At 49.5% G+C, this 261,658-nt stretch overlaps 3 protein-coding genes across 4 annotated transcripts; 1 reads left to right on the top strand and 2 right to left on the bottom strand.

The window, feature by feature from the left end:
- Positions 1-79,291: 79,291 nt before the first annotated feature.
- Clrn3 (clarin 3) lies at positions 79,292-95,575 on the bottom strand. The gene is made up of 3 exons (XM_090346852.1): positions 95,055-95,575; positions 87,924-88,103; positions 79,292-82,394 (listed from the first exon to the last, which is right to left on the bottom strand). The coding sequence occupies exons 1-3, from the start codon at positions 95,281-95,283 to the stop codon at positions 82,123-82,125; spliced, it is 681 nt and encodes a 226-aa protein (XP_090202978.1). The 5' UTR covers positions 95,284-95,575; the 3' UTR covers positions 79,292-82,122.
- A 6,347-nt stretch (positions 95,576-101,922) lies between these two features.
- Positions 101,923-214,659, top strand: Ptpre (protein tyrosine phosphatase receptor type E). Of its 2 annotated transcripts, XM_090345606.1 has the most exons (22): positions 101,923-102,122; positions 129,105-129,179; positions 151,464-151,486; positions 186,179-186,297; positions 191,184-191,283; positions 191,527-191,600; positions 193,152-193,288; positions 195,898-195,988; positions 198,898-198,974; positions 200,282-200,318; positions 201,778-201,875; positions 204,163-204,282; positions 205,336-205,499; positions 205,695-205,830; positions 206,230-206,379; positions 206,602-206,695; positions 207,933-208,009; positions 209,003-209,137; positions 209,358-209,483; positions 210,160-210,326; positions 211,380-211,515; positions 213,436-214,659. In XM_090345606.1, exons 4-22 carry the CDS (start codon positions 186,186-186,188, stop codon positions 213,508-213,510), a joined length of 2,106 nt encoding a protein of 701 aa, XP_090201732.1. In that variant the 5' UTR covers positions 101,923-102,122; positions 129,105-129,179; positions 151,464-151,486; positions 186,179-186,185; the 3' UTR covers positions 213,511-214,659. The 2 variants fall into 2 exon arrangements, with proteins under 2 accessions (XP_090201732.1, XP_090201733.1); XM_090345607.1 differs by lacking the exons at positions 101,923-102,122; positions 129,105-129,179; positions 151,464-151,486; positions 186,179-186,297; positions 191,184-191,283 and adding an exon at positions 191,320-191,449.
- A 4,881-nt stretch (positions 214,660-219,540) lies between these two features.
- Mki67 (marker of proliferation Ki-67) lies at positions 219,541-243,666 on the bottom strand. Its single transcript, XM_090346827.1, has 15 exons — positions 243,440-243,666; positions 240,846-240,924; positions 240,643-240,758; positions 239,109-239,175; positions 237,662-237,707; positions 236,222-237,229; positions 235,072-235,247; positions 233,996-234,320; positions 233,782-233,900; positions 233,493-233,664; positions 231,042-231,176; positions 230,692-230,702; positions 221,979-230,216; positions 221,070-221,492; positions 219,541-219,694 (listed from the first exon to the last, which is right to left on the bottom strand). Exons 1-15 carry the CDS (start codon positions 243,529-243,531, stop codon positions 219,617-219,619), a joined length of 11,085 nt encoding a protein of 3,694 aa, XP_090202953.1. The 5' UTR covers positions 243,532-243,666; the 3' UTR covers positions 219,541-219,616.
- Positions 243,667-261,658: the final 17,992 nt, after the last annotated feature.

Genomic DNA, 261,658 nt, shown 5'->3' with positions numbered 1-261,658 from the left:
CCACAAATCTTTACTAGAGGGTCCATCAGAGGCCTAGAAAGGTTGCTTAGGAATGCAATAAGGGACTGAGATGAATTATACATGGAAATAGAAAGCTCCTGACACAAGTGAAAATACCAACCAAGCATCCTCGCATACAAGAGCATCGACTAGAGAGGAGACGCTTCTAAAAAGGGGGAGATTGTGAGATATAACTGGAAAGGGAGGGAGACAAAATGAAAATAAAACACAGAGGAAGTCTTCCTGGAAAGTAAACTACACTCCACAAAGGAGAATGTGCTCATCCAAGCCCTGATCATAGACCCCCGGGCAGGAACCCAGGAAACTTCATTCACAAAGCTTCTCAAGTGAAAACCCCAGCTCAAGAGGAAAGCATCCTCCTGAGAGGAGCGGGAACAGATGGGTAGATGGGTAGGGTACTCACCTGGCAAGTACAAGGCACTGGGTTTGCTCCCCAGCACTAAACCTAAACAAAACCCCAACCATTTTCTCTTGACTGCCACAAATAACACAGAGTGGAACATATGCAATAAAATAAATAGAAACTAAATTAAATATAATTTAGCAAGCACTGAGGACATAGAAATACCTCAGGAAACAGGTTATTTTTAAGCTGATTGATCTTAAATTTTTTTTTACAAAGGTATTGTATCAGAAATAATCAAGACTCTGAGTGCCAACAAAGATATTTGAATGAAAATTTAGCAAAGGTACATAGAAAAGTAACTTATGAAGAAACTAAATAAGGAAGAATATTTAAAGAGGGAAAAGAGAGATGGAGAAGAAATGCTTACAAGCGGTTGAAGTAGAAGACAAGCAATCTACATATGATATAAAATGTATATCACATATATATATGTAATAAGATACCTTGTAAATCAAATAATGAAAGCATATAATATCCCAAACTACTGTCCAATTAAAAATTCTGAAATTAGGGCCGGGAGTTTGGCCTAGTGGTTAAAGTGCTTGCCTAGCATGCACGAAAACCCGGATTTGATTCCTCGGTACCGAATACATAGAAAAAAGCCGGAAGTGGTGCTGAGGCTCAAGTGGTAGAGCTCTAGCCTTGATAAAGTCCAAGGACAGTGCTCAGGCCCTGAGCTCAAGCCCAGGACTGGCAAAAAAAAAATTCTGAAATGTCCCTTGGTTATCTCATATTATTACACTATCTCACTTTGTTACCTGATATATCGGATATATTTGTATTTGGTTATCTGAAATTGGATAGGGAATGGGGGAAAACAAGATGAGGGGTGGGGGAGGGGAAAGGGAAATGGGGACCATGACATGTGAAAGGGAATCAATGTATGGGAATTAAGGCACCATTTATCTGGCAAATATCATGTAACCCTTCTATTAATTACAATAAAAATATATTAAAAAAAATCTGACTTTGCACAGTTGGAAAAACCCTGAGTACCTGGAGGAAGTGACCAGAATAAGAAATTCCAAGACATATTTAAGTAAGACAACTAGATTATAAAGGTGAAGGAAAACATTCAGACTGCCCAAATTAAAAGGTCAAATTATCTATGAAGACAAAAGAATTCAAGAAATCCTAGGTTCCCAGAGAGCAATATGCAAAGCAAAGCAGGGCAAAACTGAACTGTACTGTGAGAAACCAAAGGGAGGTCACAAATCCTTGTCATGTTTTACTCCGAGTTCTAAGCCTCAGAAAGCCAGTCATACACATGCAAAAATGCGGGGCATTCTGCCCCTGTTAGTCTGTCCTTAATAATTTTGTAGACAATGAGTTTTGTCAAGAGTTGGGTATGAGTGTTTATTTAGCTGTAAGGGTAAAACAATGTTGGGAAAATAATAACCAATTTTTATATCTTATGAAGTAGAAGAGAGAAACAGAAAATCAAACTAGCTCATTTTAAATTGCACAGGTACTAAATTAGACACAAAGACACCAAACAGAATAATCAAAGAGCCAACAAATCAGAGAGCAAGGATCTTAACTGTAGCAACAAGTACACAAGTAAAAGGATAGATTCTCTTAAATACTACAGGAAAAGAACAACCAAAAAAACTTCTGGAAATCCAAATCAAAACTTTGAGATTTCATTTCTGCCCAGTTAGAATGGCTGTCTTCAAGAAAGCAAACACCAACAAATGTCTGTGGCGATATGGGGATAAAGGAATCCCAGTACACTGTTAGCAGGAATGTAAAGTAGTGCAACCACTGTGGAAGGCAGTATGGAGTTCACAAAAAACTACTCCATCATCCAACAATACCATCTGGGGGACATTTATTCAAAGGATCACAGGGCAGAGTAAAACAAACACACTTGCAAACACGTTCATCACTTCACTGTTACCTTTGTCAGGTTCTGGAAACAGCTCAGAGAAGTTACAGCGGATGAAAGGATCAAAAAATGTCCTACATCTATACATAGATCTTTATACTCATATAACGGAGCTTTACTCATCCATCAGGAAGAGTAATATGATGCTATTTGCAAGGAAATGGATGGACTTGGAAACAATTTGAGTGATGTAAGCGAGCTTTTCTCCCATATGTGGAAGCGAGGTTTAAAATAGAAAAACACATGTGAAAACATCTCCACGGTCATCTGCATATACAGATGGTCAGGCTGACCAAGTGTGCTATCTGGAGAGGGCTGGGATTCCATAGTGCAACTCGGTTGGATAGTGAAGTCTTTCGACAGAATGAATGTCAGGATGCTGAGGCAGATGGTGTTGGACGGCAGTGAGGACTGAGGGTTGGGATCAGGTTTCTGGACGAGGAGGTATAACGCTCAATGCACATGCATGATGCTTGTAGAAAGTGTCTTGAACAAAACCCACATTCTTTTTCAGTCTATGATCACATCACAAAGAAACCAGAAACTGATGAGTGAAACAGAACTATAAAAATCCAGAGCGGGCCAGGAGCGTGGCCTAGCGGGAGTGTGCCTGCCAAGCACGCATGAAGCCCTGAGTTCAATTCCTCAGTACCACACACACAGAAAAAGCCAGAAGTGGTGCTATGGTTCAAGTGGTAGAGTGCTAGCCTAGAGAAAAGGAAGCTCGGGGACAAGTGCCCAGGCCCTAAGTTCAAGCACCCTACATCCATATCACTCATTGATAAGGAGAAAGTTGAGGTGGATGTTGGAAAGCATTTTGAATGAAATTATAATACAGTTCAATAAACAAAATTTGCAAAATCTAGCTAAAACTGCCGAATAAAGATGTTGTAGCTACATACTCACTTGACAGAATGGAAAATAGATTAAAAATCAACTGCATAGTCTTCTTAAGAAGCAAGAGGAAACTTAGCAAATTAAGCCTAAAAGAAAGTAAAGGGAAAGAAATAATAAAGACTAGAGGAAGAATCAATAAAATAGAAATCAAATACACAACAGCAAAGCTGAACGTTGGTTCTTTAAAATAATTCATCCAATGCATGAGCCTCTAACAAGCTTGATAGAGGTTAAAAGAACACAAAACCTAATTTTTCAATATCAGGATGATAAAGACACCACCATGGATGGCGTGTGTCTAAAAGACAGTAAGAGGCTATTAGAAACAAATTTATTCCAACAAGCCTGGCAACTTCTACGGTATACAGTATCATAGATGGGCAATGCCCAATGCCATGTAAAAACCGGGACTTCTTTTTCTTGGAAAATAAGACTCACCAAAATTGACCAAAGAAGAAAAGCAGAGTTCACATGATGCTACATCAATGAAAAAGTTGAATTCATTGTTCAAGGTCTTTCCAACAAAAGAAAGGAAAATGGGGCTTTTTCAGCTGGCTTCGCTTCTGAACCGATCCAAACAGACACTGAGGAAAACACTTAATTTCACCTAATTTCTCTTTCAACACAGCCCAGGTTCCAGACTGCACGAAGCAACGGAGGAGAGACTGGGCCAAGGCCAGGCGAGCGGGCCAAGGCGGTAGCCCTGAGCCTTCCTCAGGGGCTCTCGAAGGACAGCATGCGGGGCCTGCAGTGCCTCCTCCCAGGGCCAAGCAGGAGGCAAGAAGGGGCAATTCTGGGGTCCTGCCACCCGAGCAGTCCCATCCTGAAGGCCCCGCCCTGAGTACCCCTTCCATGGCCATTAGGTTCCCACGTAAGAGTTCAAGGGAGCATAAACCCTGCGAGCGCAGCGTCCATGTGGAGAGGGAGCCATACCTCACAAGGTAAGTGAATCCTGGGGGCATCGCAGATCTGGGGGTGGGACTCAAAAGTAGAATAATTTTAGCACACCTGAAGCCCTAGGTTAGATCTGTAGCACAGACCCCAAAGTGAAGGGCGCCACACCCCTTACTTACGTGCTTAAGAACATCACATTAGATATTACATACTACATCTCCACAGATCATAAATTAGATATCTTATTTCATAGTTGCATATATTCAGTAGGTATCAGTGGTGGTGGTGGTGTTATTTGGTTGGTCATGGGGCTTGAACTCAGGGCTGGGTGCTGTCCTTGAGTTTTTTCACCCAAGGCTAACATTTTATCCCTCTGAGCCATATTGCCACTTCTGGTTTATCTGGTCGATAATTGGAGGTAAGAATCTCATGGGCTTTCCCACCTGAACTGGCTCAGTTGGTAACATGGCTATACGTCACAGGTAAATACAGAGGTAAAGAATACAGAGGAAAAGAATAAGTGATACAGGATTCCTTTCCTATGAGGCTTAAAAGCAAAGCAAATCTATCTGTGGTGGCCGCGGATAATTTCTCTTGGGGAAGGAGCGGGAGGGATCGGGGCTGAGGGAGCTTGGGAGCCTTGTGTGGTTTTGTTTCATTCTAGATCCTAGTTATACATAAAAGATGCATGAAGCTATACACTTAGTTTCTGCATAATTGTGCCTAAATAAGACTGATTCGTTAAAGGCACAACTTTTGTTGATTAAAGAAAAAAAAAAACGAGAGCAAAATAAAGGCATTTCCAGACAAATGAAGCAAGAGATTTAGTCATCAATAGAACATCTCTGAAAACCAAGAGGGAGGGGGTTTCTTCGGGCTAAAGGACATGTTCAGTGAATGCGGGGAGCGGGCACCAGCAGAATCAACCCAAGTTCAGTCGCTACCTTCACCATCCATGAGCCCCCACCCCCACCAGTTCTTCCTTGTTCCAGTGGAAGACATTACACAAGCTGGAGTTCTGAGCCACCCCTCTGAAATGGACTTCTTTTCCTGGGTGTCCCCGGGCGTGCCGAGGAGGTATACATGTTCATAATGTGAATTTCTAATCTCTGTTAATCCGACCATTGCTTTACAAGGCCCTAGATAAGAAAAAAGGAAGGCTGGAAGGAGAGTTGCTTTTGAATCCCACACAGACGCAAATACTGTCAGAGGCACAAGCGAGCTTGGGGCCAACTCACTCACTTGCTTCCATCCAGGTGGGGACCAGATGGGTGCTGGAGTGACATGGAAGAGACCAGCGTGGGTGGGGGACATCCTGTCCCAGTGGACAGTAATGCTCCTACATGGTAGACAAGCTGGCCTGGGCCTCGTTCCTGGTCAGGGATACACAGCAAAGGATTATGGCCTCTGCAGCGTCCAGTTGAAGATGCCCTTGGCATCCCCTGAATGAAACAGAAGCCAAGTCTATTTACCTATCAGAGGCAGAGGCAGAGGACTATGTCAGTGTGGCGTTTTAAGAACATTTCCAAGTGAAAAAGAATCCTTTTTCCAGGTCTGAGGGAATCTGGAACAGACAGTAAGATGCCCTGGTCTTTTCAAAGTTCCTTTCCTTGGAAGGCTGGGAAAGAAGCACACGGCAGAAAAATAACCAGCTGGTCAACACCAGACCACCTTTGTGTAGAAGGTTAAAGCCTCACGCTGAGGCCAGCTGAACCTGGCTTGTGTGGAAGACACGGCTCTTAGCCCTTCCAGTTTCTAGAAGGCCAGATAACGGTTGAGGGTTTGGCTTAGTGGCATGCGGGTTTACTGAGAGTTACTCCATCTTGTTGATTTTGGCTTAGCCCCAGGGAGCTCAGTGCAAGCACTTAGATGGATTGGCTTCCTGTAATGTTTGGTTAATACTGCTTAACGGATGCTCCTGCTTGATCTTTCACATTTGCCTCTGTTGGAAGACTCCTACAGGCATGTAAGAATCCCGCAAGCTCGCTGGCTGAGTCGATACATGGCAAGCCTGAAGATCAGAAAGGAAAATACTTAATGGGTGTGCATGAAACTTAAAGTAAACTTCCTGGAGCCCTCTGCCAAGAGGAAAGTTTTGAAAGGCCCTGAAGTTAAATACAAGGTTTAGAGGGCATAGTTAGGAGATGTGTGAGAGGTTAATCTAGTCACAAGCTACTGGTACAGAGCAAAGGACAATTTAAAACCCTCATTCGGATCCCATTAGGACCTGGTTCTGCTCTAACCCTAAGAGATCCAGAGGCAGCAGCTCCTTCTCCATAAATCAGCCTTCCCAAAGCATCAGCCTTAGCTCCGTCCTACTCTTCCTCATGCCTATAGCCGAGGTAGGTCAGGGCCTTCTTTCTCCAGCTTGTCATTATTAAAGAAGTGGTCTCAGTTAGGTCCAGTAGCCTGACCTCTGCTCCTGCACAGATCTGCTGCTGCTGCTGCTGGTGGTGGTGGTGGTGATGGTGGTGGGAGTGGAGGAGGAGGAAGGGGAGGAAGAGGCGGAGGAGGGGGGAGCATGGTCCTCTTTCTGATTGCACCTCCAGTGGTTCAATAAGTCCTTAATTTCAGACTTGTGTGCTGGTACTAGGACATGAACTTTTGAGCCAGGATGCTGTTCCTTGACTTTTTTGTTTGACAATGGAAATCTATCATTTCAGCCAAAGCTCTACTTCCAGCTTTTTAAAGGATTAATTAGAAATAAGAATCTCACGGACTTTCCTGGCAGGCTGTCTTTGAACTGAAATCCTCAGATCTCAGTCTCTTGAGTAGCTAGGATTGTAGGCATGAGCCACCAGTGCCCAGTAATCTCAAGATGTGGGGTTCTCACTGAAGGTAACTGACAAGGTTGACTTTTAAGGACATTGTGAAATGGGGAAGGTAGAGAAGAAATAAAAAAGGAGGAGAAAGAGGAAGAGAAGGAAGGACTAGTTCATTTACCCAAATGTGTGAATTTGTTAGAAAATGGGGTTGCTGTAACACTGCTTTGAAGATAGGTATACAGAGAGCATGAGAAACAGGATCATAAAAAAAAAACCAAAGAGAATCCAATATTGCCCCAGCCCCTGAGGCAGGCACCGCCTGCAGGGGTCATTCCTTTGAAACATTCAGTATAGCTTGTTCAAGGTCCTGACTTATTTTCTTTTATCTCCTCTTATTCTATTTTATTATCAAAATAGAATCTCTCTGTGTCACCCAGGCTAGTCTTGAACTTGAGACCCTCCTGTGGCAGCCTCTCAAGTGTAGGCATATACCGTCATACCCACGCTGATTCTTGCTATTTTTTGGATCTTGCTGACCACAGAATTTATATGTTTCCATTCTCTTGTCATCTGGTGGTCAGAATACGAATCATATTCTGGGAAAAGCTATGAGGAACCTTGATGATAAAGACCTTTATTTGTACTTCTTCAAACAAAGAAAACCCTGCCGTCTCTCCTTTTCTCAAGGGACCATTGGGCAGTACTGCGCACATGCATCAGAGCAGAGACAGTTCCTCCCTGCGTGACTGGCACCTCCCCAGTTCTATTACACCATCCATCACCCAAGCACGTTGTTGCTCTAATGATATATTAGTGTAATAATCTGCCCAGGACATGCCGATGATATATGACCCAAAAGATGGCCCCACTTAGGGAAGCGTGGCTCCAGAAAGCGCCTGGATGCCTTTAGAGGCAGCTGGACGGCATCCACAAAATCTGAAGTCAGCCAACAAACACCTCACTCTGGGAGCCACTTTCTTAGCCACAGAGAGGAATTCTGGCTTTGCCTTAAATCTCTTGTCATCTTTGTAATAAATCTGCCACCCTGATTGACCTTGGTGTCTTGGCTCATTCTCATTCGCAGTCACCATCTTGGTTGGTGGAGTAGAGCTCTGCTCTGGGCGTGACTGGACCTGGCGAAGGTCAAGCTCTCATTTGCATGTCTGTTTCTTAGAGGGTTGCCATGCAGAATATCTCAGGGATTTTTCAATTAGCTGAGGATAATTGCAATCACCTACAGTGATTATCTCATGGAACACATATTTGGTCTTCTTGGATGGCTTTTCATTGCTTCTCATGCTCGGTAAAAATAGATTTATTTCCCTCCTTGTTTCTCTTCCCCCACAATGTTTCATGTTATTAAAAACAGAAGATTCCTTGTCAAATGCTTTATTTGCCACCTGTGTGGGCTCATCGATCGCCCTCCTCCCTCTGCATGTGCACGTACGCATTGCTAGCTGAGTTCCACTCATTGCGCTCATGTAAAAATGCTTCTAACTGGGTGAACGTGTGCATAAAAACTCATTAAAACATAGCATTTGTATCACCATAGCTGCCCTCGGTAAGGAATAATAGATGCATCGTGGGGGGTCCACAAGTCCAGTTGTTCAATAGAATGGCTCTGGTGGTGGAGGTGGCTTTCTAGGCAGCATTCACCATGGGCCAGGCATTGCTCTCTGCTTCACAATGGACTGTGCACATGCGTGCTGTAAAGGAAGCCAGCACAAAGGTCAGGTAGTGAAGGAGGAAGGAGGGGATCAGGCCAGTCCAGCTGTTCTCAGAATGCGTCTGTGGGTGAGCCGATCTGCATGCTCCCTCCCTGCCAGAGCACCCAGAACAGGCCCACTGGAGTATGTCTGGGGTCAGAACATCTCTATGTTGTGTGCTGTGTCCTCAGGGAATCAGTCCAGGACTTCTGACCTGATGGAGAGGGCTTCGGGCCAGTGCTAGGGTTTGAACGTATGTGCCTTGCTATGTTGGGACCTAGGACCCAGGGTGACAGAATAAGGAGGTGGAGTATTTGGGAGATGGGCCTATCATTCAGATTTCACCATCACAAGGAGACCAGTGGCCTTCTAAAGGGCTCAGAGGAACTTGGCAAGCCCCTTCCCACTTTCTGTCCTATGAGGACCCAGCAAGGTGTCATCTTGGAAACAGTCAAGGGCCCTCCGTGGTCACCTACTCACCAACACCTTGGTCTTGGACCTCCAGCCTCCAGAGTCTTAGGCATAACTTTACCATCTTTGTAAGTTACCCGGTCTCGTATGTTGTTATAACCACGTAAGCAGACACCAGTGCCCTACATGAGTGGGGATTCATGGAACCATGATCACCGTCCAGCCTCTCGCTAAGCAGACTTTTGGGGGATTCCTGCCTGCCCTCATTTTCTTTGGTCACCTCAGTGTCCACCCCATCTCCTCACAGTTCCAGAATGCCCTCACTCAAGTTACTTGCCTGGCCTGCTCGTCCACCCCACAGTCTTCCTCACATTGGGTCACTGAATGACCCAGAGCCTGAGAAGAGGGAGTTTCACACTGCCTGCAGCCTGTCCAAGATCATTGAGTGTGCCCTGCTCTAAGGGTGCCCAGACATGTGACGAAGGGACTGTGACCACTATTTCAATAAGAACAAGAGAGTGTCACCCTGATAAAAGAAGTTCAGGCATGCGTTCCCAGACCAATTCATCTTGATGAAGCAAGATTTAGTCAGGAAACTGAGGATGGCTCAACACAGAAATCACAAATAGATTGTAAAACCTAATAAAGATCTACTTATATTATCCTAGTTTGTGCAGAAATAAATTGACACGGTCCTTGGGGAAAGTAAATTGGCAATACATATTAAGAAGCATAAAAATATACATCAACTTCCCCCATTTATCTCACTTCCAAGAATTTCCCCTTAGGGACACCATGCAAGCAGGCATTGTGTACTCTATCCTTGCTGTGAGCTCCTCTGTGGGGCTTTCATCCACAGAGCTGAGCTTACCTTCAGCCCAGAGTTGCTGACTCTGGAATAAACACCTCCAACATTGCTTTCAGAGCTGTCTCAAACTTATGACCAACTGAGAAATGTCAACTGCAAAGAGTTCTTTCTAAGTAATAACCTCTGCAACATCTGCAAATGCAGTTATATTCTTGGGTCCTAGGGATTAAGATATTGGAGGAGGAGATATCAATTCAATTTATAACACCATTTTATTCGAAAGCTCTACGGAAAATTAGCACCATCTATGAGTCCACCAAACCATTTCCCCTTAAAACATTTTCACATCTTGATCCAGCTACTAGAAATCCCACCTGCTGTGTTATATAATATCCAAGTATTACCTGCTACACTGGAGATTGACTGAGTTAACATATAGGACTATTTCACTGAAACAACATCAGACTGTATTGATCATGTGATAGCTCATGCCATACTTCCCCACCCCAGGACCTTATTAGACAAGTGTTCACCAAGATTCCATAAACTAGTATGCTAAAACATTCCCACGGGCTTATCCCAAACCAACACTGTCCTCTCTTGCTCCTTGGTGGCCCCACAGAGCAAAAGAACAGCAGAGGGTGTTCCAACGTGAGGTCATATGAACTCAGTATTTTGTGTCATAGCAGGACTCTATTCTACAGAATACTTTCATGCTCCCGAGTCTTCTACATTGTACCCAGGATTGGCACTGGGCCTTTCCACAGGAAATGTGGGCACAGGGTACCTTCTAAGAATCACTTGTTGGGACAACAAAATGAACATGAATTCTTCAACACATAGTTCTACCTTGAAGGGAAGAAAAATCAGCCATAAAAATAAACCCAAATATGATCAGTCTGTGCCTCTATCTTTTAGTGGTGTGTGTGTGTGTGTGTGTGTGTGTGTGTGTGTGTGTGTGTGTGTGTGTGTGTGAATGTGCACACATGAGCATATATGCATGTGCGTGTCTTTGATTAAGAGCAGTTGTCAGTAAAAACCTCTGCTGCAAGATCAGAGAATCAACCCTCCTATTGTTGTCCTGGAGACATTATTTCTTGGTTTAAATGCTTCACATAATCACGCCTGGTGTATGAAGCACTGTTTGGTGTATGAAGGCTTTGGGGATAGGATGGCTGATGGGTGTCATAAATGAGGGTCTCTGGCAGCCAGGAATCAGGATGACGATTATGTTCCAGCAGTGACAGATATCCATGAGAAATTGGACAGCAGAAGATAGGAAGAATATATTCTTGGTTGTGCACTCTGCCCATGCTCCATGTCAGGCCAGGTTGCAGAGAAGCAGGTCTTAAAAGACAGAGGCATCTGGGGCAGCAGAATCTTCCTGCTCCCTCCCTCAGCCTCCTGGACATTCTCTTCTTGTAGGCAGTAATTCCTGTATGGTGTCTCATTCTTCCTTTTCAGCCTTTGCAGCAATTTTGAAAGCGTTCAATTCCCACATAAAAATCCTTTCTGCTTAAACCACCTCGTATGATTTTAGTTTACTTTGACTCTTGATGTTACAGGTGGCAAATAAGACACTATTTTTGCCCTCTTGGAATTGGTAATTGTCAAACAAATGTAGATATGGGAAATACCTACATATTTCCAAATGGGGGGTGTTCAAATATGTGGTGAATTAACCCCTAGGAGATACTTAAGAGACATTTTGCTGTCACTAGAATTTGTAAAAATAAAGGGAGAACAAACAAGTTATGTTATTTGCTAAAATAATGATCTAATGAACATAAAAACTAATGTGCAATAGTATCTCACTTTGTTATCTGATATATTGAATTTATTTGTATTTGGATATTTGAAATTTGATAGGGAAGGGGGGAAAACCAAGACGGGTGGGGGGTGTGGGGGGGGAGGGAAACGGGTACCAAGACATGTGAAAGGGTGTCAATGTATGTGAATTAATGCACCTTCTATCTGGCAAATATCATGTAACCCTTTTACTAATTACAATAAAAAATACTAATGTGCATCAAGTGTAGCTGCAAAGTTTTGTATATCGATAAATATTAATAAACAATGAAAAATTATTCTTTTTCAAGAGTAGAAATACAAGTTCTTGGCCCTTTGAAGCCTCACTTAAAGATGATATGAAATTGAGTACAAACTAATTAGAAGAAATAGAATTTGTAGAACGTTTCATAAGAAAACCATTACTGGTTTGGGAGCAGAACCAGGCTTAAATGATATTAAAAGTGATATTAATAAACATTTAGTGTGGTTTGTTACCTTCCATAGATGCCACTGTGCTTCTGGATAGCCTGTCTATGCAATGGAGTGCACTAATTTATTCCTGCAATCAGCAAAGGTATGTTCCAGATACTCTTTCTGCCAAGGCTGCAGCCATGACCAAAGAGATTCCTTGCCTGCACGCTGGACTCCTCTGCTGACCTCCTTCTGTCAGCTCTTGAGCAGTTCAGCCCTCTCTGGATTGCACTGAGAAAGTGGAGTCCGGGAAACTAAGGGGTTTCCTGTCATCTCGTTAGCTGGGTGCTGGCACGCTGGGAGTTAAGGCCTGCAGGTCCCAGCACATTCTGTCTCTCTGAAAAAGTAAACAAAGACTTAACCTGTTTCTGTGGATTTGAGGTGAAAGCTGGGATCCTTTCCCACAGGCAAGAGCTGGCCAGGCAACATCCGCTCAACTTATGAGATGTGGGATCTGCAATATTGGAAGTGGCTGAAGAAACAGAACACAAGAAAAAGGAGAGGAGAAAACAAGAGAGGAGTCGAGAATGAAAAAATAAGTTCATGCATCCAGAAAAACTAGACGCAGCTAATTTCCTATTTGCTGATTTGCTCATTTTTGTTGGGAGGGCAGAAAACTACCTGCTACTCTGTACAATGTGTAAATGTATTTTATGAGTTTCAACACCCTGCGGCACGTTCCCCTTTGAGTTGCGGGGAAAGGACAGGACGTTCTCCCCCTTGGAAGCAGGGACCATATTTTGGTCCCAAAGGAGAATAAAGAAGCATTTTGGAACCGAGGGATCCAGAGGTCATCTGGCCAAATTCCGATAGTTTTGTTCCCTACTCCGGTGCCCATGGCTGAGATTCTGAGGCAGTTCCTGGCTATGAGTGCTAATGAGTGTGGTGTCCTCTGGGCTAAGCAAAGGCAATGCCCTATGTGTGTTCCTGCACCTATGGCCCAGCTTGGACGATCTTGGCTTGAGATAATAGTAGCACAGGACCCCCTCTTGGTGCCAGGAGGTGATGCGCTTACTGCCCCCCTCCCTCTTAGCCAGCTCTCAGAACAGGAAGACAGACCTCCATGCATGAGGAGGCATTGGACTGGAGTGTGAACGAGCCCTACAGAAATGACACCAAGTAATACATAAATTAGGAGGGCCATAGGGTAGCAGTCCTAAACCATAAATCTAGTTAACCCTCCCAGACAGAAGTCTGGAAACACAGGTTGTCAGCTAGCTTAGCCTGTGGGATTGTTTTGCTTGATCCAATACTATGACTCTAAGTTTAAATTCATGTTATTCCTTTAAGAAAAAATTAGGGCCGAGAGTGTAGCCTAGTGGTAGAGTGCTTGCCTAGCATGCATGAAGTCGTAGGTTTGATTCCTTGGTACCACATGCACAGAAAAAGCCAGAAGTGGTGCTGTGGCTCAAGTGGTAGAGCTCTATCTAGTCTTGAGCAAAACGTGTTCAAGGACAGTGCCCAGGCCCTAGCTGGGTTCAAGCCCCAGGACTGGCCAAAAAAAAAAAATTAAGACATTTCATGCAAATGTGGTTTTTCTGGCTTCTTTGGACCAGACTCCCTTGAGGCAGAGATATCGTAGGGCTGGTGTATGACTGTCTGCCCTGATTTGCCAAATTATAGACCTTTCCAGCATGGACATCAAGAGTTGGCATTTATCTGGCCTCATTCTCTCCCCTCTGTGACATGCCAGGTTTTGTTTGTCCCTGGAGTCTGAGACCTCTTTCTGTGGGCCTCCAGAATTCCCTGCTGCACGCAGTCTCTGTTGGACGCTGTCAATGCAGGACTTGAAAGATTGACTCGCAGTCCCCTCAGGTTGCTTTCCCACACCTGGGCTCACCTCAGAAGCCCTCTACTTCCAACATTTCATGCATCAGTCACCCCAACATTTCTTTTGTTCCCGTAAACCATACCTGCTAAACTTTAAATCCCTTAAAATTAGATTTCCTTCCTTTCTCTTATGCTTGGCATTTCTTGAAATCTTTTAATTATTGAAAGCTAGTCCAAGCTGTCAGTGACAACCTGATAATGTCCCTCTGTATCACTGCCAGCACTCTAAGGCAGGTTCCATAAGTCAAGGAAATTCCCTTGGCCTACCAAAGGGCTCTTTCTCAGACTTACAGGTCTTATACAAAGGCCAGAGAGTCAGAGAGCCCCAAAATTAGGCATCTCTACCTCCCTCCCTTGGAAAGTATTTCTGTGCTCAGTATCAAGGCAGCCTGTCATGGAGATGAGATGTTCCTGCTTATGAAACTCTGCATCCAGAATTTCAGCCCTTCGTCACAGTGGCCGGTCTCCTGAGAGCTATAAATGCCAGCCTGGCATTCACTCAGGGAACTGGAGTAAGGGGATGGAAGGGAGAAGTCACCACTCCTGCAAACATGATTCTGGGTTGCTGCTGGAGAGAGCAGAATGGTTCCATGGTGCATCGCAAATATATTCTGCATTGTGTAAAAACATTGTTCTGGCAAGTAACGTCCTTGACTTTTTTTCTCCTTCCCACATGCCCAGGCGTACAATACATCTTTGTGGCTTGTTTCTAGTTATGCAGCATGTGGTAAAAAAAAAAATACGAGCTAAAAGGTGTAATTCCAAAATGCACAGCAGACGAAGCCTTTCTTCTTCACAATGAATTGATCTGGTGGCTGTCCAGCTCGAGTCTTGCTTCGGAAGAGTCTGTCATCCACAGTTCTGACAAGGAACTCAAAACAAAAGGGGAATGGAATCACATTAAATGAGTATGAAATGAGGAACATGTTTACTTACCACACCAAAAAAAAAAAAAAGATCCAATGAGAAGGGTAGATATACCGTTCGGGAATTTTTCTATAATACCATCTTTTAGATTCACAGTACTGACCACCACTACAAATATATAGTAGAAACCAGCTGACTTTTAAAGTGATAATGGTAGGTAAGACTGTTGTTTTGAAGGCCAGAGAGTTGCAAGATTAAAAATACTGACTTCAACTCCGGCATTATATTAGATCACCCTGTTTCTGAAGACTTTTTCCTTAGGGGGAAAAAAAAAGTATAAACCATGGTGTGGTTTGTTTGCAAATAAAAATGCTCATCGTATAAATTTTAGCTGCTGAAGTAATCGGTAACATTTAGGCTGAAAATGATTTATTTCCATTTTGCCTCTTCAGAGCTCCTTGTTCCAGCTTCTCGGTTATATATTTGCCTTCAGCAACTCACTGGATTTTGAGGATAAGAAGTGCATGGTTCCTTCTGGGGGGGAAATAAAAAAACAAAACTTCCAAAAACAGTACAAAATTCTGGCCTGACACCTTAATCACATTCTCAAGAAACAACTGGCCAGCACTTCTCCCTCCAAAGAATAGGAATGGAATACAGACAATGAGCCGAGTGAAACTGAAATCCAAGATGGCTGGACCTCTGAGGTCTGCCAACTTTTATCCACTGTTACTTGAAAACTGGAGTGATGGGGGGAATGCCCAGCTCCCCGGCTGCTTTCCTCACATCCTCACCCACCTTCCCTAGCTCTGGATGCATTTCTTGAGCTTTTCTCTAGATGTATATTATCAATAGGCCTGCTTCCCCAAAGAAAGAAACCATGGGGACCAGGGGTTTGGCCTAGGGGTTGAGTGCTTGCCTAGCAGGCATGAAGCCCTGGGTTCAATTCCTTGGTACCACGGACATAGAAAAAGCCAGCCATGGCTCAAGTGGTAGAGTGTAAGCCTTGAGGAAAGCCCAAAGACAGTACTCAGGCTCCAAGTTCAAGTCCCAGGACTGGAAAAAAAGGGGGGAGGGAACTTTGTCCTTTAGGAGAAATCAGTGATATTCTTCTTTTCACCTTTCTCCCCCTTTACAGAATGACTCTGGGTGAGGTTTCCTGGTCTCTTACCGGGGTAGACAGAAAATGCAATACTTACGATCATTTTCATGATTATGAAATTCAACTGCCTTGCAGGGGTTACACAAAGTGGGAGTAACAGCCTTCCCTTTTGTTTGTGGGATCCCACAGCAAAGCCTGGAGCACTCACCTTAGGGCACCCAGGGCTGGCCTGACCTGTGGGCCATCCACCTGGGGAATCTTCATGGTAATCCTTTCTTTTTTTCTTTGTAAAATGAACATTTATTAACTATTAAAGGTTCAAAATGTTACAAAAGGTTCTATAGACCTAGGGGCTGTTTCTACATGGAAGAAATGGATGCCACACACTTCGCATGCCAGGAAACTTGTTAGCACCTTGCTAAGTGTGGGGCACTCACTGAGTTTAGGGATCAGAGTTCACCACCACAGACGGGGAAACGGTCTGAGAAGCCCTACACAGAGCTTCGCCAGCATACAGAGACCTTCCAGCCTCCATACCTAATGTCAACACCATCCCTAGGAGTGAGGTAGAGGACGGAGGCCTTCTGAAAGGGACGTTTGCTTGTCCTTCTGAGGTCTAATAATAGCATCCACAATTATTCACCGTGGATAAAGGTAATCAGAATGCCAACTGATTGCGGGCGCTATCAGGAAGACTCATCAAGGCCATGACATGAATGGGGTCGTCTCGCTCAGGGACGTGAACACCAGAAGCCGCTGGACTGAGAGGAGTTCTCGCAGGGGACTGAGTATTCAGCGTCAGGAAGGAAAATGAGGCCTGAGAAGCGGCCTCTGTCCACCCTCAACTCCCTCTGTGGTGCCAGTCTTGGTCAGATCTCAAAACCTGGGAATCCTGAGCAGATTGGGTGTCTATGCCAGCTTCTCTCCTCCATTCATTCTGCTAGTACTTATCAGGCCTCTAAGCTCATTCAAGGTCCCCATTCCAACGTGCTGGGAAGGAGTGAACCACACATGGAACTGGTCCAGTCCCAGAGCATGAGGCTGACATATCACACACATGTGAACCACACAAGCAAGCGCACAGAGGCGGGTTACAGGAAAGGACGGGACAGGCATGAGGAGAAGAGCATGGGGTCTGTGCTTTTCAGGCACATGTCCTGGGTCCCGAACTGCGGGGGCGGGGGGATGCCTTCTGGGACACTGACTTTTAAATTGAGTCCTGAAAGCTGAGTGGAAGCAAGAGGAGGACTAGAGAGGGCACTGGGGCAGCTGAGTTTCGAGGGGAGGTTGTGAGTTTTCTACAGGGCCGGCACATTGGCAGTACATTTAGGCTTGGGAAGAGAACACAAGGAGCTACCAGGGACATCGCCCTGGTGGCCAGAGCCAGCGGCCTGGCCCCTGTGGGTATGGTGGCTGTGTAAAGAGAAGCAACTTGAAAGTCTCAAGTGGGAGCGTGAGACGATCAGAACTGCAATTGAGAAAAACTGACCAATGACCTCATGAAACTCAAAGGAGTGGCACAGCCAGAGAGGGAGAGCGAGGAAGCTGCCAGCTGACAGAGACGTCACAAACCATCAGCTGGCCTCTCTGATATGTGGCCCGCCAGTGGAGGTCACGAGAAGCAGCAGAAATGTATCATGGCGACTTGCTGACCCATCCGGGATGGGTCAGCCATGTTCAGGCCAGCCCTTCCCCCACGACACTCGCCTCTCAGCCTGAAGACACTGGTGGCATCAGACCAGCCCTACACCCCCAGGCCGTGGACTTTCTCTTCTTGACTCCCAGCAAAAATCACCAGATTCTTTCACCATCTGTTAGTTACGTCAAGGGAAAAAAGAAGACGCCTGGTCCCCTGGGTGAACGCAAAGCCCACCTTTCTCCAGCCTGTCCATCAAATCAGAAAGTTATTCCGATTGTTTTAACAGAAAATATTAATATGAAGAGTGATGGACCAGGTGTTATAGACCCGAAAGAGCAAAGAGTAAACACTAAGGAATAGAGATTGGGATTGGCATTGTCAAGACTTGGTGTGTGGAGGAAAATGAACTCCCTGGAGCAGGGGCTAGCTTCACCGATGAGGCAGGTGACCCCTCGTAGGACTCCATGCTGATTCTGACTGAAAACAAGGACGGAATGTTTTGCTGGAACAAACTGGCACTGATGGGAGCCCATTGGTTCTCAAACCCAAGATGCCACACATGCTGGGCAAGTGGAGTAACCACCGAGCAGAATCTCCCTCCATTCCATTCCATTCCATTCCATGTGCTCGTTACTTCCAACCCTCCTTAGTTTTCCTCTCCTATTTTTTAGGTTTTCTAATAAGGAAAAAATTCTCCAGTTTTTATGTATTTGAAAATGTCTCTCCTGTTTTTCCTTTTGGATATTATGTTCATGGGGTGTAGAGATCTGGACTGATTACTCAATCTCAATAAAGAAATCTTTGGGGAAAAGATAGTACTGTGTTATCTATTGTTCACCCCTGTAAATATCGGTAAAAGTCATCTGTCATTTGTTCTTCTGTGGATAAGTTAACTTTTTATTTTCATTTGGCTTCTTTCATGATTTTCTTCTTACTTTGGGCCTTCTAAAACTCAGCTGTGACCATGTAGGTAGCTTTGTGTGTGTACCTAGAATATATCTGACAACCTTCTTGGGCTTGCTTTAGGTTTTAACCATGGGGCATGTCTAAAATCCCATCACACGGAAGTAGTAGAATTGAAAGTTCGAAGCCACTTATACCACATAGTGAGAATTGGTCTCAAAAAGAAAAAGATTTTTACCAACATTAGAGACTATTTCTTCATATATTTCCCATCTATTCTCTCTTCTTTGGAATAATAATTACATATCTGTTAGATAATTGATATCATTCTAAGTATTACACAGAATCATCTAGCTTGTTCTTTTCCGATCATCTTTTGTTGTTATTCCACTGGTTGGATGTTTTTCCTTTGTTTATCTTCAAGTTCATTGACACTCTATCTCATGAAGTCTGCCTTTCACATATGGCACTGGGTTCTAGAGTTGTTTTTGTCTGTTAGTTTCCATATCACTCCCAAGATTCCCGCCAGCTCATTCACAACACTTCATATCTCTTCAAGTCTGGGAACAGGTCTGTGTTGGCTGCCTGAGAACCCTTACACACTGCCTCTGCTCTCCAGTTCACGTTCCTCCTGACCCTGGAACATGATTTCCACTCCCCTGTATTGTCTAGCACTTCCTCATTATGTGCTGTGGATGCTCCATTGCAGAGGAATTAGATTCTATGCCGCTTCTTTGCAAGCTGAAGACTGAATTTATGTAACTGGCTTCGTTCATCTCCAGACTCTGTAACTTCCCTGTTCAAAAGCTAACAGACCCCCACATGTGGCACAGCCTTCCATCTGTTGCTTTCTTCCAGACTCCTGTGATCTTTAATTTACCTGTGAATTACAGGTGTAAATGGGAATCCTGTTCAGGTCTTGGTTCTCTACAAGATCTGATCTTGGTTCTCTTCTATAGCTCCTCTTTTCTAGGACATCCTTCTTTCCTGACGTTCTAGCTACACTAACAAGTCTGAATATTTTCTAGTCTTTGAATATTTGAGGAAGTAAGTCTGTGAATTTTTAGGACATTTTCACATATCCCACATCACAAATTTCTATGGGAGTTTTCAAATAAAAGACCACACTAAATGTAATTCTCTCTCACCGCATTACCTTTGTCTCAAGGACCAACCCTTAGATTCAAGTCACTCAACTAGTTGTTTAAGATGTATTTTATAGGGTGGGGTAGGTAGGTGGTATAACACATGTGTGCAAAAGCTTGAGTTGATCCACAAAAATATAAAAGGAAGCTGGATGTTGGCGGCTTACATCTGTAATTCTAGTTACTCAGGAGGCTAAGATCTGAGGATCACAGGTCAAAGCCAGACAGGGAGGAAAGTCTGTGAAATCATTATTGTAAATTGACCATCAGAAAACTAGAAGTGGATCTGTGGCTCAAAGTGGTGCCTTAAGCAAAAGAGCTCAAGGACAGTACCAAAGCCCTGAGTTCAAGCCCCACCATGGAAAACAAATAAATAAGTGTAAAAACTATGAAAAAGGAAAACGCAGAAAAGAAGAAGGGGAAGGAGTAGGAGTGGAGAAGGCAAGAGAAGGGAAGAAGGAAAAGAAGAGAGAAAAATGAGTATTTTGTGTCTAGTATGGATAGATGGATGGATGGATGAATGAATGGATGAGTAGATTAGTCTGAAACAATTTATAGCATCATTATTTAAAGCAGTGATTTGGTTCATATTTGTTCTGTTTAACATATTTTAATTTTTAAATAGTTGTACAAAGAAGTTGCCATTAAAAAGGCAGGTTATGAACACAATGCTTCTTGACCAGTGTCACACCTTTCAACCTTCTCCTTGGCTCATCTTTTTTGAAAAAAATTTTAAAACATTACAACATAACCTCCTGAAATCATTGTGGTGATTTATAGTCTGACCAGTTTTGATTAGAGTTTTAGTTTTCACATGTAGGCTAGCATTAGGTACATTTTAATTTTTAATAATCAGGTAGATAGGAATTGTGGCATGTCATTATATTTATTTGCATTTCTTTAATTATGTATAAGATTTTCTTAGATTAATTAGTCAGTAGGCCTTCTGTACCCCGAGAGTCGTGGCTTTTTACTCTGTTGGATTTCCTGCTCAGTGGTTTGTCTTTCTTCCATTTATTTTATGAGCTCTTTATAGATTAAGAAAGTTTAAGCACTTTATCTTTCCAGTCACAAACTTTATGTATATTTTTTCTTGCTGAAATCTTGATTTTTATGTATAATATACCTTCCCAGTTTTCTTTTATGAGTTTAGCTCTGTGCTTAAGATCTTTCCACATTATACGATTACAAATAAGTTCTCACATGTGAATTTGTTTTGTTCTTTTAGAGGCATATTCATTTATTTCTATTTTATTATGCTTTCTTCCTCAACATGCCTAGAATTACGATGCAAGAAGTAAATAAATCTCCCTGTTTCTCTCTAAAGGCCGATCTATAATTTTGTTTTACATTTTAATAAACAATCTTTCCCCCATGTATCTGGAGCACTTATCTATACTATATTATGAATAACCTTTTGAATTTGCTCCATTTAGTAATGTGTTGCTATGCTTCCCTGAGCACTTTGTAGCACCAACCAAACCATTTCCGCTATGCGGACTTTATTTCATACCTATTGGAAATGGATTCTCTGAGCAATACTTTAAATGAACGACATTCACAATCGCATCCTGTGAATTTTTCTCCACCTTTCTCTTGGATTCTGGACTCAGTGGTAGTGAGTGGGCAGCAAGCACCAACTCGCTCATGTACAGCCACTCGGTCTCCATCCCCTATCATGCCCTGGGCTGCCGAGGGTCCTCAGAGCGACGCACCATGTAAGAGATTGCGGCATTTTTAGTGAGGAAGAGCATCCTTCATTGTACCCACGCCTCTCTACTAAGCATCAATGACATTGTCCCAAGTGTAGATTTTAAGTATAACAAAAATAAGTCTAAGCCAAGTGTGGTGTCTCACACCTCTAATCCTAGCTACTCAGGAGGATCAAGGTTCAAAGCCAGCCCGGGCACAAAAGGACCTGGGACGCTTATCTCCAATTAACCACTAGAAAATGGGAAGTGGGGCTTGGCTCAAGGGTAGGGTGATAGCCTTGAGCTGAAGAGCTCAGGGACAGTGCCCAGGCTGAGTTCAAGCCCCATGACCCACAAAAAAATAAACTAATAATAATAAGTCTAATACAGTACCAAAGTTCTCTGGACTGTATTTTGATTATAAGTGATCGGGATGAAAGCCCAACAGAAAATCACTTTATGTTATAATCCTAAGATTGCTCATTAAGAAAGCAAATGCAACAATGTTCTACCAAGCTATGCATCAATTTTTAAGTAATTTTTAGTATTTCAATGTATAGAGGGGTTACAGTTATATTTGCCAGATAGAGGGTGCATTACTTCTCACATGTTGATATCCCTTCTTATATTATTGTCCCCATTTCCCTCCCCCAGCCCCTCTCCTCATTTTCCCTCTCCTATTTTGAATAAACAAGTAAGCATCTATATAATATGCCAGGTAACAAAGTGTAATACTGTAACAATATGAGATTAACCAAAGGACAACACAAAAGAAGAGAGAAAAACATAATACACAAAGAATAACAGTCACTTATAATTAAGCTCTTTTTCCATGTTCTGAAGGTCTGTTAATTTGGCCTCATCCTATATGGTCTTATTTATCTAGGGTTTGAGCTATTGTAATCCTCTGCTAGGAAAGTTTTAGATGTATACTAATTATTACAGATGAGAGAAATCATTGAGCCTATGTTCCTTTGGGTCTGGCTTAATATGATTTTTTCCAAGTCTTTCCATCTCCTTACAAATGGTGCAAATTCATTTTTTCTGATGGCAGCATAAAATTCCATTGTGTATAAATACCACATCTTGTTGATCCACTCATCAACTGAGGGGCATCTGGGTTGGTTTTGTATCTTCCCCATGGTACATAGTGCTGCAATGAACATCGTTGTGCTAGTGGATTTAGTGTGTCCTTGTTTCTGGACCAATGGCTAAATGCCCAGTAGTGGAATTTCTGGGTCATAGGGGAGCTCTATGTTTAGTCTTTTGAGGAAATGCCATACCTATGCATCAAATTTAAATGTGCTAGAGATCGAATCACAGAGGGAAAACCTTTAGAAAAGAATGCAGACATATAGACAATACTGCATTCTGTGTGCATGTAGGCGTCTTGGTTGCATTCAACACAAGATGTTTGTTTGCTGGCTGACATTTGCTACGATGTAAAAGTACTCACATGAGAGACTAAGACTTAGAGATGCAGACACCTGGCTCAATAGTTATAAACAGTCACAGAAATCACATTTTCAATGCAACTACTTGTTGTCAGGATATGTTAAGCTGTGAAAGTTAAAGAAATTACAGATCAAACAAAAATCAATAAAAGCATGATTCAAGTCTGTAGGGGATAAGAACCATTGTTCCCTTTGATATTTAATATTTTTAATTTACCTTCCAACTTAGCCTCAAGAGAGAACAAGACAGGGTTTCAACTCTGGAAATGGCAGCAAGCAAACCAATCCACTTCGGCAAAATGACAGATGATTGAGTTATCATTTTTCAAAATGAAATGCCAAGGCAAAAAATATATTATTTTGAAAAGCTTTATCCTCACACATACATTTTGTACATATGTAAGTGTCAACATATGGGAATGTATGCATGTAGTTACACAACTAGACATTGATAAACAGATAAGGGCAAGTTTCTCTTAAGATTTACCAAACAGTGCATTTTGAAATGGCTCTTTGTATTTCATTCCCTTTTCTTCACTGAAGGACAGCTACACTGCCATTTTAAAATACCACCTGCTGTTATTTTATCAATGTGGTCATATTGTTGGAATAAAACAGCACAGAGATAGAGTTTGGTAGTGGTAGAGAGTGCTTCCACATGCATGGCTCTCTCTTCTTCCAAACATAGTTCAACCACAGAATGAATAGAATCATCTCAACAACTTCTAAGTGCTAATATGTGGAGGGACCGCCTGTGTTGCTGTGGCCATTGAGTAAGTTCGGTGAGTTTTCCTGCCTGCTAGAGACAAGGCTGATTGCCAGAGAGTTCCAGCAGAGAGAAGCAGGTGCCAGTGACAAGGTTTCAGGGGATGCGGCCAGGTGCCTGGGAAGAGGAGGGCGGGGAGGCCTAAGGTCACTTCCTAGAAGCCCTGCAGTGACCTTGAGAAATTCTGTCTGCTGGGCGCCAGGGCTATGGAAGGGGCCTTACTCGCCACGACCTGCCCGGACAGGGTATTCTTATACACACGAATCATCATACATCATCACACGATGCTTTACAAAATGAGAATTCTGCAGTTACCGCTGAAGAATTTTACGACCATCCTTTGCAGAGGAATTGATCAAGGAGCGGGGCGTAGTAGCTGAGAAGATGGACGACTGTGGTACCTGAGCCTCTGTATCTGCAGCCACGCAGCGAGCGTGCTCAGAGAGACTGCAGCTGGATACCCAGTGTGTAGAAAGAAGACCTCTGGCTCACCCGCCTGGAGGTGGGGCCATTTTCACTTCCTTGTTACATCTGAATGTGGTGCCCTGAATTCCGGGGCTCCTGTCACGGGCAGGCTGGCCTCCAGCTGCACATGGCCAATCTCCGTTCTTACTCAGCTGTGCATTTCATGACTGACCTTGACGGGAGCAGAAGAGCGATGGGAAGGAGTCACAAACTCCTTCAGTCCATCCTGCCGAGAAAGAACTGGAGGAAGATGCTAATGGCTCCATTTACTTAGCTGTCTTCATTTTCCCAGCGTCAAAGGTGGATGGATGCTCTGCTCACCGGCCTCCCTCCCAGGATGCCTGTGACCTCCGTGAATCCTCAGGCAGTGCTCACACAGAAGTATACTGTTTCTTCAGATCTGCACAGTACGCATGGTTTCTTAGTTTCCATTTGAAATGAAACCACAGATTTCTGGATCCGAGCATAATGAATGAATTACAAATCTATGCACCTCTCAAAGCAATTTTAGCACTGCTGTGACTTCCAAATTGTGAGTGCTTTACTTCTAATTCGTCTATTTGCATATCTGTTCAAATCCCAGTGATTAAAAAGGAGCTGTCAAGGTTGATGGACCCAAAATTAGACCTGACTGTTCATTTCGAATGTACACATTAATGTGGATGTCTCAACTTTCTGCTTGTTTTTCTTTTGAACCTTCCAAGAAGGAGAAGGGAGTGCATGGGAACAGAAAGGTGTTTTCTTAGTTAGAGAGAATTTGGGGTCTGAAGGAGACATTGGTAGCCCGTAATTCAAAGTGTACTGAAAGCTACTTCACTCCCAAGCACAGACAGGACATTAGCAAAACCACTCATCTTAAAAAAAGGCTAAATTTCTACCAACTCAAATTGTGACAAGGATTTCAGTCCCAATGGAATCAATGTATCTTACACTAAGAAATATTATAGATGGGTTTCTTCCATATGACTTATCTACTAAAAGAAATTAACCATGTCATCAAAACTATAAAACGTCTCTGCTTACAACATCTTTAACAACAATTTAACATATATTTACCCACCATAAAATAATACTATAAAACATGCTTTTTAGGATTGTTTTCTTTGTCCTGTTTGAAAATGCTGTTATGATGGTTCATTGCTTGAAATCCTTGTGAATTTGAGAGGATTAAGGATCAAGGCTAACTTGGTCAAAAACTTTATGAGACCTCTGCTCCCCACCTCAACTAAAAAAAAAAAAAACTGCATGTGATAACAGAGCTATCATCCAAATTAGGTTGGAAATGTAAATAGGAGGATCACAGCCCAGGCCAAACAAAGGGACAAAAATGAAAGACCTTATCTAAAATTAATTACAATCAAAAGAGTTGGAGGCATGGCTTAAGCGCTACAGCACTGCCCAGCAAGTACAAGGCCTTGAGTTCAAACTCTAGTACTGCTGAAAAATAAAATAACTCATCCTGTATTTAGAAAAATTGTACAGAATTTATGTGCCCCTCTTCAAAATGCAAGCTGAAGAAATAGCACTCCATAGATAAAAGAGTTTTTATTTTTTTTATTTTCATTATTAAGTTATTTTGGGTCATGGGACTTGAACTGCCTGGGTGCTGTCCCTGAGCTCTTCAGCTCAAGGCTACTGCCCTATTCTTGAGCCAAGCCCCACTTCCCATTTTCTAGAGGTTAATTGGAGATAGGAGTCTCAGTTCCTTTTGTGCCTGGGTTGGCTCTGAACCTTGATGCTCAGATCTCATCCTCCTAAATAGTGTGAGCCATTGCACCTGGCAATAAAGAACTTTTAAAGGAAAAGCTTTGTTGTGTTAGAGTTTCTCCAATGTCGAGCAGCAGCAGAAGTTTGGCAGAGGTGGGATTCGCTGGGCGCAGAGCTGTGCGGCTTTATCCATATGTGGGTGCAACAGCCCAGCTGCTGCTGTGTGTGCTTTTCAATTCCTCCCAGATAAAATCAAAACCTGGAGGGCCTGGACAGCTCTTTAATCAATCAGTTACTGTACAGCACACTTGAGACACCTGTTGGCTTTTTCCAGAAAGCAGTGGTTGTATGAAGAGTTGAATCAGTCACCTTGCCACAGGCAAAGGTGAAGCCTGTGACCTTCTCTTTGAGAAATGAGCCTGTTACTGATTCAAGCATCCTTCCTGCTCCGGGCTGAGGCTGAGATTAAGCTGCTCTGGCACAGCACAGGATGGAAAAGTAACCCAGCCAGCGTCCAAAGAGATTTGGGCTGTTCATTCTTAGCAGCTCCGATGTCGTCGTTGGTGATTGGTGATTTGATCATCTCTAGTCCTAAAAGAATGTGCTTAGGAAACGAAGCCAGGACGTCAAGGCAGACTCTGGTCCCAGGCAAGGTCTAGAAGAATGCTCTAAGTATCTTGCTTTGACTTGACGGGTAGGGACTCCTGCCATGGGGACACCAGCCCAATGGGACCTTCGATTCCTCACCCTCCTAAGCGGCAGCACTTGGCTGCCATCAGTTCACAAGTCCTGGCAGTTGGGCAGTTGGGCAGTTGGGCCGTCTGTGGATGTCCAGAGGAGGCAGAAGCTGCAGCGGCTCGCCAAAGCCTCCCGGACATCAGGTGAGCATCCGTTCACAGCCCATGGACAAGAAGTCTTTCCCAAAGCATTTAGAGATCCCCTTGGCTCACTTCCTCCTCTGTGATATCCTGTGTCTTCTCATCAAAGGCCACAGGCACTCACTCACTCACGCCCTTACTCAACCCAGCATATCTTTTGGTTCCCACACAGAATCATTTTGTTGTTGTAGGAGAGTAAAATAATCTTCATGTCTGGACTCGGAGGTTCTGCTACAAAGCTGCAACCTGTGACTTGGCTGGATGTGGGTGATCAGGCTTCTGTGCTTCCTTGATCACAGCTGCGACTTCTTGCTGGGTTAGAGCAGTATGCCTTGCCCAGGAGCAAACTGGGTGATGACTAAGGCGAGGAGCGTTCCTCAAAATACCACATAACATTATGGAAGTAAGTAGGATGTGTTGATTCTTAGATTCTTAGATGGCATACATTCTGAGAATGGAAAGGACCAGTTACAGAAGAAAGTGGTGATGAGGAAGGGGTCAAAACCATGGATGGCCTACAAAAAAAAGGAGTAGTAGGACTCTTCTATCCTTATCAGTAATTAGTGTTTTTAAATAAGTACTCTATAGCCATAAAATAAACAACACTTTATAGAACAACTAGACAGATGGCCTCAGGATGGAGAGTGAGAAGCACAGAAGGAAGCAGGGGCGGAACCCCAGCACACCAGGAGCTGTGGCTAAATGACACACAGGACCCCTGAGTCACAATCCAAGATCTGCACACCTCACAGGGGCCAGAGGCTCTGTCCCCTTGGAAAGATGAGACAGGGTTCTGCAGCTGGCTCGCACATTTCTTCCCTAGACTGAGAGCAACTCACAAGCTGTGCCCACACACATGCACACACTCACACATGCACACACTCACACTCACACATACACATTCACCCTGCTTCCCCCCAAGCATAACCAATAATCAAGTCACCTTTAATGACAGACTCCACTGTGGAAGTTAAAGACCAAAATGGTTAAAACATTAAAAAGTAAAATACAAAATGAATATGAGGGAAATAGGCAGCATAGAAAACAAAAGATAATTTCAAAACAGTTATGATGCTTAAAAGGTAAGAGGATTTTGAAACAATCATAAAATAATATCAATGCTGTTTTGGAAAATGTTGAAAATGTCCATGACTATTAGAAAGAAAAAAATCAGTGGAAAAATTGGAACACAAAATCAGAAGACAATAAGAGGAAGAAGAAAAGCAGGACAGAAAGTAGAGGACTGGAGTGGAGTGACTGGATGTGTGTGTGGAGTATCTGACAGTTAGGAGCTGTGCAAAGAGCAAGAGGAGGAAATGACATAAAAAATGTTTACAAGCAATGGCAAGGTGACTGTTTCCATGCTGAAAGGCCCAGCGCATGTTCAAAGGAACAAATGGTAGAGAGACCCAAGTCATAAACCTTTACAACTGCCAGAACAAAGGGAAGACCTCTCTGTTCTGCCTTGCTATGTGCTAGGGGTAAAGTGCAGGCTGGCTTCTGGCATTCCGCTTCTGAGGGAAATAACAAAATTTCATCACAACACAAGATTCTAGACTTTAAAATAGGACCAGATTCCTTGGAAACTTTGAAATTCTAGAGCAATTTCTTTAAGAAAATCTTTAAAATTCTGAATAGAAATAATAATTTCCAGGTTTTACATCTATATTCAGCTAAGCTACTAAGTAGAACTTTCAATTTGTAAAATCATGTACTTCTTCACTGTAGCTTAGGAAATATAAAAGAAATGCTATCATGGAAAAGAAGGGAATCACCCAAGGAAAAGACAGAGAGGAGATCCAGTGAGCAAGGAAAGAGGAGAGAAAAACTATTGCCTGTTGCTCACATCCCAAACTCCCCTAATCCTGCAGAGCAGCGCCCCAGGGAGCCGAGGCTAGAGTCACAGAAACTCACCTAACACCATCTCGACCTCTTTATCCCACAAGTTAGAGCTCATGAAGAGCGGTTCTGAGCAATCTCTTAGCAAACACTAGGGGCAGGAAAAGACTTAGCCAGTTGTCAGGAGAAGCTATGTAAAACTCGGGTACTTAGTAACCAACCCTTGGGTGAAAAAAAAATAAAAGATTACATTAAAAAAATAAAAGGCAATCCTACCATTCTAGCCAGCAGTCCAGTAGTGAATGCTTAACCGGAATTTAAATGAAAATTGAGACTCTATTGAATAAAAAGACAGGGTGGTTAGGATAAAGAAGACAATCTCATCTCTTCTACAGTCAGGTAAAGGAGCCTCTATGAAACAGATTGGGGCCAGTGTAGGGGGAGGGGAAGAAAGCATCTTATCATTTCAAGCCCCTTGTACTAACTATATCAGTATATTGCATGATCCAGGAAACAAAGCCCACACAAATTAATCCAAAATAAAAGGAATACAAACACCTCCCTTAGACCCCTGAGGAAACTCAGAATTTCTGTCACAGAACGCAGTGCAAGTGGTCATCTCTGAAGTATAAGTTGGTTCTGTAACGCACTTTGTTGAGTTTCCTGTGCCAGGTAAAACTCCCCAGCACCATGTACAGATTATTTTAACAACAAGTAAAATGATATTAGAATTGAAAGCTAACATATTTAAGTTTATTGTTATAAGTTAAGAATTAATATCAAAATATCTCATGGCCACAAAAAGCATTTGTGTTTACAAATCGCTGAGCTTAAGATGCTGTGTGGTAATGTCTGACAATGCTCCCATAGTGTGACCATAAGAAAGGTAAAGCCCACAGGGTTCCCTGACTAGAGGACAAGAAGCCCAGGTAATCCCCCCACACAGTGGGGGGCAGACGGCATTCTAATTTGCTGAGGCTCTTCCACATATCTTTCATTTATGTGGGGAAAAAATATCCCCCAGAATGTGAACAGAGTCTGTATTAGATAAGTCTGTGTTGAGGTAAAAAGAGGCAGTGCCAGTTTCAGAAAAATGAGCTCTTAATAATGAAAATACTAGAAATTTTTAAGAATTAGTCAATGATCCGGCAAACAAAGTATATTACTAATGTAACTGGTCTGTCCAAGGCCAGATACTCATTTATAGACATCGTGAGAGGTAAAATCCTTCACTGGTCATCTTATTGGCCAAAAAGCCAAGAAGATGGAAACTGGACAATATCAAGAGATGGAGAGAACCAGAGGGTCAGAGCTCTCATCTACCGGTTTCTACACAAGTGCTAAAACCACTTTGGCAAACTGTCAATATCTAATAACTCTAAACATAAACATATTCAACTACCAGGTAACTTCAATTCTAGAAAGTCATACATATTTTCACCAAAAGTATACAAAATGTTGCAACAGTCCGAGATATTCATAATATTCCTAGAACACTATCAACTACAAATACGCATCAACAAGAGAAGAAAAAGGCACCACAGTGGTCACACGATGGAACATGTGACAGCAAGAACAAAGAAAGAAGGGACAACTATAGGTACTTGCAACAAGATCGAAGAATTCAACAAACAAACAAAACGCTGATGTAACCGGGCGCAGTGGCTCACACCTGTAATCCTAGCTACTCAGGAGGCTGAGATCTGAGGATCAAGGTTCAAAGCCAGCCGAGCACTAAAGAACAAGAATGTAAGACTCTGTTCTTCAATTAATCTCTAGAAAATGGGAAGTGGTGTTGTGGCCCCAGGGGTAGGGCAGTAGCCTTGAGCTGAAGAGGTCAGGGACAAAGCCCAGACCTAGTGTTCAAGCCAGTAGCCTTGAGCTGAAGAGGTCAGGGACAAAGCCCAGACCTAGTGTTCAAGCCTCATGAGCCTCCCCTCAAAAATGCTGATGCAGGGCGGGGAGTTTGGCCTAGTGGTAGAGTGCTTGCCTTGCATGCATGAAGACCCGGGTTCAATTCCTCAGTACCACATATATAGAAAAAAGCTGGAAGTGGTGCTGAGGCTCAAATGGTAGAGCTCTAGCCTTGAGAAAATCCAAGTACAGTGCTCAGGCCTGGAGCTCAAAATCAGGACTGGCAAAAAAAAATGCTGATGCAAATTCCATGCATAGCTGGGACATATCAATGGCTGTGAGTCCATGATGCTGAGTCACGCAAGTGCACTGCGCACTAGAAGCACCACACACTGGTTCACCTTGAAAAGGGCCCAGGGTTCAAATTCAGCACCAGAAAATGTGATCAATTCCATCCCAGCCATTCTCTGGGTATGGCGGTCTGGACTGTCATCCCAGCTGCCGAGGGGACAGAGACTGGGAGGGTCCCTGCTCCGGCCACCAAGACACCAGCAAAGCAAAGCAACAGCTAGCACCTACTGAACTCTCAGATGCCACGAGCCAGATGCTACTGTTGTCTCATGTCTGTCATCCCAGCTACTCAGGAGGCTGAGGTCTTGAACCCAGAGCTCCACTGGCTCCCCACAGTGGAGCCAGTGGTCATTCGGTATGGCTCAGATTCTTAGTGCAATTCTCTCCAGATGTGCAACCCAACCAGACAGGTGGCAGGCCTTTGCCTTCTGTATGAGGCACTGCCCAGCTGCTCATAGCTACCTAAAAGATGATGGGTGTGGCATTATGAGATGCTAAGGAAGAGCCAAGGCTGAGCAACTGGCAGAGCAGGACTCCTCAGCTGGAGCGGGGCTGGTGTTTCTGCAGACAATCTGGTGATGGTTCCTTCATCAGAGATGATGCCTGAGCTGACGTGACATGGCCACTTCACACGAAGCCCGGCACGGCCACAGGGCTTGAGCCAGGGCACCATCCGTTCCAGAACCATCTCCACAGGAATCCACAGGGCTCTAAAAAGGTTCTGTGGAAGTGCATTCTTGGGGGTGATCTCTGAAAAATTCTGGGAAGTCTGACTTTGTCACTCTTATACCATGCCAAATATTTAATTTAATGTTATAATTTAATGCAGTGTACTAAGTAATATAATATGGAACAAAGCATGCATAATATATGACATTGGGTCATATGCAATATCTAAATCATCTGGTAAGTGACATAATATGATAATAATGTATCATTGATTTAATTCATGCATCAGTTGCCCTTGATAACAATGTATCACACTATAAACAGATGCCCAGCAAGATCCTGGCATAACAGAAAAATGCCCTTCCTCAACCCACCCGGGACTGGAGAGGTGCTTTTATAACCAACAAGGGACCATGAGACTGCGACTTGTGATGTGGGCCAAGGGGCAGAGCGAGGAAACGACTGCAAAGCCAGGCCACCTGGACTCCACAGAGTCAGAGCACAGCGTCTGTACCCTTTGCTCCAGGTTCACTCGGGATGCCTCTAGGTGCTGTGTCTTCACTCCGTGTGTCTCTGCTAAGGTCAAGGGGGTGAGGACAATCAGGGTGTCCACAGACTCCGGGGATCATACAGGCCTTCCTCCGATCTGCAGCAGCAACCTTCAGAATAAGAACCACCGCATGGCACCTGGACAGGCTAAACTCAGGCCACACTGGCATGAGTCTTTCAGGAATTGGTTTTGTAAAAACCTAACATAGGTATCATAAAAATTGCCTTTAAGTTGTTTAATACCGGCCAGGTGCTGGCTACTCAGGAGGATGACATCTGAGGATTTAGGTTCAAAGCCAGCCCAGGCGTGAAAGTCCCTGAGCCTCATATCTCCAGTTAACCACCGAAAACCAGAAGTGGACCTGTGGCTCAAGTGGTAGAGCACTAGCCTTGAGCTGAAGCGCTCAGGGTCAATGCTAGGCCCAGAGTTCAAGCCCCATGACCGACAAAAAATATTAACACTGCGTGGGCACTGGTTGGTTCACATCTGTAATTTTAGTTACTCAGGAGGCTGAGATCTAAAGGATCACTGTTTGAGGCCAGCCTGGGCAGAAAAGAAAAGTCTATGCAACAAGGCCTCTAACAGAACCAGCCAGAACCAGCAAGGCTGGAAGGGTTGCCTAAAAGTGGTATAACAGGGGCCAGGAGTTTGGCCTAGTGGTAGAGTGCTTGCCTAGCATGCATGCAGACCGTGGTACCACGTATATATAAAAAAACTGGAAGTGGTACTGTGGCTCATGTGGTAGAGTGCTAACCTTGAGGAAAGCCCAAGGACAGTGCTCAGGCCCTCAGCTCAAGCCCCAGGCTAGCAAAAAAAGAAAAAAAGAAAAGAAAAGTGATAAAACAGCAACTGAAGATGAACAAGGCCCTGAATTCAAACTCTGGTGCTGGAAAACAGTCGTGTACATATGTGTGAATGTACACACACACACACATGCACGCACGCACGCACGCACGCACACACACAGACTAAATAATGAAACAAATCTACTCTTCTTACAGAAAATCTTTCACTTATAAGTAAGTGGCAGAGAAGAAAGAAATGCCCTTGAAATAAATTTCACTCAAAATTATCTCTATCGATGGCTCTGACTTTAAATATTTCCTTAGTAGAAACGAATGGAATGCATTGGTCACACCAATGTAAATAGTGGCTTTTCTTTCTCACGGGAGGCAAGTTGGGGCGCTGGGCTCTGCCTTTGCCCACTAGATGGCAGTAAAGCCCCACACTCACAGAGAGGCTCACACAGGAGCTGTGAATCAACAAGAGGCCCACGACTGAGGTGAGGGGGTCAGGTCCTCTCCACATCACAAGCTTGCTGGAACTTGCAGGGTTTTCGCCGCTATGAACAAGGCAGCATGTTGCAGATCTCTTCTTTAAAGACTAGTCATGAAAAAGCTGCATGGTTATTTGACACTTTGATATGTCTGGTGTCAGAAACTTCAAGGCAATTCACACGCATTTTTTTTTAACAAAGGCACACTGGCAGGGGGGGGGAGGGGAGGGAGGGAGGGGGGAGGGAGAAGGGGGGCGCGGATCACACATGACCAAGGCTCAAACCTCAGTCATCTGTCCCTGTAGGTCAACCTCTCAAATGCCCTTCTTTTCAGAGCAACCTCAGCACTGCCCTCCCTACCCCAGCCCCCACTCCCCAGGTGTCTGGAAGAGCTTCCTGTTCACAGAGATGTGGGAAAAGTGTGACCTCCATCCTTCAAATGTCCTTGGATGACCCTCGTGGTCACCACGTCTCTTAGCATTCAAATGATTTGCACACCCAATTATTGATAGAGAGAGAAAAGAAAATACAAGTAAATTACCAACCATGTTTTCCAGATAATTTTGTTTGAATTTTGTTTTGCTAGACAGGTGCTCTACTGCTTGGACCATGCCTCCAAACCCTTTTGCCTTATGTTATTTTTCTGATAACTTTTACCTTTTCCCACTGCCATTCTCGGTCATGACCCAATCCCTTCCTCCACGCTTGCTTATGAGGCTGAACTACAGAAGCTGCAGCTCATGAAGACAATAGGTTTTACCAATACAGTGCTCTTTAAATCAGTCCGTGTAGGCAAAGTTGGGTGAGTATTTTGTCTTTCTTAACAGAAATTGTTCAGAAAAATAAACTCAGTCTAGTGGGTAACAGAAAGTGCCCTTGTTTCCTTTTACGGAATATATCAGTTTATGAGTGTGGTGGGAAGGAAGAATTACTATTTTTGTATCCATCTGTAACTCCTACTAGAATAATTGACTTGGGCAGAGGTCATCACTAGAAAATAAAATCAAGAGAGAGCGCTCTGGACCACCTGCTCAGCATCTGCTTTTACAGCACCACGTGAACCCATTGCCCGGTGGCTTTCACGACTGTCTCTGTGTTACCACATGGCCAACACCCCTGTCAGAAGTACGCGGTCCAGCCTCCTGACATGATAAAGCATTTCACCTAAATCCAAGCACATCATTCCATCCATTCAAATGCTGGCCACAGGCTGAGATGCACCCCAAGGCCACCTAAGCACAGATTCTAAACGTAAGTCGTCCTGTTCTCTAAACCGCTAGCCTTAATCATAAATGCAGTATGAAGTGGAAGCTTTCTGTCCTTGTCAGAATGAGTCAGGAATTTAAACGGCACACAAATCTCCATCCACACATCCACACTGCTCATCTCAAACAGCTCTTAGTCCTGAGGGGGGTGGATGAGAGAAGCTGGAGTGTGAAACAGCTAATTCCAAACAAGCTGGGTATTTCCAAATGCCAAACTGCTGCAGCTGATAGCAAGCCACTAATCTCGGGGGCTTGAGGCCCCTGACCAGAGTGAGGCTTTCTGAAAGACCACAAACCTTAAACTCTTGCTTTCCTACTAGCTGTCCTTTTCTTTGGGATGGACCCAGCTTCTGGTGGCTGGGACAGGCAGAGGCAGAGCAGCAAGCCAAAGTTCACCAGGAGGATGCAGCCCCTCAAATTCATGTTCTTCAAGCCCAGGGTAGAGTTCATGCATTTAGAGAACCCCTGGGGCAAACGTCAGGAGTTGGTTTAGAATGAAAGAAATCTAAGGGGCCTCCTGGGGTTCTCGGGCTTCCTGGATTCTGATCTGGAACCTTAGATGGCTCTAGAAACCTGGAGATATTTTGATATTTGGTGTGTGTTAGATATGAAGGAATTGTCGACTGTGGTTTCAAGGTTGAGGTTAGGTAGGAGAATGTGGGGGTTTTAGCTGCATACCGAAGTGTTTTAGCGTAAAGATTCAAAAATATTAGAATGTTGTTTAAATGCTTCAACCACAAAACCCTTTATTTACAAATACTAACGTAATATGTGCAGCATTTTAGTATAAAGGTTATATATATAAACCGTTTGCAAATAAATGAGATGAGATTGTTTGAAGTACAGCCAGATTTTCTCTTTAAAAAATGAGGACTAGAAAATGTCTGGTGAAGAGAAAAAGATATTGTAATATCTTTCCTGTTGCATGCCAAGAATGTAGAGATGATTGGAAAGGGGGAAACCACATTTTTTAAGTGAGGATCATTTTCCTTTTTTGTGTGAGGATCATTTTCTAGTCAATAAATAACTGACTGGGAGGGAAGAGGGGGGGAGAGAACCAACAGACACCTCAGGAGACCCTTGTGCTTAAGTGTTTTCTCTGTATTATCTCATTAATCTACTTAATCTCCATAGTAACCTTTGAGCCAGGCACTATCAGAACCCCCGTTGTCCCTGACAGTGGATGAAGGAAGGAAGAAAGCTAGCTAGGGTTGCCAGCCAGGGGTTACAGCCAATGTTAGAGCACATCGTGGTCAGCACAATCCTAATTTTGTCTTCATTCAGTTTTTCTTCCTGAAAAGCATTTGGAGCAGATTTGATTTATAGATCACCATAGAGACTCAGGGATACAGGATCAATCATAATAGAGAAACTGGACAAGCCAAAGCCCCTCACAGGAGGGGAAGGAGTGAGACTCTGCCATCTGGGTTGCTGGAGGATTTTGTTACAGAGCCAGAGTCACACCCAGGCTCCGATGGAGCCCAGTGGGAGCTTTTGCCCATCTTTCAATATAAGACACAGACCCATACAAAGAATTCTAGAATCAAACCCACAGCGCTCTCTGATGTAACAGAGAGGTGCCCCTGAGCTCCGGCCAGAGTTTGAAAGTTGAACGAAGTTAGATGCCTGCAGCCCACTTCATTTTGACTAGTGAGATGTAGCCGCCACACGTGACACCCAGGGGAGGGAGGCAAGCCTGTGGACAGGGTGTGATATCCTGGGCAGGCTCAGGCACGCTGAATCTAATGTCCCACACACTCATAAGCTGATATAGTTCTGTGGCTCAAAAGCCCAGCAAGATGTGGCAGTGGTTCTCCCATCAGACCAAAATCCATGTGCTGGCAAGAGACCTTTACATCTCCTAAACACCTCCTGCGAACTCTCAGGATAGGAAATCAATATACAAACATAGTAGTTGTTCTATACACGATCAGTGATCAGACTGACTGGAGAAGATGTCAAGAAACCAATTCCACTTGTAATAGTCTCTGAAAAAAAATCAAGTGCTCAAGAATAAAGTCAATGGAAGAAGTGAAAGAGCTGTACAATGAATGCTCCAAGCCTCTGAAGAACGAAATCAAAGAAGACATGAGAAGAAGGGCAGGCCTCCATGTTCCCAGATCTGCAGAATCAATATGTGAAAATGACCATACTGCCAACAGCAGTCTACAATGTGGTGACATTCCCATCTAAGTTCCAGTAAAAAGGAAACCTAAAATTCACATGGATGCCCAAAAGACCCTGAACAGACAAAGCAATCCAGAGGAAGGCTAGCATCATAATGCTAGGCTTTAAATTATACTACAGAGCCATAATAATAATAATAAATAGCATGGTACTGGCCCCCAAACAGACACAAAGACCCATGGAACAGAATAGAAGGCTCCGAAGTAAATCCATATAGCTGCAGCTGTCAGTTCCTGAGGTCTTGGGGAAAAAGTTCAGACCCCTCACCAGGTTTCAGCACCAAGAGAGTCTCTCCTGTCCTCAGATGATGCCTGCACCTTCAAGGCACCAATGATGCAAGCATTCCTATGATGCCAGCTACACGGACTGGGTTAGGCCAGGGGAGGCAATTGCTTTATCTTGAGGTTAGCTCACTAGAGCTTTTGTTTCATTTGCAAGATTGCTTCACAGCAGTACCTAGATCAGTGTTTGGCTGAATAATCAAAAACCTCTGGAGGACGGACTTTAGGGTTCTCTCCACCATCTGTAATTTGTAGGCACAAGCAAGAGATGAAATGAAGTAGAGGCTGGTGGCTGGAGGAACGGCCTTGGGTTAGAAAAATGCTTAGCCAGCTGTCTAGTTGAGAAGTCTTGCTAATGAGTTGCGGGAGTGAGGTGAGGGAGAGTTAGCAAAGATTTCCAGATGTTGCCTTGAACAACTGGCTACCCATGCTGCTAACCCCGAGACACTGGGCAGCCATGGGAATGGAAGTAAGGGTGGATTGGTAATGGCTGGCTCAGGCTGGGGGGAGGGGTAGACAGGTGACATCACTGGAGAGTCATCACTTAAGACCTGAAGTGTGTCAGTGGGCCAAACTTGGCTTCGAGGGGACAACTGACAAAAGGCAAGGTTGCCTGTCACCTGGGGGGCGGGTCCTGCAGAGACCAGGAGTGCAGTTAAAGTGCAGTGCACCCAGCAGCAGCATGAGTCACTGCAGGTAGTAAGTTGGATGCATAGCTTGCGAATCTGTTCTCCCATTCTGTAGGGTGCCTCTTCACTCTGTAGACCATTTGCTGTAAAAGCTTTTAGTTTACTATCATCCTATCGTCTGCTTGTTTTTGTTTCCTGTGCTTCTGGGGGTATTATCCAAAAGAATCCCTGCCTTTGCCATGTCCTGAAGCATTTCCTGTTTTCTTCTAGAAGATTCATTACTCTTGCATTTTAGTCTTTAATTTCTTTTGAGTTGATTTCTGTTTCTGATGAGTAATGGGAGTCCAGTTTCATTCTGGTACAAATTTTCCAGTATCTTGTGTTAAAGTCACTGTCCTTTCCCACTGAGCGCTCTTCTCATTGTAGCTGGCCCAGAGAGGCAGGTCTCTATTCACGTGGTGTGTGTGTGTATACAATACCATGTGGTCCTATGACAACGGCTTTTCAGCAATACTGCAGTTAATTGTAGAGAAGATCAACTCCTGCCCTCAAGTCACTGCATACAAATGTCTTCTATGTCAAAGCTGTGGGGACTTTGGCCTAGTGGTAGAGTGCTTGCATGGGCAGCATGCATGAAGACCCAGGCTTGATTTCTCAGTACCATATACATAGAAAAGCTGGAAGTGGTGCTATGGCTCTAGTGGTAGAGCTTTAGCCTTGAGAAAGCCCAAGAACAGTGCTCAGGACCTGAGTTCAAGCCCCAGGTTGGCACGACGCAGGTGGCTGTTTCCGTAGAAGCAAAGGTGGCTTCTCTCTTGAGGAGGGTGTGGAGGGAGGCCAAGCACTGCGTGTCCCCTGCAGTGTGGGAGGGGCCTGGGGCCTTCCTGGCTCACCGCCCTTCACCGCCCTTCACCGCCCTTCACCGTACTTGACGGAGGGGAGCGCAGGGAGGGCGCACTGCCCACCTGGACCCACCACAGGCTCTCCTGCCCCTCACGGCTTGCGCTCTGCTCCCCGTGAGCCCGGGCTCCCTCAGGGGCTGCCACGAGGGGAGGCCAGCAGGGCCCCCTGCTCTGCCACCGTCCAGGCCCTCGCCAACCAGTGCTTCACCGCGTCTTCCCCAAGGACCTTCTGATTCTTAAACACCGACATTGATTTGCTGCGGGGTCCTGGCACATATCCCCACCCCCAGCCACCGGGCCTCCCCACTGCCTGCGCCCTGGAGACCCCAGAGGAAAAGTCCAGAACCCCCAAACCCATCGTGAGGGGAGGGGCGCGCACCCGGGGCCGGCAAGGCCGGCAGGGCAGGGCCTGGCTGTGGATCCCGGCCCCCGGGCCTCGGCCCCACGGCTGCGCAGCTTCACTGGCGATTTAATCATTTTTGCTGCTGCCCTGGCTCCACCCCTGGCCCAGACAGGCCGATGTCCCCCTGTCCACAGGGCGCCCTCGGGCAGGTGGGGCCCCGCGCCTGCGCTCCGCCCCGCGCCCTCGGCGGGGCGCAGGCCAGCGGAGCCTGGCAGCGGCCGAGTCACCCTGGCGCCCCGTCAAAGGCGGCCACGCTTCAAAGTGGCGAGACAGACGAGATGACCTTGAGAGAGCGCCTGAGGTCAGAGGAGGGCGGCCGGCCGTGAACCTCGAGGGTCGCCCTGGCCCTCGGGGGTCTCCGCCGGCCTCGCCTAGCCCGGGTGTCCACGTCCCTCCTGTCGGGGCGGGGAAGAGGGGGGCCGTGGTCACGCAGAGAGGGGGTGTGGGGGGCCGTGGTCACGCAGGGAGGGGGTGTGGGGGGCCGTGGTCACGCAGGGAGGGGGTGTGGGGGGCCCTGGTCACGCAGGGAGGGGGTGTGGGGGGGCCGTGGTCACGCAGGGAGGGGGTGTGGGTGGCCGTGGTCGCGCAGGGAGGAGGTGTGGGGGGGCCGTGGTCACGCAGGGAGGGGGTGTGGGGGGCCGTGGTCGCGCAGGGAGGGGTGTGGGGGGCCGTGGTCGCGCAGGGAGGGGGTGTGGGGGGCCGTGGTCACTCAGGGAGGGGTGTGGGGGGCCCTGGTCACGCAGGGAGGGGGTGTGGGGGGCCGTGGTCACGCAGGGAGGAGGTGTGGGGGGGCCGTGGTCACGCAGGGAGGGGGTGTGGGGGGCCATGGTCGCGCAGGGAGGGGGTGTGGGGGCCGTGGTCGCGCAGGGAGGGGGTGTGGGGGGCCGTGGTCGCGCAGGGAGGGGGTGTGGGGGGCCGTGGTCGCGCAGGGAGGAGGTGTGGGGGGGCCGTGGTCACGCAGGGAGGGGGTGTGGGGGGCCGTGGTCGCGCAGGGAGGGGTGTGGGGGGCCGTGGTCGCGCAGGGAGGGGGTGTGGGGGGCCGTGGTCGCGCAGGGAGGGGTGTGGGGGGCCGTGGTCGCGCAGGGAGGGGCTGTGGGACCGGAGGGGACTGCCAGGTCATCTCTGCATCCACAGGTCGCAGTTGATGGGGCTCTTTTCCTCTAATTCATATCTGCTACACTGCATCTGTGACTGCCTGCCATTTGCTATGGTTGAGTGGAAAGTTCTTTATTTCCACGGGATTTTCAGAGGGTAAATAAACATGCTATTATCACATCTTCTTACAACATTCACAGAATTATAATCCAGAAAGTAAACCTCTAAAGCATCCAGGCAAGAATCAGCCCCCTCCCTCTCCCCTCCCGCACCCACTCTGCATCCCTCAGACAAGTCCTCACACCCTCTGGAGCAATCCCTGCACTCTTCCTTTACCCATGCGCTGTTGAGCTCACGCCAGCAAAGTGCGTGTCTCCGGAGGCCATAGCCACATCAGCTACTCAGGATCCTCCTGCCCCTCTTCCTCTGTCCACATCCTCTGCCTCACCCCACTCTCCCCTTAGTCTCTCCTGAGGGTCCAGACCCAACTTCTGTGCTACCCTGGTGTCCCTGCAGTTTCCAGACCTGCGCTAACACTCCAGAAGGCCAAACACTGTCCTGAGACTTCTCCTGCAATAACCTGCGCCTTCTCACCCCCTGTGCCAGGAGGTGTGGCAGGCCGTAGCCGTCAAATGCAGACAGGTGAGTGGGCATGGCTGTACCTGGGGTGCACATGCCCTTCCTTCTCACCCCCACACCTGATGGCTGACTCCTCCTCACAGGGACCAGGCCTAGGCTGGGCCTTGGAGAGGCAGCTATGCATGCGAAAGACACAACCTAGACGTACTCGTGGCCCAGTGTCCTCTCTGGGGATGGGGATGGGGGTGGCTGTGCGCCATGCAGAGGGAAGGCAGAGGGGTCATGGAACAGCCAGAGCCGTGTGGTCGGCCTTTGTGCCCTCAAGTCACACAGTAGAGGCTCCAGCTGTCACCTCCGGTAGACACACTGGCTGTCACCCTGTTCACAAGGCACCATTGGGTGTGTGTGTGGCTTTCCACATAGACATGTGCTGTGTACACCATTCCGTGGACTCAAGTGTAGTATCCACAGGAGCGACTCTGCATGAACAAAGTGAACACTAGAAACAGACAAGATGGTAAGGGCACGCTTAGGGAAGGAGATGGACGAATGTAAGAGGGAATGGGCAGAATTCACAGATACTCAGCGTGTGTGTGTGTGTGTGTGTGTGTGTGTGTGTGTATGTGAGAGAGAGAGAGATGGGGGAAGGAAGTAGGAAGTGGGAAACGAGTCTGAGGAAGGAGCAGAGGGGTGGGGGAGTGGGAGGGGTGACTCAACAGGAAGTATCAGACTCTTAGATGGACACATGAAGTTGTAACTAGCTGGACAGCCATTTGAAGTTCATAAGAAAATCAGTCAAACGTTAAAGCCATGTATGACTTTCCACTCCCCCATCTGAGTCCCCCAAGGAAGGCAGACCAGGGTTCAGCTCCATCAGGCAGGGTGGAGGCGGGAACCACACTAAGTTCTCTGCCGCTTCCATGGGGTCTGGGGTCAATCCACACAACAGGGAAGGAATGTGTTGGATATGGAGTGGGGGGGAGGAAGAGAAGTGTGGGTGCAGTGAGTGTCATTCACTGTCCTCTGGAAGCGTGGTGGGGACCCTGGCCCTTTCCTCCATCCACAGCCTGTGCCCAGCCCCCTCCACCCCTCCTGCACGCACCAGTAGCCGGGGTCTGCCTGGGGCATGCATTAACTTCAGCACTCGAGCCTCGTGCCTTCCACTGACACTGGCTTTGCTGGACTAACACCACTTGAGTGCTGGAGCCAGCAGAAGGGCAGGGCAGGCTGGGTGAGCTAACCTCCGGAGTGAGGAGAACTAATACTTCAACGACAGGCTCGAGTTTCAGGGTCTTAAAAACTCTGCAGCTTAGTTCTTTCTGCTCTTTCGGTAAACCGAAGAGGACTAGGGCTGCCTTTGTATACACTGGTTGTGCTCTTTGCCTTCCTATTTTATAGTTTTCCTTAGAATCGATAGATCACATCATACATTTCAACTGGAGGAAATTTAAAGTGGTTTGGCATGTTGTGAAACATAGAAGACAGAAATCTCAAGAGAAAGACAAAAATAGTTCCTCAGGCGTCATGCAATAGTTGAGGCAGATTGATTGCTCCTCTCTCTCTCTCTCTCTCTCTCTCTCTCTCTCTCTCTCTCTCTCTCTCTCTCTCTCTCTCTCTCTCTCTCCCCTTCTCCCCCTCTTTTCTTCATTTGCTGTTGCCCTTATTTTTTTTTTTGCTCTGCAATGCTCAGGTTATTGTGCAATCAACAAAAGTCAAGAAGCACGGAAAATAGGAGAATCTATGCAATGATATTTTTTACTTCACAAAGAATTTTGTTCAGTGTTGTAGGCCTGTTTCCATTTGGGAGATTTGAATAAATGAGTGTGTAAGTACAGGGAACCCCATCTGGGCAGCTGATGAAGGAATAAACCAGAGCTTTCTAGTGAGACCCATCTGTTTTCTCATAACTAGGAAGATGGATGATTCCACCTGTTAGCCTGTCTGGAGGGACCCACTCTAGAGCTCGAATCTCACAGGGATCCTGCACATGGCAACCTTGAAGTCCCTTTGTCATCCAGTGGGGTACCCAAATAACTGAGAGTGGAGAGTAGAGGATGCCAAGTGGCCAGTGAACAATCACGTCCTACCCCTACCCACCAGACCAGCTTGCATGGTACCACAGAGGGCCATGAGAGATGCTCAGGTTAGAAGTGGACATGTCCCCTGCTTTGTAAATGCTCTTTTGGAACAGAGTGCATGAATTCTCCTCAGATCCTGCCTGCCTTCTCAGGAGCAAAGTTGAAAGCTAGAGCCAGGCACTGGTATCCTGTGTCTATAATCCTAACAACTCAAGAACTTGAAATCTGAGGATCATAGTTCAAAGCCAGTCCAGGCAGGAAAGTCTGTGAGGCTCTCATCTCCACTTAACCACCAAAAAACTGAAAGTGGAGGTGCGGCTCAAGTGTACAGCACCACCAGCCTCGAGTGAAAAAGGTTAGGTACAGTGGTTATGTTTATTACCTTTATGACTGGGGTGTCAGTGTGGTTAGCTTAGCTTCACAAATGGCAGAATCACAGCTCAAAGTCTGGGTCTATGGTCTTTCTATGTAGGAAATGGTACACACGAGCCTGTATGTATGTTTCCCTATATGTGTATTCATTAGATCTAACTTCTACACAGGATAGAAAACCATGTGCCATTTGTCTCTCTCTGAGCCTGCTTACTTTATTAAAGTACTTTTTCTAGGTCCATCCATCTCACTGCAAATAACATATTCTTTTTGGTAGATGGGTAAAATAACATTGGACATAAGTAGGTAGGTAGGTAGACAGATAGGCAGACAGGCTGTTTCCATAAATTGGCTACATGAGTAGTACAGCAATGGACATGGCTGTGCAAGTGTCATTACTATTTTCTGACTTGCAATGTTCTACTGAGGGTGGTGGGACTGGATCCTAGGGAAGTTCCATGCTTAGTCTTTTGAGGGATCGACAAACCACCTCCACAGTGGTTGCACCAGTTTACATCACAACAGTCCCGTCCCCCATCAGTGCCAACACTCCACGTTTGTACTCTTGAAGACCACCATTCTTCTTGGACTGAAATGGAATCCCAATCTTTTTTGATTTGCATTTCCTTTATGATCAGAGATGTTGAGCATTTCTTTATATGCCCATTGGCCATTCTTACTTCTGAGAAGTCTCTGTTTAGCTCCTTCGCCTATCTATTGTGTTATTAATTCTTTGGGCATTTCATTTCTTGAGTTTATATATTGTGAAGATTAGCCCCTGGTCAGATGTATAGCTGGCCAAAATCTCCTCTCCTTCTTCTGGGCAGCCTTTTTAGCTTTGTGATTATATCCCTAACTGTGTAGAAACTTTTATGCTGCTGCTATTTCCTTTAAGAAGCAAACACCAAGTGTCACCTTTCAAAGCCGTGAGTGTGTAGGTATTTCAGTGATACTGACCTCCAGGAACTATTGGCTGTTTGATAGAGTCAGCGGAACTGCACATTTCATTGTTCCCTAGAAAGTCCCTGATGGTGGGAGATGCGGGTCACTGGGGCTGACAGGCTGCACGCTATAATGGCACCACCTGCTGGCCTTCAGATGGGACGCGTGGCTGTGGGCAGGTAAAGGGGAAGCCTCCCTCTCTCCTCCATTCCATTCCCTCAGAGGCTATGAGAGAAAACCAACCCCTTGTTAACTGTGATGGCTCGTGTTCCACCCTGTTAGCTGCCATCTGCCAACTTCTCTCTTCCTTCTATGCTTAACCTGAGGTGAAACACTGGCCAAGTGGAAATTCATAGCAGGACCCACGTGATCCATCGCTGCACTCTTCAGCTCCGCTCCAACCTGGCTGAGGCAGTCCCCGAACCCAGCTTAGTACTGAGCTTCTAAATGCTCAGAGGGGAACGCAGACCTGCTGCTCAGAGAAGAGGCACTGCACATCACCACAAGCAAGGTGACACACGCATGCTGCAGCTGGCCCAGTTGCCTCTCTGGCCCAAAGGGGAGCCTCGTTCCACCAGCTCAAACCAGTGTCATGGTCTATGCGCCTAGTAGAGGAGGCACGGTCTCTGAGAACAGTGAGTGGCCAATGATAATACAGGGCTTCTGGAGTGCTGACATGTTTGTTTGTTTTTTTTAATATTGCGGAATGATATTCCACTGTATTGATGTGTTCCATTAAGGGAACCTCTTGGTTACTTCCAAAATTCAGCAATAATGAATAACACTGCTATAAACTTATGGGATTAGAAAAAAAGCTATATGTTTTTGTACAGATGCATAGAAGGAAAAACGTCGGCCTTCCCTCGCTGTGATTGGCAGCCCTCACTCTCCGAAACACTAGATGACCCCATGCCCCAGACATCTTTCAGTATTTCCTGAGGGCCTTTCTGTCTAGCTCCACAGCCACAGCACCCCACTTCTGCTCTCTAGCCCTGGGCCAACTGTGCTTGTGTTTTAGAACCCTGGTCTTGAGGCGCCATGGAGTTTTACGAGAAGGTTCCAATTCCTTACCAACATGTAAGGTTCCTTGCCATCTGATTCCATACTTCTTGTCCATCCTTCCGCTCTCACTCTTCCCTTCCCAGACAAATGTGCCAGCACACCAGTTCCTTGGTGCAGAGAGTCAGTTCCCTCCCCCATCTTCTGCATTTCCAACAGAGTGCAGCTTATCTATGGCTCCTGGAGAGAATGAATTCTTTATCTATGTTTACCCAGACACCACACACACCTTCTGTGACTCTTAACTACCTAAAATGTGAAGAATTGGGTTTTTTTTGTTTCCCTCACTTAACTGGCATTTGGTTTTTGATGGCACATATACTCATTACTGACAAACTGACACTGCATAGCAAGTAGTAAATATTAGTTCCTGTTCCAAGGACCCATATGAAAGCTAAAACCCTTGATTGAAAAAGGAAACAAGGAAACAGCACTGGCTAAAATGAAACTGGTGAAACCAAACCATCTACTGATTTTTGTCTTTATGCATGTGTAGCATCCACATATATACATACATACATACACACACACACACATACACACACATATATATATATATATATCCCTATTGTGTACCCACTGGAAATACAAGTAATATACCAGCATCTTATTAGTTAGCCATATAGCTAGGGAACAATAAGCACCAAACATTAAACATTTGTGTCTGTTTGTAGGTCTTTATTTCTTTAGTACACTACATGTGTAAGATGTCAAAGACCAAAGGTGAAGAAATCTGAGCATCCACTGAAGAAGAGAAGGATCAACAAACATTTCATTATTGTGTTTCAAAATGGAATCAGACACCCTTTCTACCATCATAGACAGCAGCTTATGGCTAATTAAGCTGGAGTAACACCATTTTTAAAAGAGCTGACAGGAGAAGAAAACAGTAAGATTAATTACTTTTTGACTATGTCCCATTTAAGGAGCTTGAATGAATTCTCACCACATTACAAATGGGTCTATGGATGCATTCCTCAGCAATTGTGGATGAGTCCCTGCTTTATTCCTGGGCCTCAGGTGAGTTGGGAAATGTCAGTAATTACCTTGATGTGAGCCAGAAGATCAGAGGAGAGCTAGAACCATTTCCATGGCAGGCAGATGTGCTCCAGGAAGACTGGAGGTCTTGTGAGGTCACTCCTGCCCCTGCATTGGGGAGGTCCCGGGAGGCATTTCCCATGGCCAGAACTAGGTGAGCCAAGACTGAGTGGCTCGACACAGGACATGGCCAGTGTGAGAGAAATGTGCATTCGCTGTGTCCCCATGGCCCAGCAGCGCAGCGTATGTATGGCCCTGGATGCAAGGAGACCTTAGTCACAGCCTTGAGAACAACAAGGACAGAACAGGACAGCAGGTCCACATTGTATGCATCCTGGGACTGAGACTTCCGGTTAGCCTCTCGTGAACCCTCCCAGGGAAACACGTGTGACAATGGCTGGTTTCTTTCACTTGTCAACTTGGCTAGGCCTCTGGTTGCCCAGATAGTCCTCTAAGGCCATTCAGAATGTTTCTGAATGGAACTGATTTGGTAGGCTGAATAAAGAAGGTTCTCAGTCAGGCTAGGGTACTAAACTTTAAATAAACATTTCAACTGTTAAAGAAAAGAAGGTTCTCTCTCCTGTGGAGGTGAGCCACATGGAGTAAGAGGGAGATTCTCTTGTGTGATGTCTTCAGCCTGCAACACCAGCTTGTTCCAGACTCTGGGCTTAGCTGACACGGCATGTGCAGCATCTCCAAGCCATCAGGATTCAGAAGACAATGCCGCCATCACCTGTCCTGGTTTGCAGGCCTTTGCACTCAGATTGGAACTGACCTGTTGGCTGTCCAGTCTCGGGCTTGCCAGCTTGCCCTCAGACCTCCCTGGATCTAATGAGGAGCCCTATGCTCTCAGCTGGGTGCCAGCCACTCTGACCAGGCCCTTTTGAGGCTGATTAGTGTCAAGACAGAGTCATGCTTTATCCTGAGGCTGGCCTGGGAAGTGAGCCTTCTATTTGTGGTCAGCAGTTGATCGAGATGGAGTCTTACACAACTTTTTGTCTTGCTTGAGCTGAATTTGAACCTGACAGTCCCCAAATCTCTACTTCCCAAGCAGCTAGGAACACAAGCTTAAGTCCCCACGCTCAGGCCAATCCTGTTTTTAAAAACAAGGTATGCCTGGCTTGTAGCTTCATCTTCTCTACCTGCACCAATGCTTTGCCCACTCTCCGTATGGAGCGCCAGTTTCATGCCAGGTCAGTGCCGGATCCCACCAAAGGATCCTGCAGAAGCCAACTGCAGAAGAGAGACTTCAACTACTATTTAGTGATGTCCTGAGGGCCATGGACGCTCCCCTTGCATTGAGTAGTGATCAAGCTGGCAGTCAGATGCCAGCAAGAGCAGCGGGCAGGTCCAGCCGCTCCCTGCTGGTGGTGGGGTGTCACTCAGCCCCAGCCCGGGCCAACCACAAGCACCCAATGTCAGCACTAGTGCTCAGAGCTGCCTTGCCCTCTTGGCTTTCCTCCTCCTCTTCCTCTTCCTCATCTTCCTCCTCCTCCTCCTCCTCCTCCTCCTCCTCCTCCTCCTCTTCCTCCTAGCAAATCTCTTCCAGAAAGCCCTCTCTGAGTGCCGACATATTTCATGTTGCCAACTCTACTTCCCTTCTCTTTCAGAGTGAGGACCACATTCCCATTGCAGTAAATTCAGCCCATGCCTACACTGGCATGGGTCTAGAATAGGAATGGCCTTTATTTTCTACACACACACACACACACACACACACACACACACTCACACACACACACGCACACACACACATGCACACACACACACACGTGCGCGCACACACACACACATACACATGAGAGGGCGAGAAGGAGAGAGAGAGGGAGACAGAGAGAGAGAGAGAGAGGGAGACAGAGAGAGAGGGGGGGGGAGGGGAGAGAGAGAGAGAATATTCTAGATGAGAAACGTTTGACTGGATAGTATTTATACTCTGGCCCTTTACAGAAAGTTGGCAGACCCCTGACCTAGCAAACAGTCAGTGCGCAGCCACCTTCATTGCTGAGGCTCAGGAAGCAGGCTGTGGACTCCTCTGGTCTGAAGAGCTCTGGGCTTGTCAATTCTGGGAGTGTCCAGTGGAATTTTAGAAAGTGGCCCTGAGGCAGGAAAGGTGGAGAAGGTACCTTTCAGGTATGGTTGATGTTTGCATAAGAAATTGCCAGCGACTTTTAAAAGGGAAGGAGTAGGTTTTTCTCTTCATGAGGAAATTTTCAGAGTAGCACCATGTGTTTACAGGTGCAAAGACCAGGAGTGTTGGGGGAAGAAGGAGCTAATCAATTCACATGTAATTTAATCTCATAACAGACAGCTTTTATAAACCGAGCTATATATACCATTATCCTGTAATTAACTTTTACACTCTAATATTGTTTTCCAAAAGACATGCATTACCAACTTCTGAGTTAACATAGTTCTTTTGTGGAAAGGTTTATGCCTGGGCAATTAAAAGGGCCTCCCTAACAAAATAATTTTGCATTTCAGTGGCCATTTCTAGCACATATTCAATGTTAAGGAAAAGGAAGAGGATCTCTATAATTAATGATCAAGTACAGAGAAAACAGCAAGCTCTTTCTCCAGAAAGTCCACTGCATCTAGCTGATTAGTCAGATAAACAGGTCCACTGAGTAATAAATAATCCATCTCCTTGTCCATTTTCTCTTTCAAAGAAAAGCAACACAGCCACTAACAAAATGAATCTAGGAGCTTCAGATTCTTTTCCAAGCCTTTGGCCTGAGTTTGTGATTGAGAATTTAGCTTAAACAAAAAGCAAATCAAGAATCTGAGTATTCCACGTGGTACAAAGGCTTAGAGGTAGAAAACAGTGGGGGGGGGGGTCTGCAGCTTGGAGGGAAGGGAGGGGAGGTTTGCAGATAGGAGGGACAAGGGAGGGGGCTGCAGTTGGGAGGGACATGGAAGGGAAGGGACGCAGCTTGGGGGGACTGTTTCTGGGGAAGGACAGAAGTTGGCAGGGGGCTGTAGGAGGTCTAGAAGGCTCAGCAGAGTCCTTGACCTTTGGGTAATCAGAAACTGACCATTCACATCACCAAAAGACTGGTCCACCTGGCCAGAAATGTGGCCAGTGGTGTTGGCACACAATCCTGGGAGGATCACTGAGAAAGTCACTGTTGGTGGCACACAAGGCCATGTGTTTTATCATCATCATCATCATCATCATCATCATCAATAACAAAGCCCTGATTGCAAGATCCTGGAATGTGCCAATACTTTAAGACCTCAGGAGCATGTTGTTTATGTAGATATCATTTCTACAAGTGTATTTGTAATGAGCATTTAGACATACTAATTAATTCTATTGATAGCCAAATTAATTTTCTTTCAAAGCAAACAACACAGTGGTAAACCTTAAGCCCCAGCAAAGACAGAGGGTGGAGAAAATCCAGGAACGTGCATGCACATGTGCTCTGATTCTGGTTAAGTGAGCTGTCAGACAAGAAAAAAGATGAGCTACTCAAGCTTCTAGAAAATGAGAAACCTAACCAGGATCTCACTCACACCGTTAATAAACTGTCAGTATGAAACATCAGACACCTACATTCCTTGGAGTCAAGCATGAGGAGACTCTGGTGCCTGGGGTCTCAGGTCTCTGGATAACCTCAGCTCGGCTGTCTCAGAGCCACACCTGGCTCTGGCTGGACACTGGGGACAGGCACTGGGAGACAGCTGAGAAGAGTAGGATGTCCTGAGTCACACTGAAGTCAGTCATCCCGCTGCACCTTGCTGCCCTGCTGACTTCTAAGAGACCCAGGAGCCAGCTGTGAGGGGCAGAGCCTCAGCACATAGGAAACTTCCCAGCCCACTCATTCTTTGACCCTGAAACCATCATGTATTGGCCTTTTGCTTTCATATCTAAAAATTTCCTCCTGATTATTTGCCAATTAAGTGCACAAGAAAATACAAGCATTGCTAATTGCCCATTGCCAGTTCCAACCAGTTAGACTGAATTAAAGCCTTCCACGTATTTTGAGGCAAAAACTTCCAATGGACAATTTAACTTAAAAAAAAAATGGGCCAACGATGTCGATACAAAAAAAGTTAAAGCTTCAGATTACAAGGCAATGAGAGTGAATTTGTCTATAGTGGGGAAAGAAGAAAACTCAAAACACACGGGTGGTAAGGAAAAAGATGGATAAACCTTATTTCATACACAAAAATTGTTTTCTCATGGCAAATGACAAGTAATATGACATTCTTGTGATAAGTCCTTTTCCCTGGTAAAATTCTTGGCTTTCTGTCTGCTTTGTGTGATAATCAATCCTGCTCTGCATTCACTGTTTTCACAGTCTAACTTTAATCTAAGACTCTCAGCCCACATGGTTTTGTAATCCAAGTATATACCTTCTAAACTTACGGATCTGGCTAATCTGAGAGTGCCTTTTGACAAAATACCCTGTTCTAATGCCTTAATTATAAGACTGTTGGACTTAAAGTTGGTATTTAAAATTTTTGTCTCACCTGTGTATGTTTCATCTTTCTCTGGGCGTATGTGTATGTTTGCATTCAAGTGTATCTGTGAACACATGTACATTGTGTGTATGTGTTATGGATGAATGTGCATATGTATGGATGTGTGTATGTATACAGTTGTACATGTGTACCAATGTGCTTGTATATAGTTTGTGCATGTGTGTACACATGGGTACTTGTACATGTGTGCACTGTACACTCATGTGTACAGGCATGTATATATGCATAATGTGAATGTGCATGAATGCATGTATGCATTGTGTATGCATATACATAGTATACATGCATGTATATGCATGTGCATTTTGTATGTGTATGTGCACACATGTGTGTATATCTGCACTTGTATATACATGCATGTGTATATGTATTCATATGTGCATGTGCATTGGGTATATGTGTGCCTGTCAATCTGTGTGTAGATGTGTACATATGTGCTATTTGCATTTTGTATGTGCACATGTGTATTGTGTATGCCTATGTGTGTGTGCCTTCATGTAGATGTATTTCTGTGTGTGTGCCTACTCAGCTGACTCTCCACCATCTGAGTCATGCCTCTAGCTCAGCTTTTTGCTTATTGTTTCAGAGATAGAGTCTCAGGAACTATTTTTACCTGGGCTGGGTTCACTCCGTGATACCTGACTCTCAGCCTCCTGAGTGGCTAGATGTTTTTTAAACCTTAACCTGATTTGATCTTGCCTTCATTTTTAAGAGCTCCACTGTGTATCAAATGCTAAATTCACAGTCATTTGGTTGGTTGTTATCATGCACTTGTTTTGTTTTATTCAACCCTGGGGTTGTGTTGTCTTAGGTCTTGCAGTTACCATGGCTTGTAAAGAGAAGTCAGATGTTACTCTGTCCTTGTCCCTCTGCATAGGATGAGAGTTTTGGCCTGTGATTTCCTTATCTGCTGGCTTCCAGCAGTCTCTCCTATATTTAGCAGGACTTTTTTCTGTTTATACCACTTGGAGTTTACTGGAATCTTTGAATCTGTAATGGTTTTCCCCAAAATGAGGTTATTGTTTTTTTTTTAATTTTGAATAGTATTTTTTCTCCCTTCTCTGTCCTGGGATTCCAATTCTCTTATGATGAGTCATTTTGAATTGTCTGTAGGATTCTGAAATTCTTCTCATTTTCTCTTTGATGTTTTTCCCTTTATTTCAGGGTAGGTCATTTCTATTGATCCAATATGAAGTCTACTGATTTTTCTGCTGCTTTCAAAATGCCATTGTTCCCAGCTAGGAAAGATTTATTTTGGTATTGAACTGTTTGCTCTAAGATTTTTGTATCTACTTTCCACCTCTCTACTGAGTTCATCTCTCCATCCATTACAAACGAAGTTATCCCCAATCATTTAAAATTTTCTTACAGTCATTTGAATCATGTGAAGTATTTATCAGCTAAACCTACCAGTTTTACTCAAAGTCAGTTTCTATGAGCTTCTTTTCTTCCTCAGTACAGGCCACAGTCTCTGGTTTCTTTGTGCGTCTAGCGGTTGATGGTTAAACTCTGAGACAGGTAAATTGTGTGTGGTAGTAGTCTGGGACCCTGTCATAGCTTTCTGAGGAGTGTCAGGAGCTTGTCTGGATCCTTGCCAGGGACCTGCTCCCCTGCGCCCTCTGCTGTTTGAAGGCTGACAGCATAGGCCTCCTCTCTGCTGGAACTCCAGACAACAGCATGAGCAGTGGGAAGGCTCCAGCTCCATGCTTCCCTGCCCTCAGAGCCCCAGGCATGGGGCCCTGTGCCTTGACCTTGGGGCCTCTCCTCTCCCTTGGCCATGTCATCCACCTCGATGTGGGGAATGATGATAGATGAAGACGTCCCTGCCTGCCTCATCTCTTACCACACCCAGCCTTTTCTTCCAGAGTGTCTTCCTCGCTGGCCTCTCATGGCCTTTCCCAGATCCCCCCAGGGTCTCTCCTCTCTCTCTGCATTTAGTGGTTGGCTGGTTTGGGAAGGTTTTCCTCCAAACTTGTGTCTTGCCCTCCTGAGGTTCTCATCCTGCTGTTATCTCCACTTCCAACATCAGCTGCACGCTGACCTCACGCTGACCTCGTGCTCCAAGGCTGTGCCTGGTTTTTCCCACCGCTGCTACTCATGGGCCGGCCATCCCCTGACCCGAATCCTGTGAGGACAGCCAACGTGCCCACAGCTTTCTCGGTTCACCCGCACTCTCCCGGAGGAAACTCCTCCAGCTTCTATTTGCATTGAGATGCCTGGTATTGAAGAGTTGATTCTTTGGGTTTACCCAGTTTGTAGAGTTGTTATGTGCCTAGATTCCTGTGACTGCTTTCTTTCTCTGTCCACTATGCGTGGAATGTTTCAAGTATTCTCTACTTGTCTGCAGGCCATCATAATGGCAGGGGAGAGAAGAGTAGTTCACGTCATGGCAGACAGGAAGCAGGATGCAGATGAGAAGGGAGGGGAGACATGATAGTCAGACAGAGATCATGCCAGTGCCAGTGGGTTTCTGCTTTTCTCTTCTAGTCTACTCAAGCCCCACCCTAGGGGATGGAGCTGCCCTCCCGAGAGTGAGCCTTCGCGCCTTAGCTTAATCCTCTCCAGATGTAATCTTTCAGATACAGCCAAGGGTGGACTTTACTAATTCCCTGGGTGTTTCTCAAGCCAATCAAGTTGACAATCAAAATAAACCATTACGATGTCCTTATTTTTAAAAAAGGGAGGGGTGGGGTTTGGCCTAGTGGTAGATTGCTTGCCTAGCATGCATGAAGACCCAGGTTCCATTCCTCGCTACCACATACATTTAAAAAAATGCCGGAAGTGCTAAGGCTCAAGTGGTAGAGCTCTAGCCTTGAGAAAAATCCAAGGACAGTGCTCAGGCCCTGAGCTCAAGCCCAGGACTGGCGGAGGGGAAAAAAAAGCAGATAAGAGCTGAGCATAGAGGTATATGCCCATAATCCCAGCTATGACAGAGACAAGAGGATTATTTTCCATGGCTCAGATTGCCAGGGGCAAAATTGTAAGAGCTTACCCAGATAGTAACTACAGCAGATAAAGGACTGAGGTGGTTCAAGTGGTAGAGCACTCATCTTGCAAATGTGAGGCCCTAAGTTCAAACTCCAGTACTGTCAAAAACAAATAAAAAGTCACCAAAACTAAGAAGAGCCCCTGAACAAGGGGTCATATCCTCACCAGAAAAAGAGCACTGGACCAGTGATCTCAGAATCCCAGCCCCCAGAGGGTAAGGATCCATCTCTGTTGTTAAAGCCCTCAGTCCCTGGCTTTGAAGTCTTAATGAAGACATGACCAGAACTGAACATGGACAAGTTCTTCTAAATGTTTAATTACTTATTACTATGTTTTAGAATCATTTCAGCTTTGTATCTGTTCGAACTTGTGAGAATATTACATTCTGTCAGAGGTCCTGCTATCTGTTCCGCATTTTGGAAGGAGCTGATGAGATGTAATTCACAGCAAGAGAGAACAATGGAGTGGGTTAATTGGACTAAATTAGAATGCATGTGCATGTGAATTGTCATGGTGACACCTTTTGTACAATTAATGTATGCTAAACACCAAATGATAGGCCAGGCCATGGTGGGGGCAGGGAATTGACAGGAGGGAGGAAGAATTCTAGAGGGGAAGAGGAGGGGGAGAGGAGATCAAAGTACTTTATGAGCATTTATGAAACTAGAACAATAACTTGGAAGTTTTTAAGAAGAGGAGGGGATAAGAGAGATGGGGGAGGTGAGTTTGACAGTTGTGTGGTTCCTTATCGACACAGTCTCGTGCCTACATCGTAACCTCAGCTTCCCTCCTTAGACTCGCGTTGTTTCCCTAGGCATGGTTCAAGCTCCTGCAACTTTCTGGCAGAAATCTAAGTGGGGACTTAGATGGCTTCTGCTCGCACGTGGCCCCAGCTCCTCCCACTTCCACCATGAGACCAGAAAGGCTTTAAACAGGAGGTAAGCCATTGAATGGGCCTCAAGAGTCACCAGGCATTGACAAATGCCACTGGGACTGGCCACTGGACTAGAAAAGGGCAGAGCCGGATGTGGGATGTACCTTTCCTTTCCATGTGTCGACGGGCACCTAAGTTCTTCCTTTCAGGCTTGGTGGTATCGCTAGGTCAGAGAGAAAATACAGCTGGACCTCTGCTCACCCCAAGGCTGATGACTGGGTTCCTGTCCAACACTTGTCAAGTGGCTCGCATTGTAGCACTGGGCTTGATGTCTGGAGGTTCTGTGAGGAGCAGGGCACGCTAATCCTGCCGGCTTGTCACTTAGGTGTGGACTCCAGCCATGTGGAAAGAGAAGGTAGAGAGGGCCCTGTCCTGGGGCTAGCGTGGGGAGATAATCCACAGGTGCTGGAGATGGAAGAAGGAAGAAGAAAGGGCACAGGAAAGGGTGGGAGTGGCGGGGTGGGTGTGAGGGAAGACTGTTCTCATATCATCAGCCATAACTGTATGAGTTGATACCCTGACATCAGCCACATGCACAAATGCCTGTGCTCCGAGGTGGCTGCCAGGTGAGGCTCTGGGCTCTGACCACTCAGAGCAAATTACACACCACCAGAATAAAACTCGTTGTTCCTCATTCCCCAGACCTACTGTTTATCTACGAAGCCAAGATTATTTACTGATGCTTCTCACTGACACTTGATGCCGGCAGCCAAGAGCTGGGCTTAGCTTACCTTTGAAGGACTTCAACTTTCCAATTGTGCTAAGCCTTTCACTGACTTCATCTCGTGGCCCAGCCAGGTTTAGAGGAGGACCTGGAAGGGAAAGCAGGGCTGTCCCTGCTGTCTGTCACAGAGGATCTCTTCCAGTGTCTCTGCAAATCACACACCCTTGTTCATGAGAGCATTCAGTGCTGGCATTTGCTTTTCCTCAGGATTTCATACCAAATCAACAGTGTCCAAAGACGTCAGAAGGCACGAGAACTCTCGTCATTTGTATTCCTGCTCAGGAAAATTAGATACAAATAGCTCCTGTGTCTGACCGGAATAAAAATGATTAAGGAAATGACATTGTCTCTATGTTCTCTGATTCACTGCAGTGACTCCAAATTCCTCAGTGCAACTCAGGAAGAAGCTGTAAGCAGTGCTGGTGGCTGTGTGGGGTGACATGCTGAGAGGAGGGGAGGGCCTGGTGAGCAAGGGGCCTGAGGGCCCACATCTCTGAGGAGTCAGCTAAGCCTTCACTGAGCCGATGACAGGGCTCCATTCCCACTCTCTAGGGCCCTGACCTGGAGTTCATTCTTGACACAAGGCTGCTCAGAGAGAAGCCAGTGACTCTGTGAGAGCTTCTCCTTTCTACAGCTTGGGACTTACTCCATGTCACCCAAGCCACATGTGTCTCTACTATCCAACTGCTGCCCCCTGACACACACGAGAGCGCGCGCGCACGCACACACACACACACACACACACACACACACACACACACACACACACACAACACATGTAATATGGAGACTGTGAGGCCTGAGGAGCAAGCTGGGGGCAGGGACAGGATTTGGGGCCCTTTTATCCATCAGCCTTGTGACTGGATTCATGCCTCTGGATTTTTATTTACTAAACTGACATAGGCAAGATTCTGTGTGCATTTCCTTCCTCTAGGATGCATGCCACTTGCTCTGAATGCTCAGGAATGTGTCTGGGCACCTAGGGTAAGTTATGTCGGCAGGAATACTGTAAGTCAGGAGACTCCCGCACAACTCCAAGCAGAGGGCTCAAGTAACACTCTACTCTGAGTGATGGAACCAACTAGATCTGTGCTAAAAGCAGAGATGCCAAGAAGTGGGTGAGTAGTGAAGCCGAGTTTCTTCAAGTGGACAGGAGATGAACTTTTCAGAAGTTGAGCTGGGCCGGAGTCCTCCCCTGCCACCATGCCCAGGGTACCACATCCCTTTCTGCTGCCTGGGGCACATCCTTCCTGACCTAGAAGGTGGCAGGCCGCAGCCTCAGCCACCCTTCTGTCTACAGCCCTGGGACACACTGAGCACGTCGGGGGTTGTCCCATGGAGGCCTTCGAGAAGCAGAAGTCATGGACGGACCTTTACAGTGGCCAAACGAGCCTGGCAGTGGTGTTGCTGCAGCTCTGTATCACCATGAGTCACGGAGATGATTTTCTGGGGACACCCTGTTACTGTGCAGCAGGGAAAGGGTCCTCATATACCTTTTCATGCTGCCTCTCTACCCCCTCAGACCTTAACTGCCACTGTGGAGAGTGGTTCTTTGCGGTCCTGTGCTCAAGAGCGTGGGGGCCACTCCCAAAACAGAGCGATGTGTGTGAACACAGCAGGAAACCAAATCAGAAAGACAGAACTCTGCAGTGGCCTCCAGCTGGGGAAGCTGGGGGCACGGGACAGGAGAGAAAGGAGCACTAAAGCAAAGTGCAGTGGCTATAGACTGTCCTAGCTGGGCTGCCTGAGCCACTGGTGTCCCAAGGGCAGACTGAGTCAGTCAGTGAAGCATCCTTTCACCTCTGGACCGGGTGATAAAGGCAGTAGATGCACCTATCCTAATCCTCTGTGCTTCTGGGAGCCGGGGCTGGATGGCAGTTCATTTTGTTCAGGCAAAGCGCTCCATAGCAGCACCTATCAAAGCTATCAGTATTCCCCGACCACTCAGGACAGAAAGTGATCCAGAACCAGGCAAGGGTGTACACACACTGTCTTCTACCCGGAGTATCTACTTCCTGCGTTCAGATCCCACCTGCCAGCCACACCAGGCGAGAAGATTACGTCACGCAACACTTGCCTCCTCTCAGAAAGAGGCAATGTCCCAGAATCACACAATGTCTCAGCCCCAGCTTTCAACTCTTGCCAGTAGGTGAGGGAAATCGACACTTCATATATCCCCTGTGTGACTCCTAGGTCTGCTGGAGAGGTGAATCAGTAAAGGAAGCGTGTGGAAACATTACTCAAGCCAAAGCTAGAGTTGGAGAATCTGGGAGCCTGAGCAGAACCCTCTCTCAAGGTCTAGTCCCACATTCCTCCCTCCCACAAACAAATTAAAATGGCTCTAAAATTAACAGCAGAGATGGCTGAAGAGTTTAGGCAGAGACAGAGACAATACAAAGACAATACAAGCCACAGCAGTACTCGAAATGGGCAGATTGCATATTATGTGTCAATGAAACTATTATTTAAAAATCCAGTGCTCATACACACATATGATCTATATGTATTTTTTTATTGTAATTAGTAAAAGGGTTACATGGTATTTGCCAGATAGAAGGTGCATTAATTCACATACATTGATACCCTTTCACACGTCTTGGTACCCATTACCCTCCCCCCCCCTATATGTATTTTAAATATAATTTCAGCTCATTGTGTTGTAGCCCTCTCCACTCCACCCACACAGTGACTGGGGAACTGTCCATGCCATGTCAGTGCTGAAGTGTGTTGGGTGACTGACTTGAGGACCAGAGTCCACAGCACAGCCAGTGTGGTACCTGTCCCCAATACGGAAATGCCTCCATGACCCAGGATCCCAGCCCAGGCAGTCCTTCTCTATCAGGAAAACTCTGGTGCTTCTTGTTGGGTGGTCACTGGATCACATCCTCTAGAGCCTTGCCCAGCTCTTTCTGTAGCATCAGACACCTGGTAGTTTCTTCTTCTCTAGGCTAGCCCCATTGCACTGCCACTGAATGAACCCCTGGTTTTCTCCCTCGTAGGATTTAGTGAGTGAGAAAGCCACTGTACACTTGCATGCCATGGTGTCACCTCAAGCTCATACACAATAGTTAATCTTATAGGAGTTAGGGTTATGAATCATACTTTTTCAATATGGAAACAGGCTCAGAGACACCAAACAATCCTCTCAAAGTCATAGAAGTAATACTTTCAGAGCCTATATTTGAGTCTGGGCTGCACTAGGCTCTCAATATTGCAGCCCCTTGTGAATAACTCGATATTGTTTGAAAATGACAATCACTTATATAAATGCATATAAAACCGTTCTCCTTTTTCTTTACTCCTGCTAGAGCTTCTGCATCCTCTCCATAGAGGTCCTGGGAGATGGAATGCAGACCTAGCTTTCCCCAAGGTTGGCCTCATCTAGGATGTATGACAAATGGCTCTAAATTCATGCCTCTTTGACAGACAATGCCAGCAGCCGTTCCGAAGGCTTTGCAATGATCATTGCAACATTTTCATGAGTATGCCAAAAATTGCACTCTAAGATATATGCTCTTCATGAGTTTTGGGTGCTATGTGGTCAGAATATCCACTGGGAAATAACTCCTCAGACCTTAGGGGAAATGGTTCCAGCGAAGAAAAGGTGACGCTGTGGGAGGTACAGGGTGTCTTGTTGCCATGGTAACAACAGTGACCCTCCACCAGCCTGCAGCCCTGGTAAACACCAATATGTCATCTCATCTCCAGTGGAAAACAAAGCAGTGTCCTTGAATCCACCCCAGTCCCTCTGGGGAGAGCTCGGATGTGACAAAGGCACTTCATTTCTCCAGCAGTTTCTCAGCAAATTAAAGTATTAAGCTCCACAAAATCTGAGGTTTTGTTGAGTGACACTGGAATTCGGGTGTCTATAACCCCCCCCCCACCACCACTATGCTAAGAGCTTCGGAGATGGACATGCACTGGGCCTACACAATCATTTATCAGGGAAAAAAAATCTTGTCATCAGATAGAGACCCAGGTTCCTTTTTGTATATTGAAAAGATATGAAGAAACCCAGAAGAAGGATTTACAGTAAAATATTGCCTTTGCACGGGCAAGAATCACACGGCACACCTGCCCCTGCGGACATTCTCAACAGCTAGGACAGCACCTGCCGCTGCTGACTGTCAACAGTGGAAACAAAACAACTGGGCGCTCCCAAGGTCACCCAGGGCAAGGGCGCCAGGCCTCTGACTCCACAGGTCACAGGCGGCCCCCAAGGTAGGCGCAATGAAGTTAGGAAGATTGATGTTTCATTCTAGAAAACTCCTGCAGCATCCTGCTTGGAACCTTGAGACCAAACCCAGCACAGAAAAGGGGAGGTGGGAGAAAGAGGAGTCGGTGGTCTGTTTTGTACTCAAAGAGAATGCCCGAGCCTGGATAAGTTGAGCAGAGGAGAGAGGCAGTCCTCACAGTACAGGGTGGCAGGCCGAAGGGTTCGAGAGCAGGTAGGGGGTGGGAGGGGGGAGGAAGCACTCCTCTATCAGAATCCCACCCCACAGCAGCCAGCACACCCTTCAGAAGGCACTGCTCCCCTCCTGCGGGGAGTCACTGTGGCCCCATCGCCTGTGGAAGATGCCACCTCAAGGCTGCACATAAGCGCTGGGGGCATCTCCAAACCACTGAGGGAAAGGCCAGCCTCTCCCGTGTGGCTTTGGAGATTCACTGCCTTTCCCAGAAGAAAAGGAGCCTGGGAATCTACTCCACAGATAGGAAAATACACAGATGTAACCTCGCCAGGCGCACAGTCAACAGTGCTCACCCCCCACCCCACCCCCCGTTGATCCGCTTTGCACGCCAGCCTCTGTTGAGAGTTTCCTGATGACGCTTGCCTATTTGGGGCAGGGATGCCATCTTTTCTTTCTATTTTAATCTTAGCAATAGTCATATTGGGTCCTGGAGTTGAGTGATGGATTTGGGAGGTTTCTAACCCCATTCTTACTTAGTCTCCATCTGCACCCCCTCATCCACCCACACTTCCTGCTAAGCAGACCTCACCTCAGCCTGAGGGTATGCCTGCTTTCATCCTGACAGTGCTGTTGTTTTTAGTGGGACCCTAGGTTTTTCCTTTTTATATTATTACAGCTCGGAAAATGGCACCTGAGAGACACTGGGGAGTGCATTTTTTTTTACTACACAAAGTTTGTGACTTTCAGTCAGCTGTCCCTACAGGTTTCTAAGCATCTCCTCCTTATGAAAGGAAGAGAAGCGGGAATTTCTGTGGCTGTGGTCTAGTTGGCTTTCTCATCAGACATAAGGAGAGAGTGGGACCTTGGGGGAACGAAGCAGAGAGGGAAGGAGGAAACCAGACCCCATCTCCAACTGTCCCCCAGCCTAGAGCCCGTGAAACACTCCACACCAAGTTCTGTCACGTTTTCTGCAGCTTCTTCTCCCACTCCTGCCTCCAAGACAAGTTCAGGCAGCTCTGTTGGTTTCCAGGCAAAGATAAAAACCACCCAGAGCGGTCGAGTAGCATTCATGTGAAATCGCTGCAGTGACCTGGTGCTGTCTCAGGCCAGCAAAGCTCAGCCAGCTGCTGGCTCCTAACGACCCATCACCGAGGTGTGGTAAGCAAGCCGACTCCTCCGGCTGCATCCCGACTCTCGGGTGCAACCCACCCTGTCATGAAACTATTACTACAACAATAGCCATTGGTGATGAGCCAGGCTGCCTGACTGACACGTGGAGGAGCTGGTGTGCAAAGCACGTGAGGAATGGAGACCTCAGCCTCCAATTCCCAATCCAGAAGAGGAACCGAGCTGCCGTGCTGGGGTGGAGAGCTGGCTGCTCAGGATGGCAGGAGGTGTCTAACTGCCTCTGACCGAGGCCCTGGCCGAGAGGCATACTGCTAGCTGCACTACAGGCTGAGATCGCCTCACCTCTGAGGGTGGAGGTGAGCAGACAATGAGGTGTCTAGCAGGGGATGAGTCTGCCAGGGTCCCAGCAGCACATACCTGCGTCCAGGAAAGGCCCTGGCACTCGCTCTGCCGGGATACGTGCCCTCCTTCTGTATCAGTGAGCTCCAGTCCATTCCTCAAGACCTAGCGTAAATATCTCCTCCTCCAAAAAGCCTTCCCTAACTGCAGGCTCAGCCGGGCTGGGGCTTATGTTGTCTGTACCCTTACAGGAGTCTGTCTGTCATTACAGTCAGCCCCTTACCCAGCAGAGCGAGAGCCAGGTGTCTGCTGGCCTGCCTCCCCCCACTACTCTTCAGGCTGTGTTCCTTCTGCCTTCTTCCTCTTTATACCCAGTGTGCTGGTGTAGGAATGGCAGGTGACTAGATCAGTGTGGTATGCCAAGTCTGCCATTCCAGTTAATGCTGTCACCATATCATCTCAGGATAAGGGAAGAGTCTTTCGCTTGACCCCTGAGTCCTTGGACAGAAAAGACATTGCTCTTGCTTGGCTCCCAGATATTAGGGCAACTCACCCAGGCTCCACATGCTGGCCAGACAATGCTCTGACTGCTCACAGAATGCAGGATAATACTGACTCTGCTGGCAGGTCCCAGTGGTTCACGCTCAGTGTGAAGAGGGTGTGCGTGCTTGGTGCCTATTATAAAATCCCAAAGAGAAAAGTCAGCCACCAGCTTCAGGGTGCTTGTACCCTTCCACCTGTTTGCAGAGGCGATGGAAGGGAACAGAATTGTGAGTTAATGAACCACCTGAACCCTAAGTCCCTTCCCCACGGGAAGGCAGCTGTGTTGGAAAAGCAGTGCAGGTAGTGGCCTGATGTCTCCTGAGAATTCACATGCTTGGCCAGAGGCGCCAGGGCAAAAGCAGCATCTCCCTACAAAGTGACCAGAGCCACAATAGAGAGGGTCTGGCTGTCTTCAGCTGCTCAGAACAAAAAGTAAGAAAATCACTGTGCACCCGGCTTGGACTTAGAGGGGAGATAACCAAGGTTCCAAGGGCTCTGGCCAGCTGCGAGCGCAGGATGCTGGGAATTCAGCTCTGGCCGGCTGCATGGCCCATGCATGCTGGGAATTCAGCTCTGGCCGGCTGCATGGCCCATGCATGCTGGGAATTCAGCTCTGGCCGGCTGCATGGCCCATGCATGCTGGGAATTCAGCTCTGGCCGGCTGCATGGCCCATGCATGCTGGGAATTCAGCTCTGGCCGGCTGCATGGCCCATGCATGCTGGGAATTCAGCTCTGGCCGGCTGCATGGCCCATGCATGCTGGGAATTCAGCTCTGGCCGGCTGCATGGCCCATGCATGCTGGGAATTCAGCTCTGGCCGGCTGCATGGCCCATGCATGCTGGGAATTCAGCTCTGGCCGGCTGCATGGCCCATGGATGCTGGGAATTCAGCTCTGGCCAGCTGCATGGCCCATGCATGCTGGGAATTCAGCTCTGGCCAGCTGCATGGCCCATGCATGCTGGGAATCTCTAGGTTTCTGAAGTAACTCCAAAACGAGGACTTCTAAGAACATGATAAACATGCCATTCCCCCCTTCCCCATACACACCATTTTTGTTCCTGTATTCATTCTGCAAACACCGAATCCCCACCATGGCGAGGGGATTCCTGAAGGCTGGGACATGCGCATAAACTCATCACCTTCTGACCTGATTGTTCAAGTCCTGCTTCTCACACGCTGCCCTCAGCCTTCTCCATCTGGGCGTCTTTTAGGACGCCACATTGAACCGGGTCACAAATGACATGTCAGGCTTGCAAGCGTAGACTAGGACAACAGCTCACTGTGTGACTCTAGTTCACACGGTGATGAGGAAAGCAGCCCACTGTGTGCACAGAGCACACGGATGATAGGAAAGCAGCCCACTGTGTGCACAGAGCATGTTAGTCTGACCTCCGAGCACACTGGCAGACCCCTTCCTTCTTTGCTCACCCTGGGTTCTTGATGTTCTTGGCCATCTTGAGATCCCTTAGGTAAAAACACAAAAAAGATACACTAAAGGGTTCTAGTGCTAGAGAAAAAAGGGACTGTCGCCAGAGAAATGTGCCGTGTGACTCCTCAGGCCCTTCCTGAGCCTCGAAGCCTTTCTGCATCCTCCTGTGTGTCTATGTGTGGCCTGTGGCCTGGCCCAGCGCTCACCTCTCCTCCATGACACTGTCGCTGACCTCCTGCATCAGTCCAGTACACTAGGAGGCCCAGGGCAGCTGGCAGTAACTTCAGATCCTCTTCAGAATCCTGTGGTGATCACACCAACAGCCCCGGCCATGACAAATGGGCCCCTCCACAGAGGCTAATGCCCAGTGTGACCTCCAGTATTCCTCTGGTCACCACATCAGAGAGTGAGAAACGCCACGGCGATGGGAGAGGAGCGGAGCACTGAGCATGGGCTGCTGGGGTGTGCCAGGTGCCTGCACCACGGCGCGGGAGGCCCAGGGGACTGGCGGCTGGGTGTCACAACCTCTCGCCACTGGAACCTCTCCAAATACGATGGAAATTTATGTGTGGGGTCCACCTTAGGTTGTGTTACTCTCTCCAACAAGCGTCATCAGATGGAAAAATAAAGGCAAGGGAGACCTCTGCTGGACACGCTGGACACCGGTCATCGCCAGACCAAAACCTGGGACTGGAGAGGCCACCAGGAAGAAAATCAGAAACACAGTCTGCACATTCCTGCGTCCATCCTCGCAGGCATGAAACCACAGAAACTGCTTGGAATCAGGAGAGCAGGTGAGAGGTTTTGGGGAAGTCACCTTGCCCATAGTGACTTTCAGAGATCCAACAGCCATTCGGGACAATGAGATAATACTTAAAAAGAAATTGTTGGGATACAACAGACAAAGGCCTCATATCTAAAATATATCAACAGCTCAAAAAATTGAATCACTCCAAAACTAATCTCCAAAGAAACAACCATCCCATTAAAAGATGGGCCAAAGACTTAAAGAGAGTCTTCTCTGAAGAATAAACAAAAATGGCCTATAGACACATGAAGAAATGCTCAACATCTCTGGTCATAAAAGAAATGCAAATCAAAACAACTCTAAGATTCCACCTCACTCCAGTTAGAATGGCCAGGATCAAGAAAACTAATAACAACAGATGCTGGAGGGGATGTGGCCAGGAGGGATCACTACTACACTGTTGGTGGGAGTGCAAACTCATTCAACCACTATGGAAAGCAGTATGGCAGTGCCTCAAAAGACTAAACATAGAGCTCCCCTATGATCCAGCAATTCCACTACTTGACATTTACCCAACCATCCAGAAACAAGGACATACTAAACCCACTAGCACAACAATGTTCATTGCAGCACTATTTACCATAGCAAAGGTATGGATCCAACCTAGATGTCCCTCAGTTGAATGAGTGGGATCAACAAGATGTGGTATTTCTACACAATGGAATTCTATGCTGCTGTCAGAAAGAATGACATTGCCCCATTTGTTAGGAAATGGAAAGACTTAGAAAAAATCATATTAAGTGAAGTAAGCCAGACTTAAAGGAACTTAGGCTCAATGGTTTCCCTCATTTGTCATAATCAGTAGAAACCTTGGGCTCTCCTGGCAGAGATTTGCAATAGAGCAAAACCTTGATACATAAGGCCATATAGTATGATGCTAAATGAAAGGATCTCTAGGATATAGAAACATAAGCCATATAATGAATGATTGTTGTTCTTAAGGTACTATGTTATCTGTCATCTCTTTTGCTGTCCCTTGGTTATCTCATATTGTTACAGTATCTCACTTTGTTACCTGATATATTGGATATATTTGGTTTTGGTTATTTGAAATTGGATAGGGAAGGGGGGGGAAACAAGATGAGAGGTGGGGGGGGAGGGAAATGGGGACCAAGATATGTGAAAGAGTAGCAATATATGTGAATTAATGCACCATCTATCTGGCAAATATCTCGTAACCCTTCTATTAATTACAATAAAAAATATATGAAAAAAATTGTTGGGGCCGGGTGTTTGGCCTAGTGGTAGAGTGTTTGCCTAGTATGCATGAAGACCCGGGTTCAATTCCTCGGTACCACATACATAGAAAAAAGCCAGAAGTGATGCTGAAGCTCAAGTGGTGGAGTTCTAGCCCTGAAAAAGCCCACGGACAGTGCTCAGGCCCTGGGTTCAAGCCCGAGGACTGGCAAAAAAGTTGTTATTACTATAAAGGTGATGTAGAGAGGGGCACCACTTCATAAGTCAGAAAATAAGTATGCTTCTTTTTGGATCGTGTCAGCCCTTTCTTCACTCAGTGAGATGATCTTAAGAGTAGAAGTCACATGGTAAAGATGGTGATTTGGAACAACAGAAGGGTCTCAGATGCTTGGGTTTGGATCTGTCTCTACAAATGAGGGTTCCTCCGCTCTAAACTTTTTTTGTGCACTAGTCTTAGGACGTGAATTCAGAGCCTAGGTGCTGTCTCTTTCTGAACTTAAGGCTATCACTGTACCACTTGAGCCACTGCTCCACTTCTGGCTTTTTGCTTGGTGAATTTGAAGACAACAGTCTCATGGACTTCATGCCTGAGCTGGCTTCAAACCCCAGTCCTCAGATCTCGGTGTCCAGGGTAGCTGAGATTACAGTTCTGAGCCACTGGTGACTGACCTGACCCTCTTACAGTTTAGAGAACTATCCCCCAAGGTTTGATGCATCTGTTATTGTGTTATTTACAGCTAAACTAAAAGTTAGGATCTTCCTCATACTATAGATTCCATAATATTAGCAACATGCCGAGAGCAAAGCCTGCCGAGGCAAGTTCACAAGAGGTGACGGCTTGCAGGTTAAAATTCTGCCCAGGGTTGAGCCCGACCCTTCCCTCCTTACTCCTGCCCCCCTCACCTGGGTTGGACGGCCTCTTCCGTGCTCCTCTTCCACACTGCATACATGCATTTGCACAAGGCCCATGTGTCTGCACATGGTATGCGGGGCAGCTTAGGCTGGGCACGGAGCTGTCTGGTGCCTCTCACTCAGGAAAGCGGACAATCATCACGAGCTCACCACACCTCTGATGCTCTGCAGCGAGCCTGGGTTTTCCTGACTCAGTTTAGCATCAGAGGTAAAAGGCCTCTGAACTAGGAGCCAATGGGTATGTGTGTTTGTTGTAAAGATACCCTCTCTATGTGGGGCTATCTGCCCACCACCCATTCCTGCTGTTGCATGGCCACCTCTGTAGATCAAACGAATCATGAAACCCAGCTCCCCGAGCGTGCAAAACTGGTCCCTGAAATAGCTCCATCGCCTCATGCAGGCATGGAAATGTTTGTTTATAGGCAGCTGAAAAGCTGCTGATAGCCCCCCACCCCGCCCTGAGCTGGCCATGTGGTGCCCATCTACCTGTCACCCCAACGTGAGCAGCCGTCTCCCCCTCTCGAGGACTGCCACCCTGCTCCCCCCTGAGCAGCAGGCTGTCCCTCACAGCTGTATAGTGTGACCCGACAACGTCTTTTTTTAATTTAAAACTAAATACAGTGCAAGACCCTGAGTTCAGCCCCAGCTCTAGCAACACCACCACAACGAAGAGTCCCACGAACAGTGACAGTGATGGTCACTGTATTAGTTAGTCTTCTTCCTGTGCCAAGAGACCTCACCCGGCACCCTAGAGGTGGAAGGGTGCCGGTGGCTCCTGGCTCCCGTGGCTTCCATCTGTGGGGCTCCACTGCCCCGGGCCCCGGGTGGAGCAGAGCATCCTGGAGGAGAGGGTGCAGGCGTGGTTGTCCACCCCATGGTGGCCGGGACACAGAGATGGGAAGGGACAGTGAACAAGATAATCTTCACAGGACAATGTCCTGTCTCAGCCGCACTGCCGAACCTTCCAGAAACTCCCCAGAGGGCACCACCAGCCATGGGCCAAGTCTCAGCAGTCCATGTCAACACATGACCACACTAAGAATGAACTGATCGGGAACTGACAGCCAAGGAAGGTGTTAGCTCCCCACGTGGGCTCTGCCCTACTCGCCAGAAGGTCTCAGAAACACCAGGGGTGGGGGTGGGGCACAGTGATGGTGGTCACTGAGTGACAGATGTACGTGACACATCACCAATGCCACTCCTGAACTGGCAAGCGCCAGGAAATTCATCTCCTCATGTCTCCTGCTGCTGACGGAGTAACAGGCTGTGGTAGCCATACTTGTTTTCTTCTTGGTGGTCTTTTTTTTAACCTCTTCTCTTTCTTCCCTCCTGTCCTCTTCTATTTTCTTTTGCAAGTGTGTGTGTTGAGAAAAGTGTCCCTTTGCACCCCGTCTTACGGTGTGCGCCCCCAAGCGCAGCTCACGGGCCTGGCTAGGTGAGATGATCTCGAGAAGGGAACCCGTGCGCCTCTCATTTCCCTGCTCTCTCTTTGCTAAGAAGCTTAACAGGTTCTCGGAGAGCCGCAGGGAGGCGATGAAGCCGTCATGCTGTCATTTCACCGCAGAGACTTCCCCACGCTGCCCCGCTTCTCAGGAGCACATGCTGCATGGCTGGACGGGTTTGTGGAGGCACACTCTGCCCAGTGAGCACGGGCACATTTCTCTTTATGCCCTGTGTGGTGACAGCCCAGCGGGTGGGAGGCCTGGCTTCCCTGATGGAAGACCTTAGTCACTGAAGAAGCCGCTGGCTTCACCGCTGACTTCACTCAAGCAGAAGGAGGCCTAGGGCTGCAGACAGGAGTTCGGAGCTTCCCCAAAGCCTCAGCGCTGGTTGGCCTCTGGGAGCCCCCCACCCCCAGTCGTGTCAAGACGTCACCAGTCCACAGAGCCCTTAGCCCAGAGATGCTCACCTGAACATCCCCACCCCACGTGATCTCATTCTGAAGAAAAGAAGACAGGCCACGGCATGAGCTTGTCCCATCAGCAAAAGGTCACCAGGGAATGAGACGCCCCACACCGGAGAACAGGCCACCTAAAATAATTGCTACAGAAACCTGACTCTCGCCTCAGCTGTGAGAGTCCTAAACGTAAGTTAGAGTGGTGTTTTCGCCCATCTCCCTTCATTTCTGAAGGGAACAGTAGTTGGCTTCCTCAAGAGGCAGAAGGAAGCGTGGGGAGCAGTGAAGGAATTGAAGGAGATTGTTTTGATCCAGGCACTGGCACAGGCCAGTGGCCCCTCTCAGCCAGTGCATCAGAACAGGAGCTGGGACAGGGATTTCTGACATCAGGTTTTGCTTGGGGGCTTCTGAGATGCTCAAAGCCAGCAGAAGACACTGAGCACGGAGGTGGCTGGCCAACACTGCCGGGTCCTGCAGGGAGAGCGATGAAGACGGATGGGGAGAGCTGGCAGGTGCCTGCCGTCTGGCTGAGCGGAGGTCTGACAGGGTGGCCTTTCGCCAGACAGCCAGGTAAATCAAAAGGAACAGGTCGATAAGGATGTGGGAGGGATGGGCTGGCCTTTCTTCCAGAAGCTATTTGTCTCTTAACTGTAGCCATCTGTCAGGGCCCAGGTCGGCGCCATGCGTTAGCATAGCTGTAAGTTGGGTTTATTTTCTAAGCCTTGTTGTGTCAATAAAACTCCACTCAAGGAGGACGGGCCGGGGAAGATGGCTCCGTGTGCTCTTCCAGGGCCGACAGACATGTGTGCGTGTTGTTTTTCGACCTGGTGCTCTGGGGAAAATAATCAAGAGAAAGGAGAAAGGGACTCAAGCTAAAGTTAGAGAATAACGTGTGCTCTGCTGAATATGTGAAGGAAAGAATGAATGCGCACGGGTGCATGAAGGAATGACACACGTGATGGACGGGTGCAGTGGTCACTGCGTGCCCTCCGTGCTCCCCACGGCCCCTCTGTCCTTGCCAGATGACCTAAGGAAAGGGAGGAGAACCAAGGTGCTGTACAGTGTGGCCACAGGGACCCCCGCCCCATCCCATGCTTAGTGCAGGGAAGAGACGGAAGCCTGGCCCCAGCCTGCTCCTGACTCCATCATGCCTGGAGCTGGAGGATTTCTGGCTTTTGGTGATCTGTGGAGGTGAGATGGGGCCGTGGAGGCCACCCTGTGGACATGGTCAGGGAATCAGAGGGCAGGAAGGACCAGCACCATGCCAGCCGACCCCAAGGCCCTGGGTCACAGCAGCGTCTCACCCTGAATGGTGACAGTCAGGAGTCTGACCCAGGCCCCACAGGAGCCCTAACGTCGCTGAACTGGAACCCGGGCCTGTGGAGCCAGCCCATCTTGTCCCTGAACACGTGGGCTGCCAGGAGGCCAGGACACAGGCTGTGCACAGCCATCTGCTGCCCTCTAGTGGTGTTCTTGCAAAACAGCGACGCTGCTTTCCTTCCTCACAGGGAGGCTGCAGGGGAGTGAAGGCCAGAGTGGGTTCCCCACGCTGGTCCTTTCCTTGAGTGACAACAAATGCTCTCCAGCTCCCAAACACAATTCAGCAGTCCCCTAGGGAGGCTCCAGCTGCCGAGACATATGAGCAAAGTATCTGGATGATAACAGGAAACACAACTGGACAATCACCAAGGAGCCTGGTATGAGAGGCCGCCCGCTTTCAACTTGTGGCAGTTTCAGTTACACGACTGGGGGATGTGGAGTGGCTGTCTACATCAGCTTCTCCTCTGGCCCTGGGAAGATCTGGAGAGTCCTCATGAATCGGTAAAGACAGAAAGAAAAATAAAACAAAAACCAAATAAAAGGACCTATCTGGAAGAAGAACGTCCTGAAGTTTACCTGGGTTTCTCTAGGCCTCACCCACCTTGTCCTCAGGAGCATTGAGCAAGGAGTTGGAGCTGCTGGACAGGCCACTGACAGGCATTCCTCTGTTGTCCAGGCTGTCTGAATCTTGCAACTTCTCATTAAAAGGAAGTATGTAGGGAGGGAAACTGAACTGGTTTGGGGTTTTTTTTTCCTTCAATTTACTTCCTGCTATTAACTTCTGGTTTTTATTTCCTGTTTTTTTCCCTCACCTAGATATTTGTTTAAAATAACATAAATTTCCCTGTCTCCACATCTATATCTGTCCTTAGTTTTCCTTCTAAATGACTCTGACCTCCTTTATCTTAACAGTGTGTGTGGGGAGGTTGGGGGGCAGGTTGTCAATAGTTTATAGAGCTGCTGAAAATGCTCTGGAGGCTCTGCTCAGTAAAGGGAAACCAAAAATCCACTTGCCTGGTTTGCCTGTCTGACTTAAGAGGGACCTGGAAATTCATGGAAGTTCTGTGGCCAGGGCTCTAAACAAGGCCAGAGCCCAGTCAGGATCAGAGGGCCCAAATTATCCTTTGAACTTGAACTTGAAAGAGTGAACTCCTGGCTCTGGCTCACTGTTTTCTGTCACTGGAAGGTGAGTATTGAGGGCTCCTGGTTCCCCCATTTCCATGCAAAACCACACACCCTTGTGAAAAGCCCTTTGGGATGTTCACAGGTGAAAGCGTTAGCAAGGATTTCATCTAGGGTAATAGTTGAAGAGGGAGAAATGGAGAAGACAGTGAGAGGTGTGTCCCACTCCACAGTGGAAAGACAGCCGAGTCATCACAGATCAGAACCAACCTGGCCAGAAAAGGCCTCAAGAGTCTATTTCCAATTAATTCACACACAAAATGACTTTCCAGAGATGAGGCTGAAGTGGTTGAATGCTGTCCAGAAGGGAAAGTCTGTGTGAAAGTTCAAGGCCCAGAGTTCAAGCCCCAGTATCAACACACACACACACACACACACACACACGCACACACACACGCACACACGCACACACGCACACACGCACACACACACAGAAGTAGTGATGTGTTGGGGAGGAAGATAGGGGAGGCAGCAACCTCTTTGCTTAGCCTGCCTCTTGTCTCTCCCTGGGAAAGCCTGAACAGTTCTCCGCTCAACTCCCAGGCCTGCCTGGCCCCAGCAAGCTGCCTCCCTAGAACAGGTTCCGTGCTCGGATCCTGCAGCAATGCCCTGTGGTTCCACTGGGGGGCTCTCAAGCATAGCTGTGCTTGGATTTCTGGCTACCTAGAGTGAGCTTGCTGGTGGAAGGATGCCCCATTCCCACGGGCCCAGGCCGACCCAGGCCACCTGCCTTGTTGATCGACACTGGGGGACAGGGCTGCTCTTCAACAAGCACCCTCTGAGTTCACACCCCCACCTGGTCTGCACAGTTTTCAGATGAAGGCTGGTGCTTCATGAATGACTGCACTCCTCTCTACTCGGCCCATAGCACGGCCCTCCCTCTGCTGCCCCTCCAGTCCAGAGGCCCTGCAGGAACCCACAGCTGTCTCCCTGTCTGCCCCAGCACAGAGGCAATGGATAGCACACGTGCTTTTCCAGAGACCCCAGCGGGTATTCTTTCCTCTCTCCAAGGTTGGCTGCAGTGTGCAGGATGGCAACGGACAAGAAAAGCCAGGACTCGGTGAAGCACCCAGTTTTCCCCATCTGTGGACTCGAGGCTCTGAGCTGGGCATTGCCCCCGTTGAACATACAAGGAGGCTGGGAGGGAAAGGGATCAAGGCCCACGGCCAGTTAGTTGGAGTCCTAGGAACGAGTGAAACTCCAGTGTGTGCTTCTCTACACCCGGGCTGCAGCTTCCAGGAGCCAGGCCGAGGCTCAGTTCCCTGGCACCCCACAATCCATAGCTTCCCTTTACCGCCACAGGCTTCCTTCTTCCCAGGCTCCTAAGGCATCTGAGAGAACGACATTCAAATATCCACAGGGCCCTTGGGTCCCGGAGTCCTGACACAAGGGCAAACTGCCCATCTGGCAGCACCTTGAAGAGAGCATAGAGACACCACAGACTACTTCTGGGCTCCAGGAGTCATGTGACCTCGAGACCCTGCAGATGGCAGGAGGCGCTGCTAAACCAAAACCTTCCTGACAACAGAATGGGAGCTGAGGCTACAAAAGAATGAGGAAATAAGGATGGAGCTGTAAATCTTTGGTGTCACAACCTTACAGAGAACAGAAAGGTGGCCCACCCACCAGAAAGCCACCTTCAAGGGCCCCAATTCTCCCCCAAGACCAATCTGTGACCTTTGCCAGCACAAGATGGCCGAGACGGCTGAGATGCTGGCTTTTCAATACCTGTCTACAGCACCCGCTGACTTTCTCTGCCATGTTTCTATTCTAACAAACTTTTGTCTTCATAAGTCTATGTCCTTCCTGTATTCTTCTTTTACCAACTACAAGGACCAAAGGCTGAGGTCAGCTTAGTCCTAGGTTTCTGGCAATGTATCTGGTGCATTGGCCTGGAAGTTGGGGACTGGATGCCTCTTTCTCTGCCGGACTCCATCGGTGGCTCGTGCATGCAGGTGAGGGGCTGTGACACTGGTCTGGAGTGCTGGATAAGCAGATGAGTCTCTTCATCTACTTTTGATTTGTCTGCATGTCCAGAGAGTCCTGATTTAATCTGATGAATTCATAGGTGGCAATTTTTTCTTTGCAGAAATAAATTATCTGTCTGTCTTGTGGCTTGGGCTGGACAGATGGTAGTTGTTTACTTGTACAAACACTATGTAGAGTTGTTCTGTCTCAGCATTTGCATTCAAAATGTAGTAAATTGGAGCTTTGCAAGATGGAATTAGGCAGGCCAGTAGCAGCCTGAAAGCTAGTGTTCCATGTAGTACCAGGTATACAGGCCCCAGACCGGCTCCACAGTCTCTGTCTCTGAAAGCCCATTTCCCAAGAGATGCGGGGAATCTGAGAACTTTCTTTTTGTCCTTGTCCCTAGGTCCTGATTGTCCCAAGATTCTGTGGTGTGAGCTTCTGAGATGCTCAGAATCTCCAGAATGACAAACATCTTTCCTAGGAAATTGGGATCCTGGGCATTCAGGGTGTGGCCTGGGCACCAGGGAGACAAAGATGGGGCTGGAGAGAACTCAGCCCAGTACCTCAGGTCTTCTCCTGCGCCAGCATCACTCGGCGCCTTGTTTGGATTTGCCACCGCAGTAGAGAATAAGCCCGAGGAGCTGAGCCCTGCACCACGTGGCCCCGAGCCACATGGCCTGGCATGGGAGAATACAGTTGCCATAATAGGATGGAGGGGAGAAAGACTTCTCGCAAAGAAGGATGAGGTCTTGAAGGCACCGACACGGATGACTTGGGAAGAGAAGGAGGAAGAAGAGGATGGAGACACAAAGAAGAGTGGATGGCCTCCAACATTCATTAAAACCTTCATTTGACTAAATATGTAAAGTCTTACACTGTAGCCGAGGAACCAGCTGAAAACAAAACGCCAGCAAAAATGAAGTGAAAGCCAGCCACTGTCATCCTAGCTGCTCAAGAGGATCCCAGTTCAAAGCCAAGCCAGAGGAGGAAAAGTGTACTAGGCTCTTATCTGTAATAAACCACCCAGAAGAGGCAGAAGTGGTGCTGTGGCTCCAGTGGTAGAGTGCTAGCCTTCAGCAAAAGACTCAGGAACAGCACCCAGGCCTGAGTTCAAGACTAGAATCAACACACACACACACACACACACACACACACACACACACACACGTGCACAAAAGTTTCTTCAAACCTATAATAGAAGACAAAATCCAGCAGAAAATCGAAGGTTTATGTGCCAGCAGAGAGAATAAGAACTAGAACACCACAAACATCCCTCGGCCAGGAGTGAGCAGAGACAAGGCACCTCTGAGCTTTCAGGGAGGCAGACATCGCTAGTCAAGCCTGGAAGCTGAAGTATAGCACACGAGAATTCTTTAAAACCCATCTAAGAATGGTGTGTCCAAGAGCAAAACCCTGGCTCTAAAGCTGTACAAACATGAAGACAATTTATCCAGAAGAGAAACAAATCACCAAAGATGACTACTCTACTGAGGGGAGACAACTGTGCTCTTGGGAATCCCAGGGGCCAGGACAGAGGTCATATGAAGGGCATTCTTCATTCCCATCACTTGGTCAAAACTCTGGAGAACCTTGTTAAAAATACTTCATGGCTTTGGACACATTCTAAGAGTTACTGCAGGCCTTTGCCAGATAGTGGCAGGTAAGATAATCCTTTCACTAAACTACAGCAGCTGTCTAGTGCCAAGGACTCAAGAGAGAGAAGGTTGAAGAGAATTTCTGCTGAAACAGTAACTGAAGGTAAGGTTAGAAGCTTGCTAGGGACAAAGATAAAAGGTCACTCTCTATCAAGATGGAACCCAAGCTAGTTTTCTTTTTTAAGTACTCTTTTGCATTTAGAAGTTCTTAAAATTATTCCTCTTCTTTTCTCTCTTTTCCTTTTCTGTTTTCCCTACATTTGAAAATGGAAAACAAGAACTTGGTGAAGCAATCTAGAAGAATTCCTTGGAGACTAGATGGGACTAGAGGTTCTGGGGATGATTTTCCTGAAGACAGTCTATAGAGAAAGAGGTCGCTACATAGATACATACATAGACAGATGATCGATGGATGGAAGAAGACAAATGATACATGGATGACAGGGAATAGACAGATGATAGGTCTATGACAGGTAGATGATTTATGACAGATACATAGATACATAATAGATGATAGAAGACAGATAATAGGTGATCGAAAACAGGTAGATAGATAATACATACATAGATGACAGATATATAGATAGTTGATAGATGATTAAAGAAAGATAGAGGGTAGATAGATGGATGATAGAATTGTAAACTTGACAACTGGTAATATAATCTCTAAATACTTCCAAACACACAATGGAACTTTTAGAAAAAGAAAGCAAAACTAATTCCAGGTTCAGGAAAGAGTCCCGACAGCCACATCCAGCTGGCATACACCCGGCGGCCTCACATCTGTGCACATTGACCAGGAGAGAAGAGCCCCGCTCACTCCTTGTCTGGCATGGGAGGGGTTGGCCCCTGAAGGTGGTGGGATCCCCCAGACCAGATGCAGACCAGATCATTTGCAAATGAATGCTGACACTTCCAACCCTGACAAGAGGGGTCCTGAGATGTTGATTGATAGCCTCTAAATCAAGGAACAGGAACCCGAATTCTACCCAGACATTGAGTTGATGGAAAGAAAGAGGGAAACAAGATATGGGACATGGATTCTCAAATACCATTTTGCTGTTCCAGAGAGCCCGAGGTTGGGGCAGATGTCCAATGCAGAGGTTCTCAGAGAGGATCCCAAGCTCCTGGGTGTCTGGAGGGGCTCAGTGGGACCTAACACCCTCAAGATATCTCCGTGGCGTCACTCCTAGGTCCGCTTCTTCCATCTATAGGAGCTGTAGGAAGGATGGCCTTCACCCTAGCTAGCACACAGAATCACACAAACTGCTTCCATGCTTGGACGGGAGACACGCCAGATTCTTCTAGATTCTCATTAAACGGTGAATGCAGTATGCTTATGCAGTAGACACAGAAGTACTTTTCCTATCTCCAAAAAGAGTCCTCAGGAGACTGGTTGAATTGTGTGTGAAACTATTTTTCTCATGGAACTCCATTTCTACTTGAATGACTGACAAACTATCATTGCTTAACTATGAGCATTTGGCAGCATTTTCCCCAAACAGCATAAAGTGAGTCTGACACCTCAAGGAAAACAACTAACAATGTGGGTTGCCAATGAAAAAATAATGTGGGTTTTCAAGCAAAAATCAGAATTTTACAAAACTTTATCTGCCATTGCAATCTTCCCAGCTTCCCAGAACTGCAGACTTTCCTAACAAAACAAGTGGTGGTTTGAACAAGTGTGAATTTGTTAGGTTTATGAAGAATATGTCATGTCTGGAAGATTTGGATACGTTGATTAGCCAGTATTCTCCAAGTGGTCAATACTTAATACAGCAAACACAAGCATAGAGCTGGGTTTTGGTGGCTCACATCCATAATCTTAGCTACTCAGGAAGCTGAGATATGAGTAGCCTGGACAAGAAATGTCTAAGAGCCTCTTGACTCCAGTTAACCAACAAAAGCCAGCAGTAGAGCCATGGTTCAAATAATAGAGTGCTGTCCTTGAACATAAGAGCTCAGGTAGAGTACCCAGGCCCTGAGTTCAAGCCTGTCCCAGCATACACACACACACACACACACACACACGCTCACACACACACACACACACACACATGCACACACACACACACACACACACACAATCTATACCTATCTATCTGTCAGAGTAATCTATAGATTTCCTATAATTAGAAGATAAAACATCACTAACCTCTTTCTACATTCCACAAGAAACTAATACATGTCAAGATTTTGTGTGTTCTGCCAGGTAGGTATAAGCAGCTACTAGCTCCTTGAGAAACTGCTAGGATGGAGGTTCAAGGCTAGCCAGGGTAAATAAAAAGTGGTGTGTACCTGTGATACCCACAGTAACCAGAAGCCCACAGTACCTGGATCCCAGCTCAGAAACATACCCACACAGGAAGATGCACCCTATATTGAAAACAGTCAAAAACAGGGCTGGAGGTGTGACACAGTAGATATCACACAAGCCTAGCAAGTATGAGAACCTGAGTGCAAGCCCCCGTTTCCCCTCACTTGCTTGAGCACTGTAAAAATCCAAAGCATTCATCTACAGTGAGTGGCACCTGCCTGGAGCAGCCAATGGAATTCCAGACTGGCACTTGACTGTGTACTTCAGATCCAGACAGCCTGTTCTGTGGGCTGGTGCCAGCGTGGGGTCACTGGACCCTGTCACTTGACTGGGGAGATCTTGGCTGGTAGACCTCCAGGGCCCCTCCCTTGCTGTGGAATGACACATACAGAATTTAGCTAATCTACGCCTTCATGGCTCATCTATAAAGAGAGTTAATAATAAAACCCTGTGGTCTTTGGCTGGGAGGATTTGATGAAATGCCATGTCAGGTACATGGAGCCTGGCACCCAGAGAACTGGGCTCAGCTGGCATCCACGCCCATAAGGCTGGTGGAGCCCAAGGACTATGACCCATACTCCCTCCCAGAAGCCTTGCCGCACCCCACCCTCCCTGTGGATGACAACAGAAGGCATTTCCTGGGCAGGGACGGCAACACGCAGGAGCCCAGTGAGTGGCTCAAGTGACATCTCTGGAGAACCGGATATGCCGTTCTAGGGGCAAAAGCAGGAAGTTGACCCAGGGGCAGGAAGGGATCGAAAAGTGTGGGGGAGTCTTTTTTTAAGTGGTTTATTTAAAGCAAGTAATTATGCAGTCCAATGTATTTCTACCACATTTTTCCTTTTTACTAAACTCGAAATGTTTTACAAAACGAAACATTCATGATCTGAAGATTTCCATGGATACAAATTCTTTTTCTAAAACCATTTTTACATTGGGGCTTGCCCAAAATTCTGATGCCATAATTATTGTGCGAAATCTTCAGGCATCTGAGAAATGGTAGTAGAAAGGGAGTAAGGGGGCGAAGTGGAGGCTCTAGCAGCTGGACCGGCGACGTGGTATCTACGGCTTCTTCCCTGACGCCCAGCTGGGTCCTTCACGCTCTTCTCCACACAGCTGCCATAACTCACCAGGCTTGCCAGCTGCCACCTGGATTAGCTGCTGCTGCTGCTGCTGCTTCTTCTTCCTCTTCCTCTTCCTCTTCTTCTTCTTCTTCTTCTTCTTCTTCTTCTTCTTCTTCTTCTTCTTCTTCTTCTTCTTCTTCTTCTTCTTCTTCCTCCTCCTCCTCCTCCTCCTCCTCCTCTTCTTCTTCTTCTTCTTCTTCTTCTTCTTCTTCTTCTTCTTCTTCTTCTTCTTCTTCTTCTTCTTCTTCTTCTCCTTCCCCTTCCCCTTCCCTTTCCTCCTCCTCCTCTTCCTCCTTCTTCCTCTTCCTCCTCCTCCTCCTCCTTCTTCTTCTTCCTCCTCCCCTCCTCCTCCTCCTCCTCCTCCTCCTCCTCCTCCTCCTTCTTCTTCTTCCTCCTCCACCTCCTCCTCCTCCTCCTTATTCTTCTTCCTCATCCCCTCCTCCTCCTCCTCTTCTTCCTCCTCCTCCTCCTCTTCCTCCTCCTCCTCCTCTTCCTCCTCCTCCTCCTCCTTCTTCTCCTTCTCCTTCTCCTTCTCCTTCTCCTTCTCCTTCTTCTTGTCCTGCATTCTGAACTCGGGGCCTCACACATTTAGTTAGGTCTTGTCTTTCCTTTTCTTTTTTCCACTCTAGACTGATGCCTGAGCCGTTGAGCCATAGCTCTAGTTCCGACTTTTTGATAATCAGACGTTGATAACAATCTTTAGGAATTGTCTGCCGAGGCTGCTTCAGACCGTGATTCTCAGCCTCCTGAGCAGCTAGGATGACAGGCGTGTGCCACTGGCACCCAGCTCCAGCCTTCTGTTTTAGGGCTCACAAGATACGTTTCCTGAGATGCGCCTTGGATTTGGACAGGTGCCAAGGTCTGCTCCAAGACGCCCCCCTCCAGAAACCTGGGTGCCTTTTCCTGAGCAACGCTGCCTTCCGGTCTGAATAACCACGAAGCATGGCCAGAAGAGGACAGGGACTCGAGTGGGCCAGCACTCGAGTGGGCCTGGTGCATGAGGACTGAGGGCCGGGTTCCTGCCTCAGAGACTCGGGCGCATCACTTTGCTTCCATGCTGGGGGGACAAGGAAGACATTTCCTGGCAGGAAAAACATGAAGTGCTCGTGGACCAGTCCAATCCAGTTGGAAAAGGCTCAGAGACCAGTTGGTGGCTGTGAGGTGTCCTTTGCTTGCCCTGGGCAATGGGCAAGGCTCAAGTTTTCTGTCTGTGCTTGCTTGATAGAGAAGGAATGGAGGGAGTGACACGGCCCGATCCGCTAAGAGCAGGGACATGGCCTGCATCTCACGGTTTCCACCCTGTGCCACCACCTGCCGCTCTGGGAGGGACCTCTCCTGTGGGCTCTCAGGCAAGTGCTCACAGGCTCTGCCTTGCCCAGGCCTTGGGGGCACTACCTGCTGCTCCCATCCCTTCCGTCTCAGAGCACTTGGTGAGACTTCCTGAGCCCCGGGAACCCAGCTGCACCACCTCCTTGTTGAATCCACGCACTGCTGCAGCCTCCGTGGATAGGCAGGGCTAAGAGAGGCTGAGGAAGAGAAGCAACTGCTCTTTCTCATAGCCAGCTGCTCGAGGCCACAGGCGTGCCCTGGTTTAGGGCATGTTAGGGTGCAGGATGAGGGCCTATAGGGCACTGCCTCCTCCACTGTCACCAAGAGTCAGCTATGAAGACCTACGTATGGAGCTCCCGGGGTCTGGATGCTGAGCTGGAGAAGACTAGAGGGCACGGGGGCCAAGGATCCCCAAATTCTACCCACCCTGGAAAGCTCCTGATTCTGAGCCAGCATTCCCCCTCCCCCCCCCCGAGGAGAAAGATCACATTAGACCACACAGAGTTAGGCTTCAAGTCCAAGTTAAACAGCTGCTTCTGTGTAAGAGAAAGAGGGCGTGGAGGGGGGCTTGGCAGGTCGGGGGACTCCACTCTGGAGTCTACCTTTCAGTTCAGCCTTCCAGAGCCTGAGTGGCTTCAGACAGCCGGAGTTGGCTGGAGTATACCGGAGACTCCACTGTGCAGCCCACCCAGGGGTGGCAGAGGCTGGCTGCTCTGCGCCCAGCTGCACCCAGCACTGCTGCACTCGAGGGGACAGGGTGCTGCCCCTCGGGACTCCTGCGTTAGTTGAGATGATGCATTCCGATGATGGCAGCAAGTGACCCGGGGTGTCCTGTTCCCACATGGCCTCCAAACACTGGCCCACTGCGGGAGCGCGCCCCTCACATGGGGTAACACTGATTTCTTTAAAGCCTACACAGTTTTGCAAATTCTGTTACTCATTTTGCATATGTGAATGAACTTTGTCCAGCTCAGGATAATCAGAGAGTAGGCATTGTTTAGCAATCCCGTGATGGCCCCTGAAACAATTCCACCTCAGTACATAACTTCAGATCTCACGAAGACATACTTTTAATGAGCCTTTTTTAAAAAAATGATAAAATGGATTTTGAAAGAATCCCGAATGTCTGCCCTTTGCAAGGTACTGTTAAGAAGATAACCACAGTAGGGGCTTCTTATCTAACTGAGAAATGTCTGGGACAGGTAAAGAACTCCAATCTCCACAAGCAATCCACTTTTTTAAGGAAAACACAGGCAATAAAAGTTGTGACATACCAGCACAGAGGAAACCGAATGACCAACAGCACAGGAACAAGCTCCACGTGGTAGAAAGGGAAGGGCCAAGGAGAAACTCAGGCACTGCCCCTTAGAGTCCACAGTGAGGAGGGCTAGCACTGCAGGGGGCGCTGCCAGCATGTGAGAGGGCACACAGGAGCTGGGCTCTCTGCTACTGGGGTGCATGAGAGGGGGTGAGTGCTGTGTACATATTTCTATTTGCACGTCCTGTTTTACAAGAGGAGTCTCACTGGAAAATGTGCATTCGTTAAGTCGTTTTATTGGAGCAAATTTCTGTTGACAGTGTCAGGCTCACCTTGCTGGGCTGTATAATTACAAAGATCTCAGTCCTCGCTTTCTGCAGAGCGCACCTGCAGCTTTACTGATGTCTCCTGTAAAGCACAGGAAGGAAGACATTCTCTCCATCTCCTGGTTTGCAAACCAGGTTCCTGGGTTTCCAATGGTTCCTTCCCTGAAGGTCACTTATGGCCAGTTTGACCCAAGGAAAGCAGCTCTGCCCAAATACCAGAGTAAGTAAACACTCCATTTCTCCCTCCCTACCTGTCCAAGTTCTCCAAATCTGACCCCAAACTCAGACCTTCAAAGAGTAAAAATGGTTGCGAATGCAACAAATCTAGGAAAGGTTTTCTGTTGATGACCAGATGTTTTAAATATATGTTCTAACTTTTGTAAGTTTTCAAGAGACCCTGAATGGGTGGGGATGACAAAGAAGTGCCCTTTCAGATTTGGTAACCAAATGGCTGGGTAGAATTTTGGTTCATTTGTTTTGCTCTTCTTGTTTTTTTGGCCTCCTACGTGCCAAGCCAGGGCTCTGTTACAGAGGTACACTGCAGCCCCAAATATTCATATTAATTGGGATTGAGTAATTGCTTTTTGGATGTTTGCCTTGTCAGTTGACAGTCAAGTCTGTGAATGCAAACGCTCAGGCAAGCACAGTGCTGGCCATATCACAGACCCCCAGAGAAAAATTCTAGGACAAATTATTGGAAAATAACAAGTGAGAAAGTCATTTGTCCTGAGAACTTCAGGAATGATCCATTCCTGAAGAGTGGCTGTATAGCCACTGGCAGCAAGGGATCTGTTTATCTGGGCCCTGGTCCCACCAGGTCATGAAAGATGATTATTTGCCAATCCTGTCAATGTCCAGACCCAACCCAGCCAAGAGTCAAATCCCAAGGCATCACAGCATGATCTTTTGGCCAATATACATACTACATGGTAGTGTTTTTCCTATGTTCCTGGTTGTTACCCTTCTCTTCGGGAAATATGTGAACCTGTTTCAACCAACTTGTTCCTGGAGAACTTCTCAATGCCTATGTTCACGTGTGCCTGGCCCTCCCTCAAGAGACATATGTCAGCACCCCTTGGTGATCAGACACATTTCTTCCTCAGCCTGTGGCCAGGCTGGAGTCAGCTGACGGGCGCCATGCTGCCATCGGGCCACTGCCCTTTTGCCTACACTGCAGTAACTAAGCAGAGGGCTGATTGGTAGGTGTTTTCTCCACTATGCTGGAATGTTTTATTTCCATTTTGACTGAATTCATCATAATCCACTTAAACCAAAAGTGTGGTTGTATGCTCTTTAATAGAGAGCCCACGGAGCTGCAATTTTGATTGTTCCCCAGGCCTCTCACTTCTAACCTCTTTCTTCCCCCCCAAAAAACCCCAAAACATATACTTGGAACCATAAAATGGATTTGAGGGTCACCTCTCAACTCTTTAATCTGCCACTGGGTTTGATTTATATGACAGCAACTGAGAACCCAGAAAAGCCGGTCCGTTCCTCTTGTATACTTCCTTTTAAGCTCCAACTGCCAGCCTGTGAAGACAAGCCCTAAATCCCTCTGTTCCCAGAGGTCTGCATTCACCAAGTAGAATAAGGATGCCTGGCACTCCCGAGGACAGGAGATCACAGAAAGAAGTGCTTAGAGCCAGTCGAAGGAAGGCGGGGGGACACAGGCCCTTTTCATTTTGGATAGGGAGACCAGTTCAGAATGGCTCACAGGCCCCAATCAGTCCCTCCTGGAGTAGTGCCCAGACTGGAGACCTCCCCACTCACCTTCCCCACGGACACCCCTCCCAAGGGGGCACCTGTGAAGACAGGTACAAACCACATCCAAGAAGAGCACAGAACCAAAGCAAAACAATCACAAATGACAGATGTTTTTCCACACTGATTGTCCAAAGAAGTGAACTGGCTTCTGCTCCGGGAGCTGACGTCAAACAGAACAGACGCTGTGGCAGTGTGGCAGGAGGTGGGATTAGAATAAAATGCCATCCCTGGGAGCATATTCCATGGGCTTTCTCTGTTCTTGCTTCTGCTTGTATCGAGCCTTCTGGTAAAAAATGATGATGACCACGGTGACTATATTTAGAAGTATGACAAGGAGTATGAGCCAAAATGAGTATCCATACGTGTGGGCGGCTCCACTGAGAACCATGTCTGGATAAAGCCTCTGGGACAGTTCCTCAGAGAGGTGATTGGATTCCGCGTTCCCCACAAACAGGACCATGGTCAGGAAAACACAAGTTGCTGAAAGGAACATGGAGTTTTATTAACAACTTAGAGGTGTGTCGATAGTGTTAGTGCCTCTGATTTGCTTAGTGGAACATGTAATCCATGGGTATTGCTCAACATCTACCATGGGTTTTATACTCTATCAAGTCTTGGGGAGAATGTAATGAAAGATGTAAGACAGAAACTGGATTCTAAGCTTGATATACTAGAGATTGTGCAAGGTGTTATCTAACCAAGGACAAAGCTTAGTGCTCAGTCCCTTTAGGAAGGAGCTGCCGGAGAGCTGGTCTACAAGATAGCCCACTTGCTAAGGTGATAAAAAGTGCAAAGTGTGCTGAATGAATAAGCAAGTCGACCCAGCCGAGTGAGCATGTAGAGAAGTCTGAATGAGGAACAGGACTGGGAAAGTCTGAGGAAGAAGGGCAGCACTGCTCTGAAAGCAGAACATCCTGGACCCCCCAGGAGACAGCAAGAGGATATGGGGCCCTCGGCACGAGTCAGCTCTGGAGAGCCCTGAATAGCAGCTCATGGTCTTAAGCTTCCTTCTGCCAGTTATAGCCAGTAACCAAGAAAGATGTACAAGCCAGTGGCTTGTGCCTGTGGTCCTTGCTGCTTGGAGGGTGAGAATGGGAGGTTCAAGTCCAAGCCCAGCCTAGACAGAAAAGTGCATGAGCCATCTTGTCAACTCAATGCTGGGAGTGGTGATGTGAGCCTATCGTTCCAGCTGGGGGTCGGGGGACACTGAGATCAAGAGGATGGAAGTCCAGGAAAGCCTCCAGAAGAAAGCTTGCAAGACTGCATGTCAGTGGACAGAAGCTAGGGGTGATGGCACACAGTTAGAATCCCAGGCAGGACAGCAAGGTCAAAATAGGCACACATACCTGGGCAGAAAGGAAGACCAACCAGTGCACAAAAAGGTTAGTGCTATGGACATAGAAATCTATGATGGGATATATACTCCATAGACATAATGTTACATTATACAGATTGATATGTATCTATGACATACAAACCCTCAGCTTATTTTAATTATGTTCTAAAATCTATGTGCCCGTGATTATATATAAAGAATCCCTTCTTGAATACTTGTTTGTTAAACATGACATTTGAAATATGATGTAAAAATCAATGTTAATAAAATCTCTATTTAAAAAAAGGTTATAGCTATACTTGAATTCAAACCCCTTGATCACCCCCCCTAAACACACCAAAATAAATCATGATAAATAAATAAATAAAGGTTACTTAAGAAGGAAGCTATTCTGAGAAGAGACAATGGACGGGCATAACGCGTCATTTTGAATTGGAGTCATTTTGACTGGAGTTTTCACATGTTCAAGAACATGCTGGAAAACACTGCACTCTGTCAGTGGGTGAACTCTGTGGCTATGATTAGTATCTCAGCAAAGCTGTTATTGAGAGGTTCAGGCTGAAGAGGAGGGTGAGAATGTTGGGCAGATGGGCCTCCTGGATGCCAGTATGGGAATCCCAGGCCAGACGTCCCTCGTCTGCTGACGTGACAGAAAGCCCTGTGCTCCCTGGACGCTCTGGCGTCTAATGCGAATGCAGGGAAGTTCCCCCACGGTTCTCTAAGAGCCCTAATTAGAGGGGCTTTGTGTCAGAGGACATTTTAACAGGCCTGGATGATAGGCCTCCTCTTCAGAATAGTGGTTTTATTTCTTAATTATTTGCATGAACAAAAGCTCTCCAGGCGCCAACCTGCCTTAATTATCCTTCAATTTTTTCCTGTGATGTTTCCTATAAAAGCTTAATCATTGAGGACTAGGATGAAACAGGGTTAATACCCGTGGGCAAAGCAGGCTGCCCTGAGCTTTGACTGACCCTGGGAGGGCCAGCAGGTGGGCATGCTGCTGATGGATGTCTCAGCTGTGGGGCTGAGACTGAAGGATTGTTGGGGCTGAAAGAGGCAGAGGATCTCTGGAAGGGGACACCTGGGGACGCCACTGCTGTCCTGGCATGTCCTCACGGGTCACGTGACCAGCGTCCGTGCTTTCTAGTTTCATGGGCGAGGGCATGCTGTCTATCTGCGGAGTTCTCTCTAGCTCTGGCCTTCTCGCTGTTTCTAAGGAGATGTCCCCATGGCCAGGGCCACATCAGGCTGGTATGGTGCACAGCCAATTTCAGGTCAGGGGGCATGAGGCATGGATGGATGAGGGCACTGTTGCTTTTCTCCATCAGAAGCTAGCCAGGAACCTTCATCCTGGCCTGTTCCGCGGAGTCTGCCCATCAACCATCCACCAGCCCAGGAGACCGAGTGAGAAGCCAGATCCTCAGGGTTTACAGCATCTCCCTGGGCTCAGGGGCCCTCGAGGCCAGCCAGCCTTACCTGACACGGCGTCTGCTCAGCCACAGTGTCTCGTGGCTTAGATATTCAGTGGCAGCCTGGGCTGAGCAACTCCGCCACCCCAGCCTCCTACAAACAGAGTTTTCATTCCACTCCATGCCCTCAAAGGGGGCGAAGAGAACCCGAGGGCTCTGGAAACAAACTGATGGCAAAGTCTGGCTTATAGCCCACTGGATGTCCACAGGCTCTGCAGCACCCCCACTCTGTAAAAAGGCTTTCTCCAGGCCAAGAGGCAACTCCGTTCTTTACACGCCCATCTCAGACAACTTTCCCGCCTACCACTCAGCCTCTCTGGGTGTTAGGACTTGTCCTGAAGGCCAGAAGGAATGCAGAGGAAATGTGTTCCTTAGCTGTACAGGTCTTGGTGGGAAGGGCTGAGAGGAAAGCTGTCCCCACCCACAGCTTCCTCCGAGAGCATGAATGAGGCCGCTGACGTGAGTGAAGTCAGCCCCTACTCCACTGAGGCAGAGAAAGGCTGGAGCTGCAGCTCTGAGGGAGATAGGCTTGCAGACCCTGCTCTGCACTGGCTCCTGCTTTTCCTCTACAACACCCCTCCCCACATGCCTGTGTACCCCTGGGGCTGGGAAGGGCCAACTGTATTGGTCAACTCGGCCATACTGTCTTGGAGAATACTCAAGGGCTCAGGTGGCCCAGTCCACTAAGCACAGGGCCCAGGGCTCTCTTAACCATTGAGAAGTGACAGTTGGTCTTCCTGGAGCTGCCGTTCTCGGAGCCCGGGTGGCTGGCAGCCCTCTGCTGTTTAAGAGGGGGGAGCAGCCACGCAATACAGAAGATGCTGGGGAATGAAGATGAGAGGTAGAGGGAGTGAGGGCAGAGGCCGTAGTGACCAGCCATGGGCGATTCCGAGTTACGGGAGACAGTGATGGCGACAGTCGACATGGGTCCTGGCAGACAGCATCCACAGTGTGTCCTGAATTAAGTGGACAACCACGGCAGCAATGTGGAGCCTGGGAGCTGCCGTGGAGGAACGTGGCTGGATTGGTAAGCAAGGTCCTTGGCTGAGCACTCAGCCTACTGGGAGCTGGGAAACACCTGACCACAGTGCCTGCCCTGAGGTGGATGCCATGAAAATGGGGAATTTGTTTTTACTTCCAGGTTAGGGAGCGAGGGAGGGAAAGAAGTTAGTTATAGTTGCACATGGCTGAACCATCCTGGTCCCCTCATACTGGGAGCAGAGGCTTGAACAGGTAATATGACCACATGCCAAGCTTAGCCCATCCCAGGTTAGAATGGAGGAGTTTTGCCACTCATCCTATTGCCTGGGTTGGGCTGGGACAACTGTGATAGTTCAAGCCCCCAATCATCGACCTTGCACAGGAACTTGCAAATGCCTCCTTGTGCCCCGCCCTTGGCCACCTGTGCTGTGTAACGTGCATGCCCCACCCCCTGACATCTCAATATTCCAAGTACTTTTCTTGCTTGGAAGCATCTGGGCCCTGTTAAAATGCACTGTGGAGGGACAGACATGGTGGCTTGAGCCTATAATCCCAGACACTCAAGAGGTGGAGATTGGGAGGGTGGATTGAAGGCTACTCTGTGTAAGAAGTAAAAGTTGGGGAGGGTGATGGGTACCAAGACATGTGAAAGCGTATCAATGTATGTGAATTAATGCACCTTCTATCTGGCAAATATCATGTAACCCTTTTATTAATTACAATAAAAAAATTATAAAAAAAGAAGTAAAAGTTATCAAGAACTCCATCTCAACAGACAAACCAGGTGCCTTGGAACAATCCTGTAATCACAGCTATTCAAGAGGCTGTAGGAGGAGGAGACCAGTCTTCCCTAGACAAACAGATGGTGTTCTAGCTGAAAAAGCAACTAAACCAGAAAAGTCTGGGAGGAGCGTGGCTCAAGTGGCAGGACATCTGTCCAGAAAGCATGAGGCCCTAAGTTTAACCCCAAACAGCCCCCAGGAATCCCAAATATTCTCCTGTAGGTTTCCATGAAGGCCCTTACTTTAGTAATTCAGGTTTTGTTCCCTACATCAAGTTTTGACAGTGGAAAGAGAGGGAGAATGGACCCCCAGTTTCCCATCAAGGAAAGGTCTCAAAGGCAGGCAGGACAACACAGAGAGACACCCCACTGCCTGCCTCTGCCTCTGCCTCTGCCTCTGCCTCTGGGTAGATCTGCCAGGTATGGCGGTTCACACTTGTATGCCCACCCTCAGGAGGAGGAGGCAGAAAGATTTGGAGCTGGAGGCCAGCCTTGGCTGCATAACAAGACCTTAGCTCAGAAAACAAGAGACAACGCAGCTGTGAGTCACAGTGGGGCCTCACTTCCCATCTGGACTCGCTCCTCCACCCCGACCCACCCATGAAACAAACAGTCCCCTAGCAACAGCACCCTAGTCCACCCGAAGCCAAAAGAGGGTGTTTGCCTAGAGTCCTCGGGAGATGTCATCTGGGCTCAGGGGTGTTGTCACCCGGGTGTGTCACCTCCAGAGCCCAGGCTGATTCAATCTATGAAGGCCAGGAGAGTAAACAAGCGTGTGTATATGTGTGTACACATATACACGGTGTGTGCGTGCGCGAGCATGCGCAGGGGAGTTTGTGTGTCCACACACACGAGTGTGTAGGCAGTGTGCACATGTGTCCATGTGGGTGTCCATTTTCTGCGGTCCTGAGGGTTGAATTCAGGATTGCCCACGTGGTAGGATATCAGGACTCTACCAGGATATCTAGTCCTCTAGCACCGAGGCCAGAACTCAGTCCTTCAGTGTGTGTTTTGTTTTTGAAATAGTTCCATTCCCTGCCTGACTGTCTTCCAGCTCCTGATCCTCCTGACTCTGGCTCCCAAGGCCGGGATTGCCGGCAGGCGCCACTGCACCCCACAGAGCCCGGCTGGCAGGGTCTGTGTCCTGTGATTTTACAGGTGTGTGTCTGCCTCCTGACATTCCACGGCTCTGTCATCCCTCTCCACACCTCCTTCCTACTCCACTCCTTGCACTCGGTGCATCTTAAACACAATCCTGCCTGCAGGGGTCCGTGATAAATAGTGCAGCCCAACCCAACTCCCCGCCTCCCATCCCCGCCCAGGAGCAGCGCATGCCAGCGCTTGTCCTTCCTGTGGCCTGACTGTGTGTGGCTGGTGTGAGTGAGAGGTGGAGAGGCCGGGTAGGTCGTCCCTTCCTGGCTCTGGGTAGGGGGGATGCTCACCGCTGAGGCCGTTCCAGACGTACAACCCCACGGGGCCCAGGATGGTCTGGTAGGGGTTGCTGATGCTGTTGTGGAGGGTGGACATTGAGCTGAGCAGCGACGTGAACAGACTGAGGACGAGGAACACGACGGTCGCAATGTGCAGCGACTTAGGCGAAGAGTTGCTCAATGTTCCTAAAACTAAAACAGCATTTGGTGAGTAGAAAGCACAAGATGCAAATCCTGACTCCCCTTGGGCTCCTCCCCGTCCCCTGTCTTGGGTGCTTGGTTAGCGATGGTCAGATGTCAGCGGGAGACCCATCCTGCACGGAGCACTGCTCACTGCAGGCAAGATATGGACTCTGTGGTTGACCCGGAAGAACCACAGTTCTGCAGAGGACTGGCCACGTGTACCACAGGGAAAGCCCTCTGAACGCCTGAAACTTCTTCCCCTTTGTGAGTTCTGGCCTCAGCCTTGCTGCCAGCCTTCTGGGCATTCCCCTGGCACAGATGTGTTTGGCTCTGAAGGGATCCAGTGAGCCAGAGCAGCCTGAAGGGCAAGGGCAGAGAGTTGGAGGTGAGTGGGGAGATGGGAGCCCAAGGTTTGTGGAAGCCAAGGTGCTGCATGTTTCTTCCCTGGGACAGAGAGGACCCCCCCGCCAAGACACATGGGCTCCGGGATTGGAGCCTCTGGAACTCTGATCCTCAGGTGAGCCCTCAGTTAAGAGCGTTTTATAAAATAACATTTGCATATTTCTTCAATGCAAAGTAGTTCCAACATGGGTATGAGTTCATGGAAAATACAACGAAGCTGTTCCGGCCGTGCATCAGGTTCCTCCTGGCTTCTTCCCACCTGGGCATCTGTCTCCTCCACGCACACCTTTGTTATAACCCAGGTGACCAGACATGGCCGGGTGTGTGTCTGTGAGCCTGGCCACACGTCAGAAAACTCCTGCCTGTGTGTGTCAGACCCTCACGTCTCTGCTTACAGAGATGGTTCATGAAGCCACAAGGCAAAAATAACTTAGTGGACACATTTCAGAGCCAACAGTAACACTAACAGAAGCACTGGGAATCTCAAGGCACAATAGCTGAGTAGGGTGAGTAGGACCAACCAGAAGCTCTTCCTTCCCTGTTTCCCAGGTCCTCAGAGGTGAGGAGACTCATATCCTGAGCCCAGTGCAGCTTTAATGAGCAGGAAGCAGTCAGGCCAGGCCCGCAGGCTGTGTGCTGTCAATGCCACAAGGGGGGCCACGGGGCCTCTTCTGAGCTGTGCCAGCATGGGGTGAGCAAGGGGTCTTCTCTTCCCTTTGCCTGCACCACCTGAATTATCAAAAGCTTCTTCAGGACGCTAACCCTAAGTCCACCCCCACGGCTTCCCCCTGGGGCCTGATGGCTGTTGTGCAGCCACTCAGGCTGAACTTATACTGTCTCCATTCTCTCTCCTTCAGGGAGGGGTACAACCCCTGCCAACCAACAGCCAGAGGCGGGCTTCCCAGAGATGACTCCAACCCCACCCTGCTCGCGGACTTAGACCAAGGCTGGCAAGAGTGCCCTGGTGCTACCATGGGCACAGGATGCCTGAGCCCTGGCACCCTGAGTTCACCGCTTGTGGGATAGCTGAATTCCGTGTGCTCATCTTTCTTTCTTTTTTTAAAAAAAATGTTTTTGCTATTGGTTAGTTAGTGTTACTGGAGTTTGAACTCAGGGCCTTGTGCTTGTTAAGCAGGCTCTCTACCACTTGAACAGTATCCCCAGTACAACTTTGTCATTTTAATCAGCACACATGGAAAGACCCAGGGGCTGGAGAGAGCCAGGACCCTGGCTAGAGGTGAGAAATGTGGGCATGAGGCAGGGCGGCAAAGACAGATGAAATGAGTTTCGCCCATGGTGAACAAAGCAAGACCCCATGTCCCCTGGGAGCCTGGGAAAGACCCAGCCACAGGGAGAGATGACCTCCCCACCCGTGGCAACAAACACTTGACTCCTTGGAAGGCCTGGGAGCAAAGCTCAGCCTCTCTGGACCTTGCCCTTGTGACTAGACTGCACTGGGATTCTGCTGGTGATTCCAGGCGCTGCATCCCAGGCAAGGGCACAGAAGAATAGGCAGGCATTGAACTGAAAGCAGAACCAGGCCAACTACCCCTGGCCTGGTGTCCAAAAGGAACCAGGCGGGGCCTGGACCTGCACCCTGCCTGAGATGTGCCCTTTGCCCCTCTTTCCTTTTCTGTGGACACATTCAGTCGGGAATCAGGGTTCTGATCCAACTCAACTCTGAAACTCAAGGAAGGTGACATCAGAGGAGAGGGCAGATATAGTAAGTCACCCCGTGGTGACCCATAGCCCTGCCCCACACAACCCACTGTTCCAAGAGGAGCCTCCATATCCCTGCAGAAACTGGCTGGGACTCCAGAAGTTCTCTTCTTGGTAAAGTCTAGGAATGAAGGAGATAAACTGGATACGCCTTCAATGAGAGGCATAACCTCTCATTGTCCTAAGCCCTTGAAATATTCAAACCTAGTTTTTTGCTGGACACACTTACTGAAAGCTGTAAAGGAATGTTTATGTGTAAACAGTTAATTCTACTTTTCTGATTTACTCAACCAGAAAGTGATCATGGAGTCTAGCTTTGATTTGACTTTGGGTCGGAGTTCATAGATCTGATTTTCAAAAGGGAGTCCATTCGGAGTCTAGTGACTTAATAATTTTCAAGGTACAAAGGGGACAGTTTTTCACTTTCCCATCTGCCTTGGAAAATGAGGCTTTACCCATCTAGATCCCCTGCACCTCCGCAGAACTGCCCCCTCTTAGATCTCAGACAATGAAAGCTGAAGATACAGAGCAAGTTTTCAAGAAGGGGAGAACAATGGACCACCCATCACATCTGACAGCTGCGCTCTGTCTGCGAAATTAGCAAATCCATGCTGTTCCTTTTCTTTCTCTGAGGGAGCAAGCACCCAAAGCAGGGTAGTCACCTCACAATTGGAACTGATTGCTCAGAATCTGGCAGCCCTAGAAAAGGCCAAGGCTGCTGAGATGAGCTCTGGTCCAGCAGCCTCTCAGCTGGGAGGCAGAACATGTTGCCTGGGGGGACAACCAGCTCCCTGCTGGGGGAGGTGTGACCCCCAAGGTCGCTTCCCCTCCCTCTTCCCTCCTCCCTCCTCCACCCGACTCCCCCCACCAGCCTTCTGCCTGGACTCCTTGGATGTAGAGGAGGAGACCTGGCTTCCAGGCCCTTCTCAAACAGCTCCTGAATTCAGAGACCACATTACCACAGAAGCTCTGGTCTCAAAAGAACCCTAGACATGAGCGAGCCCCCTCCTAAGAAGCCTCAATGGGTGGGCATCCTGCTGCTTGGATAGTTTAGGGGTAATCATGCTGGGAATCTCTTCTCTTCCTCACTCACCTGGCCTCGCCCTCCCCCCTTGTCCTCTCCACCTGCAACAGGAGCGCACCAGGGCTGTGCATGTAAGCAGAGCACAGAACCAGACAAGAACAGGACAGGATCCCCATACACCCTTTGCAGTTAATTCGTTTTTGTCACAGATTGATTTCATTATTAATTTGGAGCCTGAGCTGGATTGGCAAAGACTTTGGCTAGAGCAGAGACCACACAGGGTGGAATCAGTGCTAACCCAGTACAGCACTGGAGACCAGCAGTCCTGACACTGGCTCCCAGCCTGCCTTGGCTCATCCACATGTGTGTGTCCACAGCTATCTCCTGTCTGTCCATTCAGGCTCAAGCAGCTTCCCTCAAGGGGCTCAGAAGCCTTTGGCTAGGGTGAGGCTGGTGGTCCTTAATCCCCTCAGATTCAATGTCCTCGAATCACCTGAGAATGTGTTTGGAACACAAGCAGGATGGAACTGACTCCCTGAGATGGTCATAAACCATCTGGGAAAGCCAAGGACAGAGACACTGCACACACATCTACGGGGCTCTGTCCACCTCCAGCCCATACAATCACTGCTGTAGCCCTGTGGTTGCATAAGACATCCTGTGCTCACCAATGAAACCATGGCGAGACTCAGAACAAAGAGCCCCAGTGCTACCTATATTTCAGAAAACCTTCTCCTGGTCACAAGTAGGCTGAGTAATGCTTGAACAGACATGCACAGGAATGAATGCTGGATCTTAAACTCAAGCGCTTTACAGTATCATTACTGCCCATGGGAAGAAATGGCTTCTTGGACTCCTTACTCTCCTTGGACCTGTCAAGGGACCAGCCTCTCTGACAGAGTCTGTCTGCATGACCTCAAAGATCCAATCAGAACCAAAGGAAGAGGTGAAGTGTTTTCCAGGATTCAGTCCCCAGGGACTCCAGAGACCAGCACTCCCCACTCTCATGTTGTCACCATGGCTCCTGCCTTTGGCTAGTGGAGGGGTTTTGCCTTCCAGCACCAGGCACTTTGCAAATCCTGTCAAAGCCCAAGCTGCTCAATCAGACAGCAGCGACTCAGCGAAGGTGCCTGAGCCAAGGCTCGATGCTGGCACTCAGGAATAGGTGAATACACAGAGGTTGGGCTAGGAATAAAGGACCAGTCACTTCTCCTCTGGGCACCAGACAGGCAGGGCACATTCTGACTCTGAGTTCCTCAAACAGGCCCATGCTAACAATGGGGAATTTCCTTACTGGGGCCAACTGCTTATTCTCCTTGCCAACTAACCTACTGTTGATTGGATTCTGTGGGAACCTTGGAATCAGACCTGGTCACCTCATTCTGCTCTTACCCTGGGAAATCTACAGCCCACGTTGGCAGTGTGGCAGATCCTGTGTAGATATGGAGCAGGACTGGATGGTGGTGACACCTTTAACTGTCTGGTCAAGAGGCCAACATCCCTCTAAGAAGGGCGGATCCATCACCGCTGGACAGGAAAGGCTGTTGGTACACATTTCCATCTAGTTTCCTTTGTAAAGTGAGTCCTACGTGGCATGGCACGCTGTCAGGGGCGCATAGGTATCGCCTGGTAAATGCTGAGATTTGCTGGCACCTGAGGATTATTACCAACCGACCACCTCCATGCAGATGCTCTGGCAATGTGGAGTTTCCCTGCCTAGGGGAATATCCATGGGGGGTCCCGAGCTCACCACTCACCGCAGGTGTATGTGAGAAGACCCTGTGGCTGGGAGTGCTGAGGCTCTTGGACGTCTACTCTGAGCAATGCCCCCCCCCTTCTGTGCCTGGGTGGTCAGTCGCCTTCTAGAATGGCTGCAAACATTTTGCTCCCTTTGTTCCCACACTGAGCTGTTGAAGCTGGCTTCATTCAGAGTTTTCACCACCAGCAGCTGTCACAGCCTCTGGACACTGGCACATTCACCTGTACTCAGGTGACATCCAGGCCTGAACTACCCTGTCCCCTCTGGTCTGCCCATCAAGAAGGCCTGACTGCCACAGAAGCCATGGTATCCAGTGGAGATCAACAAGTTCCAGAGACACTTTGTAAGGAAACTGGCAATTTATAGGTTTTGTCTCATACTTCAAGAAAATGTTAGATGGTTCAGAAACGAGTATGCTTCTTGGTTTTGAAGGTGCTGTTCACGTAAGAGTTGACTCAGTCTTTGGAAGACTTAGCCCCCAGTTGCTACAAAGCAAGTGTTCCTTGTCCTTCTGGGGGCCAATACCAGATAAGCATCGAAGCCCCAGAGGAGACACGACTCTCCAAGCTCTCCACGTTGCTTTGGATTTAAGGAAATCACTTCATTAGCAAAGTCCTAAGCAAACCAGAGCTAGAATCGTGAGTGCTCATTTTGTGAGTGCTAAAAATTCCATTTCTATGAGCTATGTGATGATGCATATGTATAAGCTAACAGGTGATGGTTACTCCGTAACTGACCGTTCATCCAGTGACTGCTGAAAACAAAGTCCACGAGCTTGTTATAGAATCTGCAAAGAGGGAAAAGTAATGGGCGATATCCAACTTGGAAAATCAGAGAGCTAAATCACCCTGCTGTTATGGATCCATTTTGATTTTCCACTTATTGAGGGAAAGTCATTTTGAATACATAATTGAGAGTCTGCCACTGGTGGCTCACTCCTGTTATCCTAGCTACTCTAGAGGATGAGATCTGAGGATTGCAGCTCACAGCCAAACCAGGAAGGAAAGTCTATGAGACTATTATCTCCAAAACCCCCAAAGCCAGAAGTAGAGTTGTGGCTTGAGTGGGAGAGTGCTACCCGTGAGTAAAAATGCTCAGGGACAGCACCCAGGCCCATAGTTCAGGTCCTGAGGACTGACACAGAAAAGAAAGAATGGAAGGAAGGAAGGAGGGAAGGAAGGAAGGAAGGAGGGAAGGAAGGAAACAAAAGCAGGAGATCCTATAAAATATACGACTAATCAAAATTAAATATCATTACCTTAACAACAATGCAATATTTGGGACCTAAGAGTGTAAATTCAAAAATGGTTAAAGAAATGAAACTATAGGTTGACTAGCGCTATTTTATACCCCCTTTCAATATTACTTAAGCAGTTCTGAACAGAGTTGGCTACCCTAACTCAAAATCTGCAACATATATGGTTAAAAAAAAAATGCTATTCCAGGGCCGGGAGTTTGGCCTAGTGGTTAAAGTGCTTGCCTAGCATTCATGAAGACCCGGGTTCAATTCCTCGGTACCACATACATAGAAAAAAGCTGGAAGTGGTGCTGAGGCTCAAGTGGTAGAGCTCTAGCCTTGAGAAAATCCAAGGACAGTGCTCAGGCCCTGAGCTCAAGCCCAGGACTGGCAAAAAAAAAAAAAAATGCTATTCCAGCCATTCTCCTTTTAAAGAGGCAATCTGCTCACAGTCTCCTGAAAGTGTATTCCTTTCCTAAGAAACTTCCCTATCACCTCCATTTAAAAAAAAATTGCTGTTCCTGCTAGCTAATACACACCAGAATACTGCCATATGCTTTAGCATAATACCTACTTGTCAATAAACTAGGTAGGCACCAGTCAAACACAGCCACTGAGAGAATTGTCAGGAGAATTAGGATAATAGATAAGCAAAACCCAGCAAGGTGAATAATGATACAGTGAATTTTCAAAATTATAAGTTAGGCTTCTATCTTCGGCCTAGCAATGCTTACAAGGAAATTGCTTGTGAATGATTATTGGGCCTAAACACAGAATGACGTGAATCTTAACCCCCATCCAAATTAGTTTACCACTTACCATCAAAGTTTTTGTCTAGTTCTTGAAGTCCGTGATCCAGTTCTTGAACACTCCTGCCACGAAAGAGCCCATAGGTGATGGTCACACTGCCGTTGGAGATTGAATCTGTGAAGGTGATTGTGCTGGTGATCCACGCTTGTGTCGCCAGGATTGAGCAAATCACCACGACAGCCCCCAGGCTTGTGAGAAAGCTGCCTAAAAACATCAATGTTTTCTGGGTGGTTGGCATTTTCTCAGGAAAAGCAGTTCCTTTGATCTTCTTGCAAAATGGTTGGACTTTCTCATTTGGGGTTCTGGACTGAGGAATGGAGTTGGATGCGTGGCGGAACACTATAAAACTTCACTGGTCACAGGAAGGCTTCTGCTGCTGAACACTGAACTATGAACTTGGTCATAAAGATTCGCAGCAACTGAACCTTGGTCTCCTGTAAGGCGTTGCTATGGTGACAGCCAACCAGCAAGAGCCAGGGGTAGCAAGGTCCTCCCGGACTTCCTCAATCACATGATGAATTTATCATCTTTGTCACCCCACGGGGCATGCTGAGCTCACAGAGCCAGGACAGAATTCGAATCCCTAAATGACGCACTGTGCAGGATCTGTGTGTGTGTCGTGTTGATTCCAGCAGCCAACAGAACAAAGCTCGGGCGCCTTCAGCACTTTCTTACCTGCTGAATTCAGGATTTGCCCTCTACCACTGCTCTCAAAGGAAAAGCTAAGCCTCTGTCCCGCTCCTGTGGAGTGCAAGGAAGCAATGACCCAGCCCCTGGCTATGGCGCCTCGTTTCCTGCCTTGTTACTCGAGGCTTGTCTTTCAAATCGTCTCTTCCAGAGGAAATATTAGTAATGGCAAATAAAGCAGTTGTAGGAACGGTAGTAGCAGTAATAAAGTAGTTTTGAACATTGCTTAGGTCTCTAAGCCTTGTCTTTCTTTTTTTCCTTCCCTCCCTCCCCCTCTTCCCCCCTCCCCCTCTCTCTCTCTCCCTCTCTCTCTCTCTCTCTTTCTCTCTCCTTTCTACTTCCCTCCTCCTCTACCTTTTCTTGTGGTATTGTGGGTTGAACCCAGGGCCTCATACTTGCTAAAAAAAAAAAAGCCTTACCACTTGAGCTACACCCCTGGACCTTTTCCTTTCATAGAGACATTTTAATAATATGCTTTTTTTTTTTCATTTGTGATACTGGTGATCGTATCCTATGTCTCACATTTTCTAGGCAAGTTTCCATTCTCCCTGTCTCTCTCTCCCCCCTTTCTCTTGCTCTCTCACTCTTTCTTGGTCTCTTTCTACTTTTTCTCTCCCTCCCCTCTCTATTTTTTGAGAAAGGCTTCATTATGTAGTTCGCGTTGGATAAAGTCTTTCGTATGGCTTAGTGACAATGAAGGACTCCAGGAAGTTATTAGAAATAGCTATTTCTATTTTTCCTGATTCTTACTTTCTTTCTATACATTTGGATTCTTATCATTGAATTTTTTTTTCAGAGCCAGGGACCGAACCCAGGGCCTTGCACTTGCCAGGCAAGGGCTCTTCCGCTGAGCCAAACCCCTGACCCCTGAATTTTTATTTCAACTGATTTTTTTAATGTTTTCTTTTCTAATTTTCTGGAATAATTTCCTTAATTAAGTTTGCATTAATAATGGAAGTATTTTAAAACCATTGGTTTTCTTCTCAATGTAGCGTCAGCCAAGTCCTTCAATCCTCCCTAAACTGGCATTTTATATTTTTTGAAGAATATTGGGGTTTTTTTTGGGGGGGGGGTCTACCTTATCAATCTTCTCATTTTTTTGGTCAGTCCTGGGGCTTGAACTCAGAGCCTGAGCACTGTCCTTGGGCTTTCTCAAGGCTACAGCTCTAGCACTTAGGCCACAGCACCACTTCTAGCTTTTTTCTATGTATGTGGTACCAAGGAATCAAACCCTTGTCTTCACGCATGCTAGGCAAGCACTCTATCACTAGGCCAAACTCCCGGCCCTAATCTTTTCATTTTATGTGTTGTTTAAATGTAATATTCAAGAAATCTTTACCTAATATAAGTTTACAAAGTTTTTTTATGCTTTCTTCTATAAGTTTTATAATTTTTTCTTATGTTAAAGTTATGGTCTATTTCCAGTTGGGATTTGTATATGGAATGAGTTAGGGGCTGAGGCTTTAGATATGTGGCTATGAAATTATCTCATTTTGATTTTTTGGGGGGAATATCTTTTTCTTAATGAATTGTTTAGACATTGTCCTCGAAAATCAGATGACTCTATTTGTGTGTGTCTCTTTCCAGGTTCTTGATCATAGGATCTTCTGGCCCTGTCTGAGGCCCAAGAACTGTTTGCCATGATACTCGGTTCCTCTGGTTGTCTCTGCAGTTATTGCATTTGTATCCATCAGATTCCACAGGCCCTCTGTCCACCGGAGCTTCCTTAGCCCTCACAGCCAGCTTCAGCCTCCTTGGCTTCCCCAGACCCCGTCTTTCTCTACCCCAGCAGGTCACAGCATTCTTTCTGGATTCCAGCCTGCACCCTTGATTCCTTCGAATGCTTTTGCTTCTTTCTCTCAGGCATCTTGGCTTGTGCTACCTGCTAGGCAAGGTCCAGAAACCATTCGTTCATGTATTTTCTGCCTTACTGCCAGCCTGGCTCTGGACTCGCTATCACCCACACAACAGGAAATGAACCTTTGTTCTTGAATGCCCACGAGTCCGCTGTGGTCAATGAGCACATTTTGTGGTCATTGCTTTATGGCCTTTGTATGTTGACTACTACAGATGACCGTTCCTGGCTTAGTCTTCCTCTCCAGTAACATGGCTGTCAAGAGTGTTTGTGACATGTAGCTTGCAGTTCCCACCAGCTCAACTGTTGGGGTGGCTGAATCAGGGGTCCACTTGACCGGATTAAGGACCACCTGGAAGGCTGGCAGCACACAGCTGTGGAGTCAGCTTGCAAATCTGAGTGGAGGGGATGGGGAAGCCCCACCCACTGTGTGGGAAGTCCCAGCCCTCGGCTGGGGAGATTCCTCTAGCCTTTTGTATCAGAAAGATATGGGAAAGGAGCTACACTTCTGCACTGATCAATGGTTTTGGTGCATCCCTACATACATATCCACTCGAATGGCCTCCAGGGATGAAACAGCCCATATGAGGAAAATATACAAACACCAGCGTTCAGGTAGCAGAAATTCACATGTAAACATTTGGAAATACCCAATGTTCTTCTGGAAAAACCGGAGGAGCTGGTAACTTGTGTCAGGAGAGCAGACCTGGGGGACTAAGGAAGCAAGATGTTTCAGTTTCACTTCTGAGTCACTCATACGTGTTCTCTACTTTACACTCATATAATGTTAACAACCATGTAACGTCACACATGAATTGCAATTCTACACCTATGTAACAAAATTTGAATGATTATTTACAGGCATACTGTATAATATGACCTTACTGATTCAGAAATGCTTTACTCAAGGCCGAGAGTTTGGCTTAGTGGTAGAGTGCTTGCTTGCCTTGTATGCATGAAGACCCAGGTTCGATTCCTTGGTACCACATACATAGCAAAAAGCCAGAAGTGGTGCTGAAGCTCAAGTGGTAGAGCTCTAGTCTTGAGAAAATCCAAGGACAGTGCTCCAGCCCTGAGCTCAAGCCCAGGACTGGCAAAAAAATTGCTTTACTCAGCACCAGTAAAGGTTTGTGCCATAGATGCAAACTGCCTAAATTCAGCAAACTACCTAAATTCTTCTCCCTGGGGAGACACATGCAGATATTTAATTACAAAACAAGTGAATACATATTTAAAGGAAGGTGGGAGTAAATCAGACTCAGAGAGTCAGATTCAGAGAGACAAAGGAGGTATGTTTTCTTTTGTCTGTGGAAGTTAGATCTAGATTATATATATATATACGTGTGTGTGTGTACAGGGCTACATACACATATACATAAGCATGTTCTTTAAAGTATGGTATACAGGGAAGGATTCCAATGGTGGACATTATTGCAGGAACAAGGAACAAAATTCTGTAGTACACCACTGAAATCTGCCTTCCTAGCATGCATGGTGTCAATGGCTTCTCCTTGGAGCCATGTACCCGGGAAATCAAGGGTCTACTACATGGTAAAGTGGCACTCCAGTGAAGAGCCATATCTGGATAAACTATTTATGGCAGTAGGATCAAAACAATGACTGTCTATGGTAGAACTAGCTGCACAAAAGTATAGTCAATGGATGGGAGTGCCAGGATACAAGCCAGGGAGGAACAGTACTAGTTCATGCCTTTGTCCTTGGTCAACACATGTACCTTAGAATCTGTGCAACACACATCGATAATTCATCAATTAAAAAACCGTCCCTAAAGAAAATTCAAAATATTGTGAGAATCTAGAGTGTCATTCTCCTACTTTTCTGGGCAGGTTGAAGAAGCTTCCAGCAAAAGCTCAGATCTCTCAATTTCAATGAGTAACCACTATTAATGCTTGTGGAAAAGAAGAGGGAAAGGTATTGGAGTAGCCTGAAAATTAAAAAGTCCTAGATCTATTAGTTATTCTTTTGGTACATTCTAGAGAATAACTTGCTGATGGGTATGCCTTTGTAGGACAGATCTTGAGCAGACTTACAAAGGATGGTGGTTCTTTAGCAACCAATCACTCAGGCCTGATTTTTCTCTTACAGCTCAGTAATATGATCATGTTTCTGCTTATTTGTGCTTATTTGCTTCACATACACACACACACACACACACACACACACACACACACACACTCCCCACAGAATTTTGTCTTTTCTTGCTTGTTGTCCTGGAACATACATACCTAGCCTCAGCATGAGAATTCTAGCTGAACTCTTCGTCTTGAGGAACATAATCAGGTCACCCCAAGGAAACAAGGGTATCACCAGTCCTCGAGCACAGTGGAAGACCTACAGGGACAGAAACATCCCGAGAAAACCTGCCTGGGGCCGGGTCCAGATGGAAAGGAGTTGCACAGCTAAGGGTACAGCAGGCAGGAGGTGAGGTGGGGGGTGGTCCTTGTAGCCTAGGCTGAGAGGTGGGGGACACAGAAAATTGGCTGATGCTAATAGGTAGTGAAGGATCTCAGGCTTGTCTGGACCATAAGGGCTGAAGACTTTAGAAGATGCTGGGGCCGCTGCCTAATGCCTAGAAGACTCTTTGGGGTCCCACTGGGAGGATATTACTGGGAGAGCAGAGCCATCTGCTCCTCGTGTTCCCGGGGCTGCATGCTCTGCAACAGCAGATGTCTGACAAGACAACTGATTCCTCTCGCAGCGGATCACACTTGCTGCCTCCCCAGCCCTGCAGTGTTAACAAGCAAAACCATGCCTAGCAGTTTTGAAACTCTCTCCCTCTCTTGTTATACAGAAGTGTGCCTTTACAGCCCCATAGCAGGCGAGTCTCCAGCAGTGTGAAGTCTTGGGCTGCTCAGGCTCCAGGGAACAGGGCTGTCCCTGTCGGGCCGCTCAGGAGGAGCCATCTGCCCCACTGGGCCACTGGCCACAAGGCTACCTGCTGTCGCCTGTCCTCTGCTCGGTCGCCAGGCTCACACACGGAGCACTTCTTGGCATGGAAAGGGACAGAGAACATGGAGACAGGCTCAGGGATGGCTGATGGTGCTCCCAACGCCGACAGCACGGAAAGGAGGCTGGCAGACACCAAAGGAGCAAAGAGGCCCATAAATAACCTTCAGCTATGATGGGCATAATAGAAGAAGAGGCGGGGAGGGGTGAGGAGCCATCTTCCAGAAGCAATTGGAAGGAAGGCGTGAAGAGCCTCAAGTAGGAATCAGCCTGGCTCAGCCACTCAGAGAAAGGAGCCACAGCTGGAGCAGGTGAGCACCCCCCCCCCCCCCCGGAGCAGCTGAGCCAGGCAGCACCTCCTCACAGCTGGAGTTTTATTGGGAATGGAGGCTTCTAAACAGGGGGTCTGAAATTCAGGGGTGCTGCAGTCACAGGAGACACATGGACAGTGAGAGAAAGGATGGGGTGCTACCGAGATGCACAGAGAGGCTGGGCAGCCGGCAGACCTGGAGATGGATGGGAAAGAGGAGGTGCAGGTCAGGAAACAAAGCCAGGGTTAGGACTGAGCTGGCAGAAGTTGGCAGAAGCTGAAATGGGAGGCGATAGCCCGGATCTGCGTATTTTTGAGCTCTGTGCTGCCTTTCACATCTCTGAACACAGGACCCCAGAGGCAGGGGTGTCAGGGCACGGGGCACCCCGCCCCCCAGGTCACTTACGTTCTGGGCAGGTCCACTGAGGAGGGTGTCAGGTCAGTGAGTGGTCTATGGGTCTGCAGTGCTGTCCCAAGAGTTGAGTGTGGCTAGGAAAGCGTCTCCCCCTCTCTTCTCCTCCCTCCCCTCCTCTCCCCTCCTGTTCTCCTTCCTCCCTTCCTCTCTTTCTTCCTCCATCTCTTCCTCTCTCCCTTTTCTGGGGGAGGCGCCCTCCCGGGATTTCCCAGCTCTGCCAACTCCTCTGAGCCCACAGTTACCAAGTTCCCCCGCGGCCCCCAGTGCCAGGGGCAAGACCCGAAGCCCGGCCCGGCCACTTCCTGGCGCAAGGCGGGCGCAGGCCGGGAAGGACAGGGACCTCTGTGCGCTCGGGTCCCAGAGCCGCCAGACACCCTGGCACTGCCTCCAGCGGGGCCGGGCGGAGGGCCGGGCCGGCGCTTCCACGCTCACCCGCAGAGTGAGGGCGCCGGGCAGCCAGGTAAGCGGACGCGGGGGGCCGCGTGTCCCGGGACCTGCGGGGGCCCCCGGCGGGCGAGGCCGCCGCTGCGGGCGGGTGCCGGGGCTGCGGTCCCCGCGCCAGGCGCCAGGCGTCGCCCCCGCTCCTCGCAGCGTCAGGGCCCCGCCCCCGCCAGAGCGGAGCCAGAGCCCAGCCGGAGCCCAGCCCGAGCGCGGCGGCTGCGGGACCCACTCCCGCCCGGCTGACCGCAGGAGGGGGCGGCGGGCGGCGTCCGGCGGCACCGGGACCCCTCTGCTCCCGCGTCTCCACGGCCTCCTGGTGCCAGCGGGACCGCGGGCGCCCCGGGAAATGCGGAGCCGCGGCGGCGGCGGCGCGAGCGGCGCGACAGCCCCGGCCCCCCAGAGGTGAGCAGCGCGGCGCGGCGGGTCCGGGTGTCCGCACGCCCCGGGTGTCCGCGCGCCCCGCCCGGCGTGGCCCCGGCAGGCCGGAGGCGCCGCCCCAGGCGCCGCGGACCGAGGGACGGGCGGCACCGGGCGCCGAGTCCCCGCCACGCGCCGGGGCCGGCACCGGGAGACTGGGCACCCGGATGGCCGCCCGGCCCCATCCGGAGACCCCCGCCCCGACTCGGCGACCACCTCGGTGCGCTCGGTAAACTGGAGCAGTGTGCGTGTGTGCGTGCGTGTAAGTGTGCACGCGCGCGCGTGTGTGTGTGTGTAAGTGTGCGCGCGTGTGTGTGTGTGTGTAAGTGTTCACTCGCGCACACGCGCACACGCCGGTGGCAGCAGCGCCAGGGAACGGGAAAGGACCCCGAGCGCGCGCGGTGCCTAGGGCGCCGCTGCTGCGCGCGCGAGGGTTGAGACTGGAGCCTTTCCAAAAAGTGGTTCCAGGCGCACGGACACTGGGCGCGAGATGCGGCGGTGGGCAGGCGCCTTCCAGGCAGGTAGAGGGGTGCGGGGGTGGGAGGGGACCCGGCAGAGCGTCCGGAGCCAGGGACCAGCACTGCCGGCCCTGGGATACAGGAGGACCCTCTGGGGCAGCCCGGAGGCGGTGCGGGCCTGGCCTCCCTTTCCTCTAGGCATGGCAGATCTCTAGAAAGGTTAGCCCATGACACCTGCAGAAGTGTGGTGTCGCTTTGTCTTGAGTTAGGGCCACTGGCTCAGAGAGCTCCAATCTGCCGAAACTCAAGGCATGAAGCCTCGGCGCTGACCTGAGCCTGTGTAGCAGGGAATTCCTTTCCCAGCCACTTGACAGGCAGGCCAGCAAGGGATGCTGCACTCACTGTTCTAGAAACTGCTGCGCCACTCCACCAGCTCTGCCCTTGACCCCAGGTGCCCCATGACCCACGACACCAGCAGCAGGTCTTCCCAGAGGTGGAGGAAGTGCTACAAAGCACACAAAGGTGGATGTGTATTTCCAAAATGAGGCATGCCTGGGTGCTAGGGGCAGCTAGGCCTTGGCCCCTGGGCGCCCAGCCTTGGTGGTGTGGTCAGAGCCCCTTGTATGATAGGGTGGGCCTGGGCTCTGCCAGCACTAGCTGTAAGCTGTGAGGAGCCAAAAGCCAGGTGGTGAGGAGGGACAGGCCCGAGAGACAGGTGGACCCTGTGAGTGAGAGCCTGCAGCACTGTACCCCAGCCAGGGCCCTGCTCCTCAACATGACCACAAGGCCCAGGTCTTTGTTCCTTGGGGTTAGTGCTGCTCAAAAATCTGCACTCCCTCCCCCTGCCCAACAAGATTTTCCTGTGCAGACATCAGTAAGAGCTAGCTGTGTCTGTGTAGAAGGCCAGGTCTCTGAGAACATCTGGAGGGTTTTGGTTTAATAACATCACCCCCTCAGCACCCCCGCTGAGGAGGTGGGCAGGGAGTCTGGGTCTGTGGGATGCTTCCTGGGTCCTCTGGCAGCAGAGTCGGTAGTGGGCCCTGCACTCCATCTCCCACCATAGTCAAGCCTGCTTCTCCCTTTGCCAGAGGCACATCTGGACCAGCGGGGTTCACAGATCAGCCTACCCCCCCCCCAACACACACAGAGGAAGCCAGGGGAAGGTTCCAAAGCTTTGGGTTCCAGGGGTGGCATGTGGAGAGATGGGACTAGTCCATCGGAAGTTATTCTTACAAAAATGCTAAGCACACAGCTGGCCCAGAGTGACCCCAGATAACCTCCCACGGAGGCAGGTCCAGGGAGAGCAACCCGCCCTTCCCCTCGGCCACTCACTGTTTTCATTTCTGACGTTTGAGATAATAAACATGGGCCCCCAAATTGGAGTGGGCAAGCCCTGCCCTGCTCCCCCACAGAGCCCACCCACTGGGACAGAGGCCTTTCTAGTACTGGTTATCATCAGGAAAGACATCCAGGTGTCCTAGGCCGTCTTTGGGGTTGTTATCCCCTTGAACCATGGCCTGGCCTTCCCTACTTGACTCCCTCTGCCCATATTATCCCTCTTCAGGTGATAGAGCCTTCTGAGCCTCCTGCTGTCAGGTTCCTTCCTCTTTACTCTTTGTCCCAATTCCTATCCATACTTCAAATGCTTCAGTGTCCCCAAGGCTCCCAGGGCCCTCTATCCATGACCTGTTCATTCCATAAAAGGGTATTTTCTGCCCATTGGAGAATACCAATTAGATGCGGTTTTGGCTTTCATTTGATTTGCTTAGATAAGTTCCTCCACCCGGAAGTCAGTGGAGAGTGTGTCTCTGTGAGCTTAGACTTTGGGCATGGATTCAGATCCTGGCCCAGGTGTGACCTTGACCAGCTGTCTCCAGGTTCCGGCCTCTGTGTACTCTCCTCTAATTCAGGCCTTGCTGTCTCTGCTTCAACTGGCTGCTGCGAGGGGGCACAGAGGAGGTAGTACGTAAGCTACCAGGCATGTAACTGGCGCCCAGTAAACTGTGGCTCCTGTTCCTGTAACAGAACAGTCCCCGTGCTGCTTGTCACACACGTTAAAGAACCAGTCAGGTTCCAATGACTGAGCAGTGTTCAAGATAGATTCTGCCGTTGTGTGGCGACCAGATGGGTAGGTCTTATCGATAGATTGGGATGTGGTGTAAGGGACTCAGATTTTGCATGATAATCTGAACAAGGAGGCAACCTTTGCACGCTTAATTATTTCATCTCATCGTGCTGACCATGACCTGTGCCCCATGGGGGAATCTAGTCCCTGCATGCACCGGTGACTCTAGTGCCCGCTGACCAACGACGTGGAAATAGAACATGCTCTGCACATTCACCTGGCTCATGGCCTGAACTAAACCAGGCTGGGTGTGAGATCATGTATTAGTGCACCAACATCTCAGCACCAAGAGGCTCCCTGGCCCAGGAGAGGTATCTGGAAGCAGGGCTGGAGAGTGGCTTCTACAACAGAGCATAACACTCTGATCTATGGAAGACCCTGAACCTAAGAATTTCACCTTGCTCCCTTCCTTCCTCAGGGAGGGTCCTGTGGCTCACCTCCGCCTTCCTGGCTCTGGTGTGTGGCCAGACTTCCCCTCCCACCCCTGAAGCAGGAAGGGTTGTGGACTGGGTGCAGCTGGGTCCCAGGCTGGGGCAGGCTCCAGCTCCCCAGCTTAGCATGCGTGCTGCTTTTCTCAGGGCTCTGGATGTCAGCTCTAGGTAGAGTGCTCACTGATCTCCAGTTCCTGGAACAGGTTGGTGGCTACAGTTTGCAGCCATTCGTTTCTAGAGACCGTGGGCCAGCTTATCTCGGGAGGTTCATGCCTCATTATTTTGCCACTTTGGTTTGTCCTTCTGTGAAACCAGGATGCTGGCTAACACTTTTAGAGGTTGAGAGTTCTGATCAGCACATCAAGTGATGGGCTATGTGGAACGCCACTCCCCCCCCATCCACAGGTGGTGGGGTGGGTGGGGCTGCAGGACTTGGGCTGGGTGGGAGAGCCCTCCCTTGGGGATTCCACCCAGCCTTCCTTTTATCTTTCGGTTCTGGCTTCTGTTCCCCAAATCTCACCCTCCAAGGACTGCCCCGTCCAGGTGTTCTGCTCAGGGAGTTTTGATGTGGTTCAGAGCCTGTGAAATGTGCTGGCTCTCTGCCAGCCCTGTGGGCCCATTGTCTCCTTTTCAGCTACAGAAGTTCTTGAAAGAGCTCGGTGAGGCTGCTGAAATAAAAACGCTTCATGTCATCAGCAAAACAAATAAACACATCCTTCATATTTATTCCCAGTGAAGTGGGGGCCGGATGGAGTATTTTTAAAGGGGGGCACATGTCTTTTAAAAGATCTTTCAAATATAATAAAGAGTTTTAGTCCATTCTATGGCTGAGTGGTAAGAAGGGGGCAAGGGCATATTCTGGTTTCTCAAAGCAAATGTAAACTCTGTGAGGAGGCGGGAAACTGAACTGGAAATTGACCTTTGGTTGTAGAACAACATCTTAAGGGCTTTGTATGCTAGGGCTTGCTGGGTAAAGAAGAATTGGTAGGACACTTTGCTTAGACCCCCAGCCTGGGTCTTGATAAAGCTGAATGGTCCCCAACATTGGCTCCAGTGATGCCTGGCTGGTTTGTCACAATGTCCTGAGACTCAGAGCACTGTCTGAAGTATGCTGTGGAGAAGAGGCTGGACAAAGGTGATGGAGGCATATAGGGGTCTGTCCACAGCATGCAAGAGTCCCTGGGCCATGATTTCAGCCTGGCAGGAGAGCATCCACCTGGAACAGGGAGGGGCTAGAAGCCCGTGTGTGCTGAGTGTGAGGTGAGGCCCGGGCTGTGAGCAGAGACGAGAGGTGAGATCTGGGCTCTTCCAGAAGCTCCAGGAGCCCTGGTCTCTTGTCTTCTCAGTTCAGCGGTGCTTCCTCTTCCTGTCTCCAGCTCACCCACCTGGCCTTTGTGTGAAATTCTTTTTTTATTTTTATTTTTGGTACTGGGGATCGAACCCAGGATGTTGCACTTGCTAGGCAAGCGCTTTGTCACTGAGCTACATCCCAGCCCCTGTGTGTGAAATTCTTGGAGGGCATGCTTTTGGTGTTGCTCAGCACAGGTGGAGATTCTCTGGGAAGTTTGGTATCTCCTCCCCAAACCGACCTCAGAGTACACTGAGGAGGAGACAGGAGGGAGAGGGGACAGGGTGGGGCCAGGCTTGGCAGGCACCAGTGGTCAGTATTTCTTATATCAGTTTTACCAGCAGCAGCCCACTTGACACAAAGCACACTTTGAGTCCTGTCTCAGTGGCCAGAGGGACCTGCAGAGACCTGCCCAGCCGGGCCCAGCTCAGGCACTTCCTGAAGCTGCCCAAGGAGTTTCTGCTCCACTCAATTCTCCACAGTGATCCCCCGTCACCCCTGCTCTAATCCAGCAGGAGAAGGAAGACAGAGGAGACAGAGGCAGAGGGAAATGAACGAGACTGATACAGAAAGATAGGAGAGAGACAAAGAATGAGAGATGGAGAGAGAGGAGAGACAGAGACAGAGACAGAGAGAGGGTGGATAGAAGATAGAAATGGTGAGAGAGCATCAGAGAAAAGACAGACAAAACCAGAGAGCTAGAGAAGAGAGAGAACAGAGACAGAGACAGAGCGTCTTAGAATCTGAGCCTCTGTCTCCCACTCTTGCTGGCCCCCAGGCCCGTGCAGTACTCCCTCTCTTTCAAATGGAAATGTGAACATTGTGTCCCAGGCACACATGGGCCAGAGATAAGGACCAGGGCTTGCCTGGAACAGTTCCAGAGAGTGTGGTGACAGGTGACATACTTGCATCAGACACAGCATTCTGGCCCAAGCACCCTGGCCACCGAGGCAGGCCTGTCTCACAATTGCAAGAGAGGATATCGGCAGGAATTGGTAAAAAGCTAAAATATTTATGGCCTTTTACCACATTTAAGCGTTAACAGTAATTCTGTCTGAGCCAGCAAAATGGTGCTTTAGGGTACTTCAATGAATAAGAAGCATTCGCAAATGCTTTATTCCACAGAGACCAAAGTATCTTAGCTTCTTAGATAAGCAAATGTCCTTTGCAGTCCGGATTGTACTGTGAAGTCATCTAATCAAAGAGAAACTTTTCATTTCCATCATGTCACTACAATTTATCTCAAAAATTGCATTATTTGTCAAATTATTCCTTGAAATGAATTTATCTTTTCAAACTATGGTATTTGCGGTCCTGAAAATGGCCTTCATAAACAGCTAGCTGGACTCGGTGCAGGACTGGATAGGAAGTGCTAGATCGGTCACCAACTTAACTTCTAGCTGGGTGGCTGACTCAGCATTCTTTATGCTATGCTAGTAGCCCTTGATCAAGGGCCTCAGTAATTCAATCAATTACTTTTTTTTGCAAGGCTCAGCTTAAGTTCCTTCAACTATTGGCGATGTCATCTGCCTATCCATTTAAATTCCTTTAAGCAAAGCTCTGATTTGAGCCCGATGCAATAGAAAAGTGCAAGAGCCAGAAATTTAATAATTTTGAACTCTGTTGAGCCATGCTAGGCCTGCTGTGATCTAGCCAGCATTACTCTTTCAAAGGATCTTTCTTGGTTGACATCAAATGAGAACAGTGTTTGGGAGTCTGAAAGGTCATGGAGGAGAGACAATCTTACATCCTTCCTGAGTGCCTGTCGTACACACACGCTGAGCTTAGCACTGGAGTTTCCGAAAGGCATCCACCCTGTGCATGCCCTCACGTGTCTCGTGTGGAGAGTGACTGATGGTACTTAGGACACAAAGGTGGGACAGAGAAGGCAGGGTAGGATGTAGAATGGGGCCTCAGAGGGCATCGCCAAAGGAATAGGCTTTCGTTGGAATGTTTTCTTTCAGCCAAAAAGGCTAGAACATTCTGGACAGAGGAGCTTCTATATGTGTGCCCCGCAATGAGAAGTAGCTGGTCCTATCTGGGCAATAGCAGGTGCTGGAGACTGGGGTGGTGTGGAGGACAGAGGAGGAAGACTTCCTGTTTCCACCTTCCCAGTCTTGAGATCATGGCCCTTTGGGACTGTAAGGACATTCTGACTCTGTGTGTGTGTGTGTGTGTGTGTGTGTGTGTGTGTGTGTGTGTGTGAGAGAGAGAGAGAGAGAGAGAGAGAGAGAGAGAGAGAGAGAGAGAGAGAGAGAGAGCGCGCATACGTATGCAAGGTTCCTGAGAGGATTTACTGACCCCTTCCCTGTCACCCAGCCCATGGATTCCAGAGGCACCCTTGCCTAGACCTGGACCATCCCTGCCAAAACTATGGGCACACTGGGCAGGAGGGTTGAGAAAGGGCCCTGAGGTGGTGTGACCCAGACTAGTGGTGCTTAGGGTTACCGAGGCAGCAGGGTGGGATGGTAGAAAATGCCACCACGCCAGCCAGAGGATTGGGGGGGGGGGGGCTTGGTGGGCGGGGTTTGTTTATCTTGTCCAATGGGTGTGGAGAGTGTTTCAGTAGCCAAGTGTCTTACTCTGAGAACCTGTCCCACGTTTGTAGAGTTGTTATCAAATGCTGGGCTGCAGTGTACTTTCCCAGGATTAGATAGTACTGCTAATACATGGCACAGAAGGATCTTTCCATGACCACAGCCACGTTGGAGAGGTGAGCACATGGCAGATGTCAGGTCACCCTGTTCCAACTCGCAAGGCTGCTAGGAGCGGATTCCTGAAGCTGCACAGGGAGCAGTCTGGGAGGCGCCCTGGGCTCCCTGTGGCACCCCCGGGTGTTGTTGAAGGGCTTCCCACACTTCACATCCCTCTGAGAACGGAAGGTGTCTCTGAGGAATCTGTAAAGGGTGGAAGTAGGCCCTTGCAGAAAGACCACAGAATGAGTGTGCTTAGGAAACCAGGGCCAGGAAGGGGTCTTAGCTCAGCCAGTGCCCTGCAGGGTGAGAGGAGAAATACCACACCACACCCCAGCAGAGCTAGGAGGGAACTCACGAGAAAGAGCTTTGGGCCCTTGTGGAGTGCAGATGCATATTTCTAAAGGAGCAGGCAATATACATTTTTTGAAAGAGCTTTGGGCCCTTGTGGAGTGTGGATGTTTATTTCTTAAGGAACGGGAAAGATATATATTTTTGAAAATGTAAAATATTGGCTGTGCAGGAAATGCCAGAAGGAGTTTCCTAAGAGGAAGAAGGGTTACTGCCGGAGGGCTCCTTGCACTATGAGATGGTTTAAAAGTCAGAAACAACAGTGGCCATGACAGGGCACTAAGAATTCAATTTTAAAAGTCCTTGGTGACCAATCCAGCCTTACCCAGATACCTGCCTTTCTGGGGAGGGAAGTTCAGCATATCTTTGTCTTCACTGATAAACTCAGGAATTCAAACTCATCACACAGTGAGGAACCAACCCCATAAAGCATTGTTACCAAAAACAAATTTTCTGAAAGGTTTTGATTCATTTCTAATTGTTTTTTCTCTGCACTTAAGGAGAAATATTTTCTGGAGAACCTTGTTTATCAATAACCAGAGTCACTTTCTGCCTTTTACTTTGGACAAGGCTGTAGGTAAGACACAGTAGCTCCATCTCCCTGCTTAGAGCCTGACACCAACTATAAATGAAGGAGACAGAAAGGAGGAGGTTCATGGACCCCACAATGAACTTCCCGTGCCTGGGGCTTGGGTGTTGCTTTCCCATTCCACCTCTAGCAAGATCAGTGGCTCACCAGTCCCTCTCTACATCACTTTATGCTGCTGGGTCTCAGGAAATGGAAGTCCCCTCCTCTGCACCCAGCAAGAAAGCCTAGGCCATTTGTCTCCCCGGGTGGAAGTGCCTTCCAACCTTGAGCAGGACCTGAAGGTGAGAAGCACTAGCTGCATCCATCTTCTGCCTGCTTTGCCTGTTCCTAGAGGTGTGGTTTCTACCAGCAAATTGCATCCAGGAAGAATTTCAGAAGGCAGTAGCCGGTGTGTATGTGCCTCACATACTGCATGCTTTTGTTCAGCAAATGATTTATTGTTAGTTATATTCAAATGTGCATCCTGAATGGCTGGGCACAAATCAATGCCATAGATCCTGGTCGTTTTGCTTAGCCTCGGCTTCTTTTTTCTTTCCCAGGTAGTAGTGATTGGTGAATGTCCAGAGTGTGGGGGGGGAGGTGATCTTTATGTTCTGGCCTGAACGTGGAATCAGTCATCTCAGCATGTTGTTTTCTGTGCTTGTGTTTAGACAGGTAGGCAGAGAGTTCAGCCACGCCAGTGTGTGACTGGCCCTCACCCACTCATGGCTAGAATGTGGTTGGGTGGAATTTGCATGACCATTTGATTGTTAGAAGCTGAGCTGACCATAAAGAAGTATATTGAACAGAGGACAGCTGACAGCAGGTAACCTGGGTAGGAGATACTGGTCAAGGCCAGAGAACCTCTTGAGTCCTGAGTCTCCCCAGGAAGAAGAGGAGCATCTTGCAGGTCAGGTCCCAGTGTGGACCCACTTTTGGCTTCAACCTCCTCACCCCCCAAAGTCAGGACACAGATTTTCAGGGAGCTGGGGGCATGGCTGCTCGTGTGACACCATCCCCCCCCCAATCTGTTTGGAGGGAGGGCCCAACTGCATGTCTGAGTCCAGGGCCCAGTGCTGAGGGAGCTCTACTGCAGAGTCTGTGTTAGAATAAGTGCCAGCCTTCTCTACCCAGGCAGCTCACGTCACCACCCTGCTAGCGAATGGGAGAGCTTTGGTCAGCCAGGCCTCTCTGACAAGGGCTCAGGCTCCGAAGGGGCCTCGTTGGCCCGGGGATCTGATGCCTCGGGAACACTGTCGTCTCTTGCTGTGACCTTCCCAGGCTCTGTCCCACAGTGGCCTCTAGCTTTTCCCAGCAGATTCAAGCCAGAATTGAGTCTGTGTTTACCTTACTTCTGCTGTGGGTCTCATTGCTCTTACTGTGGCCAGGGCTGGCCTTGTTCTGGTTGACTGTTCAGGCTCAACCCCCTTACTCTCCTGGAGGTTGGGGTGCAGTCATCCCCCTCTAAACACTGCAGTGCTGAGTTAACGTTCCATCACGCTAATGGCCTGGCCTACCTGCCTCTGGGTGGAGAGAAGAGCTGGCTTAGTTCAGAGGGGTTCACAGTAGAATGGACACCCCATGAGTCACTCGTAGCTGCATTGCTTTAAAGTGCCTGGCACATGGCAATGGAGGAAAGTGCTGGAAACAGGGACAGAGGGAGAGGAGGGGTCTTCTTCTGAGAGGTCACTACCTTCCAAGACATCCCCCTCCCCACCCGCCACAGCCGATAGCCCTCCCTGCGGCTCTGCTCTGAGGCCAGGTGGCGGTGGTAGAGGGAAACCCACAAGGGACAAGGGACAGGACTCACCAAGGATGAGCATCTCCCTTGGCTCCATGCATCCCAGGGGTCCATGCTAACCAGTCACAGAGAACAAGTTTCCAGTGATGGGACAACGGGCAGTTCAGAGGTGCTCTTTAAAAGAAGATACCTGGGGAAAGCTAGAGCCTAAAGGGAAGGAGCAGGCTGTGACAGTGTTGTGGCTACCAGCTTGGTGACCGAGCAGCCACACAAGCCATTGCATCCTTCCCTTCTTGGCTTGCTACTGTTCCGGTAAGAAGTGTGAGACTGTCTCTGTGCTAAGACACCAGTGGTGGCTCAAACCCCTGCGTCTCTCCCACCCTTTGCCCCAGGACCCATCTTCTGGAAACCACCTCCTGTGTCTTTCACCTCCAGATGCCCTGAGAGCCCATGGTCTCAGAGGCTTATCTGTGGTCTCAGCCTCACCCTCAGACCTGTGGAGTGTCTCTGGGGCTCCTGGCAGGCTGCCCTGAGGTCCTTGTGTCATGCTTGTAGGCCTGAGGCCTCTTGTTTCCAGGCGCTATGATGGCTCCTCTTCTCGGCAATTCAGAGCCATGGGATTCATTCTGGAGCTGCTTTCTACACAGGCATTGACTGGGCAATTGCCCATCTGTGCTGCTTAGAACCACGGCCAGCACACACAAGAAGGCAGTTCTGGGCCTTGTTTGAAAGTGTTCCACCATGCACACGTGTTGCCCATGTGTGTGCTCCTGCCACACTGCTCCCAGTCCACAGGTGAAGAGAAGCCGGACTCCTGTCAAGGTCTGTCGGGCCCGTTTCCATCCCAGCCACAGCCCTGGCTTCCCTCCCCTCGCTCATTTTCCTTTTTTCAACTTTAGCACCAGGCTCTCTTTTCCCAGAACCCCACATGAGCTGGGCTCTCCCACTGCAGGCCCTCGGCTGAGGGCACTGGAATGGGCCGGGTGAGCAGGCTGACCCAGCCCAGGGTCTGACCCAGACAGGGTATGCTGGCTCTGGGAGAGAGGGCACTTGAGCTGGCATTCAGGCTGGCATGCCATTCCTTTGAAATGAGTAAGAGCAAAGCAAGTACAAAAAAAATGTCTGGTGTTTTCTCCCTGATATTGCCCAACACAGCCTTCTTATAGGAAGAGGATCAGAGGGCTGGTCTTCCCGGAACTGGGTGCCACCCCGCCTCAGTGGGCATAGGGGCTTAGGCTGCAGGAACCAATCCTATCTCCAGCTAAGTGCTACCGGTGTGGGAGAAGCCCGTCATGGAATGCTTTGCCCATTTGCCCTGGGTGTAAAAACCATTTTGAATTAGTTCCAAGGCTGCATAGAGAGTTGTTGCTTTGAGAAAAATACTATCAAGATAGGCTGGTGTTGTTGCAGGTTCTATCTCTCTATCTCTCTATCTATCTCTCTATCTCTCTATATATGTACACACACACACACACATCTTATTTTACTCCTGAGTGTCTCAGCCGAGTCTGATCCTGGTGTTAGCTCTCAGGAGGAAGCCCTGCCCGCCGGCCCTGGCAGCCCAGCACCTGATTTCTGACTGTAGTGTGTGAACCCCACACGGCAGCAGAGCCGACCCAATGGTGACGTCAGTGCTGACTGTGCAGCGGGTAGCTGGGCTCTGGAGGGTGATGTGCCTGCATAACGTGGAAGCTGGGAAAACTCCATGACTGCACACGGTGCCTGTGGCTGGAGGCTTAAACACCGTGTCAAGATGCATGAAAATGGCATTGGCCACGGTGTGAGGCAGAAGGGGTCTCCAGGAAACGGAGCATCTGAGCAAGTGAAAGGAAGACAAACTCTGAAGCAGTTTTATCTCCAGTGGATGAACCCCGGGGCCACAGACGTGCGTGATTCTATCAAGAAGGGCAGGGAAGGCAGCAAGATGATGCAAGGGCACAGATCTCAGGGACCCCACACAGATCACTGGCCCCTCAGTGTGTACACTGTCCCAAGGCAATAAACAAACATGATTTACCAGGATGAGTTAGATGAATGCTCCATAAGGTCTACACGGAAGAATGCTCAGGGCCAGGTAACTCAATGCTCTCCTTCTTCATGAGAATCCTAATAATGTATAATTTGAAAATCTGGACGTGATGGTGCATTGGGCAGTAAGCTCAGTGCGGAGTGAACGCCATTAAACTGAGAAGAGCGGGGACTCGACAGAAGGCCATCCAGCGTTCTCTGAATCACAGGTATAGCAGGAGAGCACGGCTCAGAGCAAGTGCAGGTGAGCGGCTGAGCCTCAGTCAGGGCCTGGCCACAGAGCTTCAGGCAAGGGGGAGGGGGACCTGTGGTCACAGTCCCTGAGGCTAGTGGGCCTTCCCAGGTGTGGCCTCTTCCACAGCAGCCCTGGGCCTGTGGAAGCCCAGCTCTTGAGAGGGAGCCATTGTTGTAGGTGTATGAGCCTGCCTGCCAAACCCGAATTGTGGCACAAGCATGGGGTGGGAGGGGAGGAGTGGTCTGTGCCTGGCAGCCAGTCCTTGGGGCCCCTGCTGGTTTCTCAGACTAGGAAGGAAGTTTAGACCACAAAGGACAGAACCTCACGCTGCCTTTTCTGCACTGAGCTCATGGCTGCAGTGTAGCCAGTATCACAGTGTTAACTTGTCAGATCATGTCGTGTGTGGTTGGCTAACCTTGCCACCTGTGTGTTTGTATACATGTGCCCACATGCACCAGGAACATTCAAAGCTGGTGCTCAACCACTTGAATCACACTACTTCTGGCTTTTTGCCGCTTAATGGGAGATAAGTGTCTCACTGATTTGAACTGGCTTTGAACTACATCTCAGACCTCTACTCCTAAGTAGCTGGGGTTGAAGGCATAAGCTTCAGAGCCCTGCCATAATATCTTTTAGTAGCAGAGAACCCTTTTGTAAAAGAGCTAACCGTTTTACAGGATAGCTACCTCTCAGCTAACTTTTTTTTTTTTTTTTAAAGATCTAGGCTATATAGATTACATTTTCTCAAGGCAGAGTAGGGAATGGTTGGGTCTCCTGTCGTCCAAGGAGGAACTGTTTATCAAATGTAGATAATCTCCCACTGTGATGAGTGAAAACCAGTGTCATTTTCCTCCACAGCAATTGACTGTCTTCTTGAAGAAAGTACAGGTTGTTAAAACTTCTAAAGAGCTTGGATTTATTTTATTCTGTTTTCTGCTAGGCTGCTTGAGTGCCAGTCTATTTAAAAGCTAAGAATGGCAGTGACTGAACGGGTAAAGGAACAAGAATTTTTAATTGTTGTACAAAGGAAGTCACACTTGGAAAATTTGCCTTCTACAAGGAAGTTTTTTTTATTATTATTTCTGTGAGGAGCTTTCAAAGTATATATATATATAGCAGCAATGTTTTGTTCCATTTCCTAGAGCTGGTTTTGCCTTTCCTCAATGTCAGGGTACAGGGAAGGTGGGCTGGTAGGCCAGCTGCCATGGGCCAGCCTGGAAGACCTAGACTGTGACACAAGTACTGACCACTGACTGTGTGGCCCAGACAGTCCTGGGATGACTAGCAGAGAGAAGGACCAGCAGGTGAGGAATTGTACAAGACACCAGCTGGGGAGCAGATGCCCTGATCCAAGCACACAAGAAAGGAGGGTCGGGAAAGACGGACTTGGTGGAAGGGACTGGAGCTGTTTGAATAGACAGGCTGGCCGGAACCTCCGCCTGTGCTGTGTCCCCACCTCTGCAGGGAGGGGCAGGTTGGACGGGCTTAGCATCGTCTTTGAAAGTCTAATGGCCACAGGCGCACCTGGCTGGTGGATGGATGCGAAGAGAAAATACTGATGTGCGCTTTCAGAGCCTGTGCTCTCCAGAATCCACTCACTGTGGCAAGGACCATGCCTGAGAGACCTGGAAGGGGATGCTGGCTTCCTGAGGCCTGGTTGAGTTTTTTTTTTATCTTGCATTTATTTGGTGTAAAATGTCAGCGCGCTTGATGTGAGATTGATGCTATTAGAAATCAGTGAGTTTCTTTCAGGACTTTGTAGGCCAGAGGGCAGCAGAGCTGGCAGTTGAGGTCAGGTTTTCTGGATTCCAGTCAGGGCCTGGTAGCAGAGGTGAAATGACCCCTGTTGCCAGCACAGAGAGGCACTGCAGAAGGACCCTGGGCTCCTGGAAGGCTGGAGTGGTGCTGCCTCCCAGAATCCAACTAGGACTCACAGATGCCCACATCTGCCCGCACAGTGTGCTGAGGGGAACACCAAATGGAGCAATTCAAATGGGGTGTGCTAGTCAGTTATCTCAGAAGACACAGACATCTCTGATTTCAGAACACGGACTTTACTAGTTGGTTGTACTTACAAAATAGACAGAGAATGGCTGTTTACCTACCGCCTTTCCATGGACTCTTCATTATTTATTATTGCTGCATATAATGATTTCAAGCCTTGTAGATTTATAGAGTAAGTATAGAAGAGAGCAAGTACCATTTTTGTGTGTGTGTGTGCGTGAGTGCCAGTCCTGGGGCTTGAACTTGGGCCAGGGTGATATCCCTGAGTTTTTCCCCCTCAAGGCCAGTGCTCTACCACTTGAGCCATAGCTCTGCTTCTGGCTTGTTGGTGGTTAACTGTAGGTAAGAATCTCATGGACTTCCTTGCTAGGGCTGGCTATGAACCTTGTTCCTCAGAACACAGCCTTCTGAGTAGCTAGGATTGCAGTTGTTAGCCATAGCTGCTGGCCTGCCATCTTTATTTGACTAAAAATAGATGCACCATTCCGAGGTCTTGGAGAGAGTATTGATTCCCAGAACCCTGACTGTGTCTTTTCCTCCAGTCATAAATTTCACCAGTGACAGCCTCCAGTTTTCTAGGTAAAGCAAAACTTCAAAGAAGTTCTGTGGATTCTGCTTAGTGCAATCTTTCACCTACGTGCCCAGCCCATCTCAGGCAGCATCGGAAGACATCTCTGAATTCCTTTAATTCTGTTTATCCAGACGGCTTCCGGCCTGGTTCTAGCCTGCTCCCTCCTTCAGTCAATCTTTGCTATTAACAAGCCTGGGTTGATTTGCTTACAGCCTGGAATTTCTGAGCAGAAAGGAAATGGTAGAAAGTGAAACGCAGATGGAGCAATTCTCTACGTTTTTAAATATATACACATGATCACTGGTTAGTATTGATCTGTTCTTCCTTCCTTCTGAAGAATTTCCAGTGCCAAAACCCATTTCCTCTTTTTCCTGTCTTTAATGGCTTTTCTCTGCTCACGGAGAGCCATTTCTTCTGAGACAGATGCGCTGGACTGGGGTAGACAGGGGGCCTGTCTGTGATGCTGAAAGTAATGTCAATGGGGGTGGAGTAAAGAAAGAACAAGTATGGGCAGGTACTGGGATTTGCACACTTGAAGGTATGCCTGCATTTGGAATGACCTTTTGGAAAGCACCAGGTTTGGTAGATTAAGGCTGTACTGGTAATGTCACATTCAGATACTTGAGCCTTCAGTTTTATATCATTCTTAATGGTAGTAGTGTTTGAATTCATAGTCTCTAGTTATTATTCAGTTTGCTTGCTTAGCTGATACTCTACCAATTTAGTTATGCCTCAGCCTTGTTTTTTATTGTAATTAATAGAAGGGTTACATTATATTCGCTAGACAGAAGGTGCATTACTTCACAAACATTGATACCCTTTCTCATGTTTTGGTCTCCATTTTCCTCTCCCCACCACCACCCCTCATCTTGTTCCCCCCCTTCCCTGTCCTATTTCAAATAACCAAATAAACATATATACAATATGTCAGATAACAAGGTAAGATACTGTGGCAATATGAGATAACCAAGGGACAGCAAAAGAGATGAGAGATAACATAGTACATTAAGGACAACAATCACTCATTACATGGCTTTTGTTTCTATATCTTGGAGGTTCTTTGATTTAGCGTCATTCTATATGACCTTATGTATCTAGGTTTTGCTCTATTGTAAATCTCTGTTAGGAGAGCCTCAGGTTTCTACTGATTATGACAAATGAGGGAAACCATGGAGCCTCTATTCCTTTGAGTCTAGCTTACTTCACTTACTATGGTTTTTTTCTAAGTCTTTCCATTACCTTACAAATGGGGCGATGTCATTCTTTCTGACAGCAGCATAGAATTCCATTGTGTACAAATACCACATCTTGTTGATCCACTCATCAACTGAGGGCATCTAGGTTGGCTCCATATCTTCGCTATGATAAATAGTCTCAGCCTTTCTTTTTGTTGGTTGCTTTGGAGATGGAGTCTCACAGACTTTTATGTTTGGCCTGGCTTCAAACTGCAGTCCTCTGCACCTCAGCCTTCCATGTAGCTAGGATTACAGATATAAGGTTCAGATGCTCAGCTCTCAGGCCCACTTTCGCAGGCCTGAACAGGACACTGGGAAAATATTTCATAAGTTAAGGTGGTGGTAAATCAACCTTTCATACTGGAAATGAAAAATTAGCTGTAGATTTATATAAACACGGAGATCGTTGCGTATGGATTTATGTGTTCAATTTATTTGTAATTGTCAAGACCTCATGAATTGTGTGCCCAACCATACCACTGACTGTATGCAGCCACTTTTCAATTTCACAGCAAAATTAAACCTTGAGCTGTTATACATTCAGTCTTTAACATTAAGCCATTCTGTTTGGGGATGTGGACTTTAGCATGCATGGTGAAAGTTCTTTATATTATTGCTTGTGGTGATTTAGTTCTGTCAACTAATTTTCCAGGTTAATTTCTTCTGTGGTGTATGCTGTGTAAATAATAAACTTGCAAGTCCCTTTACACATCTAAATGATTACATAAATGCTTCACAGTAATGCAACAAAGAATTACTTGGAAGTATGAATTTCATAGCAAGTAGGTAAAAGTGAATTTTTAGTGACTAGGAAAAGATATGCACATATACATATCTACACTTATATACATGTATACATAGGCATAATGCTGTTACTTATACACCAGTGGCTCACCTTGTAATCCAAGCTACTGAGATCTGAGGATTGTTTTTTGACGCCATCCCTGGCAGGAAAGTCTGTGAGGCCTTATGCCCAATTAACCACAAGAAAACCAGAATTGGCGCTATGGCTCAGAGTGGCAGAGTGCTAGTCTTGAGTAAAAAAGTTTAGGGACAATGCCCAGGTTCTGAGTTCAAGCCCCAAGACAGAGAGGGGGGTCTAAGGAGAAGAAGGAGAGGTGGAGAGAGAGAGGGGGGGGGGAAGAGGAAGGAAAGATCTAAAAGCTGGTCCTTTCACTAAAGCATCAGTGTCCTACTTCCAGAAGGTTCCTCGGAGGACCCGCCCCAGTGTCAGTCAGGTGTGGACTGAGGCACAGAGGGCGGCTCTGGGCGAAGGCATGGTGAGAGGCACCTGACAGGGAGAGGACCCTCCCAGTCTCAGAGCTTCTGAATCCCAGGGGACAGGGGCGGCCTAGCCACTCTGCATGTAGCAGGTTGGGGACACCATGGTTCTTCACCTGGGGTCTGCCGAGGACTCGCAGAAGGAATCCACAGTGGTTCACATGGCAAGGGTCGCTCTTTGTTTCTACGTATTTAGCACCTTTCATGATTCAGTGTATCCCATCGCATTTTGATTTTTTTTTTTTTAGAATTTTCTACTTTGCTTCTCAGAGCAAAAATTCCTCTTTTGCTACATGATTCTAAAAAATATACAGAGTTGTGTACCCACTCTTCACTCAAAATACATACATGTTAGCTGTATATACATGTTAACTGCACATTGTGACCATGCCTGTGTTTTAGCACTGGAAGGTTGAAACAGGAAGACTGAATTCAAGACCAGCCTAGGAGACTTTGCCACACACACACACACACACACACACACACACACACACACTTATCACCCTGAATATAATTGTCTTGCACTGAACCTGTATAGTCACCCTCTGACATTCCTTCCTTCCTCAACTTCCAATTTGTCTGCAGTCCTATGACTGCATTTTCTATAAAGTCATAGAAATGGAATTACATAGTATGTCCTCTTTTTTTTGAGGGGGGGGCAGTGTCAGTAACCGGGCTTGAGCCCTAGGCCTGGGTACTGTTCCTGAGCTCTTCAGCTCAAGGCTAGTGTTCTACCATTTGAGCCACAGTGCCACTTCCAGTTTTCTGGTGGTTAATTGGAAATAAGAATCTCACACCAAGGGGCCGGGAGTTTGGCCTAGTGGTAGAATGCTTGCCTAGCATGCACGAATACCTGGGTTCGATTCCTCGGTACTACATACATAGAAAAAAAGCTGGAAGTGGTGCTGAGGCTCAAGTGGTAGAGCTCTAACCTTGAGAAAGTCCAAGGACAGTGCTCAGGCCCTGAGCCCAAGCCCAAGACTGGCAAAAAAAAAAAAAATCTCACACCAACACATGAGAAAGGGTATCAATGTATGTGAAATAATGCACCTTCTATCTGGTGAATATAATGTAACCCTTCTATTAATTACAATAAAAATACATGAAAAAAAAGAACCTCACAGACTTTAGTGTCCAGGCTGTCTTTGAACCTCCGTCCTCAGATCTCGGCCTCCTGAGTAGCTAGGATTACAGATGTGAGCCACCAGCACCGAGCCTAGTTTGTCTTCTTTTGATGTGTCTTCTTTTACACTGAACAATGAGTTACAAACCATTCTTGTACAGCATTAACTTGTTCCATTGTGTGTGAGTGTGTGCGTGTGTTCAGGTCCTGGGGGGTCTTGTTTGAATATTTTACTCAAGATTGGTGCTTCGCTACTTACCTTGTGTTCTGCTGGTTAATTGGAATTAGAGTCTCTTGAATTCCTCTGCTTGGGCTGGCTTTGAACCATGATTCTCACATCTCAGCCTCTTGAGAAGCTAGGATTAGGATTACAGGCATGAGCCACTGGTCCTGTGTCTGTGTTTTACATTGTGGGGTGTAGGGTTTGGTTGGAGGGCTCTGGGCTCATCAGCGAGGCTCTTCTGTGCCACACCTCCAGCTTTCATTCCCCATTTTGGAGGAGTCATATCACCTCATATGGATGCGCCATAAGTTACTTGTCTTCTCCCCAGCTGGGGACATTTGTGCCGTGTCCACTTCGGGCCTTTAGTGAAGGAAATGCTCCAAGACATGAGATGGGCTACCAGTGTCAGTGTTGGTTTCCTTCCAGATGGATGGGTGAGGAGGGATTACTGGACCACAGGGAGAAAGTGAGTTGCCCTTCATAAGAAGCCTCTGTACCATTTTCCATAGGAGACACGTGGTGAGTCTTATTCCATGAGTGTGTGGCAGGTCAGGTCCCCTGTGACGTGAATGCCATTTCAATTCTGTTTGTCTCAGTTTTGCCATGACTGTAGGGCAAGAGTATTTTACTGCCGCTTACATTTGCATTTCCCTGCTGAGCAATGTGTTTATTTGCTGTCTGTTTATCTATCGTAGTCATGTGTGCCCAAATCTTTTGCCTGTTTTTACATTTGTTATTAATCCCGTAATCCTTTGTAATTAGAAGCATTATTTCATCTATGCACCTCACTAGATGGAGAATGTGATGCGTATCATTAAAACGATTAAGAATTCTTGAAAGACACACTGGTTTCCAAAGACCAGTTTTCTTTACGTGTTTGCATTTTCTTGTGGCACTCATGCCTCGAAGGTGGAATGTGGAGGGCTTCAAGGTTTCCTTCACTTTGAAATGTGGGGTTCCTTCCTTCTCCAGTGATTAACAAAGCATTTCTTCCATTTTGATTTATGAAACTGTGCAGCCCTCTTTGATTCTTGGCCCAAATTTTTGTATGACAGTTGAGCCATCATATTCTGGAGGAGTGATGGTGGGTTTTGGCCTTCTGAATCAATGGAGAACATTTCTGAAGGCAGGCAGGACAGAGGAATGTGTACGTGTTTTAGTGTCACAGATGTGATGTGTTTTCCTCTTGGTTCTGCGTTTTCCTCCTTTTTTCCCCTGTGTTTCCCAGTGCAGCTTTCCTGGGAAAACTCTTCTATTTGAGGTTCTCTCTAACACAATTCTCCCATGGACTCCATTAAGTGAGCAGCTAAGTTTTGACTTCGTCATAGCTGAGTCTATGAGTCAAACTCCAACAACATTGTTGGGGCTTATTTTCAGGAACCACAAAGTGTATTTATAATAACGATATTAATTTTATTTTATGGTTCTTCCACAGAGGCCCAGAAAATTGTGTTGCATTATTTTTATTTTAGTTCAACAACAACTCTAGGATTCTCTTCCTCCCCATCAAAAAGAAAAAAACGAAGTAGTAAGTTAAATGCAGTTCCTAGGTTGGAAATTAATCTACCCTGGGTTAGAATGTGAATGAACAGATGTTACGTGCATGTAGCTTAGGGCCCTAGGTATAAAGAAAGACTGCTGTCCAGGTATGAGTAACGCACAGTGAGACTGTGAGAAATGCCCTGAAACAGTGACCAGAACAGTCATGAAGGGGCAGGGGACATGCAAACCCCATCCATCCTTGGGTCTGAGGCATGGAAAAGATGCTTTTGCTCATGGACAAGTATTGTCATGCCACCCTCTCATTCGCCCCGGTCAGATTCCTGCTCCTGCTCCCACACACTTATTGGCGTAAGGTGGAATCCAGGTCTCACCTCCCGGTGTCTGTGTATCAGTAGCCCAGGCACTGGGTGGCTGGCTCTATGCTGAGAGTCTTTTCAGAGTGATGTGTCCCAGAGATGGGCTCCATCTTGGAGGTGCTGGGGTGAACCAGCTTTCAAACTCAGACTTCAGAATTCAGGATTCGATTACGGTCTGAAACATGTCGCTAACATATCTATTTGCACAAGGATGCCTTCGGAGATCTCTGCACCCCCATAGCAAAGGACGGGTACCCCCATGAATTGTTGGACAAAAATCCCTCTTCTGTACCCAGTTCGACTCATTTGTCTCTGGATTGTTGGCAATCAGCTGATTCAAATCTATGCACTTGCCCAGATCAAGCCAAGAGCGGCCTCTGTAATAGGAATCCAAAGCACTATACGTGAGAAGCGGCGTAATTACCGCAGCCGCAGGCCCCTGGCAGAGGTCGAGAGAGGCCCGTGGTTGATCGGAACGTTAATAACTATGCAGGGTAACTGGGAGACTTCCTAGCTCTTCTTTTTAAAATAAACTGCCTATAAGGCGTGTGGGTGTGGGTGCCTGTGTACGTGTGTTTGGGGGGCTGTCTGTGTGCTAGCTTTGTGGTCTGCAGAATTCAGCTCCTTGTGATTGAAGATTCAGACTGTCTGTGAGCAGTGGCTGTCATTCCTTGGCTCATGGCCCCCTCTCTCCATTGCAAATCCAGCCATGGCAGGCAGAGCGCTGCCTCCTCTGCTCTTCCTTGGCTTTCGAGGGCTCATGTAACTGTGCCAGCCCCCTCAGATAACCCAGAATAAGCTATTTTATAATCAGCTTATTAACAAACTTAGTTTCTTCCATCTGCACAGCGCCTCTACAATACCTAGATTAGGGGGGGAAAAAAACTAAAAAGGGGACATCTGGGAGACATTTTTAGAATTTTGCCTGCCATCGCCCCCTCCACACATAGACAGCAAAGCTGACACCATTCAAGGCTCTCCAGAGTGACTGTGCGCAGTGAGAGATTTGTTTCCATCTCGGAGACAATGTGTGCTGTGAGAGCACAGTGATATTTACACACTCCGTGTAGAAAACCTCATGGAATGCATTAGACATATCTTGAGGAATACTCTTTACATAAATTACGATGGGTTTTTTTTTCTTTGCTGAAAACATTGCCGCATTCCGCGCATTCTGAGTGGAGATGAAGAACCGTTTACTACATGAGCCAATTTCAACCCTGGAAGTATTCTGCCACACATAAAAATGTGCTCCCGTCGTATTTTTTTAGTTTCCTTGGATTTTCCTTGCGAGTATAACCACTGTTGAATATTCAAGAGTTACCTCATTATACGGTCGAGAGCATGCCTGAGGTTCACTGGCATTTAGCAGAGAGGGGGGACCCTAAACCCCCCAGCCGTGCTCAGGGTGACCTCTCTATGCGAAGGTAGGCAGCTCTCCCCTGGAGGCAGAAGTCAGGGCGTAGAAGGTCTGGACTGGGCATCCTCTTTCTGTCTCCTATCCCTGGGATCCAGGCTGGGCTGTTTTGATCACGTCCTCTGGTTCTATCCCTCTCCTTGTCCCTCCCTCTCCATCCTCCGCCTCCCCCCTCTTCCCCCTTTCTTTCTCAGCATCCTGGGAATCCTGACAGCAGAATTTAGTGGACAAAACACTAAGAAAATGATCACACACACACACACCCCTCCCCTCTGACAAGAACTCACCCAGCTTTCTTGTCACCACTGTTTTGAGAACTCCCAGGCTCCCCGCCTTGGGTGAGGATCTTCTCTGGGGAAAGCCTTGGCCATTGCAACTGAGAAGATGGAGTTTGCTGTCCCCGACTGCCTCTTCCACTGTGAGCAGGCTCGCCGAGGCCCCGGGCTCAGGGCTCGCTCCTGGGTGTCTGCTGCCTCACCTTCAGATGTGAGCTCCAGTCAGCACCATTGTGTGTCACAGAAGCTCTTTGCTCTGGAGAGTATGGCCTCACCCGGCCTTCAAGAAATGGTGTGTTGTCCTCACACCTCTCCACCTCGGAAAACCTGAGTTCTTTCTAGAAAGCTTAGCGGTGGTTTCCTAAAGAGGTGTGGGTGTGGAGGCTGCTTGTAAATAAAAGCGTTGCTGGAAACTTGACATACTCAAAGCTGTTGCTGGATGCACGTGGTACTGAGTTTACGGAGGGCCGTATATATGCCTAGGCCAGACTGGGAACTGTTCTTTGGTGCCAGCTCCCCGGGGCCTCAGTGCTGTGTGCCTGGCAGTGAATTCGTTGCTGGGGCCATGGATTCAAGTAGGAGGCAGCACCTAGACCCTCCCAGCTGGACCTTCCTCCATTGTCTCCAAAACTAATGTTGTCCTTGTAATAAGCCCCAAGGAAGTTCTGCCTGTTTTTCAGGGGAGCTGAGCAGGCTCCAGGACTTCTGCAAAGTTAGTGACCCTGGTTATGAGCCCTTGGTCCTGATCTGCCAGTCCTAACTCCCTCCTCCCTCCCCCTCCCCCCGCCACATAATTGGCAGATTCAAGCTGGCCATTCGCTGAAGACTTGTGATTCTAACCTAGTTGATCGATGACCAGCGATTTCTTGTAGTGCTTATTGTAATTCTTGGAGGAAGCATCGCATTTGAACGCAGGGTTTTATACTGGCTAGGAAGGTGTTCTACCACTGGAGCTGCTTCCCCAATTCCTTCAAAAGATGTCATTCATGCCAGAAGCCTGCAACCCTCACTATCTATACGGGAGACTTGAGAAACAGAGATTGTGATTCAAAGCTAGCCAGGCCAGAAAAGTCAGTGAGATTCTTTTTTCTTTTTCTTTTCCCACCAGTCTGGGGTGTGAGCTCAGGGCCTGAGCACTGTCCTTGGCTTTTCTCAAGGCTAGAGCTCTACCACTTGCACCACAGTACCATTCCCAGCATTTTTCTATGTATGTGGCACCGAGGAATTGAACCCAGGTCTTTGTGCATGCTAGGCAAGCACTCTACCACTAGGCCAAACTCCCGGACCAAGATTCTATCTACAAATAAGTGCAATAGCAGGACTGGAGGCGTGGCTCAAATGGTAAACCCCAGACAAACATGGCCTGGCAAACGGAACAAGTAAGAGGTCCTGAGGTCAGAACTTGGCACTAAAAACATCGATTCCTGGTGCAGGAGGCCAGCAGGAGAGCATGATGCATGGTGAGGGCTGAGATTAAAGACCTGCATCTCTATCCTTGCCCCATGGCAGATTCCATTCTCCTGGAAACCTAAAGGATCTGGCCAATGCGAAGAATGTGGAGGTACAAAAGCCTGTGTGCTGCTTCAGGATTTGATTACAGTCTGAAACATGTCGCTAACATATCTATTTGCACAAGGATGCCTTCGGAGATCTCTGCACCCCCACAGCAAAGGACGGGTACCCCCATGAATTGTTGGACAAAAATCCCTCTTCTGTACCCAGTTCGATTCATTTGTCTCTGGATTGTTGGAAATCAGCTGATTCGAATCTATGCACTTGCCCAGATCAAGCCAAGAGCGGCCTCTGTAATAGGAATCCAAAGCACTGTATGTGAGAAGTGGTGTAATTACCGCAGCCGCAGGCCCCTGGCAGAGGTCGAGAGAGGCCGTGGTTGATCGGAACGTTAATAACTATGCAGGGTAACTGGGAGACTTCCTAGCTCTTCTTTTTAAAATAAACTGCCTATAAGGCGTGTGGGTGTGGGTGCCTGTGTACGTGTGTTTGGGGGCTACCTGTGTGCTAGCTTTGTGGTTTCTGAGCTAGACATATCAATGAAGACATTATCTCATGCCTATTAATCCCAGCTATTAGTAAGATTTCAGTTGGAGGCCAGCTTGGCAAAATTTATAAAAACCCCATCTCAACAAACAGGCCATTCATGGCAATTTCTGTGTGACATACAAGCTACTCCAGAGCTATAGGTAGGAAGATGCTGATCCTAGGCCAAGCTCAGGCAAAAAGCAGGAGACACTATCTGAAAAATAAAGTTAACATCAAAAGGAGCCCGAGACATGGCTCAAGTTTAGAGAACCTGCCCAGCGAATGCAATGCCCTGAATTCAAACCCCCAATGTGAAATAAAACATGAATACGATGCACAACTAGGTGAGATCTTTCCATTTGTTAAAGCAGAAAAGAAAAGCTTTCAGTCCCCATAGTGTAGGGTGGCAGCAGGTCTGTGAATGACGGCTGTAAAGGTCCAGTGGCCTGCCATAGTGGGCTGCCTAGGTCCTCTAGTATAAAGTTCCTGTCAAAAACGGAAAGGAAGGCCTAGCCTGATGCTGGTGACTCACCTGTAATTCCAGTTCCTCAGGAGGCTGAGATCTGAGGGTCACGGTTCAAAGCCAGCCTAGGTCAGAGAGTCCATGAGACTACAACGAACCACCAGAAAACCAGAAGTGGAGCTGTGGTAGAGTGCTAGCCACGAGCAAATAAAACTTAGAAACAGGTTCCAAGCCCCACATTCAAGCCCCACAACTGACAAAAGAAAAGGGAAAGGAAAGGTCTCTAAAGAGGAGGTGTTGGGGGGAACCAGCAGAGCCTTCTTTCCCCGGGCAGGGAAAGGGTGGGGCTCTTGGGGCCTAATCCTGGAACACACACTTAAAATGAATTACTCCCTTCAATGGTAATGCTGTTCGAATTGGCGCTGTTCAGGGGTGTGTATAAGAAGCCACTATTATTTTTTTGTACTAGGAACTGAAATCAGGGCTCACCCATGAGACCCCCACACCCCCACCAGTCCCTTGCTTTCCACGTATTTTCCAGTTAGAGATCCTCCACTAACTTTTCCCTGTCCTCATTGTCCCTCTGCCTCCTAGGTAGCTGGGATGACAAATGGCACCACTGCTCCTGGCCCTTAGCTAGTTCCTTCTTCATACTTCTTTGTGCTACACATGAGGAGTGTGTAAATTGCTGGATCAGTGTCCACGCTATGGTAAACTGGTTGGGCCTGGAAAAGGAGGAGGGAGCGTTATTCCCAGGAGCACAGACACAGCCAGGAATGCTCATGTCATTTCTCCAACCCCTCCAGGGCCCTGAAGATCCCAAGGTGCTCTCTGCTGGAGAGAAACCCAGGGTGACCTGATCAGATCTTGGGTGAAGAACGGGAGGAACCAGAGCAAGTCCCCAGCCCCCTCCCTCGGGCGGTGTTAGGAATGCCTCCTGCAACCAACCCGAGACAGTCCCTCCACCTCTCCATGTATTTGAATTGCAACATTTTGGTGGCATGGTTTCCCACTCGTTGCGTGTGGCTCATTCCCTGGCTTTCCAGTCAAGAATGGCACCCACATTGTTTCCTCCTCAGAGGGAGGTCACCTTGGGATCTCTACTATTCTCTGGTGTCAGGCACCCAGTGCATGCTGGGTTTCATGCACTGGATGAGAATTCCACATGACAGTCTCTTCAGAAAGGACAAGACAGGCCCCCTCCTGGTCACTGCAGAGACGCAGCCTGGTGGGTCAGTGGGCGGGAGCTAGCTCTGCAGGTGAAAGGGCTGAGGGAGGTGAAGCTCAGTGCTCACCGGGGTGCCAGCTCTGCTGGGGAAGAGCTTTGATGCCCCATCTGGAAAGCAGCCCAAGCTGAGGTGCACATGTGCAGGTGAGACCTCTGCTGTAGGACAGACTGCAGGGAGGACTTCCGGGCTCCTTGCTGGTTGCATGCAGGACCCGAGTCTACATAACTCATCTAACAAGGATGGACCCTGGCCAGCCTGAGGGGCTCCAAGCTCCTAGCTCTCAAGATAGACAGCTCATTCTTTACTTCTGCCCAAGTGGGGCACCACCTGTATCTAAGAAGCCCTGTCTCCAAAGGTGGGGTGCGCCTGTTTCCAGGCACCAGCATCCCCCCCCCCCATGCCTCCGTATTGCCGCTGCCTGTCCATGAGCCTGGACTGGTGCTAAATGCAGGTACACTTCCTAGGAGGGAGAGACAGAGCCAGCACCCAGTCCCCCCAAGAAACTGTGAGCACCCTCTGCTCAGTGGGCCTTCTCCCCTGCATCCCTGGGTCTCCTGCACCCAGCAAGAGCTTGGGAGCTAGAGGAGGAAAGAGTTTCCTTCATCAGCCCTTGCAGAGCACAGCGAGGGCCTGGGCAGGGAGCAGAGGTGGGAATGGGTTCCAGGGAGGTTCTCAGAACTCAAGAAAGGAGCAGGAGCTGAGGGTGTGCAGAAAGGGCAGACAGGAAAGAGGGGAAGGGTCTGCTCGCCAGGGGAGGGAGGCGGCTCTGAGGTCAAGGTCATCATCACAAAATAGTCCTTTCCAACATGAAACCAGAACTTCAGATGAAACGTTCCTTCTGACAGAGCCTCTGCCTGCGCCTTCCTTGCCCTGGCTTCCTGGACAGCTGCCAGCTGGCAGTCGTGGGGACAGTACGGAATGTCCACTTAGTACTGTGACTCAGTGTGGGCGTCCCAGGGGTCACAGATTCTGCACAGGGAGGTGTGGGCTACAAGCAGAGTCAGGCAGGCCTGAATCAAGGTAGCCCACTTGGATACTAAGCAAGCCAGCTCCCCTGGGCACATCGTCTGCTTTCCCAGAGAGGCATCTAGATTGTGTGTGTGTGAAATGGTACAATTTAACAATGTAGACAAGTGGGTATTTAACAATCCTTCCTGACAAATGAGCTAAATAGGATCTATTTCCTGGTCAACAGCAATGTCCAACAGCAATTGCTGGTGTGGTCTTTATTATCTAGTTACTGAAATAATCATGTCCTCGCCCTTCTAGAAACAGCTGCCTCCTCCATCTTGACAGAACTACGAGTCAAGCCCCATCGGCGCTCTGGAAGCTTCTGTCACCCTGGTAAGTGGACACAGACCCAGGACCTGCACCAGGTGGCTTTCAGGGTGGGAAAGAGACTGGGGCTGGGCTGTCTAGCTCTCATCCTGGGCCTCATGCAGAGCCCATATAGTTGCCGTGGGGAAAGGCAAGGCAAACAGGCAAAACATAAATACTTCTGTACAGGGCTGGGTGTCTTTTTATAACGTCTCTCAGGGGAAAAAAAATAGGTCAGCATCACCAGAGATGCAGGCCGAGGCTCCTGACGAGCTTTCAGAGCTCCCTAGCTGTGCCCGGAGGCTCGAGACCACGTGTCAGAGTAGAGAGCACGAGGAGACGCGAGGACAGAGATGCGAAGTCCGTGGAGATATTTTAAGCCAAGAGAGGCGTGGCGTCATGCTCCACCTGGCAGCAATCAGAGCCACAAAACTACCAGGATGGAAGAATACCGAGCAAATTAGGAGGTCAGATGAGCAGAGGCAGGGGAGGGAGTGGAAGGGGAAAGGAGCTGGGCCACAGACAGGCTAAAGGATTTCTTTTTAATTTTAGAATGAGTTTTTTCTTTAAGTTGTATGGCATTCTTGATTTAAAAGCAAATGTGTGCCATGTTCTCATCTTCAGAGCAAAGAGCCATATCATATAGCGTGTCCATCCTCAGGTGAGGATACTTTCTAATGTATGCATACAGTGGAATATGATTCAGTCATAAAAAGGAAAGATATTCCCGCCCAGACCTTCTACAGAATGAACCAGGATGCGTACATCTCGTGAGGAAATAAGCTGCAGTACAAAGACAAAGGTGGTAGTCACATTCAGTTGTGTATTTGGGGTCAAGGACTGGAGAAGGGGATGTAGGGAAGTTCGTGTTTAATGGAAGCTTGGATGATGAAGATCAGAGGGGCATCCAGCCAGGATGCAAAGCCACGTGAATGTTCATGCCATGAACCACACACCCCAAACAGGCTAAAATAGTCACTTGACTTTACCCGACTGTGACCACCGTTTGTAGAAAGCAATTCAAGAGCAGAGACTTGGAGGTCATGTCTGGGGTCTGAAAGACCATGATGGATTATTTCTCTGAGCTTAACGACATTCAGGCTCATCCTTGCCCAGTTTGGAGCCCACAGACCCTGGTACCTGAGTGACTATGGTCTGGCAGGAACCTTGAGGGCTTTTTCATAATTTTGTCCTTTCCTTCCTGACTCAGGCAGGAGCTAGCATGTCCTGTCCTAATGAAAACAGGACTTTCAACTCGGGAGAGGGCAGTTAAAACATTCCCCGCATGTGTAAAGCTTTCAACATTAGTCTTTTTCTGAGTACTAGAGGGGTGTGACTCCATCTCTGAAATTCAAGACTGCATTGATGCAAAGTCTGCCTTAAGTCTCTGTAAAGAATCCTAACAATATCTCTCTCTCTCTCTCTCTCTCTCTCTCTCTCTCTCTCTCTCTCTCTCTCTCTCTCTCTCTCTCTCTCTCTCTCTCTCTCTCTCTCCTTGCTTATGATCTCTTCATAGCTGTTTCTCACTTGCCTGAGGGCTTTGGGGATTTTCGATGCTGCCATAGATTCCTGCAGTGTCAGGGTACATGTTGGAACTTTTCTGGCTCTTCCCACCCAGAAGGGAGGAGGTGGTATGGCCCAGTGTCCATTGGCAAGCCTCGGAGTTTCTTATTGGAGGAAGCTCAGCACAGGATCCTCCCTTTGTGGGAGGTCACTGCTAGGCCCCACCCACCAAGCCCCTGACTTCAGGAAGTTCTGCTGCCTGAACAGGGCTTAGGCCCACTGGACAGCAGGTTCCTGATTTCATCCTCTGGACAAATGGAAGTGGAAGAGTAAAGCCTCATTCTGTGGGTGGGTAGCATTCAGCGGGGGAGATTTTGTCTGTCTTCCTGAGACTCCATTTCAAGTCTCCCAGCCCTTTCATTTACCAGGGCCAGAACCATTCTAGAAGCCTGTTTCTCAGAAGTTCGGTGACGTCTGCGCTGACACATTCACCTACATCCTACATTTCCTCTCCTCAGATCCTCAGAGCTCCTTTCTCCAACCATTAGGAAAACCACTGTGGCATTGCCCTACCAAAGACCCATCTTCCCCACTCTCGATGTCTGTTACAAGTCTGCTTGTCTCTATAAAATCCTTTGGGTTCACAGTCTTACCTTGACTTTGGACACATTTTCACAGCACTTAAGCACATACTTCTCTATGCCCGGCCATCCTGCCTCTATTACAGGCAATCTCCTCTCTCAGGACCACACCATCAGCAGTCAGGGATTCCAGAGCATCGCTTGTTGTGCTCTTTTATTAAAAGGTCTGGGTCTGAGCATGCATGCCTTACTTTCACAGTTCGGTGTGCAAGCAAAATGGCATTTTTCTGAGTCTATACAATTTGCAAATCCCTGGAATATGGGTGACTAAAGGGCTGATGGGGTATGAGGAGACTCATCAGTGAGCAGGGCCCCATTACGAAGGATGTTTCATGCTCTAAAGTTGGGATTTCTGGGAGAAGATGGAGAGCCCCTGAGGGAGAGTGCTAAGGATGAATGACTCAGATATGTCTCAGAAGAACAGATTGAGAAGGACAGGCTGAGAAGACCAACAGAGTCAAGATGCCCACCGAAGGGCTTCTCTTGGCTCCGGTTTTGAACAGCTTTAAATTCACAGCAAAACTCAGTGGAAGCTAGAGGCATGTGTGAAGAGATAGCTCTGCAGACACACAGACATGTATGTGCATGCACATGTGCACACACACACACACACAGAGTCTCCTCAGCTACCAATACCATGTAATGGGAAGTGTGTTCGTTAGAGCCAGTGAACTGGTACTTTCGTGGTTCCAAGTTTACATTAATACTCACTCTTAGCCAAGCACCAGGGGCTCATGCCTGTAATCCTAGATACTTAAGAGGCTGAGATCGGAGGATTGTGGGTCAAAGCTAGACTCGGCAGGAAATTCTGTGAGATGTTTATTTGCAATAAACTACACCCCCCAAAGCCAGACGTGACACCGTAGCTCAAGTGGTAGGGCACTCAGCTTGAGAAAAAGAATCTCAGGGACAGCACCCAGGTCCAGAGTTCAAGCCCCAGGACTGGCAAAAAAAAAATTCACTCTTGGTGTGATGTAGTAGATTCCATTAGTTTGTGTTCGTCATGTATCCATCATTATAGAATAAAAAACTGCCAAATGCTTTTACTGCCGTAAAACTTCCCTGTGCTCTAGCTCTTCATTTCTCCCTCCCTTTCCCTTCTTCCAGCCCTCATAGTGTGTCTTTTCCATAGCAGCCTTTCCAGTGAGGCTTTATGTGGTCAGCACGAGGCGTTTCAGTTTCCTCCATGTCTTTTCATGATTTGGTAGCTTGTTTCTTCCTTGGTATGCTATAATATTCCACAGTCTAGATGTGTCACTATTTATTTTACTTATTCTCCAAATATTTTGTGTCCACGTTTTGGCAGTTATGAATAAAGTAGGGTACGTATCTTATTTGTGCATTTTGGGGTAGATGCAGTTATCACCTCATTGGAATAAATACCAAGAAAAATAATTGTTTGGATCATAGAATATGAATGTGTGTTGTTTTGTAGTAAACTGACCAACTGTTTTTCAGAGTAGTTGGACCTGTGTGCATTCAAACAATGAAAGAGAGAATTCTGCTCCATCTACATCTTATTTTACTTTACAGTTCCCTAATGGCAGATGATGATAAAAGAAAAGCACCTTTCACATACTTATTTTCCTTCTGTATATCTTCTTTGTTGAAGCATCTGTCTGTTTGGATCTTTACCAGTTTTTTAATCTGGCTGTTTATTTTCTTATGTTGTTCTAAGACTTCTTTGTACATTATTGATAGCAGTCATTTCTGAGATGTTTCTTTTGCAAATAGTTTCTCTTTCTTGTTCTCTCACTGTCTCTACTGTCTTTCTCAGGAAAGAAGTTCATGATTTTAATGAAGTCCAGCTTCTGAATTGTTTCTTTTGTGGATTGCGACTTTGATACTGTACCTAAAAAGTTAGTGTTATACTCAAGGTTATCTTAACATTCTTTCTTCTGTGTTCTCTCCTTGAGTTGATGCATTCAGCATTCAGATCTGTGATCCATTTTGTGTTAAATGATTTGTGAAGGGTATAAGGTTTGTGTCTAAACTCATTTTCTTCCTAGTACATTTCCATTTGTTCTAGTTTATGTTGAAGATTCTATTTCTGCCATTTTATTGTGTTTGCATTTTCTTATTAGAGATAGTTGACAATATATATGTGGATCTGTTTCTGGGCTTTCCCTTTGCGTCTCTGCTTCCTGCCTCAATCCTGTATCTTTTTAGAAAGTCTTAAGTGTTACCCTCTGATGGGTTCTGGTTCTCTCCTTCAATATTGTGTTAGTAGGTCTAGATTTTTTAAGTATTTTTGTTTTAAATGTCAGTGTCTTTTATTTATGTTTTAAACTTCAGTATCTTTGTAAAAATTTATTGTTATTAGTAAGGTGATGTACAGAGGGGTTATAGTTACGTAAGTCAAGTAAAGAGTACATTTGTTTTGGGACGTGTCACTCTCTACCTCACACACACTCTCCCAGTTTTCCCATGTCCACAACTACAACAAAGTTATCTGCTGAGCACCACTGCTGTATTTGTTTATCTGTTGTCCCTCCATTTCTGTGGTCCTCCTTATCATCCAAAGACATCTAAACAAATAAGACAAAAAGGAAAGAAAAGAAAATAGCAATAGCAATAATGAGAAAAACCTCTTGTTTCCATTTCCCCCAGTTCATTTCAATAGATAATTTGCATGATCAGAGGCACACAGACATTATGCCTTTGTGTTCTCCTCTTAAGAATGCTCTCCTTTGCTTTCACTGTATGTGAATATCTACAACCTTATATAATTTATATCCCAGTATATTTTAGATCTAGTCCCCACATATGAGAAAAAAAAAACATGTGCTGTTTGTCTCTCTGAGCTTGGTTTGCCTCACTTAGCATGATTTTTTTCTAGGTCTATCCATTTCCCTACAAATTATACAGTATTATTCCTTTCTTTCTGGATTTTTTGTCTCTCTCTCTGAACTTTAGAATCATTTTATTGATAGTCATGAAATCCCTTGCTTCCGATTTTGGTTGGGATTTCATTAAATCTATAGATCAAATTGGAAGATCTTGCCAGTACTGAATTTTCCCTGTCCATGAACATGGGATATATCTCCATTTTTCAAGGTCTCAATTTCTTCCATCAGAGTATTCTGACAGATCTTATACTTACTTTGTATAGTTTTATTTAAGTGTTAGCATTACTAATATACAGTATTATGTGTTTTAATGACAAATTTTACTCATTTGTTTTGCTACATAGAAAATGGTTGACTTGTTCTATAAGCTTTGTATCCTGCAACCCTGAAATAATCACTTGCACTACATTTTTAAAAATGTTTAATGTAGATGGTCATGTCAGCTTATTTTTCATCAATCCTTTTATTTCTTTTTTGTTGTTAGTTGGTTGCTTTAGTTAGGACTGCAACATAAAATCAAGGAACGCTGACATTCTTGCCTTGTTCCTGATCTTCACGAACAAATGTTTTCTAAGCATTAAGTATGATCTGAGGTATAGGTATTTTGTAAATGTCATGATCAGTTTGAGGAAATTTTCCTCTATTCCCTATTTGTGGAGAGTTTTTGTCATGACTGGTTTGATATCTTGTTACATGCACATTCTGGGTCCATTCATGAGATCATGTAAATTTTTTTTTTTTTTTGCCAACCCTGTGCTTGAGCTCAGGGCCTGAGCACTGTCCTTGTACTTTCTCCAGGCCTGAGCTCTACCACTTAAGCCTTAGCACCACTTCTGGCTTTTTTCTGTGTATGTGGTACCAAGGAATTGAACCCAGGTCTTTGTGCATGCTAGGCAAGCACTCTACTACTAGGTCAAACTCCTGGCCCAAGATCATGTAAGTTTTGATCATGTGATCATCGATTTAAAAAGGTTGAGCTTGTAAGAAACTACTTGGTTGTGTTATAGAGTTCTTTTTGTACACTGTTGATCTGTCCTTTGGTGTTTTGCTGAGGAGTCTGTGTCTGCAATCCTGAGAGATGCCAGTTCGTAATTTTCTTTCCCTGTAATGTTCTGGTCTGCTGGGAACTGCTGGTCTCGTAAACTGAGTTATGAAGTTTGCTCCCTGCCACTATCTTTTGCAAAAGCCCATAGAGAATGAGTATAATTTTTCTTCTAACACTTCATATCTTGTTGGTGACCTGTCTGTACTTGCTGCTTTCTGTTTTAGAATGTTGCTAATTATTGATTCAAATACATACAATTCTATTGAAATGATCTGTTCTCTATATTTCACAAAACAGAACTATGGGTTGGGGCCTGGTGGGGTTGAGAAGGATGCGGAGGGGTTCTTAGAAAGCTGCTCATGGCTTCATTGGTTCACACCTCCATGTGTGTTCTCATGCATCTGAGACTGCCTTATAAAGACAGATACACCTTGCCCTTGATTGTGCTTTTCCTTGGTTATTTCTTTTTAAAGTATAATTTCATATCCCCAAGCCTTCATGCTCCATTACTTTATAACTCTTAATCATTATTGAAATGGTTGGCCGAGGGTGATCTTCTTGAATTTGCAAAGGAAATCATTATCAGACAAATTAGAAGCGTGCATCCGTTGCTGAGATAACACTGTTTAGAGAGACGCCCTTTGTGAGCGGTTCAGGACACAGCTGTAGTCAGACCTCCCTGCGAATCCTGGCTTAGCCACTTGCTAGCAGGTAGCTCTTTAACTTCCCTTTCTCATTCATAAATGCAAATAGTAGCAGCATTCTTCTGGGCTTACTTTGAGGGTACTGGAGGCCATACTGTGAAGGTTCCAGTGCAATACTTGGTTCAGAGGGAAACATGGAGATTCTGCTTGAAGCCACAGCAGCGGTTATAAGGACTTGAGCCAGCGTCTCTCCTGTGGAGAGCGCCTTCTCCTTAGCCAGGCGGTGAAGAGAGAGATGGGCAGAGGCAGGCCACCAGGAGACTGGTTCTTCCATCACGGACCCATCAGATGGCTTCTGGGGACTTGAGGCCCATCACTAAGTGGCCAGAGAGTGGCCTCAGAAAGGGACATTGAAGGGCAAGGGATCTTCCTGCCTGCCCACTTCAGGGTCCACCCAGCACTTCCCACTGTAGACAGGGAAGGTGGAGTTTGCCCCCTACAGGGGCTCAGCACCCAGATTTCTTCTTGTCCCTTGAAAGGCCCAAGGACGCTTCTTCTGATCCTGGGCCTCTCAGTTACACCTCTGCCCCATCTCCTGGGTCTGCACTGCTGTCAGCACGCACATACTCCAACAGCCTCCTCCATGTTTACGCTCTGCCCCATAGCTCCATCTCACCTGGGACTGGAGCTCTTAGACTCTCCCCACTCCCATTGTTTAAGAGTGCTCGGAGAGAGCTGAGGTCAGCCTCAGGTCTCAGGATACAAGTAACTTTGCCATCCCCTGACCTGGCTTTAATGTAGGAGTGCTTGGCTCTGCCGGTCCAGACTGGGAGGCTTTTTACCCAGAGATAAGTGGTAGGCAGTGGGCACCACGTGGCTGTCAGGGCATTCAGACTACTCGAAAGCTTTAGCTTATCCCCGCAGAGCTGCGAGCTCCTGTGGGTTCCCCCCGCCCCCGCCCCCGCCATGCTCAGGATGTATGTGGCCTTCTCTGGGGCACAGAGTACTTATTTCAGCTCACACAAGTGAGACCCAGCAGACATTCAGTAGAATCCCCCAGCTGCAGACCAATTCTTCCCTGCCCTTGTTGGTGACAGCAGCCCCTGTTGGGGCTGGGGCTGCTGGAGGTGAGGCGGAACAGAGCGGGCTTGTTGGGAGCTATTTGGAAGGCAGCCTGCGTGGAGAATGGAAAATGCGTCTTTACAGGATTCTGTGGTCCGGGGAGGGCCGTGGGGGGGAGGAGGGCAGCTGGCCTTCCCCTCTAGCAGATACCTCTTATTGCCCGTGGGCAAGAGGCCAGTGTCCCCTCGGGGGCTCCAGGCACAGGGTCTGGGGAGATGGAACAGGACGGATTGACTGTCTTTTGCAGTCACGTGTGACTCTGTCCTGTCCCCGTATCATGTCTGTCTCTCTAAGCTGTCACTATATTTGACAGCCATATACAACTTGAGCATCCCTGAATATTCCAAATCTTACATGCTCTAAATCTGTGGGAATTAAACTAAGAAGCTCGCACTTACTTGGACAAATGCTAGCAGTATTCCCAGTCCTACAACAGAATCATACCTGGAGCAATCTGGCCTGTGGTCCTCCTATTTGTGCTTCCTGCTGTAGCTGGGTTAACAGATATGCCCTACCTTGCCACACTTCATATGGTGAGACCAGGTCTTCTGAGCAGTCTTTCCCAGGCTGGCCTTGATCGATGATCCTCCTGCATTACTTATTACAGATATGAGCCACTGGGCCTGGCTCAAAATCTGAAACATTTGAGTATAGACATGATTCCATACTAGACCTCACATGATAAACCAGTCAGAACACAGGCATGCTATCCTATTGTGCAAAATTATCTCCAGACTGAGGTCTTAGGTAAATATGAGACCTAAGTGAATTTTTTGCTTACACGTGGCTACCAGCCCTAAGATGCCCGACTGTGTGTATGTAAATACTATCTACACATAGGTGTATGTAGATACTGTGCGTATGTGAATACTGTGTACATGCAGATACTGTATGTATGCGGATACCGTGTGTTTGCACGTCGTATGTGATATGCGTGGGGTGAAAGGTGAAGCACTTCCAGTCCACGCTCTGAGGGTGGAGGATGCTCAGCCTATCGTTGTTTGGATCATAACGTATTTATTATTCTCCTCTCCGGCAAGAGTGCAGACAGCACTGGGAAGAATCCAGGCTGTCTGGAGGGTACTGGAAGGGCCAGGCACCCGGCGGGTTGGTGGCAGACATGAGTGAATGGGGGAAAAGGTAAGGTCATGAGCGTGCATTGCTGGGTACCTGGCATAGAGCAATGACCCCTGAGGTGTTGTTCTGAAAGTAGGAAAGACTCACTTTTCCACTCTGAATTACTGGCTTGTTTCAGTTTAATTGACTAATAAACCCTTGCTCTGTTGTTTTTTAAGCTCTAGATGATAAGGAAATAGGGATACTTCAGTTCCTCCTCTGGGTTGAGGCTGAGAGGTCAAAGGGAGGTCAGCCCCTTGGCAGTGGGCAGCCAGTGGGCCGCAGAGAAAGAGTGTAGCCATCTGTGCCCGGGGCCCCTGCCCCGCCCTGATGGAGGGGAGCCCGAGTTCTGCACTCACGCCTGAAGGCAGCTGGCACACAGGGGATGCCCTGCAGGTGCTGTGCCAGACCAGTGGCTGCTTCCTTTAGGCAATAAGGTTGACCAGGCCGAAGGTCAAGTCCTGTGCTCCTGGTGACTCCTCTAAAGGACAGCAACAGCCATAGCTACTCCACTGACAAGAGATGGCAGTCCCCAGGGAGGCAGGAAGGACAGGGCAGGGCAGATGGCGTGTGCCCTGGTGCTATGAGGTCCAGAGGCAGCAGGGTGAACACCTCCACCTTGTGGGCCTCCAGTGGAGGCAGTATGCCTGGAGGAGGGGTGGTGGAGCCCATCACCCTCATCCCCAAAGGTGTGGTGGTGTCTGAAAGTGGGTGGCATGGGTGGAGTAGGATGTGATTTAGCAGCCTGTGGGGTGGCGCAGCCTCAGGTCCTCAGAGCTGGCACATAGTAGATGCTCAGAAATGCCTTTAAAACCAGACACCTTGTCTTGCTGTGCTTCGGCAAGGAATGTGTTGTTGTCCTTAGCTAGGAGGCAGCGTGTCCGTGTGTGTGCATATGCACATGTGCACATGTGGGTGCACGCATGCTCACACGGGTGTGGAAACACTGGGCTCCAGCGGTCTGGCCAGTGGTTTTCCAGGTCTGGTAGCTATGCAGCTCATGCCTGGTAGACAGAGTCCACCTGGCAGAGCTGGCGGGGTAGAGCTCCTGGGATAGGAGGAGACCGCCTCTCCCTCAGGAAGGGATCCAAAGTTGAGCCCCTCGCGGGCTCCCCCATCCCTGGAAAGCGCCCCCACACCCTCGGGCTGCACCTCCCGCTGAAATGGCACCGAGTGACAGAGCTCCAATGCTTTTCCTCCTGCCTCCTCAGAGCTCTCTGAGAACTTACCCCTGACCTCTGACTGCCCGTCCACGGGAGGTTTCCTCCGCGCGCACCATTATCACTGTGAGTAGACCTGAACTTCCACGACAATAGTTTTATAATTATCAAGTGTCAGGGACTAGATGCTGACTCCCTTAATTTTGTCATCCTAAATGTCACAAGAACGGCAAGGATCTTTAAAAGACAAAAGAAATGCTTCAATTAGTCATTCCCATGGTAACCAGCGGAGCTCGATCTCTTTCCTCTCTTTCTGTGGCTATTTTCAGTGCTTAAATTGATTTGCAGCCCTGTGGAAATGCAGGCGGGGGAGCCTGCGCTGCCCGCCCCCCCCGCCCCCCCCCCCCCCGCCCCGCCAGAGCTTGGGCTTTTCTTCTGGTAGGAGGCCTGTCCCCGCACTTCCTTTCCTGGTGTGGGCAGAAGGAGGTGAGAGCCAGCTCCTCATCTCAAGTGTTCATTTCCTCCCATTAGGAAGAAGGAATACTGTTTTTCTGTATTCCTTACGTAGTTTATATGAAAAACAAAGCCATATGAGTGATTTCAGTGTTAATTCTTTATACAGTGTGTATAGAATGTGGGGGTGGGTGGGGGTGGAGGGGTGTACAGACATTTGCAGGAAGGGTGAGAGCCCTCCCAGAGCAGTGGGGGGTCTGAGGCTGTGGCCCCAAGTCTGTCTCTGGTGAGAGCATGAGACCTTCACAGGCCCCGCATCCTTGCAGTCTCTGCCCTTTCCCTGAAACAGGACACCACCCTGGCACCTGGGAAGTTGTCTCCCTAGCTTTCACCATGTGAGCCCTGCGCCTCCCTCACTTCTAGACTTCTTTGAAGCTCCCTGGGGCACCATCAGCCATCAGGTAGCCCCCAGCTGAGTGGGCTCACAGCCCCCATGCTTGTTTTACGAGGGGACGGACGGATGGACAAATGGATGGATGGAGTGAGTGGAGCCACCCGCCCCACTGACCTTCACCGAGAAATGACCGTGGCTCAACGAGGTCAGACTTGGCGTCTTAGGTTGGCAGATTTCTCCCTCCAGGACCCACTTCAATGTAAGCCAGCATCCGCTTCCATCTGCTGGGCTCTGCGGCCCTCGGGCTACCCGTTCTGTTAGGAACTGCCGGCAACTGCCCATCACTTATCTCTTAAAGTGGGTCAAGAAACAGAAGGAAAGCTAAGGCCATAGGAAACCCCTACGTGTTGACCAATAACACGGCCAAAACACACAAGAGAAAAGTTTGTTGGAGAAGGTGGTGGTTGTGATAAAAGTTGGATGGCCTGGGCTACATGGGCCACAGATCCAGGGAAGCGCCTGGAACTCATTCCCTTTGCATTCCACATAGCCCTGAGTCCCCCAGGTAGCCAGGGAGCCAGATCCGGTGGCAGGTCCGACTGGGATGGGACAGTTTCCCTGCTCAAACAGAAATGGGCTTGGACAAAGCAAGAAGAGTCAGTCACCTTTCTCGGCACTCAAGGTCATCATGGACTTACTCTCATTTTGAAGATGGAAGCTGCAATACAGAAAGGTGAGGTATGCTTTTCCAGGCTCCTATGCTGGCACATGGAGGGCAGAGGCCTTGTGTGTCTGCCCCAGCTCCACAGTCCTGGCTCACGCCACCGACCTTGACCACGATGGACCCATCCAGCAGAACTCTCAAGGTCATCCCAAGAACCCAGACCTTATAACGACAAGAGCATATGAGACACTGGATTTCTTTTGAAAAGACAATCAGAAAATGATTTCGAGATCCAGTTCATACCAAATGGTAAAAAGGGTTTATCTACAGGAAATATGGCTTTTGGTGGCAGACACAGGGCAAAGACAGAGTCGTGTGTCCTCCTCAATGAATGAATGGTCAGCTGCTGCCCAACAGGGGTGACAGCAAAGGTAGATGATCCAAGCAGTATCTTGGCTATCCATATTTGAACACTGAGTTTTAAGATAAATTAAAAAAAAAAAAAAAAAAAAACAACAGGGCCGGGAGTTTGGCCTAGTGGTAGAGTGCTTGCCCAGCATGCACGAAGACCCAGGTTCGATTCCTTGGAACCACATACTTAGAAAAAGCCGGAAGTGGTGCGAAGGCTCAAGTGGTAGAGCTCTATCCTTGAGAAAAATCCAAGGACAGTGTTCAGGCACTGAGCTTAAGCCCAGGACTGGCAAAAAAAAAAACCAATTTCCCAGTGCTACCAAACCAGACCAAGCCAGACAAGATGTCATTTTAGGAGACAGTCACCATGTCCAGAGAAGGTATAGCCATCAGAGCACAGTTGCTTCCCTGCTCCCAGTCTGCTCAGACAAAATGCATCATATCCTTCTATCCTGTGCATCCCACGTGCCACCCCTCCTGTCACCCCCATCTTCCAGCACACGGCATGAAGCCACCTCGGTCCTGCAAGCTGTTACCTTGTGTCTCCACCCGGAGGGGTTTAAGACATCCGAGGAAGGAGAAAGTCCCAGCTGAGAAGCTTCGAGATCAGCGATCAGGTGGATTGGGGGCTGGATGCTTCCACTGCCATGCTAACCAGCTAGGCTGCTGGCTTCTTTCACTTCTGACTTTCTAGCCCATGAGGTCATAATAAAAATAGCTATGTTTCCAATAACATTAAATTTGAAAAGAAAATCAAAGTCTATGGAACAACCTTGCATGAGCTGACATTCAACAAATGCTGGCTCCTTTTCCCTGGAGATTAGAGATTGCAGTTGTGCCTAGAGTTGGGCCTGAGCTTCCTGGCTGACAAGGCAAAGATGAATCACAATGGCTTGTATTGTTCTAGGTTGACTGGAAGAATGCTACCTGATTTTCAGGAAATATAAACATCTTCCTGGTGCCACAGGGGAAGGCAACCTTACTTGGTGGGATCACAGGGCTTGCAGCAGGGATTCACATCCCCCAAAGATGGAGAAATCCCTTGGTCAACTCCATAGCATGCAGGTGTCAATCTTTCAATTGAAAAAAAAAACAACAACTAGGAATCTGAAACTTAATAGTCTAATACTCCACTAGGAGTGCTAATGCTTTGGGGCTGGGCTTGAGCTGTGTTTCTCCATTGCTTTCATCATTTGTCCTCTCTCTGGTGGCCACCTCATAGTAATTACATGAGTGACAAGGACAAGTCTGGTGAGGAGAGGGCCTCCTCCATCCACCCTGCTCATGGATACTGTGACAGATGGAGCTTGGTGAGTTCAGGGGATGTGGACATGTGCTCAGGCCTTCTCAGGGTGGTTGGGAGACTGAAGGAGAGGATCAGAGTGCAGCGGGAATGGGGGGTGTTGAGAGGGGTTGGCCATGAAGCTACACAGCAGTAGCATACCAGTGATGCGGAATTCAGTGGGGATGGGACTGAGGGCTGTTGACGCGGGCTCCAGGGCCTGGTGGAGGAGGCATGAGTTCCTAAACATGGTGCTCTGTCCCTGGGGCTCGGGGCCTCCTGGGGTGCTGGCATTAATGAGGTGAAGAGACTCTTTAGCACTCCCTGCCTGGAAATTCCTGAATTCAGATTCATTTGCAACCCCAGGGCAAATATGCCATGTATTAAGATTGTATTTTTCATTTTTCATAAGTGAACTGAAAACACATGTTTCCAAATAATAGTGTAGGGTCAACGTGTTTTAGCCATACACATGCAGCCTCCACTTGGGAGACCCTGAAAGGGGGCTGCCTCACCAGGATTGGGGTCCAGGAACCCTGCACCCCAGGGCATTCAGGACCTGAGCTCTGATGAGCGGAGAGTAGACAAGCCCGTGGAAGGATGTCAGATGATCTTACCTTCGTAACAATAAGATCTGTGAGTGACAAATCGATGTCTCCACAGTTAGCTGGAAGCAGTGTTCCAAGCCTGCCCCCCAGCCCCCCCATCTTGCTGTCTCCTCACCAGGACTAGATGACTGTCCTTCAGGGCCAGCTCATCTCCGCCTCACCACTCGATGTCAAGGTCTGATCTTCCCTCACACTTACTGCACGTGTTTGCACAGCCCGAGGCACCTCATCAGTGCACACTGGACACACCCTCAATCCCTGCTGCAGCCCAGGCAGAGCTATGCTTGTGAACAATCTACAGATCTCTTCCTTCCTGTGAACTCTGAGCCTTCCTGGTTTAAACCATCCACGTGCTCCTTCTAGACTGACTTAGTGTTCTCAGCGGAAGCCCAGGTACTGACCAGAGATGCGCTTGCAGCCTTGCTGTTGAAGCTCAGTGGATATTTCTATTTACATCGTCAGAATATTAAAGAAATGTCATCTCATTGTAATTAGGAAGGTTTTCCACAATGAGTCGTGTTTGTAAATCAGGTGGAATCCGCCTAGGGCTGGTAACTGGATAGGATTCCATGTCATGCCAACTGATGGATGTTGCAAAGCCTGTTCTGTCCAGCATCTGCTATAGAACCACGGGTGTCAGTGTCTAGGCACAGCCACAGAGGCCTTGGGCCGTGTCATTCACAGGGGTCCTCCTGTGAGTCACTGCCACTGGTCAGGGGCACACGCCATGCTACAATGACACCCCCTGAAGTGCTCGCCGTCCCTGTGTGCGGTGACTTTTCTGTGGTGGTGGCAGAACACCCAAGGAAGCGGCCTGAGGGATGGTGTCTCTGGGTTCCACACATAGTCACGTTGCTCCTTGGTAGAACGGCATGGCAGCCGAGAATGGGAGAAGAGAATCTTCACTTCCTACCAGAGAGGAGAGGGAAAGTAGGAAGGGAAGAAGGGGCAGGGAGACAGGGAGAGGGAAGAGAAAGAGGAGGAAGGGGCCAGGGACACAATAAAATTGCCAGTGTGACTATGGGCTTTGTGGCCACTCATCATTGAAGAAGTGCCATGTGGAACAGGCATGTGCTCCCTCCACAATGGATGCCAGCCAGACAGGCGCTGCATACCAGCCAGCGCTGCATGCTAGCCAGTGCTGCATGCCAGGAGGGGCCGGCCCCCTCCCACATCACCTGTCAACTGCAAGTCCTCAAATTCGACTTCTAGAGCCCAGCCTGTCTTTAGTGAGTCCCACCAAGGCCTTTGCTTGAGTTTTCTGGGGAGTCTCAGATGAGCTGAGGGGGAGGTGGTGTTTGCTTGTCTGGGGTCAGGGTGTATCAGTGGCTTCTCGGAGGCCTCATGGCCAGGGCCCTTCTTCCAGTCTACTGGACATCACCACATCCCTGGCCCTTTGACTGTAGCTTGTCTCCCCAGAAGCTATTCTTGGGCTAATATTGGGGGAGTCACTGATTGAGGACTTTGGCTTCAGATCCAGCTTGATCCAGTTCTGGCTCAACCTCTTCTCTGTCTCCATGGCTTCATGGGAGTCAGCTGAGAGTTGTTACAGGGAGCAGAGGGAATTGTCCCCGTCAAGTATCTAACGTTGTCCTCACCAATGTGGTGATTCGTCTCCAGAGGCTGCACTCTGACCTCTGGCCTGAGCTGTGGCCCTTCTGTCGTCCGCCTGGGTCTCCCACATAGATTCTGGACTCACCCCCACACAACAGTGTCTCATTGACTCCTCACAGCAGAGCAGGGAGCTCATGGGAAAGACCCTGGAGGTCTAGAGAGGTGGCAGCATCTGCCCCAGACACCCTAGCCTTCCCTACCACCCCTACAGGGGCAGTGACTCTACTGCTTCCTCCCTCTCCCCCATCCCACGTGGACTGCATGTTACAGAAAGACCACAGGTCAAGTGGGAGGCAGGGAGGGGCCTGGCATCACCACAGGTGGACAAGGACAGGCAGGACCCCAGGCTGCCTCTGGCCTCCAATGTCACTGCTGTCTCTGCAACCCAGTAGTAGAGATTTAAAGATGAATCACAAAGGAGAAAATGTGTTTCCTTGAGATTTATGGATGTGCCGCCCAGCAGGGACGAGGAGAGCTGACCTTTCTAGGTAGGCAAACCAGAATGCAGCCTCACATTGTGGTTTTTGTGGCAGCAGATTGTTCCCGAGGCGGGCGCTGCATATTTTCATCATAATGCCTTTTTTGTTGTCAAGTGAATGCGGCAGTGTTCCCGCCTGTGGAGGAGGGATTCATTCTGAGTTCAGAAAACTTTGTCCCTGGCAGGGAAAATAGGTGCTTGTCTTCAACAATGCGTGGAGAAGGATTTGTTATGGCTTGGTGATTTACAAGTTTCCCGTAAGCTTTGTTGTTATGAGCTCTAGTCTAAATGGAGGCACCGCAGCTACCACTTGAAGATGATGAAATTGTACTAAAGACACTTCCATGCCTCCCCCTCTAGCCTCTCTCCTTCTCTCACTCCTTCCTTCCCCTCCCCCCAGCTGTTCTCTCTCTGGTCTTAAAGCTGGACTCTGATTTGGAGATATAGAAAAGATTTTTCCTAACAAACTAGATGAAGTGAGGGTGCATAGAAGACCATTAAACCAAAATAATTGAGGGTCCCTTGCCCAAAAACTAGCTGACTGGCAAATCATCACTTAACTGATTTCCTCACTGGTACACCCTTTCTCAGCCTAGCTACTCAGGAGACTGGGATCTGAAGATGACAGTTCCAAGCCAGCTCAGGCAAGAAAGCCCATGAAACTCTCATCTTCAATTAACCACTAAAAAGCTAGAAGTAGGACTGTGGCTCAAGTGGTAGAGCACCAACTTGGAGCAAAACCACAGAGGGACAGGGCCTAGACCCTGAGTTCTAGCCCCTGTACCAGCACCAAAAAAAAAAAAATCTTAGCAATAACCTAGCAGACTTCTTTGCTGTGGGTGCTGTGTTCTGAATAGCAGGCTTGCCATTTTCAGGGTGGTTTTCCCTCTCTGAAGATGCTAATGCATTTTCTTGGTCTCTGAGGAATGGCTCTGTATGTCTGTGAGAGATAAATGATGTGGTAACAGTCATGTCCTGACAGCCCCGTGACCAGAAGCCACCACTGCAAACAGCAGACCAACCACACCCGGGACCCCTTGGCCCCCTACCCCAGCCCCAATCTCCAGAGCCTTCTGCTCAGGGCTCTGCCCTCCTATGCATGGACACCTACAGAGCACTCCCTGCATCACCAGATTCCATGGTGTCTGAGCAGCAGGCACCCCACTGTGTGTGCCTGAGGGGCCCTGAGGGGCCCTGCGCTGGGTCTGCAGACATGCTCCACCAGAATCCTGGCCATCAGCACCCACAAATAACTACTGCAAGTTGCCAAATATTGAAGGATCCTGGGTGTGGGTCTGGGATGGCTGAGAAATTAGGTATTTTTTTTTAAGGGTTGGCAACTTTGTTTTGATCTTACTCCAGTGTCAGATGGCTTGAGGCTAAGTGTTAGGCAAAACTATTATCTTCCCAAACTCCAGCATTTAGGGAGACTTCCCTCCATGGACCTCAGTCATCCTTACAACCTGGCTTTCCTGCTTATGAAACAGAAAAATTAGCCACTGTGCTGCTGCTTGGAATGTAAACAAGAAATCTGTGAGCTTGACAGAGGAGGCAGGCAGGGTCAGAAACATGACAGGTTCTCTCTGGTCTGGGTTCAGTGGAGCTGTCTGAGACTGCAGGTCAGGGCCAGGGGGCCGGGGCAAGATGCCATCCACGCCCACGGTGTGTGGAACACGTGGCAGGGGCTCTGCTGCTTCTTTATTTCGCCCACTGCTCACTCTGTGACCAATCCAAATACATTTATAGTCATAGTCACTGGGCTTGAAGGGCCGAGAAGGATGGGCAGTTCTTACAAACCCAGGGCTGTGACTCATTGATTGGCGCCTTGGGGAAAAAAACAGGAATTGGACAGCATGAAGCCAGGATCAGGAAAGACAGCTCATTCCCTCCGAGCTGCCGCAAGGCAGTGCTGCATACACTAAAGGCCCCGGCCCAGAGCTCTGGGCGCCCTTGACGTAGAAACTCTTCATCCAACCTGACACCGTCACACGCCAGGTAAGTTAGCTATGTAGAAAAACACAAATGTGCATCTAGAAAAAGATTTTAAATATTGCTGTCCATGTACAATAAGAGCTCGCTTATGCCCGAGCTGCTGGTCTGCATAATGTCTGCCCACTCAAATGGCTCTGATGCCTTCGTCCCTTGTGTGCGTGTGCATAGAAAGACATTTTTACTTTCATCTGAGTTCAGAGAGAACTCCAGATCTGTCCTTCTCAGAGATGGCGGTAGTTTCCCCCTTATACAGAGCAGGCCCTATCCACTGCCATTTTACTTTCTTGTTTGCAAGGATTAGATTCACAGTGGCTCTGCTCACTTGGCTTTTCCCCGGCCACTTCCTGTGGGAGCCCCTCCCCTTCTACAAGAGGTCTTCACCTCAGTGGGAGCCCTCCCCTTCCATGGGATTCCTCCCTCTGTGGGAACCCCCCTGCTCTGTGGGAGTCCCCCTCTGTGGGAAGGATTCCCCCCACCGCCCCAGTGGGTACCCCTCAGTGGTAGCCACCTCCCAGCCCAGCTCTTCCGTGGAACTGACCTTGCCTGCCCTCCCGCCTTCCTCAGCGTGGATTTCCCCTGTTCCAGTGTTGTCCCAGCCTGCTTCCCTGGGCGGGCCAGGCCTCCTCTCTGCTCTCCTCCCTGGAAACACAAGGACCACAGCTGTTTGCTGGGCCACTCCAGGTCTGTGGCCTGGCCAGGTCCAGGGCACTTTTGTCTACAAGATGGATGTTACCAGCCTGGCTCTTTCCAGATATTTGTGGAGCACAGAGCCTAGTGGTGCAGTCCCTGGCAGTGGATGGGTGACCCAGCGTCAATGAGAATGAACAGAAAGGCCGTCCACCAAATCCTTCAGCGGGAATGTGGAGGAGGAGAGGCTGCCTGAGGGAATGGCAGCCTCACCAGGAATGCAGAAGGACAGAAATTAAAGCCAAACCCCAAGCAGACAATGGAAAATTCCAATGGAGGTGGCAGTGTAGCCCAGCCAAGAGTGGGCTCATTCCCTCTAGGCCTCCGTGTCCTCATCTCTAAGATAGATCTGTGTGCCTTAGGGTAGCCAGGCGATGGGGCGGGGTAGCCCTGAACTAGCACAACACATCTAATGTGGTTGATTCTCCTTCCTCTTTTGGGAGGATGTTGCGCTCCATAAGAGCCGGAAGCTTCTAGGTTTTTTCGGGCAGGCTTCACTGCCCCGCCCCCAGGAACTGCCCTCCCCTCCCCCGCCTGTTCTTCATTGCACTTCCTTCTCCTAACAAGGCGACCATCTGCTTCAGGACCCAGGCTGAGGAAGCGTTCACAGGGTGCCAGTTTACTTTAGAGAACACTCTTAATTCTGCACTTGGAGGAACCCAAATGTGTGACCCAGAAGCCAATCCAACATTGCTGTCTCTCATGGAGCCTCTATCTATCTATCACGTAGTTGGCGGGGTTCAGGATATTCTTTGCTCTGTTTTAAAACCTTATACCAGAGTTTGACTTTAATGCATTGTCTGCGTTTGATTGGGGTTTTGTCAGTAGCTCTTTCAGTGACTAAATGACCTTGGCAATGAGCCTGCCCTTCTGCATTCACACCTCCCCAGGCTTCAGTGTGGTTGACTCCACCGCTGCCTTCAGCTGCAGCACTGATCCAGAAGCTTCTGCATTGCACTGAGTTTTACATCACGGTGCATTTGGGGGTATTTTGAACATTTCTGTCCAACCTTAGGAGATGGTGACGCCAAGGCCATTCCTGACTGCTTCCTTCACTTGGCCCCAGGCCAACCCCACAGGTCATTTTCGAGCATTTTCCATGGGTTATTGTGGAGCTGAAGGGCTGGGCACTTATAGTACGTTCTTCTTCAAAATGGCAGTCTACCCATCCCCGGCAGACCCCACCTCCTGCCCAGCACCACTCACTCCTTAGCTCTGCCCGTGGGTTCTTTGCTGTGTGCCGGGCGTTGAGGCCCTCTTCTGGTCCCTGGAGCCTTCCCCATTCATTAACAGATTGTCTCTGTCATTTAAAGTAGCTTCCTTGGTAGATGATGAGACGTTGTTTCAGGTAGCTTTTGAGTTTCAGTCACAGTAGTTCATTTTTAGCAAGTATACATATTTAGTAAGTTTGTATAGGTTAAGTCTATTTCCTGTGCCTGTAACTTGCTTACTGGCTCTAGAAGCTGGATTCTTCCTTGGGTTCTATTTGCTGTTTTCTTCGTTATTTCCTGTCCTTGGTGAATATTTGTTTCTTTCTAATTCCCATGTCTTCTTCCCTTTTTTCCTACTTTGTTACATTGGCTGAGATTTCTAGTACAAGGTGGTTCAATGTGAGTGCTAAGAGCAGATATCTTTTCTTTATTTCCAGGACTGGTGGTTAATCATTCAGTCTTCTGCCACTAAAAATAATGTTAGACAGGCAATGTGGTGTATGCCTCTCATCCCAGCTATTTGGGAGGCAGAGATTGAGAAGGTTATGAGGGAGGTTAGTGAATTTGAGAGGAGATCAGGCAAAGAGTTATATGTCACCCAACTCTGTCAGTAAGCTAGACATAGTGGTGTGTGCCTCTCCTCCCATCCCAGCTATGTAGGAGGCATAGGTAGGAGGATCAACCTCCCCTCATCAAAAAACCTTACCTGAAACATAACCAAAGCAAAATTGCTGGAGGCATGGCTCAAGTGGTAGAGCACTGGCCTAGCATGAAACCCTAAGTCAAAACCACAGTGCTAAAAGAATAATATTAGCTGTGGATTTGTCCACGTCTATTTTAAATTCTGTAATAACCAGAGCTATTTCTTCTTCCTTTGCTTTAAACCCATACCCATGAGTCAAATGTTTCGTTTATAACCACAAAATAATTTATAGCTTACTTGTTATGATTTCTCACTATGGAGGTTTGATTACAATTGGTTGAAAACAGCAAGCCTTGCCTAAACTAAAATAACAAGGAGTCTGTTTTGGTAGAACACGTGCGCTACATCAGCTATTTTAAAACAGTGACAATGGCAACATGATTTTCCTCTGGGTTGTACAGTTGTGTGGTGGCACTGAGCTTGTCTCCATCTTCAGGTAGATGGGAGCTAACAGCTCTTGTGTGAGTCCATGTACCAGCCAGAACAGGAGAGCCATGGGTCTGCATGGGTAGGGAGGCGTCCTTGGTCCACCGAGAGACAGGTGCTGGCACAGTCTCAGCATGGAAGGGCCTAGAGACAGCTCTTGTGGTAAGGCAGGATGGGCCCATTTCCGTGAAATGTCCAGAACAGGGAAGTTTGTCGATAGAGACAGAGGAAGGAGATGAGTGGCTGTCAGAGAAGACAAGAGGGTGGGGCCGAGGAGCTAGGAAGATAAGGAGGCTAGGGTTTCTTTCCAATGACAATGAATTGAACAGCCTTTGAATGGAGCACTTGAAACAGGAGTATTTCATGACATGGAAATGTGTATGTTATTGAGCATACAATTTGTATATTCATAAACAGATGCTTTCTTTTCTTTTTTTTTTTTTTTTTTTGCTAGTCCTGGGGCTTGAACTCAGGGCCTGGACGCTGTCCTTGAGCCTCTTTGTGCTCAAAGCTAGGGCTCTACCACTTGAGCCACTGAGCCACTTCTGGCTTTTTTGAGTAGTTTATTGGAGGTAAGAATCTCACTGGGACTTTTCTGCCCAGGATGGCCTTGAACTGCGATCCTCAGATCTCAGTCTCCTGAGTAACTAGGATTACAGGTGTGAGCCACTGGCACCTGGCAACATATGCCTTTTCTTCCAGTCCTGGGGCATGAACTCAGGGCCTGAGCACTGTCCTTGGACTTTCTCAAGGCTAGAGCTCTACCACCTGAGCCAGAGCACCACTTCCAGTTTTTTCTATGTGTATGGTACTGAGGAATCGAACCTGAATCTTCGTGCGTACTAGACAAGCAGTCTGCCACTAGGCCAAACTCCTGGCCCCACAACATAGGCCTTTGAAGGAAAAGAACCTGGGTGGTGACAGTGGTGGCACTGAGACTTGGGTGAAGGCGCTGCCACAGCTGGGCCTTGAAGGGTGATGAGCTGAGGGTGATGCAGCGGGAAGACAACTGGATTAGCTTCATTAAAAGCGCTGTCTGCTCGGAAGCGCTGGGGTTGAATGCCCAGCACTCCGTCAGCCACCCCAATCTGAACTGACAGAGGTTAGAGGAAGCTGAGGGTTAGGACACGGTTGAGCTCCAATGGTTGCCGCTGAAGGAAGCTGCCGTCGAGATAGACAGTCTCCAGACGACCTGAGCAATGTGTCAGGAATGCACACGTGCACCAGTGGTGGTGATATGGGCTGGAATTCGTAACCAGCAGCTCCACCAAAAACTAATGCTTTCCTTTGTATTCTTCTCTTTTTCAGACTATAGCCCTCGTTTCACTTTGGTGAGTACAAAACTTTCTCAATTGAATTTCTGATGTATAATTCAGTAGATGTTTTTAAGTGTGGGATTTGTTAGAGAAGGCTTATCTTGCCCCCCCCCCAAAAAAAAGAAGGTCTGAGGGATAGGAGACATTGGGTATCCCTGGGCTTTACCTGGCTTGCACAGGCTCATGGCACATGTTTTGTTCCATCTTTATCATTGGACTCAGCTGCTCAGTTGTGTTGAAACACTGTGTGCACGTGCTTTCCTTTCTCTAATTTGTGCTTATTTGAACAAGGGCTGTCCTTATCTCAGTGACACACATTTGATGCCTGCAAGGTCTCCCAAGAGTTGTGAAATTGTACAGATGATATTAGCTTCCTAAATAGATGTGTAGTGGGGAGAAAGGCTGGACAGGAGCCTTTCTGACTCTGATGCTAGTGTCACCGATTTTATGCCTTTGGGGGTCCAGCCAGCAGCAAATGTCTATTGCTTTGATGTCCGTAGAAGAAGACAACTGTGAACACAGTAGCCTTTTGGTGACCTGCTTAATCAACCTCATGCTAGTAAGATTCCCAAAGAAATGGAGGAAAGGAAATCTTAGGAGCTGTGGCGTGGGCAGAGAAAGCATGTAGAATGCTCTGTGCATGCTCTGTGCATTGTCAGGGCCCTGCATTGCAACTAGGAAGTTGTATTTCCAAGTGTACAACTTTGCTGTGCTCCACAGTTACTTTACAATCTGTAGATTGATTCATTTGTCCAAGGCTGGTCCTGTCTTCCAGCAAGGAGCCTTCTGTGGTACTATTCTGTCCAGGCATGAAAGCCTGCAGGTCTCTTGGAGTGATTGAAGTTTTTTTCAGTTGCATGATTATTTCTCTCTCTGTTGATAGGGTTTGTTAAATGTAATTACCAATCTCTGAAGTAAAAGAAAAAGAAGCCTCACTTTGCTACTTGCTAAATACAGTTTATTCTGCATGTTACTGTGCATCATTCTTGGGTGTCTTTGATTCTGATTGGCACAATCTACATGGACCCATGTCAACGGTGGGGTCCAAGTGGAAGCTCAGTGCTAAAATAATGATATGGAGTCTGTAATTTCTGTCCCCTTGTCCTAAGCCAGAGGTGTCAACCTCAATACATTCTGCATATGATGCCTTTTATAAGTGGTGGGTCAGAGTTTAGTAAATGTGCCCTGCACACTGGGATGGAGAATTTTGAGGGTCAGACCCATGGGTTCATTTCCTTCCCAAACACAGGGAGTAGGTGCAGGTTTTGGCTTTGTTGTTGTTGTTGTTATTGTTGTTGTTGTGAGGTTCGAACTCAGGGCCTGGGCGCTGTCCCTGAGCTCTTCAGCTCAAAGCTAGTGCTCTACCACTTGAGCCACAGTGCCACTTTTGATTTTCTGGTGGTTAATTGGAGATAAGAGTCTCAAGGACTTTTGTGCTCTGGCCAGTTTTGAATCGCAGTCCTCAGATCTCAACCTCCTGAGCCACCGCGTGAGCCACCGCGCCCGGCTTGAGAAGGTGCAAGTTTGTTTCAAGAAGGCGACTGTGTATTCCTGTGTATTCCACTCAGCCCAGGACTCTCCACATCATAGTCTTGCCTTCTGCCCCTTCTAGGACCTCCCAGCCTTGGGGCCAGCTGTCTCACTGCCTGCCAGTGTAGTCAGCGCTCCCTAGCTGAGCAGTCCCGGGAAAGATGCTTTCTTGGTGCTTTGCCTCTCTAGCTCTGTCTCAAACTCAGGGAGATGTTCAGGAGCAGCCCCCATGGCAAGGTTGCAAGCGTAGAAATCTACCATGGGTTCGCAGTGCCCAAAGCACAGAGAGGTGTCACCTCTAAGTTGCCGGCCGCATCCTTCGCCTCTGTTCTAGTTCCTGGATTCAAAGTGCCTGTGGCTTTGAAAGTCTTTCTCTGGGACACGAGGAGTGTGTGTTTGAGGGGCCTCCTATTTGCTGCCTGCATTTGGACTCTGCCCACGGGGCCGCTTCTTGTACCGTCGTCAAGCACATTGTGTTTTCCTTGGTAAGCATTTGAGACGCAGTCCACTGCTTCAGGGTTTCAGTGACCAGAGACGAATTTGTTCCTAATTTTTGAGATTAGAAACTTACTTGGAGCTGGGTATCAGTGGCTCACGCCTATAATCCTAGTTACTCAGGAGGCTGAGATCTGAAGATCACTGTTCAAAGCCAGCCTGGTCCTTGAGACTCATCTCCAGTTAACCACTGGAAAACTGGAAGTGGTGCTGCAGCTCAAACGGTAGAGCATTATCCTTGAGCTGAAGAGCTCAGGGACAATGCCCAGGCCCAGGCTCATGACCAAGGAAAGAAGGAGGAGGAGGAGGAGGAGGAGGAGGAGGAGGAGGAGGAGGAGGAGGAGGAGGAGGAAGAAGAAATACCAAAGTATTAGGACCAGCCAAATGAAAGTGTTACTATTAAGTAGCTGTGGATTTTAAGTTTTACTTAGATTTTTCTTTTGCTAGTTTTTTTTTTTTCTTTCATGCTCTATGCTTTTTCCTCTGTCACTTTCAACACATGGAGGTTTCCTTCTCTTTGGATTATTTTTCTTTCTTGGTTTTGGTGTGAATGGCCTCCCTGGAAGGAATGAATTTTTCTGTCCTTCTGAGGTCTGTGTTCGCGCAGGGCGGGGCAGGGCAGGACTCACTGGGCTCAGCAGCTGACTGATCTCAGCTGGCAGAACACAGCTGCAAGTCCTGGCCTGGCCTTCCCAATCAAACAACACGGAGAAAGGCTCTGTGTGCCAGGCAGGAAAAATGACGGCTTTCTGTTGATGTTAAGGATTTTGACAATGAGATTCTCTCCCTCTCCCCCCACTCCCCCAACCTGGTAAGCCAGTGAAGTTTGGGAAGGCATCCTAGGAATTTAAAGTAAATTGATCTTCTTCCCACCCAGGGAATAGATTCCACATACTTCTAAGCAGTAGCTTCTGGAAGCATCTGGTAGGTACTTCCTCCTGGCAGAGGCAGGCCTGTGGTCTGAAGTCACTCTTTCCACCTGGAGGAAGGAGGAACCTGGATTTCCCACATAGACTCCGGCCTTCTCACATTGCTTGCAGCACATCCAGGACACAGCTAGAATTCTAGACCCCCTTTCCCAGGGCAGAGGCAAACATGGATTCTTCAGGGCCAAGATGCAGCCCAAGTATCATCTCAGGAGGACAAGAGGTAACGGTGAGGGCCGGGGAGGAGCAAAAGAAGAGTCCGTTTTGCTTCATTTTATCCCATGCTTGCTTATGTTTTATAAAGGACAAATTGACTGTACGAATATTTAACAGGGAACCTTCACTAAATGAAAATTTGGCAAGATAACTTGGTCCAGCTCTGAGCAGGAAATCTGGGTTTGAGTTTCTAAACCAGTGTGGCTCGGCCGGCGGAGGGGGGGGCTGGGGTTTGGGATGGCAGAGAGTGCTTGGAGGGATGTCAGCCCCCCAGGAATCAAGTGAAGTTCTCCACTCCAGCAAAGCAATCCCTGCATATTGCAGGACCATAGACTGGCTGGTGAATTATATATATTTGTCCCATCCTTGCCTGGTATTTCCTACTTTTATCATCAAAATCACCCTCTTGATTTTTTTTCCTTAAAACTGGATTTGCAGGGAGGCATTTTAATTAAAAGTGATATACTCGGAAAGAAACCGTGAGCTGGCGGGGGCAGAACAAGAACTGGTCTGTAGCGGAAGGCTTTCCTGCCCGTGTCACTCGAGTTGCAGACACAGATGGCACTGGCAGCTGCAAGCCTGCACCGGCTGCCTGAGGGGTGGCATTTACAACAGGGTGGGAAGAAGACCAGACATTTATGAGCTATGGGGAGCCGACTCAGCCCCCCTGGGCCACTGACCCTAGAAGGCAGTCAGGTGACAAGTACAAGGGCAAGCAGGCAGCCAGAATCCCCGGAGCCAGGAACCGGCCCTCAAGGGCAGTTCCGGAGACATCCTGTCATATCCAGCAGCAGATGGGACAGCGGGTGCTTTAAAGCTGCCAGGCCGAAGTGACTTCTAAAGCCACTCGTGATGCAACGTTTGGTAGAAGGTTTTTAAAATGTTAGGGGAAACGGAAAGAATCCTTGTGGAATTGCTGAACAAGGTGTCAAATAGTGGTTTCTCTGAAGAGCTTTTCTCCTTGTTGAATAGCAATCAGCATGAGCCTAAAACAAAAATTGGATTTGGCTGTGGTATGATGTGGGCTGACTGAATTCTAACAGTTTTAAGAAATGTGTTGCTGATGGTTGACTGCGTGCAGGCAGCTGTACCAGGATCGCCTTGGCTAGCAGAAATGGCACAGACAGCACCTTCATAGGAGATGCCTACATTGGTTTAAGCTACCAGGTCACCATGCAGCTGCTGAAAAAATGACTAAAAACAGCATGTTGGAGAAAAATGATATGGGGAAAAACAAAAACAGCTGACCTGCTTCCTGTTTTGCCAGATCACTTCCCTGCCCTATGTTGAAAGCATCAGTGTGTTTGTGAGACCTGGAGCTCAAATTCTAGAGTGCTTCTCTCGCAAGGACAGACCCTGAGTTCAAATCCAAATCTTATCTTGGTAAGGCGTGCATAGGGTTTGTAAGATAAGCTGAATTGGAGATCTCCTTTGTGCCTCGTCAGTACTGGAAAGTGATCGTGGTGTGTCTTGTTACCCCCATCTTAAAGATGAGAAAATACAACGTTGCTAAGATAGGGGATGCAGCCGTGTGGCATCACATATGACGTATGTATATCTAATGTACACGTATACGTACACATGTGTGTAAGTACACACACACACATCACTTGAGCATGAACCCTGTACTGTTTCTTATGGCAGATCAGTCTTCGCAGGGTTGTTTGAAATCCATTAACGATAGTCAACAGATATCTTCCCGTGTTTGCTTCCGTTGGAGGTGTTCCTTTCCAACGGAAACACTCAGCTCCTCAGGACTACTGCTGAAACCAAAGCATGTCCAGTGTGAAATCTACTGCTTTAGAATTATGCAAGCAGTGGAGAACTGTAAGCTATAGGACCATATCTGGGATTCTGCAGATGCTGTGCAGGTAGATGGCTGTATTTTGGAGCCACTTCATGATCACGTGAGTTGATTTTGGCAGGGCTCCTAGAGCTTTCCGTGTGTTATCTGCTGACCAGATTCGGTTCTCTAATCTCTGTTCCCAGCCTCGCCTGTTTCCTTCCAGGGTAGCTGTGGTTTATCCACTCCCTCACCGAGCATTTGGCAATGTCTCTGCAAGCTCATAATTGTGCAAGTTCTTGAGACTCGAAGTGGTAGAGCACAGTTCTGGCTTTGGGAAGTACAGCTAGTCAGGCCAGTATTTGAGTCCTTTCTCTAATAAACAGAAATGTATGTTTCGCTCAGTCTTTTGCAGAAAAAGATTGTATAGAAATAGTTCACGGGGAGAAAACTGGGTGAGTCCAAATTGTTGCTCATGACCTAGGCTTGCCTACACTCAGAAGCACTAGGTGGGAATTTTGTGAGTGAGTGTGTGTGTGTGTGTGTGTGTGCTGTCCTGGAGCTTCAATTATGGGCCTGGGCCCTGTCCCTAAGCTTTTTCACTCAAGGGTAGTAGCACTCTACCACGGAGCCACAGGTCCATTCACAGCTTTGTGGAAGTTTGTTGATGTCCCTCAGACTTTCCTATCTGGACTGGCATTGAACCGTAAATCTCCACCTCTTCATTGGCTATAATCACAGGTATGAGCCACCAATGCCAGCCTGGGCTGGGGTTTTAAGGGACTCTCGATGAGAACTTTCAGTCATATCAGGGTTGCTTACACCTAATGTGTATCCACCAGAACTGTGGTCAATTCCGTTTGTCCCCTCTCCTGCTAGGCTGAAATTGGTGGGACTTGAACTTGTGGAGAAATCTTCACTTTGACCAGGTGGCAGCTGTCTTTGCTCTTCCTTTCCCCCTCACTGGTATATGCTCTTTCACTATCCTTCCAAAAGTCTGAGGCTTTTATAAGGAGGACTTTTGTTTTTGCTTATTTTGTTTTGTCTTGTTGGCTGTGGGGCTTGAACTCTGGTCCTGGGTGCCGTCCCTGAGCTCTTCAGCTCAAAGCCAGTGCTCTACCACTTGAGCCACAGCGCCACATCCAAAGTGGATTTTATGAATGGAAAACTGCTATCTGAAAAGCAATCTTTTCCCATAATGTTGCTCCATGCAGGGAATCAGCACTGGGGACCTCTGAGCCTGGATTCCAAGGCTTACGCAGAAATACCAGCTAGTCCAACACAGCTAGCTTCTCCCGCAGTTCTGGGGCCCATGCCGGCCAGGGGTTCTGGGGCCCCAAGATGGTTTTGTTCTTACTTGCAGGTGTGGTTTCTTACTACAGCTGTTTAGCTGTTTAGAAACCCTGGGTGCCTCTCAGTTCTCCCTGCTCCCTTCCCGGGGAGCTCTCAGCAGACTTGGGCGGAAAGTGCAGGCCAGGCCACCGAGGAGCACTTGAGGTACACACACACACACACACACACACACACACACACACACACACATACATGCATACACACACGCATACACACATACATGCATGCATACACACATGCACACATGCACACATACACACTCATACACACATACATATATATACACACACATACACACATACGTGTGCACGCATATACACACTCATACACATGCACACATACATGTGCACACATGTATACACATGCAGGCGCACATACACACATGCGCACACATATACGCTCACACACATACACATGCACACACATGCACACACATGCACACAATCATGTGCATACACATACACACATATACACATGCACGCACATATACACACATGCACATGCACATACACACTCATACATGCACGCATACACACATACATATGCATACACACATGCACAGATATGCACACATACACACATACATACATGCATGCCTGTGCACACGCATACACACTCATACACATGCACACATACATGCACACACACATGCATACACATGCACATGCATGCACACATATATACAAGCTCACACATACACACTCACACATATATATATGCACGCACACATATACACACATGCACACAATACACATACACATGCACACACATAGACACATGTACACACATACACACATATACACTCACACACACATAGACACACACATATGCACACACATACACATGTGCACACACACACACACACACACACACCGGTGGAACAAGGTCACATTCTCAGGAGTCCCTATTTCCCAAACCTATCTCTGGCCTCCTTCCAGTTTGAAGCCAGCACTGACGTTCTGTTAGGCTGTTTCCTGTGGTGGGCGGATTGATTTAATTTGTAATGAGTGATTCACTGCCCGTGGCTGCATGTTTTCCTCCTGTGGAGTGGAGAATTAAGTCACATTTCCTTTAAAATATTATTTTTCATATACACTGGATGAAATGTACCCGGTGGTGGAGACCAAGGGGCAGAGTCATATCATCCCTGAAGAGACAGAACTTGACCTGCACCAGGCTCTTAGGGAATGGCGAACTCAACCACGTGACCGGATCCATTCCAAAGGGGAGACTGTCTTCTTCTAAAAATGGTTCTTTTCATGATGTTTTCAAAAGCTGTGTCATTGAGAAAAGAATATTTCAAGGAGGTTTACTCTGAATCTTGGCCCTTTAGGAAGCCACATGGCAGGTTTCCTTGGTGAGAAACTTGGCGCTATTGTCACTTAGTCCAGGCTTTGGCGGGACTTTCTCCCTGTCTTCTGCTCACTCCACGTGATCTTGGCCTGTGGGGAGGAAGCCTAGCCACCTCGTCAGGTCCATGACCTTCACTGAAATGTAAAAAGAAAGAAACCCTGGGGTGCTGAGGCCCCCGGAGTGGTTCTGCTCTGCTTTGGGGCCCTGTCTAGCTAAGCTGTCACCTTCGCACCATCCCCCAAGGAGGCAGTGGAGTGTAGACTCCTGGGCTTTCTAACATGGGCCACCTGGCCTGGGCATGGAGCAGGGAAGCCTGCGTGAGAAGCAATCAAATCTTGGTTCCCTTCTGCCAGCTCCAGGGAAGCCCAGCATCAGATTTCATAAGATGGCACCTAGGCAGGGAGGGTGATAAGTATGGCCACATGATAATGTGCAGAAGTAACAGGAAAGAAAGAAAGAGAGAGGGGGGGGAGAAAGAGAGAGAGAGAGAGAGAGAGAGAGAGAGAGAGAGAGAGAGAGAGAGAGAGAGAGAAAGAAGAGGAGGAGGAGGGGCGACAGGGAGTGGGAGGGGAGGGGGAGAGAAAGGAGGAGGAAGAGGAGGAGGAGGATGAGGAGGAGGAGGAGGAGGAAGAAAATCAGAGGAGAAGCAACCAAGAGCAGAGGTGGGTAGACCACTCCATGGAGTCTGTCTTGGGCAAAGATGATCTGAAGGAGAAGGGCCAAATCCAGTGTAGGTGGAGCCTGGCTCTCAGCGCCGAGGAGCTGGGGAACTGCCACCAAGCCACCCCTTTCCAGAGCATCGGTGTCTTCAGCTAGCTAGAGACACCCTGACAGTGTTGTGAAGGGCTGTAAAACTCTGTTCATGCAAGGACAAAAAGTGGTCCATGCTAGAGGTGAGGACGATCCAAGATGCAAGGCTGGCTGATGGGGTGTTGCGTCTGTTTGGAGAGGGCCAGTGTTTCTGTGTTTGTGTGCTAGTATTGGGCTCGAACTCAAGGCCTAGGTGTTATTCCTGCGCTTCATTGCTCGAGGCTGGCGTTCCATCGCTGAGCCACATCTCTACTTCTGGGCTCTTTCTTGTTAATTGGAGATAAGAGTCTATTGGATTTATCTGCCCAGGCTGGCTAGGAACTCTGATCCTCAGATCTCAGCTTCCTGAGTGGCTAGGATCATAGGCATGAGCCTCTGGTACCCTATATGACCTGACCATTTTTGTTGTCTGGTGATGGGACCCAAAACCTAAACACAGTAAGCAAGTGCTCTCCCCCCTGGGAGAGCCCAAGGCACCTGCCTTCATTCAGCGTTCGAGCCTGGGCCTGGGGCCTGCTGTGGCTGAGAATCTGCAGAGGGTGGCTGTTCCCTAGTTTTCTCTCAGGCTCAATGGTGCCCAGAAAAATGGCCAGCACTGAGAGCCAAGCCGCAGGCCCCAGGAGCAGTCTCAGTTCCTCTCTAGCTCAGGTGCTTATAGCAGAAACCCAGACCTCTTACCGGATACCCACGTAACAAGTTGAAAACTGAAATACCTCCTCTAGGCACCTCCTTCCACATCTTCAATCCAAGAATGGCATCAGCCATCCGAAGGGCTGGGCGGGAATCTGAGCACCATGATCAACTCAGGGGAGCTCACTTGGCCACTGAACAGGGCCTGGCACAGAAAACGCCAGGTCACTTGTTCAAAGGACAGGGAAAACGCTTTCCCGTTACCTCCTTGTTCTCCCTCTGGACCTATCCTTGTGGCTTTTGTTTTGCCTTTTTCTTCCTCCTTCATGTCAGCTCCCTGAGCCCCGAGAGGCTCTGAGGCCTGGGGCCAGGCCGTGGGAGGGAGCCTGGCAGCCTCCCGAGGGGGAGGTGAGCACAGTGGAGGCTGTGGGTGGGGGCAGGAGACAGACTGTAAAGACCATGTCCTAGCGGGGTGCGACAGATTCAGGCCACCTGTGAGCCAAGGCCCCCTGGTCCCTGTCACATGTGCCACCGCCCATCAGCAAAATGGAAGTTCACAGGTAAATGATGATGAACGTCAAAGCATTGGAGCACTAAGCCTCTGGCCTGGAGCCCTTCGAGCTGGCCTGAGTGGCCTCTGACCGCACTCCAGGGGCGCATGAGGTAGAGGGCAGGGCAGGGAGGTGTCACCTTTGGGGTGGTAGAAGGACTCTTCTCCCCAGGGCCAGGTGCCTTTTACAGATCGAGCTCCAGTTTCCCCTGATGTCTCTCCAGGTTCTGGAGAAGTCTCCCCTGCCCAGCCCACCTGATGCCCTCTGCTTGGCCCCCACGAGTGCTCCTTCTGTCTCTCTGACTTGGTGTTGCTATGGAAATGTGCCCCACTACAAGGGCATCCACGTGTAACCCACCCTCTCCCCAGAAGAGCACTGACCTTCAGCACAGGGATCTTGGCCCTCTCCCCTCAGACTTGAGCTGGCACAGAGCCACAGTGAACCTCAGTCAAGCATGTAATACAATTAGTACTCCATGAAATACAGTTAATACTCCTCCCATTACTTTGAGGGGCAAGCTGGGTATAAGCAAATAGATGAAATCAACCAGTACCCATAAGTGTTTCGGGCACTCGTCACTGGTTTCCTCTGCCAGAGCCAGGCTGGCCTTGGTGATGTCTTTCCAGTTTGCAGGCCAGTTAGCCTGGCTACATTCTGTCACAGGGCTGGCAGAAGCCAGATGGAGTTGTTGATGCTTCTGAGTTGCTCTGTGCTGGAATGGAAGGAAGAGCCCTGCTCCCCCTCGGCGTGGCAGTGCTGACCTGCATTTCCATCCAGTTTCCTGTTCCCGGATGCCACTTGTCTTACCAGACCCCAGGTCCGGGGATTCTGGGAGCTAGTGGATGTGCCAGCTAACCAAAGCCACCGACTTGCACTGGACTTGTACGTCTTGATAATATAGTAATACCGTCACTCACTCCCTTAAAGATCTGTCTGGGATGAGGCCCTGGTGCGAGCTGCAGGTGTGCAGAGGAGTGCATGGCGTGGTGGGGAGCTGCTGCAGGCCCCGCTTCCATCTGAGCAGCGCAGCCACGGCGGGCAGAGTCAATCTCCAGCCCACCAAGAGGGAGGGCCATGCCAGCCTTCAACGCATTTGCACAGCTTTCTTTTCAGAGAGGAGAAGCAAAATGCGTCTCCTAAATGTCTGAGATCAAGGACGGGGCAAAAGAGCACCAAGTACGCTCATGGCACCCCCTGGATAGTGATAAGGAAGATTATCTGCTTCTGAACATAATGACTAGCTGCAAAAATTGTCTTCTAAGTCAGTGAACTATTTCTCTGCCTTCTGCTGCTCAGGAGCTTAGTTTGAGAGAGCAAAAGGCAGGAAGAGAAAGTGAAGAGCGGAATTCCAGCAGACCCATTCAAACACCAGCTCCGCCTTCACCAGGCCTCCTGCAGCAGAGGAGTCTTGTGTCTTCCAGGGTTCTCTTCAGGTCCGAGTACTTCATACACCTGGGTTCTGTGCTCCCAACGCCACCACAGAGTGACAAGCTGCTCCTAGCTGATGTCAGGTGAAGGCCTGAGCTGTAGCTGTGGAAGAAGGCGCTTCCTCTAACCTGCTCCATGTCAGATGCCAGCTTGGTGTGAGAACATTGATGTTTCTCAAGGAGAATTCATGCCAGGGAAGCCATCAGGTCCCCGTTTCAGGGTGAAATCCTCCATGGCTCTGGCATGGACACAGGACAGTGAATGACAATTAATGATTGGAAGGTTGTGAGCTTCTCAGAGACCATGCAGTACTGTTGCTTGGAAACATGCAACATTAGCTGTTTTTCACTCAAAGAAAACTACTGAGTGGCTAGAGACAGCCTTTAAGATAACTGTGTGTTAAGTAGATGGCACCCAAACCCACCGTTAAGATGATGACTTCCGTGATAGAAAATAAACCCAGGAGCTCTCGACGTGCACGGGGAGAGAGAAGACGGGGTGTGTCCTTCTCCTGTGTCACACTAGCACCAGGCTCAGACTCTTTTCCTAGTACCCATACCTAACAACACAACCTTGATTTGAGGTTCCCTTCCAGAATGAGGGCCCTCCAGGTGTCTCCAAGTTTTTCTAACTATGGCGCTGGGACAGGGACCACATCAGTACCTTCCCAGACCCGCAGTCTGTCTCCCCGCGCCTACATCAGCAACTGAGCCTGTGACCATGCTGCTTACTTCTCTGCAGTGAGGAGGAGGGAGGCAGAGAGAGTAGTGCTGGCTCAGAACAGCTGTCTGCAGGCTCTGTGGGCCCTGCGGGCCCAGGCCCAGGCTGGCACATGCAGGCTGCTCCAAATTACGGCAAATATCACAACCCTCCTTACTTTTCCAAGTGGGTGCTCTAAGAAGGGTGTCCATTTGTCGCTGCACCCTCTGTGTCTGAGGCCTGACAGCATTCTTTCCTGCGTGGGGAGTGCTTCTTTTGTATTTCTAAAACAACAAGCATTCTTATCTTGTAGGCAGGCCAGCCTTAACAGCAGGCTCCTGGTAAAGGAGAAGAGAGGAAACGAAAGAGAGGATCAAGGAGAAATAGAAAGCAAAAATGAAAACAAATAGATGGGGGCAGGGGTTGCATCATCAAAATGAATCAAACTCCATTAATTTGGCTAAACTTAGATTTAATGTTTCCTTGGAAGTTCAGCTGCACGTAACCAGTTTTTCACAGAGCAGCGTCAGAAGCCCGAGTAGGTCATTGCTGCTCTGTGGATTCGTCACTGTTACAGGAGCTGGGCTGCTTTCGGGGCAGCCCTGTGCTGTCCTGGGACCTGAGCTCCGGGAGGAACCGATAAGAATCCAGTGCTGAAATGGGCGACTGTTCTAGAACAATATCCCCAGTCCCTCTGCTGCCCCTGAGCCACAGGGTCCACAACTCCCCTGCGTTCTGGCTTCCTCGTCTAGCCTCGGGGACGCAAGTCCTTGAGCCCAAGTCCAGCTCCCCGTTGTGTCATTCATCCCTCAGGAAGGCAGGGCTTTGGAAACCTACAAGCAGAGCCTACATCTTAGATTTTAAGCCTGCGTTTAAGATGACAGACCGGATCAGAGACAGTGTGTGTGTGTGGTCACGTGTCCTGTCCCATAAATCATGAATAGGAGGACCAAGAATATTCACGCAACAGCAACTATGGCCAAAAAAGTAAAACAAACAAACACCCCACAGGTCAGGGAATCTCCCAACAGAAAATATATAGCTCCATGCTGGTTTCCTGTGCTGCTTTTGAAACTGTGTTTTCCAGTTTCTGTCCTTCAATTGTTGAAGGAAGGGTAAATCAGTGGAAGTGAGGACCCTGTGTCCAGCACCTCCACCCCTCGGGGTGCAGGTCCGACCACTCTGACGTGAAGCGTTGAGTTCCATTAAGGCCCGGGTCAGCCGGGTGCCGTGGCTCACACCTGTAATCCTAGCTGCTCAGGGGGCTGAGATCTGAGGATCACGGTTCAACGTCAGTCCGGGCACTAAAGTCCATGAGACTCTTCTCTCTAATGAAATAATGCTGTGGCTCAAAGGGTAGGGTGGTAGCTGAAGAGCTCAGGGACAACACCAGGCCCAGAGTTCAAGCCTGGTTAGGTGGCCAGCCAGGTGTGTGTTTGCTGAACATCCCGATGGCCGATTCCAGTGTGTCATGACTGCAGTGGAAGCAGCGGGTCCTCTGGCATGCAGCATCACCATGGCAACCAGCAGACATAAGGAGGGGGGCGGGTACCCCCCTGGGGAATCAGAGCCAGCCCCAGCCCTGCTGCAGACGCCAGCACTGGCCATGTGCCTTGGAGACAGTTTCCAATCACAGCTTCAGAAACTCCTTATCAACAGAAAAAGAAGGGGAAAGGGAACATGCAGAAATTAAGTGGATTCACAGAAGACTGATGTGATCTTCGAAGCCATGGAGGAAAGCAAGGTAGCAAGGTGGGAAGCTGATGGCCTAGGGCCCAGTGTCTGCCATCCATGCTGCCACCCAGGCCTGGCTCTGGGCCCTGGCACCCAGAACAAACCTCTAAGATCATTGTTGGCCTGAACTGCTGTCTTTTAGAACCTTCCCATCCCTGTGGGGGCTTTTTTTTTTCTGTATACGAGGCAGGAATCAGTAAATTAAATGAAATGGAGTGTACAAATATCTAATACTCCTTGGCACACAGTAAATGCCACTTCAGGGTATCAAAATAACATTGAGTGCCTGGGCGATAATTGTCTAAAAAAGAACAAACAACAACAACAAAAAACCTAGAACAAAACCCTGCAGCAGCCAACTCTTCTCCCAGTATAATACATGGCTTTGCTGTATAGGTATTTCTAGCACAGGCACCAGTGCCTTATCACTGAAAGCACCCTTTCTTTATAAAGTTGCTCTGCTCCTTTCAGAAGCTCACACTGTGATCCTGATGGCTCAGGAGGCTGAAATCTGAGAATTGTGATTGGAAGCCAGCCCATAGGAAAGTCCATGAGGCTCTTCAACTAGCCAAAAGCCAGAAGGGGAGCCATGGCTCAGGTGGTAGAACACCAGCTTTGAGTAAAAAAGCTAATAAGGGACAGTACCTAGGCCCCTAAATTCATGTGCTAGGACCAGCACATGAAAGTTGCCAGATTCCCTAAGATGTGATTATCTGTGGAATCAGAAATCAAGACGCTGGGATGAAAAGTTTTCTACTTCATCCCACCAGACTGCAGCAGCCAGAGATTCAGGTTTTCAGATAACAGAGGAAAGCTTGATGGCACATCTATCTCTTTCTTTCCCTCTTCCCCTCTTTCTCTCTCTCCCTCTCTCCTCCTCCCTCTCTCCCTCTGTCTCTCCTCCTCCCTCCCTCTCCCTACATGCTCTCTCCCTGTTTTCCTCTCCCCCCTCCCTCTCTCTCTCTCCCCCTCCCACTCTCCCTCCCTCTCTCCCTTTCTCTCTCCCTTCCTCCATCCTTCCCTCTTCCCCTCTCTCTCTTTCCCTTCTCCCTTCCCCTCCCTCTCTTTTTCTTTTAAATTTCAAGAAGTACTGTAGAAGAAAATAAATTATTTCAATATGAGAAGAAACGTTAGCTCTTCAAGGCCACCTCATGCCAGAAATAGACCATTCTTTTCGCTGAGGAGAGGAAGTGGAGAGTCCTGGCCAAGGAGGGTTTAGCGTTTCCGCAATGCAGGGTGAGAGTCCTGCGGTCTGTTGCATGAGACTGGCCGCGCTGTACTGTTTTACTGGCAGTCACTTGTTGTAAGAGTAGCCCCACGTCCGTGCACGTCCTACAATGACCGTCTGCGGGCCACGTTGGAAAGCCGGGCCACATCGGAAAGCCAGACCCTGACGGCCTCACCCTCAGGGGCTCCTTCAGTGGGTTTTGCTGTGACCGCATCCTGGCAAGTGCAGGACCAGCAGTGACTTTTATTTGAGAGGTAAATCGGAGCCACAGGGGCAAACCTGGCTGCATTGCTCACTCGCCTCCTTCCTCGCTGCGGGCCCTGGGTCCAGCCTGTCGCCTGAGGAGGGGTGATGGCTGCGGGCTCCCGGAAAGGCTCCTGATGACCCCGCTGGAACCACAGACTGCAGCTAAACTAGATTTTTTTGCCGACCCTTGTAGGAGTTTAAACTTACCAAAAGAAAAACAAAGTCACTACAGTGCCCTGAACGATAAATTTATTTTCAAACATTGGTTTCAACGACCGACGAGCAATTGCTGCTGTAAATGTTTCCCAGCTGGACTTTTTTTCCCCCTGCTGCTAGTCCTGACGGCACAGTGTGAGTGCCCAGAGCCTGGGGAGGAAATCACAAAAGGGAATGCCCACATCGGTCACCTGTGCCCTGCAGCGCGGTAGCCCACCCCGCAGGGTGTGTGCCACCCGTGCTGTCTCCAGTGCCGTGTCGTGGGCGTGAACGTGCTGACCACGTAGAAAGTAGACCCTGCTGGCTAAGTACCCCAGGGCAAATGCCGCTGCTGGCATGGAGACATGCCATCCTCTCGTGGCTGCTTGATGTCATGGGAAAACCAAGAGTTTTGTACTTAACATCGAAAATCGCTCCTTGGTGACTTAGAAGTCACAGCCATTCCATGCTTTGTAGCGGTGTCTCCGTTCACCTCACCTGTCTGTAAAAGACAAGAGCCTGTTTATGTCTTCTTCCCTTGGCAAGCTGCTACTTCATTTATAGCTAATTTTTTCTTGTGCTTAAAAAAAAGAACTCAGAAAGTGGCCCCGTGGCTCAAGGAGTAGGGCAGTAGCCTTGAGCTGAAGAGCTCAGGGACAGCATCCAGGCTCAGAGTTCAAGTCCTATAGCTGACAAAAAAAAAAAAACCTCAGTGTTGTTTGAGCAAGAAAGACCAGTTTAAAATTTTGGATGTGCATCATTCAATTACTATGCACCCATCCACGGCCTTTTAGGAAGTATTTGACATGAAGCTGGCTAACCATTCGGTCCAAATGTTTCCCCAAATCTAGTGGAAGAAAGTTTTTCCTGGTGCCCTGCTTTTCTCCTCCCGCCTCCTCTCTCCCCGAAAGCAAACTGCTGGTGGTTGAAGGTCCCGTATGTTCTTCCAGAGACTTGTGTGTATGCAAACGGTGCGAACAGTTTTTCACTAACTATGGCAGCTGTGTGGGTAAGCCAGCTGCACCTCGCCTGTGGGTTGTTTCTGATGCTTGCAATGAGAAGTAGCTTCGTGCCGGGACAGAATATCAGCTTTCCTTCTCAGTGGTACTTCCTTTGAATCAGTTTATCCTGGAGCCCTGGTCTTTTTCCTGCAGGGTAGATGAGGTTTCTAAGCTCTGGCTCTCCCTTCAAAAGAGGAGCTGTCCCCTGGCACTGCAAGAATTCGGTCAAGGCTCGCTGCCTGGAAGCGAAGAGCAGTATTCAGATATCTCCTGCCTCTGTGGGTGACGGTGTGAGCCCCTTGACAGGAAGCTGCTGTCTTGGGCCCAGGAGCAGTGCATGATGAGAGAATCCCGGAGCATTTGAGCCTCTGCATAGACTCTATCTTGAGTGGATGCTGTATTCCTTCATTTTTTTTCTTTTTGCTACTATCAGGGTTTGAACTCAAAGCCACAATCGGGCTGTACCACTTGGGCCATTTCCCCAGCCTGGCTTTTTGCTGGTGATTGGAGATGGAGTCTTATAGACTTTTCTCTGCTTGCTTTGGTTCTCCAAACCCTGGGAGCTCAGTTTCCTGAGTAGCTAAAATAATGGGTGTGAGCCTGTGGCCCCCGCCATGATTCTCTTTCATATTTGCTTAGTTCTAATACTTGTTATCTGTTATCAGGGGCAGAGAAAAAGCAACCCATTGCATACAGCTTATAATGAGAAAGGGCTGTTATTATCTTCTAATCAGGTAGTATCTCAGCCCAGCTGTACTGTATTATATCAAAATGTGTGTGTGTGTGTGTGTGTGTGTGTGTGTGTGTGTGTGTGGTGTGTCTTGTTCATGGAACAACACACAATAAAAAAGTAAGATGATACTATTATGAAATCTAGTTCTTTGGAAGCATTCATGCTTAAATTTCCTTCCAGCCAGGCCTCTTGATTTCCAGCGTGCTAGACTATGAACTGCTAAAGGGTCAGAACTCTCCTTGCATGGTATTTTATCCCAAGTAATATACAAGATAGATTGAAACATTTGGTTAAGATTTTTCTCCATTTTAGCGTGGTTTTAATTCTTCCACTCCCCAAATAGCTTCTTGGGGGGATTTCAATAGTGCTGTCTGAATCGGAGGACTTTCTCCTCTTAGAAAATGTCCTGCAGAGGCAAGCTAAGGGCCATGTGTCTTGTGTCCCCACACAGAAAACCTTCTGGGGTGCTGAAATGTGGGGCTCCTGGTGCCCGAGGCCTTAGTCAAGGATTGAGGGGCAAATGCAACGAAGCCTGGTGTGTCTGCAGTAAGGGGTGGTTAGGGTTTGAAAGCATCACCCAGGCTCCGTGGCTGTGTGGCTGCAGTGGCTTTCCTCTGCCTTTCCCCTGCCTTCCAGATCCCATTCCCACCAAGCAGATCCCATCCCTGTGGCAAAACCCAGGCCAGAGCAGGGTTTCGAAGGGCAGCTCAGCTGCTTTCGGCTGTGCCAGGTCAGCCTGGACACTGCCTGGAAGTCCCATTCCTCGCTGTGCCAGGAGGAACTCGAGCCCTCAGGGGTGGCCTCAGGCGCAGCTGTCCCCTACAAAATCCACAGCGGATGTGCCTGTGCTGAGAAGAGCCAGGCTGCCACCGGCCTGGCAGCTCCTGCTCCCCAAGGGTTTATTTCTGCCATGACCTCTCCAGGTCAGCCAGTGCTCTCAGGGACCCTGGGTGAGGGCCATGTGTGTGTTTCCAGGGAGATTGTTTAACGACAACCACCTGCCCAGGAGAGCTCACAGCAAGACAGTGCTCTACAGAAAAAGTCTCACATGAGTCTGGCAGTCTACTGCAGGGTTCCTAGCTGGAAGCCGGTGCAGAGGAGGTGTTGGTTGGCAAGGAAACCCAGCCATGGCAGACCGTGCATGAACAGAGCGCTAGGGCTCCACTCGCGCTCTGCCCAGCTCCTGGCACGTGGCATGGCCCCAAACGGGTGCCCCAGCAGGGATCGCTGCGTGGATGGATGAGGCATCATCAACCGTTTGGTAGTTGTGTGTCTTACGAATGAGGGCTTGGAGTTTTCCGCCCTCATCCACCTCGTTTCAACGATTGAGAGGTGAGGTGGGCTTCGGATTGGTCCCTGGGTTCTGAGCCTGGCTTGTCACTTCCTCGGGGCCCCTGAGGAAGTGAGGTGTGCCTCCCTGGTGCCCTGCCTGCCACTCGGCAGGACCTTCCCTGGGATCAGGCTCGCAGGGCATCTGCTCTGGGCTGGTACTGGGGCTTGAACTCAGAGCCCTCTGCTCTTGCTTTTTCCACTCAGAGCTGGCACTCTACCACTTGAGCCACAGCTCCACTTTGGGCTTTTAATTGGTAATAAGAAACCCATGGCTTCGTCTGCCCAGGCTGGCTTTGAACCTGGACCGTCAGATCTCAGCCTCCTTAGATAGGAAGGATTCTAAGGTGTGAACCCCCAGCCCTGGACAGTTGTTTCTCCTTTGTGGACTCCTAATTACACTCTAGCAGTTATCCTTTAGTCCTTTGGGGAAGTTTTTTTTTTTACTCCGTTTTCTAATAAAATGACATGTATTCGCACTGTAAATTGTAAATACTTTGCTTTACGACTCTTAAACCTATATTCCATTTGTTCTGACAATAGTGTAAAGCAAAAAGGAAAGAGGAAAGCAGCATAATAATATTAGTAAGCAGTTTTTAAGGGTGAAATAAAGTTTGAATCTCTGGAAAATGAAAAGTGTGTTTCCCAGCCCCCTGGGTGGCGGCTCACGTGTGGACAGGAGGCTGGCATCCTGCCAAGGTTTAAAATCAGAGCTACAGGAAGGAGCCCAACTTAATTAGTACAAATGTCGTCCTGTAAGTTCTAATAATGAGTGCAATTTACAATACGTCTCACCACGTAATTTCGCACAGTGGGGCTTGCAAACGCAATCAAGGGGAGGACCAACACACCCCTCGGCCTCTCGTGTATGAGGTTTTTCCACAGAGAGGAAGCTGGGTCATTTTATCAACATGGCTGGCAAGGGACTTCGTGTCTCTGTGCCTCCATGCCCTTAGCTGTAGAACAAGGTAACAATAAGAATGAGAGTGTCTCACTGCTGGAGGGATCTGGGAATTTGCGGTGGTAGGCACTGAGGAAGTGGCATAGGAACATATTTCTGTAATCATCATGAGTTGCTTGGTGCCTGGGCTAAGGGTGCCTTTCCTCCAGAGACAGGAACACCTGTAATCACTGGGTCACTTTGCAAGACTGTGAGGAAGTGCTGGAAGCAGAGTTTTATTTTGGCGCATGGGCTTGGAGATCATCGACATCATGGTTCAGGCTCTGCCGAGAACTTCCACAGAGACCGTCATCACGTCGTGCTGAGTGGGCACGCACGCGTGTGCACAGCTCCGTGTGGGGTCTCTCCCTGGGCCTACAAGGCAAGGCCACCAGAGGGGTGTCACCTAATGATCGAGTCTAATGTAATTACCTTCCACACGCCCCTCTCTAGATACCAAGGTTCAAGTTTCTACCCTTGTTAACTTATGATTCGAGGGTTTGAACGCCTGTGTTTCTCCATGGACAAACTGTATGAAACCTTTACAATGCTGATCCTTAGCATGACTTGTTGAAAGGTTGACTCACTCCTGTCATCCTAGCTACTCAGGAGGCTGGGATCTGAGTTTCGTGGTTCAAAGCCCGCCTGGGCAGAAAAGTCCCTGTGACTCTTATCTCTAGGTAAACACCAGAATGCTGAGAGTAGAGCTGTGGATCCAGTGATAGAGCACTAGCCTTGAGCATAAAAGCTCAGGGACAGCGACAGACCAGTCCCTGAGTTCAAGCTCCAGGCCCAGCAACCCAAACAGTGAACATTAAAGAGGACAGGAAATACGAAGGGAGCACAACGTCGTAACTCTACCATCACATGAAGTTGACCATGTGCAGTGCAGTCCAGTCCAGTCACACCGCGTCCATTTGTGGTGGCATGTGGCCTTCCCCACTGCCTGATTCCCGCCATCCTGCATGGCTCCAGGACCAAGCCCCGGACCTATTCCACCACCGCCGCCTCCTCCAGCCCCAGTCCTCAGCTCCCACAACAAGCTTCCTGCCTCTCCTGTTTGCATACTCTGCGCATGTCATGCATGTGTAAGTATACACTATGTGTCCTTTTGTGCCTGGCCTCCTTCACTTATCAGTGGTGAAGAAAGGTTCTCTGTCCATCTGGGCAATTCCTCTGTGCAAGCAGGGTGTATCTTCTCCTCCTCCCCTCCCCACCTTCCCCTCTCCCCTCCTCTCCTCTTCTCTCCCTTCCTCTCCTCTCACTAAAAGCCAGTCCAGTGTTAGCCATTTACCTGCAGGTGGACCTCTAGGCTCTTTCTGCTCTAGGGCTATTATGACTCGTGCTTCTGTGAAATATGCATGTACGATTTTTTTCTTTTTTGAACACCTGTGTTGAGTGGACTTTGTGCATGATTCTCCTCCTCGTCTTTACTTGCACTTCAGCAGTCAGCATCAATGTGCCAGGGCTCTGCTTCCTCCAGGCCACACTGGGTCTCTGAATTTCCCCCAAGTTATAGCAATCCCAGAAGGGGCAAAGGGTCAAGGCCTCGTGGTTTGGCTCTTCATTATTCTACTGCTAGTGAAGCCAGGATCTTTTCATGTACTTGTGGACCAAGTACAAGTCTCTGTTTCTTACCTGGATTATCTGTCTGGTTGTGGAGCCATCAAAGCGCTGATACCAAATCCCAGCTGATATATGATTTGTGTGCACATCTCTCCATTCTGTAGACCAGTGCTTTCTGAGTAGTGCCCTTTGATGGACAAGACTGTTGCTCTGGACTGAGTTGGGCAGAGCCTGGCTGCAGCAAGGACACACAGTGAACCAGAAGGCTCCTCATCCCTTCCTCTGTCCTCTCTTCATCTTCTTCACGCTGAAAGAGAAGGGCCCCTTGGGCAACGCATTCCTGTTAGCACCTGCCTGACACTTGCTAATCTATCTCTTCAGCAAAGCTGATAGAAACATTGGTCCAAGAATGTTATACTTAATGAACTTCTGACTGATTAACTTCAAAACGTACTGGCTAAGTCTGCTTCCAGAGCCTATCCGAACTAAGTAGAGTTCGGTAGGTTCATGGTGTTAATTTTTCAAGCTTGCTCACTTATTCTACATGGTTCCTAACTTAAAACAAGATGAGGAAATATTGAACATCTTTATGGAAAGCGTAACCCCCCCACAGCTGGAAGATGTGAGCCAATGCAGGATTGTTACGTGTGCACGTTGCTTCGTGTTGCCAGACCTGGCTTGAGCCTGGAGAGAAATGGGTAAACCTCCAGGTGAATGAAAGACTCAAAAAGCACACGAGGACCACTGAGGGACCCGTCCTGAGACCTAGCCAACCTCCAAATAGTGTCAAGTACCATGAAAGTCTGGTGGCTCCGCTCGCATGCCAGCCGTGGGTGTGCTCGGTGCCCATCTACTTATCTGCAGGGCTCCTCACACAGAATCCCATGCCGAAAGAGGCAGCCTGTGACAGCCATGCCCACCCTCCTGACCCTCACAGGACCCCCTCCAGTTGACCTGAACATTGCACAACGCAACTTATAAACTCTGACCGGCCCTTGAGGCTTGAGTCCCCTTCTCCCTTCCATGACTTCCGGGCACACGAGCCATCTTTGAGGTTTCTCCTCTTCCTTTTCTTTGCAGAGCAAGGAATTCTTCCTCACAGGAGGTAGTACTCTGTTGATAAATATTTGAGGGAACGCAACTGTGTGTTTATAGAGACATTGATCCAGAGGAAAAGAAAGCTCAATGTGGCTTTTTTTTTTCTTCTGGAGACCTTTTGGGATTTTTATTCGCTGAGTAAATATTTATTAAGTGCTTATTTTAAGGAAGCAACAGCCTTTCCAGGTACATCAGGGTAAAGGAAGTTCTGAGGGCAAAGGTTTAGAATCCCAAACCCACAGAATGCTAACACTGGTTTGGTGCCAGAATAATTGAGGGATAATGTTTGGGGCATGGGGTGGAGTAAAAGTAAATACTTTCAGTTGAGAAACTGTGTGCATTTATCCTTAAAGGAAATGTTTGTGTGTTGAGTGGCGTCCTGCACCCCACACGCTCCCTGCTGAATCCTGCAATGCAGTGCGGCAGCATTGTGCCTGAGCTGTGATTGTAGAGATGCAGCACCAAGCAATGAGCTGTGACTGCAGAGGAGAGGCAGGGTGTCCTGAGCTGTGACTACAGAGGAGAGGCAGGGAGTCCTGAGCTGTGACTGTAGGAGTGAGGCAGGCTCTGGGCCGTGGCTGTAGGGGTGAGGCAGGCTCTGGGCCGTGGCTGTAGGGGTGAGGCAGGCTCTGGGCCGTGGCTGTAGGGGTGAGGCAGGCTCTGGGCCGTGGCTGTAGGGGTGAGGCAGGCTCTGGGCCGTGGCTGTGGAGATGCGGGCTCCCCTGCATGAGCCTGCCGTCACTGAAGGAGGCCTCTGTGGGCCTCGGGCTGCCGAGGCTTCTCCTGTCCCTGCTTCTCCAGCGGCTCAGGGAGGCCACTGCTGGGCTCATTTTATACAGAGTGACAGAGCTGGCCTAAGTCCCCCAGCTAATGCCTTGTCTTGAACTTGCAGCAGAGTAGCGGCCGTTGGTGCAAAGATGATGAAAAAAATGGAACAATCTGGATTCCTTCACAGTCAGAAGTTATTAATGGAATGGGAGGTGTTTTTTTTTTAGCATGGACAGGTTTCACCCCAAAACAACAAATGTGTCTGTTTCTTCCCCCTCTGCCCCCCCCATCAGAGAGCCAGGCCTGCAACCCCTCCCCCACCCCATGCACTGGTCCCTTGAGGAGACACTGAGAACGTGATTGTTAATTATACTGGACCACAGCACAAACTGAGACTGTCCAGGGCAAACAGGACTGTGCAGCCACTCTGTATACAGCAGGCTCCAGTGCTCAGTGGCATCATTCATTCATTCATCCATACATGCACACATTCCTTGTGTCCTGGGTAGCCCAGGCGGGCTATGAGTAGGGTGGACTTCCCCTCCAGCCCCCACCACCGTCACCGTGCACTTCTCTTTGTTGCCTGCCTGCTGAATGGTTGGTTCAGGTCCTCACACCAGAGACCACCCTCACTGCACAGGTGACGTGACTGACCCTGAGAAGGCTTGGCTTGGGGCGGTGACATTTTCTTTCCTTGACTGAGGAAGAACATGACCACTGGGCCACAGGCACCATCCTACATGGAGGAAGAGATTCACCCCAATTATGGCGTCTGCGCTCCCTTCCCCCTCCTGCCCCCTGCCTCTTTCTCCCCTCCCACTCCCCTCCCCAGCCTGGCTCCCAGGACTTAAGGGAGCCTTCAGGAAGCAGGTGGTGAAAGGCAGGTGTCTCTGGCACGGCACACTGCCACCTCACCCCAGTGCCAACTTTGGGATGTACAGTCTTTGAGTTATAGTCTCCAGAACAATTAATTTTAATATGTTGGAAAGGATCGATGTTGTGGGGAGAATGCCAGCTTCCTGGACATGACGTGCTATTTGACAGACAATTTCCCTCCCTTGCAGTGGACCAGGTCTTCCTCTGGGCTTCCTGGCAGAGGAAGGGTGAGTGGACCCCGGAAGATATGACACAGTTGTAGGTGGAGGCAGGGCCCGAGGTCCACACTCAGGAGGTCTCGGAGGCATTCTAAAATGCTAGTTCCCGATTTCTCACCTCTGTGCTGACTGTGGTGCTGTCGTTACTTGGGGGAGTGGAGGATCAGAACCCACACTTCTGGGCAGTTCTAGTTGGGGTTGTGGCTTGGGGAGGTGAGAGTTTGGATGGTCTGGGCTGGAGTCTGTCTGACAGCACTGAACATTTCTATGGCTCCCCAGCAGCGCCCCCTGCTGGGCACTGCTGACCTCAACAGCGGCTTCAAGCCTGAGTTGTGTGGAATGCCCCCCCCCCCCCGCCCCACTTGACCACACACCTTCACCCCATCTCTGATACTCCAATCCCAGGTGCAAAGCTGAACCCATAAAATGTAAAACAATAATATTTAATTGAGTCAGAATAATACGTTAATTATTCCACAATTCTTTCTTGGCCACCCTGTCCGCCTGTGCTCCCTCCCCCGTCTCCCCTTTATTAATGTCTGTCTGAGCCATGCCCCCCGCCCTTCCTGGCACTCCAGACAGTACCACAGTGGAGCCCGGCCCCGGCAGTGCTCAAGCATGCTGGGGCGGAGGTGGCCTGGAGCACAAGGCATGGGGCCCAGGCGTGCAGAGCAGAGTGTGCCACAGGCCCTCTGCCAACATCCTCGCCCATCTGAAGGTATGCTGCCCCATCACCAGAGGCCTGGACCCCCTGAGCAGCAGGCAGCCTTCCAGGGGACCCACGAGAGCCCAGCTGTGCACCTGGCCCACCCGTCTTCTGTCTGCCGCCCTCCTGAGTGTGCCAGCTGCCTCGGGGCACCTCCAGTGAGTTGCCAGAGCAAGATGCCCAGGGGTAGCTCTCCCATCATGCCACACAGGAGCCCAGATGTTTCCTAAATAATAAACCCAAGCTGTCCTTGTCCTCGGCCTGTGTGAGCAAGCCAGCATCGCCACAGGTAACAGCCAGCGTTCCCTTCCACCCCGGCCTTGCTGAGCAACTCCCGGTAAAGCCCTTCCTTCAGCAGGACCATGAGAGAGCCTGGGCTCAGAGAGGATGTGCAGAGGTCAGCTGACTCCTAATTGGCCTTGGCTAACTCAACCTCTTCTCAACTCAGGAGCCCTTCCGGCGTTCATACCACTTGGAGGGTGAGGAAGAGGCATTCTTCCCTGATTCTGGATGCATTTCCAGGGCAGAGACGCGGTGGACGTCTCCAGAACCTAGAGCATCCATGCTGATTTGAAAAGGGAGGACATTTCCAGGGGCTCGGTGCCAGCCAGCCCACCCCACCTGAGCCCACTGTGTCGTCCTGCGGAGCAGAGCTCCTGAGGCAGCACGTCTGTCGAGCCTTCTCAATAAAGCTAGGCCTCCTGCTTGCATGCCATGGGCCCTCCGTAAACACCTGTTGAATGAATGAATGAACAAATCTGAGCAAATAAACAAATCCTGATTACTAGCTCCTGGTCACACTACAATCAGCATTTTCTTTAAAAATTCATGAGTTCCATAACATTCCCCAGTGTGAAAACGAAGCATTTTAGGAAATGGGTATGGAATTTTCTATTAAAGAGAAAAGTATCTATTAATATTCTCCAAGGATAGGGTAAGCCTTTCGCTCTAATACTGTGTTGTGGTTATAATTTTCCATAATTGTACGGTTTGGATGGTCGTTTACTGGCAAAACAAAAAACAAAATGTAGCTCTGGAAGTATAGCAAGTGTGATCTTACCGAATACAAGTCACCTGTGGGCCGGGTCCAGGGTGGCAAGGAGAAAACGCTCCCTTGAGACTAAAGAGAGTGGTTATACACATCTCAGTTTGTGTGTTCAAACAAATAATGGATAGACTTGCTGTTAGGAAATCTGTTAGGAAAATCTACAGAGGAAGCATCCTGTTTTTACTTATTTGTTTGCTTGTTTATTTGGCAGATTTTTGTTATTGTTTTTTTTTGGGGGGGGGATGCTGAGAATTGAAGCCAGGCCCTTGCAGGCTAAGCAAATGTTCTCCCACTGAACGATAGCCACAGACTAAGAATCCTTCATACTGTCTTCACTTGCTTGCTCATGGTTAATGTTCTACCATTTAAGCCATGCCTCTGGTATGGCTCTGCTAATTTATTTAGAGTTTTGTGGGCTTTTCTGCTCACGCCAGTTTTGAACTGTGCTCCTCTAAATCTCAGGTTTTTGAGTAGCTAGGATTGCAGACGTGAACCACTAGTGCCAGAGTTATAAGTCTGTTGTTTGCATTACTGAGGGCCAGGAGTAGAAAGGAGTTTAAGTAGAAATCATGAACCAGGAAGCAACCCCTCTCTGACACTAAATCCACTGGCAACTTGATCTTGAACTTCTAGACCTCCAGACTGAGAGATTTCTGTTACTTATAAGCCAACTAGTCTAAAGTACGTTTTTCTATCATCCTAAACTGACTGTGTGGTGACAGGAGGTACCTGAAGGCACAACTACATTTATTTTGTTCTCCCTTGGACATTATAAGTGTCAATAAATTGTGGAAGGAAGGAATGAAGGAAGGAAGCAAAGACTCACTGAAGTTGCACCTAAATCTCACCCTGCCTTTTCTGTTCTATAGATGTGTAATGTGGCTCAAGTGGCTTCGACTCTCTAGGCAGTGATTCGGCGCTAGCATAGAATCCTGAGTCCCCTTTCCAGGCAACCTGGCATAAGAAGAGGGGCTGTGAAGAGGGTCATTTGGGGGGCACACAGTGGCCTTCGGGTGCCCATTTGCATCCTGGTCCAGGACGATCAGGCTGTGTTGGGGTGAGGCTGCCTTTGGAGCCACAGAGGGGTGAGCAAGGTCTGAGGTGCATTCTGACAGTGCAGCACTTGGTGAGTGGTGAGGCTCTGGCAGGCCCCGCCCTCCTTCCCTCCCCCAGGCACCAGGGGGGCAATACCTGTCCCTGGGGTCAGGGGTCTAAGGAGGATTATAAAATAGAGATATTTCTTTTCTTAGCTACAATCCTGGGGTCAAATTTTCTCCCAAATAACCAGAGGAACGGTGATAAATAATTCATGCACACTGTTTGGCCCAATTAGCATTTCTCAGATGATGGAAGCAATTCTTTGAAGTTGATCCCTTCTTGAGAGGCAGCACAGCCCGGGTGGACGAGGCTGAGCTTCTGCCCTAATTAGATATTTACACAAGGGGCCCAATCGAGGAGGCGGGAGTTATTTTTAATAAAAGAAGATTAAAATCTGTGTATCTGTGGCATAGTAAGGAAAACCAAGCCAAATTAAAATCCTCCCACAAGTGTGTGTGGAGAGGGCTGGAGCACAGGACGTTTCCTTTGGAGCTACCAGAACTTGATGCTCTAGAAACAGAAAACATAATTAGACGTCCTGTCTGTCCTGACCCAGTGCCTGGTGGTGTGGGGGGGTCCCGAGCAGTCCCTGATGGGGGGACAGCAGGTCCTGGCAGGACCACTGGAAGCCACCTAAGCAGCCGTAGCCATAGACTGAGTGGGGACCCAGCAAGAATGGAATGGGGTAGGGGCCACTCTGGGCCAAGCAGGCATTCAGACTTCACCTGAATTCAGACTTCTTCCCAAGAGAAGCAATAGTTCCAGATTTTACGTGGCCATGCCGTTGCTTTTCATATTTGTAAGCTGGAGAAACGCGTCTCTGCACTGTCTCAAATACCAGCACTTAGCAGATTTCTGCATAAGAGCAAAACACTTGGAAACAACCCAAGTACATATATGGGGAGAATAGGGAGCACATATGGGCTGCAGGCAGGCGAGGGAGCCCTGGCCACCAGTGGTAGGGAATGGGCTGTAGACCCCTACAGCAGCGGGGCCTCCACTCCTGGGGAACTGGAGCTTCCAGGTAGAAGAGCACGTGCGCTGCGCTGTCAGGATCTGTGCTAGGAAACTCAAGAAACGCTAAACCAATCCCTTCTGCAGGCAGAAATCCAATCCATGTGCTTCACTGTGCCTGAGGAGGGGACGTCAAGGGAAAGGGACAGGAAGACACCCATATGAGTCCCACCCTGCCTTTAAAGCCCTCCCGCCCCCAACCCAGGAGTGGAAATCTCCAGCAAGCACCTGAGGCCCTGTTCTGGAAATGGTCAGGAATTGAGGGTGTGGATGTGAGAGAGATTTGTTAGCCCCGGGATCCTAGATGAAAGCACAGACCTGATGTGCACAGGGGGAGGGGGGCTTTGTGCCTGCTCCCCGCCTTTTCCCCCCTCCCCTGACAGCTGAGAGATGCTCCAGGCTCCCCAGAGCTTCCCCGCAGGCAGGTAGAGGGATCAATGGCTCTTCCCTAGTGGCTTCCACCGAAAATCAAGCCTGCCACTGTTGTCTCAGTGCAGCTCTGTGTCCGTCCACATCTTAGATCCCCTGGCTTGCTGGCCAATCAAAGTCAGCCTCACTTATCCAGCCTGTGCCCCTGTACCGGGGCAGAGGCTGGCTGTCCACACATCCTGCTGGTCCTGCAGGCCAGGCATGGCTGTACTGGAGGGGACGGGGCTGCCCTGCACAGCCTTCCCAGAGTCTGTGAGGAGGGGTCCTTACTCCTCTCTGCTAAAGCCAGAAGCTGGCCCCTGCCCAGGGCCCCCAGACAAAGCCCCTCTGGAGATGAGGGAGGCTGAAAGGCAAGATAGCGGGAAGAGGGGACCTTCTTATAAGGGCCCAAGATGTTGCTTCTGTGTCCCAGCCCCTCACTCTGACCTTCCCCTAACTCCTACACACACACACACACACACACACACACACACACACACACACACACACACACGTGTTTTCAGTGGGCTTGAAATGGCACAATACATTCTAGGACTTTTAACAAGACATAAACCTTGGGCAGGGGGTCTTCCCGGGTTCCCTGGGCTTTACCAGCCCCCAAGCAGGGCCGCTGGGGATCCACAGATGTGGATTATAGTCCAAGCTCTGTTATGACCTTGAGTCCCTCATGTGGCCCCTCTGAGCCTTAGTTTCCCCAGGTGAGGGGCGATGGTACTGAGTTGTGAGGACAAGATGAGGGATGCGTGTGTGTATCGTCGTGCCTGCACTGGGAGATTCCTCCCCGGTCACAGTTCCTGGGCCCAGATGCCCCCTTCTTGCCTTTGGCTTCCATCCACAGGACTCCATGGTGTGGCCAGAGCTGGCCCACAGCCAGTATCCACCTCTGCAGTTCTTTGGTGGTCTCTGTGTTTCAGCATGGCTCCCTCCCTCCCTCCTTTCTTCCTTCCTTCATCACTTGTTCACAGAGCATCCAGGCATCCACGCTGTGCACAGAGGTTGCTCCAAGTCTCCACAGGGTGGGGCTGGGGGCCAAGGGCCGAGGAAGGCTCATCTCTGCCCCAAGCGGACTTCAGCCTCATCACAGCCAGCTCAGTGCCCTGGTGCCAATGACCTGGACAACTCCCATGGGAGCGGCTGAGAATGCAAGGGAGGGGACCCAGCCTGTCCAGTGGGGGTGCAGGCTTGAATCCCAAGTCATCCTATCGCAAGGATCTCCTGTCTCTCGGAATGAGGGCCATGAGGGGAGTCAGACAGACATGTCGCTGGGGACCCCGGTTATGTTTGCAAGGAAACCCTAAGTCTGAGGACAGTCAAGATTATTTTCCTGGATTCCTGAAGGCTTGCCAGGAGGTAGAGGCTATGTGGTGTGTGTGCACGTATGCACGCCGTGCGTGTGAGCACTGGGTATGGAGCTTGGGTGTCAGATGAAGCGAGGAGTGTTCAAAGCCAGCGTGACTGACAGGACCACCTTGGGCCGAGCGTGATGTGGCACGGTCAGATGCCTCGGGACTTCCACTGTCTTCTGGATGAATTCCAACTTTGTTCTGGGCCCAGGTATAGCCCCCCTCCCCCGAACACAGTCCAGTTTTCAGTTGATTTTGATTTGCCATTGGACTGCATTGACCTTAGGCTCAGGTACAGGGTACACCATAGACACAAGCAGTTTTCACTACATCCCTGCTGGCTGGGTCCAACTACAGAAACACACAGAAAAACATTTACCATATACCTCTCTCTCTGTCTCTCTCTCTCTGTGTCTCTGTTGTCTCTGTCTCTGTCTCTGTCTCCCTGTCTCTGTCTCTCTCTGTCTCTCTGTCTCTGTCTCTCTCTGTCTCTGTCTCTCTCTCTGTCTCTCTGTCTCTCTGTCTCTCTGTCTCTCTGTCTCTCTCTCTCTCTCTCTCTCTCTCTCACACACACACACACACACACACACACACACACACACACACATGCACCTTTTCGACTGCCGTAATGCTTTTCTGCCTTGCCACAGGTCTAAAAACGATGGATCCAGCTAACCACAGATTAAGGCCTCTGATGTCATGAACCCAAGAAAGCCTACTTCCCTCAAGTTGTTTTCCTGGGGTATTTTGTCTCAGCAGCAGAAGGCTAATAGTGAAAAGACTGCTCTGTGCACCTTTCCTAGAGGGAAGAGATGCTCGTTCACATTCGCTTGATAGAAATCGGTAGTCCCTGCCGCCCGGCCATATCATTTCATGATGGAGGAGGTGACAGGCTGAGAGGGCAGGGAGGCCAGCGCCTCTGTGTGTGGAGGCTCAGGTAGCTACCTTCCAGTCAGCTTCTGTCTTTCCCTTGATTCGGAGCGGATCACTCCGTAGTAATAAATTTGATTTAGACAAGATCTGACTACCATGTCACCACCGCTTGCACAGTAATTTTTAATGACTGTATAAACTATTATAATGATGTCGTGTTTTATTAGGGATGACAAACAGCTATTATAAGGGGGTGAAGAATGGATTCTGGGTGATTTTGAAGGCCCTGCTCTGAGCACTGCCCCCTCCCGCCTCTGTGTCCTCGTCCATCCTTCCCATCCCCCCACAGCTACCCTGATACCTGGGCCCCTTGGTGGCCTGCCCAGTTCCCAGTGCCTTTTGCCTGTGGCCCTGTGGTCATTTTCTTACCGGGCATCTGCCTCTGGCCGGTTTGTATCCTGTCCAGTGTGCTCCTAAGTCTGAGCTGGCTGATCTGAAGCCGTAGTTGACTGAACCAGCCCAGGAGGCTCCAGATGGGGCCAGGGGGCTTGGCTCCAGAGCTGGGCATGGCACCAGCCTCCTGGCAGCTTCTGGTCCTCACAGCCCCTCCCCATCATCTGGTGGCCTCCCCAGGCCCTGGCACGTGATGTCAGACATGTGGGCAGAGCCCTGGCTAGAGCCAGGCTGGACTGGGGACACAACACTGCCTCTGCTCTCCAGGGACTTATGGGCTTGTTGAGAAGTCCACTTTTTACAACCCCAGGTACCATGACCTCAGAAGGATAGCCTCAGACTGCCCAGAAGGAGGTGGGATGCATTAGAGGAAGAGGAAGGGGTCTGAGCAGGGTCCAGGGCACCAGCAGAGGGCAGTGATGACACGCTTTCCCTCTCTCCCTTATGCTGCCTCCTGCCCATATCTCCGCCCCGACCAGCATCAACCTCCCTTCCCACCTCACCCTCCAGCCACAGCCTGCACCTTCCCCTCTCTTTTTCAAGGTCCTCTCAGCAGGGCCTACCCCCCACCCAGCAGCCTACCTCCGTCCCTCCCCACCCCCGAGGACCACACCTCGACCCTGTCCCCAGTTCCCCCCCAGAGCAGAGCGTCCTTCCATCAACTCTACTCCAAGGACAAGGGGACTCAATCTCACTGCTTACAGGATTTGTGAGAGTTGGTGGGTCATTTGTCTTCCTCAGAGCAGCTCCTCCCTGCTCCTGGGAGCTCAGGAAATGGAAGACAAGGTGACTGCTTCATGCCTCAAGCTGGAAATCCTCTCTGCCCCAGACTGGAGCCCATTCTCCCTGACTCAGCTAATGGGTGGTGGTGCCCCTCTTTGCCCTTGTGCCCCTCTCCGTGCCCATGGGGACTCACCACCACTCCCCTAGGCCCACCTTTGGGGCAGTCCCCCTTCTTCCCACCCCCTCCTGAGGTTCTGCATTCCTGGGCAGCTCCTGGTCTCTCACCACCACGGGAGGACCCCAGCGTGGTGGAGTTGAGGACTGCCTCCAGGGCCCTCACGGCCAAGGCTGTCACACATCAGTCAAAGCACCCCCCGCCCCGTCACTAGCACTCCTTTATCTGGCCCTGGCCTCCTAAGTGAGTCTAATAACATAGGTTGTTACTAGAACAGAAGCCTGGAGGACAGGATTAGATTACTCAGCCCCAGAACTTTCCATCCTTGCTCATCTCGGTGCCCTCCACATCCCAGGGGGCCAGCTGACCACAGGACCCGGACCCCTGCCTGGGCCACTGGCCCTGCCCCCTTCCACCCTCTGCCATCCTTCCAGATGTGCCTGCTCTGCACTGTCGCCACCTGGTTGAAGGACTGCCCTCTCACCTTTGATCCCTGACCCTTGAGGCCCATCTCGGGAACATGGTGTGGAGCCTGGACTGTCCCGCCACATGTCCTCCCTGCTCCATGAGTCGCTGTAGGCGGAGCTGAGCTTTGCATTGCAAGGCCAGGCCTTGCAGCTTGCTGGTGTCTGGTGCAGCCCCACAAGTGTACTGGAAAAGCTTTTAGTGAGCCGGGCACCAGTCGCACGTGTCTGTCATTGTTGCTACTCAGGAGACTGAAACCTGAGGATTATGGTTCAAAGCTAGCCTAGGCAGATAAATGCATGAGGCTCATATCTTCAATTAAGCAGCAGAAAAAATATCTGGAAATGGAGGTGTGGCTCCAGTGGTAGAATGCAAGCCTTAAGCAAAAACAGCCAAAGCAAGAATGCTGCGAGGCTCTGCCTGACACACACACACACACACACACACACACACACACACACACACACACACACAGGAAAAGCATTAAATAGGCTAAAAAGATGGATTTCTGGTCAAACTGATAGATTGTGAGTTCTGAAGGGAGGAAAAATAAAGTCTGCTTTGCTAGGAATAAACTATTTTGGTTATCTCAGATGCACAGTATTTGGCGGGCACGCAACACATATTGTTCAGATACAAGTCCTTGAGATACAGCATGGGCTTTGTTCCTATTCCAACCGGCTTCTTTATAGAGGCCTGTCTGCTCAGCAGGTACTTGTGTGACTCCTCCAGGACCAGCAGTCTGGTCCTCAGGCAATGGTGTCTTGGCTTGGGCAGACTCCAGATGGCAGGATAGGTTTTGAAGACTGCAAGGCTTCCCTCCCTCTGCTGGACACCCTGGGAAGTGCAGCTCTGTGTGGGTCTTGCCGGCCTGGGTCTGGGTGTTCAGTAGGAGGAAATTATCTTTGTTTTCCTCCCGGGTGTCCCCTCCTCTGGCATGGTTGGTCATCTGAAGAGGAGGCTTCTCACAATAATGCATGAGGTGAGGGGATGAGTTTCATCCAGGAATTCTACATCTCTAGAGCTGTCTTAAGGCAACCAACCGGTCCTCCCCGTCAATACCTCCATAATTAAGAGTACCATGGCAGCAGGAGAAAAAGACGATATATAGATATATAGATATACCCTGCCAGTCCTGGGCTTGGGCTCAGGGCCTGAGCACTGTCCGTGGACTTTCACAAGGCCAGAGCTCTACCACTTGAGCCTCAGCACCATTTTTGGCTTTTTTCTATGTATGTGGTACTGAGGAATCAAACCCAGGTCTTTGTGCATGCTAGGCAAGCACTCTACCACTAGGCTAAACTCCTGGCCCGTGAGTGTGTGTGTATTTTTTTAAGGAAAGGCAGCACGTGCCCATAATAGTTGTGCCTTGGTGGTGCTGGTCGCCGAGAAGCAGTCTGTTTTCCATGCCCACCCCGCTGCCCTCTGAGTCCAGGCCTGGTGCCTGCTGCTGGAACAGCCTGAGGAGTGAGTGAGTGTGGCCCGTTTGTCCCCTCCCGCCTGGGCCCTGCAGGACATGCTGCCAGTTTGCTGGGTACAGCGCCCTGGGCTGCCAGCACCCCATGCCGGGCTCCTGCCACAGCCAGACTTGCCAGCACCAGGTTTCAGGGGTGGCATTGCCGGCCTCCGCCACAGGAGCCCTCGGTGAGGCTCCGTACCGCAGTGCCCGGTCACCTCCCTGAGGACCAGGGCTGTAACCAGGGCCCTGTGCCCTTTGCTGGGTCTGCACAGTGTTCTGCCGAGCACTCAGTTCCCTCCCCGGACTCTGGCCAGCTCTGCTGACCCTCACCTCGGGGTTCAGACCCAAGCCCCATCTGAGGCTCTCGGTTGGAGAATGCCTGGGCTCTACCAGCTGGGCAGGAGACCCCCCCACACTTCCTGGCCCAGTGAGATTGGCAGGCAGAGGAAGGGGCTGGTGTTTCAGGGTGGGAAAGCCACGTGGGCAGCACACAGGTGCAGAAGGAGTCAGAAGGAGCAGGGGCACAGGGCTGGCAGTGTCTCAGTGCCAGGGAGCTGTGTGCGTGGATGTGTCCTGGCAGGCAGTGTGGGTGAGGCAGTGCCTGCGGGGCACCGTGGCGTGGGTGAAGATGGTGACCACGCCCACCGCAGCCCACGGACAGAGCTCCGGACGCCCGGACACCAGGAATGAGCCCAGCTCTAGCCATCAAGTTGTCATGAGGTTTGGGGTACCTGATCCAGAAGCCAGAACGTGCGTGGTCTTGTCAGAAAAGGCATTCGAGGAGAGACACACAGGAGACTGGGGCGGGAGCAGGCTCATTCGTGCAAAGCAGAGCAAAGGCAACGAAGGAATGTGCTTTCTAGGTGACAGAAACAGGGCTGCACTGGGGGCCTCACATCCTCACATTTTGGGGGGTCTGGGAAGTGGACCATGTGTCATCCACTGTCCCCTGTGCCTGTGGGGAGTGGGTGTTTGTGGATTGTCAGGTGAAGTTGTTGTTGTTTGTGGCCTATGGGCTTTAGGTCAGCAGGACCCTGCTACATGTTGCTCTTTGTGACCACCACAGGCCCGGGGATGCTTTTTTTTTTTTTTAACCCAGTATCCAAGGCATCTTTCTCAGCCCTCAGGCTTCCTAGCTCTGCCTAGGCCCTGTGTGAAGGTGGCTCCCCAAGGCTGGGGTGGGTGAAGCCTCTGAGCCATCCCCGTCTCTTACAGGTTCGCCATGGAGCCCTTCTGTCCGCTCCTGCTGGCGAGTTTTAGCTTGCCCCTCGCCAGGGCTGGCAAGGGTAACGAGACCACCCCAGTGGAGAGCAACTGGACCAGCACCACAGCAGGTAAGGAGCCGCCACACTCTTCTGCACCCCCCTTCCTCACCTCCTGAGCAGCCAGGACCTCTGGCCTGGACGACAAAGTAGAAAAGTAAAGGAAGTTAAGACTGGCGTTCTCACTGTGTTGGCATGGGGGTGGCTCGGTCTCTCCAAGAGGCCAGTTCTCATGACAGTCTTTGTGAGAAGCCAGAGAATGAGAGAGCTACACATCTCCGAAAACTGCTAGGTAGGGTGGTTCATGCCTGTAATCCCTGCACTCAGAAAGCTGAGGCAGGAGAATCTCCAGTTCCTGACCAGCTTGGGGTACACAGTGACACCCTATGTTAAACAAACAACCCCCCCTAATCACACTGTGCAGAACCCCCTACCAACCAATGCCAAACAGACATCGGCCAGCAGGTGCAAATGTGAACACTCGGGTGACAATTCATCGTGGAAAGTAAGGAAAATACTGTTGTTGGGTGCCCGTGGCTCACACCTACAAGTCTAGACTCCTGTGAGGCTGAGAACAAGAGGATGGGGTTTCCAGGGCAGCTCTAGAACAGCAGCCTCACACCGGTGCACTCTGGTCTAGAGGCACAGAGCCGGTGGGGGCAGGAAGGGAGACCCCCAATCTCAGAAAGGACCTGCAGAGAAAGAGATGAAGGCACGACTCAATGGTAGAATGCCTGTCTGGGGTTCAAACCCCATTATGGAGGAGAGGGAGATGGAGAGGGAGAGAGGGAGGGGGGAGCTAGTTCCTCTCGAGGCAGTGGTAATGATAAGGTTTGTTTCTTCGGTGAGTGATGTTTGTGCAGTCAGCTCTGGTGTGCTAGGTGGGAGCTGGGCGGGACAGGAAGTGGGTAGGTCCACAGGCAGCAGTGAGCCATCTTCACACAAAAGTCATGGGTGGAAACATGAGTTGGATATATTCCTTCACCTTTCCATCATTTAAGGGTACAAAGGGAGGGCAGGGGAAGGCTCACTGGCTCTCGGGACAATCGGGGGACCCCAGGGACAGGGTTTCACCGGTAGGAAGGGCTTGATGTGCCTAAGAGAAAAGTAGAGATAGTCTAGTGGTGGGGTGGCCTGGTGACCTGGAGACAGGGATCAGGACAGGAGTGGTGGCGGGGCGGGGGGGATATTCAGGGTACAACAACATGGCCTGTAGCTGGATGTTGGCGGACGTTCACAATGCTTGAATTTACTTCAGAGCATTAGCTTAAAATGGGTGCATTTTCTGATGTGGAACTTCCGTGCTTCGCAGAGGCAAGGGGAGGCGGAAGAGAGGAGGCAGGAGAAGAAGCAAGGAGCCCCCTTGCCCAACACTGCCCTCCTTTAAATTCCATCTGCACCCCTGTTGGCCAAGAGGCCCTGGGGAGAGGCCTGAGTGCCCTCACCTCTGCTGTGAGGGGAGCCTGTGACCGTACCCATCCCCACAGCACCCCAGAGTTGTAGCAGGGCCCACCTGCACCCCTCTTTACCGTGGCCATGGGGGTGCTTGTTCCAGGACTGTCACCACTCAGCCTCTGGTGGCCAGGAGCCCTGACTCCTCAGCCCCCTCGTGAACCTGACCCCGGAGCACCGTGGTTCCCGCAGACTTCCAGGCCGCTCTGTGAAGAGCAGGAAGAGCCCGCCTGCACTGAGGCTGCTACCTTCCTCCGCCCCCCTCCTCCGCCCTGGGCCTGCCTCTCCCCACACACCACTGCACCCACAGCCGGCAGCATCGCATGCTGCAGGACTTTCCTGACAACCTAGAAGACACAGATAGATGGACACGTGGGAGAGTGCGTGCCTTATAAGGAATCCATGTTTTATGTTTATAATATGAATATTGTCATGAGGAAACACACATAAGTATCTTTGTTAGAAACAGCTAGTTCATGTGGTAATGAAGTCTGGCAAGTCCAGCATCACTGTACAGCAACCCCCACACAGTTTGATCCCTAAGCTAGCAGACGCCAGCAGAAGCAGGAATACCCGATGGCAGAGCGGCAGTGTGTCTACCAGAAGCGCCTGCTCCTACTGGAAAAGTCGGCTTTTTGTTCCACTCAGACCTTTGCCTGGGCCAGCAGGGCCCACTCCATCAGGAGACGGACCGTTTGTGGAGCTCAGTTCATGAATTCAAATTTAACTTCATGCAAAAACAAGCAAACCAACCCAGACACAGCCATAGACCAGGCAAAGTCGACACATAAAATTAAGCATCATGCTTGGTCCTTGTAAAGTTTACAGCAGACAAAAATGATCAACATCTTTCAAGAAAACAAAACAAAACTTGCTGTCAAAACAATTGGAAGCTGGTGTTGTGCGGGCCAGGTCCGGAATTCAAGCCCTACCCCACTCTGGGACTGCCATGAGTGCCTAACCTTGGGGGAGTGTCCTGAAAACAGCAAAGGTTCTAAGAGCAGGGAGACAATGAGACTTCCCCTGCTGGGAGAGCAGATATGGGGCCTGGCTCCCTCCTCACTCTGACACCCTAGGAAAAAACCCACAAGAGAGAAAGGCTAGGGCTGCAGCAGCCAGGTGTGCTCTCCTCTGCCAGTGGCTGTCCAGGCGTGGCCCTCAATGATGTCCTGTGGCCTGGGACATGCACAGCTCTGAGGACAACGAGCAGCTGGATTGGCAAAGGGGTTGATCACCACTGACCAGTGCTCATGCCTCAGGTCCAGGCAGGACAGTGTTTCACTTTCCTCACCAATACATGTCACCTGGCCATTGGGGACAGCTAGAAACTTGTCAGGATGTGCAGGCTACAAAGCAGGTTGGGCAGGGTCCAGAGGTGGCTCCGGGGTCTCCAGAAATGTGACATCACCTTCCACTTTCTAGTTCCTCTGGAAAGAAAACAGTCAGTTCATAATATTGCCATGGACGTGGCCTATGACCTTCAGGTTATGGACCTGTGACCTTGGCACCCGGAACAGAACCAAATGTGAAGCTCAACCCTGCAGCAGCCTCTTCTGGGGCCTCCATAGGCTTGGCAACAACCACCATTACAGCAGCAAGAGCGACCCCAGCCTCAGGCTGGAGGTATGGGCCGCACCCAAGGCTTACAGCCCTGCGGGCCCCTCATGGCCCCAAGGAAGGGGACCTGAGCCACACGAAGCCTTCTTGGAACCCTGAGACATTCACAGCGTGTCACTCCAATGTGCTAAAGCAATGAGACTTGCTCGTGAAACAAACTGAATTTAGTTGTCACCAGGACACGATTCCTCTGCCCTCTGCCCTCTGCCACAGGAGAACAGCAGAGCCCTGAGATCCATCACTTCTGCCCACATGCATGGCCCCTCCACGGTGTGGGGCACCGAACCTGTCCCCTGCCTGGAGTCCAGGAATGGGCACCGGCTGGGTGGGCCCAGGGATTGGCTGGGTGTGGCCCATCTGTTCCCCTCTCTGCAGCTGAGCTGAGCCTGAGTCAGCCAGGCAGGCAGGCTTGAGCTTGCTGCCCCTGCAGAAGCTGAGCAGAGGCTGACCTCCAACCTCTGCACAAAGCAGAAGTGTGAGATTTCACCAGGACAAGGAGGTGGCGGGGGTGGGGGGTGAAGAAGGGGAGGACAGGGAGAGCCTGTGAGGAAGGGGGAGGGAGGGAGGGAGGGAGAGAGAGTCGGGGGAGTCAGGCTTAGCCGAACCCTTCCTCGAGGCCTGCAGGGATAGAGTGAAGCCTGAGCGCCTGGAACAGCCAGGCCTGCCCTGAGGATGGCTCAGTCCACCCTTTGGGGACAGGCAGAAAGTCAGCTGGGCTGCACTTAGCACCTGGCCCTGGCAGGGGACCCTGTGCTCTGTGGAGCTGCAGGTGTGGAGGTGTCAGGCTATGAGCAGGCTGTATTGGAGGGAGGGACGGGAACAGATACTCCCAGCCATTCAGCCTGGTGCCAACCTGACCTTGTCCACGGCAGGAACCAGCCTTGCCCTGGGCCAGGATCATGATCACGGGCTGTGGGTCACTGCCTTTGAATACATTCGATGGGGGAGCAGGGGTGTGAGAGGCAATCCCAGGCCCTGGAGTACTCAGGGACCCCAGCATCCTCCAGGGGCGTGGCTGGCGCGGGGAGGGGGGGAGTGCGTGACACCCACAGGGCTGAGGGGGTGCCTGCACCTGGCTGAAGAAGGGGAGGCCGGCACGTGTGGGGGACACAGGGTGAGTGAGACCCTCCCGATGGCCAGGCCACCATTCCGCTGCTCCTGACAGGAGGAGTCCACGTTGCAGGTCCTAGGAAGCTGAACAAGACCTGCGCCCAGCCCCAGGGCCACACAGCTCCCGTGTGTGGAGTCCTGCCGCAGCCCATGGCCCAGGAGGGGTTGCAGCGTCTCAGGCTGTGCCCAGGCCCCTCCTCTTCCACCTCTTCCTTGTAGGGGATGCAGGGCTTCAACTCTCAGAGAACAGACAGCAGTGGAGAACTCACCTGTACATGCATTCCCTATGGATCTGTGTGTGTGTATGTGTGTGTGTGTGTGCGCGCACGTGCACGCGCACGTGCAAGCACACCTGGGCACTGTCCCTTAGCTTTTCTGTTCAAAGGTGTTGCTCTACTATTTGATTCACACCTTTACTTGTGGGTTGTGGTGGTTAATTAGAGATAAGAGGCTCATGGACTTTCCTGTCCAGTCTGACTTCAAATCTCAGTCTCCTGAGAAGCAGGGATTACAGGTGTGAGCCACTGGAGCCCAGCTGCCCCAGTGTCTAGGACAAGTCACATCAGCGTCCATTCTCCAGGAACCCAGAGAGACAGCAAATGGCATTTGTCTTCACCATGCCATGGTGTACTGTAGACTGGCAGGGTAGACCGCTGTGCACTCAGGGGTGGACAAAGGGCCCGTGGAGGGTGGACACGGAAGACTGGACTGCACGGCCTCCCGGCCTCCCTCCTCCTGTACTGGGTACGGATGGAGTCTCTCCCTCCTACCCCCTGCAGGACCCCCGGACCCCGGCACCTCCCAGCCCCTGCTCACCTGGCTGCTGCTGCCCCTCCTGCTGTTCCTCCTCTTGCTCCTCCTCGCCGCCTACTTCTTCAGGTAGGAGTGTCCCCAGGCGCTGACTTGCCTGGGCCAGCTCAGATGAGGAAATGAGCCCCGAGGCTGTGGGGCGGGGGCCCACTGGACCTAGACACAGCAGAGGGCCGGCCAGGTCCTAGCCCTGCTCAGCCATGAGCAGCAGGAAGAGCTTCTCCCGGCTCACCTGGTGGGTACCATTACACCAGGGTGGGGGGCCCCCAGACGCCTGTGTGCGCTGCCATCTGACAGCTCTGTGCCTCTCAGGTTCCGGAAGCAGAGGAAAGCAGCAATGAGTAGCAGCGACAAGAAAATGCCTAACGGGATCCTGGAAGAGCAAGGTAGGAGGTGCCTTCCCTCAGCCTTAACACTTGAGTGTCCAGCTCCTCCTGCTCCCTGGCTCTCTCTCTGACCGTAACTGCTGTCTGGGCAGCATTTCTGTATTTCAAAGCCATTTTCCCCTCCTCTGTAAAACGGATATGTGATACACTTCAGTTTGTGGCTGGGGGGGGGGGGAGGCTGTCCATATCCTGTGATTTTTTTCCTGGGGCTTTGAAATCATTTTATAATAAGACTCCCTTATTATCCTCAGCTAACGTGCTCAAACTTCGGATTGTTTTAAGATGGAGCTGAAAGGGAGGAAATTGCTCAAGTGCTTTCCAGTCAGGATGGATCAGAGGTGGCTGGGACAGGACTGGATTCAAGTCCAGGCCCTAAGTGCTCCTTAGGGAGGCGAATTCTTTGTATTTCCCCGCTGTGAGAGGATTCAGGGAATCTGGGAAGGCAGAGGCTCTGACACAGACTGGTTCACACCGGTGACTACAATTTCCTGTCATTGGCTTCCTACCTGTGTTGTAGTTTGGGGAAACACAACACATAGATAGTTACGATTTCAGCAGCTGAATCATGTACATGCGTGCGTGCGTGCATGCGTGTGTCTGTGTGTGTGTGTGTGTGTGTGTATGTGCGCGTGTATGTGTTTTTAGGGAAAAATTTTTTAAAAGACAGAAAAGAGTATCCCAGCAAAACACACACACACACACACACACACACACACACACACACACACACACACACACGAAAGACATGTTCTTGCAGGGCCTAGAGGACTCATATCCCTTGTTAGATGGTAGCATGGGCCCATTGCCAGTCCCTGCTCTGAGCCGTGCTCTGCTGCCAGCCCAGATGGGAACTGGGTGTGGCTGGGGAGGGGCACAGAGGCCGTCCAGCCACCTTCCTGGCTGAGCTGTCTGTGTCCTGAGCTGTCAGGAGGAGGGAGCCTTGGGGTGAAGCTCGTGGCAGGGCCTAGCAGGCTCTGCAGGCTGGACAGGGCCTGTGTGAGCAAGGGCGAGGGCCGAGTCCCTGGTGGGCCTCGTCAGCTGAAGCTTGCTCCCCAGGCTCTGGCTTCTCTGGCACATCCCTGCTCTGAACCTGTGAGATCTGTTTGTCCAGGGCCCTGGCAGCCCATCCTTCTTTGCAGCACTACCCCCGAAGCAGGATGGGTTCTCGTATTTGGGGTTTGTTTAAGGAAACAGCATGATCGTGACAAAGAAGAGGACACTGAGCGAGATGCCTACTGGCAGACTGCACATGCGACCTGAACTTGCACCCAGGACCCTCTAATTACTCTTCTCCTGTCCTAACCCTGGAAAGCAGAGCCTCAGGTCCCTTGCAGAGGCCAAAAGGAAGGCTAGGCCACAACTGAGCGGGAGCAGGGCAGCACGGGGCAGAGAGGCCTTTGCAGAGACTGAGAAGTCAGGCCTTGGGCTCCTATGCCTGGCCACTGGCTGGGGCTCTGGGGTGGGGAGACCCAACCCTCCTGCTGGCCCCTCTTGCCAGGCGGTCAGTCGTGAGTCCTGTGGGACTAGAGCTCATCTCTTCGGACCCCACAGAACAACAGAGGGTGACGCTGCTGAGCAGGTCCCCTTCGGGCCCCAAGAAGTTCTTCCCCATCCCGGTGGAGCAGCTGGAGGAGGAGATCCGTGTGCGCTCGGCCGACGACTGCAAGCGCTTCCGGGAGGAGTTCAACGTGAGTGGGGAGAGGGGGGTCATGGAGGCCGTCCAGGGCCGAGGGACCCCAGACACGAGTCCCGGTGACCTGTTCTAGCACCTGGGGAAGCTGCTCCTCAATCACTTGTCCCCACGCTGAGAGACCAGGCCAGCGCCCAGTGCAGGGTGGCAGCTTCACCTTAGCTGGCCCCAGCCACCCTGTCCTGCTGCCTGACAGTGTCAGCTGCTGCTGGAGCTGGGCCTGTCCCATTTCTGAGCCACCCGCTGCGCTGATCAGCAACTGGGGACCTGATCTGGGGCACCGCAGCGTAGGCTTCCCTGTCTGCTTCTGTTCGGGTTGATTTACCTCATTCACAGCAGAGCCAAGGCACCGAGGCCACGGCTCTCACCCTGGTACAGCCCTGTTGTCTCACACCGATTCCCCTCACTTTCAACACAAAACTCAAAAGCAGTCTAACAGCACATCCCCTTCTAGTCATAATTTGTGAGTTTAGTGTCTCTTGGTTTTGCCAGATGGTAGACGCACACAGGAAGGGTTGTCTTGGATTTCTTCTCAGTGGTGCCCAGCTCCGGCTTGGGGTTTGGTCACTGTCCTCGTCTTTCTTGTGTATGTGTGTGCCTCTGCTGGGGCTTGGTGTTTACACTTACAGCTTTTTTTTTTTTTTCCTCTCTTGAGCCATACCTTCGCTTTTAGATTTTTGCTGGTTAGTTGGAATCTTATTTCCAACTCTTACGAGGCTCTTATGCCTCACAGATTTGTCTGCTGTGGCTAGTTTCAAATTTCAAAACTCATATCTCAGCCTCCTGAGTATCTAGGGTTACAGATGGAGGCTCCGGTCCCCGACCGTGGGTATGTGCGTGGCTGTGTGCTGAGTTTGAGCCTAGGAGAAGGCTGGCATCCTCAGGACGCCATTTAATGTGTTCTGACTCTGGCACCTCCACCAGCCTTCTCCTGGCCACTTCTGTCATCCATGGAGGGGATCTGGGGACGGGTCTTCTTCATGATCTCACAGCTCAAGTGTGAGGCCTGGACAATGGGTCTTGTAGACCACAAGTGTCTGTTGTTGTGCATAGGGTCGGTACAAGAATTCCCTGCACACCGGGATGCTTTCCCCAGAAACAGCCCGCGAAGGCACTGCGCTTACTTTTTAACACAAGGTGCTCTGACATCTATCCTGCTTCCTCTTTGCTGTTTCCAAATGTGTGTCTCCCCCATTTTTTTATGTAGATATTAGGTTGTATTGCAAGACAGCCGAAGCAATCTCTTGGCTTGACAAGAGAAGTTAATTTTCCACTTGCAGAATAACCATCAGTATGTGTGTATGAGCAGTGAGGGGAAGCTCTTGACCCTCCCCCTTCCAACCCTCCAATGCCCCCCCAGTCCTGTCCCGTTTCTCTTCCACTTTTTATCCCCAGTGTAAGGGTGGAGGCTTCCTGAGGAAGCTTTGCTCGTTATGAATATGTCACATCAAGTTGGATTTTTCACACAGCATGTTGCCTTAGAAGTCTGTTCTCTCGATCCCCGCGTTTTGGGTGCTTCTATAACTGCACCCTGGCTGAACATCTCATTTGCCTCACCTCCCCGTCTCTGCACAGCCCCTTGGCTGCATGTCTGAGACCCCAGGTAGGAGGCAGAGGTGCAGGTACAGCGCCTGGAGCCGGGCCTGTTGTCCCTCACTTCCTTCTTGGTCTGGTGAAGACTGCAGAGGCCACAGTTCTGCATTTGTGTCTGCTAAAAGCACTGCAGCCTGCGGGATCAGCCATTCAGCCATTCCACCATTCTCGACACTCAGAGAGGACATGATCTCTCTGCCCTCTCTGCTCTCCAGCCCTTCCTTCTCTTTCCCTGCTGACCACTCTGATCACTTCTAACATCTCAACTCGCTTCTTCCCACCGCATCTGGACATTTGTACACCACTAAGCAGGAGGACACATGAACTTGAGGACAAAGATGGCTGGTATTGGGGTCGTAAGAACGGAGGGTAGAGGCTACAGGCAGCCTCCCGGAGGGCTGTCCCCACCTGGAGGGTTTGAGCAGTTCCTTGACCTCTGCCTCTCTGTCCTCCCAGCGTCCCTGGAGAACTCACTGGTGTCATAGGTGACAGTCTCAGGCCCAGGAGGCCCCCAGAGACCTCACGTGTCTGACAAGCTCCCACGCCCCAGCACCTCTGGTCCCAGAGACCCCGGAGGCCTGAACCGAACCGAGTCTGGACTGCGCCTGGGGCCCTTTACTCCCTTCACTTCTCAGAATGAATCACTCTACTTATCCTCTGCCCCACCCTAAAGCTCAGCAACCCTTCCTCCCTCATGCTGGCTCTCCAGTCTCAAAGCCCGTGCACCCAGCCTGCCTGGGGCCTCTGCAGTCTGGGGTCTTGCTGGGGTGTGGACAGGACCCCGCCCTCAAACACATGGCATCTGGCTTTGTGATCACACCTCACTGACATCACCAGACAGAAGGCCCCGGTGGAAGCCAAGACCGGCATTCCCTTCAATCTCTGCCCATGCCTGAGTAGGGTTTGAGGGGAAGAGAGTCTGCACTGAGACCTGTTTAAATTCTCTTCTTTGATGATAAAGCGTAGGAACGAGGGCTGGGATTCCACGAGCACTGACTCTTGGTTTTCTTCCAGTCGCTACCATCAGGACACACGCAAGGAACTTTTGAACTGGCCAACAAAGATGAAAACAGAGAGAAAAACAGATACCCCAACATCCTTCCTAGTAAGTTGTTTCTTTCTTCTGCATTGTCCGTGGAGTTTAGACTAAACTCAGCTTTGCTTTGTAGCTGTTGTGCTGAAAGCAGAGTCCTACTGCTTAGTGACTTCTGGTCCCAGTGCTTCGTGATTGTAGGTCTCCAGGACAGTGGAACTTCTCAGTGTTTGCTCCCAGGATGAGGAGGGGGCTGCAGAACTTCACCCAGGTGCCTGGACTCCATTGCTGCTCAAAGGGGTGCCCAGAGACAAGAGGGGCGGGAATGCAGTCCTGGCCCCGGCATTGCAGGCAGGGGCCTCCTGCCTGGTTCAGTTCTGAGCCCCTGTCTGGCTGCAGAACCCTGGGTTCCCTTTCCCCAGAAACTCAGCAAACCCCCAGTACACCCAGGACCAAGGACAGCTGCGACAGAACCGGCCGTCCTGGCTAGGCTGTGCCCAATTCACGGCCAGGAAAACCCCAGATGTTCACAGCAGCCTTTGCAAAGACTGGCCTGGGAGCAAGGGGTGTGTAAAACCCTTCACCCATCCCAGAGCCCGGCCAGTCTCCTGCCCCCAGCCTTGTCCTGGAGACAGCACCCTTGCAGGCCTCTACTAATCCCAGCCCAGGCAGAAAAGTTCTGAAAACCCTTCTCTCCAAAATAATCAGGAAAAAGCCAAGCCAGAGGCATGACTCCAATGGTAGAGCCCCAGCTGAGTAAGCAAACCAATCAAGTATACAGGCCCTGAGTTCAAACTGTGGCACAGGGAAAAATAAATAAAAGGAGGAGGCAGAAGAAAGATAAGAAAGATTTAAAAAAGAAAAGGAAGAAGAGGGGAAAGAGGAGCAGGTGAGAAGCAGCCATCTCCACTGTCATTGTTGTAACCCATCCATCACCAGTACAGTGGAGGCTGAAAAGAGGTTGATTGTGGTTCCAGGGAAGGCTACACAAAATTGATTTCACAAAATCCCATCTCAACAGAAAGGGAGCGGCGTGGGGTGGTTACAGCTGCCAGCCCAGCTATGTGGAAAGCATCAGCAGGAGCCTGCAGTTAACCTAGGCAAGCACGCACGAGACCCTATTAGAAAAATCAAAGAGCTGGGCCCAGTGGTTCACACCTGTAATCCTAGCTACTCAGGAGATCTGAGCTCTGAAGAGCGAGGTTCAGGACGGGGAGTTTGGCCTAGTGGTAAAGTGCTTGCCTACCATGCACAAAGACCAGGGTTCAATTCCTTGGTACCACATACATAGAAAAAAGCTGGAAGTGGTGCTGTGGCTCAAATAGAGATCTAGCCTTGAGAAAGTCCAAGGACAGTGTTCAGGCCCTGAGTTCAAGGTCCAGGACTGGCAAAAATAAATAAATAAAAATGAAGATCAAGGTTCAAAGCCTGCCCTGGCACTAAAGACCATGAGATTCTTATCTCCAATTAACCTCTAGAAAACTAGAAGTGGCTCAAGGGGTAAGGTGGTAGCCTTGAGCTGAAGAGCTCCAGGACAATGCCCAGGCCCAGAGTTCAAGCCCCGTGAACCACAACAAAAGAAAAATCAAAGAGCACTGGAGACATGGCTCCAGTGTCTAGCAAGCATAGAGCCCCGAGTTCAAACCCCAGTCTTAAACAAGAACAAAAACCTGTGATGGGCCCTGAGGAAGAGCAGAACCAGTGGTCCCCACTGCCCCTGCTCGTCTCCCCCAGGCCCCACAGCTGCCCCTCACCCCCGCCCCAGCATGGCAGCTCAGGGGCTCAGTGCTCACTGGAACGCATGGGGTCCCCTGGGCCCTGGTATGTCCGCAGGATGGTGGGGCAGAGGAGCCGGGGGGAGGCGGGGTCCCGGCTGAGGGAGGAGCAGGTCAGGTTGCCCTGGGCAGTTGGGTCAGAGCTACAGCTGAGCCTCACAGAGACCAGGAGAAGGCTGGACACTGGGACTCCAGCTTACAGCCCTCAGGCTGCTGCCAGGGTCCAGATGGGAGCTACGATTGGCCCTGGGGTAGAGGTGAGGCCACTGTTAGGCCATGGAACAAGGGGGGCGGGAAGGAGCGTGCCCATGGCTTTTATGGATGGAAGGCCAGGAAAGCCCCGGTCACAGAGGCCCTGATCTACATACATCTTGTCCACACACCATACTGTATTCACATGTATCCCACACAGCACATGTCTACATCCCAGGACATATCACACCACACACACATCCCACACAGCACATGTCTGTCACACAACGCACACACCACACTGCACACATGAATCCCACACGTCACACCACGCATGCGTCCTGCTCAACACACATCTACATATCATGCAATACACGCCACCCCACATACACATGTCCTGCACACCACCACACAACGTGTACACCCGTGTCCCACACACCACACATCTACATCATACACCGCACACATACGCATCCCACACAACACATAATACACACCTATACCATGCCACACGCCCAGTACACATCTACATCATACAGCACACAGAACATACCACATACAATGCAACATGCATGCACACACCTGTCCCACATGATACACAACACACAGCTACACTGCACAGCACACGGTACCCACATACATCCCACACAACACACATCACACAGCCACATCAGACACAATACCGCGTGTCACCTGGAAAGCCAGGGCCCTTCCCCCTGAGAGCCGCCATGTGTGCTATAAGGCGGGGCCTGCCGTGGGCTGCAGACCCTGCAGGGGTCTGGGCGCAGTGCGCTCTGAGCCACGGTCACTCAGCAGAGACACACTGGGAGCTGAAGCCCACGGCTGTCCCGTGGCCGTGGTGGGTGGCTGGAGCGCAGTGAAGCGGGGACCTTCTGCCCCTTTGCCCGGTGTCTCTTCTAGCCCAGGCTTCCACTGAGTCCTGGTATGTCCTTCTAGTGATCGGTAGAGAGGATGAGCCCTTCTCCTGCCAGCAGGGTTTGTCTCTCTTTCCAGATGACCGCTCCAGGGTGATTCTGAGCCAGGTGGACGGGCTTCCCTGCTCAGACTACATCAACGCTTCCTATATAGACGTGAGTTGGCATTCCCACCCCTGGCTGGGCTCGGGGCCACCGCTGGCATCTGGGGGCTCGGTGCACATCAATTGTCAACACCTCTCTGGGAAGTGCAGCCCCCAAGCCCCAGGAAGTGAAGATGCCACAGACAGCCACACCCCAGGACCTCCACGGGGCAAGGAGGGGCTTCTGACTGACTGGAACTTCTGGGACAAGTTCTGACCGCTTATATAAACTGTAGTGACACCATAGGTAGTGAACTCTTACTAAGCACTCATCTAGATGGTCTTTAAAAGGTCATTTATATGTTACTGATTTCTTGTTTTAAAAACAAAGATCTGGGGCCAGGAGTTTGGCCTAGTGGTAGAGTGCTTGCCTAGCATGCACGAAGACCGGGGTTCGACCCCTCGGTACCACATACATAGAAAAAGCCGGAAGTGGTGCTGTGGCTCAAGTGGTAGAGCCCTGTCCTTGAGAAAATCCAGGGACAGTGCTCAGGCCCTGAGCTCATGCCCAGGACTGGCAAAAAAAACCCCCAAAGATCTATACATGTTAGCCCAATTGAAAATATGTCTTTTGCACCTTTATGTGTGTGCGTGTAGCAAAAACTCCTTTTTTAAATCTGTATTTTTCATTGTTGTTATTATAAAGGTAGTATACACAGGGATTATCGTTATAGAAGTCAAGTCCTGAGTACGTTTCTTTTTTTGGTGGTTTCTTCCCTCATTCTCTCCCAGAGGAAAATTTCTTTCTTTCTTTCTTTTTTTTTTTCCAATCCTGGGCCTGGGTACTGTTCTTGGGCTTCTCAAGGCTAGCACTCTACCACTTGAGCCATAGCACCACTTCCAGCTTTTTCTGTGTATGTGGTTAAGGAGGAATCGAACCCAGGGTTTTATGCATGCGAGGGAAGCACTCTACCACTAGGCCACACTCCCAGCCAGTGAAATAATTCTTAACACACAAAAACACTAGAGAAGGGATATATGAGCATAGTATTTGTCCTTTTTGGAACTGCTCATTTCTTTCCTCCTTTCTTTGTTTCTTGTGTTCCAAATTCTCTGAGTGAACATGTATATTCCTTTCCTAACAAGAAAAAGATCTTAGCAAAGATAATTATCGTGTGTTGGTCCTGGGCTTTGAACTCAGGACCTGAGATCTTTGAGATTTTTTTTTTGAGAGAAGAGTTGCATGGACTTCCTGGCCCAGTCTGGCTCCTTCAAACCATGGTCTTCAGATCTCAGCCCCCTGAATATCTTGAATTACAGGTGTGAGCCACTGGTACCTAGCCAAAGGTAATTTTATAAATCTTATTTTCATTTTCCTAGGGTTACAAAGAAAAGAATAAATTCATAGCAGCTCAAGGTAAGCTTTTAATTAAGCTAGTTTCTAAATGATATTTTTTGTAAAGTAATGTAGATATTGATGTGCCAACAATGCCAGTAACTCGTATTGGGTTTTTTTTTTTTTTATGAGAATAGGTGTTAAATTCAGAACTTTGCATTCACTGGGCAGGTGCTTTACCATTCAAGCCACACCCCCAGGCCTTTTTGCCTTTGTTTTGTCAACAAGAACTTACATGATTGTCCTGGAATGTAACCCTCCCATTTACAATGCCCTCTGAGATGGTGTTTTGCATTTTGGGCTGGGCTGGCTTTGAACTGTGTGCTTCGCCAAATCTCTGCTCCCAGGTAGCTGGGGTTGCAGACATTGTGTTGTTTTTTTACAGGTGTGTGTTTCTGTGTCCGTTGTATCTAACGGCATTCTGGATGTCTGTGCACATGATGGATACATGTACACATAGGTAAAGGCACACAGGACCCAGCAGGTCCTCTGGTCTTCAATTCTGGCAACCTGAGATTGGGCATCCCATGCAGTATGCAACCTTGATGCCTCAGCAGCTGAGCTCCATGTGACTCTCAAGTTTAGAGGAGAGGGAATGAGGCCACTGTCAAGATGCTTCATCCCTGAAAACACATCCTTCCCCTTGCACACAGACTCTCACGCAGCCAACAACAGGGGCTGTGCACAGCTGGGGAGCAGTGTGGCCAAACTCAGAGCTCCCCACTTCCTCCTCTTAGGCCCCAAGCCTGTCAATGAGTTCTCCCACTCAGGGCATACCAAAAATAGCCCACTTGTTACAAATCCAGACTTTCTGGGAACTAAGGAGTAATGAGATGGGGTCGGGGTATTTCCAGCTCAACCTGCCCACATTTGGCTGAAATGGATGAAAGTGTGTTTTTGTCTTGAAAGCAGACATCCAGAGGAAGTCAGCCCAATGTGCAGGCTGTAAGTCTAGGCAAAGGGGCAGCTCTGCCTGAGCCAGGACCCTTAACTTAAATCGCTGAGCTTCAGGGCCACAAAATGACCACTACTGTTCGAGGCTGTCTGTATGTATTCATCCAGGCAGGAAGTGAGCAGGGGCCAGGACTTTCTTCCAGTGATGATGGTACTCTAACCTGTCTCCAGATTTCTCCCCAGGGACTTCAGCCCCTGTCCTATTGGACAGCTCTAACCTGAGAGATTGAGATATTGATAAGGAGAGGGCGTTAGACATGAGGAGTGAGTTATCACTCTCCCCCTCTCTCTCTTTGTCTGTGTTTCTCGCACACACACACACACACACACACACACACACACACACAGCCCCACATGACCTCCGCCCACGCTTTGTCACTCATCAAGTTCTTCATGCACACACGAGCATGGTGTGGAGATGGACTCCTCAACAGAACACCCCCATGGAGCCTCGGGGAAGGCAGGCCGTCACCTCCCGAGGTCACCTCCCGAGGTCCTTGACCCTGGCCCTCTTGCCTGTCCACAGGACCTAAACAGGAGACAGTGAATGACTTCTGGAGGATGGTGTGGGAGCAGAAGTCAGCCACCATCGTTATGTTGACCAACCTGAAGGAGAGGAAAGAGGTGAGCTCTCCTCAGACCCGCCAGGAAGCCTGTCCCTCATGCTAGCCTGAGGCCCCCCCCACCGACCCTGCCTGGAAGCCTGTCCTGGGGCTAGCCCCGGGCCCCACCACTTCCTGTGCCCTGCAGCACTGTTCCTTGTACTCTCAGTTTTCTGTGTTCCTGGGTCCCCGGGCTCCTGATCTCCAAGTTCTAAGGAAGTGAGGCTTCTCTCCTCAGCAGGGGACCTCTGCCCTCAACTGCTCTCTCTCTCCAGGGAGCAGAGATTGTAGGGTAGTGTGGTGGGCACGGATTGGAGTGTGCCCAGGCTGCAGATGAACTCAACTCCACACTTTCTAGCCATGTTGAAGGGACCCCGAGCAACTAGACATGCAGAGGGAATGCTGTGTGCACTGGCACCAAATTCCAGCCAGGAACAGTCAAGTTGCCAACTTTCATAATGCAACCACATTCTCTGGTGTCAAGATGGGGCCTGGGATGTGGCTGGAAGGGTGGCAGTGATAGCAGAGCCTGCTGCAAGCAGAGCTTTGTCTTCAGATGAAAGGAAAATTGGGAGCCCCACGCAAGCTTCCTCAGTTGGGAAATGGTGCTTCTAGCATGTTCCAGCATGGAGGTGCCAAAGGGGCCTGCCTGCCCAGCCCGTGCCCTGGGTGCTAGGGCAGGGGAGGAGCTGCAGGGAGGTGCATACCACCAGCTGCAAACATCACAGGAAGGGCTCGGGCTGTGGGTTCTGTCTTCCGGCCAGGCCTGGTGAGGGTGTAGTTTGGGTTTGGCAGGTTGGGGCTGGGCAGGGCCAGGTTGCCTCGCCACGTGATTCCTGCCTTTGTTATTTCTTTGTCACCAATGGAAAGAGTGACAGAGGCCTACACTGCCGTGTCTCAATCTGCCCCTCCTCCACTGGACCGGCGTGGAGGAAAGCTGTCCTGCAGGGCCCAGGGCGGTGTCTACAAGCATGACACATGGCAAGGCTGTCATCACACATAGCCTGGCATCTCTCTGAGCGTCCTCCCGGCCCCCCCTCACCCACGCCCCACTGTTTCACCCCGTGACTCTGGCGCCTGCCTGTCCTCTTGGTGTTCACCGTTTCTGATGTAGTCATTTCTCAAGCAACTTCCTTCTTCTCAGCTGCTGGCCCTCCACCGTGCTCTCTGCAGTGCCCACACCCCAGCTACTCATTGTGAAATGACCCCAGGAGGCCGGCGTGCAGGGGAGCCTGAACCCAGAGCCTCACAGCTCCCACATGGGAGCAGGGGCTACGTGAGAGGCCCCATGGTCTCAGTGTGCCCACACCGACGAGCCAGACCAGACACCTGTGGTGACAGGCCAGCCTGGCCACTGGTACATACCACAGGCACTGTTGCTCTGGACTGTTCATCCCAGGCCATTTCCAAGACAAGCAGGAAGATGTCTGGAAGGGTGGATACCTTCCCGAGACTTCTTCATGGGGGCTGGGTTGAGCTTTCCCACTGGGGTCCCTGAGTGTCCATGTGGTCCGAGATAGTGGATGGCTGGCTGCCAGTTAGGTGCCAGAGATACTCGAAAGCCAAGGTTCCCTGTGCTTGTCTCTGAGGCCACTTGATTCCAGAGCAAGGAACAGTAAAGAAATTATTTCAGCCAGGTATCCCAGCTACTCAGGAAGCAGAGACCTGAGGATTGTGGTTCCAAGCCAGCCAGGGCAAGAAAGTCTGCGAGACTCTTATCTCCAATCAACCACCAGAAAACCTGAAGTGGAGCTGTGGCTCCAGGGTAGAGGGCTAGCCTCGCATTTCAAGAGCCCAGGGTCAGTGCCTAGGCCCTGATTTCAAGTCCCACGACTGATAAAGTACATAAATGATTTCTCTGTAACTGTGCGCCCTCTTGCACACTTTCCCGTTGGCCCTGTCCAGGTCAGAGGGCAGTGGGCTCCTTAGCGTGACTCCCCTCTCCCCTCCCCATCCGGGCGCAGATGCCTGGCCAGGCCTGAGCCTGGAGGGAGTGTCTGGGAAGGTCGGTTCTTGAGGGTGTAGGGTGATTCTTGCTCCAGCCTGAGGGTCTTTTGGGGTGAGGGGCACCCACTCTGAAGCAGGCGTCTTCAGCATGGCTAGGCACACCCAGATGAGCAGGGTATGGGGGTTTATGAGCGAGTGAGTGCAGAGATGGAACGGGGGCCTGCCTGGGGAGCTCCCTGGCTGTAGCAGTGGGGGGATCTCACGGCCCCCATTTCTAAAGCACCACGCTTGTCCCCACTCCCTGAGGCCTGTGGAGCGGGGGCTGGCACCCACCCACTCACCCATGTTTTTGTTCCACGCAGGAAAAGTGCTACCAGTACTGGCCGGACCAGGGCTGCTGGACGTATGGCAACATCCGTGTGTGCGTGGAGGACTGCCTGGTCCTCGTGGACTATACCATCCGCAAGTTCTGCGTCCAGCCGGTGAGCCCCCCTCCCCCACCAGTGCGCCTCAGCACGTGCCTTGTTTGCTGTGAGGTGGACTCACCAGTGGTTAGAGCCTGACTACCCCAGCAGCAGCCAGATCTGCAGCTCCCACTGAGGCACCGTGGCAGGAAGCCGCAGCTTGTTGCCAGCTGGCGTGGGCTGTGGACCCCAGGACATGAGTGTGCAGTCGCAGAGGAAGCTGGCTGAGGACGGAGCCCCCTCCAGGAGCAGGGCGTCATTTCCCATGCTGGAGCTGGTGTGTGTGTGCATGTGTGTGCAAGCGTGCATCTGTGTGTGTGTGTGTGTGTGTGTATGCTGTCAGTATTGGGACTTGACTCGAGGCCTTATGTGCTCACTGGGCTGTTTTTTTTTGGGGGGGGGGCGGAACTCCAGAATGGTGCTCTACCACTTGAGCCACAGCTCCACTGCAGGCTCTTTGCTGGTTAATTGGAGTCTCACAGACTTTTGTGTCCACACTGGCTCCCAACCTGGATCCTCAGATCTCAGCCTCCCGAGTGGCCGAGATTATGGGCATGAGCCATTGATACACAGATATTTTTTTTTGACAGCTTCAAGATCATGTCACTCCTCCCCCTTTTTATCTCCTGTTAATTTCCTTCCCCTAGAGGGAGACAAGGAAGCCCCTGGTAAAAATGCCCATAGACACAGAGGATGGAGTAAATATTTAAGACGTGTTAAGGTCAAGGGGAACCGGTGCAGGTGGGCTGGGGGAAGCTCGTGGATTGTGGGCACAGAAGCAGCGGGAGGCTCTCCGGCCCTCTGGCCAACCCACTGTCTTTCCTGAATGGAGGGACCTGCTGTTGGGTCTTCCCGGACCGTGGGAGTGAGGTGGGGCCGCCTCGATGGGGGCCCTGCCAGCTTCCCAGATGCCAGACGGCTTGGAACCTCACTGGCCTGAGTGTGACGCAGTGCTGAGGGCCCTGTGTGGTGTGGGGACACGCCCCCCACCCCCGCCACCACTGCCCCTGAGGGACAGGGGGCAGAGAAGGTGCCTCCGCCCGCCCTGAGCACTGTGGGTGATTCCCGCAGCAGCTGGCGGAGGGCAGCAAAGCCCCTCGCCTGGTCTCGCAGCTGCACTTCACCAGCTGGCCCGACTTCGGAGTGCCTTTCACCCCTATTGGGATGCTGAAGTTCCTCAAGAAAGTGAAGACGCTCAACCCTTCCCATGCGGGGCCCATCGTGGTCCACTGCAGGTGTGCCGGGGCGTGGTGGGAGGACACGCTGCTCGGGGGAGAACAGGGCGGCAGAATCTGGAGCTGTAGCAATCCCACTGCCTGCAGAGCCCAGTCACTGGGCCTGCCGCGGCCCCTCTGCTGGCCTCGTGTGGGGTTGCTCGGGGTTACCGTCCCTGTCAGGGGAATGTGAAGTGGCACCTTCTCTCTCCACAGTGCGGGCGTGGGCCGGACGGGCACGTTCATCGTGATCGACGCGATGATGGACATGATCCACTCGGAACAGAAGGTGGACGTCTTTGAGTTTGTGTCTCGAATCCGCAACCAGCGCCCTCAGATGGTGCAGACGGATGTGAGTGCCAGCCCTCCCGCGGGGGCGGGTCTGTGGGGGTGGGGGAGGACAGAGGCCTGGGGTCCCTCCCAATCTGCCTCTCCCTCCCTTAGGCCCTCGAGGACTACTGGCCATTGTCCCTTGTAGCCTCAAGTGCCGTGGGGGTGTTTGCTCCCCAGATGGTGCCTGGCCTGTGAAAGAATCTCAGCTGCTCCAGGCACCTTTATTTGGGGTCCTGGCAGCTGGTTTATACGGCCTTTATTCCAGTCCTTGCTCTGAGTCTCCTTCCACTGGCCAAAGAGGAGAACCCCCACCCCCGTCCTCCCCCTTTCCTCCCCTGCCCTCCCCCCAGCCCTCGTCCTCCCCCCCACCCAGGCCCAGGGCAGAGCTGAGGCTCTGGCGCCCCCTGCCGCCCCGCAGGTGCAGTACACGTTCATCTACCAGGCCTTGCTGGAGTACTACCTCTATGGAGACACGGAGCTGGATGTGTCCTCGCTGGAGCGCCACCTGCAGACGCTGCACAGCACCACTGCCCACTTCGACAAGATTGGGCTGGAGGAGGAATTCAGGGTGAGCAGCCCAAGAGGCAGGCCAGGTGACAGCAGTGTCCCCAAGCGGGCTTCCGTAGGAGCCCTGTGTCCCGGGCACCTCCTGGAGGGGGAGGCAGGTGCTCCCTCTGCTCAGGGGCCTGGCCGGCCAGCTGGACCCCCGCCACCAGGAGGGCCGAGCACAGTCACCGGTGCCCGGCAGCCCCGAGGCCTCACGGCGTCCCTGTGCTCCCCTTGGCTGTAGAAACTGACGAATGTCCGGATCATGAAGGAGAACATGAGGACGGGGAACTTGCCGGCCAACATGAAGAAGGCTCGCGTCATCCAGATCATCCCCTGTAAGGCCGCCTGGCCGGCGGGCCCGGGCTACGTGATGGTGGGGCAGGTGGGGGCGGGAGGCCTTTGACCGCCACTGCAAACCCAACTCAGGGACAGGTGCCATGGGGCCCGCCCAGGCCCGAGGTGACACAGCCCCAGGTGGGTGTCAGGCTCCAGAGGCCACCAGGATGGCGTGTGGGGAGGGAGGGCTGTGTCGAAGTCGAGAGATGGGTCCAGGCCTGACCACGACCTCTGTCCACCTCTCCTTCCACGCTCCCCCGAGCGTGGATGGAGAGAAACCTGGCTAGCATCACGCTCCCAGCCAGGAGCTAGGACAAACCAGAAGTGAACTTGGCTGAGTCCTCCCAGGAAAGGCGTTCGTTTTGAGGGGCCAGGTCATGGGCCCAAGAGAGTTGGGGGGAACACACACCATTATCTGGGGTCCTTCTGAGTGGCACCCAACCCAGCTCAGAAGTGAGCTACAGAAGCACATGGAAGACTGTCTGGCTTGTATCACACAACCATGTAACACATAGTGTGTCTACACGACACGCAGTGGGTCATCCATACCACACACAATGTGTCTACACTGTACACAGTGTGTCTGTATACCCACGTGTGTCTTTGTCACCCATGATGTGTTCTTCCTGGATTGTGGCTCAGCCAGCACTCACCACGATTGGATGGCTGCTCTTACCAGGGTCACTGTACCGAGCTGGCACCTGAGTACCCTCCAACCCTCATACTCTAGACTCTCTGTGCCTGTGGTGCTATTTTTCTGCTGTGGCTCCTGGCTACTGTCTGGATACATTCCTTACAGTCGTGTGTGTGTGTGTGTGTGTGTGTGTGTGTGTGTGTGTGTGTGTGTGCACCAATCCTAGGTTTGTACTAGAAGGTCTCACGATTTCACTTAGCTTTTCACTCAAGGTTTGCACTCTACCACTTGAGCCACACCTCCACGTTTTGCCCAGAAATTGGAATCTCACGGTTTGTCTGCCTGGGTTGGCCTCAATCCTCACTCCTCAGATCACGGCCTCCTGAATGTCTGGGAGGTGTGAGCCATTGGCACTGCTCAGCTGCTTTCACTCCTTGAACACAGCGTTCTAACATATGATCTCGGTTTATGAAGATCAAAACCGTTCCTAGGCTGTTTTAGAAGTTTTCCTACTAAAAGAAGAAAGTGTTCCTTTCTATTGGCAGTTCCACTTTATTAACTTACTCGATCCTCTGCTGACCACAAGAACTGGTTCTTTGCAGATGACTTCAATCGGGTGATACTGTCCGTGAAGAGAGGCCAGGAATATACGGACTACATCAACGCGTCCTTCATTGACGTACGTGTTACCTTTCTGGGGTGCTTTGTGGCGTGGAGTTACCTGCTGTCCATTCTCCTGCTCTTGGCTAACTCGTCTTCCTTGGCTTTGGGAGCAGAATCACAGTGCTTTCTGAGAAAGGAAGCTCTGGCTTGAGAGTTGGGAGCAGACTCACCCCTGCATTGCTGGTTAGATTTTCCTTCTGCTCTTCCTGCATCACCATGCTTCTTTTACATTCGTCACACCCTGGCCAGGCTGGCAGCACTTCTGTGCCATTTCTCTGGTGTGTAGTCTGGGCCACGTTGTGATATGTGCCTGGGCCCACGTCTGCTGTCTGTCATAACCCACCATACAACTACGTAGGGAGAGAGCTTTACCACCCAGGGCCTGCTAGGGATTCAGTTCCCAGATGGACAAACTGCCCCAGGACTCAGTGGGCCCTGGCAGAGGAGCCAAGGTTCGAAGCCACTCTGCCAGCTCCACGCCAGGCCTTGGTGTCAGCACACTGTGACGTGCTAGACTCAGTCACAGGATGCTGTCAGGGGTTGTGGCGATGGTGAGTTCCTCAGGCCGAGGACCGGTGGCTCACACCTGCAATCCTAGCTACTTGGGAGGCAGCCATTTTCTGAAGGCAGCCCTGGGAGGGAAGTGGATTTGTGGCTCAGTGGTAGAGCCCTGGAGCCTTGAGCACAAAACTTCAGCGGCAGCCTCCAGGCTGAGTTCAAGCCCGAGGACCAGCAGACGCAAAGGAAAGGAATGATCTCGGGAGCTCAAGGCCGAGGCGAGCGCCTGCTTCCAGGGTGTGTGGAGGAGAGGAGGCGTACACACACACACACACACACACACACACACACACACACACACACACACACACACACAAACACATACACCCCAGAGGTGCTTCTGGCCACTCAAGGGAGACCAGAAGACCTCGAGCCTCAGGCCGCCCCGTCGGAGTGGGTGACAGGCGGTGGCTTGGGGCCGTGGCTGACGCAGACTCTGTCCCCGCCGCAGGGCTACCGGCAGAAGGACTACTTCATGGCCACGCAGGGCCCGCTGGCACACACCGTGGAAGACTTCTGGCGGATGGTGTGGGAGTGGAAATGCCACACGATCGTGATGCTGACTGAGGTGCAGGAGCGAGAGCAGGTGAGCCCCGGCCCCTGCGCTGCCGTGGCCCCGGCTGTGCCGTTTCTAGACTGTCCTCTGCCCTTGGATGCCCTCTGCATCCGTGGAAAGCCGTGTTGATGCTGTGCTAGTTCTCTGGCTAAATGCAGTGCGCTACGTGGTTCGTGAGCAGTCCTAAGCTCAACACCAACAGCAGCAAATGGCTACAGCGTTTCCATTTTGTGTGCTTCTCCTCCCTCAGGATAAGTGCTACCAGTACTGGCCTTCCGAGGGCTCCGTCACGCACGGAGAAATAACCATTGAGATCAAGAGCGACACCCTGTCCGACGCCATCAGCGTGCGGGACTTCCTGCTCACCTTCCATCAGGTAACGTGGCGGGAGCTGTGGACTCTCACGGAGGCCCCCGTCCAGGCCGGCACATGGGGCTCGCCTCTCACTGTGACCAAGCTGGGCTGCTCCGGTCACCTGTCACACGGCCTGTGCCTTCCCTGGGACCCCGGTACCATGGGTGCTGCCTGTTGTCCAGTTACATACCTCCAGTTAAGCTGGACTCCCCTGGCCACCAGCCTCTTGCGGGCTGGCAAGTGGGGGGCAGAGGGGCCTGTGCACTGGCCTTGCCGTCCCCAGCTGCCCAGAGATGGCACCTTCCTATGAGGGATGGGGAGAGCAAATGGGTGGCTCCACTGAGGCTTCGTGGGGCTCCCCGGGGCCTCCCCTGGGCTTTCCCAGCCCTGCCAGCCCCATGCCCACTGGGTCCTGGACTCTTCATCTGCAGCGAATGTGAGCTTGGGAGCCACGCGGGGAGGCCTGGGTTCTGAGCACAAGATGGGCAGTCCAGGAAGTCTGCTGGCCTCTTCAGGCCATGCTGTGAACCGCCCAAGCCTCCCGACCCCAGCTTCCTGTGGGGAAGGGTTCTGGGGGCACAGGGTGCAGGGTGCCAGCCGTCCTGTCAAGGGCTGGGGGAGCCTGAAGGGGCCCAGGCCAGGGAGGGAGCCATGGCGGGGCTGGAGCCAGGCTGCCTGTGACGGTCTGGGCCCCACAGCCCCAGGCCCGCCAGGAGGAGCAAGTCCGCGTGGTTCGCCAGTTCCACTTCCACGGCTGGCCGGAGATTGGGATCCCAGCCGAGGGCAAGGGCATGATCGACCTCATCGCCGCCGTGCAGAAACAGCAGCAGCAGACCGGCAACCACCCCATCACCGTGCACTGCAGGCAGGTGCCCCGCCCGCCCTCCCCCTGCCCGGACAGGGCACCGCCTCCCTCGCCCTGGGGCGCCCCCTGCCGGCAGGGCACACGGGGCAGGGCACATGGGGCAGGCCCCAGCCCCTGCTCCCACATTAGCACGCGTGTCACCCCATCACACGAGCAGAGCACACCTGCGGGGGGGTCAGGCCAGGACCCAGGGCTGACTGCTCAGGCAGAGCGGACCTGGGCCCCTGCCCGTGCAGGTGCTGGTCCTCCCAGAAGCTGGCGCTGCCCTGGCTGTGGTGCCCATCTTCACCTGTAGACTCGGTGACCTTCAGTGGACAACAAGAAAGTCCAGCTGGGATGTGTAGAGCAGGTGCAGAGGCAGCCCGCCCACCCCGGGTGCAGACAGGCCTGGGGGCCCTGCGAGGCCAGGCAGCCCTGCTCCTTGCACCTCTCCCCGGGGGATTCTTGTAGCTTAGTGAGCTCGGGCTCACTCGGCTACCCTGCGGGGAGTCTGTGGACAGCTCTCGGCAGTGAGTGCGTGCCGTCCTCCCTGTTGTTAAGTGTCCTTTCTCCAGTGCCCCACTGTCCAAGACAGCAGCTGGCACTGTGTGCTGGGTCAGTGCCATGTCCTTCCGTTGTTTTTTGTTCTCGGTCCTGAAGTTTGGACTCACAGTCATTGGGCGGGTGCTCTACCACTTGAGTCAGCCCTTTTCCCTTATTGTTTAGATAACATGCCCACTTTTTGTCTGGACAAGCCTGAGCGGTGCTCCTCCTATGTGTGCCACCCAGGGAGCACTGGAAGGCGTCTCCCGGGATGCTGGGCTGCTGGTCCAGGCATGCCCACTTGGGGAAGGCGCTTACACACTCTCCGCTTGTTCTCACCCGTTTCGGGCCATCTCGGGGAGCACTCTGTAGGCAAACGTTTTGGGAAACGTGTCTGCCGGGCCTTGCCTCCTAGGTGTGACCGGTAGAGGCCTGGTGGCAGCTGGCTGCTTCCGTCCTGACCTCGGGGTGGGCTGAGGCCCCAGGCCAAGGGTGCTTACTGCTGACTGAGCGTCTTCTCCCTGTGCGCAGTGCTGGAGCTGGGCGGACCGGCACGTTCATAGCCCTCAGCAACATTTTGGAGCGCGTGAAAGCGGAGGGACTTTTGGATGTGTTTCAGGCTGTGAAGAGCTTGCGACTGCAGAGGCCGCATATGGTGCAGACCCTGGTAAGGGCAGAGGATTAGAGCCTGGTAGAGGATCGGCTCATATGTGCCATGTCTGTTGCTCTGAAGGAATTCCAGCATGGTGGGGGGGGGGGGGCGGTACAAGGGTTCAACTCCTGGGGCAGGGAGCCAGACAGCGCTTCATGGAGACTCTACAGGGCTCTACAGAGCCCTTCCTTCCTCTATGGCTAATGGGGTCCAGTCAGGACAAGACCCAAGACAAAGGATCTGTGCATGGATTTTTTTTTTGCCAGTCTTAGGGCTTGAACTCAGGACCTGAGCACTGTCTTTGAGCTTTCTCAATGATAGAGCTTTACCACTTGAGCCACAGCATCACTTCCAGCTTTTTTTGTATATATGAAGGACTCAAACCTGGGTCTTCATGCATGCTAGGCAAGCACTCTACCATTAGGCCAAACTCCGGGCCTTGTGCATTGAGTTTTATCTGAAAACACTGTTAAGCAATCCTGACATTTAAAATGTTGGTCCCTGTGGTTTCTTGTTTGTTTTGATGCTGGAACTGGAATTTGAATTCAGGGCCTGGGCACTGTCCCTTAGATTTTTTCACTCCAGGTTGGAATTCTGATTCGAGACTAACCATGCAATTTCAGAGTTGGCTGTCCAGGCTGGCATCAACCCTGAGTCCTCAGACCTCAGCCTCCTGAGTAGTGGGTTACAGGCGCGAGCCACCAGCTCGTCTTTCTTATGCCTTCACCTGTACACTATTTGGGATTGGTCTGTTTTTCCTTTGGGGGCGGCGCTGGTCCCAACTCCACTACAAGATGCGTAGGGAGATGTGACGTAAGAGCCACCTAATATACAACTGTGTCGAGTTCCTTCTTTCTTTATGTGAGTGACAGATGCCAGACTTTTTGGAAGCTTCCTCTTCACAGAAAGTAAGGGCACATGCTAAACCAGTGGTGCAGATTCAGAAGCTGCTAGAACTCAGTCCCTTCCCCACAGCTTCCTACCTAGAACCCAGCTTCACAATTCAGCACAGGCAACTGGAAGCTCTGAGTGACCGAGTGGGAGGGTCCTGCCCCTCCCCCACCCCTGCCATGGCCTTTGCCAGGGAGCATTAGAACCAGAGCTGCCCCAGTAAACCCAGGTAGGGCTGCTTCCCACCAAGTCAGGCTGGCACCAGGCCCCACCCCAGCTGCACCCCAAAACACCTGGAGAGCATTCACCTGCCTCTCACTGCTGGAGATGCATAGCACCAGAGTCAAGCGGACTCTGATCTCCAGATGGGCTCACAGTGTCTGTGTAAAGTTCTTCACAGTTCTTTGCCATTGGTTCTGTGGAGTGCTGGTAACATGGACGGAAAGAAAGGTCCCTTTTACAGACAGAGTAAATTTAGGCTACCAGATAATCTCAGTGTTCATTTTATTTAACTCGTATCAATTACTTGTCTTACATTATGAACTTTATCTGACAATCAATACTGTAGTTTTTATTTTCCATTTCAAAAAGAGTTGTTTTCCTGGGCACCAATCATCCTGGCTATTCAGGAGGCTGGGATATGAAGATCCTGGTTCAAAGCCAGAACAGGCAGGAAAGTCATGAGATTCTTATCTCAAAGCTGGAAGTAAACCGTGGTTCAAGCGGTAGAGTAGCCTTAAGCACAAAAGCTCAGGGATACCACCCACAGTCAGTTCAAACCTAGGATCAGAACCAAAACCTTTTAAATGCATATAGGAGTTTCCAGGTTTAAGTATGAAAACTAGATGTACTCCCCAGACTCTTCTAAAATACACTGACTTGAAACTAAACATTGATTATCTTTAATTTTCAAATGCCTAAAAACTCAGCTATGTAGTGACGTGTGTGAGCGCAGGCTTAATTCATGTTTTGGTTTTATTGTGGCTCTGATTGAATTAATCCATTTTTAAGCTTCATTTCATTATCATCTGTCTTGCTTTTCAGGAACAGTATGAATTCTGCTACAAAGTGGTACAAGATTTTATTGATATATTTTCTGACTATGCCAATTTCAAATGAAGATTCCTGCCTTAAAATATTTTTTAATTTAATGGTCAGTATATTTTGTAAAAAAATCATGTTAATTTATTTCATAGTGGACATTAATATCCTTGCTAATTTCTTTGTATATATTTTGTTATGTTTTAAAAGTTATCTGCTATAAACTATTAAATCATAAAACTCTTTTTAAAAATTGGAATAATGTATTAAGGCCCCACAAGATATATATTTCTGCTAATATCAGCCAATGTCCTGATTCCTCACGAGAGCCTGTCTTCTGATGTCACCTCTCAATGTCATCACCCTTGAGATACCTGTATTCTTGCAAGACACTAAACCATGTCCCTTTGTTAAGAAAATGCTTGAGGACTTGGAAATCAGATCCAAATTTACTTTCTACTATTGAGTTTACAACTCTGAGCAACAACAGCTCTTTTTGAAAGCAATGCAAGCAGGAGCTTCTAGAAAATCCTAGGTCTCCACCGTGCTGTAAGTTTTTAAACATCACAGACTGCCCAGCCTGAATCTGAATATTAAACATGAGGTCCTCAGTGACCGCACAGTAACATTTCAACACGCGTTCAAGGCTGTGTCTGGGTCACTGGCTGAACGGGAGGAGATTCAGAAGGTGGAGGCAGGCCTGCCTGCCAGCCATCCTTCTGTCTGACTCAAAATCCAGCCAACCACACTTGTCTGCCTTCAAGTCGGGCTCCAGCTGCCTGTGCTGTCCTTGCTTGAGGCTCCCCCCACCCCTCCAGCTCTGCGAAGCCACTTCCTACCCTGTCTGACCTTCAAGTGGGGACTCTGAATTCACACTGACCCAGCCAACAGCCCACATCTGGGTAGGATGAGCAAAACCAACAAGTTCCATTGTACATTTTCTGAGCACATTTTGGTATTTACAGTTTTCATACAATAAGGCTAAGATGATTGTAAAAAAAATAAACTTGAAAAATCTAGATTTGTACAGTTCGTCAAGATTCCACTTCTCGATGATTAACAGAAGAAAATCCTTCACCACAAAGGATCTTAGTTCCGGATGGTAATCCGTAGATACTTGACACTGGGAAGTAAGAGTCCTGCTGTCAGACAGAATTGGGTTAGGCACGGAAGAGAGAGAAAGGGAGAGAGAGAGGGGGGGAGAGAGAGAGAGAGAGAGAGAGAGAGACAGAGACAGAGAGAGAGAGAGAGAGACAGAGACACAGAGAGAGAGACAGAGAGAGAGAGAGCGAGGGAGAGAGACAGGAAGAAAAGGAAGGGAAGAAAGAGAGAGAAGAAAAAGAAGAATGTAGAAATGTTTTGTCTTTCTGTGGGCATTAAGTACTAGCAGATGAGCACAACATAAAAGACTAACTTACTAAAGGCACTGAATATGTGTAGTTTTCGGTACTTTTTTCTTGTTTGCTTTTTAAAAAGAATATACAAATGCAAAAGCCTTCTTTGACATTTTCCCTGCGAGCTTATCCCCCCTGCCTGCTTTCCTTGTGCACCCCTGTTGGTTGAGTGAGTGCAGGTGCAGCCCAGAGTCAAGTACTACCCCCCACAGAGGCACAAGTCACCCGCTTCCCCTCTGCCCTTGGGGGCCCGAGCTGCCCCAGACAAAAACACTTGGTGATTGGGCCATGGCTGGCAGCTGTGCCCAGGGCTACCCGTGCCAGATGCTCCTCCCCTTGTGTGGACTAGAGTAAGTACTTCCGGAGCAAAGCAAAGTGAAAGGTGCTTTCCCCAATGGCCATCTGGTCCCATCTCTTTCTCTATTAGCCCCGGCCCACAGCATTTTTCTCTTTGAGGAAGAGGAGGCCACAAGCTTTCCTGCAGCACCCAAAGCCCATGTGGGTTGTGATGACAGTGACTTTTACACTGATCATCTCTTTGGGATGCTAAAACCAGTGACTCGGGTGGGCTTTGGTCCAACTTTTGGAGCTGGTAGTCAAAATTCCCGAAGCCCTTTAAAGTCCTACTTCGCATCTCTTGTATCAAGAAGTGCCTTTAGAGTAGTACTTTTTCTGGGGTGTCCTCAGGAAAGTTCCCATGTGTCTCTTTTCTTTCTCCCTGCCATCTTGACCGTCCTAAGTGCCACTTCAGGGCCTCTGCCTGTTCCTACATCCACCCCTCTCCAGACACACCGCCATGCTCCCCTGTGGACAGCCACAACTGCACAGCCCCTGCCAAGGCCAAGTTCAGATGGTCTCCCTAGGCTGAAAACCAGCTCAGTGCATAGGGACACATAGACGGACGCGTGCTAGCCGTCTCTGCTGGGCCTGGGGTGTGTCCATCCCTTCTCATCAGAGAAAGTGGGGTGTAGGGCCAGCCATTCTTTTCTCCAGTCTGTCTCAGTTGCATGCAGTCGTAATTCAACGCCAAATAGCAATCAGAGGCTGAGCTTCCTGATTGAGATGGTCCCCTGGTCACTGTGTGACTTACTTTACTCTCTCCATGTGCTAGAGGAAAGAAGAAAGCACACTGTGTTTTCAAAGGTATTTTTACGTGTTTTTAAAAACTTTTTAAAATGAGCCTGATCCCTGTGTTTTAGCATTTGGAGACATGCCCATCCTTTTTTGTTGTTGTTGTTATGTTTTTGTTTAACTTTAATTTATGTGCAGTCTTTAATATATGTATTATGGTTCCCAATTTCATGTTTTCCTTGATTACATTTATAATTTGATCTTGCTCTGATTATGATGCCGGTGAATGTTTCTGAATGCTTTGTATATCAAACGGCAAGATCGAAAACATTCCGATGTAAGAATAAAACTTCACGCTCACTACCAGCCTGGGTCTCTCTTCATTGCTGAAATCTTTTTTGTGAGACTTGCAGAGTAGAGGCAACCTCTGGAGTCCAACCCAGCACCAAAGACACACTAGGATCTAAGAACTGCTTTGTGCAGAAAAATCCCTGTAGGGCTTTCAAAACAAAGCTCCCGGCCAGGCAGGATCGCATCTGTAATCTTAGCTACTCAAGAGGCTGAGATCTGGGGATCAAAGTATGGAGCCAGCCCAGGCAGAAAGCCTGTGTCTCTTATTTCCAGGTAAATAGCAGAAAGCTGGAAGTGGAGCTGTGACTCAAGTGGAAGAGTGCTAGCCTTGAGTGGAAAAAGCTAAGGGGCAGAGGCCAGGTCCTGTGTTCAAGCCTCAGTACCAGCATCCGTATATGCAACATATGCACACACACACACTATAATTTCCTACCTGGTATAAATGTAGACGTGTGACCCCACAGCCCTCAGTGTTTGTGTGGCCTACAGATATAGGGCTCTGCTGTCACTTCCTGCAGGAAGCCAGTGTCCCTCTGTAGCTGGAGTGGGTCTCAGGGCGTGGTTAGCCAGTGAGGAGGAAGGTGGCAGCAGGTGTGGTGACACACGGCCAGTGGGATCACAAAGGCCTCCTGGCACTGGCCTTCCCAGATCCAGATCTCTAGGCCCCTCCCTGCTGGCTGGCCGCCTGTGTACTTTTCCATGCTTCTGATGACCCCAAATCTGAGCCCCCCGCACCCCTTTCCCTCCCACCCGTCAGCCACCAGCCTTCTCTTCCACCATGTTATGATTCCACTGGTTGTGTTTATTTCGTGACTTGAGTGGTCCTGGCTATACTTAATGGTGATTTGAACTTCTGTTGTCTTCTCTTAACATGTTCTCAACTTATATGAAGTGGTGCTGGGCTTGAGGCTCACCCTGACCGGCTCTCTCCTCATCCCCATGACGACTGCCTCCTCTCACCCTGAGCCTGGGACTGCCCCATGACCCCTCCCAATGAGCCACGCCTCCTTCTGCTCCAAGTATGGTTGAGGCCCCTGTTTGGGACTGAGAACTGGATACCAGCCTGTCACCCACTCACAGCAGCCCTGCCCGCTGGCATGGAAGGCTGCAAGCACCTGCAAGAGCTGCCTAGATCCCATCAGATGGGCTTAAAACTCCAGGCAGGTGAGGGGTGGCACCAAACTGGTGATGGCTCAGTGGCTCAGAAGACGGTTTGTGCATAAGACTGGCAGGAGGAAGCAAGGCCTTCACCCCAATCCTTGCCCCAGAGTGGAGACAGGTCTATCCACCAGGATGGCACCCCACCACCACCAGCCAAAACAGAGGCTTCTGTGAGACTTGTGTCCGCACCCAGGAAGGGACTGTCTGGAGATAACAGAAGCACTAAGTTGATGTGTCTTGTGTTTCCTTTGAAACACAAATATTACTATTTATTTGTGGGTTATGGGGCTTGAACAGCCTGGGCACTGTCCCTGAGCTCTTCAGCTCAAGGCCACCGCCCTACCCTTGAGCCAAGCCCCACTTCCCGTTTTCTAGAGGTTAATTGGAGATAAGAGTCTCAGGTCCTTTTGTGCCCGGCTGGCTTTGACCTCAATCTTCTGATCTCAGCCTGGAGAGTAACTAGGATTATAGGTGTGAGCCACTGTGCCCAACACAAATGATACTCTTAAATGCTTGATTCTTCCCACGGCCCTCTAGGATTAAAACGACCCTGAGCACCTGAAGCATGGGTTACCATGGTGAGATGGAGAGATGTCTCAGCAGAATCTGCTGCAGCAGGCTGGGAGTTTGGCCTAGTGGTAGAGTACTTGCCTAGCATGCACGAATACCTGGGTTCCATCCTCAGTACCACATCCATAGAAAGAACTAGAAATGGTGCTATGGCTCAAGTGGTAGAGAAAGCCCAAGGACAGTGCTCACGCCCTGATTCAAGCCCTAGGACTGGCAGCACAAGAAAAGAAGAGTCTGCTGCAGCAGACTCCAGGGACGGTCCGTTCCATGGCAGGTTAGGAATGTCCCTTCCCAGCACAGGGTGTGACTTCAGAGTCGCTAGTGTGGACAAGGCTCTTCTGTGCACCACACTGCCCAGTCCCATTCTCCGTAGCTCAGCAGTCACGCACCTGGTGACACCTCCCCGGTGTCCTCGCTCTCCCCCGTTCCCCACCCACTTTAAGCACGACCCATTACTATCTTGACTGAAAAATGTAGCTATGTCTACTGGTCTGAAACGAAAATCCTTGAGTTCATGTTGGGGAAAACGAGGGAGCTGCAGGCCCCCAACCTGTCACTTCTCTGCAGGAACCCCAAGGCTTGAACTCAAAGCCTTGCACTGTGCCTGGCAGACATTCTACCACTGGAGCTTCACCCTTGCTTCTGTTTGCATTTTTCAGAAAAGGTCATGGCTTAGGGCTTTGCTCCTACCTCCACCTCCAGCATAGCTGAGATTAGAGGCGCATACCTACCTCAGGCGGGCTCCCCCAGTGACAGTGAGTCTGGCTAATGTTTCCCCAGGCTGGCCTCTAACCACAGTCCTCCCCATCTAGGCCCCTGGAGAAGCCAAGATTACAGGCCCAGCCCTCCGGTGGATTCTGCTATGGGAGGGACGGTCTGTGTGGTTGCACCGTGTGGTCATGCAGACTCCGAGGACACCATATGAAGGTGGATGGTTGGACTCTGAGTCAGTTTGGATCTGAAGGTTGCCACCTGTGACTAGTTTTGTGGGCAAGGTCATGTAGAGACAGCATACGGGCACAGACCAGTGTCAGGGTGGGGGCCAAGCAGGCTCTGATAGCACGTGGCGATCCAGAAGATGGGTCTACCAGCAATCCTTCAAGCCTCAACTTTATTCTTTGAAGTCCAAAGGCACAAATATTCTTTGAAGTCCAAAGGCACAAAGGGCCGGGAAGTCGCCTGGGATACCCCACAGCAAACCAACCCTCATACTGTGTGCATTCCTGATCTGCTCAGTCAGGAGATAACCCCGTGACTGGGGAGGGAGTGGGGACGGACCCCAATGGGGCTTCCTGCCTTTCCGTGACTGAGGACAGTGTGTGCAGGTGCAGGGAGGCCATGGAAGACTGACCACAAAAGGCAATGACCTGTAGGCTTTTATTCCAGAACTCGAAGCACGTTGAAATCCCATTCCCCACCCCCACTCCCTGCCAAAAAAACTCCTTTACAACTGAGGTCCCTTCAAAGTCTTCTTCATGACATGGGGTTTTTGAAAATAGGTCAAACCCAGAAAATTCTTAAATTTGTCCTCCCCCCTCCTCCCTCCCCCCCCCCGCCCGATAGTATTATTTACAGAATTCACTCTTCCAGTGATGCGGGAAGGGACTTGTCACTAACTCACTCTTCAGCATTTCTTTTCAGCGTCTCCGCTGCAGCTCTTCTCCAGCTTGCTGCCGCTTGGTCCTCATCCTCTTGGTGTTCACGGTGTCGTTTGCCTGTTTGGGAGGAAAACACAGTATTAGAAGATGTAATCCAACTCCTTACAATTAACTCCACTGGGTGAAACCCCGGTCCTTACAGTTCCCTCATTCTAAAGAGACAACTTTTTGGTTAGGAAATAGTTGTAAGATATGGCAATCAGTCTAAAATATTTTTTTCTAACCTTTTTACCATTTTCAGTCATATCAACTGAAAGCTTCCATGTCTTTATTAAGTTTTATTTGAACTCGGGGCCTGGGCACTATCCCCTAGCTTTTCTGCTCACACTAGTGTTGTGCCACTTAAGCCACAGCTCTACTTCTGGCCTTTTGTTGTTTGTTTTTGTGCCAGTTCCATGGCTTTGAACTTGGGACATGGGTGCTGTCCCCGTGTCCCTCTTTTTGCTCAAGGCTAGAACTCCCCCCACTCAAGCCACAGCTCCACAGCTAAGTTGCACGAGCCTTACTGCCAAGGCTGGCTTCAAACTGCGATCCGCACATCTCAGCCTCTCAAATAGCTAGGATTAGTGGCACAACCACTGGAGCCCAGCTTTTTTGTTTGAATTGGAGATTAGAGTCTCTTGGACTTTTCTTGCCTGGGCTGGCTTTGAACTACAATCCTCAAATATCACCTTCCCAAGTAGCTAGGATTATTGTCAGGAGACAATGGTGCCTTTTAAACCAGTTAAACCACGCGGTCCCCCAGTAGAACACTAATCGATTTTCACCATACTTTACAGCTTTTGTGAATTGTAGGGAATTTATGAGCTACTTGCAGTCACACTTCTATTCGTTAGCTTTGACATTGTTTGACTGGGGAGGGCAGAGTAACACATGCACTGTCTACTGAGCACTGTTACCAAGCACTATTTGGCTCTGGACAGGCATCCAGTCCTGGCTACCTTAGCGAGTGAGGCTGAACCAAAGAGATAATGTCACCTACTGCCTAGCAGGAGCTGTGTAAAAAGCCATCAGGAAGAGAGGACCACCAAGTACATTCCAAGTTCTGGAATGAATGAAGTTGTCAGTCATCTGTTTTGTTGTTTCTGTGCCAGTCCTGGGACTTGAACTCAGAGCCTGGGCAATGTCCTTGAGTTTTCTCAAGGCTAGTGCTCTACACTTGAGCCTTGAGCCATAGCACCACTTCTGGCTTTTTTTGTGTATGTGGTACCAGGGAATTGAACCCAGGCACGCTATCACTAGGCCGCGCTCTGGCCAGTCATCTGAATTCTGCATTTGAAGTGGAAGTCCGGGAGCAGACAGGACAGACATGGATACAGACATGGCTTCCACCAGTGCTCCTGCCATCCATGGCACTGGTGTCCCTATGCAACATTACACTTAAATGTGCCAGAGCATTCAGTCCTTCCCAGAGAAGCAGTCCCTTCCTTACCTTCACTGGATTTTCTGCATCTCGCTTGGCCCCTCGTGTTACTCTGGGCTCAGCTTCACTGTCCAAAACGCTTCCTGCAGACTGGGTTGCAGTCCTTTTAGCTCGCAAGCCCCTAACAACTGACCTCCCAGCTGTAGCTTTCTGACCCCTGCTAGGGCTCTCCATGCTCTCCTCGGCAGGAAGGGGCAGCGGGGCCTTGTTCTGCCCTCCAGATCTCAAGCCCCCTCGGCCTCCCCTGGCTTGGCCCCTCGAGGCAGGCTGCTGGCCTCCATCCTCTTGGTTCTGTGGCTCTGTGTCTTGCGAAGTCTTCTCAGATTTCTTTGCATTTCTCTTTACTTGAACCTTCTCTGCAGATCCAAGTCGTTCAGGCCCCTGCTGCTCCACACTTCGGTTTTTTTGGTGTCTGGTGCACAGAGACATTTTCTAAGGAGAAACACATGCACATACTTATAGGAAATGACTATAGTGAATCTAGAAATTCTACCAGCCGAATCTCCAAACTCACACAATCAAAAGTGAACACTACAGGAGTAAAACAGGACTGCAAATTTCCTATTTCTTTTCTAAGATATTCAAAGCCATGATGCTTTCCTCCTACAGAGAAATGGCCAATTGCACCGAGGCATTAGAACTAAACAGGCAAAGACAAAACCCCGGTCTCAACATCGAACAGGCTAAACTCCAGCTCTAACACTTGGGTTACAGTACTGTGAAGGCCCTAGACACAGGCAGTCTTTCAGCGTCTGCTGCTGGGGCAGCAAGGACATCACACTCATGGGGTGTCAGGTCTGGAGGAACTTCACAGCCCTGCCACTTCACCCTGCTCAAGCAGATGTGGGTGATGGACATGGCCTGGGAAGCCCAGGAGAGACACACGACTCGCGGCACATGCAGTGCTGAGGCCCTCACCTGATTCGCAGCAGTGGGTGCTTCTTTGGGGTCCCCATCTTCTGTGTTTATGCTGTTGCTGCTCTGTTCTTCCCCAAGATGAACTTCGGGAGTGAGAACTTTCTTTAAAGATGTGGGTGGCCGGGGCCGCCTGCTGCGGGCAGGCCCCTGCTCCACGGCGGGCTTCTCTGCAGATGCGGGTGGGGGACTGACAGAGCCCTGGACAGGAGGTACATCTTCTTCAGGTCCCCTTTTCAGGATCACAGATGATGCAGGCTTCTCTTTTGGGGCCCTGAGGACTCTTGGGGATGTCTTCAGGGGTTTGGGGATGATGGCACTATTTGTCAGTTCCTCTGTGTGCGCTGGGGTTTGGATGATTTCTTCGGGGGCAGCCTGGCCGTCTAGGGCTCGGGGGCTTTCCTTACGAGACCCCCGCTGCCTCCTAGTACCACTTACGCTTTTTCCTGGGTCCAGGGTCTGCTTTGCAGATTCCTCTGAAGTCTGGATGTCCGTGACATCACCTTCTGGAACTTTCCGGGCGCGTGTGGTTTGCCTGGATGCTCGAGTCAGTGTCCTAGCCCCTGGCAGCTCCTCCTTCTTTTCCACTGTCTGCAGGCGTGTCCTGGCCGTTCTCTCTGGGGGTGCAGAGGTGTCCTGTGGCAGCTCCTTCTTTTCCACTGTCTGCAGGCGTCTCCTGGCCGCTCTCTCTGGGGGTGCAGAGGTGTCCTGTGGCAGCTCCTCCTCCTTTCCCACTGTCCGCAGGCGTGTCCTGGTTGCTCTCTCTGGGGGTGCAGAGGTGTCCTGTGGCAGCCCCTCCTTCTTTTCCACTGTCCGCATGCGTGTCCTGGCCGTTCTCTCTGGGGGTGCAGAGGTGTCCTGTGGCAGCTCCTCCTTCTTGTCCGCTATCCGCAGGCGTGTCCTGGCCGTTCTCTCTGGGGGTGCAGAGGTGTCCTGTGGCAGCTCCTCCTCCTTTTCCACTGTCCGCATGCGTGTCCTGGCTGCTCTCTCTGGGGGTGCAGAGGTGTCCTGTGCTTGGGGCTGTAAAGGCTGGCAGGACATCTTTGTGGATTTTCTGTCCCCTGCGGAATCCTCCATGTGGCATGGTTCTTGGAGGACCTCTGGGGGCCTGGCCAGGGTTTCCAAGGCTTGGGCCTTCTCTGCAGCTGCCCCCTGCAGCCTCTTGGGACGAGTGACTCTTGCTGCGGGGGCAAGTCCCGGCTCTGAAGGTTCCTTCAACATGGCGACACACTTACCACCAGGCACAGGTTCCCCGGGTGTCTCACTGGTCTCCTGTGATGGTCCTGGCATCTTTCCTGGCACCAAGGTCTCCTTGCTCACCACAGCTTTCCCGCGTCTTGTCCTGAGCTGTCCCCTCCAGGTCCTGTCCGTGTCTGGCTCTGGCTGTGGAGACTGACAGGCGATTTTGCTGGCGTTCCCATCACTTCCTGAGTCCTCCATGTGCGCTGGGGTTTGGATGATTTCTTCGGGGGCAGCCTGGCCGTCTAGGGCTCGGGGGCTTTCCTTACGAGACCCCCGCTGCCTCCTAGTACCACTTACGCTTTTTCCTGGGTCCAGGGTCTGCTTTGCAGATTCCTCTGAAGTCTGGACGTCCGTGACATCACCTTCTAGAACTTTCCGGGCGCGTGTGGTTTGCCTCGATGCTCGAGTCAGCGTCTTAGCCCCTGGCAGCTCCTCCTTCTTGTCCGCTATCCGCAGGCGTGTCCTGGTTGCTCTCTCTGGGGGTGCAGAGGTGTCCTGTGGCAGCTCCTCCTCCTTTTCCACTGTCCGCATGCGTGTCCTGGTTGCTCTCTCTGGGGGTGCAGAGGTGTCCTGTGGCAGCCCCTCCTTGTTGTCCGCTATCCGCAGGCGTGTCCTGGCCGTTCTCTCTGGGGGTGCAGAGGTGTCCTGTGGCAGCTCCTTCTTTTCCACTGTCTGCATGCGTGTCCGGGCTGTTCTCTCTGAGGGTGCGGGGATGTCGAGTGCTCTTGGCCGTGGAGACTGGGGGGACATCTTTGTGGTTCCCTCAGGAGTCGTGTCCTCGGTCTGTCCTGGTGTTTGGGATAGCTCCTGCAAGCCTGCCAGATGGTCTAGGGGCTGGGCCTTCTCCTCTGGCGCCCCTCGAAGCCTCTTGCTCTTGCTACCAGCCACACTCTCTGCTGGGTCCAGTTTCCGTTTTGTGCGTGCTCTAACCACTCTGACACGATCTTCACCTCCTGGCACTTGGGGCATGTGTGTGGTCTCCCCTGACTCCTGTGGAAACTTCGCGAGCCCCAGGAGCTCCCCATCTGCAGAGGCTCTCCCCAGACTTGCCCTGGTCTGTCTCTTTGAGGTTGTTGGAATGTTGGTTGGTTCTGGCTGTGGAGCTGTGCAGGGTCCCACTTCCTCGGTGTGGCCGGGAGTCTGGAACAGTTCCGGCAAGCCACTCAGGTCTTCCAGGGGTGGGGCCTGCTCTCGAGACAACACTCGCCGCAGCCTGCCGCCAGCTATTCTCACCAGGTCATGGGCTGGCCTTGCAGCTTCTGCCCCAGTTTTGGGGACTGTGACACCCGCATCTGGCACTCTGTGTGTGTGTGCAGTTCCCCCCAACACCTCTCTCAGCTCCCTGGTGGCAGGCAGCTCTTCTTTCACCCTCAGTTTCCCAACACTTGACCTGGACTGACACCCTGGGGTCGTCTGGGTGTCCACTGGTTCAGACTGTGGAGAAGCACAGGGCAATCCTGTGATGTCAAGAGGAACCATGTCCTTGGTGTGGCCTGGGGTCCGGAAGAGCTCCTGCAGGCCATCCAGATCCTCCAGGGGCTGGCTCCTTTCCTTAGGAGCTCTTGGTTTCCCCCAGCGACCCCGTGTATGAGCGACTGTGTGCAGTGTCTGATCTGCGGATTCCTCTAAAGCGGCCTCGCCTTGGGTTGTTGCGGGGCTTCTCTCAGCTGCCCCTGATGGAGACCTCTGCTTTCTCAGCTCTTCTTTCACATCCACATTTCCCAGACCTGTCCCACGCTGTCTCCTCATACCCATGGGAGTTCCGACTGGCTCTGGTTGGGGCCATTTGCCAGACACTTCTGTGGTTCTGTTAGCTGTCATCCTGTCTCTGCCATGCTCTGGGGTCTGGGAGAGCTCCTGGAGGCCGGGCAGGTCTCTCAGCGCCTGGCTCCTTCTCCCAGGTGTCCGCCTGTTGGGCCCAGTGAAAACTGCTGTCGTCAGGTGTGGCTTCTGCTCTGGGGTCAGCCCAAGCGCTGAGATGGCATCCCCTGGCTGTAGCATGGTGGGTGTTCCCACAGAGACCTGCCTTTGCTTCCTGAGGGAGGAAAGCTCTTCTTTCACAGCCAAGTGCCCCAGACTCGCCCTAGGCTGCTTCTCTGTGCTTCCTGGTGTCTTGACTGCTCCTGGTTTGGGAGATGGGGAAGTCATTTTTGTGATCTCATCAGTGGCAGCTGTGTCCCTTGCATGGCCCGGAGTTTGGAAGAGCTGCTGCAAGCAGGACAGGTCTTCCAGAGGCTGGGCCTTCTCCCTGGGGCTCCTCCTCACCCTCTTGCTGACAGTCACACTGGCTTCTGAGCTCAGCTTCCGCTTTGACAATGGCTTCTGTGCTTGGATGCCACTGTCCTCACCTTCAGGTTCATGGAGGGATGCTTGTGAGAGCTCCCCGAGTCCTGGCAGCAGCCCCTCCACCAGGGCTTTTTCCAGGCTGGTCTTGGATCGTCGCAGTGTGCGTCCTGGAATCTTGGCCGACCCTGGTTCTGGAGACTGAGATGGTATCTCTGCAGGTTCACCGGGAGTCCTTGGATCCTTGCCATGGTCTGGTGTTTGGAAGAGCTCCTGGAGGCCGGACAGATCTCCCAGAAGCTGGCTCCTTCCCTTAGAAGTTCGGGGCCGACTCTTAGAGCTAGTTAAATGTCCTGTCATGCCTGGTTTCTGCTCTGGAGTCTGCATGAGTGCTGTGATGGGTCTCTCCTGTTCTGGTACTGTGGGTGTTTGGAGGGATTTGCCTAGTGATGGCCTTTGTTTCATAATTGGTGAGAATTCTCCCCCACCAATGTTCCCCAGACTTGTCCTGGTCTGTCTCTTCACACCTGTGGGAGCTTTGACTGGTTCTGATTGTGGAAGTTTGCTGGGCATTTCTGTGGTTTGCATCACAATCATTGGATGATTACTGTGGTCTGGTGTTTGAAAGAGCTTTTGGAGGCCAGACAGATCTCCCAGAAGCTGGCTCTTTCCTTTAGAAGTTTGAGGCTTTCTCTTAGAGCCAGTGAAATCTTCTGCCAGCTCAGGTTTCTGCTCTGGAGTCTGCATGAGTGCTGTGATGGGTCTCTCCTGTTCTGGTACTGTGGGTGTTTGGAGGGATTTGCCTAGTGATGGCCTTTGTTTCATAATTGGTGAGAATTCTCCCCCACCAATGTTCCCCAGACTTGTCCTGGTCTGTCTCTTCACACCTGTGGGAGCTTTGACTGGTTCTGATTGTGGAAGTTTGCTGGGCATTTCTGTGGTTTGCATCACAATCATTGGATGATTACTGTGGTCTGGTGTTTGAAAGAGCTCTTGGAGGCCAGACAGATCTCCCAGAAGCTGGCTCTTTCCTTTAGAAGTTTGAGGCTTTCTCTTAGAGCCAGTGAAATCTTCTGCCAGCTCAGGTTTCTGCTCTGGAGTCTGCATGAGTGCTGTGATGGGTCTCTCCTGTTCTGGTACTGTGGGTGTTTGGAGGGATTTGCCTAGTGATGGCCTTTGTTTCATAATTGGTGAGAATTCTCCCCCACCAATGTTCCCCAGACTTGTCCTGGTCTGTCTCTTCACACCTGTGGGAGCTTTGACTGGTTCTGATTGTGGAAGTTTGCTGGGCATTTCTGTGGTTTGCATCACAATCATTGGATGATTACTGTGGTCTGGTGTTTGAAAGAGCTCTTGGAGGCCAGACAGATCTCCCAGAAGCTGGCTCTTTCCTTTAGAAGTTTGAGGCTTTCTCTTAGAGCCAGTGAAATCTTCTGCCAGCTCAGGTTTCTGCTCTGGAGTCTGCATGAGTGCTGTGATGGGTCTCTCCTGTTCTGGTACTGTGGGTGTTTGGAGGGATTTGCCTAGTGATGGCCTTTGTTTCATAATTGGTGAGAATTTTCCTCCACCAATGTTCCCCAGACTTGTCCTGGTCTGTCTCTTCACACCTGTGGGAGCTTTGACTGGTTCTGATTGTGGAGGTTTGCTGGGTATTTCTGTGGTTTGCATCACAATCATTGGATGATTACTGTGGTCAGGTGTTTGGAAGAGCTCTTGGAGGCCGGACAGATCTCCTAGAAGCTGGCTCCTTCCCTTAGAAGCTCGGGACCGTCTCTTTGAGCCAGTTAAATGTCCCGTCATGCCTGGTTTCTGCTCTGGAGTCTGCACAAATGGTACGATGGGTCCTTCCTGTTCTGGTACTATGGGTGTTTGAAAGGCTTTTCCTGGTGATTGCCCTTTTTTCATAAGCGGTGAAAGTTCTCTCCCACCAATGTTCCCCAGACTTGTCCTGGTCTGTCTCTTCACACCTGTGGGAGCTTTGACTGGTTCTGATCGTGGAAGTTTGCTGGGCATTTCTGTGGTTTCCATTAGAATCATTGGATGATTATTGTGGTCAGGTGTTTGGATGAGAGTTCCCACTGGCTCTGGTTGGGGCCATTTGCCAGACACTTCTGTGGTTCTGTTAGCTGTCATCCTGTCTCTGCCATGCTCTGGGGTCTGGGAGAGCTCCTGGAGGCCGGGCAGGTCTCTCAGCGCCTGGCTCCTTCTCCCAGGTGTCCGCCTGTTGGGCCCAGTGAAAACTGCTGTCGTCAGGTGTGGCTTCTGCTCTGGGGTCAGCCCAAGCGCTGAGATGGCACCCCCTGGCTGTAGCATGGTGGGTGTTCCCACAGAGACCTGCCTTTGCTTCCTGAGGGAGGAAAGCTCTTCTTTCACAGCCAAGTGCCCCAGACTCGCCCTAGGCTGCTTCTCTGTGCTTCCTGGTGTCTTGACTGCTCCTGGTTTGGGAGATGGGGAAGTCATTTTTGTGATCTCATCAGTGGCAGCTGTGTCCCTTGCATGGCCCGGAGTTTGGAAGAGCTGCTGCAAGCAGGACAGGTCTTCCAGAGGCTGGGCCTTCTCCCTGGGGCTCCTCCTCACCCTCTTGCTGACAGTCACACTGGCTTCTGAGCTCAGCTTCCGCTTTGACAATGGCTTCTGTGCTTGGATGCCACTGTCCTCACCTTCAGGTTCATGGAGGGATGCTTGTGAGAGCTCCCCGAGTCCTGGCAGCAGCCCCTCCACCAGGGCTTTTCCCAGGCTGGTCTTGGATCGTCGCAGTGTGCGTCCTGGAATCTTGGCCGACCCTGGTTCTGGAGACTGAGATGGTATCTCTGCAGGTTCACCGGGAGTCCTTGGATCCTTGCCATGGTCTGGTGTTTGGAAGAGCTCCTGGAGGCCGGACAGATCTCCCAGAAGCTGGCTCCTTCCCTTAGAAGTTCGGGGCCGACTCTTAGAGCTAGTTAAATGTCCTGTCATGCCTGGTTTCTGCTCTGGAGTCTGCATGAGTGCTGTGATGGGTCTCTCCTGTTCTGGTACTGTGGGTGTTTGGAGGGATTTGCCTAGTGATGGCCTTTGTTTCATAATTGGTGAGAATTCTCCTCCACCAATGTTCCCCAGACTTGTCCTGGTCTGTCTCTTCACACCTGTGGGAGCTTTGACTGGTTCTGATTGTGGAGGTTTGCTGGGTATTTCTGCGGTTTTCATCACAATCATTGGATGATTACTGTGGTCAGGTGTTTGGAAGAGCTCTTGGAGGCCAGACAGATCTCCTAGAAGCTGGCTCCTTCCCTTAGAAGCTCGGGACCGTCTCTTTGAGCCAGTTAAATGTCCCGTCATGCCTGGTTTCTGCTCTGGAGTCTGCACAGATGGTACGATGGGTCCTTCTTGTTCTGGTACTGTGGGTACTGTGGATGTTTTCAAGGCCTGGCCTGGTGACTGCCTTTGTTTCGTGAGTAATGAAACTTCTTGCACACATACATTTTCCAGACTTGTCCTTGGTTTTCGTTGTATACTTCTTGGGGCTCTGGTTGTTGCTGCTCGTGGTGTTTCATCGGTCACTTGTGTGGGTCCATCAGTAGTCACTGTGTCCTTGGCATGGCCTGGTGTTTGCGAGAGTTCCTGGAAGCCAGCCAGGTCTTCTAGTTGAGTCCTCTCTCCAGGTGACTTCCACTGTCTTTTGCTACCAGTCCTATTTCCTGATGGATGTAGTAACTGCTCTGTAGTTTCCTTCAAAGCTCTGATGCTTGTGAAATCTGGCTGTGTGACTTTGGGGTTATAAGCATTCCCCCCTGATAAGTGAACAGACTTCCTTAATGCAGAGAGGCCTTTGGCATCCATTTTCCTAGTGGGTGAGATTAGCTGTGATTTTGTGCTTGTTGGCAGAGGTCGTGGAGATTGGCAAGGTTTAGTTTTATCATCAGTCACAGGTTCATTTGCTGTTTGAAACAGTTCTTTGAAGCCGGCTAGGTCTTCTAGTGGTTGGCTTTCCTTCTTAGGAGTTCTTGTTCCCTTCTTCACTCCAGATGCAGAGATAGCTGGGTCCCTGCTGTGTTTGGGATTGCCCGTAGCTCGTGCAGTGCCACTGTCTGGTGTCTTGTGTGCGCGCACAGTGGGATCAGACACATATGGGACGTCCCCCTTGTCATCCGCTGTCCTCAGGGGTGTCTTCGATTGCCTCTTCCGGGTGTTTGAGCAATCAGATCCTTGGGAAGCTCTGTAGGGTGTTTCGGTGGTTTGGTCAACCTCATTATCTGGTTCCTTGGTATGGGTTGGTGTGCCCAGGAGCTCTTTTGTGGGTCTGAGTTTCTGCCCCTCACTTCTTGATCTGCTCACAGCTGTTGTCTTTGTGGAATTCTCTTTTGACTTGTCACTCTGCTTGCAAGTTTCTGCCAATCCTTTCCTGTCCTCTCCCTCCCCCTTCTGCCCACGTAGTGGTGTCTTCCTCAGGGGTTTGCCGTCGGCCTGAGCTGCTTCTAATCTTTCATTCTTCATTTTCACAGGTGGTGTTAGTGCACTCCTGAGCTCCCTTGATCGCCGTGACTTGTTTGCACTGGGTACTGTGTTCAGAGGCTCTTCCACAGCGTCTGGAGTTGTCCTTTCCAGGTGAGTCACCTTAAACACGTCCTGAGGAGTCTTCCCAGTGCTTCTGTCTTGGAGGCTCTGCTGGTTTAAGGTATGGCTTTCAGAATGCTTATCTGATGGCTTCTGGACTGAGTTCTGAGGACTGAAGAACATATTTTCTTCTGTAAGGAACAACAAAAAAAAACCCCATAAATAAGTATCTTGTTTTGCTGCCCTGTTTCCTTAGTATGACACAATTAGCCAACATTTCAGTTGCATTATCTACTTTGATGAGAGCAGTAGGCATAAATCTGGTCCTAAATGTGTCATATTTATGTTCCATGGACCCTAAGTGTAAACTATTTCTAGATAGGGCGGGGTCCCGAAGCTGTGGTCAGAATCTGTGGAGATTACCTGAGGGGAAAACCCGGCTTCCGGAATCTAGTGGAGACTGCCAGGCCGTGGGCACTGCTCTGAAAACAGGCAGGGTTTGCTGTGAGAAAGTCACACTTAGTTCTCCCCTTCATCTCCCTGTGAAGTGGCATGGCCTGGGCTGTGTGTCAGGTCCACACTGCCCAACAGCACCAGCAAGCTATTCCTCTGACCAGGCAAACAGCACGGTGAGGAGATACTCATCCCTAATCGAACACACTTGGCCTGCTCCTGTTCATCAGAGCAGACGAGTAATTCAGCTGAACAAAAGGTTCTACCTTTCCCTGATTTAAGTACACATTTTCATTCTGATAATTTATGTCAGTATGATAAGATGTCAGTGTCCTTCTCCATATAGCATCCTCTTATAGAAACTAAAAGTAAGCAGAAACCACCCTAACTGATTAACTGGGCTCTCTGTGTCCGTCACTAGATGCCGGCATTAGTTCAACTGGCGTTTTACCAGGAACGTCTGTTGTAGAGAAAGGACACAATGTTGTCTGTAATGGAATAGGACTCTGCAAGTCCTGGGCAAAAGCAGAACAGTGCTAAGAAAGAAAATAGGCCAACCCCAGATCTCAGAAGCGGTGCTGTTCAGAGGCTGTTCTCCTGAGTTGACTTCCTGAAACTGTTTTCCAGGCAAGGAGCTGGGGCCAGCAGTCTGTGGCTTCTCCTTCGCCGGCGTCTTGAACAATTCAGTTATCCCTGTAATTCAGAACATGAGATAGATGTGAGGTCATCTTCGCAGGATGAACCACGAGACAGGTGGTCCACGGGAGTTACTCAGACAGAACGAGAATCATCAGACCTCAGAAACTGGCCTGCAAAGCATAATGCTGAAGAAGCCATGCTTCTCGGTGTTTATTACTTAAAATTTTATTCATCCTGGAGTGGGTATGGTGGCTCACACCTATAATCCCACTTCTCTAGAGGCAGAGATTAGGAGGACCACAGTGAGAGGATAGCCAGGGGAAAAATGAGCCAGGCCCCATCTCACTGAACAAGCTAGGTCTGGTGGTACATGCCTATGATCCCAGCTACAGAAGGTAGGTAGGAGGAACACAGTACAGGCCTGCCTCAGGCATATGTGAGACCATAGCTAAAAAATAACCAATACAAAAAGGGGTGGGCCGTGGCTCAAGGAAGAGTGCCTATCTAGCAAGAACCAGGGCCCTGAATTCAAACACTGGTACTATAACAACAAAAATCTCATCTTAAAGAGTGTCTCTGATGGTTTATACTTTAACATTTCATAAATCTTCTATTAGTACATCATACCTATTCACAATTTATAAGCATATACATACACATGCTATTTAGCTATGGTTTTGTGTTTTTGTTGTTTAAAATAAAAATGTCAATTGGAGCTGGGCACGGTGGCTCATGTCTGTAAGCCTAGCTACTCAGGAGGCGGAGATCTGAGAATCATGGTTCAACTGCCAGCCCGGCACTAAAGACTGAAAGACTCTTATCCCCAATTAACCACTAGAAAATGGGAAGTGGGGCTGTGGCTCCAGGGGTAGGGTGATATTCTTGAGCTGACGAGCTCAGGGACAATACCCAGGCCCAGAGTCCAAGCCCCATGATACACATACACATACACATACACATACACACACACACACACACACACACACACACACACACACACACACAAAGTCAGTTGGCTCAAACACAACTCTTATTACAACTGCTTGGATCACGTTATACGATAACACATTACACTGAAGTGTCTTAATGACTTGCAGCCCCTCATCTGCCAGGAACTAAGACTCCATGTACTCAGTTTAAATCTCCCCTCTTTCCTGACTGGACAGTGGAAGCATTAAGCATACCCTGTGACATACAGCCACTGCCCGCCTTCTTGCCTTCAGGGTGGAGCAGGCAAGAGGGAGAATGAAGTGGGGACCATTCCATCACTAATGGCTCAAGAGAACTTTCTCACAGGGCTTCCCTTCAAGCAATGGTTAGGCACTTTAGAAAGACTCAAACGGGATCACTTTCTCTTGCCTGGCACTAACACAGATTCAGAATCCATCGAAGATCTCTGTGTAAGAAACTAGAAAGTCGGCAGGAAAGAACAGAGGAAGACACTAGACTATATAAGCACAGGCAGTAGCTTCCTAAATAGAACCTCCCACTAGTTCAGCAAATTAAGAGCAAGGATTGACAAATAACTGTCAAGCAGTAACTAGACAGAAAAGACTGTCCACAGAATGGGAGAACATCTTAGCCAGCTCTTTATCAGAGAATATATGGAGCTCACAGACCTACCCTAAGCCAACTGTTGGCTCCTGGCTGCCACCGGAAGTCCCAGCTACTGAGAAAGCTGGAATCTGAGGCTCAAAGTTCAAAGCCAGCCCAGGAAGACAAAGCTGGGGGACTCTTTATCTTTAATTACCCTACAAAGAAATTACTGGAAGTGGAAGCAGGGCTCAAGTAGTGGAGCACCAGCTTTGAGCAAAAAAAAATCTAAGAGAAAGTAGAAAGCCCTGAGTTTAAGTCCCAGTACTAGCACAAACAATCCAATAAGCATTCCCAAAGAAACAGCAATTCAATGAATAGGTGGACAAATAAACTGAACAATTACTGAAAGAACAAAACAAATGGTCAGTAAATTTGGAAAGAAGGTGAATCTTCCCCCCACCCCACTCCCAGAGCTGAGGTTCACTGAGCAAGATCCCCAACCCAAGCAGGTGAATCTTGAAAATACTGCTCAGAAACAAGTAGCCCACCTCTGAGATAACCATTAGTGTAATGGCAGTGTCACATAAGTGCCAGCATCTGCCCCATGTTCTCTTGAAAAACATTTTTCCCACCCCTCTAGAAGAACAGATGCATTGAAGCTACTTTCGCTGAGTGCATAGTCCCCAGAACTGTCAGAGACCTGCCTTGCCCTCCAGCCAGCTTTTATCTTCTGTAGTGACACTCACAAGCAGACAAAGACAAGCGTCAAGCACCACCGGTGTCACAGCTACCAGGATCAAGGGGTCAGGACGGACAGGAGCTCAGTATGTTTACCTGACAGGTCTTCACTGTAGTCCATTTTCCTGTTGAACACAAAGCTATTCAGCATCCTGGAGGGTCGAGCAGGAATGCTGACCCTTTTGGTCTGAGCTTTCCCTATGATGATGGTGCAAGGGGAGTTGGCGTGACCTGTGCTGAACTGCTGGTGAATGCTGGCTGTCGGCTTCTGTAGAAAAAAACATTAAGAGTGGACAAGACGTGAAAGCATAAATTCAGGCTCAGGACAGAATAACGTGAGAGCAGTGACTCCAGAGTGTAGAAAGAAGGTAGCGAGGCCCCATACCTTTGGGGTGCTCTGTCTCCTCTGTCTTCTGCTCACCGGCTTTGGAGGGCTGTGTTTTACAACTTTCATCTGCGTCTGTTTCACACCAAGTTTCACTATTTCTGCCCAGGATTTTGCAACTGCCAAAGGGAAAAAATGGGGAGGGGAGGGTTTTCAAAGGCTTGCGTGGACATGGGAACTGATCTTAAAATGTACATGCTGCCACCACTCTCACCCATGAGGTTGGCCTCGGACGCCCCGCTCCTTCTCTTGGAACAAATCATCTGCAGAATGTCATGCTGACCCCGGCTGATGGATGCCCTCTTGGAAGACAAGCCAGAGCTCTTTCTCCCCGCTTTCTTAGGCGCATCGGTCTGTTCCAGGGATTCGCTGCCCCCAGAGGCAGCCGAGGCCTTGCCTGATCTGCGTCTTTGGCCATTTACCCCTGGCTGGGTTACTCCAGGACTAGAAGCCGGAGCGCCTGCACACACATTCTGAGCAGTTACCTCCAGACAGATTTCTGATGAAGAGTCTTCTTCTTTCTCAGATCCGGGCTGTTCCTGACAAGATAAATATTTATAAGAAACCTTGCCAAAGACGCAAAGTCTCCACAGTGCCAACCATTCCACAAGGAATGTGTTAGGGATGGGAGTGGCAGCTCAGGAATGTAATTCCAGCCTCAAAGTGGGTAGATAGGGAGGATCCTAGTTCAAGGTCAGATGTGAGACCCTCATCTTAACCAAGCAACCAGGGCACTCTACTTCATGCCTGTTAATCCCAGCTACACAGGAGGCAGAAATGGGGGGATTGTCATCTAAGGGCGACCCAAGGAAAAAAATGTTTAATCTGAAAGACCAGTAAGCAAAGCACGATGAGAGATGGCTCATGCAGCTGAGTTCAAGACCCCAGTACAAAGAAAAGCAAGGTATTTGTATCTAAATCTCAAGTCACCAGATATTTAATTCCTGTTTCAATCTTAAGCCAGCTGTCCCATTAATTATTGAATATTTTGGGGTTTTTTTTGCAGACCTGGGTTGAATTCTTAATAGGCATGTGATCTACCACTTAAGCCACAAACCCAGTCCTTTTTCTGTTACATTTCATCTTTTAGATAAGGTCTCCGTCCTGCAACCTGGAACCCACAATCACCTTCTGGTTCTCACAATGCTCACTCTTTAAATTATCCAAAAAAGAAGAAGTTGAAGACCTGGGTTGTGGCTCTGCCTCGGAGGATGCAGAGGGAAGGGCCGTGGTGGAGTGAGCCAGCAGGAACGAGTCACCTGCTGGTCACTGAGTGGGGCGGCAGCTCACCTTGACAATCTTCTTCAGCACAGTGGGACCATGGGTGACAGGGCACTTCCTCTTGCCTGGCGTTTCCCCTCTTTTGAGAGGGGTATTCGGAGGCAAGTTCTCATCAAATAATTCAGGTTTCAGACGACCACCAAAGGACACACGTCTTCTCTTCAAAGAGGCTCCCTCACTCTTGTCTGCAACACAAACGGAACATGAGCACTGAAAGACACCAGGACTTACAACTTATTTCAAAGTAGTATTGGAAAATAACACATCAAAACAATGGATGGAAACCTGACAGCTTCGTTTTCATAGAATAGTGACAAAGCCACAGCAAGCCCAGGGACTTCTCAAAAGATCTCGAAAGAAGCCAGACTCAAGTTCCAACTGGACAGAACTTAATACACAGAAAACACCACGTGACATGCCCAGCTCAGGCTAATGGCCAGCCTGCACCAGTGGCTGGTCGGATGAAATGGACACAACTTTAGTAACAGACTGAGAGAACTTTCTAGGACCTGTACTGGGGCCTGACCCAGACCTGTCTTGTAAGCTGAAACTTCTCCAGGAAATGATTAATTCTTGAAACCAAGGCCCCACACAACACCTGTGCCACAAGTCAGCATAAATTCTGGGTCTAGGCAAGGCTCAATGGAACACACAGGCACAGCAGGCTGTGTGCAGCAATGGGTCATGGCTGTACCAACCACCGTGTGCCTTTGGGCTGTTAGTTTTCCCACTTGCAACAGGAAGGTGAAGATTCCCCAGGGACCGACTCCCAACAAGAGAACCCACAGGATACAGTGGACTGGGTAGGAGAGTTGCCTCTCGGTCAACACAGAACCCTGAGTGAAAAGCCATCTAGTTCTTCTTCCTCTGTTGGGGCAGATGGAGAGGAGACCCCTACATGTCTTTAGGTGACCCTTGCAATGTGGTTGCCTAAGTGTTGGGGCTAATTCCTCTACCCTTCCTGGTGATTCTATCCCGAGGTCTGAGTCCCCTCCTGCCCGTGCGAGCACATTTCCTATCGCCTGCACCAAGAGCTCAGTGGATTCTTCACCAGAGTGACCATGACTGAGTGAGTGAAGGGCTCATTAGTTCAGTCCTCTATGTACACGGTAGGTATGAGCCTTCTAGGGGAAATAGATTTACAGTTAAATAAACTTACTAATGAAATCACCAAAGTTGCTGATATCAACTGAACTAAGACCAGGTAACCCAGAGCCAATCTGTCCAGATTTCACAGCCAATTTGCTGGGCTCATCGAGGAAATCCTTTGGAATCTTGTTTTCAGCGTGAGAGGGGCACTGAGTTACAAACGGCTCCTTTCTGACTTCGGAAGGCAGCCTTTCCTCATCTGTAGGAATGCTTCTGCTTCTCAAGGAGAGACTGTCTGACTTAACGGGAGGGCTGACTGCACATTCAGCAATGGCTGATGTGTGATTTCCAGTCAAGCGCTTCCGAGGAGTAACGATTCTACCAGCTGACCGGATGCCTTCGCTCGTGCCCACATTCACAGACTCTCTTCCAATAATGCACGGGCCTTTGTCCTTTCGTTGCTGTGGTCCTGGCGTCTTTGTTGTATCAGCCAGGGGAATGCTGGAACTGAGGGGCTGGTTGGAAGCGCATGTGGAGTCTCCCCTGATTCCCTTTTCCTGGGACTGGTCGGTTTCTGGTGTGAATGGAGAGGCTGCCTTAATGTAGACACTGTCACCAGACCTGGGTCTTGCTTTGTGTGACATCTGTGACTGGGTCTCCCTCCTCTCTTTCTCCGTGGCACAATCAAGCTGCAATCCCGACTTCCTCTGGTTCTGGGCAACTCTTTGTTTCTTTGAGCTGAGGCTCAACTCCTCCTTCATCGACTGGTAGAGTTTCTCAAAGGGAGACTCTGTTTTCTTGCTACTGTCAAGGCTCTGTGAGGAGAGTGAAGACTTCAGGTCTCCAGAAGGACTGGCGGTGGCCCTGGAATTCTCCTTCAGACCCCCAGAAGTGAGCTGTCCCGCTTTTTTTCCATTGTTTCCCACTTGCTCTGGGGAACAAAGGCGAGGTGGGTCTGGGGCTGCTCTGTGCTCTGAGCCATCAGAGGTAGCTCCATCTTCCCTGAGCTCCTTGACTGGCTCCTGAGACCTTGAAGCAGAGACTTTTGGGTGGGCTCCAGAATCTTGAGTTTTCCCATCTTGGCAATAAATGATGAAATAAGAAACAGAAGTTCAATATTTTCTCAATGATTAACCAGTGTGGAATCTAATATCTATTGTTTTATAACCTGGCTTCTCATTTAGTGCTCACCCTCCTTAGTTGCCTACAATGTACAATATCATGACCCCGATGTTCTGATGAAAATAAATCGCCTCGCCTCCAATATGTGTAAGGTAAAGCAAGCTACCAAGCCACCCAGAACTACAAGCAAGCTGTGCACACCTGAACACACCCTGGGCACGGAACCCCATCAGTTATCAGCCTTTCTGTCTTAGTGGGACTTGTGAAAGAGCACAGCCTCCTGGGGTTTGGGGAGAAGAGATGTCACACCTGCACGCACCTGGTCCCTCCCATAGGTGGCAGTGCGCTAACCCCAAAGATCCCAGAACATGACCCAAGCAGTACAAACCAGGGGGAGCAGAGAGGCTGGATCTGGAGGAGCGCCTGAGCGGTGCCTGTCAGTGGAAAAGAACAGCAGTGATTTAGCACCTTCCCCATGCAGACATTCTTCACAATAAAACTGCTTGAAGGAGAACATTAGCTTCTTCACCAAGGTATTCCTACACGACAGTTACACTTTGTTCCAGAAACAGCCCAAGACACTTAGAAGCTCTGGTCATGACACAGAGAGCACTTCTTGACCGACTGTATTTATGTACATGTACCATAAAACACAGACTATAGGTTTAAACGTACCCTTAAAGCTCAAAAAACTTCCTTTAAGTTTTCCCCCACCATCACGTGAGAGAAGAACGGAAGCTAACATTCAACCTCACCTACACCTGCTAACTCAACATAGTACAGGACTTCACCCTTGCTGAGCTTCCTTAGGAGCGGGCTCAGGGTGAGTTGGTGAGCTCAGACTTAGCTTAGCCGTGCGCTCCTGGCTGGCAGACATGTGCTGTGTGTAGGAGAGCACCGAAATCGGTCCACACGCTGCCACCTCAGCCCCAGCATCCTAGCCTGCCTCAACACAGTATGCACATCTTCTTCCATGGAACATCTGTTAATTAAGGAAAAAACATCCCAAAACTATTAGCGAAGATAAGGAATTTAGCTAATTCCCATCAAAGTGCCAGTGTGTCTGAAGGATTAGCTCACGCCTGTCATCCTAGCTACTCAGAGGCTGAGATCTAAGGATCAAAGTTCAAAGCCAGCCAGGGCACAAAAGAACCTGAAACTCTCATCTCCAATTAACCTCTAGAAAACAGGAATGGGGCTTGGCTCAAGGGTACAACAGTAACCTTGAGCAGAAGAGCACAGGAAAAACACCCAGGCCAAGTTCAAGCCCCATGACCCACCAAAAAAAAAAAAACTTCAATGCTTATATTGAAGACCAGCATAAACTTGTTTCAAAAACATCTCAAAAAATAAAAACTTAAGAAAAAAAAAAAAAACAGATCCCCAATAAGATAATGCTAAGTAGCAAATAATCCTAAAGGAATACTAACCATGACATAAACTAAGCTATGTCTTCTCTTATCTGGCTTATTCCTGATACCATTTTTCCATTCTCAAAGACTCTAACAGATAGATACACCTCATTTCTAAATGTTAAGAAAACAAAACTATAGCTTCTTAATTTATAAACAACTCTGAATTTCTAGGTAGTTGAGAAAGAAAAGATAGTTGCAAAACTGTCTTTGTGGAAGATGAGAATTTTTTTATTTCAAATTTCAATAGGAACATTTTAGGACTGAACACCTAACACGAACAATTAGAAAAACTTTATTAGTATAAAAAGACGGGGGCAACTCATTCCTATAGTCCTGGTGACTTCACAGCAGGAACCAGGGGAGATGCACCTCAATAAAATACAACAAATCAACCCAAACCCACATTGTATTTCAAATCACCTGCTCTTGTCCTTTTCCTGGAAATTCATCTGGCTTGCTTTCATTCTGAGAATCTTCTTTTTCATACCTGCAATACCAGAATGAATTTGGATTAAGGGGGTGTGCTCTGCAGCTCAAGCCCATATACTTTATTCATAGACTTCCTAAGGAAGCAAGTCAGGCTTTGTTCAGATTATCATCTTACAAACAAATAAATTTAGAGTTAGAAAAATGTCCTTACACTAACAAATTATACAAATATCCTTAGTTTTCTTATTCAACACGGCCATACGCTGAAACAAGATGACCTTCTACTGACTGGCCACCTGTGATTTGACCCCTCTATGAAGGTCTGTGCCACACAGACACATAATCAACAGGCCCAGAAGACCCATCATGGTGAAGTCACATGCTTCAAGGTAAGAGAAAGCAATGCTTTAGAATCATGAGAGGCATGAGTTCCCACTTAATCTGTGTCTGGAAGAAGACACTGCATCTTATTAAGCTGTTCAGATAAGTCTCAACTACCAGACCAGAGGTGTGATACCTTCATCATTCACAATGTAATTTCTGGAGCTTTAGTGAATAAATGGCCAGATTTGAAGTTAGAGACCTCATAAGTAAGATCTGAAATAAGCAGGCATTTTGGAACAGTTTCCCATGATATCAGAGTGCTGAATCAAATCTCTCTTCCTAAGACCCATTTTATACTCTGTTGAGTATTTAATGATCTCAACTGATCTCTAACTGAATTATATTTCTCTTTGGTAAATAGTCCATTCTAGGCTTATACTTCCTAACTAGAAGTCTATACCTAATGAAAATACCCTTTAAAATAGTATATGACAACCAAGAACATTTTACAATGACTTAAAAGCCAGCCCAGGCAAATTCTACTAAGTTCATCTCCAAAAATAAGTAGCACATATTTCTGCTAGAGGCGTGGCTCAAGTGGCAGAGACTGGAAAGCAAATGTGAAGCCCACAGTGCACATCTTGGATTGGCAAGTAACAAAAATGATAATAAAAATGTTTTAAAGGTCAGTCAATCCATCAAGAAGACATGCCCATCAAAAATCATCTTCCTGTAGGCTTTTACACATAGTGAGACCAAAAGAAGACATTCTATGCCTCAAATCATATAAAATAATGTTTATTGAAATGGAAAAAAAAGTCACTCGACAGCAAGTTCTAAGAGCCAATATATGGCAGAAGAGCTAGTCAGAGCTAAAATTACTGGATGGAAAAAGCTATACTACACAACCCCTAATCAAAGGAAAATATTAGGGTCTGGACATGTGGTTCTAATAGGTTCTGAGTTCAAACAGCCTCTTTAGGACCAAGTCAGCCTGTCTCTGCCTACTTAGGCGCCCTCAAATCCTAGGACTCCATCACACTTGAGCCCTGTGTCATTCAGAAATGACATCATCAGCGTTGGAAATGAGGAACTGCAACACTTCAACATCTGCCAACTTTAAAGGAGGAGCGTTGAATGGGGACACTCGTTCAGCCAGTGAGAGCCTGGCACCCATATCAGCCAGCGCCTCTGTACCTACCTGAAAGATCGGTCAATAATAGTGATGACATCGCCATGTTCAAGGAGCACAGGCTTCTCAATGACAGACCCGTTCAACTGTGTTGGATTTGTAGAACTGAAATTATATAATGTTGCCTACAAGTGGAGAGAGAAGGGGACATCTGTAACTAGCTAAGGGACAAATGGGAAAGCTTTAGAGATGGACTCTGCCCCACCCCTTACCTCCTGCTCTCTGACTTCGATTCTGCAATGCAGTTTTGATACCACAGGGAGCTGTATACGAATGTCACATTCAATATCCCTTCATTAAAAAGACAAAAAAAAACAAACAAATAAGGTGTTTTTGTTATTGTTTACACAACTCGTCTAAAAATCACCCCAGTTTTTCAAAATAAAACTGAATTTGACCAGAATACTTGATCTGTAGCTGTAAGATGCTAGTGAGGAGGGCAGCAGTGCTGTGGTCTATTTCACAAATACTGAACAAGAAGCTATTTTAGAGCTTTAACTCACGGAGTTTCTAGAAGTAATTATTTTAGAATAACTAGAACACTAGTTATATAATTTATAAACCACTGTCCTTACGAAGAACACATAGAGTATTTCATACTAATTCTGAAGAATATCATTTTTAGTGCTTTTAAAAAGCTGAATGAAAGTCTGTTTGTGTTTTACGGATGTTGTATTCCAGCCTCCAAAGCCCCGGACTTCATGCTGACACCTCTCTGTGCCTGTGTCTTCATACAGAAATAGCTGATATTAGGTTATATTGTATTGCATGCTAGGTTTTATTAGATTACACTTTATGTTGTTTTGCTGTTCAAGCAATTAAACGCATTATACACATTCTCACATGCATGGAACAAAAACCATTGTGTGGGAGCTTTTCACTATTGCTCTAAAACTACATAGCAGACAGGCGCTGGTGGCTCAAGCCTGAAACCCCAGCTATTCAAGGAGGCTAAGATCTGAGCATGGAGGTTTGAAGCCAGTGATTCCAGCAGCAAAGTCAATAAGACTCTCCAATTAACCAGCAAAAAGCTGAAAGTTGGGGTTATGGCTATAGTGGCAGAGTGCCAGCCTTGAGCAATAAAACGATGAAACAGTGACAGGACTTGAGTTTAAGCCCCAGTACCAGCACACAGTAAATACAGTAAACACACACACACACACACACACACACACACACACACACACACACACACACCTCATTAACTGAAAGGCTAGACTCAATGACATTACCAATACTAATCTGCAGGCAACAAAACTATCTAGATGCATTGGACTCATAAGTTGAATTGAATACAACTACTTAGATAATAAAAGTAAACATATATATATATATAACTTTACATGTATTTATCAATATAAATGATACAAAAATATTATTGGGTACCAGTGGCTTATGTTTGTAATTCTAACCTACTCAGGAGGTCTGAGATCTGAGGATCACCAAAGTCAGCTCTAGCAGAAAAGTCCCTAAGACTTACCAATTACACACACACACACACACACACACACACACACACACACACACAGAGTGCAGTTGGAGCTGTGACAACTAACGTTGCTCAGAGAACCAACCTTGCTCAGACACAGTGCCCAGACCCTGAGTTCAAGCTCCAGGCCAGGAACAAAACAAAACAGAAAACCATCTAACTTCACCTTGCCCTTCCACAGAAGCTAACAACGAGGCACAGCACAACATTAACCATTCCGAAGTCTGTCCATTAACGGAGAAAGGTTCACCATGACCAGGCAGGAACAACACTTAAACTATTAACTACTAATTCTGTTTCTCCTCCTCATGAACCTCTAGAATCCGAGCTCATTCCTTCCCATGTGTCACATGACCAAACACTTTGGAATTCCCAAATGACAAAGTCTATGAATAAACAACCAAGTGACCAGATTTGAGAACAGAATGTTCACCTCATTTCAGACCTGAGCCCTAGCTGCTCAGGAGGCTGAGATCTGAAGATGGCAGTTCAGAGCCAGTCTGAGTCCCTCAGAGTCTTATCAACTAACGTGTGTGTGTCTGTGTGTATCTGTGAGTCTGTCTGTGAGTCTGTCTGTCACACACACACACACACACACACGAAGGGGGGAAGGGAGAGCCCAGGAAAGTGACAACAGCTCCTCCACGGGGACGGGGAACCCTCCCTGCCAGCGGCCGGCCGTCCTCCCTTGGCTGGACTCCTGGCCCCCGCCCGGGGTGCCGGCGGGGTCCGCCCGCCCGGCCCCAGACGCCGCGGAATGGCTCCTGGGAGCGAGTCGGACCTCCCGGAGGCGCCGTGACCGCCCGACCGAGTCCGAGACCCCGGCCCTTGGGTGCGGGGCCGAGGGAGCGGCCAGCCCGGGCCCCAGCGCCTGGCCCGCGGTCACAGCCCCGGCGCCCGGAGGCCTCACGAGCGGCCAAGACGAACCCAGACGCCAGGGACGGAACCCGGAACCCCGGGCGGCCTCGGCCGCTCTGCGGGGCCCGCGCAGCAGGGCTCGGCCGCGGTGGAGCCGGGGCAGTGGGGAGCCGGGCCCGGGGCCCCCAGGGCCCTCCTCGGAGGACGGGCTCCCGACGCCAGGCTCCGCACCCGCGGTGCGGGTCTGCGGGGAGGGCGGGCCGCGCGGGCGGCGTCCACCCGGGAGGCCGGGCTCGGGCAGGGCTCGGGCAGGGGCCCGGGCAGGGCTCGGGCAGGGCGTGGGCAGGGGCTCGGGCAGGGCGTGGGCAGGGGCTCGGGCAGGGCTCGGGCAGGGCGTGGGCAGGGGCTCGGGCAGGGCCTGGGCAGGGGCCCGGGCAGGGCCCGCGCGGCCGCGCTCACCTTCCGAACGAGCAGCTGCTGAGGCTCAGCGGGAAGCAGGCGCCGTCCTCGCCGCTCCTCTTGATGGTGACCAGGCGCCCCGGAGGCGCCATCGCCGCCCGCCGCCGGGCGCCCCTGCCGGAAGGGCGCGCGGGTCTGCAGGACGGGCCGGGCGGGGTCCGCGCGCCCCGCCGCTCCGGGCTGCACCCCACGACCCGCCGCCAACAGCCTCGGATCGCCGGTGCCCGGGGCCCCGGCCCGGCTCACCTGCGTCCAGCCGAGGCGACCCCGTCAGCCGCGGGCGGTCCGCCGCCGCCGCCGCCCGGCCGCCCCCCACCTCCCCCTGCAGCCCCGCCGCAGTGCTCGCCCCGCCGCCCCGCACTGTCCCCCGCGCCCCCCGCACCGCCCGCACCGCCCGCACCGCCCGCTAGACCCGGTGGCCGCGCCGCGCCAAAGACGCGCTCCGCGCCCGCACGATTCAAACCTAAACGGCGGTTCAAATTCTGGCGCTAAGCGCTGTGATTGGTCAGGACAACGTGGCGAGAGGCCAATAGGAAGGGGATGGCCGGGGTGGGCGTGTCCGGGCCGGGGCGGAGGGCGGGGCCTGGGCGGGGCCTGGGCGGGGCCTGGTGGCAGTGCAGACCGGGGCTCTGGGAGGCGGCGCAAGCGTGCGGGGGCTTCTGCGCTTCCGACGCTTCTTCCGCGGGGGGAGGCGGAACGGCCGTCTTCCTGCGCCGAGACGCCGCTCGGGCCTCCGTCCTCTTCCGGGTCGAGCGCAGCGGCCCCGACCGGGGAGAGCCGGACGTTTCTCTAGGCAGAGCCTCCCGGCGGGTCCCCGCCGCGCGCGGCCCCGGTCGGTGCGCTCCGGCCTTCCGCTCTCCTCGCCGGCTGCGCCGCCCCCTCCTCGGCCCTGGCCGCAGTTTTAACTCCGTGCGGAGGCTGATGCCCAGCGCCCGGCGGCGATGCGCTCGGGCTGCCGGGCCGGGAGGGCGGCGGGGCCGGGCTGCGGGGTGCCGGGACCCCGTCGGGGGGCCGCATTGATGGGTAAGGAGAGGAGGACCCAGACCTCGGCCCCTCTCGAGGGTGACTTGAAGGCGCACAGCCAGCCTCCGGGAAGGGGACGGGACGGAAGGGGGTGGCACGCCAGGCCAGGCCAGGCGACAGACTCAGAGGACCGGTGACACCGCTGTCCGCACACCTGGCGTCAGCACGCGGTGGGAGACGCGTGGTAAGAGGTGTGGACACCGCACACCAGTTGCCATCGTGACAAATCACCTAATTCTTAAACCACTGCCCATCTCGGGGCCAGACTCCAGCCACTAGGAGTTGAAGCGCCGGGCTGGGGACCAGGCCCTGGGGTCTGGGCCTGGGGTGGGGGTGGGGTGCGCCGTGTCTGACCTGTGACACCAGGGACCACGTCCACGGAAGGGCAGGGTGAGGAGGGCGTGGGCCCTGCGTGTAGATGGGAAGAAACTGCTTCATGGTGCGGACCTGGGAAAAGGGGTGCTGCCTCTCTGCCGAGAAACAGGAGTTCTGCCGATTTTTCGTATGTCCCTACTAAGGGACAAAAACCAAAAGATTTACCGTATCGAAGAATTTGTAGACGTGTAACAGACGGATTTTTTTGGTTTTGGTTTTGTTTTGTTTTGTTTTGTTTTTTGCCGGTCCTGGCCTTGAGCTCAGGGCCTGAGCACTGTCCTTGGACTTTCTCAAGGCCAGAGAAAGCACTCTACCACTAGGCCAAACTCCCAGCCCTCACAGACAGTTTTAAGCACTGTTAAATACCACATTGTACAGGCAGAAACAGTCAGACACAGTGAAAAACTGTGCATCTGTTAACTTGAACAAAGTACATAATGGTTACCAGACTTGTCAATTGTTTTGATAAATGTAATCCATCTTTTAACAATTTATCCTCCAAAAGATTTCAATATAATAGTCTCTAAAATAGCAAATGCAAATAGTATGTAGAAAGAATTTCTGTATCTGCTTCTTGTTAAAGAAACAGTGGAAAGACAAGCCATACAGTGTAAAAGCCAAAAGTCAGAGACAAGAGATGGAAGGTAAATCTCTCTGCACTTAAACTTTTTTTTTTTTTTGGTACTTCTCACTATTGGACATGAATTCTTACAAAACTATAAAACCAATTAAGTTAGAAAAGAAACTATGAAAGTCAAAATGAAATTTGAATTGTGTATCAGGCCACAAACTCGCCACATGGAGAAGAAGAATTTAATTTAAAACCTCTCAATGATTTCATAGCACATGTCTAGGTAGGCATTTTGTAAAGATAAAATGATGCATGTCATATTTTCAAAAATTCTTTTGGTACCGATATGAATGTCATCATTGTGAGTCTATGGATTCTACCAGGATGAAGCCAGTGGATGGTAAGAAAAGAAATTTTTTTCAGCCTAAGAAAAAGTAATGTAACTATAAAATCAAAAAGAAAACTAGGGAAGTGGAGGTGTAGCTGAAATGATAGTGTTTTAACTGTGTATGGGAAAAGCTAAATGAGAGCAGGAGATCCTGCATTCAAGCCCCAGTACTGGCATACATGCAAGAAGGGTTTGGTCTACCAGTCTCAGGTGTTAGGGAGGCATTTATCCCTCATCAAAAGCCCTGTGTGCTCCCAGCAGGTCTGCTTAGAGGAGAGTCCAGAGTAGCTCAGCCGAGGTGGTGGCTGGGTGGCCCACAAGGTCTGAGAGGTGCAGCCCCACCCACAGAGGTTTGAATCTCCCGCTAGCCCCAAGGGAGGAAGCCCTGGCTGTAATCAGCACCCCACACACGCATGGGTGGGGCAGATGGAGGGGTGTGGAGGGAGGTGCCAGGCTCTCAATGCTGCCAGCAATCACACTTCCACAACTGCAACCTGACTCTGTACTACCTGTAGCTTGCTGTTAACTGGAAACGGCAGAATGAATGTGCCGTGGACATTCTTTCAAGGTTTAGGAAAATAATGATGATTGGATGCTATGAATGATGCTATGAATTGAATAGGATTTGCATATGTGTGCATGTTGGGAATTTGTTCCCAGGGTGGTGGAGGTGGTGGTGGTAGTGAACCTTTAAGAGGCGTGGCCTGGGTTGGTCCTTAAGTCACTGGATGCTGGGTGGTCTGCAGACCCACCTGTGGCTGTGCTGTGTGGGTGTCCACAGGAGCTCTGCCAGGGTTACCTCTACTGTACCAGAATGGAGCTGAAGCGGGCCATGCCCTTGACTCCCCAACACTGTGAGCAAAGTAATTCCCTCCCCCCTCTTCCCCTCCCCCTTCTATCTTTCCCTCCCCCTTTCCCCTTCTCTACTCTTCCCTCTCCCAGGCCTCGCTCTCTGGCTTGCTGGACATAGCAGCCACCAAAGGAAAAACTCACATTTCTATATATGTAAGGAAAGAATTTTGTTAAAATGAGAGCGAAAAGAGAGCCTCTTTAAATAAATAGAAGCAGATCATTCACAATATATCAGGGAAGCCCATTTGTGTGTGTGTGTGTGTGTGTGTGTGTGTGTGTGTGTGTGTGTGTGCGTGCACGCGTGGGTGTGCGTTCACGTGCACGTGTGTGACAATTATGAGGCTTGAACTCAGGACTCAGGTGATATCCTTTGCTTTTTTGCTTGCTCAAGGCGTTTGAGCCACAGCTCCACTAGCTTTTCTGGTGCTGACTTGGAGATAGAGTCTCCCAGACTTTCCTACCTGGGTTGGCTTTGAACTTTGAGCTTCTGAGCAGATAGAATTACAGACTCCAGCCACGGACGCCTGGCAGGAAAGTGAAATTTAAACACCCTGTGATATGGACACACACTCACAAGCCTGGCTCAAATTCAAAAGAACATGGCATGTATTCCTAGCATGTGGAGCAAACTGGACTCATGCTTTGCTGGTGCAAACAGAAGAAGCTACTCTATTGCAAAACATACAGTTCGTTGTGCGGGCCTGCAGTCCCACAACTCAAGAGGCTAGAATCAGAGGACAGGAGTTTGAGGCAAGCCTGGGAAATAAACGTCCACGAGACTCCCTCTCCAGTTAACCAGCAAAAAGCAGGATGGGAGACATGGCTCTTGGGGTAGAGTGCCAGCAAAGCAAACCAATTGAGCACATGTGAGGCCCTGAGTAGGTATTGCTCTCCACCACCTCCTTCCCACTCCCGCAAAAAAAAAAAAAATGTCTGGAGGAGGTAATGTTAAATATAGCTTATGATCTTTTTTGTTGGTGGTGGTGGTTGTGGGACTTGAACTCTGGGCCTGGGCACTGTCCCTGAGCTCTTCACCTCAAGGCCGCTGCCCTACCCTTTGAGCCACGCACCACTTCCCATTTTCTGGTGGTTAATTGAAGTTAAGAGTCTCAGGCTTTCATGCCTAGGCTGGCTTTGAACCATGATCCTCAGCTCTCAGCCTCTTGAGTAGCTAAGATTATGGGCGTGAACCACCAGTGCTGGGCTTCGATTAGGATCTTTTAGGTGTTTGCAAAAAATAACTGAAAGTACATTGCCACCAAAAGACTGGAGCAAGTTTTATGTATCATATTCAAAACCTAGGAAATGAATCATTCCAATCTGCCCGTGTTTGTGTTCTTTATAATAAAGAACACAATAATACGATATAGAGGCCCGAACTCCTCAGGAGGCGAGGAGTAGGAGCACAAAGTTCCGTGGCCCTATCTGAGCAGCAATATAGCTCAAAGGATGTGGCTTAAATGGCAGAGTGCCTGCAGGTCCTTCAGAAGGCCTGGTAGGGCTGTCTGGGCTTCAGATTGGGGTGGGGGGAAGGCTCTCTGGAGAGGGAGTTCCCCCAGGGAAGACTTGCTCTCACGAGGGGCTCACATCTGTGACAGGTCCTACGGCAGTTCACTTCACCGTGCCCACACTGTAACCTTCACGCAAACAGTATTTCAGGTCAATCAGATGCAAGTTGTGAGCTTTATTTCTGCCTCATTTGGGAAAACTGAACGTAAACACTTCCACAAGGCAGGTGGAGGCACTTAGAGGCGGAGTGAGTGTGGATGCCAGGCTGTTCAGGAAAGGCCAGCATGTCACACTGGGCCCCCACCCTCACTGGCCCAGGGTTGGTGGCTGAGCTCCCCCAGCCGGGTCCACCCATGGCTGGGCCTGCAGCGCCCTCTGGCGTCATCTGAGATCCGGCTCAGAATTTGATTAATTTATTGCTCTTCACAGTAGCTGAACACTTCAGCCCACAACATTCTGCTCATTTGGGCATCTGCCCAGCGGGTTTTAGCCGTTTATTGCTCCATAGGTGTCAAGCCTTGAGCTAAAGGTGAAGACGAGGACACACACGACGGGTGGACACACACCTGCAGACCAGGAGAAATCCCTGCCCTGCCCCAGCTGCTGCAGATGGCGTTGCTGCCATCTGGTGGCCGTCTTCGGCTCAGCATGGGCGACAGTATTCCAGCAACGTTCTCTTCCCCCGGAGGCAGATTGCAAAGCTGACATTAGAAGCTGACAGTTCAAAGTCAGCCCAGGCAAGAGAGTCTTCTGTGGCATTAGCAGCAGAGGAGCCGGAAATGGATCTGTGGCTCGAGTTGGAAGAGCCCTGGCCTTGAGCAAACCAGCGTAGAAAGAGTGCCCGGGTCCTGGGTTGAGGCCCAGTGCTGTCACACACCATAGAACCAAACTCGGTGGGAAACGGTACCCAGAGGGTTGTGTGCTGTTGTGGTGTGTTGCCATGAGTTGAGTGCACAGAAGGTTAGCAGAGCCATGGTTCTGGTTCTCACAAAGAGCTTGCTGGGTGCTCTGCAGGACGCCAGTCTGCCATCTTGTCTAAAATAATCCCGAGGCGAATGTTGGGAGAGATTATTCTGGGACATGGGCAATATCCTCTTCTTCCATGCGTGCATTTCCCTTACATTTTAAGTAGTTGTATGAAGGGATTTCAATACATCTTGATCAATGCTGCTCCTTCCATCATTCTCTCCCATCTCTCCCAACCCCACTCATACCCCCAAGTCACCTGCTTCCATTGTGAGCCATGTTCATTAAGTGTAATAAATGTGTTTGCCCACCCTTCCCCCCTCCAGTCATCTGCCCCACTCTCTGACCTCTCTCCTTCCCAATAACACGTTCCAGGTTGCTGGTATTCATTTTGGAATATCACCAAATTCAATTTCACATTGCACCTTTGGAACCCTCCCCTATAAATACCATACTTAGATGTATATATGGGTCCATATATATTTTTTTCTTTCACATTTTTAGTCGTGGGACTTGGACGGTAGGCCCGGGTGCTGTCCCTGAGCTCTTCAGGTGAAGACTACTGCCATACCCCTTGAGCTACAGCTCCTCTTCTGGATTTCTAATGGTTAATTGGAGAAAAGAGTGTCATGGTCTTTACTGCCCGGACTGGTTTTTGAACTGAGATCCTCAAATCTCAGCTTCCTAAGTAGTTAGGATTACAGGTGTGAGCCACCATGCCCGGCAGATATGGCTTTTTTTTTTTTTTTTTGCCAGTCCTGGGCTTGAGCTCAGGGCCTGAGCACTGTCCTTGGGCTTTTTCAAGGCTAGAGCTCTACCACTTGAGCCTCAGCACCACTTTCAGCTTTTTTCTATGTATGTGGTACCGAGGAATCCAACCTAGGTCTTCGTGCATGCTAGGCAAGCACTCTACCACTAGGCTAAACTCCTGGCCCCTTATACATTTTTTAATATATACAGAATTTAGAGCTAACTTCTACATATGAGAGAAAATGTGGGCCCTTTGTCTCTCTGAATTGGACTTAACTCACATACCATAATTTTTTTTTTCAAACACATCTACTTATTTCTCTGAAAGTGACATACCATTATTCTTCCTGATGGATGAGTAGAATTCCATTGTGTGTATGTGTGTACCTGTGACTGTACATATACATACACAATTTTTTCATAGATATTCATATATAGTTTCATGGTGTGTATGTGTGTATCACATTTTCTTGATCTGTTTATCCTCTGAGGGCATCTGGGCGGTGTCCATCTTTTCTACAGTGAGTAGTGCAACAATGAACATGGTTGTACTAGTGTCTTCACTGTATCCTGACTCATTATTTTGGCTAAATGCCCAAGAGTGATATTACTGGTTCACAGCACAATTCTATGCCTAGTTTTTTGAGGCGTCTCCAAATTGCTTTCCATCATGGTTGCCCTAATGTACATTCCCACTGACTAAGGATTCCCTCTTCCCCTACATCCACACCGAGTATTTATCTATGGAATGGCCAAATTATCCCTGAAAAGGTTTAGCTATCTGAACTGCTGTGCAGTTAAAAATGCAAGAGAACCAGGTTCATTTCTAAACTGCCTTAAAGGTGACAAGCCTTCACATGTTTTCGTAAAATCATCTTTGCATAAAAATACACTTTCCTAGTCAGCTTCCTTCAGCCAAGGAATCGAATCTTTAGACGGCACAGTCCAGCGACATGGGAGTTCTTTCTCGCCTCCAGTCAGGAGGTGCTGACCAGAGCAGCAGTGGCATGGCGGGCACCTTGTCTTTGGCATCCTCATCCTCCAATTCAACTGTCAGTGCTCAAAGATATTTGGAAAATGTTGTCCCCATAATGAACACACAGAGAAATATTTCTTGTCATTATTCCTTAAATATCAGAGTATAATGGTGATTCCCCAGGCATCTTCATAGAACTAGCCATTGTAAGCCTTCCAGGAATAATTTAATACAGGCGGAGGGCAGGTTATCTGCAGACACCACACTTTGTAGACAGGGCTTCAGAATCGGAAGGTTTGAGTGCCCGTGGGGACTCTGGAACCCATCCCCCAGGGATTCAAGGTCTCTGGGCTGAGTTGGAGCATGTGGGTGTTTCATGGGAGAAGGCTGTATTGTACCCCACCCGCTGCAGAATTCCTATGTTGTGGTCTAACTGAAGAAACAAGCATGTGACTATTTGGGGTAGAATCTTTCAAGTGATAATGGAAGCAAAATGAGGTGATTGGGGTGGGCCCTGTTCTGATAGAACTAGCTTCCATGTGAGGAAAGATGGGGAGACTAGGATGCAGACTGGCAGAAGGAAGGATGGCGAGGAAATCCTGTGCCACCATTTTGTTATAGCAGCTCTAGCAAACTCACACAATGGCTCAAGGATTCCTGGGATTTAGAAGTGTGTGTGTGTGTGTGTGTGTGTTGAACTCAGAGCCTTATATTTCCCCTTAGTTTTTTGGTTCAAGGCTAACATTCTACTGCTGCAGCTATGCCTTCACTTATGGCATTTTGTTGCTTAAATGGACATAAGAATCTCTCAGGTTTATCTCCCAGGGCTGACTTCAAATCTGAATCTTTGAATTTCAGTCTTCTGAGTAGCTAGAGTTAGATGTTAATTCATGGTCACACTTGTGTCAAGTTTGTGACATGAATGAATGCAAACACTATTTGTCACACTGTGTTCGTGCCACACCATCCTGAGAGCTGACCCGCCCTGGATAAGGTACCGTGCCCTCTAAGGGCACATTTGCTGCCTAAAGATTCACCAGACATGTCCCGTGAGGGATGGACTCTCCAGAGGACCCCCCACAGAGAAAGGAAAGATCTTGTTGAACCCGACACATCCCAAGTTCAATAGGCTATGGCAGTGCTGAATCAAACCTTCCTCAGTGCTGGGGTGCTTTCTGCTCATGAGCTGGACTACAGGTCATTACTGTTTTCATCAGGGCAGAAATAGACCTGCAATGCTGCAGGTGGAATGTCTGAAGTGGTGATGCACAGGTTTTTGAATGATTAATGTTAATTAAGCACATATCAGTGCAAAGAGAATGGGGTATGTATATAAGATACTCTCTGGGGGCTTCCGAAGTTTTCAGAAGACTCCCATTCCCCTCCCTTTCCTCTAAAGGCGGCCATTGAAATTGTGGCTCCTTGGTGAAGACCTGTGTAGACATTTAGCATCACGCACACCTATTTTCAGTCTACGTCCTCATTTTTCTAGTTTAGAACTCTCTACAGTCAAATTATTCACCAATGATAAAAATGGAGGCAGTTTGGGACGGGAGTTTGGCCTAGTGGTAAAACTCTGGCCTTGAGAAAGCCCAAGGACAGTGCTCAGGCCCTGAGTTCAAGGTCCAAGGCTGGCAAAAAAATGAAGGCAGTTGTCAACTTTCTGTCACTACTTTTTTAATTGCCCATGACAGACAGTCAAGTTATTACGAGAAAAAAAAAGCATTTGTCTCCTGATTTTGGAAGTGCCACTCCAGGACGAGGTGGCCTCACCACTGTATTGGGTCTGCATTGAAACTATAGCGGGAGACATGGAGGAGCAACATGTCTACCAGTGCAGCTCTGGTTCTTCCCTTCCGCCCTGTGGTCAGATTCCCCGGGGGAGAAGCTCCTGCCTCCTTTCTGGAAGGTGCAGCCGGCTTCCATTCTGGCTGTTGAGATCCAGGGTCCTGTGCAATCTGAAAGGACAGCATCTGGGTGAGCAGAGTGGGAGGGAAACTGAGGACGGCTGCTCCTTCCGGCTTCTAGTTCCCCCGCCCCCACACACACCCAGGTCTGACTTGGGCCTGTCCTCCCCTGCCTCCTCTCCTGGGATCTGATGCACTGAGCTCCCAGCCCCCTTAGCTCTCAAGTTCAAGTTCAAAGTGAGGGGGTGCCCAGCCACTCATTCTTGTCTACCAGCTTCCAGCTTTCCCGAATCTTCTACACAATCATTGACTCTTATTTTTTGCAGTGTTGTGAGTTCATTTTATTCTGTTTCTTGTTTTCATTTTTATTCAGAAGTAAAATTCTCCTGTAACAGTCTGAGGGGACACCAGGAATGCATATGTTCAGCTGGTCCTTTTTGTCCCAACAAAGAAACCTGAGTTTCTAAGACTTTGTTCTCCCCTTTTCCTTCAAGTCTCATGTTTTCTTTATTCAGGACTGAGAAGTATTAGCAGATCTTCACTTGAGTCCAGACAACTCACAGATTGCTAGAAAGGGATTGAGATCACAGCTACAACCCGCAAGGGATAACATCCAGTGTTTTAACCTGGAAGAGGAAAAGACCCTCACCAAGAGCATGCCTCACATAAGCAGCGGCAAGCAGTCCCGCCACTCAGGAGCTGAGGTTTACCTCACCCCAGACCCACATTCCAGTGGATGATGGGGAGCGTCTTTCGGAAACTTGTTCCCAACAAGCCATTCCAGATCAGCAGAGCACCCATCAGAGCCCCTGGCTCACATATCCACGCTCACGAGAACAACTCTGATGATTTTCTGTGGATTTTCCAGGCTATCAGTTTACACACATAACTGCAGTAATCAAACAGAGACAGCCCTGGGCTCTGAGCAATTATGCATGTCTATTGCTAGCTTTCAATTTAATGCAGGTGAACTTGGGGAGAATGTGTTGGGAAAGTTGGTTGTAATTAGAATAACCTCTTTTCCTGGAAGGCTCATATATCAGACGCTGCCTGTTCACGACTCCTTCGTAGCAGCAATTCTGCTCCATTTTCCTGGACACATGTGGGAGTCAGGCCTTGCTTGGACTGGAGTTAAGTTCAGCTATGCTTGCTTGTTCCTAGCTTCTTCAGAGACTCTTCAATAAAAGGGATGTTGATTTTTTCCCCCAGAGGCCTTTTCTGCATTGATTGAAATGATCCTATGTGATATTTGTTCCTGGTCCTCTGATATATTACATTTATTGATATATTTATATGTCAGACCATCCTTGCATTTCTGAAATGACACCTAATTGATCATGGTGTATAATCATTTAATGTGTTGTTGAATTCTGTTTTCAAGCATTCTACTGAGAATGTTTGCATCTGTGTTCATTGTGAGATGAACACCTTCATCTGGCTTTGGGATAAGTGTAATGCTTGATGAGTTCAGTAGTGTTTCTTCCTTTTCTATGTAATGCAAGCATTTAAGGAGGGTCAGTGTTAGTTCTTCTTTGGAAATCTAAGTAGAATTCAGCTGGAAGCATCTGGCCTTGGGCTTCAGACTGTTTCCTATTGTGTAGTGGTCTGTGGATCAGCAGTGTGGGTTTTAGTCCACCAATGGTTGAGTTCAGGGCTCAACACACAGAATGTAGGATTTCCTCCTGTCTGAGTGAAGACATGTGTTCAGTCTTTTTATGGGTGGTAGCTGTAACTTTGTGTTGGTTGAGTTCTAGTGAAGATCAGTCGCTACTTCTGCTCTGGTCTTTTTAGATTGATATAGGATCTAGAGTGCCTCTCACCTCTAGGTAGGAAGAGCTTTCTTAGCCAATTTAGTAGAAAGAAGGAAATGGAGGGGATTGAATCAATTGGATTAACCCTAGAGTGGGAAAGGGTGGGAGCTAAGCTTTGAGGGAGAAGTTAATTGGATGGGGGAGTGGCACAAATAGAAAATCATTTAGTGACTGTGTTGGTTTAGGGAGGCATTGGTAAAGTGAGGAGAATTGAGTAGGGACAGACCACAGATAACACTAATGCTCAAGAAGGAAGGGAAGAAAAGATACAATTAGGCCACTGTGTTTTGGTGGCCCACGGCTGTAACCCTAGCTATTCAGGAGGCTGAGCTCTGAGAGTCAAGATTCAAAGCCAGCCTGCCACGAAAATTCATGAGGCTCTTATCTCCAATTAACCACCAGAAAACCAGAAGTGGCACTGTGGCTCAAGTGGTAGAGTGCTAGCCTTGAGCTGAAGAGTTCAGGGACAGCACCCAGGCCCAGAGTTCAAACCCCATGACTAACAAAACAATAACAACAACAAAACAACAACAACAAAAACCCTACAGGACAAAAATTAGGCAAACCAAACCAAAGCCAAAAAGCAAAACAAAACACCCAACACCACCCTCCCCCCAAAAAAACAAACAACAAAGAAAAAGCATGTGGGCACCAGTGACTTGCTGAAAAGCAGATGTCATTCTGGTTCTTTCCATCCTCCTTCTGAAATTTCCTTTTCCTTTGTTTAGAGCTTGTGTGTGTGTGTGTGTGTGAGTGTGAGTGTGAGTGAACTCAGGGCCTTGAAGGCCGTGGATTTACTAGTGCCCAGCCCTGTTTATGACTTCTCCCCAGTTAGACCAGCACGCTGTCTCCAGGAGCCCCTCCGGCCTCTTCTCAGCATCTCTTCCTCCTCACCTCTCCTTCTCTCCCCCAGTGCCTGCCTCCCGTGGCATCAGCCCCACGACTTTGTGCACAAAGAAGAGATGGCTCCACGAACTCTATCGCACTGGGTGCAGAGGGCAGGGGCCCAGGGCCCATTGTGGCGGTGAAGAGCTGAAGGGTGGGAATTTAGAGGGAAAGGCCAGGGATATCTGCCTAACTGCTGGCAGTGAGAGCTCCTGGGCAGCTTGTGGGGTGAGGCATGAGGGTGTCTCTCTCACAGGTCCACTTCTCTTGGGCCTAGCCAAGGAGGTGGAGGGAGACAGGGCAGAGAGGAGGCAGGACAGTGAGTGGAAAAGCTTGTCCTTCCGCGTTGTGCTGTCCAGGGAGCCCCTGTTTGGGGGAGTGGCCCCAGAAAATTGGGCTCCGAGGTGAGGACTGGACAGATTTCCCCCAGTGCTCCACAGTTCACTCTGCCCCTTTTCTCCTTTGGCTCCTGGTCATGCTAACTGGCCACCTCCTTTCTCTTTGCTTGAGAACCGTGGATGTGTGTTTCAAAGTTGGCCTGCCCGCCAGCTGCTACCTTCTCTTCTGCCCTATCACAGGCTCCATGTTAGCCCCAGCCATGATGCGAACTGCCCATGCCCTTCCAGCCTGCCATTTGTCGTGGGAATTACCTTCCACCCAGAAGCCCAAGGCGGCCTCCTTCCTGCTCCCGAGGGCTTCCGTGTCCCTAGCTGGAGGGATGGCACTGGCACGTCCCTCACTGCTGGGGAATGGAGGCCACAGGGAAACAGGAGACGTGGACAGCTGCTGGGGAAGGGCGGCAGTGTTGCCCAGGGGAGCGATTTTCAGTTTTTCCAGAAGAGAAGCCCCTGCTGATACGCACAGGAAAGCCCCTCTGCCCCACAGCTTCCTGCGTGACAGGCAGCTGAGCGGACATGGCGGTGTGGCCATTCTGTCTTCACCATGACACTTCCAACCAAGGTGACTTCCTTTGTAGGCACAGGAAGTGGCTATAAATTGCCCAGAGGCAATGGAGGGGGCCGTGTTTACTTCTGCATTTTTACAGCCACTAAATCACAGCTTGAGTTTATGCTTCAGGCTTTTCAGAGCTCAGCAACCATCATTATTAAAAACAAAAGTTATTAGTTTCAATGCCAAACAGCAAATCAAGAAGAATACTCTGCTGGCTTCTTAAGGAAAAGGTCCTGGAGTGCTATAAGTGGCCTGGCCTCAGAGAGGTGAGGGGCGGGGAGAGGATGCTGTTCAAGAAGCAGCTCTGGGTGGGCTGGTCAGCTGCTGTGCCTCCCTTCCCTTCCCTTCCCTTCTCTTCCCTTCCCTTCCCTTCCCTTCCCTTCCCTTCCCTTCCCTTCCCTTCCCTTCCCTTCCCTCCCTCCCTCCCTTCCTTCCTTCCCTTTCTTCCTAGTACTAGTACTGTGAATCAAACTCAGGACCTAGGTGCTATTACTTAGCTTTTTTGTTCAAGATTGGCTGATGCCCTCCTACTTGAACCACAAGGTCACGTCTAGCTTTTTGGTGACTGATTGGAGGTAAGAGTCTCATGGACTTTTCTTCCCAGGCTGGTTTTGAACTGTGATCCTCAGATCTCAGCCTCCTCAGTAACTAGGATTCCAGACATGGGTCACTGGTGCCCAGCTCACAAATTTTCAACGTAGGAGCCAAGTTAAGGAATGTCCTGATGAAGGCTGGATGGCGGTGGAGAGCGAATGACCAGTGAACAAGGGATCCCAGCAAGAGAAAAGGTCTCTCATATGCCCACTTTGCCCTCCCTGGTGGCCATCTTCCCGGCCTCCTCTTCTGTTTACCCTTCTGCAGCCACAGACACCTAGCTCTGTCCCTGGGTTGGAGGTCACCTATGGCCCAAGTGACTGGACAGAGATAGATGCAGACTGTCTTCTAAAGAAACGAGTCAAAAATGCTGCCACCTGCATTTCTGGGAAAAGTGCCTGGAGTCCCACTATGTGTACTAGATCATGCCAAACTGTCCATCCGTGACAGAACATGCTTTCCCTGGACTTCTAACTCCCATCGTTAAATCTCGATCCACCAGTCTTCTATTCACGAAGCCTTCTATTCAAATCCATAAAAGCTGAGAGAGGCTTTGGAGGGGATAGACTAAGTACAGGGCAGGAAGCTGCCCTCAGTGAGTCCAGCTTTCCCCCTTAGCCCCTGTACTGCTCTGGTTGTCAGGAGCCATGGCTACATAGACAGAGTTGTTAGGTGGCCCAAGGAGACTCGCCAGGCTGTGCGCTCATGTCCACCTTCCATCGGCTTCCACCTCGGGTCCTCTACTTCCAGGTCTGCTTTGTGTGCATGAGGCCTCCCCAGAGCTGGCCTTCTCATGACCCCTCACAACCTCCCTGCACAGAGGGCTCCCCAGGGAAAGGCCTTGTCACCACTCCATGGCCCAGTGCCAAGCCTTGCCATGTTGTTATTCCCCGTCTTCCTGTGTGTCCTGCTCTCACTGCCGGCCCTCACCCACACAGCTACAAGTCGGGGCAGATGCAGAGGCATCCCAAATTCTTGCCAGGATCTCTTGTCCCCGTAGGGTCCCCTAAAATACTTATGGCGGAGCTCCCAAAGTTGTGCTGGAGAAACACACTCAGGACAGGATCAAAGAACTTAGAATAATGACTGGTTAATTGGAGATAAGTGTCTCAGGGACTTTCCTGCCTGAGCTGGCTTCCATCTGTGATCTTGACGTCCCACCCTTCTGAGTAGCGGGAGTAGAGACGCTGAATCAGCCTCTTCCAGCTCATTTGCCCTCTTTTTGAATTGCTTGTAGTATTGACATGGAACACTGCTTTGGAAACGAGGCAAACACATTTTAAAGTCTTTAAAACAAACTTTATAGAAACAGTTCCTGTTACAGAGCCGATAAGAAGACAGTTCTCATCAAAGCATAGCAAAAACAATAAAACAAAACACCCTTCCCCCAAATGAAGGAAATTTATAGGAGACATTTATATGGGAAGATCTACATGATAAAGGTACTATTTATTTAACAGATAAGTAAAATGAAATATGATAGAGGAAAAGAAGGAGAGAGAAAGTGAGAGTGGGACTTAGAACTAAAGAGACTTAAGGCATGTCAGTAGATTACAATGTGAAACTTTTTTGTACTGACCCAAACTATTTAATCCTCACTGGATCGTTGAAAGGTGAATTCTGATTGGACCTTAAATTAAGAAATTCTTTAAAATATTTTAGGTGTGATAATATCTTATGTGCCTCAAGTCTTCTATGGCTTTTCTGAGATCTGTTCAGAGTCTTTATAGTTGGTACTCCTGGTCTCCAGGTGGTAATTCAAGGTCATGTGGGAAAGAGTACCAGAATGGGTGGTTCAAGGAAGTGAGCTCAGCCTGAGCTGCAGGCACTGAGGATGGGGGGGTGGTCCTGGGGGTGCCTGAGCCATGATTCTGTGTGTGGGAATATGCATGTGCCTGCGTGCGCCAGTGCTTGAATGCAGGGCATGGCTGCTGTCCTTTATTTTTATTTTTTCTCAAGGCTGGTGCTCTACCACTTGACTCAAAGCTCTTCTTCCTGCTTTTTGCTGGTTAAGTGGAGATGGGAGTCTCATGGACTTTCCTGCTTGGGCTGGCTCTGAACTGTGATGCTCAGATCTCAGTCTCTGGAGCTGTGAGCCCCCAATATCTGGCCAGTCCTGGCGTGTGTGTGTGTGTGTGTGTGTGTGTGTGTGCGTGCTCGCACATGTATGTGCGTGCTGAGGTGGTTCATAATGGCAAAGGGTGAAGGATGCTGCTGTGTTCTCCTTCCGTGACTCAGAGCTCCTACCCCAGAGGTCATGGCCTGCATCTGCGGTGCGGGGGGGGGGGGGGCGTCCCTTCTGTATCCTCTCTCCAATGCTCTCTCACTTAATTATCTTCAGAGAACTCAGACCTGACCCCCCGGAACCTGGCCTCTCCGCCAGTGTGCCTCGAGGTCTTTCCATTTCAAAAAGAGTCCTCTGCAGCGCACCTGGGGACCGGAACTTTCCACGGCAGGAGGTCTCTTTCCCGAGCAGGGCAGCCTGTGTGATGATGGTGGCCAGCGGGCAGGGGGCCACCTCGTGGGTTCAGGTACATTACCAGCTAAACCCAAATTCTTAGCCTTGGTACAATTTGAAAACAATTATTGAGCTAACCGGATGCAAATGAAACAAAATGAACCTATAAATATATGTGTTTTTCAAATTAGTAATTGGATTTTTTGATGATCTTTGGCGTGACATTGATAAGCTGCCTCTCATAACAGTCTAATTAGGCAATATGTAAACTTTGGCATTCGGTTCTGTCCTAGTGGCTTTTTCAAATGATGTTTGTAAAATTTGCAATTTCATATTACAGATTAAAAATTAAAAACTGCAGGAGGCTAACATTAAAATGAGAATTCATTTCAGGCAAAGCCCTGTAGACAAAATTCACCCTAATAGAATTGTGCATAGGGGGCCACAAATCACGCTGCAGAGTTACACGTGGGAAGCTGTCAGAGGCAGTATTGTTGGTCGGTAGCTCTATTCACAGTATTAAACCCATCAGCAAAGCCACTTTGGGGAAAATTCCAACATTATCAAAGAACAGTAAATTAGCAAGAAATTAAAGCATATACCCTTGCATTTCCAAAACAAAAGATCCCTTCATTAAAACCCTTTCATCAGTGGTTTAATATTCATAGCAGTAATTTGCATAACGAAATCAGTTTTCACTGATGAGAGACGACCAAAGTTTTTTTTTTTCACTAATTTCTTTTTTGAATGAGCTCTCGAGTTTTTTGATTAAAATTTCACACCAGTAGTTGAACAGAATTGAATAAGCGTAGCTTAGCCATATTTGATTGAGAGTATCATCTTTTAAAACACCAGATTAAATGTAATTTCTTCAGAACGAAGATATTGTTCAGATAGCTTTGTTTACCTTAACTATACACACACATATGTATATATAAAATAGATAAAAATAAATTTATGTAAATATATTCACATATATTTGTATATATGTTTGTATATAAATTATACATATATAAATCTTTTCTTTTGGCTTAAAAAACTTGATAATCAGCAGAATCTAGTTGGTGGCAGTTGAGTGTGTTTCTTGTTTTTGTTTTGAATTGTAAGTAGGCGTGGCTAAAGTGAGGGCATTTGCTTACGTGTTTTCATTATTCCAACATTGTGGGATAGGAAATGATCTACTGTGCACCTTCTTTGACCTGTGCCTTGGGTTTGAGGCACAGGTCAGTGGATAGAATACCAGCCAATGAACGAAAATATCAGGTTCCGAGTTTGAGTCCAGTTTCAGATTTTTTTTTAAAAAGGATTCATGTCTATAATTCCATCTTTGCAGAAGGCTAGGATCTGAGGATCAAAGTGTGAAGCCATACTTGTCAAGAAAGTCTGTGAGACTCATATCTCCAATTAACCATCAAAAAGCAAACACAGAGCTGTGGCTCATTTGCCTGGAAAAGCCAAATGAGGACAAGGCCAGCCCTGAACTCAAGCCCCAGTACTACCATAAACAAACAAAACAAATAAGACCAGGTGGACAGCAGGATAGCATGGGAATGATGTCCAGGCCAAGGCAGTATAGGGTTGATTTTTCTCTGCCTGTTTGTCAGGGAAGTTCGATAGTGCAGTTTTTAGGGGGAGTAAGGTATCACACGATGTTAGTACATTGTGTTTAGAGTGGCAGCGTGGGCTGGAGTGTGTAGCCGAGTCCCGAGGACCTGGACGGTATCCACACACCTCTCCACCTCAACACAGCCTGCCTGGTGATTTGCCGCTATCATTTTTTTTTCCTATGTGTACTTGAACTCAAGGCCTGGGAGTTGCCCATGAGCTCTTTCACTGCAGGCTGGCACTTTACCCCTGAGCCGAAGCACCATTTCCAGTTTTCTGATGGTTAATTGGAGACTTTCCTGCCCAGGCTGGCTTTGAACTGCAATTCTCAGATCTCAGCCTCCTGAGTAGCGGGGGACTCAGTGGTAATTCTCATATGTTTTGACCAGTTACACTTCTTCATTCCCAAACTGAGAGAGTCATCATTGCTATAAAAGTAAAGAGCTTAGGAGTAAGTTTTTAAGGTGTTTACAATGACTGTCTTTCTGGCTTTTGTCCCTTCTGATGTTTAATGAGAAGATGCTGGAAGCCTGGGACACGGTTGCTAGTTCACAAGGGTCCTGGGCATTCCCTCCTTGCCTCAGGGTTCCATGTATGG

The sequence above is a fragment of the Megascapheus bottae genome, chromosome 15, assembly GCF_031878675.1.
Source record: "Megascapheus bottae isolate mThoBot1 chromosome 15, mThoBot2.hap1, whole genome shotgun sequence".
Lineage (NCBI taxonomy): Eukaryota > Metazoa > Chordata > Mammalia > Rodentia > Geomyidae > Megascapheus > Megascapheus bottae.
The sequence above is the reverse complement of the archived record's forward strand: the minus strand, read 5'-3'. Positions and strand labels throughout refer to the sequence as shown.

Coding starts and splice junctions, on each gene's coding strand:
- Mki67 (XM_090346827.1), bottom strand. CDS start 243,531: ATGGCGCCTCCGGGGCGCCTGGTCACCATCAAGAGGAGCGGCGAGGAC. Junction 239,176..240,642: donor ATTATTGACCGATCTTTCAG/GTAGGTACAGAG, acceptor CTGGTATTGCAG/GTATGAAAAAGAAGATTCTC. Junction 237,708..239,108: donor CAGGAAAAGGACAAGAGCAG/GTGATTTGAAAT, acceptor TTCCACTGACAG/GCACCGCTCAGGCGCTCCTC.
- Ptpre (XM_090345606.1), top strand. CDS start 186,186: ATGGAGCCCTTCTGTCCGCTCCTGCTGGCGAGTTTTAGCTTGCCCCTC. Junction 191,601..193,151: donor CGGGATCCTGGAAGAGCAAG/GTAGGAGGTGCC, acceptor CGGACCCCACAG/AACAACAGAGGGTGACGCTG. Junction 198,975..200,281: donor TCAACGCTTCCTATATAGAC/GTGAGTTGGCAT, acceptor TCATTTTCCTAG/GGTTACAAAGAAAAGAATAA.
- Clrn3 (XM_090346852.1), bottom strand. CDS start 95,283: ATGCCAACCACCCAGAAAACATTGATGTTTTTAGGCAGCTTTCTCACA. Junction 88,104..95,054: donor ACTAGACAAAAACTTTGATG/GTAAGTGGTAAA, acceptor ATGCTGTTTTAG/TTTTAGGAACATTGAGCAAC. Junction 82,395..87,923: donor CGTCTGGAACGGCCTCAGCG/GTGAGCATCCCC, acceptor TGTTCCTTTCAG/CAACTTGTGTTTTCCTGACC.